General features: G+C 38.2%; 19 protein-coding genes, 2 long non-coding RNA genes and 1 other non-coding gene across 28 annotated transcripts; 17 read left to right on the forward strand and 5 right to left on the reverse strand.

The window, feature by feature from the left end:
• The first annotated feature begins 1,372 nt into the window (after positions 1–1,372).
• On the forward strand, positions 1,373–5,385 carry L(2)37cb (DEAH-box helicase 16 lethal (2) 37Cb). The gene is made up of 11 exons (XM_076792352.1): positions 1,373–1,543; positions 1,612–1,780; positions 1,865–2,106; positions 2,175–2,377; positions 2,574–2,869; positions 2,938–3,242; positions 3,534–3,691; positions 3,903–4,176; positions 4,308–4,849; positions 4,963–5,139; positions 5,224–5,385. Exons 1-11 carry the CDS (start codon positions 1,381–1,383, stop codon positions 5,353–5,355), a joined length of 2,661 nt encoding a protein of 886 aa, XP_076648467.1. The 5' UTR covers positions 1,373–1,380; the 3' UTR covers positions 5,356–5,385.
• A 152-nt stretch (positions 5,386–5,537) lies between these two features.
• Positions 5,538–9,876, forward strand: LOC143356636 (odorant receptor 4-like). Its single transcript, XM_076792501.1, has 5 exons — positions 5,538–6,546; positions 8,300–8,638; positions 9,177–9,381; positions 9,453–9,608; positions 9,678–9,876. The coding sequence occupies exons 1-5, from the start codon at positions 6,185–6,187 to the stop codon at positions 9,732–9,734; spliced, it is 1,119 nt and encodes a 372-aa protein (XP_076648616.1). The 5' UTR covers positions 5,538–6,184; the 3' UTR covers positions 9,735–9,876.
• Positions 9,877–10,337: 461 nt separating this feature from the next.
• Positions 10,338–10,682, forward strand: LOC143356630 (uncharacterized). Its single transcript, XR_013082702.1, has 2 exons — positions 10,338–10,474; positions 10,581–10,682. It is a non-coding gene; the product is annotated as an uncharacterized LOC143356630 (long non-coding RNA).
• On the forward strand, positions 10,359–22,279 carry LOC143354196 (uncharacterized). Its single transcript, XM_076788118.1, is given in 17 exon segments — positions 10,359–11,576; positions 12,068–12,403; positions 12,759–12,963; positions 13,195–13,350; positions 14,012–14,067; positions 14,517–14,643; positions 14,707–15,158; positions 15,761–16,099; positions 19,851–20,052; positions 20,128–20,283; positions 20,385–20,435; positions 20,518–20,540; positions 20,646–20,769; positions 20,828–21,009; positions 21,624–21,699; positions 21,817–22,011; positions 22,081–22,279. Coding segments are annotated over 17 exon segments (3,099 nt in total). The 5' UTR covers positions 10,359–11,214; the 3' UTR covers positions 22,138–22,279.
• Positions 22,280–22,302: 23 nt separating this feature from the next.
• On the forward strand, positions 22,303–26,682 carry LOC143356580 (odorant receptor 46a-like). 4 transcript variants are annotated; one of them, XR_013082697.1, is made up of 5 exons: positions 22,303–23,390; positions 24,338–24,673; positions 24,977–25,181; positions 25,479–25,612; positions 26,495–26,674. XR_013082697.1 is itself a non-coding variant. In XM_076792406.1 (5 exons), exons 1-5 carry the CDS (start codon positions 23,029–23,031, stop codon positions 26,534–26,536), a joined length of 1,101 nt encoding a protein of 366 aa, XP_076648521.1. In that variant the 5' UTR covers positions 22,303–23,028; the 3' UTR covers positions 26,537–26,682. The 4 variants fall into 4 exon arrangements, 3 of the variants coding, with proteins under 3 accessions (XP_076648521.1, XP_076648511.1, XP_076648532.1); XM_076792406.1 differs by having other exon boundaries at positions 25,457–25,612; positions 26,495–26,682; XM_076792396.1 differs by lacking the exon at positions 26,495–26,674 and having other exon boundaries at positions 25,457–26,155.
• A 226-nt stretch (positions 26,683–26,908) lies between these two features.
• Positions 26,909–31,518, forward strand: LOC143356596 (odorant receptor 10-like). Of its 2 annotated transcripts, XM_076792439.1 has the most exons (6): positions 26,909–26,957; positions 27,121–27,617; positions 28,195–28,533; positions 29,200–29,401; positions 29,475–29,630; positions 31,327–31,518. In XM_076792439.1, the coding sequence occupies exons 2-6, from the start codon at positions 27,250–27,252 to the stop codon at positions 31,366–31,368; spliced, it is 1,107 nt and encodes a 368-aa protein (XP_076648554.1). In that variant the 5' UTR covers positions 26,909–26,957; positions 27,121–27,249; the 3' UTR covers positions 31,369–31,518. The 2 variants fall into 2 exon arrangements, with proteins under 2 accessions (XP_076648554.1, XP_076648545.1); XM_076792430.1 differs by lacking the exon at positions 26,909–26,957 and having other exon boundaries at positions 26,994–27,617.
• LOC143356614 (uncharacterized) lies at positions 29,531–36,243 on the reverse strand. The gene is made up of 3 exons (XM_076792465.1): positions 35,966–36,243; positions 31,345–31,442; positions 29,531–29,654 (listed from the first exon to the last, which is right to left on the reverse strand). Exons 1-3 carry the CDS (start codon positions 36,175–36,177, stop codon positions 29,623–29,625), a joined length of 342 nt encoding a protein of 113 aa, XP_076648580.1. The 5' UTR covers positions 36,178–36,243; the 3' UTR covers positions 29,531–29,622.
• Positions 31,779–35,262, forward strand: LOC143356606 (putative odorant receptor 92a). Its single transcript, XM_076792453.1, has 3 exons — positions 31,779–32,410; positions 34,803–35,004; positions 35,076–35,262. The coding sequence occupies exons 1-3, from the start codon at positions 32,049–32,051 to the stop codon at positions 35,250–35,252; spliced, it is 741 nt and encodes a 246-aa protein (XP_076648568.1). The 5' UTR covers positions 31,779–32,048; the 3' UTR covers positions 35,253–35,262.
• A 298-nt stretch (positions 36,244–36,541) lies between the features above and the next one.
• Positions 36,542–45,306, forward strand: LOC143354257 (uncharacterized). The gene is made up of 13 exons (XM_076788249.1): positions 36,542–37,025; positions 38,063–38,398; positions 38,726–38,927; positions 39,002–39,157; positions 39,240–39,277; positions 40,350–40,409; positions 41,244–41,336; positions 41,449–41,511; positions 41,560–41,934; positions 43,981–44,316; positions 44,674–44,875; positions 44,947–45,102; positions 45,168–45,306. Exons 1-13 carry the CDS (start codon positions 36,664–36,666, stop codon positions 45,213–45,215), a joined length of 2,427 nt encoding a protein of 808 aa, XP_076644364.1. The 5' UTR covers positions 36,542–36,663; the 3' UTR covers positions 45,216–45,306.
• A 9-nt stretch (positions 45,307–45,315) lies between these two features.
• LOC143354326 (uncharacterized) lies at positions 45,316–54,869 on the forward strand. Its single transcript, XM_076788369.1, has 11 exons — positions 45,316–46,646; positions 48,862–49,200; positions 49,321–49,522; positions 49,594–49,749; positions 49,984–50,013; positions 50,279–50,297; positions 51,739–52,132; positions 52,719–53,057; positions 54,031–54,232; positions 54,303–54,458; positions 54,717–54,869. Exons 1-11 carry the CDS (start codon positions 46,285–46,287, stop codon positions 54,762–54,764), a joined length of 2,247 nt encoding a protein of 748 aa, XP_076644484.1. The 5' UTR covers positions 45,316–46,284; the 3' UTR covers positions 54,765–54,869.
• A 437-nt stretch (positions 54,870–55,306) lies between these two features.
• Positions 55,307–67,900, forward strand: LOC143354510 (uncharacterized). The gene is made up of 12 exons (XM_076788709.1): positions 55,307–56,018; positions 57,096–57,434; positions 57,900–58,101; positions 58,158–58,313; positions 58,778–58,810; positions 59,000–59,266; positions 59,351–59,871; positions 60,538–60,879; positions 62,186–62,387; positions 62,452–62,607; positions 67,318–67,361; positions 67,466–67,900. The coding sequence occupies exons 1-12, from the start codon at positions 55,657–55,659 to the stop codon at positions 67,530–67,532; spliced, it is 2,691 nt and encodes an 896-aa protein (XP_076644824.1). The 5' UTR covers positions 55,307–55,656; the 3' UTR covers positions 67,533–67,900.
• A 196-nt stretch (positions 67,901–68,096) lies between these two features.
• Positions 68,097–73,444, forward strand: LOC143354565 (odorant receptor Or1-like). Its single transcript, XM_076788843.1, has 7 exons — positions 68,097–68,557; positions 68,621–68,637; positions 69,347–69,389; positions 69,434–69,775; positions 72,624–72,825; positions 72,894–73,049; positions 73,205–73,444. Exons 1-7 carry the CDS (start codon positions 68,190–68,192, stop codon positions 73,250–73,252), a joined length of 1,176 nt encoding a protein of 391 aa, XP_076644958.1. The 5' UTR covers positions 68,097–68,189; the 3' UTR covers positions 73,253–73,444.
• Positions 73,445–74,273: 829 nt separating this feature from the next.
• Positions 74,274–78,441, forward strand: LOC143356567 (odorant receptor Or1-like). 2 transcript variants are annotated; one of them, XM_076792376.1, is made up of 5 exons: positions 74,274–74,804; positions 76,718–77,056; positions 77,386–77,587; positions 77,658–77,936; positions 78,203–78,441. In XM_076792376.1, exons 1-5 carry the CDS (start codon positions 74,443–74,445, stop codon positions 78,284–78,286), a joined length of 1,266 nt encoding a protein of 421 aa, XP_076648491.1. In that variant the 5' UTR covers positions 74,274–74,442; the 3' UTR covers positions 78,287–78,441. The 2 variants fall into 2 exon arrangements, with proteins under 2 accessions (XP_076648491.1, XP_076648499.1); XM_076792384.1 differs by having other exon boundaries at positions 74,299–74,804; positions 77,658–77,813; positions 78,239–78,437.
• On the forward strand, positions 75,390–75,963 carry LOC143356620 (uncharacterized). Its single transcript, XR_013082700.1, has 2 exons — positions 75,390–75,690; positions 75,777–75,963. It is a non-coding gene; the product is annotated as an uncharacterized LOC143356620 (long non-coding RNA).
• Positions 78,442–78,609: 168 nt separating the features above from the next.
• LOC143354652 (uncharacterized) lies at positions 78,610–87,801 on the forward strand. The gene is given in 17 exon segments (XM_076788946.1): positions 78,610–80,189; positions 80,473–80,811; positions 81,453–81,654; positions 81,719–81,874; positions 82,044–82,086; positions 83,625–83,758; positions 84,012–84,036; positions 84,131–84,198; positions 84,475–84,487; positions 84,596–84,701; positions 84,846–84,972; positions 85,149–85,297; positions 85,387–85,797; positions 85,955–86,362; positions 86,510–86,714; positions 86,904–87,059; positions 87,131–87,801. Coding segments are annotated over 17 exon segments (2,988 nt in total). The 5' UTR covers positions 78,610–79,827; the 3' UTR covers positions 87,215–87,801.
• Positions 87,802–89,318: 1,517 nt separating this feature from the next.
• On the forward strand, positions 89,319–91,407 carry Cnep1r2 (CTD nuclear envelope phosphatase 1 regulatory subunit 2). The gene is made up of 4 exons (XM_076796087.1): positions 89,319–89,838; positions 89,987–90,058; positions 90,261–90,395; positions 90,512–91,407. Exons 1-4 carry the CDS (start codon positions 89,811–89,813, stop codon positions 90,667–90,669), a joined length of 393 nt encoding a protein of 130 aa, XP_076652202.1. The 5' UTR covers positions 89,319–89,810; the 3' UTR covers positions 90,670–91,407.
• A 179-nt stretch (positions 91,408–91,586) lies between these two features.
• LOC143356535 (regulation of nuclear pre-mRNA domain-containing protein 1B) lies at positions 91,587–95,045 on the reverse strand. Of its 2 annotated transcripts, none has more exons than XM_076792300.1 (5): positions 94,797–95,045; positions 93,827–94,131; positions 93,602–93,736; positions 92,854–93,129; positions 91,587–92,777 (listed from the first exon to the last, which is right to left on the reverse strand). In XM_076792300.1, the coding sequence occupies exons 1-5, from the start codon at positions 94,945–94,947 to the stop codon at positions 92,628–92,630; spliced, it is 1,017 nt and encodes a 338-aa protein (XP_076648415.1). In that variant the 5' UTR covers positions 94,948–95,045; the 3' UTR covers positions 91,587–92,627. The 2 variants fall into 2 exon arrangements, with proteins under 2 accessions (XP_076648415.1, XP_076648425.1); XM_076792310.1 differs by having other exon boundaries at positions 94,781–94,904.
• A 983-nt stretch (positions 95,046–96,028) lies between these two features.
• LOC143356546 (HUWE1-associated protein modifying stress responses) lies at positions 96,029–102,177 on the forward strand. The gene is made up of 5 exons (XM_076792339.1): positions 96,029–96,737; positions 97,011–97,082; positions 98,422–98,593; positions 99,561–99,706; positions 99,932–102,177. Exons 1-5 carry the CDS (start codon positions 96,365–96,367, stop codon positions 100,072–100,074), a joined length of 906 nt encoding a protein of 301 aa, XP_076648454.1. The 5' UTR covers positions 96,029–96,364; the 3' UTR covers positions 100,075–102,177.
• Sans (SAM_USH1G_HARP domain-containing protein Sans) lies at positions 100,960–115,897 on the reverse strand. The gene is made up of 7 exons (XM_076792324.1): positions 115,604–115,897; positions 113,174–113,317; positions 109,757–110,029; positions 108,725–108,998; positions 108,040–108,348; positions 106,784–106,985; positions 100,960–106,676 (listed from the first exon to the last, which is right to left on the reverse strand). The coding sequence occupies exons 1-7, from the start codon at positions 115,624–115,626 to the stop codon at positions 106,405–106,407; spliced, it is 1,497 nt and encodes a 498-aa protein (XP_076648439.1). The 5' UTR covers positions 115,627–115,897; the 3' UTR covers positions 100,960–106,404.
• An 8,846-nt stretch (positions 115,898–124,743) lies between these two features.
• LOC143354741 (uncharacterized) lies at positions 124,744–131,459 on the reverse strand. Its single transcript, XM_076789062.1, has 7 exons — positions 131,385–131,459; positions 130,369–130,471; positions 128,746–128,877; positions 126,671–127,110; positions 125,940–126,166; positions 125,555–125,803; positions 124,744–125,332 (listed from the first exon to the last, which is right to left on the reverse strand). The coding sequence occupies exons 1-7, from the start codon at positions 131,457–131,459 to the stop codon at positions 124,744–124,746; spliced, it is 1,815 nt and encodes a 604-aa protein (XP_076645177.1).
• Positions 128,127–128,199, forward strand: Trnat-ugu (transfer RNA threonine (anticodon UGU)). Its single transcript has one exon. It is a non-coding gene; the product is annotated as a tRNA-Thr (tRNA).
• A 22,448-nt stretch (positions 131,460–153,907) lies between the features above and the next one.
• LOC143354802 (dipeptidase 1-like) lies at positions 153,908–237,743 on the reverse strand. Its single transcript, XM_076789178.1, has 12 exons — positions 237,707–237,743; positions 237,386–237,441; positions 237,053–237,333; positions 236,344–236,500; positions 202,657–202,789; positions 196,930–197,080; positions 188,349–188,418; positions 174,407–174,583; positions 159,574–159,658; positions 158,013–158,088; positions 157,581–157,719; positions 153,908–156,487 (listed from the first exon to the last, which is right to left on the reverse strand). The coding sequence occupies exons 1-12, from the start codon at positions 237,741–237,743 to the stop codon at positions 156,398–156,400; spliced, it is 1,452 nt and encodes a 483-aa protein (XP_076645293.1). The 3' UTR covers positions 153,908–156,397.
• Between the last annotated feature and the right edge of the window lie 50,615 nt (positions 237,744–288,358).

The raw sequence follows: 288,358 nt of genomic DNA on the forward strand, positions 1-288,358 counted from the left end.
ATATGTGTATGCAAATCGCACAGATATCGGTTTCGGGCGTAAAAACGAATACTGTAGCCGATTTCATGGACATTTTCGCTGCTTCGAAAAAAGCTGCAGTCTACCATGTATATATTTTCATTAATGTATGTATAATAAAACAACAACAACAAAAAAGTATATTCGAGACAACGATCGGCTCTGTGTTTTAGTGGTCGCTCTCTGACACTCTGCGACCGGTGAAGCTAGAAAAATCAGAGCGAGAAAGGGTGAATGTGTGAGAGAGGAAGGTAGATAGATAGATAGAGATAGATAGAGAGAGAGAGAGAGAGAGAGAGAGAGAGAGAAAGAAAGAAAGAAAGAAAGAAAGAAAGAAAGAAAAAGGATCGATCGAACTTTCGCGTTTCGGGAACTATTTTTCGGCTTCTGAACAATATACATATTATCGCAACCGACGTATTTCTCTTTAGAAATAAATCTTGATGAGGAAACTCCGTGGATATTCTTTGTATTTATGTAAACGGCACCTAATCGCGTATATCACCTTTCTCGCGGAAGGTTCTGTGTTGATGTCAATAAATTTTCAGTGATTTCTAAGTCGTTTTACCCATGTCCCCGGATTTTCTTGTGGGATCGAGGCGATCCTGGCGGTGGTCCTTGAAGAGCCACTATAAAATCATCCCTTGGACCGTGTGGATGAATTTATTTCTTTTTTATCTGAAAAAATTCCCCTTTAAAAAATGAAATATTGAATGGATGGGAACCTCGGTGAGGGTTTGATTAATGTTTCAATTTTATTGTTTGATTGATAAGTCTCGCTTTAATGTCCCAGTTGCAGAAATCACTCGGAAGAATCTGGTGTTTGCATAAAAATTCCGCGGTTTAATTGTCAAAGCGTGCGAAAATGAATGGAACTGCACGCGTACCGTCTCGTTGAATGAAGTCGCGCACATTTAATCTCACGCCGGTTTACGCACGTTGCCTGGCAACGCGCTACGATCGCGTGTCACATGGCCGAGGCTCATTCAATTCTCCGATCGAACCAGATTTGTTTTTATTCGTTAAACAAGCCGTATCCGCTATTTTTCCACGGGAGTTAGCACCAGTTTCTGTTTCTGCGTTGTAAATATAATTAGACAACAGTGTAATAAGGACGCTTGTAACCGTTTTAACTCAAATTTCATAAAGGTTAAGATAAACTAACCTCAACCAACCTATTCCTCTCTGTTTTTATTTGATTTTTACCCGAGAACAAGAGCCGTTGTATTCCGTTTGTAACAGAGGCACGATGCAACGTACTCTCCTGCGTTTATTGAAACAATAATTTTGTATCCACTCTACTGTGTTCTGTGTTTTTCTGCGATAAATAGAACCTAACCTATAATCTCCACTCAAACCGTCATGAGTAAATACAGAAGGAAGGAATCCTCGAGCGAGGACAGCGATAGTGAAGAGGAAAGACGCAAGAAAGATATTAAAGAACGAGATGAATTCGCTAATCGACTCAAGGTGAAAGATGAAACCAGGGTACGGAAGGTTGCTATGCCAGCTGGCTCTGGTGCAGGTAAGTTGAATCACATTCTCTCACATTATAAAATAAATCAAGCTTTACTAACTATACTTAACTTGCAGCTGAAGCAGCCAAGAGACTGAAAATCATGGAGACAGACATGCGCGAGAAGCTAGTACCTAAACTCAGAGTGGAGTCTCGCAGGAAATATTTGGAGAAGCGTAAGGAAGACAAAGTAGCTGAGCTAGAGGCTGATATTATCGACGACGAGTACCTCTTCGAAGAGCAAATGTAATTTTCCTTCCCCATAACATGGTATACAGACCAATACTGCTATAATCTATGCTGTATTAACATAGGTTTATATATGATTAGATTGACAGACCGTGAGAAGAGGGAAAGGGAACACAAGAAGCAATTGCTCCAGTTAGCGAAGGAGCATGAGAAAGCCAGGGAACTTGAAAGGGTCCAGAGGTACCATATGCCCTTGGAGAAGGGCAAGGTGGAGCCAGAACACGAACTACAGGACAATGAACCTCCACAGTCTGAACAAAGCAAGTGGGAGTCCGACCAGATGTCCTCTGCTGTCTTTCGGTTTGGTGCCAAAGACAGAAAAGGTATACTTCGAAATCTATTTTCATTTTAGAATGTTTCATTAATATTTAACAAACTAAAATAATTACAGCTCAGCAGGACTACGACCTCCTTCTGGAGGACGAAGTCGAATTCGTCCAAGCTTTACGAATACCTGGCAGCGAAAAAGATCGAAGACGCGAAGCGAGTCCGCCTCCGCAAGTGAAAGCATTACAGACTATTCAAGAAACCAAAAAGAGTCTGCCGATCTATCCCTTCAGAAACGACCTAATCCAAGCCATCAGGGATCATCAGGTACTCCCTGAGACTCCTCTGTGAATCTTTATGCAAATTCACATATCCACGAATTATTTAACGTTCAAAACTACTTTCGTTCATCAAACGCTCCCCTCTATTTAAAAAATCTGCACATGTCATAAATGCATAAAGATCGCATTATAATTGTAATTTAAGGTTAGATGAAGTATAATAATGTAAAATATAATTTAAGGTACTTATAATAGAGGGAGAAACAGGATCAGGCAAAACCACCCAAATCCCGCAATACTTGTACGAGTCTGGATTCGCAGAAGATAATAAAATCATAGGATGCACGCAGCCCAGAAGAGTCGCCGCCATGTCGGTGGCAGCGAGAGTCGCCCACGAAATGGCGGTGAAGTTAGGAAACGAAGTGGGCTACGCAATTAGGTTCGAAGACTGTACTTCCCATCGCACTCGAATCAAGTACATGACTGATGGTACTTTACACAGGGAGTTTCTGAGCGAACCTGACTTGGCCTCCTACAGGTACAATGGTCGGAGACCTTCAAGTCACTCGGTCAGTTCCTAAATGTTCTTAAAAATATTCTTTTCAGCGTCATGATCATCGACGAGGCTCACGAACGCACGCTGCACACGGACATTCTTTTTGGCCTAGTAAAAGACATCACTAGGTTCCGACAAGACTTGAAATTGTTGATTTCATCGGCTACTTTGGATGCCACGAAGTTCAGCGAATTTTTTGACGATGCTCCCATTTTTCGCATCCCTGGAAGACGCTTCCCGGTTGACATTTATTACACGAAGGCGCCCGAGGCTGATTACATCGACGCCGCCGTCGTCTCCATACTTCAGATTCATGCTACGCAACCTCATGGAGACATACTCGTATTTTTAACCGGTTGGTGATTCGCATTACTAACCCTTATCTTTAGTTCACGAATGATTAGACTGCGGATTTTATGCATTTTTGACAAAAATCAGTAGGTGCAATATCAAATGTAAGGAAGATTAGATTTGAAGATATTGATACATTATTTTCTCAACTTATATCGCTTAGAAACAAGCTTTTATATAGCTTCTATTTCGATTGATGCAGACGTTTTTTATTTTGCATAAACATCCGCGGTCTACAATTAATAAATCGATGTGTTACCTTGAGGATTTCAATGATTTCGATGAATTTCGTCAGGTCAAGACGAAATCGAGACCTGCCAGGAGATGCTGCAGGAGAGGGTAAGGCGTCTGGGCTCGAAATTAGGGGAGTTGTTGATCCTGCCAGTTTATGCGAATCTTCCGAGCGACATGCAAGCGAAAATATTCCAGCCCACCCCTCCCGGTGCCAGGAAGGTGCGAGTTAACCCTGCAAAGACACACTGCTCACTAAAAATTCTTTAATGTACTTTCGTGTACCCAATTCATAACTATGAAGTAGAATTTTAAAAAGAATTAGGTCGTTGCAAACGTTCGAGCCCGATTTCGTATTAAAATACAACAAGGAATGAACTCTTGCACTGACCTAATATAATTATTTCGTTCAAAAGTAACCCTTAATTTGCAGGTGGTGCTGGCCACGAACATAGCCGAAACCTCTCTAACAATAGACAACATAGTATACGTGATAGACCCAGGATTCGCGAAGCAGAATAATTTTAACTCTCGAACCGGCATGGAAAGCTTGATGGTTGTGCCAATTAGCAAAGCCTCGGCCAATCAGAGAGCTGGCAGAGCAGGAAGAGTGGCTCCGGGAAAGTGTTTCCGGTTGTACACTGCGTGGGCGTATCAGCACGAACTGGAGGACAACACTGTGCCTGAAATCCAGAGGATCAATCTAGGTATAGTCTTCAACCCTTTTACGCTCCTCAAAAACAATTTTACACAAGATTCTTTTTGTCCTACCCTTCAAGGGGGTATTTCACTGGGAGACCTCACATTACACTTTAGACCTCTCCAATTGTTCTTCCAGGCAACGCAGTGCTCACACTAAAGGCGTTAGGCATAAACGACCTCGTGCACTTCGATTTTCTGGATCCTCCACCCCATGAAACCCTGGTGCTAGCTTTAGAACAACTGTACGCATTAGGGGCGTTGAATCATCGCGGAGAATTGACGAAATTGGGCCGAAGAATGGCCGAGTTCCCGTTAGACCCAATGATGGCAAAAATGCTGTTGGCCAGCGAACAGTATCGCTGCTCAGAAGAGGTTGCCACCATAGCCGCCATGTTGTCGGTGAACGGGGCCATCTTCTACAGGCCCAAAGACAAGATCATTCACGCGGACACTGCGAGGAAAAACTTCCACGTGCCTGGAGGCGATCATTTGACACTGTTGAACGTTTATAACCAATGGCAGCAGAGTGATTTTAGTACTCATTGGTGCTACGAGAATTTCATTCAACATAGATCCATGAAGAGGGCCAGGGATGTTAGGGAACAGCTCGTGGGACTCATGCAGAGGGTCGAGATGGAGCTTGTCTCTGGAATCTCGGAGACTGTGAACGTCAGAAAGGTAATTAATTAACGTCCTCTAAGATTTGCCTAGTCGTAGAAAAATAATACACAGTACACAGAACCAAAAAGGATTATTGCACGTTAATTTTGTTAATTTGGTCCGAATTCCAGGCAATAACAGCAGGATACTTCTACCACGTGGCACGATTGTCGAAGGGAGGCCACTACAAAACTGCGAAACATAATCAAACGGTGTCCATTCACCCGAACAGTTCGCTCTTTCAAGAGCTTCCACGGTGGTTGCTCTATCACGAGCTGGTCTTCACTACCAAAGAGTTCATGCGACAGGTACTTTCGTTTAAAATAAATGTTTGGCAGTGGTTGGTTCTCAGAATGATGATCGAATGCTGGAACGATTTTTATTTGCGACAGGTGACAGAGATCGAAAGCAAATGGCTGCTAGAAGTCGCGCCTCATTATTACAAACCAAAGGAGCTCGAAGATTCGACGAACAAGAAGATGCCGAAAGTCGCCGGCAGATCGAGGCCCGACGGAACCAATTAATTAAGGAAATTCACGTTTGTACAATTTCTAGGACTTGTATGAAATATTTGTATAGAAGCTCCCCTAGCATTATTTTTTAAAGAGTCGTCGAAGGTACAGCGATAAGATTTGTAAGTATTTAAGACGCGTTTACACATCGAAATACGCTTTGTAATAATAAGATACGTGTAAGATATCCACATTTGTAATAAACGAATCAAATAAAACGTTGCATTTATTCCTGAACCGTCGTCTCGAATTTTATATCGCACTATTGTTTAAGAAAACACACTAATGTTTGTCAGATCTTCGCGATGTCTTATTGTACTTCATAGCGAAACGCAATCGCAGCTTCTTCGAAAAAGGAATAAAGGCAAATGCCCTTTGCACGCAAGGAAATCCTCTCTTCAGCAAAGATTCAATATTTAATGCGCCCTGGATATTAAATAGTCATCGCCGAGAACGACGTCGGAACACCCACCAAATGAATAAATCGTTACGAGTCTCCGTAAGAGACTGTCGCAAAGAAGATTCATGAAAACAAGAGTTTTATCGTAGTCATACATCGGAACGCAACATTAAGGTAATGATACGCTGCGTGCATACGAAGGTAGACACGGACAGCGTGCTCAGAAATCATTTTCTAAGTATATAGACCGCTATGAAAAATCAAAAATAAGCTGCCGGCAGTTGACGAACAGATGTCGAAGAAAGAAAACCTTTGGGTGGTTCGGAAACTTGTCTGAAATCAGTTCGTAAAATAGCGAAAAGCTATGAACGTTTTTAAAAGATTATTGTTTGAATTCAACGTGGTGTTTTCTAATTAAAAATAAATTATACCGAGTGGAAGATGGCAATACTGAAGCCAGCGTTCAAGTTATTAACAATTGGAGGATGCTGGCGACCACGTTTGTGGACCACGAGATGCGAAAGGATATTGTACTCGTTGTACACGATTTTTGTGCTGCTTTTGCTGCACTCGTTTGGCGTGTCGCAACTTCTGAATGTGATATTGAATGTACAAACTACGGACGATCTCAGCGATAGCTTCTACATGTTCATTGCGAACATTCTGGCTTGTGTTAAGATAATAACGTTACTAATCAATGCCAAAAATATTAAAATCTTGTGCGAGAAGCTGCAGACTCATCCCTGCGAGCCGAAGAATTCCGAGGAGCTGGCTATTCAGCGGAACTATGATCGCAAAATTGGGTAAATACATTTTTAGAGATAGAGAAAGCTCAGAAGGATGTGAGAGAGTGTAGGGGAAGCAGAAGGAGATAGGGAAGGTAAGAGAAGATAGGAGAAGGTAGCGGAAGCTGGGGCTCTAGGTAGGTCCATGGTGGGGAAAGAGAAGAGGGGTTAGACGAAGGTAGAAGGGTAGAGTCAGAGTTGAGCAAAACTTTCATCTAAATAAATATTTTGAATAACGAATAAAAAGTAAAAAATTTTTATTCATTATTCGAACGTTCGAATAAAAACAGTATCTTTATTCAATGAGTATCGAAGAAATAATTTTACTCGACGAGTAAACGACCAATTTATCCGGCGAATAAAGATAATTTTTTTTATTTGAAGCGGATTTATTCGAATCATTTTTTCATCTTTTATCTTTATCTTTATTCGAAGGCTCCGAATAACTTTCAGGGTGAGGTATTTCTTTATTTTTATTATTTTTTTATGGGATTTATAATATTTTTTGAATTTTTCAAACAAATTATCCTTACTCGTCGAATAAAATTACAGTGAATTCTCGATTTTTGTCAGCAACACGGGTCTTGTCAGCGTCGTGTATCGTACAGGACACATACCCGAGCCGTGTTATGTTTATACTCCTCTGCGTCCGAGGTTTCACGAGCTTCGTGGCCCCGCACGGGGTATACCCAACGGTAATGGGAATAATTCCGCGACGTTTATCATCCAGGCCTTGGCGACATATATAGAGAAATCACTGTGCTTGTTCGATACTCGTCTAATAAAGATACTTTTTTTTTTTATTCGAAACCTCGAATACCAAATAAAGGTAGAGTATCTTTTATTCGAATCGCTATTTAAATAGTTTTTTATCGAAATAATGCCCAACTCTGGGTAGAGTGCGTTCGACGAGCTTAGATGCGCAGCAAAGTGCAATCAGCGCTTCTTCCACCTCAACCAATTTCGGCGTCGATCTCCGGCGATGATTAATAATTGAGAAATGTACTATTTCCTACTGCTTATTGTTCACAATAATTCCTTTTATTGACAAATAGTGCCAGACACTTTCTCACCCAGAGTTGTGCAGAATTAAATTACTCCAAGAATTATAATTACAAAGTAATTGGATTACATTGTAATGCAGTCATATTGTAATTTATAATTCAGATCATCATTCAATTAAATTGCAATGTAATTCGTAATTGCAATCGGATTGCAATTATAAAATACTTTGTAATTAATTTACAGAAAATAGCGTTACATATTATGAACGAGGACGAGGAATAGAAAATACGCCGCATAGACAGCAAACAAGTATATGAAAACAAATCATAAATATATATTGCACCTCTTCCATGTTGTGGGCTATAATTGGGAGAGCTATATTTTAATTATATTGTATTTTAATTACACATATGATTAAAATAATTAGTAATTGAATTAATTGAAAGATTTGAATTATGCAATTCAGTTACGACGTAGTTGAATTACTATATAATTGAAATACAATGTAATTCAATTGTGTAATTGAATTAGCACAACTCTGCCCTCACCTACTTTACCATCTAATTTAAAAAAAAAAACAACTCACAGAGCTCGATATACAGAGTACCTTTTACTTCTCGAAAAAGAAACATAGTTCAAGGATGTTCTATTTTTATTATTTGATATTTATTGCTCACTCGAAATTTATTTCCACAGCACATATTCATGTTAATACTTCTGAATGCACAAATACATGAAATATTTGATGAAGACTTACAATTTACAGGTCGATCACAATATGCTATGCTATTTTGGTGGAGACCACTGTCTTCTGCATGATCGTCTCCTCTCTACTAATTGATTTCCGATATCGGAAATTAGCGTATAACGTTTGGCTGCCGTTCAATTACTCCTCTGGGAAGCTTTATTACGTCGCATACGTCCACCAACTTTTAAGTCTGTTCGTTACGTCCATCCTGAACGTCGGTTGCGACGTGATATTCTGCGGTTTGTGTGTCCACGCCTGCAGCCAGCAAGAGATCCTGCAGCTGAGGTTGAAAGAATTTCCAAAACAGCACAGACCGAAGATTGGACCGATTGTTGAATTCCACGACTACCTGTACAGGTGCGGTTCACTTTAAAAACAGTAGCACATCAACGCTTCAACTTCCCTTCTCATTACTCACTATTTGTAAACCGAATTTAAGGAATGAAGAATTGATGAGTATCAAACTAGACTCAGAAGGAACGATCCCCAACCCGGAGATCCAGAAAATTATGAATCTTTAATCTGACACTCACTCTAGGGTAAAATCAACCCTTGAAAATTGGGCTATTTCAGTTCCAATTTTATGAACAATTGACAAATGATTTACCAGACGATAGTCCATATTAAAACGAACAACTTTTGCCTGCAAACTTTTTCCTATTACATACTGTTTTAATATAAAAAAATGTTGAATTTTCAACAGTCAATTTCACACTATTGAAGTAAATTTGGGGGAGCAATAAAACAATCGCGTAATACATACCCACATACGCACTGCATATACCCACGGATTCATAATTGTTTTAATTTCCGGGATCGGGATACATTGGTTCGAAAGAGTCTCCTAAAATTCACCATTTCAAGATGAAAATCAGAAACAATTCATTCAATGCAGATATGTTTCGATGATGCAAGAGAAGTTCGAGGCGGTAATCGGCACTCAACTTACAGCGAGTACGCTGGTGGTGTGCTTTATACTGTACCAATTAACGAACACACCACTGATGAGCATGAGGTACCTGCAGTTCGTGTTGTACTTGGTCTGCATGATGACGCAAATCTTCTTTTACTGCTGGTATGGGAACGCACTCAAGCTGAAGGTACTTAGCCCTGCCGAGGTTTAAATTAATCGATACGTCAACGTCGTCAATCTTTTCCGGCATGGGAACAGAGCATCGAGATCGTGAACGCGATCTTCGGGATCGATTGGACGTCTCTCGACAACAGCACCAAGAGGAGCCTGATCATAATCATGCGGAGGGCTATGAATCCGATCGAGCTGACCAGCGCGTTCGTATTCACCATGGATCTGAGCACGTTCGTCAGCGTTAGTCGAAGATCCTAGCCGCTCTTAGTAACGAAAATTCAACAACAAATAAAGTCCTGATTGTTTCAGATCTTGAGGACGTCGTACTCGGCGTACAACTTGCTTCAGAGGAACAAAGAATCGTAACGGGCGATAGCACAACCTCAAGGGGACCGGCAGGCATTTGGCCTTGACTGTCACGCTATGTTACGCTGTGCCTTTTTTTCTAGACATTTTACGTCTTAAATAAGTAAGTAATCAATTAAAAATGCATACCACCGTGTTCGTACATGTCTTTCCTACGTCTGTACAGAGCCTTTTTTGTGGCAGCCATCTTGTGACGTCATACTTGCTTCAGAAAGCGAGTTTTCTGCCGAATATTACAAATTACTCCACGATGAGGTAGAAATTCGCAATTTGGGCTCTGTACAGACGTAGATTGGACTTTTAGGAAACACAAGTGACCACTTTTAAACTGCACATTGCAATATTGAAGCGTCAATTTGTCAAGATTTTGACCCTTGCAAGTTCATATACGTATATTGCAGAGAGATTCTCTTAATTTTGAGAGATTTAGTGTTCGTATCGAAAAAAAGGCTCTGGACAGACGTAGCAAAGACATGTACAAAATCGGTGGTACGCATTTTTGATTAATTACTTACTTATTTAAGACGTGAAATGTCTAGAAAAAAGGCACAGCGTAACATAGCGTGACAGCTTAACTGCCTTAGGCGAAATGCCTGCCGGCCCCCTTAAAAATGATTCGGAACCAACTAGAACGAGTAGATGACTGTGTGTAAAACATGCACGATGTTCCTTTGTTTCATGGTAGTGCGTCCGAGATTGATGTATCACCAAAAGTTGCCGAAAACTTGTTCGAAAAGTACGTAAGTTCATTACTATAATAACATTTTAGTGGTTGACGTTCTACTAATTTCTATGTAGTACAAAAATCAGTAGTCTAGAAATTAATAACGAGCTTCTTGATGTTAGGATTTTCGATTATGCATACAGAGAGACGCAAGACTGCCGTCAGCCTCGCAAGCTGTAAAACAGAACGTTGCTGTTGAAAAAATCGTCAAATACTGAAGAAAGGACCTTACAACTGCCGGCTGACCGCATGCACTTGTTCGCATCTATAATATGGCGCAAAATTTTACCACTCGGTTCATCGATATTGCATCGAGTTTTCCTGCAACATTCTCCACAGAAATAGCAGAAAAATACAGTGGTCGATAAGAAATTGCAAGAGTCCAAGAGGCTTGTTATTTATAAAAATGTAACTGCACGAGTCGCCAGATCACGTCCGTGGAATTACAATAATTGCATAGCCCGTGCAGAGGGATGTTCCGCGGACGTTGCGACCCTCAGGGGACGGGTGCATGCCCCTGTTTCACAACCTATGCGAAGAACTATAATCGTCTGCTGCGCACCGAGTTGCAATTCTCCTTGCCCACTTGCATTGGTATTAAAAGTCGAAGAACCACGAAAAACTCGTCCAAACTCTGTGTTATTCTCTCAACATTGAAAAAATCTGTCACCTGTTAATAAAATTGCACAAAAATGGAATCTCTTTAACTTACCGGTCCGAGGATTGTTCCCCTTCGAAGTGATTCTCGTCAGAGATATGCGTGTTCTGAAAATGGTGACGCGAACTTTGGTCGTGTGCGGTTGTTGGCATCCAGAGTCGTGGACCTCGCCCTTGAAAACGTTGCTGTACCAACTGTACAGTGTGATCGTGGTCCTTTTGGTCTATTCGGTCACGTTCTATCAGATCATGGATCTATTGCTGGTCGTGGAGACGATGGACGAGTTTGCCGATAACTTGTACATGTTGACGGCGATGATGACCGGCTGTCAGAAGCTGGCGAATATGTTGCTGAGCCACAAGAAGATCCGCGAGCTGATAGACACCTTCCAGAAGGAACCCTTCGACCCACAGAGCGACGAGGAGCTCGAGATCAGAGCCAAGTTCGAGAAAACAACGCAGTGAGTAGTCTTCCATTCGATCGGCATTCATTTCTTCCTCTCGAGCTAGAGACATTGTTCTTCTTTTTTGAAATACCGAAGCGAGGCCTTAGAAGTTAAGAGGAAGAAGAGATGGGAACATAACTCAAATTTAACACTAGAACTACCGAGTGCTAAAAGTGATTATTATGTCGTATATTTAAAAGATAAAAGGACTGTATTTACCGAGACACTGCACAATTTTTTTACAATATATCAGGGCAAATAACTGTAAAATAAAGAATCTGCATTCCGTCATTTGGACGCGGCCGGTAGATCTAGTATTAAAGAACACTGTAAGAGAATGGATGGATCCGATAATTAAGAGTGAGTGAATAACCGAAAGAGAGAGAGAGAGAAGTTGTGAACAAGATATTTTGGTAAATATAGGATGTTGTACACAAAAGTCCAATTCTTTGCTGTGAGGCGGAATAGAGCAACAATAAATAATGACAACTTACATTGTTTGACAGCACTAACACGGTCATGTACGCCAGTCTGCTGACAGTAAGCTGCGCCGTGTACTCCGCGATGGTCTTCTTCAAGTCCGAAAAATGGCCGTTGTTATTCAGAGCATGGTTGCCCTACAATTACTCGACGACCTCCTTGTACCTTCCAACTGTTGCTCAGCAGAGTTTAGCAGTGTATTACGGTGCACTGAACCATGCAGCGTGCGATAGTTTGTTTTGTGGATTGATGATCCATGTCTGCAGCCAGCTCGAGATCCTTGGACATCGTCTGAATAAAATCGCGAGGGGCGAGATCGCGACGATCAAGTCCTGCATACATTTCCACGACAAGGTCTACCGGTTGGTTCCCCATAGATCATTACCTCTTGAAATAATCATGAGCACCCTGGACTTTTGAACAAGAGAACTACAGCGCATTGTTTTAAAAGCATTTTAATTTTTCTCCTAACAGTATTTTAGGTCTCTCTTTTGAAAGGTCAAGCTGCACGTGGTCAACGTTGGGGAAATATTGTTACCAACAAGGCTAACTAGTTAACTAAGGAATTCTTTTACCGTTAGGAAAATTAATCTGGTCAAGGGGGAGGGGGGCAATAATAATTCAAATGAATGTTTTATCATCTCTTGCCTAACACCGTGTGTGTTAAAATGAATAAAATGAAAACAGAGGAAGTTAATTTTCAACAAATGATTGCAGATACGCTGAAAAATTAAACACTCAGTTCAAAATGATTATATTCATGCAATTCCTGGCGAGTGCCGTGATCGTCAGCTTCAACCTCTACAGAGTAACGCAATTTACAAACCTAGGACCAAAATTGTTCGAGATAATCATGTATAGTCAATGTATAATGATCCAGATTTTCATTTACTGTTGGTACGGGAACGAAGTGAAGCTGAAGGTTCGCAATCACTATTCTTTCTGGCCCGATTTCGTTATAATATTAGGCTGGTGCATGCTGAATATCGTTTTCTCGAATAAAACTTTATGTACTTCTTCCCAACGATTCGAGATCGCAGATAATTATTTTTTAATCACTTTGAGAAATCTAAGAATCGTTGAGAAGAATATTCTTTTCGAGAAAATGGCATTTCCTGTGCTAGCCAACCTAATCTATTCTTCGATCTACCAGAGCATCGAACTTTCTGACGCAGTGCACAAAATGAACTGGATAGAACTCGATAACATCCAGAGAAGAATGATATTGATGATGATGAGGCGGGCCTCGGTACCCATTGAATTCACCAGCATCCATATCGCGACTTTGAACTTGGAATCATACGTGACCGTCAGTATTTTATTATACATTCTCTATCCTCCCCATAAAACAATTACAAAAGAAATTAAAATTTCATTTCCATCGCTTTCTATTTTATCGACGTTCCATTTGCTCAGGGAAAATTTCTCATTTAGACACAGACATAATTACAGTTCGTATACAACATTTTTTTCTAATGAAAAACTTACATTCAGATTTCTCAAGATAAATTTTACATTAACCCTAGAAAACTAAACTTACCTGTATACAAATGCCAATTAAAGACATGATTATATTTGCACACTTTTTATTTGACGACAAAGATATTTTACCTTATACAGAAGAAAGATACATGAAACGAAATAATTTCATTTAACATTGAATTTTATAATTGTAAGGAATATCTCTGTTTTAGACGATAAATAAACGATTAGATCAATTCAAGAATATCGTTACGTTATTTAAGATTTACTAGAATGTGTAAAGTAAAAAATTCATGCTTATAAAAATTCCACTTCCTACGATTTTTTTATTCTGCATAACAAGACATCACAAGATTCAAATGTTTGAATCGCCAGTTTTGCGGAGATTACTTATCCAGAATTAACTATCGAATTTAATAAAAGCACAACAGCGCAAGCTTCTCAATAGCTGCCCAGAAACATTCTCGAAATCATTCTCACGTTTGCAGATACTGAAGACATCTTACTCGGCATACAGCGTGCTCCAGTAAAGTTCAAGAAAGAGGTGCAACATCCGTAGAGAGAGAGAGAGGGGGGGGGGGGAGAGAGAAACGCTCAGTTTAAACAAAGAGCTGTAACAAGAGAAAGAAAGTGTCCAGGAGAGTAGCAATAAACATACCAGTAGGATTTTCTAGATCGTTGCTGTGAGACGAATCAACTTCATTCCGCGATCCCTTCGTCTGAAGCGATCGATAGAACATATCAGTGTTGCAACGGCGGCTGAAGCTTCGGAATAAATGCACTAGTATCCTAGAATTCACTTCATTCGCATGTTTTTTGCTTCTCTCGCAATAATGTGTCGGCGACATCAACCTCTAAATATTTATCCCGCATATTTGAGCTCGCCGTTACAAAGTTGCAACTGGGCGCTGCAAAAAAAGTGAACGAGAATGAAATTACGTGGGGAAACAGTTTGCGTATGTCGCGTTCTCGGTAATTACGGTAATCACATAGACCGGCGAAAGGGAGAGGAAAAGAATATCGATGTTCTATGGTCGACGGTGCTCGTGACACCGAAGACCTCTTTCCAGTTTTGGTTCTCCTCGCGAGAAGGTCATTTCAATCGCGATACTTCATTCTGGTTTTATTAGTATTCTAGTTTCACTTCGATTCATACTGATTCGTCACTATTTTGTACCAGTAGAAGAATGATACTTGCGAAACAGGAGAACAAATATTGCTGATAATTGAACTAGTTGTTATTAGAAGAAGATTAAGCAGAAATAAAATGACTATAGAGAGATTAACATACGTCTGCAAGCTCCTGGGCATCATTGGATGCTGGATGCCAGACTCCTGGACCTCTCCATCAAAGAGGATTCTCTATTGCACCTATTCAGCCTTCGTATGGCTTGTTCTGCACTTATTGTTAGCCTCTCAGATTCTAGACTTGTTCATCAACGTGAAAACTCAGGATGAGTTCACTGACAATTTTTATGTGACCCTGTCGGTACTCTGTATCTGTGTGAAGATGAGTAATTTGCTGCTGACACGCAGACACCTTGGAAACATGATCAATAGGATCGAGAAGGAGCCGTTTTCACCTCTGAACATCGAGGAGGAGGAGATTCGGGCGAAATTCGACAAATTGGCCAAGTAAGTCGCCTCAACAATTTTTAATCAACACTTACGCTTGTGCTAAGATTATAGAAATTTTAGAGGGTGTCGAAAGCTGTATAGAGAGTCGTTAAGTGATTTTAGTTCCACAAAATTCCCCACAGCGACTTCGGGAAAAATTTTAAACCGATGCTTCAACCCTTTAAATTTATCACCAAAAATACAAAATATTTCAAAATTATTTACAACCATTTTAGCTTGCCGTGGTACACGCCATATTTTTTAAATTATACTTCAAAGATTCCTGCGTAGAATAGCGTCTGTTTCATACCGCTATCTAGAATATTTCTCGAATTACAATTTTTTAGAGAAAGTCTGACTCTCTGAAGATAAAAGTACTGGTTTTAAAATTATTATTTAAAAAAAAAACTGACTCTGATATCATTCCTTTCACATTATGCAATAGCCAACAATCATCAGAAGAATGTCAAGATCTCAAGAATGTTCACGATACAAATCACAAAAATTCTGATACCCCACAAATAGTATACTGAAGCAAAAACTTGCGTAAATGTAAAATTTATGTTAATAGCAGGAGAATGGTTTAAAAAATTATTTTTTATGGTTAATATCATTTACAGAAGGAACGCAGTCGCGTACACAGTTGCTATTAACGGTTACGTGATGTCAACGTGCGTGATGTCGCTTTTCACCGGCTACAAGAACCATAAGTTGCTGTACCGGGCGTGGCTGCCATACGACAGTTCCACTTTCATATGGTTTACCGCCACATACGTTCACCAGGTCGTGGCACTGGTCTTCGCAGGGTTTATCACTGTTGCCAGTGACTCTTTATTCAACGGCTTCCTCATCCACACTTACTGCCACTTCGAGATTCTCAAGCACCGACTAAAAATGATCGTGGCAGACAAGAAGTGCACGTTGAGGCGTTGCAGCTATCTGCATGACCATATTTACAAGTTGGTTGCTCTTTTATGGCATTTATATTCTAAATACAGGCCATGGAGTAGTTAATCAAATGAAAATGTACTCAGAAGTATGGTAAACATTAAGGTGGCCGGCAGGCATTTAGCCTTGACTGTCACGCTATGTTACGCTGTGCCTTTTTTTCTAGACATTTTACATCTTAAATAAGTAAGTAATCAATTAAAAATGCATACCACCGTGTTTGTACATGTCTTTGCTACGTCTGTCCAGAGCCTTTTTTTCGATACGAACACTAAATCTCTCAAAATTAAGAGAATCTCTCTGCAATATACAGTGACTCCCCAAAATATTCGGACACTAGCTATAACTAACTTTACAACTTGATAATTCCTTTGTTAATAAAGCAATCGTCCCGGGAATTGTTTCTAGCAATAAAAGATCTATTAATGTTGATAAACATAAATAATTTATTTGAAAAATATACATAAATTCCATAATAAAAATTAGTAAAAGAAATAATGTACCATTTTTGGCTCACAAAAATATTCGGATAATATTCATTTTTCAATTTAGATAATGTAATTTAGCATTACAAAATTTGTGTAATACTTCGTGGCATAACCATTTTGTTTAAGAACATGTCTTAACCTGTTTGGCATATTGTTTGTAATTTTTTAAAAATATTCAACAGTTATATTCGACCACTCAGTTGCAAGTCTTTGTTTTAATTCAGCTATCGATGTAATTGGGGGTTTCCGAATTTTTCTATCCAATTCATCCCATAAATTCTCGATAGGATTAAGGTCCGGTGATTGGGGCGGCGAATGAAGAATTTTGGGGCAGCAGTATAATAAAAATTCTTGCACAATACGTGACTTGTGCTTGGGGTCGTTGTCTTGGTAAAACTTAGAAGTATTATTAAGCCCCATCTTTTCAGCACTTTGAATTAAATTATTTTTGAGTATATTTAAATAATGATTTTTGTCCATGATACCGTCAATAAACACTAGGTTACCGACTCCATATGACGAAATGCAACCCCAGACCATTACGCTGTCTCCGCCGTGTTTCACTGTACCTCTTGTATTTTCAAAATTAAACTCTTTATTCGCTTTCCGCCGCACCATAGTTCTTCCGTCGGAATTGTACAGATTGAATTTGCTTCACATCAGCAAATATGACATCCTTCCACCATGTCTCAGCCTTAGAAATTAGCTCTCTTGCAAAGGTTTTTCGTTTATTCCTATTCTTTTCGTTGATAAATGGTTTTTTTCTAGCTACTCTTCCATTGTTACCAGCTTGCCTCAGCACTCTCCGAACTGTTTCGGCTGAAACATTTTTGGAGCTTTCGCCTAATAGTTCACTAGCTCCATAGTTTTGGAGCACTTAAGCGCGGATTTTTTTTCACTTTCCGAATAATTTTGCTTTTCTCCCTCGTACATAAGAGACTTGGTATTCCAGTTTGCGGAATAGAATCAATGCGATTCTCAATATAAAATCGTCGACAGATATCTGCAGAGCAGTACTCTTACTTATACGAAGCATTGCACTAATTTCGCGATAGGTTTTTCCTTTTTCTCGATGAAAAATTACAAGCTGTCGCACATCGAAACTCGTATTCTTTCCTTTGCGACCCATTTTGAACGAATTCACGTTTACTACTGACAGTAGTGAGGTGGCATGGACATCTAATGGTCCACGAGATTCTGTTTATAAACAAACGTTTTCCCGATCTTCGAATATCGCGTCCCCAGAAGGCGATTGCCAGAGAAATATAATACGTGTCCGAATATTTTTGTGAGCCACAAATGGTCCATTATTTCGTTTAATAATTTTTATTATGAAACGTATGTATATTTTTCAAATAAATTATTGTGGTATCACGTATAATTAATTATTTATTTAAGGAACCGAAAGAAATAAACTTAAGTATACAATAGATGCGCGCTTAGCTACTAACTGTTAATCCAAACTACACGATGACAACTATACAACTAAAACCCTCAACTTCCTACAACTTACTCTACAACTTTCGGACACGACTCTCAGACAACGACTACTGCCACGACTCACTCATCCCTCATCTCGCAAGACTCGGTTCATCCCCACGCTCGCCCCTTCCGGAGTTTTCACCATGCCCAAATATGGGCATGAACATCGTCAATGGGCCGAAGGCCCATCGTCGCTCGCAATCTAACGCTGGTCACTGTCGCTTTCCCTTTTTATGGCCTTTTTCCGGCCTTCGCTGCATGCCTGTTCTAAAGTGTCTCTAAAGTCTACACCTAAAGTCTATATCCTAAAACTATGTACCGGGTGCCCGCATATTCCCGATACCACATTATACATGTTTATCATCCTTAATAAATGTTTTATTGCTAAAAACAATTTCCAGGGCGATTGCTTTATCAACAAACGAATTATTAAATCATAAAGTTAGTTGTACCTAGTGTCCGAATATTTATGGGAGTCACTGTACGTATATGAACTTGCAAGGGTCAAAATCTTGACAAATTGACGCTTCAATATTGCAATGAGCAGTTTAAAAGGGGTTACTTGTGTTTCCTAAAAGTCCAATCTACGTCTGTCCAGAGCCCAACTTGCGAATTTCTACCTCATCGTGGAGTAATTTGCAATATTCGGCAGAAAACTCGCTTTCTGAAGCAAGTATGACATCACAAGATGGCTGCCGCAAAAAAGGCTCTGTACAGACGTAGCAAAGACATGTACAAACACGGTGGTATGCATTTTTAATTGATTACATACTTATTTAAGACGTAAAATGTCTAGAAAAAAAGGCACAGCGTAACATAGCGTGACAGTCAAGGCCAAATGCCTGCCGGCCCCCTTTAGAGGCCCCCTTAGACCCGCTTTAGATTGAGTGTTCGAAATCGTTGCAGGCGTTACCGGGAACTTCGGTAACGCAAACACCAATTCTTTCTTATACATAGGTCATAAAGTTTTTGCGCGCTAATCCGCAGACGAGCGGCCTCGGTACGTCCGTGTCCCGGCGTCGACAATAGGCCAGCTGATCGAGCTCGAGCTCGTAAACTTTATGTTTACGTCTGAAAGATTACTTGTCGCGTGAGCCACCGTTTCCCATATTCCAAAATATCAAATTCGTTACCCACCGTCCTTATCTCCTGTGCAGCAGCGGCCCTTAGGGCATTGCCCTCGTGCGCTAACTAAAGTTCGGCACTGCCAAATCCTTTGTCATTTTCAAAAACCCCACTCCTTATTCCTTCCGCTGTCGGTGTCCCCGCACAGTATAAATGACAGTAGAATCACAGTAGATCACTCTTATACAGTAGAGATTATGTCACGGAGCATCTCTGAGGGCGTTGCCATGGGAGACAGAGTATGATTGGTCAGTCTCCCACCATTTCTACCTAGTTGGAGAATTGTAGCTGCTCCTAAGAGTTGGTACATGTATGGGAAGCTGGACCTTTAAATATTGAATGAATTTTTACTCCTAGAATCTTTGTGCAAATTCCTATTTTTAATGATTGGTTTATTACAGTTCTCAAAGAAGGTACCATCGGAATTTTGTTTAACGCTCCCAACGGAAGCGATTAATTTGTGAATATCCCTAGCACTCTCTAAACAATTCAGAAAAACATAAATTTTTATGAACACCAATTTGTTGCTTAAATGTCAATATCAGTTGTATTCTAAGCTCCTAAGACCACCAGAGAAGCGTATCAAAATTGGGAAAATCCTTCTACTTAATTATTATACGTTCTCCGATAGTCCTCTGGAACTTAGTCATCTCACGAACCATTACAGGTACGCGACCATAGTGAACAGCCAGTTCAAGATGATCATACTGATCCAGTCATTAGTAAGCATCGTGACAGTCTGCTGCAATCTGTACCAGCTGACACAGAAGGATCTAGGATCGAGATTCCTGGAAGTGATAGTTTACTCGTTCAACACGCTCGTACAGATCTTTTACTACTGTTGGTACGGGAATGAAATCAAACTGAAGGTTCAATCTTGTCGTCACGAAATCGAATCATCATCCAAATGACTTCTTACGCACTCTCTAGTCTTCTTTTTACAGAGCCTCGATGTTTCGATGTCCGTGTTCCAATGCAACTGGACATCTTTAGATAAGGACGCCAAAATGTTTCTCGTGATGATGATTAGGCGCGCCAGGGTGCCTATTAAATTCTCTGTCATCCACATCGTGTCCATGGAACTTGAAATGTTCACGACAGTTCGTAAATAACGCACAATGACAGTAACAATTTACAGTACTTTTTACAATTTCAGTAAAAAGACACCGTTCTTTAATATGACAACTTTTTGATCTTTTAGACTATCAAATTTGGATTGGATTTAGATGGCAGTAAAGTGGTTTTAGAAATTGTACCGGTTTAAAAATTACTATGATATTGATTTGAGCGAACAGTGACAGTATTTAGTAAAAACTAAATATGTATTTTTCAAGTTTGATTATCAGACAGCGGAACTGTTAAATTACACCTCTATTATTTTTTTCATAATTCGTTTCTTGTGCCCGAAGCTTTGCATGCCGACTCTAAAATTGAATGCCTACGATTGCAACAGATACTGAAGACATCTTACTCGGCGTACAACTTGCTGCAGTGATGCGGAGAACCCGGAGAACACGAAGACCAATCGTGAAAACATAGGGAGAGAACTTTCTTTCTTGGAATGGAAAAAAGTAAACTGTATCGAAGTATGTAGACTGCCACTCGTAACGCAGATAGCAATAAAAATTCGAGAAAACACTTGAGGACTGTATGTCGAGGAACGATTCCCTTTTGAGCGATAGCTTTGAAATATGCATCACCCCTTTCCCATTGAAACCCGTTTTCAAGATATCATTGACCGAGCTGTTAATTATTGAAAGTTTAATGAGGGTTCTAGCCACTAATCAGCGTGCCCAATGCTCTCAAAATGCGATCCCGCTGTTGCAGTAACAAACAACGCGTTCAAAAAATTACGGAAAATTATGGGATCGCCATTAATTGGTGAAATACGCAAGCGTAGAGGAACTACTGCTGCGCAGGGAGGAAGGGGAAGTTAAAGTCTCGCTAGCCTCTGTTCTTTCAACTCAAAGTCGATCTCCGGCGATGATTAATGATTGATAAATGTATTATTTCCAACTGCTCACTATGCACAACAATTCTTTTTACCAACATTATTACCACATTCTCCCTTACCTACTAAACCATCTAAATTTTTGTAATAAAAACTACCAATAGAGCTCGATATAACAGAGTACCATTTACTTCTAGTTTATGAAAAAGGAAAACATAGATCAAGGAAGATCCTTAATGAAAATCTTGCTACTTATTTCTAACTCGAAATTCATTTGCACAACATATATTCACGTTAATACTTCTTAATGCACATATAAATGAAATATTTGTTGAATACTTACAATTGACAAGTCCGTCACAATATGCTACACGGTTTTAACGATGATCACTGTCTTCTGCATGATCGTCTCCTCTTTACTCAGCGGTATACGATATCAAAAATTAGCATATAACGTTTTGACTGCTGTTCAATTACATCTCGGAGGAGCTTTACTTTGTCGCATACATCTACCAACTTGAGTGCTTTATCTTGTACGAATCAACACGCCACTGATGAGCTTGGGGTAAATGCAGTTCGTATTCTACATGGTCTGCATGATAACGCAAATCTTCTTTTACTGCTGGTATGGGAACACGCTCAAGCTGAAGATACTTAGCCCTGCCGAGGTTTAAATTAATCGATACGTCAACGTCGTCAATCTTTTCCGGCACGGGGACAGAGCATCGAGATCGTGAACGCGATCTTCGAGATCGATTGGACGTCTCTCGACAACAGCACCAAGAGGAGCCTGATCATAATCATGCGGAGGGCTATGAATCCGATCGAGCTGACCAGCGCGTTCGTATTCACCATGGATCTGAGCACGTTCGTCAGCGTTAGTCGAAGATCCTAGCCGCTCTTAGTAACGAAAATTCAGCAACAAATAAAGTCCTGATTGTTTCAGATCTTGAGGATGTCGTACCCGGCGTACAACTTGCTTCAGAGGAACAAAGAATCGTAACGGGCGATAGCAGATCCTTAAAAATGATTCGGAACCAACTAGAACGAGTAGATGACTGTGTAGAAACATGCACGATGTTCCAATGTTTCGTGGTAGTGCGTCCGAGATTGATGTATGTATCACCAAAAGTTGCCGAAAACTTGTCCGAAAATTAAGTAAGTCCATTATTATAATAACATTTTACTCGTTGACGTTCTACTAATTTCTATGTAGTACAAAAATCAGTAGTCTCGGAATTAATAACGAGCTTCCTGATGTTAGGATTTTCGATTATGCTTACAGAGATACGCGAGACTGCCGTCAGCCTCGCAAGCTGTAGAACAGAGCGTTGCTTTTGAAAAAAATTGTCAAATACTAAAGAAAGCAACCTTACAACTGCCGGCTGACCGTATGCATTTGCAATCTATAATATGGCGCAAAATTTTACCACTCGGTTCATCGATATTGCATCGAGTTTTCCTGCAACATTCTCCGCAGAAATAGCAGAAAAATACAGTGGTCGATAAGAAATTGCAAGAGTCCAAGAGGCTTGTTATTTATAAAAATGTAACTGCACGAGTCGCCAGATCACGTCCGTGAAATTACAATAATTGCATAGCCCGTGCAGAGGGATGTTCCGCGGACGTTGCGACCCTCAGGGGACGGGTGCATGCCTGCCTCACAACCTATGCGAAGAACTATAGTCGTCTGCTGCGCACCGAGTTGCAATTCTCCTTGCCCACTTGCATTGGTATTAAAAGTCGAAGAACCACGAAAAACTCGTTCAAACTCTGTGTTATTCTCTCAACATTGAAAAAATCTGTCACCTGTTAATAAAATTGCACAAAAATGGAAACTCTTTAACTTACCGGTCTGAGGATTGTTCTCCGTCGAATTGATCTCGTCAGAGACATGCGTGTTCTGAAAATGGTGACGCGTACTTTGATCGTGTGCGGTTGTTGGCATCCAGAGTCGTGGACCTCGCCCTCGAAAACGTTGCTGTACCAATTGTACAGGATGATCGTGATCCTTTTAGTCTACTCGGTCACGTTCTATCAGATCATGGATCTATTGCTGGTTGTGGAGACGCTGGACGAATTCGCCGATAACTTGTACATGTTGACGGCGATGATGATCGGCTGTCAAAAGCTGGCGAACATGTTGCTGAGCCACAAGAAAATCCTCGATCTGATAGACACCTTCCAGAAGGAACCCTTCGCCCCGCAGAACAACGAGGAGGTCAAGATCAGAGCCAAATTCGAGAAAACAACGCAGTGAGTCGTCTTCCATTCGAACTCCATTCATTTCTTCCTCTCGAGCTAGAGACATTCTTGCTTGAAATATCAAAGTGAAGCCTTAGAAGTTAGGAAGAAGAAGAGATGGAACCATAACTCAAATTTAACACTGTATCTACCAGTACTGAAAGCGATTAGTTTGTGGTGTCTTTAAAATACATGGAGTTCACCTACAGATGGGAGAAAATTTCAGGGGTGATTCTCCGAGACAATATAAGACGAAAATGAAGAATAAAAGAATTACGATTTCGGCTTCATTTTCTACTTATTATCTAACAGAGGTGCACGTTGCTCACGTCATACAGGCGCGCAGCAGTGACGTATCATAGGGGGTCCTCACTCGCACCCAATGGCTAGACTTTGACGTCGCACACTTTAGCCAATATTTCAACTACAACCGAAAATGCGTATGGATGATCCAATCGGACGTACGTGGCTGTCGCGCGCCTCCGTGACGTTTGCAACATACACTTCTATTGGTAGGGATGCCGCATTTTCGGTGGATTTTTAATTGTTAATAAGTAAACAATAAAGTCGAAATCGCAATGTCCCCTTAAATTTTTCCCACCTTAGTCGAACACTCTGTACAAGAAGACTGTGTTTACCGACAAATTGCAAATTTTTGTTGTTCAAAATATTAATGCCAATAACTGTAAAATAAATAATCTGCCTTCCGACATTTTGGCGGGACCAGTAGTTTTAGTGTTAAAGAACACCGTAAGAGAATGGATAGATCCGATAAATGGGATAAGTGAGTGAGTGAATTACAGAAAGAGAGAAAGAGAGAGGGAGAGAGAGAGAGAGAAAAAAAAAGTTGTGGAGAAGATAGTTTGCCAAATATGGGATATTGTAAACAAAAGTCCAATTCTTTGCTGTGAGGCGGAATAGAGCAACAATAAATAATGACAACTTACTTTGATTGACAGTACTAACACGGTCATGTACGCCAGTCTACTGACAATAACCTGCGCTGTTTACCCCGCGATGGTCTTCTTCAAGTCCGAAAAATGGCCGCTATTATTCAGAGCATGGTTGCCTTACAATTACTCGACGACCCCCTTGTACCTTCCAACTGTCGCTCAGCAGAGTTTAGCACTGTATTACGGTGCACTGAATCATGCAGCATGTGATAGTCTGTTTTGTGGACTGATGATCCATGTCTGCAGTCAGTTCGAGATCCTTGGACATCGTCTGAATAAAATCGCGAGGGGTGAGATCGCGACGATCAAGTCCTGCATACATTTCCACGACAAGATCTACCGGTTGGTTCCCCATAGATCATTATCTCTTGAAATAATCATGAGCACCCTGGACTTTTGAATAAGAGTATTTCAGGTCTCTCTTTTGAAAGGACAGGCTGCACATGGTAAACATTGGGGAAACAGTGTTACCAACAAGATTAACTAGTTAACTAAGGAATTCTTTTACCGTTAGGAAAATTAATCTGATCAAAGGGGAGCAATAGTAATTCAAATGAATGTTTTATCATCTCTTGCCTAACACCGTGTGTGTTAAAATGAATAAAATGAAAACAGAGGAAGTTAATTTTAGACAAATGATTGCAGATACGCTGAAAAATTAAACACTCAGTTCAAGATGATTATATTCATGCAATTCCTGGCGAGTGCCGTGATCGTCAGCTTCAACCTCTACAGAGTAACGCAATTTACAAACCTAGGACCAAAATTGTTCGAGATAATCATGTATAGTCAATGTATAATGATCCAGATTTTCATTTACTGTTGGTACGGGAACGAATTGAAGCTGAAGGTTCGCAATCACTATTCTTTCTGGCCCGATTTCGTTATAATATTAGGCTGGTGCATGCTGCATATCGTTTTCTCAAATAAAACATTATGTACTCCTTCCCAACGATTCGAGATCGCAGAAAATTATTTTTTAATCGCTTTGAGAGATCTGAGAATCGTTGAGAAGTATATACACAATTATACAGCAATTGTTTCATTAGTATGATAGCTAAGGTTCTATTCGAGAAAATGGCATTTCCTATGCTAGCCAACCTAATCTATTCTTCGATCTACCAGAGCCTCGAAATTTCTGACGTAGTGCACAATATGAACTGGATACAATTCGATAACATCGAGAGGAGGATGATATTGATGATGATGAGACGAGCCTCGGAGCCCATCGAGTTGACCAGCATCCACATCGCGACTTTGAACCTGGATTCATACGTAACCGTCAGTATTGTATTAAACTCTCCAAAATCTGCACATAAAACAGTTATAAAATTAATTACAATTTCAATTTCATTCATTTTTACTATATCGACCTTCCATTTGCTCAGGAAAAATTTCTGATTTCTGTTCCCAAAAAATTCTTCAAATAACAGTTCGTACACAACTACTTTTCTAATGAAAAACTTTCATTTAGATTTCTGAAGACAAATTATTTCCTGTATTCTATCTGTATAGCAATGCCAATTAAAGACATTGATAGAATTGAACACTTTTTGTGTGACGATATAAATATTTTTTCTTACAAAGAAGAAGGATAATAACTTTATTTTGCATTGAATTTATTAATTGGAAGATTTAGTGGATCTGCAGATTGTGCATATTATCCGTGTATGTCAAAAATGAGTAGATAAAATACAGAACTGTGAAAACATTAGATCAATGCGAGAATATCGTTTCATTATTTTAGATTCACTAGAACTATTAACACTAGATTTACGGGACCCATCAAAATGACGGTTTTAATATTTTAATTTGCGATTATTAAGATTGTTAGGTTGAAATAATATATATTATTTAAAAAATGGCTAAAAACTTGGATAGACACATTCTTCTCATTTTTATAAAGTAATGTGAAATACTCACTTTTAGTGCTTCGTAAACCTAGTATTAACAGAAAAAATGTTTGCCTATACAAATTCTACCTCCTACGATGAACTTAGACAATTATTATTTTGCATAAGAAGACATCACAAGATTCGAATGTTTCAATCCTGATTTTTACGACTTATCCATGATAAACTGTCAAATTTAATAGCAGCATAACAGCACAAGTTTATCCATACCTGTCCAGAAACATTCTCGAAATCATTCTCACGTTTGCAGATACTGAAGACATCATACTCGGCGTACAGCGTGCTCCAGTAAAGTTCAAGAAAGAGGTGCAACATCCGTAGAGGGAGAAACCCTTAGTTTAAACAAAGATCTTTAACAAGAGAAAGAAAGTATCCAGTAGTGTAGCAATAAACTTACTAGGAGCATTTGATAGATCGTTACTACGAAAGGCATCAACTTCATTCCGCGATCCCCTCGACTGACACGATCGGTAGAACACATTGGTGTTGCTAAGGCGGCTGAAGCTTCGGAGTAAATGCACCAGTACCCTAGAATTCACTTCATTCGCGTGTCTTTTTACATCTCCGTAAAAAATGTCTCGGCGACGTCTTCCTCTAAATATTAATACTGCATATTTGAGCTCGCCGTTACAAAGTTACAAAAGGGCGCTGCAAAAAAAAGTGAACGAGAATGAAATTACGTGGGGAAACAGTTTGCGGATGTCGCGTTCTCGGTAATTACGGTAATCACATAGCCCGGCGAGAGGGAGAAGAAAAAATATCGATGTTCTAAGGTCGACGGTGCTCGCGACACCGAAGACCTTTTCAGTTTTGGATCTCCTCGCGAGTGGGTCATTTTAATCGCGATACTTCATTCTAGTTTTACTGCTATTCTAGTTTTACTTCGATTCAGACTGGTTCAACGGTATTTTGTGTCAGTGGAAGAACGTTACTTGCGAAATTGGAGATAACATATTGGTGATAATTGAAGTAGTTGTTAGTAGAAGGAGATTAAGTAGAAATAAAATGACTATAAAGAGATTAACATACGTGTGCAAGCTTATGAGCATCATTGGTTGCTGGATTCCAGACTCCTGGACCTCTCCATCAAAGAGGATCCTCTATTGCACCTATTCAGCCCTCGTATGGATTAATCTGCACGTATGGTCGCTCTCTCAGATTTTAGACTTAATCATCAACGTGAAAACTCAAGATGAGTTCACGGACAATTTTTTTTCGACCATGGCGATAGCCTGTATCTGTATGAAGATGAGTAATTTGCTGTTGAAACGCAGACACCTTGGAAACACGATCAATACGATCGAGAAGGAGCCGTTCTCGCCTCTAAACATCGAGGAAGAGGAGATTCGGACGAAATTCGACAAATTAGCCAAGTAAGTCGCCTCAACAAGTTTTAATCAACACTTACCGTTGTGCTAATGTCACAGAAATTTTAGAATGTATCTGTATAGAGAGTCATTCAGTGATTTTAGTTGCACAAAATTCCTCACAGGGGCTTAAGGACAAATTTTAAACCGATGCTTCAACCCTTTAAACTTATCACCAAAAATACAAAATATTTCAAAATTATTTACAACCATTTTAGCTTGCCGTGGTACACGTCATATTTTTTTAATTATACTTCAAAGATTCCTGCGTAGAATAACGTCTGTTTCATACCGCTGTCTATAATATTTCTCGAATTACAATCTTTTAGAGAAAGTCTGATTCTCTGAAGATAGAAGTACTGGTTTTAAAATTATTATTTTTTTTTTTAAATGACTCTGATATCATTCCTTTCACATTATGCAATAGCCAACAGTCATCAGAAGAGTCTGAAGATCTCAAGAATGTTCACGATACAAATCACAAAAATTCTGACACCCCACAAATCGTATACTTGTAAAAACTTGTGTTAATGACAGGAGAACGGTTTAGGAAATTATTTTTGATGGTTAATATCATTTACAGAAGAAACGCAGTCGCGTTTACACTTGTGATCAGCGGTTACGTGCTGTCAACGTGCGCGATGGCGCTATTAACCGGCTACAAGAGGAATCGGTTGCTGAGCCGGGCGTGGTTGCCGTACGAGTACTCCACTTTCCTCTCGTTTACCGTCACAAACGTTCACCAGGTCGTGGCGCAGATCTACGCAGGGTCCATCACTATTGCCAATGACTCTTTATTCAACGGCTTCCTGATGCACACTTATTGTCACTTCGAGATACTCAAGCACCGACTGAAAATAATCGTGGCAGACAAGAAATGCACGTTGAAGCGTTGCAGCTATCTGCATGACCATATTTACAAGTTGGTTGCTCCTTTACGACATTTATATTGTCCAGCAAATATAATTAAAATATAGGCCATAGAGTAGATGGTAAAATGAAAATATACTCAGAAGTATGGTAAACATTGAGCTGTAGATTAAGGAATTCGAGAATAGATGCACAGAGAGAGGAAGGAGGAGTTTAGGGAAGCCCCTCCCTACTTGATGAGGTTCTCACTCGGTTTTTGAAGGTCGCGTAACCGGAAAACCACTCTTGCACAGTGGAGATTATGGCACAGAACATCTCTGCTGTACAGGACCGCCCTAATCGCTCGTGGTGGGGGCGTTGCCATGGGAAACAGTGTATGATTGGTCAGTGTTCCATCATTTCTACCTAGTTGGAGCATTGTAACTGCTTCCGAGATATGGTAGAATCTGAACCTTTAACTATAGAACGAATTTTTTCCCGTAGAATCTTTATGCAAATTCCCCTTTTTAGTGATTAGTTTATCACAATTCTCAAAGAAGGTACATTTTTGTAAAGCTCCCCAGTACTCTCTAAACAATTTAGAAAAACATACATTTTTATGAACATCAATTTGTTGTTTGCATGTCAGTGTCAGTTGCATTCTAAGCTCCTAAGAACATCAGAGTAGCACATAACAATTGGGAAAATCCTTCTACGTAATTATTGCTAATTATTACAGGTACGCGAGTACAGTGAACAGCCAGTTCAGAATTATCATCATGATCCAGTCGATTGTAACCATCGCGACAGTGTGCTGCACTCTGTACGAGCTGACGCAGAAGGATTTAGGATCGAGATTCCTGGAAGTGACGCTTTACTTGGTCAACACGCTCGTACAGATCTTTTACTACTGTTGGTACGGGAATGAAATCAAACTGAAGGTTCAATCTTGTCGTCATGAAATCGAATCATCATTCGAATGACTTCGTACACACTCTAGTCTTCTTTTTACAGAGCCTCGATGTTTCGAAGTCCGTGTTCCAATGCAACTGGACATCTTTAGACAATGACGCCAAAATGTTTCTCGTGATGATGATTAGGCGCGCCAGAGTGCCCATCGAATTCTCCGCCATCCACGTCGTGTCCATAGACCTTGAAATGTTCACGACGGTTCGTAGATAACGCACAATGACACTAACAATTTACGGTTCTAGTTAAAAGGCGCCGCTCTTTAATATGACAATTTTTTGAACATTTAGACTATCAAAATTGGATTGGATTTAGGTGGCATTAGAGTGGTTGTATAAATAGTACCGGTGTAAAAATTGCTACGATATTGATTTGAACGAACAGTGACAGTACAGTGAATTCGCGTTATAAGTCCCTTGCGCGGTTCTGGCGAGGGACATTCAGACGAAATCTGTGGTTTTCACGGAAAGTTGCATTCGAAATACGCAGTGCACGCTGGAAATGTAAATGACCCTCGCGTCTATATGACCAAAACCAGGGACATACAGACGGATAGGAACAAGAAAGCTAAAAAAATGTTTTTCTCTGATACATTTTTCTTTGATAGACAGCGAAGCTCGAGAGCCGTCGCCGCCGAGGAGTGTAACATAACACGATCGGGTAAATCGGTGTGAAATGAGAAAACCACTACTAAGCGAATTACAAAACTACAAGTAAATATCATCGTAATTATATTAAATTTCGTATCATTTTCATTAGAAAAATGCCACGAATGTGTTGATGAAAGTCTCATAAAAAAATATTGTGAAATAAGGAAGTTTTGTTGTTGGATTAGTAGTGATCTTCTGATCTCACACCGATATACCCGACCGTGTTATGTTACAATCCTCGGCGGCGCACAGTGGTCCCAATCAACGATTTAGGAGGAAAAAATACTAAAATCATTTTTTCTTTTGAGCACAATACCGTTATTTATAAATTTTTTCATTCTACATTGCATTAGACCATAACGAAGTCGATGCGAAATTATATACATATTTTTTTACACTTCCACTTGAAAAATTTGCAGCTCCTGTACTTTTTAGCTTATTTTCTAAATAATTTACGAGTATATGACGATTCTTGGTCATAGTCGACTGCATAACACCTAATTCCTTCAGGTGAATAACCATGTCCCGCCGAGTTATACCACGCACTCTGTCTACAAAAAAAATTATTTCTCAGAAAATGGCAACTAAAGGCAAACAATTTTCGAATTTATATCAAGTATAAGAATGTTACTATCGCCCAAAAATAGTTTCAATTAGTAACATTTAGTAACTTGGGTTCTGCACTCCACAACACGTGGAATAGCTTACAAAAGAAACGAAGACCATGTATATCAAGATGTCCCGAAGTAGAAATAATAATATGAGCCAGTAAATTGAAATAAATTTGTAGTTTTATATTTACCTTCAACTGTGGAATTCATATTATTATGAATATAAAAGTATTTATAACACCAGGTAACCAGAACACACGTTTTCAGATACACTATTTCGCGACAAGCAATCGAGTAACGTCATTTGTTTCATTGTTAATGAAACTAATACCAGAGGTCACTTTGTGTCTCTGTGGGATATATAGTACATAAAAAAATTCACTGATACGTGTTTTTTGTTACCTTTAATTTTTAACTTTTTTGTTTCTGGGTAGTTCCAGGGACCGGTAAACGCGAGGCTTGTAGGGACTTATATCGGAAATTCGCTGTATTGTGTTACTAAATATGTATTTTTCAAGTTTCGTTATTAGACAGCGATGCTTTTCAATTGCACCTATTAATTTTTTCCATGATTCGTTTCTCGTACCCAAAAATTTGCAACCCGGCTCTAAACTTGAATGTCTACGATTGCAACAGATTCTGAAGACATCTTACTCGGCATACAATTTGATGCAGTGATGTGAAGAACCAAGGAACACGAAGACCGCGAACGTAGCGAGAGAACTCTCTTTCTAGGAATGGGAAGCAGCAAACTGTATCAAAGTATGTAGAGTATGTAGACTGTAGACTGTCACTCGTGACGCAGGTAGCAATAAAGATTCGAGAAAACACTTGAGGTCTGTATGTCGAGGAACGATTCCCATTTGACCGATAGTTTTGAAATATGTATTACACTTTGCCCGTCGAAACCCGAGTGCAACATATCATTATCCGGAGTGTTAATTAGTGAACGTTTAACCACACGGTTGCCGTAACAAACAACGGGTTCAGAAAATTATAGAGAACTATGGGATCGCCGGTAATTAGTGTAATACGCAAGCGGAGAGGATAACTACTGCTGGGGGGTGGAAAGGTGACGTACTAACACTCGGGGGTAGTTAATGTCTCGCTAACCTTCGTTCCGTCAGCTAAGGGTTCTCTTCTATCGCTCTTCTGTAACCTAAATAACCATACTCGAAATTGAATGATAAATATCGAAAAGAAATAGAAATCTTGTGATTGCAGTGATTCAAATTTCATCTCCTAATAAAGCTCGCGATTTCGAATGTACTGTAGCGAATTGATAGTGTAAATAAAATGTTTGTCAGTTTTCGCGGAACCTAATTGAGAGTATAAGGCTAGAAATAATAGGATAGACGATGCCCACGTTAAAATATGCGTGCAGTGTTCTGACTGCGATCGGCTGCAATCAACCAACCACCTGGACATCGCCGACGAAGAAAGTCTTCTATAAAGTATATGGCTCTACAGTGTTGGTTTTTGTACAGTTATTGACGATCACAACGATTTTGGATATTGTGTTCAACGTCAGGAATCAGAACGATTTCGGGGACAATTTGTATTCGACGATTCCCGTGATCATCTCATGCTGCAAGTTGTGTAGTTTCCTAGCGAATCGCGACAGTATTATGCGTGCCATCAATTCCATGCAGGAGAAGCCTTATTCGCCTGACACCGATGAGGAGATTCAGGTGGAATCGAGATTTGAGAACCTGAATGAGTGAGTTTCGTTCCTTTTTCTTCATTCCTCATTGCACCATTTTACAATGATTTCGATTCTTGTAGATTTTGGTGTGCTATTATTTTTTCTGTTAAAACAGTAATAAATTAGATTACCGAGATCTTTTTATTTTTATAACAAAAATGAATAGCTGTATTTTAAAACGGTACAAAAATTAAAAGAATTGAGGACCAGGGACCGTGACTGTTATAACCAAAAAGAACAAAAGTCATGGAATAACAAGTATTTCATCGACTAAAATCGTATTGGTTACAAATAAGGATTATAAGTAACCGAAAATTTTTTCTCTTGTTGGTAAATGTTATCGTTGAGAGAAATTCATTTCGATCGCTAATAACAGTTATCAATAGGAGAAGTTTATTTCGGTTGCTCGTAACAGTTATTGATGAAGGAAATTTGTAATAATTAAATAGTACAACTTTCAAATGGTAGACAAGGTTTAATTATTTAATAAATTTTTTATTCGTTCTATTAATTGCTACGATCAAAATTTAATGTGACAAACTGAGCTGGAGTTTTTCCAAATATTCTCCTGACAAATTACACCGCAAATTATCTAACGTTAATTTTAGAACAGAAAAGGTTCGTTCAACGCTGATCTGAGTTGCAGGCACAGTGTGAATTATGCACGCTAGTTTTGATAAATACTGGAGTCTATATTTTTGATTTTCCCAGTTGAAAAAATTTTGAACAATTTTTTTTCAGATTTTGTGTTGTTCTTATGGTCTGTTGATTCGTCTTGTTGTACGAAACCTTCTCAATGAATTTCACAGGCTTTCTTCATCCGAAAAAGAGTAGACAACTCAGTCGTTAAATAAGCAACTGAAATGAATTTTCTCATCGATAGTTATTATGAACAAGTGAAAAGAAATTCGATCATCGATGACTGTTATGAGCTATCGAAATAAATTTTCCTCATTGATAACTGTTATGAGTGATCGAAATGAACTTCTCTCATTGATAAGTGGTATGAGTGATCGAAATGAACTTCTCTCATTGATAAGTGTTATGAGCGATCGAAATGAACTTCTCTCATTGATAAGTGGTATGAGCGATCGAAATGAAGTTCTCTCATCGATACCTGCTTTGAGCAATCGAAACAGTTTTTCTTGATCGATAACAGTTATCGAGAAGGATCCAATATTTTGAACACTAATAACTGTTATTTGTAACCAAAAAGTATAAAAACCGATATTTTTTAATCATTTTCTTCTCCTAATTTTTTTCTTTATATTTTGTGTAGATTATCTTAAATTTCAATAATATTCAACATTTTATTAATACTGTTTGTCGTAGAAAATTTTAGAATAACTGTTATTTTCGGTCCCTGTTGTGCACCATTGGCATGCTGCTTTTAACCTACCAAAATTATTCAAGAAAGAAAGAAATTTCTAAGTGACAGTTGTTTCTTGTAACAGATTAGCATAAAGATCCACAGTAACGATTATGTGAATGTTTCGCCTGAATTCAGGAAAATCACGTCCGTGTACACGGTCTGGACCGAAATCTCGATACTGCTGATATGGATCACCTCGCTGACGAGAGACCCAAAGAATAGAGCGTTAGCATTTCGAGCTTGGATACCGTACGACTACTCGTCTCCTATTTTGTATACTGTCACCTATGCTCATCAAGCGATAAGTATTACAGCTGCTTCGCTCATGAACGTCGCTTATGATTCTCTGTTCAGTGGAATGATGTTCTGCATACACAGCCAGCTAGAGATACTTGGTCTCCGTCTGCAAAATATTACTAAAAATGGAGAAAATTCAGCGAGGAACTGTGCTCGTCACCACAACTTCATCTACAAGTGCGTTCTTTGTTACTTAGTACCCTTTCAAATTGCCTATTATTAGATTGCTTTAAATCTTCTTTTAATTCCCCGAAAGAGTGAAAAATAATTTTACACTTGAGATACAAATTCGGTTTCGAAGTTATATTTCTCGGGAATTGTGAATACAGTTGCTGGTTCAAGTTGAAGTTCAACCCGTGTCGTACGGTGCTGGGTTCATTCTGATCAAAGCAGAAATGTTTGGCACGTAGAAAGTGCATACTCTAAATTAAATAATTAATAATCTGTACATACTAGAAACTTTGATTTAATGCCTTATTGGAGAAGTAAGAAGAATGTAAGGATAGATCAAAATTGTTTGGAAGTACGTGAAATGTTTTTTTACAAAAATTGTTAATTTCTCGTAAAATATATTAATTATATTGGTAAATTTCACTTTCTATGAAGAATTACCTATGTATACATTAATAACCAAAATTTAGAGAAGTGTCTAAAAATAGGCCATTTGTCCACACTGTGCGATGGTCCGTTGACATAAAAATTGGAGTAGTTCAAGTATAATTTTCGGAACGTTTGCAGCCTCGCGGCGAGGGTGAACGAGGACTTTCAAGTAGTATTGTGCGTGCAGTTCATGTCGAGTGTGACAATCATCTGCTTCACACTTTATCGAATCACGCAAACGGATCTGGGATCGAGATTGATCGAGACGGTGATGTATGCAGTCTGTATGCTACTGCAGATATTTTACTACTGTTGGTACGGGAACGAAGTCAAACTGAAGGTTCACGATCACTATAAGAAAATTCTTCGTGCCGAGCTCTCTTTGATGACTTGAGGAATCATGTGTTCTAGAGTCTCGAAATATCAGACATGATATTTTCGGGCGATTGGGTAAACTTGGCTGAAAATACGAAGAAGACTCTCCTGATAATCATGATACGGTCCACGTTTCCCATTGAGTTCACCAGCGCTCATGTTCTCTCAGTGAATATAGACTCTTTCATGGCGGTCAGTATGGCGCATCGATAGCTTCATCCGTATACTAATTAATAGACCAGCAGATTTTCATGCAAAATTTTCGGAATTTGTTGCAATAGACTTTGGCTTCCATTAATATTTTTAGCGAGCTGAAAATAATCCAATAGTAGTTTTAAATTCTTTAAATGTCACTATTGTTTTGCATTTGATCTAGAAACTTTGATCACAAGTCTATTCGCAGTTTATTCATTAATTTATAGTAGGTTAAGAAGGAACGCTTTCATTTTTCTTTTTTGTTTATCGATGGTATTATTCGTAAGGATAACTATTGAGACAGAATGGAGACATTGAAAATAACACACAAATAATAGACACAAGTTTACATTTTATTAATTTCAATTTAATGAAGTGGAATCTCGATAATGAAGGGATTTTCTGAAAAACCTAATCTTTACATTCTCTCTATTGTTCGATGATGTTTACGCATTTTTATTAAATATGCAATGAGAAAAAATAGTGGATGATAGTAATACTTATTCATTCTATGTGCTCAAAACATCTTATTCAGCCTACAACGTGCTACAACAAGGATAATGAATCGAAACGGTGACGTGAAGCTATGATAGTAAATCACCTAATGGAAATAGTTGAAGATCACAGAAAGAACAATGAAAGTTTTAGAGTGTCCAAAGATAGATTTAGAATCTCCCCATAGCAGCAACAATAAACTCCGCCAAACAGTTTAGTATAAGAAAATAACTTGCCTTCTGTGCAACGTCTTCTTGTTCCCGAATATTATGTAGTCCTTAAATAGACATCCTTTTGTTTTCCATGGAGAATCCTTGCTTAATTGTCCCTTGTCCATGCTTAATCGACAAAGCTGAAAGACGAATCGAACTAACGCTTCGCTCGCATTCTGTTTAATTGTTTCCAAGCACTCGGACCAACAACGAACAGAGAACTGCGGACAGCGCATGGTCTCTCGAGATTTAAATTATGTAGAACCCTCTGCCGATTAAACAAGTCTCGTTCGACTATTGAACAACATCCCCTCCGTCTAATCAGTTACTGAAAAGCGAGAAAAAAATACGTGCGGCGAGAGAGCTGCAATTATGCTCTCGAAATGGCAAGGGAGCATGCCGGTCGTCAATAATTACCATAATGACAGCCTCGGCTGTCCAGCAGGAAAATTATCGCGAGTAAGCATTTTCTGGGGTGCAGAGAAAATTCCGATGAACTATAGCAGTCAATAGCGCTTATAGCTCTGCCGCGCGAAGACATACTACTTTCATCTTAGCACTTTCCTTGCGATCAGATCATTATAAAACGAGAAACAGTGATGCTTCAACGAGTTTTCGTTTCACGCGCGAGGTAGTGAAACAGTTCTCTTTAGATATGACAAAGAAAAGACATTATGCGAACGAATAAATAAAAATAAGGGTGAGAAGGAAGACAATCAACGATGCCGACGCTGAGGTGGACGACCACCGTGCTGACAACCATAGGCTGCAGATATCCATCGTCCTGGACGTCTAATACAAAAATATTCTTGTACAAAGTTTATGGGATTACAGTGTTGTTTCTTGTACAGAGTGTCACGCTGTCGACAATTCTCGATATAGTATTTAACGTTAGGAATCAGGATGAGTTCGGAGACAATCTTTACTTGACGGTTCCTATGGTGATTTCTTGCTGCAAGCTGTGTAGCTTTTTAGCTAACCGCGAGAGCATTCTGATGCTGATGCACACGATGAGGGAGAAACCCTATTTGCCTGCCGATGACCATGAGATGGAGATCGAGACGAGATACGACGCCATAAACGAGTGAGCCTGCTTTCGTAATTTTCTTCGCATTCTTGATGTTCGGAAATGGTCCTAACATGATTAACGTTGCCAAAAGATATTGTTAATTTGAAATTTGAAATTTGTCTGTATGAATTATGGGCTTAACGGAAAATCAATTAAAAATTGTTATCGGTGGAAAGAGGGATTGAAAAATGTAGATATGGATCCTAGCAATTGTTCAAGCTTGACTGAAGGCTCGTATAAAAATTAAATTAAATTAGTCTTGATCTAAGCCGAACGGAGCAACACGATCTTAGTCAGTTCGCATATCCACTCCACTGGGGGGGGGGGGGGGTGTACCCCGCGAGGGGCCCAGAAGTTCGAGCTGTCTCGGTCGTTTTCGAAAATAGTAGCCCTACACGATCTATGTCACAGCACGAACCCGAGGATTGAGCTTAGAACAAGGCTTTGCTGTATATGGGACCTTAAAATTATGGGAATTAAAATTAATATTGGCAACGCAGAGCATTGAAAAATATATATATGGACCCTAGTGGCCTATTCTAGATTCAGTGGAGGCTCGAATAAAAATTAATATTGACAAAACACAGCAATGAAAAATATGTATATGATTACTGATATTATTCTAGAATTATCAGAGGCTCGAATAAAAATTAATATTGACAAAACAGAGCGATGAAAAATATGTATATGATCCCTGATGTTATTCTAAACTTATCAGAGGCTCGAGTAAATATTAATATTGGTAACGCAGAGCAATAAAAAATATATATGGACCGTAGTATTATTTTAAAGTCAGTAGAGGCTCGAATAACAATGGATATTGGAAAAACAGAGTAACGAAAAATATGTACAGTGAATTCTCAATATATGCCAACAACACGGGTCTTGCCAGCGTCCCTCGAGCTTCGTGGTCCCTCGCGGGGTATACCCCGCGGTAGTGGGGATAATTCCGCGACGTTCATCATGCAGGCCTTGGCGACATATATAGAGTAATCACTGTTATTTTGCATTGGTTGAAAAATAATTAAGAATTAATTGTGGGCTGATTGCAGGAGAATATCGACATTGTACACGATGTCGACTGAACTCTGCATATTGTCGAGGTGGGTTACCTCGTTAATGAAAGATCCACAGGACAGAATGCTACCATTTCGAGCATGGCTGCCGTACAACTATTCATCCCCAATTTTGTACGGTGTAACTTACGCTCATCAAGCTGTGACCGTAACGATTGCCTCGCTGATGAACAACGCTTACGATTCTCTGTTCAGCGGCCTGTTGTTCTGCATATACAGTCAGCTGGAGATTCTTGGACATCGTCTGAAACAAGTCAAAGATCATAGTGAATTAGCGAGAGAATGTGCTCGTCAACATAATTTCATATACCGGTCCGTTCACCATTTGTAAACTCTTGCGCCGCTGTTCAAGAAATTGCGACATTTGTCATTTTAAAATTAATATTGAATTATAGCGCATTGTATATAAATTGTGTTGTTGAATTAACTTGTGATTCAGTGAAAATAAAATTGAAGTTAGAACCACCTGTTTTTAAATCAATGCATCGAGTGCACTAAACTTTATTAACGAAGATATTAACAATTTCTTCTAATTGCTTCAATTTCACAGCTCTGTAGTCAACGTATTAATTCGCACAATTCTACTCCATCGTTTACGATAATGCACAAAAATGATTTCCGGTGTTTCAAAAATTGCAGGTTCGCCACGAAAGTGAACGAGGACTTTCAAGTAGTATTGTGCGTCCAGTTTATGGCAAGTATGACGATCATCTGCTTCACCCTTTACCGAATCACTCAAACAGATCTAGGATCCAGACTCGTCGAAACTGTGATGTACGCGTTTTGCATGCTCATGCAAATATTTTACTACTGCTGGTACGGGAACGAAGTCAGACTAAAGGTTAATTAATAAAATAAAATAAAAAAAACCCACTTCCACTATTGCTATAAGCGTTGATAAATTTTCTATTTCAGAGCTTAGAAATTCCAGACTTGATATTCGCAAGCAACTGGGTGAATTTGGACGGGAACACGAGAAAGACCTTGCTAATGATCATGCTTCGATCTACGTTCCCTATCGAGTTCTCGAGTGCTCATATCGTGTCCGTGAATTTGGAGTCTTTTATGGCGGTCAGTATAGAGCAGAAGAACTGAGTTGTTTATTGTTCGTTTAATTTTGTAAATATTTAATCATAGTATATGCGAATTGTAGGTGCTCAAGACGTCTTACTCGGCGTATAGCGTGTTGCAGTGAATGTAGTTTGGACGTAATCGACAATAATCCACAGCGTAGAATTATAACTCTTGTGAATCATCGAAAGAAACATACTAGAATATGTAACGTAAAATATTCGATAAGAGTAGCAATAAATTCAGCATGAAATCCACAGTGGTTTTCTACTAAAAAAAAAATAACTTGTTATACACGTTCTCGTTCCTGCCGTCATTTGCACATAATTAAATTAGTGTTTCAACACTAAACCTACCGAGCCTTAAAAGTAACTAAAACAGTGAATTCTCGATATATGTCAACAAAACGGGTCTTGCCAGCGTCGTGTATCGTCCAAGAGACATAATCGAGCCGTGTTATGTTTACACTCCTCGGAGTCCGTGGCATCTCACGGGGTATACCAGGCGGTAGTGTACGTAATTCCGCGACATTTATTGTCCAGGTCTTGGCGGCGTATATAGAGAGATCACTGTACACGTTGTCGTCTGAAAATGACGAGATTGAATCTATTTGGATTTTGTGCGATTCGTATTACAATACATGCTCTACTAAATATATTCATTTAATCATTTCCACGGAATCACCTTTATAGTTCCAGTAATTGTAAAATTAAAAAGCTGGAACCGGTCATTTTAACCGGCGGCGGTAGGTTTAGTGTTAATCACAAATTAATCGTCAATATTTTCTGAACGGACAGTCATGCTTTCTGATTAATATTGTATCATTCACTTGCTGAAAAGCTGCAACATGTTTTAATACTATGTTTAAAGTTTTTTTATTTTTTAATCGCCTCGTAAAAATTTGAGGAATTTATTTCGCACTTTTACCACACGTACCTGAATGATTTCAATGATTTTCCATGAAACCTTTTTGCGATTCCACCAATTACAAGGTGAAGTGAGTCATTCATTTTATCATGCTAAGCTCAATGTTAAACTCTTTTAGGTAACTGTTTAACTAATTAAGGCTGTACCAAGTTTGTTTAACCCTTTTCACTCTGGAATTTTGTAAACACAAGTTAAATTTCGCCTCAGCCACGACGTAGGAGTGAAAATGGTTAACAGCACAATCCTTTCTACTCTCTTTCTCTAGCGCAGCTGCTAGCACAAAAACAGAGGCTCGCATCGCCCTGAAGGAACAGGGTTATATAAGGCGGGTGCCTTAGAATAATTGTTCAAATCAGGTGTACGTGACTGAGTCGTTTATTTACAATAAAGAGTGATGTCGCGAGAGCGTCCGGGGTGGTTCGACTAAAACCGGCGATTCGCTTCGACTCGCGGTTGAACTGTTATTGCCACTTAGCAACGACCGGACTAGACTCTAAGTCACTCGGCGGATACGCGGCTGTGTCTCGACTTCGTGACTTCCTTTTCGCGTCGGTAGTCTCTGCCTTATATCTTCAAAAATGCTTGTCGGCTGATTGGTGGAAGTCCTTGCGGGGAACTTCCACCAATCCGTGCATTTTGCATAACACGCCCACGTTCCACGCCTCTCGTGCGTGAGAAGGGTGAGCGTGTCGTTCTGTTAAAAATCTAATTTTGGTGATGCAGCGGGGTGTCTTCCGGGCCCCGTGCTAAGTGCGGTACGTGACTGCTGGCTTACGTCAATGGGCCCAGCTTTCCCGGGTGATAGAAACCAGGCACGCGTCGCTGGGACACTCTAGGCTGGAGACCCTTAGACTACCCAAAATTTATGGCGTCCACTTGCGCTATTGAGTTCGTCGCTAGGAACTACAAGGACACATCTCTGCCCGCTAAGTGGCCAAAAACGTTAAAGACGTTTTCTCACAAATAGCGTCTTATGCTGTGCAAACCATAAATCTTTTTTGGCGCTGGTGCGCTGAAGATTTCTCTTCCGGCGCCCAGCTAGCCGCTACAGCCCCCTTAAAATATGTATCAACCTAAGTTCATTAAAACCAGCTTCGATAGCTCACCGTACCATAGCTAATATGAGGATTTTGACGTTACGATCTTGCGTTCGGAATAGCAATTACAACTACCCCATGGCAATTGCACGTGCCGCCGATAATTACGGTAATGACATAGTCGCTACGCAAGGAACGAAACTGTCATCGAAAAAGTAGATGCAGGGGGGTACAGAGACAATACCGATGCGCTATAGCAGTCAATAACGTCTGAACCTTTGTGGTGTATGGTACTCTTGTCTCTCGTTATCAAAAATCATCAAACAGTCATTATGCGTGCTATTCTGTACAAAGCGTGTTGAACTATCAGCTCTGGATGCTGCGACAAACGTTAGTGATTGTAGAAATTAAACAATTGCTGGAGAAATAATTAACAAGCGTCGTCGATGAACAAGTAAGGGGACAATCGACAAAATCAACCATGCCAACCCTACGATGGACGTCCATGGTTCTGACGGTAATAGGCTGTCGACAACCATGCGCATGGACCTCCGGGATCAAGAAGACTTTGTACAAAGCGTACGTGTGTTTGGTGCTGTTTCTTGCGCAGAGTCTGATGATGTCGAATCAGATCGATTTCGGCGAAAACTTGTACATGTCGGCTCCTATGGCCATTGCCTGCTGCAAGCTGTGCACCCTTTTGGCGAACAGTGACAGCATCACGGTTCTGATGACAGCTACCAGGCAGAAGCCTTATCTACCGATGGATGACGTGGAGATGCACATTGAGACCAAGTTCGACACCATAAACGAGTGAGTGATGATGTTCCTCCATCGATTGTAAGAAACAGGAGTTGAATGCATTTCTCATTATCCCCATAATTGTGTTCCCCACATAATCCACAGTCTAATAATTTCATTAGGGATAATAGGGTAAACTGTACGATGACTGGTACCCTAAGCCAGAATCGTAGTAAAAATCTTTTTATCTTTTTTTTCGAAATGTTTAAACGAGCTTAACTTGCTATTATTATTAGCTAATAGAGCTTTTTCAGCAAAATCAAACGGTTTTACGAGTCATAAATCTTTTATTACAAAATTTGTATATTCAATGAATAACAATCTTAAGACACATAGTACAGTTATTGACACATGTGTATGTTATTGGCACTGAAAAACTGAATAAGAATTATTAACTTAGCACTAGGTTTACGGAGCACTAAAAGTGACTATTTTGCATTACTTTATAAAAATAACAAGAACGTGCTATCCACATTTTTAGCAATATTTAAAGAATAATGTATACCCAAAGAAATAAATTTGATAAATAATTTCTCATGTACTTATGCATCCTTAGAATCTTAATAATTTTAAATTAAAAATATTAGAACCCGTCATTTTGACGGGTCCCGTAAACCTAGTGTTAATAAAGAAAAATAATGAAAACAGTTTGTACCGCATGTAGGCGTAAATTCTGCATAACGTATAATTTACGACTGAACTAATATCATCAGCTTAATATGTAGAAATAACTTAAGAGGCGGAAATAATGCTCAAAGAAAAAAAAAGAAAAATATTTTAAGGTTTACATGGGTCATCCGATTAACTCTTCCTTTTTGGTGAATGTTCCTCTTGTGTAAATTTCGAATAATTTCTTTTGTGTGTTTAAGAGAAGATCTTTATATGAATGTAGGCTTCTTTTTTTCTACTGTAGCCTTTTCTTAAATTTCTTCTTTCTTCTACGTCTTGAGATTAACAACAGTATTTTCAGTATTGTTGTTGGCATCTATCCCTTTTATATATTTATTGCTTCTTTTAAACTTTGCCGCGTCCAGTATCTTTTATGTACTCAAGTGTATCCATTCGTTTCAGGGTAAGTCATCGTATTTGTCATCAGTAGCCTGCAATTTTCGTTTTCTTCTGCAAACTTTCTTTCGATTTTTTAGCTTCTTCCCTTTTCCATTTTCGTTTTTCCCTTTCCATTTCTCTCTAATTTCCATTGCAATGATTGGCACCTTATTATCCTATAATGACTGGCCCATTCAACGTACAATGATTGACAGTGCCAAAAGTTGATAAGAAGACTTCTTTCAACGAATTAAAGTCATATTTCTAATTTGTTTTAAAGATCCAAAGCATTAATCTTTCAAATATTAAAAACATAATCCAAAACTGTATATCTTGTAATTGGCATAGGTGACAATTAATTAAACTTCCATACAAATAAATGAACCATTGGTTGGCACCTGAAAATCTGAGGTTATGTCTGTTAAACAGTAAGAAGTAAACGTTAAACAGGCTATTTGATTTATAATTATTAATTAAACATATACACAATTATTACATCTGTAGTACAGTCCGAAATTAAGTTAAGTTATAAAGCGATGAAGTATACTTACTCGTAACGAAAATTTTAACAAAACACTATTTGCACTGCACTGTGGTCATCCGTCGGTCTTACTGGATGTCCTCTAGTGTTGCTAACAGTCATACGTGGAACTCTGTTATGAAAACTTACAACGTTGATTTGAAATATAAATAAGAAGCAATAATAAATTGATTTTCTATGCCAGGAATTCTCAATATTTGCAGTTCAAATCAAAAGACTTTTACTGAGCAGTGAAAATTAAAATGAAAATGTGTACTGGCACAGATGCGAATAGTTTACAGAAACGATTCAGTAAATGTAAATTAAAAATTGGAATTAGTAGAAATAGCAATTTTTAAACGATAGATTAGCATTGGCTGAAATGCCTAGAAATTAGTAGGGTCAATTAAATATTGAAATTAGTGAAAATGTTTGAACGGTAGATTAACACTGGCGAAAAGGTTCAGGAATTAATAATGTTTTAATTGCAGGAGACTATCAACTTTCTACACGGTTTCAATCGAAGTATTCATGCTACTAACGTGGGCTAACTCACTATTCAAAGATACAAAGAACAAAGTGCTAGCCTATCGCACGTGGATACCGTACGACTATTCAACCCTGGTTTTATACTCGATCACTTATTCTCATCAAGCCGTGAGTTTAATCATTTGCTCGCTGGTGAACGTCGCCTTCGATTGCCTGTTCAGCGGGCTGATATTCTGCATATCTAGCCAGCTGGACATCCTTGGACATCGATTGCGAAATGTTAAAAATGATACGGTATCGGCTAGAGATTGTGCAAGACATCACAACTTCATATACGCGTGCGTCTTCTATTTCCTGGCATATTTTTGCACAATGTTTAATGTAACGTTTAGCGCAGTGCCTAATTTGCTGTCTGCTTTAACATTCAATTCACTATCCGATCTACATCATTTTTATTTAATACTCGCAAAAATAAATTTGCTGCAGAATATTCGTAAGATTTTCAGACGGCATCGAAACGGGCAATTTATTTTCCTATTTCCTTGTACTGTTTGTCTAATATTTAATAAAACGATCGCTGCGGATCTACGCAATTTTTATTTACCGCTCGTAAAGAAAGTTCCCTCCGAGAAAAGCGATCTATGAGATTTCCAAACAGCATCTGAACGAACGATTAATTTTTGCAATGATTGCAGATTTGCTATGAAGATGAACGAGGACTTTCGAGCAGTATTGTTCGTCCAATTTTTCGGGAGTACGGCGATCATCTGCTTCAGCCTCTTCCGAATCACACAATCGGAAATAGGCGAGAGAATGTTTGAGATTGTATTCTACGCTCTTATTTTCCTGATGCAATTATTCTTCTACTGTTGGTACGGGAACGAAGTGAAACTAAAGGTGGACTATTGAAATGGGAAACTAGAATTTTTCCACGTTGCCAAATCGTCTAAAAAAAATTCCTGTTCCAGAGCCTCGAAATCGCAGATCTGATCTTCGCGAGCAACTGGACAGGTATGAGTACGAACACGAAGAAGACTCTGCTTATGATCATGTTAAGAGCCACGTTCCCTATCGAGTTCACTAGTTGTTACGTAGTGTCAGTAAATTTGGAGTCGTTCATGTCGGTCAGTAGAAATAAATCGAATTATGTCGTTGTCCCTGTAATTATTTATTTCACGGTTCGTTTCAGGTGATCAAGACCTCGTACTCGACTTACAATCTGCTTCAGGAAAGCTAGTAGACGACGCTCAATTAACGAGCAATTAAAATCCACGAGAAGCATACTGCAGCATGTGAGATGAATCTGACAGGAAGAGCTATAAATTAAAATTCAAATGTATAGTACTTCTAATGTCAGAAAGCCGCAACTTGCCTTGTACATATAGTTTCCTTACTCCTTGTGCCTCTCGTTACGGAACGCTAAAAATTTACATTACTTTATAAATAATAACAAGACTGTGTCTATCCAAATTTTTTAGACATTTTTTAGATAATATATATCCAAAGAAATAATTTTGTGGGATAGTTCCTCATCGAAGCATCTTTGCAGTCTCAATAATTGTAAATTCAAAATATTAAAACAATCGTTACAGGAACACTAGTTTTTCGAAAACATTCTTCGAAGAGAACTGAAAGGGTGCTGTAACTTGTGGCTTCTTTAAAACGCATTACCTTCCGTCCAGTAGAAACCATTACAATACATTCCCCCTCGACTCTCATTTTATTATAATAACTTCATCCCCCTATCCAGTCGCTCCTCTCGAAATGCAACCCCGAACGCAAGAGGAAACGAAGTGAACAGCAGCGAGAAAAAAACTACGTGCAGCAGGGGTTGCGAGCATGGTAAGTGGAGATGTCCCATCAATAATTATTGTAATGACAGCCTCTGCCTAGGGAAATCGTCAATAGGACACCGACTATGGGGGTGCGGAGAGAATGCCGATAGTTTGCTATAGTCAGTAACATGTGACAGTCTGTGGTGTAACGGTGAGACAGTGCATCGTATCTACTATTCCTTTCCCGTATTAACAATTTCCCTATAAACCACAACTTATCAACCCTTTGCTGCTCCCTTTTCGAATTAATTTTCACTCAGTATTCACTTCGAGTAAACGATTTTCGGTATGGAAATTTCTCTAATCAAATACACAATTTTCGAGTTTTAAAAAGCTAGATTGGACATTACGACCATAATAATAAACTAGATTTCTGTAACGTCCATCTGAAGAAACTATAAATCGTACGCAAGCAGTGAATCGACGCAAGCCGAATGAATAAAGGGAGGATAACAGTTAACACAATTGACAATGCCAACGCTACGATGCGCGTCCATGGTCCTGACAGCGATAGGCTGTTATCCACCAGTCACATGGACCTCCAAGCCGAAGAAATTGTTATACAAATTGTACGGATGCCTAATTTTAATTGCCGTGCAGGCTCTGACCATATCAACGATTCTGGACATAGTGTTGAACGTCAAGACTCAGGACGAATTCAGTGAAAATTTGGTCTTGACGATTCCCATGCTGATCACCTGCTGCAAGTTCTGCAGTTTTTTAGTATACCGTGATAGCATTATGCTTCTCATAAACTGTCAACAACGGAAACCATACTCGCCTGCCAATGAGGACGAGATGAATATCGAGTCGAGGTTTGATAGATACAACGAGTAAGTATGCGCAGTTAAACGTGTTTAAAAAATATTTACAGAGAGCAAGGTGTTCAAACACGCCTTTAATCCATCAATATTCCTGGACAAACATTTGAGTGAGAAATCTAATTACCCCTCGCTATAGAGTGGAGTTTTTTCGTTAAGAGACTGTGAAGAAAAGTTGAAATATAAATTTTGTGATCGGTTGACAAAATAAAATAGCTCCGCAGAATCGTCAATGAACCTCGAAACGTCTTGCTCACTTTAAACGTTACTCAAACGCGCCGAGATATTAATAAATTAAAAAATATGTCATTATATTCAAGAAACTCTACAGAATCGTTCTATGCCAAAAACTTCCATGTACGTTAAGGTCTTGATCTAAGCCCAATCCTCAGGTCCATGCTGCGACATAGATCGTGTAGGGCAGAGCCGGGCAACTTCTTCCCCGCCGCACAGTGGTTCAGAATCGTAAAGTAGGTGGACAAAATTCGTATCTCTTTCAACTATTCATTGTTCATTTGAAATAAATTTTGCGTAGGAAATATACACGTTATTCTCAATCATCGCGTAATATTGTATATACCTATTGATTACTGTTTCGAGAGAACATCGACGCTTGAACGTTTATAATTGGATTGTTCTAAACTGTTATACGATCAAGGACCGTCACCTGTTGAATAAGATTCAGACGAGTATTAATTTATCGGTAGACCAAATACTAAATTATTGGATGTCATCCAATTTTTCGAATTTTGTCCACCTACTTTACGATTATGAACTACTGTGCGTAGTCGCTGCGCGACCCCCGCCATTAGTTTGCCGGTTCTCCCACCCTTCAGCACAGAGTTGTGCAGAATTACAATTGAATTACTCCAGGAATTATAATTACAAAGTAATTGAGTTACATTGTAATACAGTCATATTGTAATTTATAATTCAGATCTTCATTCAATTAAATTACAATGTAATTTCGTAATTGCAATTAGAGTACAATTATAAAATACTTTATAATTAAATTACGTAAAACAGCGTTATGTATTATGGACGAGGACGAGGAACAGAAAATACGCCGCATAGACAGCAAACAAGAATATGAAAGAAAAACATAAAAATATATCGCACTTCTTCAAAGATCTGGGCTATAATTTGGAGAGCTGTTATTTTAATTATATTGTATTTCAATTACACATCTGATTAAAATAATTAGTAATTGATATAATTGAAAGGTTTGAATTGCGTAATTCAGTTACGACGTATGTAGTTGAATTGCTATGTAATTGAAATGCAATGTAATTCAATTGTGTAATTGAATTACGATGTAATTGAATTAGCACAATTCTGCTTCAGCACCACTCCGAGCTTGACTTTGTCTCCAGAGCCGGAGAACTGGGTCCCGCGGACCGTACGTTATTTCTTTCATAGGATCAGTGTCGCCAGATGAGGGGAGGGAGCACGAATTGAGGGGAAAAAGTTAACCTCTCTCTGCCAGTACCCCGGAGTATGCACGACAGAGACGAAACGCGTCACATGACCGGGCCGCGCGCGGCGGAAGCGTGGGGAATAGTCCGGTAGAAAGGGAAATTAGAGTAGGGGAACAAGTCTTGATCTGGCGACACTACGTAGGATACCAGTCGAATGCTGGGAGACGCTGGTAGGCACTGAGAACAGGGGAAAGAAACAGTGTGCGGCGCATGGACCCCAAGCTGCCCGGCTCTGGTGTAGGGCCATTATTTTCTTGTGACCGTGACGACCGCAGGTACACTACATACCGTCAATTAAACCACTAAATACAGTGCAAATTATATCGTGTTTAGTGTCATTTTAATCAGAAAAATGCCACGAATAAGTTGGTGGAAGTCCCATAGAAAAATGATTAAAAATAAAAAAGTTTTGTAATTGAATGAGTAGTGGTTCACACCAATATACCCGACCCGGTATCTAAAGTAAACATTAGGCGGCATGTTTACACATTACACTGCTCAGCAACCGAGGCAGCTCGAGCTTCTTCGTTACTCGCGGGGTATAACCCCTAGTGGAGGGGGTATGCGAGCTTAGTAAGATCGTGTAGCTCCGTTCGGCTTAGATCAAGACTTTACTGTATTACGGTTCGTGCAGGAAAAATTCCTAAAGTCGAAAATTTGCCTTTTCCTTCACCCAAGACAGATAAAACTGATTTTCCACGATGGGTAAGGGAAAGTTAGCGTGAAAAGTGGTATTGCTCTGATTGCAGACTGATAACATCCATATACACGTGCTCGACGGAGGTGTGCGTAGTGGTGACAGTAGCCACAGCCCTGATCACAAATCCAGGAAAGAAAGTGTTAACGTTTCGTACGTGGTTACCATACGACTACTCGTCACCGGGTGTGTACGCTGTCACTTTCATACTACAAACTGTGAGCGTAACCATCTCCTCGCTTATGAACGTGACTTACGACTCTCTGTTCAGCGGGCTGATGTTCTGCATATACAGCCAGCTGGAGATTCTCGGGTATCGCCTGCAAAACATTATCAAAACCGGCGACGCGTCGGCGAAAGAATGCGCTCGGCATCACGACTTCATATATAAGTGCGTTCTCCGATTTCTTGTTAATTTCTTACACGTCGTTTAGAAGTCGTGATTTCGTCCAATAACACGCTAAACGTTTTACAACGAGATTCTTGAGGAATACGACGAAAATGATTTCAGATTCGCAGCGAAAGTGAACGAGGACTTCCAAGCAGTATTATGCGTTCAGTTTCTGGCCAGCATAACGATTATCTGCTTTACCCTCTACCGATTTACTCAGACGGATTTAGGTTCGGGAACGATCGAGGCACTCATGTACGCGTACGTTATGCTACTGCAGATATTTTACTATTGTTGGTACGGGAACGAAGTCCGACTAAAGGTTCATTCTGAAGGAGAGGAGATTCAGTGTGTGATAATTGTAGGATTTTGTAATAGGAACTCGTGTTTCAGGGTCTCGAGATACCGGACATGATTTTCTCCAGCAACTGGATGAGCTTGGATAATAGGACCAAGAGGATTCTATTGATTATTATGCTACGGGCTACGAATCCCATTCAGATCAGCAGTGCTCGCCTTTTGTCGGTGAACATAGAGTCTTTCATGGCGGTCAGTATGATTTATTCCTGGACTGTGGATTTTATTTGTAACGGAGTAGGTGCAATATGGAACAGTGGAACAGTTCAAATGATGTCAGAACGATTAGAATTATTGAAAGGAAAAATACATTTCTATTTACCTCCTGCTTTTGCTCAAAAACTCAGATTTATTTCACTATTTTTGAAACCTTATTAATTTAGCTTCGTGTTGATAATACGGGGAGAAAATGTTTGGTTATTTCAGGTGCTCAAAACGTCTTACTCAGTATACAATGTGCTTCAATGAGGGTGATTGATCCAATCCAATTGTCGTTGTAGTGGACGTAAGAACCGGTATTAGTAATAAATTCAGTTTGAAATCTGTAACGTGTTCCAGCGATGAAAATTAACTTGCCTTATACAGAGTGTTCGATTACAGGTGGGAGAAAATTTAAGGAATGGTTTTCTAAGACAATATAAGACGAAAATGAAGCATAAAAAAATTGCGATTTCGGCTTAATTTTGTAGTTATTATCAATTAAAACCCGCCTAAACTGTAGCAACCCGACCAACAGAGATGTACGTTGCATACGTCATAAATACACACGACAGTCCCGTATCAAAGGGGGTCCTCGCTCGCGTCCACTTACACGCTTTAGCCAATACCGTGATTTCTCTATATATGACGTGAAGGCCTGAATGATAAACGTCACGGAATTATCCCCACTACCGTGGGGTATACCCCGTGAGGGGCCACGAAGCTCCAGAGGCCTTGGACGCCGAGGAGTGTAAACATAACACGGCTTAGGTCTGTCTCCTGGACGATACACGACGCTGGCAAGACCCGTGTTGTTGACATATATCGAGAATTCACTGTAATTCGGCTAGAACCGCAAATGCGTTTGAAATGAGCCAATCGGGCGGTTTACACCCGCATTCCTGCCGAATTCCTGCCAGGTGACTTCTTGTGAAACACGCAGGGTATCTGTCACTTGATACATGACTGTCGCACGCCTCTATGACGTACGCAATGTACACCTCTGTTTTAATTGTCAATAGTTAAAAAATGAAACCGAAATCGCAATTCTTTTATTCTTCATTTTCGTCGTATATTGTCACAGAGAACCACCCCTTACATTTTCTCCCACCTCTAGTCGAACAGCCCCCGAGGATTGTTGTATACAATTCTTCCAATTCATGCTTCCAATGAATAAATGAAGCATATAGCCTCATATTTTTCAGACGTGAATACTTGCTTTTTCGTAGGAGATCCTTCGCTTTTGAAATTATTTTCCAACATTTCTGGAAAGAAATCATATATGTGAATCCTATTCTAAAAATCGCTGACAGACGAGTTGCATTGACTTAACAATGTAAGAGTTAGGGGATTACCTAAACGATGTTTACACGTCTGAGAAAAGCGTTCTACTGACATGATTGAAGTATCCTCACTGTCACAGCGATATTTGCAGTTACATCCGAGAAAACACCAACTGACATTCCACTCATGCATTCTTTACCCTTTCTCCCTTCCTTTTTAAAAGCGACTACACTGTCACCCCTTTTTAACTATTAAACACCATCCCCCTAATCGCTCCTCTCTCGAAAAAAAAAAACGATGCCGCTGTCGCCGTACGGCGTTATGTCGCTGCCAATAATTACGGTAATAACACAGCTTGCGCAGCAGAAGGGAAGTTGTCAATAGGAGAGCAACCGTTCCGGGGGGTGCGGAGAAAACATGCTAAGCACACTTGTCAGTAACATGCGAGACTCTGACGAAGTCGTTATATTCTTCCTTCCTTTTCCTTTCTGTGAAAACAGCTCAACAAAATTCGTTCGAATAAAATTTCGTTTCCTTAAGAAGTGTGTTGAAACACGTCCCCGATACTCTGCCCGATCGGAAATTCTATTCGATTGTGCAACAGCGAATTGATTGAGTGCGTGCACAAATCTGAGAGCTGAATTTCGGTCGATTAACAATTAAGTTTAGAAGGGCCGATAGATTTCGCGATCGAATGAGTAAAAGTAAGAGGTCGGCTGACAAAATCAACTATGCCAACGCTGCAATGTGCGTCCACGATTCTGACAGTGATTGGATGTCACCGACCACCATCCTGGACAACCGGTCCCATGAAGTTACTCTACAAAGTGTACCGAGTTATGATACTGATGCTCGTACAGATTCTGACGGTGATCACTATCCTGGACATAGTATTTAACGTCAAGACGCAGGATGAGTTCAGCGACAACCTCGTCTTGACTATTCCTATGCTGATCACCTGCTGCAAGTTCTGCAGCTTTCTTGCTCGCGGGGATAACATTATGCTTCTGATTGACACTTTGCAACAAAAACCATACTCGCCGGAGAATATTCTGGAGATGGATGTGGAGACCAAATTCGATAAACATAACGAGTATGTACTCATTGTGATTTCACCGTTGGCTCTCACGTGGACCATAGTATCTCGTAATTCAGAATTTTTACTCCCATTGACCTTCTGTGATTAAACAGTTACAAGCACATTTTTGTAGGAATATTCTGTAGGAACAATAATTTTTTGTACAACTTTGTCCACCTGTGTCCAAAAGACTTGGGTAATTACTACTGTTTCATTAAAAAACTGAAAAGCTCTGATCTGTATACATTATGATACCACGATGTGGATTAGCAGATCCTGTGAACTCGTTAAATTAAATCGAATCACCCCTTATTTAATAAAATCAGAACACTCCGTGATGGAGAATCACGGTCTAGATTGAGTGGTCGTTCCGAGTGGAAATGATTACGGTGGTTACTCGATTTATGTCCAAAACACGGGTCTAGCCAGGGACATATATTGGCCAGGAGATACTATACTTGGATCCACACGACCTTGCACTCCTCGGTGTCCGAGGTCTAGGCCCCTCACGGGGTATACCCAGCGACAGTAGGGATAGTTCTGAGACTTTTATCGGCTAGGCATTTGGGACATGTATGGAATAAACATTGTATTGTTCCAGGAGAGTAACGGTATTGTACACGTTCTCAACGGAGGCCTGTATAGTGATGATTCTTCTGACCACGCTGATCACGAACGGGAAGAACAAAATGTTAGCGTACCGTTTGTGGATACCGTTCGACTACTCGGCTCCGGCAGTGTACGCTGCGATTTTCGCTCTTCAAGCCGTGAGTGTAATCATTTCCTCGCTTATGAACGTCACTTACGATGCCCTGTTCAGCGGTTTGATGTTCTGCATACACAGCCAGCTAGAGATCCTTAGTCTCCGTTTGCAGAACGTCATGAAAAGCGGCAAGGACTCGGCGAGAGAATGCGCCCGCCATCACAACTTTCTGTACGAGTATGTCTGCTCTTTTTAGGCCATTCGCCATCTTTCGCTGGCACTAATCTGAACGAGGGAAAAGTCAGAAAAGAGATTACAATTATTTCTGGAAGCCACGTTTCCTATTTTGCTAGCGTTCTATTGTAGTTACAGTGAATTCCCGTTATAAGTCAGTGCAATCTTCCCGTTTAAAAGTCATTAGAACTACCCACACCACCGTGGGGTATACCCTGTGAGTATACCCCAATACTTCTTCATTTTTCGTTATTTTTTTTATGAAACTTTCACCAACATATTCGTGGCATTTTTCTGATTAAAATGGAATCAAATGTGATATAATTCCGATAATATTTACTTGTGTAATGAACGATGAAAGTTACTTCCCATTACAACTACCTTAACGGAAAATTAGTGTAAATGTGATCCGAATTATACCGCGTTTGGTATTATTTTAATCAGAATAATGCCACAAATATATTGGTGAAAGTCTCATAAAAAAATAATTAATAATAAAGACGGTAAATTTTTTATTTAAAGGCCTGCGCTAAAGGCTTTGATCTGTGCCGGCAGCCGCGACTCTCCGCGTTTCTTTCTTTCCCATACGCTGTCCTTCTCTGCGTTCGAAACTTTCATCGCGCATTACGCAAATAAATATCATCGGAATTATATCATATTTGATTCCATTTTAATCAGAAAAATGCCACGAATATGTTGGTAAAAGTTTCATAAGAAAAAATAACGAAAAATAAAGAAGTTCCGTAATTGTATCGGAGAAAGACATTTTCTCAGTCTTCTTGTCACTATCGCTTAGTGGTCATAGGTTTTTATGACTTGTAGACGGATATGAGAACCTCCGATTTCGTATAAGAGTCAGTGACCAGAACGGCGCGACGGAACTGACTCGTAACGAGAATTCACTGTAGATCCGCAGTCTACCGATTATTCTACGAACCCTCGATTAACAGCCCCCACTAATTCAACGACGTCTCAGATTCGCGGCGAAGGTGAACGAAGACTTCCAAGCGGTGTTGTGCATTCAATTCATGGCTAGCATAGCGATCATATGCTTCACCCTTTACCGAATCACGCAAACTGATCTGGGCGAGAGGCTAGCGGCGACCCTTGTGTACGCGTTCTGCATGCTGATGCAGATATTTTACTACTGTTGGTACGGGAACGAAGTCAAACGAAAGGTTCATTGTTACAGCAAGAAATATCAGCTTACCAAGCTTCATAATTTTCTTGCGTAAATCCGCGTTTCAGAGTCTCGAAATACCGGACTTGATTTTCGCGAGCAACTGGGCCCATTTGGACGACAACACTAAGAAGACGCTTCTGATGATCATGATCAGGGCTACGTTCCCCATCGAGTTCACCACTGCTCACATCCTGTCGGTGAACATTGACTCATTCATGGCGGTCCGTATGAAATCTGCCATGCTTGAAATCATTCTACGACGGTGAAAAATATGTAGTAATAATTGGACTGCCGATTTTGTGGCAAAAACTAGTAGAAACACGCAAATAGAGGAAACATTAAATTTGGAGTTACGTTTTTCACAACCTATTAAAATTATTAAGAGAAGCGTTCGATTTTCATGGGCGTCTTCTTTCTTTTAATTGATGAAACGTGTGCATAAAAATCCGCAGGCTACCAATACTGTTTTCTCGTTCCAGGTGCTGAAGACTTCATATTCAGTGTACAATGTGCTTCAGCCAAGGTAACCGACCATAAATCTGCGATAATGCGTACGGTTATAGTTCTAAGTTCGCCAGAAACATACTAGAATATGTAAAGTATTTGATAGGAATAGAAATAGAAATTCAGCTTGAAATCCGCAATATTTTAACACTAAAGAATGACTTGCCTTTTATGTTGCGCGTTCCTCGTGCCCGAACATTTTCATTTTCCTTTAAAAACACCATAATCTATTCGACTTCGCTTTACGTCGTTCTCCCGACGATTTTGCAACAACTATAGACAGCAAACTGTCGGATAGAATTAATTGACCGATGCTGGAAGAGTTCGTCAAACGCGCTCTAAATTATTAACCGCCCCTCGACCACGAAAATCGGCTACAACGTGTCATTTCTCCTCAAGTTCATTATTAAACGCTTCCTCCTTATGTCCTTCTGTCCTTGTACTGAGCCCGCGAGCTCGCAGTATAGCACACTATGGCGAAAAACAAGGAAGAATTACGCCGCGAGAGGGTTGCAATAGCAATTGCAGAAGTCGCGTGCTCGTCCGATAATAATACAGCCATCGCAGCGGGACAAAAAAAGACTGTCAGCAAGAAACTGACTCTTTCGAGAGGGTGCAGACGGAATTCCGATAGTCAGTGGTTGGCAGTGACCCGATGGACACTGCACTGCCAAGTCAGAACTATCGAGACACTATTGTCTAGTGTTCGTTCCAAAGTATCTCCAAAAAATTCCGCAGGCTAAATTCGTTTAAAAATCTGGTCTATAGTTTACAAAATTGGTACAGGTACATCAAATGATCAGAACTGGGAATTTTGCCCCATAGAGAATTGACCAAATCTTTCGATTTCATTTGCTCGATATAAAATTTATAGCGAATATATTTTTGGTGGGGAGGAAAAAAATAATATCAACCATGCCAACACTGAGGATGACGTTCACAGTTCTGACACTGCTGGGCTGTCAACGACCACCCACATGGACCTCCAGCACCAAGAAATTTTTGTACAAAGTGTACTCGGTGGTAGTGTTCGTTTTCTTACAGGTTCTTTTGTTAATGACAATTCTCGACATGATATTTAACGTCGAGGATCAAGACGAATTCAGTGACAATTTCTACTCGTTGTTGCCCGAGATCACTTCGTACTGCAAGTTGTGCAGTTTTTTGACGAACCACAAGAGCATTATGATTTTGATCAATTCGATGCAGAGGAAGCCTTACTCGCCTGTTGATGCGACGGAAATGATGATAGAGACGAGATTCGATGCCATAAACGAGTTAGTACTCCCCGTAATGATTGAGCGATGGTAATACAGTAATGTCTTGATCTAAGCCCAATCCTCGGGTCCGTGCTGTGACATACATCGTGTAGGGCTACTACAGTGAATTCTCGATATTTATCAACAACACGGGTCTTGCCAGCGTCGTGTGTCAGTCCTCGGCGTCCATATACCCCGTGGTAGTGGGGATAATTCCGCGACGTTTATCATTCAGGCCTTGGCGACATATATAGATATAGAGATATAGACATATATAGAGATATAGACTGTAGAAAAGGACAGCACGTGTAAACACGGACGGCGCGACCGAAGTCGCACCATATACCGTCAATTAAACCACTAAATACAGTTTAAATTAAGCTGTAAAATTAATAAGTTGGTGAATGTCCCATAAAAAAATAATGAAAAGTAAAGAAGTTTTGTAATTGGATTAGTAGCGGTACGCTCCCCAGTGGAGGGGATATGCGAGCTGACTAAGATCATGTGGCTCCGTTCGGCTTAGATCAAGACTGTATTAGTTTTCTCGTGAACTAGCAGCAGGCGAAATTGAAGAATATCTTTAATATTTGTCGGATTAATTAAAAATTATTAACTGTTATATCCTCTTAAAATAACTGCGTGAAAAACTACCGGGATAGTTGAACTCTGTACAATAGAAACATTAATTTCATTACTTTTTGCTCAATTTACGAAATTTTGTTGCACTCACAATTTTAGACAAACAAAAAGATAAACAAAAGATAGATTAACGATAGATTAAAGATAGATTTTAGATAAACAATATTGCAAGATGAAGGAAAAGTCAAACATTTTACAGTATTTAGAAAAGTCTACAAAAAAGAAGTTTCATAAAATTTCAAACAGAGGGTGCTCAAACACTGTATTTTAGAGTAATGGTACTCGAAGTCCTCAGAGATTGCTTCACTATAGATTGCTTCGGAAACAGAGAAAGATGGCAAACTACTGATTTTGTTGCTCCAAATTTCAATGCTCTCTGCTTGCTTTAAAGTGGACGAATTTTCGCTTGAAATTTCACTCAATTTGACTTTGAATTGAACATTGTCCCGATTGCAGGAAACTTACAATTTTATTTATGAGCATGTTTGGTTCGTGTGGGGTGATAATATGGATCACCTCGTTGATCAGAGATCCAAAGAACAGAGCGCTAGCATTCCGTGCCTGGGTACCGTACGATTACTCGTCTCCAACTTTGTACACCATCACTTACGCTCACCAGGCTGTCAGCGTGTTCATCGCATCATTCATGAACGTCGCTTATGACACTCTGTTCAGCGGGCTGATGTTCTGCATATACAGCCAGCTGGAGATCCTCGGACATCGCCTGCGAAACATCAACAGAGATCAGAAGGAATCGGTGAAGCAGTGCGTCCGACATCATAACTTTCTCTTCAAGTAAGTCATTCGTTCATGTTAGAGCAACATTTTTGATTTTGAAACTTTCTGTATAGCAAATCGAGCCCGCGATTAGGCTGCAAATCGTGATGCAAATACAAATTTTGTGCAGCGGTTTGTAAAAATTTGAGAAGAAGAAAAATTATTCCATCTGTTGAATATTCTATCGTGTTCCAAAAAAAATTAAAATCTTCTTGAGATTATTATTTTATATTTAACACTGGGCTTACGTCGAAATGGCGGGTTCTAATATTTTTAATGTACGATTATTGCAGTTTTAATGTGAAATTTATTTCTTTGGATCTGTACTATAAAAGGAATGGCGTGTATAAATTCTTGTAATTTTTATAAAGTAACGTAAAATAGTCGCCCTTAATACTCAGTGAACCTAGTGTTAAATTAATTGCAACTTCAGTGAAACTATAAAATCAACAAGTATTCTTAAATAATTTTAAACGATTGCAGACTCGTCGAGAAGGTGAACAAAGACTTTCGAGTGGTCTTATGCATTCAATTCTTGTCAAGTATGCTGATCATCTGCTTCCTCTTATACCGTATCTTAAAGAGGGGTATAGGATCGAGAATGATCGAGACATTCGTGTACGCATTCTGCATGCTGATGCAGATATTTTACTATTGCTGGTACGGCAACGAAGTCAGGCTGAAGGTGGGGAATTGAACTCCCCTCTTTCCTTCAGGATTTAATGGAATTTTTTATTTTAGAGCCTCGAAATTCCAGACTTTATCTTGAATAGCGACTGGGTAAGTTTGGACGAGAACACGAAGAAAATGTTGTTGATGATTATGGTGAGGTCCGCATTCCCCATGCAGTTTTCTAGTGCGCATATTGTGTCGATGAATCTGGATTCTTTCATGACGGTGAGTGCAAATCAATCTCCCCATTCAATTGGTAATGCACTCGTTTCTCAATTGGAAACCCCTAGGCCTTAGGTGTGGCGTATCGGGTGGAATAATTTCACACCGATTAAGCTAAAGTCCTTTATTCTCTCTTAACGCACAAGTCGACATTTCGTCAACGCACTCGCTCGCGACTCTCGCTCTTCTGACATAACAGCCCTCGCATTCGTTCCTTTTGTCTGAGGCCCACTTTCATTCTTCCTCTCTCGCACTCTCATTCTCTCTCTCTGTCAATCTCACATCCATTCGGTAAACCCAATCAGTCACGTACGCCCTGCGCTTGGCGCCCCTAAACACTTCACTCCTGTCACCGAGACCCAAACACGCTTCTTTCACACTTCGGCTCAGACAGACTTCCTTTCACGCAGGACACGTCAAAGATACACCAAATCTGTTATAAATAATTATACCAATATTTATTGTAGGTGCTCAAGACCTCCTACTCTGCATACAACATTCTACAATGAGGGTAACCAGCAGCCACCGATTCAGAAATTGAACTATTTTAATACCGAAACACTTTCGAGTGAAACTTATATTTAACGCAAGTAACAATAAATTCGTATGAAAGTACACAGCAATGAAAAATAACTTCTCACGTCGAGAACAATGTAGACTTTAAAAAAAAAGGAAGGACCTTTCCGTAGACACATTTTGCTCGAATTCCATCCCTGAGACTAAGAAAAAACGAACCGACATATGCTGATGGCTTCTTCAGACCCCGAATTATCCGTATCCGTAAGAAATTGCTACCAGGCATCGACAGTTTTATTATTCAACGCAATTCTTCCATGTCGTCGCTGGGTAAAAAAATTTCGAACTTCAGGGGTTGCGATCTTGTTCTTGAAATGACAGTTGCACATGTTGCAGAGCTCATCAATAATTGCCGTAATGACATACTCTCCCTATCGGAAGTAAAGTGATCCCTAAAGACGCGGGTAGTTCAAATGAAAAACCAATCGCCTAGTCAGTGTCAAAGCAAATTCCGACACGCGTAGTTGACTTATCCCTTCGAAATAATTGCCTTCTCGAACTCGATACCTGAAGAAACACGCAACGAAGCATTTGTTTTTGTACGAATAGAAGTCCCTTCTTCTCAGAGTGCCAAAATATCTCTCGAACGAATAAGTCTGAAGTGTTCTTCATTAAAAATGACAACGACAGCGTTTAGATACACGTTCTTAGCCTTTACAGTTCTGGGCTGTCTACCACCAGCCACCTGGACGTCTACAGCTAAAAGGAGGTTGTACAATGTATACTCGTTTCTGGTGTTGATGCTCGTGCAGACCGCGATGTGGACGTCGGTTCTCGACATAGTGTTCAACGTCAAGAACCAGGCCGAGTTCTGCGACAACTTTTACATTACTGTCGCGATGATGATCTCGATTTACAAGATGCTCAACTTCTTGGGGAAACGGGACAACATACTGTTTCTCATAGACAAGATGGAGCGGCAACCTTTCACGCCCGCGAACGAGGCCGAGAGGATTATTAAAATGAAATACGATAAAGAGATTCAGTAAGTTAACATAATTTTTCAATTAGATAGATCGTTCCGTGTGTTGTGTTCTCGTGGTTGTTCGCGGAACGTGCAATTTAAGCATTGAGAAAAATAATCTCCGTTTAATACAGTAGTTCTTAACCTTTTCAGTGATCGGCACCCACTTGAAAAATGCGTTTCTATTTTTTCATTTAGAAAATTACATCTATTGCAAGATAACTTATTTATTAAAAAATACATTTTCCATCGGAAATTTAAAAACATCGCACGCAGCCCTGGAAAAATGCTTCTCCGCACCCCAGGTTAAGAACCAACGGTTTAAAGGAAGACTTTTCCACCTTCGATGTTTGTCTGATCAAATCTGCATCAATCAAATTCCATTTATAGACTGCGGATTTGATGCGTTTATGATAGGAACGAATGGATGCAATTATATTATTACAGTGAATTCTCGATATATGTCAACGGCACGGGTCTTGCCAGCGTCGTTTATCGTCCACGAGGTTCGAGCTTCGTTGCCCCTCGCGGGGTATACCCCGCGGTAGTGGGGATAATTCCGCGACGTTTATCATCCAAGCCCTGCCGACATATACAGAGAAATCACTGTATTTTCAATTCGTGGAAACTGTTCGAGTGCAGAGAGTGAACTAACAGGTGGTTAAAATGACTATAACTGGTTCGCAGAAATAATTCGCTGGCGTTCTTGTTCGTGATCAGTTTGTACGTGTTGGTGGTTTGGAGCTCGTCGGTGGTGAGAGATCTGAAGGTGAGAAATCTAGCGAATCCGCGCGTGTGGGTGCCGTATGACTACTCTCCTCTGGCCTTGTACACGATGACATACTGTCATCAAGCTAGCGGTTTGATAACACTCACGTTCATGCATTACGCGAATGACACTCTGATCAGCGGCCTGATGATACTCATACGCGGTCAACTGACGCTGCTGCAACACCGTTTGCAAAATATTATGAGGGATCCGAATCTGTCGGTGAAAGCGTGCGCCAACCACCATGAAGACATATACCAGTTAGTTCTCAATTTTTGTTACAAATCGTATTAATTAGGGTAATTCCGGGAGAGACGCAATCAAATTTTGTTGTCTGTTTAATAAAAATTTTACAGAAAATAATTGAAATAATAGGCAGCCATAGTTCAATTGTTTATCTCAGTCTCTTTAACAAAATAGAACGTGAAATGAGTAAAACTTTTATATTAATATATTAATATGCTGTTTAAAAATGTTCGAAAAAGTGCATCTCTTCCTAGGGCCTGGAGTTAGATGCACTCCTTTCATTTATATCCTCTTCTCCCTACTTTTATTCTTTTTTTCTCTACCACACATATTACATAAAGTAGAATACATAGTACATGTTTCATGCATCCATTTGAGGCATTCTAAACAACAGTCGTTTTTGTAAAAAATGAAGCATCTCCTTTTTAATTGCCTAATTACAGAGTAATAAATATAAATCAATTAATTTTAATTAATTAAAGTGGAAGATGTTAAAAAATAGTGTGGCAAAAAACAAGCCTCAGTTTTAATTTATCGCTTTTTAATTAATTAAAAAAAGGATGCTTCATTTTTTATAAAAACGACTGCCTAATACACTTACATGCATTAATTGTGCGTCTCTCCCTAAATTAAGGGAGAGACGCACCTATACAAAAACAAGGACCAGTACAAAAACTTTTGTCAAAACACGATGAAAAATCGTAAAAGAGAAACCACTGTTACTATTTAAGTCGATACTGAATTACCCCAACTACTTGCCGTACGACTTCCTCCACAATGATTAATGGCGGATATATGATTACGACTGCGGATCTTTGTGCAAAATTAACATTTTCTTCGTCAAACGAAAATTTATTTCTTCCGTTAATACTGTTTGCAGGAGAATAAGTAATGCGTGAATACTCTTCGATTGTTTTAATGCTTCGACTCTTTAAAATTGCAGTTAGCCATTTTTTTCATAAATGCATAAAACTCACTAATAATTACAATTGTGTTATTGTTTCCTAGAAGCCAAAGATTACTTTTCATTAACCCTTAAATAAATTATTGCTCTCTCTCTCTCTCTCTCTCTCTCTCTCTCTCGCTCTCTCTCTTCACTCAAATTTATGCTAATAAATTATTTAATGTGTAAATATTAATAATATAATTATTTGTAGATTTATATGAAATTTTACTATCTCCCTACGTTTCTATTTACCATTTCGTTAATGTAATATTGCATATCAATATAATATTAAACATAATTGAATTGAATCATCGCATTTTTAAAGTACATTTTGGAAATCCCCTTAAGACAATTAATTTTCCAACTGTTCACAGACTGGCAGCGGACGTGAACAAACATTTCCACGGGATCATGGGTTTTCAGTTCATGGCGAGCACGCCCATGGTTTGCTTGACTCTTTTCCGAATAACCACAATGGACGTGGGCACGCAATTATACGAATGTGCTATGTACATAGTCTGCACTCTGATGCAGCTGTCTTATTACTGTTGGTACGGGAACGAGGTCAAGCTGAAGGTTCATTCTCAAAACAGGAAGAGTCCATTTCATTCGTTCACGATCTAATAACTTGTCGTTTCAGAGTCTCGAAGTTCCCGAAATAATCTTCGCGAGCAACTGGCCTGATTTGGATAACAGCTCGAAAAAGATGTTAATGTTCGTCATGAAGCGTGCCACGTCCCCCATCGAGTTGTCGAGCGGCCATATTGTTGCTGTGAACCTGGACGCTTTCATGGCTGTCAGTTTTTCTCGTTGATTCTGTTTCTTATTGTTTTTACCATTACCATTTTCGTTTGACCATTTGTTTGAATTTTATTGTACCATTGTACATAGTCTGGGATCTTTCAATATTGCTGATTGTGAAATATAATACATTTATACTGCGCGGGCAATGAACAGTGCGCCATCTGTAAGAGAGACGCTGGCGAAGGAGAGAGTGGGAATGGTAGGGATGGCAGTCGAGAAGAACGAAAGAAAGACTGAGCACGTGTGCAGAAATGTAACGTTATACAGTTCCTTGTATTATAATATAGAATATATATATATTGTTAATTATTGAAGAAGTATAATAAATTTATACAGTCCACCCTGAATCCCAACATGGTAGCAGCGGTTCGTGGTTGTTGAAAATACAAGGAAGAATTTGAAGAAAAAGTGCTCTTGAATAAGTGAATAGTGAAGAAATGGCCAACAGAATGTCAGATGTGACCATACCGGTCTTTGACGGAGAAGATTATGCATCGTGGAAAAAGCGAATAAGGATGTTTTGCAAAATGAAGAAATGCGATGAAGCTTTGGTAAGAGAGAAAACGAACGCAGATAAAACTGATGAGTGGGATGAGAAAAACGTAAGGGCGATAAACTATATATATAGTGCTGTATCTAACAGACAATTGGAATTCATAAGTGATAAGGAAACTGCGTGTGCAATAATGCAAAAATTTGACGAACTTTATTTGAGGGAATCGACAGCCCTACAAATTGTGTACCGGAACAAACTAGAAAAATTAAGATTGAATGACTATAGTGATTCGGCAAGTTTTTTTGGTGACTTTGAGAAGAACGTGAACGAGTTAAAAAGTGCGGGAGCCAGAGTAACGGAAAAAGAAAAACTTAACTATATGTTGAACACTCTACCAGTATCTTACAGTTATATAGGAGATCTAATTGATGCTATGAAACCAGAAGACAGAACGGTAGAATATGTGAAAAATAAGATAAAAATGTCAGAACTGAAAAATAAAGAAGATAGTGAAAAAGTGAGATCAAATGCCTTTATGAGTCAAACAAAAAGCGGAGGAGGAAGAAAGGACATAACCTGCCATAAATGCGGAAAAACGGGGCATATAATGAAGGATTGTTGGTCAAGGAGCGGTGATTCATGGAATCGTAGTCATCACGGGCAGAGTCAAACACGTGGCCGAGGAGGCGCATACCAGCAGAGTCGCAGCAGAGGCGGCGGCTATAGAGGGGGATACCAGCAGCATGGAAACAGCCGTGGCGGCGGCAACAGCGAACGTCGACACGGGCAAGAGGGAAACTTCCAGAACAGGAGCGTTAGCACATTTTGTACAACGGTTGAGTGCAACTCGTTAAATTTAGAGGTAAAAAGTAGGGTGAAAATAAATTGGCTATTAGATAGTGGGTGTACAGACCATATTATTAACGACGACAAATATTATAATAAATGTATACAGTTGAAAGAACCGGTAAATGTGAAAGTAGGCGATGGTCGAATACTTAAAGCGACAAAAATAGGAAACGTGGTTAGTTATTTTCAAGTATATGAGAGACAGGAAGAAATAATAATGGTTAACGTTTTTTTTTGTAAAAGAAATGGAATCAAATCTCTTGAGTTTTGCAAAAATAACTAATAAGAACAAAATTGTGTCTGAAGATGATACATCAAAAATTTACAATAAAAATAATAGATTGATTGCTATAGCTTGGAAAGAAGGTAGTTTATATAAAATGCAAAGTGAATTAAATTATTCTGGGAAATGCTCAAATGTAACAAGTTCAATGACCTCCAAAGAAAAGTGGCATCGTACTCTAGGCCATGTAAATTTTAAATATTTGAATACTTTATGTAAAGATCAACTATTAGATGGAATACCAAATGATATAGGGTCTGAATTTATGAAATGTAGAGTTTGTATTGAAAATAAAATGCATAATGTTCCCTTTGAAAATAATAGAACTAGAGCCAAAGAAATTTTAGAAATAGTACATACAGATTTAAATGGTCCACATGCAACAGAAGGTTTAAATGGTGAGAAATATTTTTTAACTTTTGTGGATGATTACAGTAAATTAGCCAAAGTTTTTACAATTAAATCAAAAGCTGAAGTTTATGGTTGTTTTATTGAGTACATAAATGAAGTAGAAAATTTGACAGGTAAAACTATAAAGAAATTAAGATGTGACAACGGAAGGGAATATATAAATAGAAATATTCATGAATTGATGAGAGAAAAGGGAATACAAATTGATGCTTGTCCACCTTATGTTCATGAGCTGAACGGAACAGCCGAGAGATTTAACCGTACAATAATGGATATGTCTAGATGCTTATTAGCTGAGGCAAAAGTGCATAGGCGGTTTTGGCCAGAAATAGTATGTGCAGCTGCGTATTTGAAAAATAGAACATTGGCTAATACCTTTGATAGGAAAACGCCCTATGAAATATTTCTTGGTAATAAGCCTAGTGTAAAACATTTACGTTTATATGGAAGTAGAGTCTTCGTACGAGTACCTGAACAGAAAAGAGATTCGAAATGGGATCAAAAAGCTAGGGTAGGAATTCTATTGGGTTATACTGAAGTAGGTTATCGAGTGTTATTGGATAATAAAATAGTTATTGCTAGACATGTTGATATAGTTGAGGAGGATGTAAAATGTATTGGATTTAGGTTGAATGATGATCAAAATGAATCTGAAATAAAAGATATTAAACAAAAAGATAATTCACAAAAAAGTCCGGAGTCAAGTAGCGACTCAGAATATGAGGATCCGCCAGAATTTATAGAGAACATTGAACATCAAGAACTGCGTAGGTCAGAGAGGGGCAGAAAACCTCCTGAACGGTACAATGATAAAGATTTTGTCTATAATAATTTTATTTATGTAAACTATTGTAGCGCTGATACACCAAATAATTTTGAGGATGCAATGAATGATACCGACTCTGTATTTTGGAAAGAGGCTATGGACAAAGAAATAGATTGTTTAAATAAAAATATAACTTGGGAATTAGTTGAATGGCCAGAGAATAAAAAAGTATTAGATGTCAAATGGGTTTTCACAAAGAAATCTGATGTTAAGTTTAAAGCTAGATTGGTAGTCAGGGGTTTTCAGCAGAAAGAGATAGTGGAAGATATTTACTCTCCAGTCGCAAAAATGCAAACGTTGAAAATTTTATTATCATATTGTTGCCAAGAGGGTTTGAATATAGAGCAAATGGATGTAGAAACAGCGTTCCTAAATGGCAAAGTGTATTCAGAAATTTATGTTAAACAACCCAGGGGCTATGAGGATGGAACAAATAGAGTCTGTAAATTACTTAAAGCGTTATATGGTTTAAGAGAGAGTCCAAGAGCGTGGTATAATTGCTTTGATAATTTTGTAAGTAGCTTAGGGTTCAAGCGAAGCAAAAACGATTACTGTTTATATGTTTTAATTGATGAAGAGGATATAGTTTATTTGATATTATTTGTCGACGATTTGTTAATATGTTGTAAAAACAAAAGGAAAATTGATATTATAAAGAGTAAATTGTCAAAAAGATTTCAAATGAAAGATATGGGCAAAATAAAAAATTACCTTGGAATAAATATTGATTATAATAATAATGAAAATATAATGACATTGAGCCAAAAAATTTATATTGAATCTTTAGCAAGAAAATATAAGATCGAGAATAGTAAGTTGTACAATACACCAATGGAAACAAATTTAAGGTTAGAACAAGCGAAAGTAGTTAGAAATGATATCGGTTATAGAAATCTGATTGGGGCTCTTTTATACATTAGTTCAGCAACTAGACCGGATATAAGTTTCAGTGTGAATTATTTAAGCAGATTTCAAAATTGTTATAACGAAAGTCATTACAAGTATGCATTGAGAATTTTAAAGTATTTATACTTAACGAGAGATTTAAAATTAACGTTTAATAAAAATGAAAATGTTGCGATACTGGACTGCTATGTAGATGCCGATTGGGCAGGCGATATTGTAGACAGAAAGTCAACATCTGGATATATTATAAGAATGTTTGGAAATGCAATTCATTGGAAATCAAAAAAACAAAACAGTGTAACCAAGGCCTCAACTTTGCGGAATATGTGGCTTTATCAGAGGCAGTAAGTGAGATAAAAGTTGTACTAGAAATTTTAGAAATATTCAACATAAATGTCGAAAAGCCTATCCAAATATTTGAAGACAATTCAGGAGCAATAAGTATCGCCAAGTATGGAAACTTCACAAAAAATTCGAAATATATAGAGACACATTTTCACTTCGTGAATAATAATTATAAAGATGGTATCATTGATGTTGTAAAAGTTAACTCAGAAGAAAATATTGCTGATATTTTCACTAAGTCTCTATGTAAAGAAAAATTTGAAAAATTCCGAAATTTGTTGAATCTAGTATAAATGTAAGGAGGCGTGTGAAATATAATACATTTATACTGCGCGGGCAATGAACAGTGCGCCATCTGTAAGAGAGACGCTGGCGAAGGAGAGAGTGGGAATGGTAGGGATGGCAGTCGAGAAGAACGAAAGAAAGACTGAGCACGTGTGCAGAAATGTAACGTTATACAGTTCCTTGTATTATAATATAGAATATATATATTGTTAATTATTGAAGAAGTATAATAAATTTATACAGTCCACCCTGAATCCCAACACTGATAATTATATGATAAGAATTTTAGATTCTTTTACAGGTGCTCAAGACTTCTTACTCGGTATTCAACGTGCTCCGTACTACGTAACGTATTATAATTGAGATTCCATCAAGAAAGAACGAAATTGAGAAGACTATGCCAGAGTATGTACAATAAAGATATAGACTGCAATAAATTCAACTTGTAGCCATATTTGTGACAACACGCCAGGGAATTGTTGGACAAACAAGGTTTATTCGGGACGAAATGGTTAGGACATAAAAATTCGGTGGAGCAAGTATATGAAAGTATAGGGACATTTTAATCGTAGAATATACGTTCTCTTAAATTCACACGTGTACTCTTGCAAAGTTTCGCGGTTCTACTATGATCACTATACCTGCTAACTCCACCATGGTGACCTCCCTGAGCTAGTACGGAATTCCATCCCTGAGACCAAGAAAAAGCGAACTGACATATGATTATGACTTCTTTAGACCCCGAATTAGCCGTGTCCGTAAGAAATTGCTACCAGTCATCGACAATTTTATTATTCAACGCAATTCTTCCATGTCGTCGCTTGGTAAAAGAAATTTCGCACTGTGGTTGCGATCTTGTTCTCGAAATGGCAGTTGCACATGTCGCGTGCTCATGAATAATTACCGTAATGACATACTCTCCCCATCGGGGAGCGTAAAGTGATCGCTGAAGAAGACGACTGCGGGGAGTTCAAACGAAAAACGAATCGCCTAGTCAGTAACACAGTGAATTCCGACGCGTGCAGTTGACTTATCCTGTCGAAACAATTACCTTCTCCGACTCGATACCTAAAGAAATACAATGAAGCATTTGTTTTTATATAAATGAAATCTCTTCTTGCAGTAGGGAAAATATCTGTTGGACGAATAAGACTGAAGTGTTATTAATCAAAAATGACAACGACAACGTTTAGATACACGTTCTTAACCTTTACAGTTCTGGGCTGTCTACCACCAGCCACCTGGACGTCTACAGCTAAAAGGAGGTTGTACAATGTATACACGTTTCTGGTGTTGATACTCGTGCAGACTACGATGTTGACGTCGGTTCTCGACATAGTGTTCAACGTTAAGAACCCGTCCGAGTTCTCCGACAATTTTTATCTAACTGTCTCGATAATTATCTCGATTTACAAAATGCTCAATTTCATGGGGAAACGGGACGACATACTGTTTCTTATAGACAAGGTGAAGCGGGAGCCTTTCACGCCCGTGAACGAGGCGGAAAGGATTATTAAAATGAAATTCGATAAAGAGATTCAGTAAGTTAACATAATTTTTCAATTGTTCGTTAGATCGTTCTGTATGTTGTGTCCTTATAGTAGATCGCGAATCGTGTACTGTGAGCTCTAAGAAAAATCACCTCTGTTTAAAGGAAAGCTTCTTCGTCTTCAATTTTTGTTTGACCAAATCGGCGTCGATCAAGTTCTATTTGTAGACTGCGGATTTTATACGTTTATGATAGGAATAGGTGCAATTTAAAACGTAAGATTTTTAAGTATTAGTATAATATTTTGAATGCATGAAAAATAATTAATGAGAGATACACATTTTTATGTAGCCACAATATTCAGCAATCGATGCACAAACTTTTTATCTTGCATATTGATCCGCAGTCTGTTTAACACTAGACCTGCGACACACTAATAATGACCATAGAAAAATGTATTTACTCTGATTTCTATAATAATCAGACTACGGATTCTTATGAAAAATATGAATTATCTACAAGATACAGAAGCTGTATAGACATTTATTTCATCTCTTAATAATATTAATATGTTAAAAGTAGCACAGCAGTATTTTCAAGTTCTTTAAATATTTCCACTTTCTTTTGTGTTTCATCTGCTCATTCTTGTCATAAATGCATAAAATCCGCAGTCCAATAATAATGTATGTCCAAAGAAATATTTTTGTTGAACAATTCCCCATGTGTAGAACTTTAATAATCGTGGATGAAACAGTTTTGTAGCCTCCATTTTGACATGTTGTAATATTAAACAGACTCCGAACAGCATTTCCATAAACAGTAAATAAATGCATTCGAATAGACGGAGGAAAATTCGTGGAAACTGCTCTAGTGCATGAAAAAAAGTATGAACCCACAGGTAGTTGAAATGACTATAACTGGTTCGCAGAAATACTTCGCTGGTGTTCTTGTTCGTGATCAGTTTGTACTTGTCGATTGTTTGGGGTTCGTCGGTGGTGAGAGATCTGAAGGTGAGAAGTCTAGGGAATCCGCGTGTGTGGGTGCCGTACGACTACTCTCGTCAGGCCTTGTACAAGGTGACTTACTGTCATCAAGCTAGCACTCTGATAGCGCTCACGTTCGTGCACTTCGCGAACGACACTCTGATCAGCGGCCTGATGATACTCATACGCGGTCAGCTGACGCTGCTCCAACACCGTTTGCAAAATATTATGGGGGATCCGAATCTGTCGGTGAAAGCGTGCGCCAAACACCATGCAGACATATACCAGTGAGTTTTCAATTTTTATTACGAATCGGATTAATTAACTCCTTGCCGTACGACTTCCTCCACAATGATCAATGGACTGCGGATCTTCATGCGAAATAAACATTTTCTTCGCCAAATCAAAATTTGTTTCTTCCCTTGATACTGTTTTAAACTTCTCTTGATACTGCAGGAGAAAATTACTTCATCGATACTCTTCGATTCTTTTAATGCTTCTACTGTTTAACCCTTTGCACTCGATGCTATTTTGACTCCAAAACGAAACATTTCTTTCGACCCAGAATATTTCCCTTCTACGTATTTTTTTTTCATGTTATACATACGAAAGTGGTGCAATTTACTCGTACAATACTGAAATGTTTAATAATTTGTTAAATACAAGCAAATTAAATAATGTAAAAAATATTTTGAATAATGATACAGCAATTTTTAGTGACGCCTTATAGTAGCCATTAGAGTGCTAAGGGTTAAAATTGCAGCTACCCGTTTTTGTCCTATCCCGAAATCCTACCTTCTACATTTTGAAAGTCCGCCTAAGACCAGGGACCAAAAATAATAGTTTTTCTATACTTTTCTACGATAAAAATCATTAATAAAAAGTTGATTATTATTAAAATTTCTATTCTAGTAATTACTAAAATTCTACACAACATATAAGGAAAATAATTCAAAAAACAAAATGATAAAAAATATCGATTTTTATACTTTTTGGTTATTAGGGTCCAAAAAATTGGATCCTCCTCGATAACTGTTATCGATGAAGAAAAATTCATTTCGATCGCTCATAACAGTTATCGATGATGGAATTTCTTTTCACTCGTTTATAATAACTATGGATGAGAAAACTCATTTCAGTTGCTTATTTAACGACTGAGTTGTCTACTCTTTTTCGGATGAAGCAAGCCTGTGAAATTCATTGAGAAGGTTTCGTACAACAAGACGAATCAACAGACCATAAGAACAACACAAAATCTGACAAAAAATTTTTCAAAATTTTTTCAACTGGGAAAATCAGAAATATAGACTCCCGTATTTATCAAAACTAGCGTGCATAATTCACGCTGTGCCCGCAACTCAGGTTAGCGTTGTTACGTATGGAGACGTTCTCCACGTTTATTTCGATTAGAATTTCTAATCTCTTTTCTGAGAACGAAAAGCGTCCCAACAGGCCCCTTTTATTAACGAAAGATACTGTATGCCTTCTTTATACCAAAATCTCTAAACACTCCCTTCTGGCATCCGTTAATCAATATTCTGATAGGAAATAGCCCGGATAACCTTCATTAACCCCTTTCAACGAAAATCTAACTGAGCCCTGCTTTTCATTAGAAGTGACAAAAAATGTGACTGTGACCCTACGCGATATCAAATCTTAAACAGAGTACCCCTTTCATTTTCAAGGTATATAAACCCATTCGTTTTCATCCTCTTCGGTTAGTCGAGAAGCGGTTCAGTTGAGATTCAGAAACGGTTCCGTAACGTTATAGTAATCGTGCAGTCACGTCGCGTTACAGAGTCAAGTCTAGTGAGATCGGGTTAAAGTCCCTTTCGAATCAATTCATAACCTTATAGATTCCGTTAGTTCGGTATATATTCTATTTGGCATTCAACAATCGCCATCTAACCCCGCATTGCCAGTGCGTCAACACCGTGCAACATAGGTAAACAATTCCTCTAATTGTACATTTATTATATTCATTCGCGACACAAACAACAACACTTGTAGTAATTTCAATTCAGAATAAATTGTCTTGTTTGTTAACTCGCGTACCCTTAATTATTGCCTAAAATCCTAATATAATAATTGAACGTTCCCACACGATACAATCTAACCGCTCGGATTGTATCAATTAAATTATATAGAAGTTACGAGGCTTACTAATACTTAAATTCGATTCAACGAAGATTTCTCCAACCTAGTGGCTCCTCGATTTCGCATTGAGTGCGTCCACGAAATTATACCATCCTAGGCGGATCCCCGATTTCGCATTGGGTTCTTCCGCATCCTAGCAGCTCCCTGATTTCGCATCAGGTGCGTCCGCGCTCTTATACAACCTCCTTTCGTATCGGGTTCGCCGCGTGTTCCCTAGTGACTCCTCGATTTCGCATCGGGTGCGTGCACGAAGTTTCATCCTCCTAGTAGCTCCTCGATTTCGCATCGGGTGCGTCTGCGTTTGACACCAACCTCCCAGAGGTTCCCTGATTTCGCATCAGGTGCGTCCTCGACGTCAACTATCCTAGCGGCTCCTCGATTTCGCATCGGGTGCGTCCGCGTACCTAACTAACAATTGAAACCATATTCCTGGGGTAAAAATCCCCTCGCCGGCCTCTCGCGCTGCTCATAGCCCTGGCTCGTAACAGCGTTGAACGAACCTTTTCTGCTCTAAAATTAACGTTAGATAATTTCCTGTGTAATTTGTCAGGAGAAAATTTGGAAAAACTCATATTTGTCACATTAAATTTTGATCATAGCAATTAATTGTATGAATAAAAATTTATTAAATAATTGATCGTCTACCATTTGAAAGTTGTACTATTTAATAATAACTATTACAAATTTCCTTCATCGATAACTGTTACGAGCAACCGAAATAAACTTCTCCTATCGATAACTGTTATTAGCGATCGAAATAAATTTCTTTCATTGATGACTGTTATAAGTGATCGATATGAATTTCTCTCAACGATAACATTTACCAACAAGAGAAAAAATTTTCGGTTACTTATAATCCTTATTTGTAGCCAATACGATTTCAGTCGATGAAATACTTGTTATTCCATGACTTTTTTCTTTTTGGTTATAACAGTTATGGTCCCTGCTCAAGACAATTAATTTTCCAAATGTTCGCAGACTGGCGGCGGACGTGAACAAGTATTTCCAGGGAATCATGGGCTTTCAGTTCGCGGTGAGCACGTCCATGGCTTGTTTCACCCTTTTCCGAATAACCAGATTAAACGTGGGCATCCAAATGTACGAATCCGCTGTATACATAGTCTGCACTCTGATGCAGCTGTCTTACTACTGTTGGTACGGGAATGAAGTCAAGCTGAAGGTCCATTCTCAAAACACGAAGAATCGGTTTCATTCGTTCACGATCTAATGTATCACTCGTCGTTTCAGAGCCTCGAAGTTCCTGCCATGATCTTCGCGAGCAACTGGCCGGATTTCGACAACAACTCGAAGAAGATGTTGATGATCATCATGAAGCGTGCCACGTCCCCCATCGAGTTCTCGAGCGGCCACGTTGTTTCTCTGAACCTAGACGCTTTCATGGCTGTCAGTTTCTCTCGTTGATTCTGTCCCTTATTGTTTTTACCATTACCATTTTCGTCTGACCGTTTATTCGATTTTTATTTTACCATTGTGCATTCCCCGAATTTTTTCAATATTGCTGATAATTACTTAATAAGAATCTTGATTTTTTTTTACAGGTGCTCAAGACTTCTTACTCAATTTTCAACGTGCTTCATACTACGTAACGTATTATAATTAAGATTCTATCAAGAATTAACTATGCCGCAGTATGTAGAACAAAGATATAGATTTGTGGGAGTCGGGTGAAATGACTGAGGCCGTGTTCGCTGGTATACGTCTTTATTCGTCGGTGGACCTTCAACCGTCCTATACCGACGTTCGCGAGCGAGTGTCGATCGCATGCCTTCGACCGACCGATTCCTCCTCGCGTCAGTCGATTGTTTAGCAGATGGCGACCGTCCCCGAAGCCGATCTTCACGTGTTTCGCTGCGGCTTTCCGAGGACGATCGCCGCCGCGTATACATTGTATGTTGTCGGTGGTCGGCGTGCTCTTTGCGCGGGCCGCCACAGATTATAGATTGCAATAAATTCAACTTGAAATATTGAAGACTGAGAATAGCTTGCCTCGTGTTTAACGTTGTATTGTTCCTGTGATCGCGTTTATTAAAATTTGGAAGTCCTTTTGTCCTGTGTGCAGGTGCTTAATTAAATAATACTGCAGCAACTTTGAAATCCTTCTATCCTCAGCACAGACTCTCCATTAAATAATACTGAAGCCAGCAATCAATTTTCGAGACAGAAATCGAGTAATGTCTGGAAAAGATCATTTTTATTGGCTCACATTATCTCCGATTGATTTTCACCTAACTACTGCAGTCTCCAACGAATGAACGACTGATGGTGCGCAGTCGATGTTTCTTTGAAATATGTATTTTCCTGTGACCAACAAATACGAACTGTAAAGAATCGTTCCTCTTCCACTGTTACATTATTAAAAACTGTCCGTCGTCGTCCGCAATTGCCATAATAACATAGCCTGGTCGAAGGGAGTCTGTCGAGACTATGCGAGGGTGATGAGGGAATTCCGATAGTCTGTGTTAGTCAGTTGTGTTTCAGTCTCTGTTCTGGGAAGGCTAAATTCTCGTGCTAAAAGAAACGAAAGTATTTTCACAAAGAAATAACGCTACTGTACCCAAACTGGTTCGCGAATGCCAATCAGAAGCAGATCAAATTAACTGAATGCTCTTCAGTATCTGTCAAAATTGCATTGTTTCGAGACTCGACGATACACTTGAATAAATGTCTTTAAGCAAAAGCGAACTGAAATACACACGAATCTTACAATCTTCTCGTCTGGTTAAAATATCTTTTGCTATCGAATGAAGAGAAGATATAAAAGGGAATTAAATTGACAATGACATCGTTTCGGATAGCACTCTCGATGCTAATAGTGTTGGGCTGTCTGAGACCGATCACCTGGACATCCTCGTTCAAAAAATTTGTATACTTGGTGTACACGGTGATGGCATACAGTCTCCTACAGAGTGTGCTGCTGACGCATCTTCTCGACCTGATATTCAACGTGAGAAGCCAGAAAGATTTCAGTGAAAACGTCTACATCATGACATCTGTGACCGGAGGCGTTTTCAAGATGACCATGTTATTAGTGAATCGGAAGAATATCGTTGTTCTGTTAAACGCTCTGCGGAAAGAACCTTTTTTACCTGTGGACGACGAGGAGACGGACATTAAGAGCAGACTCGACAAAATAATCGAGTAAGTCGCAATTTTTTAACACTAGATTTACAAAGCACTGAAGCCGAGTATTTTACATTACTTTATAAAAATAAACCTTTGCACTCGAAGCTATTTTATCTCCAAAAGGAAACATTTCTTCCGACCTAGAATATTTCCCTTCTATATATTTGTTTTCATGTTATACATACGAAAATGATGCAATTTACTCGTACAATACTGAAATGTTTAGTAATTTATTAAATACAAACAAATTTAATAATGCAAAACATATTTTGAATAATGATACAGCAATTTTTAGTGGTGCCTTACAGTCACCATTCGAGTGCTAAGGGATAACAAGAACGTGCCTATTCAAAAGCATTTTCCTCAACTACATCCAAAGAAATAACTTTTTTTAATAATTCCTCAAGGATTTGAATAACCTTCACAATCTCAAAATATTCGAGTTCGTTATTTTGACTAAACCAGAATTTTTTAATCATTGACAGTGCCCCTTATTTTATTTTTAGCTGCCAGAAGCTAATCGTTATCCATCACCCATTTTTTCAGCTTAATTTGATAAGAAATTGATGCAATATAATAAATATTAGGGGTACCCATAAGTAATCAATTATTTGCAAAGAATTTATTTTGCCTTTAGTTCTGTACCGATCGTTGAAGAGGAAACACGTATTCTTTTGCAGTTTTCGGTAAAGCGGCCTATGTTCAAAATATTCTAAAAAGTATAAATTTTTTTACAACCCTGTAATAAAATGGCGGCGTCCGTACCTTCCGAGGATCACATTCGTCATTGCATACTTTTTCATTTTCATGCGGAATTTAATGCAACGGTAACAACAAAGAAAATTTGCGATGTTTATGGAGATGTATTGAAGGTCAACAAGTGTCAACGTTGGTTCAGAAGGTTTGCTGCTGGTGATTATGATCTCTCTGACAGGCCTCGAAGTGGACGACCAGTTGAATTTGATAATGACACCCTAAAATCTCTAGTGGAAGCCGATCCAAAATTAAGTATACAAGAATTATCGAGAAGCCTTGGGTCCACGTGGTCAACTATACAAAGGCACCTACACGAAATGGGAAAGGCATATAGGCAAGGAATATGGGTACCGCATCAATTATCTGAGATCAACAAGAGTATTCGTCGATCAATTTGCGCTTCATTGCTATCCACATTTCGTAGAGATCCATTTCTTAGCATAATCGTTACCGCAGATGAAAAATGGATTCCTTATGATAACATAAAGCGTTCCAAGCAATGGCTTTCTGCAAATCAAACCGCACAATACCAACCCCTAAACCTAGCTCATCACTTAGAAAGGTGTTACTGTGCATTTGGTGGGACTGTCGTGGCATAATTCGCTTTGAGTTGTTGAAACCTGGAGAAACAGTTACTGCTGAGTCGTATTGTCAGCAATTACAACGGCTGTATTCAGAATTATTGAAAAAGAGGGCATCTTTAGTCCACGGAAAAGGTGTAATACTGCAAATTGACAATGCCCGGCCCCATACAGCGAAACTCACTCAGGAAAAAAATCAAGGAATTGCAATGGGAAGTTTTCACCGGATATTGCTCCCTCTGACTATCATCTTTTCAGATCTCTGGAGCATTATTTAAGAAATAAAACATTCACTTCTGTAGAAGATGCAAGGAGGCACCTTGAGTCATATTTTGCTTCACGAACCGTGGATTTCTATAAAAGGGGGATTAAAAATTTGCAGGAAAGATAGTAAACTGTCCTTGATAATAATAGAGATTATGTAATAAATTAAGAAATAAAAACTTGAATTTACTACAAAATTTGTTTTAGATTTAAAAATAATTGATTACTTATGGGTCCCCCTAATAGTTCAATTTTTAAACTGCTTTATAGAACATAAAATAATGAGATTAAATTAACAGTCGGATTACTCGATTCTTTGGATTGCAGTATGAATTCGATTCAATTCATGGGGGCGATTCAGATCACCATGATGGCAATGTGGATCAGCACGCCGATCTTGCAAGGAAAAAATAGAAAATTAGCATTTCGCGCATGGTTCCCGTATAACTATTCCTCGCCGACGCTGTATACGGTTACTTACCTATACCAAGCTGTTGCCCTAACTTTTGAGACGTCTATGCACGTCGCTTGCGACACTCTGTTCAGCGGAATGCTGATCTGCATTTACGGCCAACTCGAGATCCTTGGGCATCGTCTGCAACAGATTACGAACGATGAGGGGAAGTCGGTTATCCAATGCGCTCGTCACCATCACAAACTATACGTGTCAGTTTCACGTAATTTTTGAACAATCCTGAATCAACTATTATGCTTTCAGTGCTCTGGTTTTAATAGGATAGAAAATTGAGAGCATATGTGAATAATTTCATAGTGAATTAAGGAAGCTCCTAGTTTACATTTTAAATATAGTACATTACAGCTGCCCATAAAGTAAACATTTTTGACGAATCCTAAATCAACTGTTATGCTCTCAGTACACTGGTTTCAATATTATAGAAAATTGAGAGCAAATGCGAATAATTTTTTAGTGAATTAAGAAAGCTCCTAGTTTGCATTTCAAATGTTATAAAGTGTAATTTTTTAAATGGTTGCAGATACGCAGCGAGCGTGAACAAAACTTTTCACGCAGTGCTTTTCTTTCAAATGATTATGTCCGTGTCGATGGTCTGCTTCTCGATTTTCCAGCTCTCGCAAACGCGATTATCCGGAAGAATGATCGAGAACTTTATGCTCATGTTTTGTCCACTGTTACAAATATTTTACTATTGTTGGTATGGGAACGAAGTCAAACGAAAGGTCCATAATTAAAACAAGAAAGTTTAACACCGGACGTCCATGCGTTTTCTAAATTGGCCTCTTATTTTAGAGCCTCGAAGTTTCCGATATGATCTTCGCGAGCAATTGGATGAGTTTAGACAAGAACACTAAGAGGATCCTATTAGTAATTATGCTACGATCTACGTACCCCATGGAGTTCAAGAGTGCTCATATTATGCATGTGAATGTGGAGTCGTTCATGGCGGTCTGTATGATTTATCATTTACTCTTTTCACTGTTTCACAGGTTTAAGGCTTATTCCAAAACTCTGTCTGCTATTAGAAATCTTAGTCTACTGTGTTTGATAACAATTAATTTTTTTGTAGTAGTCTCTTAAGTAAACATAAGTACATAAAATGCATAAAGCGTAACGGCAACACGTGGTCGATGCCTCTAATGTTCTAACGCGACTCCCTTCTTTTCTTTTCCTTTTTTCCGTTGATCGGCGCTCTTCGCCGATCATCGGAAACCTTCGACGAACGTTAGGCGTTTGTCCTGCCTCGTCCCCGACGCTTCGCCGCGCGCTCGCGCTCGTCGGTCGAACGCATCGAGTCTCTCGCACGACTCCCAAATATCTACTATATTTTAATGGAGAAGTTCAGTGAAAATTGTAAATATTTTGTGGTGCAGGTGATCAAGACTTCTTATTCAGCGTACAACGTGCTCACACGAGGCTAACGGAATCGAACTATGTAGCTCACGATTAGAATAGTTGAACAGAGAAGCAGTCATCGAAAATCTTTATGAATCACGTGAACTGTTCATTCTGACGGAGTGTACTATAGATTGTACAATAAATTGAACATAGTTTGCAATAAATTCAAAATCCTAGAAATCCGACAACTAAAAAATAACTTGCCTCGTATGAATCGTCGTCTATGTCATCTTCGATGAGGTTAACATTGAAAACTAGGAGATCGAAAGTATCCTATATTTCCTGGCGAAGTATTCTTGCTCTTCTACTTGCCTCTGAATTGAAATTTTCTGCAATAAGAATTGTGCGGCGGGGGTTGCGAAATCACTATAAAAATTGCGAGTGTGCGAGTCATCAGCTAATTTGTAAGTAAGGAGAGGAAGTTGCGGAGGGGTCGAAGACATCTGCCGGTGTCTTTTTGAAATGTGCAACAGGTCAAATTAATATTAACGATTTCAATTCAATGGGTGTACTCGACTAATTCTACGTTTCACGGGGGAAACACGGTGCTAAAGGCCTGCAATCATGTTGTGCGTGCTACCGAAGGGCGTGGCAGTGCTTTTCACCAACTTCAACCGCAACATGTTATGCAGCCCAGTCACAATGAAACTAACTTCCACAGTGACAGCTGTCATCCACGTTTATTGCCATTTTGAGACCCTCCGTCGTCCACGACGTAAGGTAACAATTAGTGGAAACATATAAAATTGTTGTTGAATCGTGCAGACAGTAATGAATGGTAGAGGAGAAAGTTGAAGAGACTATTTTTATTGGCACACATTTTCTTCGATTGAATTTCACCTAACCACTGCAGTCTCCAACGAATAAACGACTGACGGTGCGCAGTCGAAGTTTCTTTGAAATATGTATTTTCCTGTGTCCAACAAACACGAACTGTAAAGAATCGTTCCTCTTCCGCTGTTACATTATTAAAAACTGTCCGTCCACCTAAACAACCCTCCCTGAATCCCATGCAATTGCAGCAGCCGCGCGGTCGTCGGCAATTGCCATAATAACATAGCCTAGTCGAAGGGAGACTGTCGAGACTATCCGAGGGTGCTGAGAGAATTCCGATAGTCTATATTAGTCAGTTGCGTTTCACTCATTGTTCCGAGAACTTTCTATCCTTGTGCATCTCGATCTTACTCGCGCGATACCGAAGGAAACATTTCGAAGAAAAAGATACAACGAAAGTGATTTGTGAAACATGCTGTTCTAATCATTAAGAAGTAGACCAAATTAACTGAACGTAGACAAAATACTATTGTATCTGACGATTTACTCAAATTGTAAGTCAAATTGTCCTCAAGCATATTTTCAGCTTTTGAGTGAACGCTCCCTCTCTCTCTCTCTCTCTCTCTCTCTCTCTCTCTCTCTCTCTCTCTCTCTCTCTCTCTCTCTCTTTCTCGCTCTCTGCCGTCAGTAGTATTTCAAATTTTTAACTTCAGAAGTGAATCTCCGAATAAATTGCCTGGTGCAAGTTTGTTTACGATTGAATGAGGAAAGACAAAAGAGACAATCGACAATGACGTCGCTACGCGTACCTCTCTCGATGCTGTCGGCGTTAGGTTGCCTAAGACCGATCACCTGGACATCCTCCTTCAAAAAATTTGTATACTCGGCATACTCGGTGATGGCGTTCGGCCTGATACAAAGTATAGTGCTGACGCAAGTGCTCGATTTAATTCTGAACGTAAGAAGTCCGGAGGATCTTAGCGACAACGTGTACATAACGATGTCTGTGCTTGGATGCATTTGCAAGATGGTCACGTTCTTACTGAATCGAAAGAACATCATTCTTCTGATAAAAACTCTGCAAAAGGAGCCGTTCTCGCCCAGGGACGACGAGGAGGTGGACATCAAGATGAGATTCGATAAAATAATCGAGTAAGTTGCCTTCTAAAATAATCTGCTCTAAAGATGAATTAAATATTCATTGTCGAACCAGCAGAGACAAGAATTTTCTAATCATCGTCAATGACTCGTCATCTAAATTTTTAACTGTTAGGAATTAATCCGTAGTTGTTCCTCGTTTTCCCAGCTTGTTTTATCCCTTGATTAAAAATCAATGAAATTATATAAAGTCGGTACGATGAGAAGAGAAGTAGTTCAATTTTTCAATTGCTTCCCATGATATTGGAGTTGGGTTGTTTGATTTTTCGGTTCGCAGCATGAATTCCATTCAGTTCATGACAGTGGTCCAGGCTAGCATGATGGCGGTGTGGATCGGCACGCCGATCATGGAAGGAAAAAATAGAAAATTAGCATTTCGCGCATGGATACCGTACAACTATTCGTCCGCAACGCTGTACACAGTCACTTACCTTTACCAAGCTGTGGGCCTAACTTTTGACACGACTATGCACGTTGCTTGCGACTCCTTATTTAACGGATTGTTGATCTGCATTTACGGCCAACTGGAGATCCTTGGACATCGTCTGCAAAATATCAGGAACGATCAGAAGAAGTCGGCGAAGAAATGTGCTCGTCACCATCACCGACTATACGTGTGAGTTTAAAAAATTTTTTAAAGATCCTCGTACGATTCGATGCAGCCCTTCGTCCTTTACTTTTCTTTCTTTGTAGGATAACCATAGAGTTGAAATCAATTTTATACAGTTCTTTTCTGGACATTACAACTCGAATACAAATTAATCAATTTTCTTGTTACCAAATATACAAATCTTGCAATAGAAAATTAATAGCAAACAGGAATGACTTAACAAATTAGGAAAGCTCCTAACTTACGGCTTCTTCGTTATACAGGGTGTCCCAAAAATGTTGTACTTCTTGAAAGGGGCGATTGCTGAAATAATTTGAAGTAACTTTTTCCTTTGCGAAAATATTCTCCGCAGCTTTGTTAAGGAGTTATTAATGAAAAACACGGACCAATCAGAGCGCTGGGACAGCGGACGGATTTCGGCACGATGACAGGTCCCATTGGCTGAGCCGGAACTCGTCCGGTCTAGTCGCGCTCTGATAGGTCCGTGTTTTTCGTGAACAACTCCTTAACAAAGCTGCGGAGAACATTTTCGCAAAGGAAAAAATTACTTCAAATGACTTCAGGAATCGCCCCTTTCAAGGAAGTACAATTTTAGAGAAATGCTTCTGCCATTACGATAATGTGATCATTTTTCAAAATGATTGCAGGTACGCTGCGAGCGTGAACAAACACTTTCGCGCGGTGCTATGCTTTCAGCTCATAGCTGCCGCATCGATGGTCTGCTTCTCCATTTTCCAGCTGACGCAGACCCGCTTAGATGGAAAAGTGGTCGAGCACGTTATGTTCACGGTTTGCGCAATGTTGCAAATATTTTACTACTGTTGGTACGGGAACGAAGTCAGACGAAAGGTGCATAATCAAGTTGAAAAGTTGAATACCCTCGCGCGTTTTCTAACATACTCTCCCATTCCAGAGCCTCGAAGTTCCAGACATAATCTTCGCAAGCAATTGGATGTATTTAGACAAGAACTCTAAGAGGATCCTATTAGTAATTATGCTACGATCCACGTACCCCATGGAGTTCAAGAGTGCTCACATTATGTATGTGAATCTGGAATCATTTATGGCGGTCTGTATCATTTATCATTTACTTTTTTCACTATTTTACGAGTCCTACCTGTATTTCGATACTCTCTGTACCGTTTATGTTGTTTGTTGAAGAGATTTCTACTGTGTTTGATAGAAATGAATTTCTCATTGGGGAAGTTTCGTAAAATTGAAAATGTTTTTGGGTACAGGTGATCAAGACTTCTTATTCGGCGTATAACGTGCTCAAACGAGGCTAATGGATCGTAAGACTATGTAGCTCGCGATTAGTATAGTTGAGACAGTCATGAAAGAAATCATTATAATAAACCCATCTCGAAATCGTAAACATGATGAAACTAACATGCCTTCCGCGAAACGCCATTTTCCCATTGTTTTCCAAGCATACCCACTTCTCTTATTTTTTAAATAAACTTCAATCAACTGCACGTCGAACTTAGAGAGAGAAGTAAGAACATGAACGTTTTATTTGCACCTCTCAACTGGACACCCTAAACAAATGAAAATGTCCAAATGTGTGACTGTTAATTATTAATAGACTGCGGATTTTCTGCATTCGTTACACAAAAGGGTAGGTCAAATATACAAAAACATATATACAGGGTGGTTGGTAACTGGTGGTACAAGCGGAAAGGGGGTGATTCTACGCGAAAAAAGAAGTCGAAAATATAGAATAAAATGTTTTCATCCGAAGCTTCGTTTTCGAGAACATTGAGTTTGAAAATGCAGCCAATGCGCGTGTTATTCGATAGGAATTGTCTGCTGCGTCTGATCATGACCTACCAATTCTACTTCCTGCGCATACTAAAGCACGCGAACCCGACGGATCTTTAAATTCGATTTTCTCGAAAACAAAACCTCAAACGAAAAATTTTTATTCTATATTTTCGACTTCTTTTTTCGCGGAGAATCACCCCCTTTCCGCTTGTACCACCAGTTACCAACCACCCTGTATATATATTGCAAAAACAGAAGAATTTAAAGACAGTTGGATTATTTTTGGATAAATCTGTGGTTCTTAACCTGGGGTGCTTACATCCCGGTGCACAGTGCGGACAAATGGCCTGTTTTTGGACACTTCTCGTAATTTGGTTATTAATGTATATATATAGGAAATTTTTTACAGAAAATTAAATTTACCAATATAATAAATTTAACAAAAAATTAACACTTTTTATAAAAAAAATTTATTTTTAAAAACTAACAAATTTAAAACGTTAATTAATAATAAATGAACCATATGTAAAATTAATAAGAAGAAACTTAAACAAATTATAATAGTAGTAAACAAAATTAACAAACTTAACAAATCGCTATTCGCTATCCGACTCATTATCAGTACTTGGAATGTGATCCCCATTCACGTTCTTCCGTGAATTAAGAATACGTAAAAATGATTGATACATAATTATTGCAAAATTGTATTACGCATAAAAATGATTATTTTTTGCAAAAGAAATGTATTTCATATCGTGATATACACGAACATTGAATTTTTCTAGTAAATTCCGCACTGTGGGCGGACAAATAGCAAAATTTTGAACAAAACTTAAAATTTGTTTACGAATGTATATGTATTGTTAATTATTCACAGAAAATTAAATTTAACAATACATCTAATGGTTACTAATGTATTGTACATGCGATGGTAATTATTCACAATAAATAACATTTAACAATATATTTAATAAATTAAAAAAAAATGACAACATATGTGCATAAAAATGTTTCTTAAATAATTGATAATATCAATTTCCTCTTAACCCTTTGAGCGCTGAGTTGTCCGAAGTTAAGCGTGTGCTGTGGACCGCCTACTTTTTACGACTTATCACTCACTGGGCTGCCTACTTTTTACGACGAAGCGCATGCTGGGCTGATTAAAATTTCATTGCAAAATATGTTGATTGTATCTGAAATAATTTGAGCAGTGACCGCAAAAACCTTAACAGAACCATTTATTTCATTAAGCAATAATAACATGAACAATATAAAAAAAAAATAAATGGCCCAAATTGAATGGCTGTGTGAGAACCCATATATGTGTTCATGGCCCAAATTGAATGGCGGTGTGGGAAATCATATATGCGTTCATAGCGCTCAATGGGTTAATATGCAGTTTTGCCAAAGAATTTTTCGTACATCGTGATATAAACCTGTAGCGCTCCACTTGTCCGCACTGTGCGGGTATGCGAGAGGTTTCTAAATTTCCGATGCAAAACTTATTTTTCAATAAATAAATTATCTTGGAATAGATGTAATTTTCTAAATATATAAATAGAAACACATTTTTCAAGGCGGGTGCGAAAACTTATTTTTTCGATTCAAGAGGCTGCAATTAATAAAAAGGTTAAGCACTACTGGATTGGATGAATACATTTTCATACAACTTCAGTTTCTCACAATTTTTATTTTGCATGAAGATCCGCAGTCTAATTATTAAAAAAAAAATTACACGCATTACCCATAAAATGACAGGTTTAAAATTTGTAGAATTATTTCATACTCGAGCTGACACAATAAAAATCGTACAAACAAATCGAAATAAATACGATCCCGTCATTTTTCGAAAGCAACCAGCCTCGTTCATCGTTCAGCGTTAACTATGTATGTCTTCAAAATTAGAAAGTGTTGCTCGGTTGGTTGCCGGAACTAAACACATTTAAATATATTATTTTCTGGAGCCGCTCCAACTATTCCTCGGCGGAACGTAACTGATCAATTCTTACTGTTTACTCGACCGAAGAAGACATCGAACAAACTGTGTCGCAGAATAATTGGTACCCACGATGGATCGAGACGGGAGGTATAATGATCATTCCTCCGCGATCGACGACAACCGACTGGAAAGGGTTCGCCGAGCGGAGCTTATAGTTTATTAATTTTAGCAACGTTTCGAGCGACACGGTCGTTGTCGTTGCGATGTAACATCGATACGTCAGGAATATAAAAAAAAACACAGGGAAGCTATACTTGAACGGACCTTAACGCGAGAGTTATTCCGGTATATTTTTCTTGGGGGCGGAAGTCGCCAGAATAATTATGGTCCCCGTGATCGAGGGGGGAGGGAAGAGTGGGAGAAGGATAATAGCAGTCGCAGTATATCTAGAAAATAGGGAAATCGTTAGAAGCGAGAAACATAAGTCAAACAGCACAGCTGGGAGCTTATTTGCTTTTCGAAGCGTTGCAATTTTGCTTCGGTCCTAAAAGGAGGCTTCAATCTAGTTGAATTTTTCTGAAGCTACTGGAAAGAGAACGTACTTTAAAATAGTGTCAATAGAATTTCCTGATCTTCGAAGTTAGAGGGAAGAGAATGTGTTTTAAAATTGTGTCACAAGAATTTCTTGATCCTTTTCGAAACTAGAGCAAACAGAAGGAAAGATTGGGTTTTAAGATTGTGCCAAAAGGATTTTCTGATCTTTTTTGAAACTGGAGGACAGAGAACAAAGTTATTTTAAAATTGTGTCAAAAGAATTTCTTGGTCCTCTTTGAAACTGGAGGAAAGAAAACAAAATTATTTTAAAATCGTGTCAAAAGAATTTCCTGGTCCTCTTTAAACCTAGAGGAAGGATCATCTATTATAAAAATGCATAAATTACCCCTCTCGTTTGCGCTGCTCACCTATGTCGGTTTCTGGAGGCCAACAACTTGGCCAGTTGATTCATTAAAATACTGGTTGTACAATCTCTACTCGGTGATCATGATATTCCTGTTGTACATTTTCACGTTCTACGCCCTGGTCGACGCAATAATTAGCAAGGATCTGGATGCTACCACAGAGAAGTTCTCGTTGAGTATCTCAGTGCTGGGCGTCAGTATAAAGGTCGCTAATCTGTTCATTCGACGCGAGAAGATCGTCAGCGTGGTTAACAGCCTTCTGTTGAAGAATCATGTGCCAAGGGACGAGGAGGAGGCGGTCATACAACGGAAGTTCGACGCGCATGCCAGGTCAATCTACAAATTACGCTAGTTTTCCACCCTTTCAGCTCGTTTACACTAACTACATATTCTCCGCGCGTTGTCTTCCACTGTAATTGTTCTTTAAAATTATAGCTGCAGACATAATGATCCGGCAAGGATTGAAACAATATCAACACGCTTTTAGTTCGCCAATTTCTTGCAGAAAGCTCACGTTATACTGCGAAATCCTGAACGAATCAGCGGCGTCTTTCGGCACAGTGGCTCAGATTGATCGATTTGTCAGCACGAGAACCCTTCCAGTATCGAATTGGGCACCCTATGATCTAACTTCTCCCATGATCTACTTCGTGTCCCTGGTCCAGCAGTCGTTCGGTCTAATGGTGTGCGCGAACACCAGCGTGGGTCACGAGACCCTGATCTCTGGCCTGATGATCCAGATCAGCGCGCAATTCGAAATATTTTGTCATCGAGCTCGATCGTTGCCGTCTTCGCTGGCAGAGGCGGAGAGGGGATGCAAATCAATAGCGGAGCTGAAGACGAGGAGACGAAGGATTCTGAGGGATCTGATCGAGCATCAGATGGGGATCTATAAGTGAGAGATCAATTTTTCGTTCCTTTGCCGCATAGAAATCCACTGGGACTAATATTATAATATCAATGTTCCACTATATGTATATTCATTTTAACGGACTCTGGTTTCGAATTCTAATCTGTTCAGAACAATTTGAACTGATTGCAGGTTCGCGAAAAACGTGAACGCAGTGTTCACGTACGTGATTTTCCTTCAGTTCACCGTGAGCTCCACGGTGCTCTGCCTGACTATTTACAAAATGTCGACGACGAGCTCGTACGGCTTGAACTTCGCGTGGAGCTTATCATATTTGTGCTGCATGCTCATGCAGGTGTATTTATACTGTTGGTACGGAAACGAGGTGACGTTGAAGGTTGGCACCAAATTTCGTTTCCTTGAATCACTCGGGCGCGCCGAACACAATCCAGAGAGAAAAATCAGACACGGATAAATGTGTACATCATTTTTTTCCCCGAGCATATTCAATATCCGGACTCGTCTCGAATTACTCTATAAATTTTGATTTCTGTTAGTCGATGCGATTAATGAACGATGTTCGCAGAGCATGAACGTGTGCGACGCCATTTACGAGATGGACTGGACCACGCTTCCAGTGAACATAATGAAAGACCTGTTGATGATCATGATAAGGTCCAGGAGGCCTGTGAAAATGTCCAGCGCTCGTATCATTACCTTATCCACCGAATCCTTTGTCACTGTTAGTTGAGAAACAATTTCATTCGTTGGTAAAAAAAAGGAGGAACGATGTTTAACGATCATCAATTCCAGATCATGAAGATGAGCTACACGTCGTTCAATATTTTGAAGGACTCCTCCGACAAGTGAAAGGTTCCATTGAATGATCAACTATAATCATTAGACTGCGGATCTCTAAGCAAAATACAAATTTTCTGAGTCAATCATAAGAACCAAAGATTATATGAAAATTCATTTTCTCTTTTAGAAACTTAATTACGTCGAAAATAGACTAACAATATTTCCAAATTCGTCTAATGTCTACACAGTTTTATGTTTCACCTGTTTATTTTCCTGTAAATGCATCAAATCCGCGGTCTAATTGATCACATGCCTTGTATCGTGCTTTTGTAACTTTCGTAAGAATATTCATGGAGACGTCATCAAAACAATTGGCAGATCTATGTGCTCGTTGTCGCAGAACGAAAATAAATCACGAATCATTATTCGAACCCTTGAGACCCTTGAGAAAGTGACTTTCGATTCCAATTTCTTTTCGGACAGAAAAATTTGAAACAATCTATCCCAAATCTAATTGAATTTTTGCCAAATTTCAGAGACAAAGACATCTCAGAGACTCGTCGATACATCTCTCGTATACTAATTATATAGCAAGGTGTATAGTCTTCACTCGAAGCAAAACTGTAGAGTGAAAACTAAAGAGAAAACAGGGGTTTTGACCCACTGTAATTTACAAAATATTAATACTCCAGTCACTAGAACGGGGATTAAGCAAAGCTTACAAGGGAACATGTTCAGTAGAAGCAAGTCGATTTTAATGAAACTTATGTGAGGTATAGTTCTTCGAAAAATATTTGACACGTGTTTTTTTTATCGGCAACCATCTACTTTGAAGGGGTGAATACAGCCCTCAAAGTTGGAGGTCAAAACCACATTTTTTGAGATGTCTAGGAAACCAGAGGTCGAAAAAATTCTAAACAATATATTAAGAATTTTATTTGTTTTTTGCAATTTCTCTTATTTATTGTTAGTTCATATTAACGTAAACTCGGGTGTGTGATCTTTAGGATTTCTTTTCTTTTTGCTATTTAACAATAATTGTGCATAATGAAAGATGGTCTTGCACATGGCAATGGTAATACATGGTAGCCTATTAATCGGCTTTCTGCACTGACGAGTCTTTCTAAATATCTCGTCGGTGATATCACTGACGAGATAACTCATCTGTGATACGACGCATGATCGAGAACGCAGGTTCGTACCTGCATCTTCTGAAGACTCTTCAAAACAATATAACTTTTTTTAAATTGGACCCAACGACCAGACTTTCCTTGAGCAATTCGAAGAATTGGTTTACCGACTGACCTGCGAAAAAGATTTTGGAAAGGTTTCCACAGATCGATTCTTGGAACAATTATCTACAATAAAAGTGTAAGGAAATAATGCTTGTTTATGAAATATTTTTAAATTACAAATTAAGGTATCTCATATGAAATTTGAAGTAGAAATCGATTTTTCTAAAATTATGCTTTAACACTTTCTTACGAAAAATATTTCTACGAACTTTTTGTCCTTGATGTTAGTTTTACAATCAATATTTTAAACCTTAAAAAGCAACACTAAAAAAAAAATATCTGTTTAATTCGAATACGTTCGTCGGAGAATGTAACATTTCATAATCGATATGGTTCCGTGATGATTTACCTTCTCACCGACGAGAATTTTCTTAGTGGTCTTCTGCACCGACGAGATAGCGTCGTTGGCCTTCTGTTTCTTACTCCAGCCAAAATCTATCCTAGAGGGCGGTAGAAAACACCGTATTTTTCGAGCGACACATTCTCCCGTAAGGCTGGCAGTCTTTATATATATATCTCGTCGGTAATTGGGGCCGTTACCGACCGCTCCCAGTACCCACCTGGGGCCCACTTTGAGACTCGCAGTTTAACACGGGGGCTGGCAGTCTTTATAATATAAAGTTTATATATATCTCGTCGGCGATCTCGTCTGTGATATTGGTTCCACAATATTAATTCCGACCGATACGGTAGGATGTGACACAAAAATGGTAAGGGGGCTCTAGAGCCCCGCGGACGTGAGACAAAAAATATACATTGGGTGATTGGTCTACTCCTGTACCTCGTCTGTGCCAAAACGCCGGGCGTGAGCACTCTCACTCCTCTCTGGTGATATGGTCTAAGCTTCTCGTGGATCTAGTTACAACATTTATCGTTCGTCAGCGTAGAGGGCGTAAGAAATCTAGTTGTTAACGATGTCGGTATTTCAGATCGTGAGATACGAAACCCCATATGGTGATTGGTCTACCCCTATACCTCGTCTGTGGTATTGGTAATTCAGGAATTCGTTTCGTACAAATTAAATTCAATAGATAATTACAATTATAACAGAAAAATTGATCAAATATAGTTTGTAATAGTTACTATATTTTTTCATGTTCATTACATTAAAATATTGTATAATCATTACATAATTGAAAACAACACGTGTAAAATAAATATTTGATAAAAATATTGTGAGAAATATTATTCATTACATATGAATAAATTTGAATAACTTCATATCAATTTTTTTCCGGATAACGTTAGATATCAAAACAGTGAAGTTGATGACAAGTGTATTTGATAATTCATTTCTACATATAACAACAGTGGTGTGAATGATGTTGTCTTGACACAACCGGAATTGTTTGTTTTATAACGAATTTTTATCAGATAGATGTGCGAAATTGATAAAAATGTCTTTAGATCAGACTGTTTGCGAAGGTAAAAAAGAAAGGCATTCATCGATGTCAATGTTAAAATAATTTATGATATTCAATAAAAACACGTGATACCGTGAAACAATAACATATGCGGCAAATGAGTTAACATCATTGAGGTTATTCTTATTTTCCTTGATAACTATTTTCAGATCTAAAAGCATTTGAAAGGCGACTTACTGAAGTGATCTCAAGCTTACAACCGGCTACTTTACGGTGGAGAAGTACGTTTTTCTCTTTTTCTGTACGTGTTATGCTTAAATATTGTTCAATGTAAACAAATCTTTGAAACACCAACAAACGATTCTATTATACTCATTGCATACCGATTATTTTTACACACAAATTTATGAAAAATTTGAATGCTGTATAAGGTAATTTATCATGTTTTTGTACTCATACATTTAATATTATGCTTTCTTTCAGTACTTCTAGGTTTTATTTCTGTTTGCACTGCGGTTGGTGCGTGGCATTGGTTGACAGACCCTAATACACCAGCTGTATCATTTACACAAAGTCTCTGCAATCATCCATTCTTTGCAATAGCCAGTGTTCTTTTAGGTAAATTTAATAAATAGGAATGATGTGTTTTCAAGAGGTCTTTTATTAAACAGTAATGAAATACATACTCTTGTTCATCAATTCACATTTATCTAAAATGAATTAATTTATTACAGTGATATTATTTATGATGGGAGTTCATAGACGCGTAATAGCACCAAGCATTATAACTCAGAGGGCTAGAAGCGTGCTTGGTGATTTTAATATGAGCTGTGATGATACAGGAAAACTTATCCTAAAACCAACGAGACCACCACATCCACACGAAACTTAAAGAAAAATGTGTAAATTTAGTTAATTCCTAAAGTGTTCATTTATACCTGAATTGCTAAGCAGGGTGTTCATAAAATATGTATATACAAAGTGATTTTGATACTGAAGTAGCACTAAAAACTATTTCATTTCTTGTGATTAGCATTTAAAACAATAATGTTATAATACCTTACTGATTGTTACATGTTTATAGTTGTACATTACATGTATATTCACTTTGAATACTCTTTAAAATTAAATGATGTGGAAATGTTTATCAAATAATTTAATAATCATTTATAAAGTAATGTTGGTGAATAGAATCATTATAGGAAATTTTGAAGCAATAGTAATGCAATAGCTATTTATTGTATATACAACATATATGCAATAATGTAACGTCCTAAATTACACAATTTTTGGTTGCAAGAATGTTTTGTGAATATTCTGTACTGTATATATTGTAATTCAAAAATCTAGAAATGTATACATGAAATACTGGGACAAATAATAGTTAACCTTCGATGAAATAAAGGTACAATACAACTCTTGCCAGAAGTACTTGCCAAGAGTTAGCACAAATCAAAATTTTTGTAAGATACCATCATTCAATTATTTAAGTTACGTATATAAAAATGTATTATAAATGTGATATGATTAAAATATATCAATACAGCACCCGTATAAACCATAATCATATATCAATTAGATAAGTGTATAAGGAAATCAATTAAAATAAATAAAGTTAATTATACGAAATTTTAACTATAACAATCTATATTTGAATGTATTTCATTTACTTCTTATAGTATCTACATGCAATTTTTTAATTTTAAAGGATATAAGAAAAGAACAACTATGAAGTTAATTTAAAATCGACATAATAAACTTCGGAAATAGTTCGAATACTTCGAGATAGTTCTGAATAAGAAATACAAATTGTAACGATCAAAACATTTATTCATATTAATATTTTGCATATTATTACAATTTCCGCAACGCACAATCACGCGATTTATTTCATACAATATTACATATACATTATTATTTACTTATGCAGACCAGTATTTTTCAAAAATTAAACTGCAGCGTTATGTTTTAAGATATTTTCCTCAGTCCCAAAGTAATATTACCTACAATATCTGTACATACACAGAAGTAATTATTACCAAATACAAGTGCAATATTCTACATACTGCTGGTCAGCAATAATTGGGCAATTGCCACTGTGTGGGCATTTCTAACTATGCATGCACGTTTTATCTGCACGGTATATTTCGTTATCTTGTGTGCATACATATTCGCTTCTTTTTATGCGAGTTTTATGTCATGTACAATTTCAGTACTTCTGTTAGTAACTCTGTTGACAAATATGTCAATTTACATCACTTTACATTTGAAAGAACGATTTGTTTATTAAAACTTATTACATGTTTGTGGCTTATAATAGCTTCAGTATGTGAGTACTATAATTAGAAATTATTTAATCCGTTAAATAGATTCGTTTCTTCGTACAAAATGAGTTTGTACCAAAATTTATTCTCCTTCTTTTTAAAGGTTTACTTATAAAAATGAATATACATTTATATTCTTAATTTTATATTAGGAAACTAAAAACATTGAGTTGGCTAATCTTTAATTAAAACATAAGATCTGTGAGAGTTACTGGCATTGTAATTATTCAAATTTCGAAATTGTTCATAATTAGATTGATTCAGTTTATTTATGTCAATAAAGTGTCCTGTAAAATGATTTCATAATATGTTTATTCATCAGTACTTCTCTTTGTTTCATGCTTTGTAATTAGATACGAGAAGTATAATCAATATTTAATATATATATATATTAAATATTGAAAAGTAGAAAATCATTATGTAAGATATATTTCATCACAAAAACCAAGCTAACATAGCATGGTTGTATATCTCTATGCATGGAACTCAATGATAATTCAATGATCGTGCTCTTTGAACTCACGTGCTAGTGCATAGAAAATAAATCACCAGCTGAAGGAAGAGGTGCCAAACCACCCGTAACATCAGGCAATTGCGTCAAGTCAGGAAGATTGGAGATATGTGACTTCACTTCTGATCTAACTGCGCACACCTTTTTCAATTTTTCTTTATAGTCCTGCAACACCATATTTAATGAATTAGTTGTATATTTGCGAATGGATAACGAATCATACATCTGATAATAATCATACATCTAAAGTTGCCTGTGCTTGTTGGAGTAATTGTCTTTGCGCTAAAGTGTAATCTCTAAGCATAGTCAGTAATCTTCTTCTGTCTTCCATTTCTGCTTGTAAACGTCCATTGTAATCTGCTAACAATGCAGCAGCTTCGTTTACAGCAACACTTAATTGATCTGCAGCTGCTCTGTCAGCTAAATTTGCAAGAAGCGAAACTTCGGAAACTTCTGGTGGCAGAGATGCAATACGCTCTCTAACGCCAGCGTCTGAGGATGCTGTGTTTTCCAAATCCTGAAATGGAGAAGGCAATTTTAGTAATCGCCTTTAACTGTTCCATGTTTGAGGCACTTAGTTATACTCTTTACACGACCCAATCAGGTAAAACATGGCTGAGAACAATGCGAATTCAATTTTATGAAAATATTGATTTTTTAAAATAACAATAATCATTATTTGTTAAACAATAAATCAGCTACGTATTGTTACTTTAAATCTAAAATTAATATAACAGATCTACTACTACAGAAACATTATAAAATTGCTAAATAAAAGTAAAAAAAAAGAAAACACATTTTCAGCGCATTAAAAATCAAACTGATGACCATAAATAGAATAAAATCACAACTGGGGGTGGATGTATCAAACTGTGAATGTGCTTGCCAATATGCCTTATGGATTCAACATATATTTTTCTATGTATAAGATAGTTTATTGCTAACGATACATATTCCGAATGTTTGTTGTTTTTATAAGTGGTATTAACCATTAATGCCTTGATGAGTTCCTCTGTTTCTGGTGGATCTCCAGCAGGAGTACGTGGACTTAACGTAACATGTAGCTCTTTGGTTCCATCTACTTCAACTTCAGTCTCTGATTTCTTTCTCTCCTTTTTCTCTTTCTGTAAAATGGAACAAACGTTTATTTTTAGGTAGTAATTCTGACTTCAACATAAATGTTTAATTTATCTACAGGTTAGATTCTAGATTACCTTTATTTTCTCTATGTCATTTTTTAGTTTCTTTTTTGGGGGTGGCGTTCCTGGATCTTTTGCCGTGTCTGTGAAAGCGACCTTAAATTCTGAAATTTGTGCTTTATCATAAACACCTCTTTCTTCCCAGATTTGGAGCAATCTGTTTAACCTTTCTCTTGTCTTTTCGTCGAAGCTTTTCATATGTTCAAATGCTTTTGGTAGCACTGTTTCAAATTCCTTTCCAAACTCTGGTCCCTTCTTTTTACTGTTTTGAATGACATCATTTGCCAGATACATGTACATTAACTTCCGATTATCCTTCACTGAAAAATACGTTTATAAAAGTAATGTTTAATAAAATGATAAATTGAGCATAAAGTTAATTCATAGCAAAAAAAATATACCTTAATAAATGACATTTTAAGAAGTTTTAAATTGAACTGATTTTCAGTTTATTTATGCTGAAATTCAATTTAGAATAATTTATAGTAAAAATACGCAATAAAGAACATGTTTGAGTTAGGCAGAAATATATATGTGAAATTCGAAAAGATGTGTTATTGTTATACGAAGAAACTAATTATGAAAAAAGTGCTTAAATATCTCGTATTATCTTTAAACATTACCATGATCACTTACATAAACATAAACAAAAACATGTTACAATTATATACAAAGAAAAGCGATAAAATTAATTGAAAGTTTAAATTTATAATTCGATATAAATACAATAAATTTTAATTTCAACAAGTGTCTACTAGTAATCCAAGTATAATTTTGCAGTTGACATATTTTGAAACGTATGTCTACAATTCTGTAGAGCAAATTAACTTACGAGTTAACCTAGAAATTTGAACAAACGTTGCTCGAAATTCATGTTATTTCGAATGCTTCTCAAAATGGTATTGCAATGAAATAATATTCGCGATACGGAATTTGAAATAGAATATTCGTAAGTAGAGATGTACTTACGATAATCCTCACGTACCTTTACACATCTCTTTGAACCAGATTTTCACGATGGTCGGATGATGTTTTCTATGATGAATTAACCAAAGAGAAAGTGTTTGAATACTCTGTTGAGAAGGATTTAGGTCCATTAACCTTTTCACAAGTGCACTTTCTGTAAACCCTGTCATTTCTAAATTCTAACGTTATTTCGTCAGTAACGAATATATAAAACCCTCCGTACTTCGACTTACGAGCCGCACAAGTGTACGACTCAACAGCTGAAATACAAACATGAACGGTGTATAAAACGTTACGATCTACTGCATATTATTTCCGTCATTCGCTCTACAAGCGCCATCTTTTGCAAATATGTCGGACCACATTGCATTACCTTATCGGTTACCTTATTAGATTTACGGTCTGTGCTTCAATCTGTGATCAACGGCGACCAATGATCGTGAATTGTGATCGGTAATGAGAAAACGATTCTCGTATGCGGAGTGTACCAAATAAATGCAATAATTGCAGCTGAGGTATTTGATTATCAATTGCAGTTGAAGGATTCAATTTTTAATTTAACTATATGTAACTGCAATACAACTGCAACAATTCACTAATATAAAGTATAGGTATTCAATCATTAATTGAATAAATAATTAAATTAGTTATTTAATCGTGAATTAGATTAATAATTATATATTTAAATTCTCTTTATTGTGGAATAAATATTTAAATACACAACAATTTTTCACACATTGTAATATTGTATACATATAACAAGTACAAAATTTGTTCTCCTCAGTATACTGAGTATATATACTTATAAGTGACATATATGTTAAGTACAAAGATATAATAATGTAACATTATGATATAATATCTGTGGTCGCTAATGACCTAGTTGTTGATGCGACCTGTATAAATAAATAAATTAAAAAAAAAAAAAATAACGATTGATTCTTTGTAATATTGTGTAACCGTTGATTAATCGATAAAATAAAAATGTTAAATATTCAATGTCCAATCCTGGTTGTATGTTTTTGATGAATACATTATACTTGTTTATTCATACGCAGAATATACTTCACATAATCAGTATGCTGTGATTCACAACGCATTTACTCATTTATATAGTAGAATCATAGGTATTTGTATATGTATATATATAAGCACGATACATTAGGCTATTGTAGTTTTATTATTATATGTAACAAAATTAGGAAAAAAATATTTCGAATGAAACTTGAGGAGATATTAAATAAATTGACGAAACAGTGTGCAACCCCGATGTTTACGGAGTGAACAGAGCTAAACGCGAGAGAGTGAGATAATCGGGGACTCTTCTCTATCGGCTGCTCAAGTTGAGCAGGGAGCTGCGCATTCAGTTTGCTGCATTTCGGTGAACAGAGTGCAGTAGTGATTCCCAGGGATCAGTGCGTGGTTCGCAGTCAAGATCGGGGTGTGAGAAGGGATTATGTATCGTTGGGTTAGTTCGTTCTTCGTACCTGGCAGCAATTCGTATTTCGTGTTTCGGTGCGCGTAAGACTCGTGCGATCCTCGAACGAGGCACATCGTAATGGCTGCGACCTGACTTGGTTAGCGTGCATGCGAACTATCGTGTTCGCGTTACGTGAAGCAGACGAGCGAGAAAGGGGGCGAAGCAAGACGAAAACGAGGAACGCGAAGATACGTCGGGGTTTAGGGTTACGCGATTTCGGTGTCGCCGCGAGTGCGTGTGGTGGGCGAGGCGTGATCGCAGAACGGGAGTCTCGAGGACGACGAGCCATGAGCGAGGATCGGAGTGAAGATGATCCTATAATGGATCTTTGGTACAGCAACTGGGAACAACAATGCGTCGAGGCGTTGGAGGCAGAGCCGGATTACGAAACTCAGCTGCACAACGAAAAAGAACTGTATTCCCAACAGATGTGGACAAGTTTTCAGACGACGGCGTCGGCCATCGCCCAGCTGTACAAAGGCGAGCTAACATCCACGATAAACACTGGCCAATCATTCGTGTCCGTTCTCCCTTGTCTCGTCTAGAAGACGAGCCTCGAGGACCATGGGGAGCGAGACGTCTCGTACCTCGCCTTGTGTGGTTACCATTTTGCGTGACATCCATTTTGTGCGACGTATGAGACGATATGCCACTGTTCTCGCTTCTCGTTTGCTTCGATTTCCTTTTTTCGCCGCATATATGCATATCGATCTGATCGTGTAACCAGCTCCTTTCGGCTTTGCTCTTTTACAGATCGTACGCAGGGTGTCTCTCTATGGTTACCCTTCCAGACTGCCGCAGGTACCGTCACGTCGTTGTACAAAGGTGCGTGCACTTCTTTGGTCTATCTTGTCAACAATGCGAGCAAGATAAACCTTCATTTTCTTTCTTTCTCGCGTGCTGGATGCGTTTGTCTATCGCCCTCTCTCTCTCTCTTTCTCTCTCTCTCTCTCTCTCTCTCTCCCCTCTCTCTTTCTCTCTTTCTCTCTCTCCCCCCGTATATGTATGCCTGCTTCTTTCTCCCTCTTTTCAATATTGTCCTTTCTCCGTCGCTTTTCCCCTTCCTCTTCTGCCTCACCCCCGCTATTCGGTCATCTTTTTGTGCAGCCGTCACTCACTCGCATACACCGATGATGTGTCTGCATATAGGTGTGCGTCAGAATGCTTTGCACAGCTGACCAATGCTGAAGGTCAGCTGTTAATTGATGCGAACTTTTAAGGCTGTTACGAATATTTATAGAAAAGGGAAATAAACCCTTGGCGGTTTTTCTATGATTATACATTATTATTTCGCATGTAGACTTAATCTCTGAGATAGATAAACCAGACGAAATTGTTTATCAATCACTGCTACCTCTGAACTCACTGGTTATGGCGTGTTTCTTTTAGCATGTATTTTTATACCATTGCTTAGTTTGTGGGTAAAAGTGTATTCTGGTACCAGAACTGAATATTATTTCAATTGCTGCAGCTTTTGATAATAAATAAATATTACATTAACAAGTTGACTGCTACAGTCATCACTGGTAACTGGTGCCATTGATTTATTTGAATATGTTTCTCATACAATTAGTTGTACTGAGTATCAATTTATTTGTTCTGAAATGAATTAAAGTGTAGTGTAAGATTCAAACTTCATTGTCAAGTAACTAATAATAATTATTAATAACTCTGGTCGTTTGGACGAATGAAATAGGTGGGACTTGTGTGAAGTATACAAAATTCACGCGGCAGTCAACGTGTTAGACCTAGTTCATACACGGTAGAAACCATGCGGTTTGAAGGACGGATTGCTGGACCGTGAGGATAGGTTAAAAAGAATGTGAAAATGTTAATGTAAATAAGCACCGCACGGTTTCTGCCATGTCTGAACTAGGCCTTAACAATTATCTTGCATAAAATAATTGTTGATTTTATGCAGCTAGACATGTTTTATGTATTTTAAATGTAATAGTATATTTGGTTAATTTTGTTTGCTTCTATTTATGTTTCAATGCCTATATATTTATATGTACAAAGTACAACAGGGGTATATGAAAGAATAGTTACGTTTTTTCCACCATTACAGTCATTTTTACAATAGAAACCAGTAATGTTTTAATGTTTATGTTATTCGTATAGTTGCTTATTATTTTGATCCTAAATGTAATGAATATTTCAACAGATTCTGTGGACAGCATGCGTCGATGCAGTGAGCTAGGTGTAGAAATGGGTCGACAAAAACGTAGTAAAGAAATAATGAATTGGGCTAGAAAAAAAAGGCGTATGATCCGTAAGGAAGACCTTTTAGCATATCTTGCTGGGAAACCACCTCCTCCTCGACCACATTCTCATAGGTAAATATTTCATCGAGTTATTTACAACCTAAATGAAGATGTGCATAGCTTTTGCTTAAAGTAATGTCAGATGTTTGTAAGGCTGTACTTCCGAAAACTCATGTCCATAGTCCGAATTGGATAAAATGTTGGATATAGGTTTTTTTCGACTGAAAAAAACCTATGAATACAAGAAGGATTTTTGGTGATTTAAAAAATATTTGTTTACCATTTGAGTGTCACTCCCTGTTTCCAACACAATTGTAATCGAGGGAATACTCTAGGCAGATTTGGAGGTGGCTCTAAACTTATAAGACATATTGATTAGGAAAAATATCCATATTGACCACATGTGTGAGCTTTTATGGCGTTACAAGGTGAAAGAAAGTGAGTAGGTTCTGCAGATTAATGAAATCTTTCTACCTAATCGAAGTTTGTAACTTCTGTCATTGTAATTTCTGTCTCTTGAGGGACATTATTCTTCTATTATGCTTCTGTCATTTTTGAAGAAAGAGAGATCAGAATATGTTTGGGTTAGTTCAGTTGTCGGGGAGGGGGTTTGGGGAGGGGTATTCTACGTAATATGAAGGATGCCTACGCACAGTGATTATTTATTACAAAAAGTTTGCCCATTATACTACATTGTGCCGGTAAGGTAGAGAATGACATTAAATTGGTAAAAAAATTCAAGTTGTCAGAAATCCTTGTCGCAATCATCATTTTAGTCGGAAAAGAACTTATTTCGAAAATTTCAACCAATTCAGAGCATGGACGTTTTTGGAAAGTCTAGTCGTTTGTAAAAAGAAATCACAGTTCTTTTCGTGTAATTCACTGTATGTAAAATTTAAATGTCTTTTGTTTTTTAGACATTAATGCAACAATTCCGTTTGTCAGGTTTGTCTTAATGACACGGAACGCACGTATAACACGACTATATACTTTCAACTACACAAATATATTATAAACTGAAGTATATCGTAACTTCCAGGAGTTCTCCAAAACCAAGAATGATGGTGTGTGGTTCGCCTCCCTCGCAAAGTTCAACACCAAGTATGGTTGTCGCGCCAACATCAACAGTTGGAAATGATCCAGATCCTGAATTACACACATTTAGGGAAGCAATTGCATTATCTGGTAAGAATTACTTATCACAGCGAATCAATAACAAACAATTGAATTTTTATTAGTGCTAAATTAAATTGCCGACATTAACCGCAAATGTACTCTTACACTTTGCGTAACTATTAATTTGTAGTGACGTAAAATCATTTTAGGGCACACTTGAACTTTTTCATTTCTAATAACTTGTGCCGTACAATTTGGTCGCGAACTAATTGAGATATTTTGATAATTGGATAGGTTCACCAATGTCTAGGCGTACCGGAAGGCAAGCCGAATTATCGGCATTTATTAGTAGCGAATTTGCTCGACATCACAAACGGCCTGCTTCGCACGATGTGGATATGGGATCTCCCACGCACAAACGTTCGCGTTTCATGTAACAGCGCGCGATGTGTAAAGTAACCTCACTCCCTTGTTCCCCATTAATTAATCAATTGATCAATTAATTATTAACGGTTCATCTTCCCCTACATAGTTCCCGATTAAACATAATCATTTCAGGAAGATGGCAGTGATTTCCATTGCCATGTAAAACGTATTCGTATATTTTGAATATCTCTTGTCGAGCTTCTCTTCAACCGCCGACGAAGTGTCACAAAGGCGCAATAAGAGGCGAATTGTTTGATTATGGAGCAGTCATTCTAACACAAAAAAATTACTGTATCATTGTTTGGGGATATCGTAGCACGAGTATGTTTAAAGTTGGGACACATGAAAATCATTACTGTACGTGGTAGAATCTTATTTTGGAATTATTTATTTATTTATATAAGCAACGAGATAATAGTAACGTATTTCAAAATATCATTCGAAGTGCCCATAAGGAGTGAATGTCATTGTTTTGCGTACCAGAAATCTGTATACATGATCTCTTAAGTTACTGATTTGTAAGCTGAACAAAGAGGATCGTGCGAATTGTAATTCTGGTGTTTTAATCAAAATCTTTTGTATTGATGAGAGGTGGGGATATCTAAAACAATCTTACAAAATGGTACGGCGTAAAACTCGCGTTTTCAAAATGCAAGCGATTAAAGATGTGAAAATTTTGAACGCTAAGCGTTAATTGTGTCAATTAAATTGTCACTAAAACGTAATAGCACAACGAAGTAGCGAAGCGTTTACTTGTGGATTTCTTCTTTTGTTTCTGTTTGGAAACGAAGAAACTGTTTCTCTGTATGTTATTTTTTTTTGTAGAATATTATACAGTATTATAATGTATTTTGTTGGAAAAGAAAATAGAAAACGAAGGAAATTAGTGGTAAAAGTTTTTATATTTTTTTTTATTTTTTTTTTTTTGCAAACATCGTAAATATTTGCCAGTGATATAGTGATATAGGTTTTCTTAAAAAAAGAAATGGTGGTTTTCTACAATCATATGTTTTATTGTGTAAGTATTTGCTTAGTGATTGAATGTAAAAATAATATTCATGAAGATGTTGGAAAAAGTTATTGTACCAGGAATTCCAGCTCGATCGGAAATGAAAGAAGGGTTTCACAGAGATCTTGACAGTTTCCCATGAAATTACGACAAATGGACGCCTTACATCGTTGTAACAAAAAAAAAAAAAAAAGAAACAACAAAGTGATTAAATTATCACGATTACAGTTCATACTGCCTCCTTACGAGTGTACTAAAATTCGCTGTACTAAAATTATGAAATTTTTATAGCTGCAATCAACTTGTTGTACACACAATTAATGTGTATATTAAATTTAGCAGCTAACATTTGATTAAATTTACTGATCCGCTGTGTACTGTACCATGTTCACAAAGAATTTTCGACAAAGGATGAAACGATAATGTAACATTGTATGATTGCATCATTAATGAAACTGGGAACAGGGAGATGTTTGTATAATATTCTTTAATAATCCAAAGGATTGCTTAGCCCTCTGATTGTAATATTGTTATGATTATAATGTGATCATAGGTGATTGATATTTCGAGGCTAATATCAATAATAAAAAAAAGATCATTTTATACGGATTTTGTTGGCAATAAAAGGGAACGATGAAAAACCACAGATAGGATTAAAAACGAATAATAGGAACACATTCATGAAAAAGAAGCAAAAAAAAAGTCCGTTGATAAACCGTTTGATTTATGTAGTTTTGTAAATTCTATTCTTCAACCGTGGAAGAGAAATTTTCTGTTGTACGACCTCTATATGTAGAGTAACTATATAAAAAAAGCTGTCTTTTGGATAATATATTTAATTCTCTCTGTACTCCTTCGTTTGTAATTTTATATCTGCTTTACATGTATTCGTGTACGATTCCTCGGAAGGAATCGAGAAAGATGTTTTGTTCACTGCACTGTTTTCTTTTTCCACGTCATGACATTCACGCCAAAGTTTTTAATTAATATGTGAAGTCGAGCTTGGAAGCGCGAGATTTGACGAGGACATTAAACAAGAGAGAGAGAGAGAGAGAGAGAGAGAGAGAGAGAGAGAGAGAGAGAGAGAGAGAGAGAGAGAGAGAGAGAGTGAGTGAGTGAGTGAGTGTGTGAGAGAAAAAAAAAGAAGAGTGATGTCTTACATTTTCCATGTGTCGCGGGTGCTCATAATTGTGTAACTGGTAAATTCTTAAATAGTTTTCGTGTAGTTATAAATCTTAAGCGAGTTAGAATAAGCAATGCTTATATCAAACAAGGAGCGATGGATGGAATTAACGGATCGGTGGGAAGGAACCCGTGTGAGTAGTTTCTTCCAATCTCGGTATCCGATGTCAATTTGGTAGCCATGAAGAACTTCGTGGTATTTTAGAGTTGATTTATTTCTTATGACATATACAGGGTGTCCAGTAATCAGTGGTATAACCGAGAAAGAGGTTGATTCTATATATGAAAAACATTAGAAAATATAGACCAACATTTTTCATCAAATATAAAAATCTCATATCGGCGACACTCCTTTCAATGGAGGTTGTGTAATTGATATAAGGTGATTCGGTAGGTGTAACATAAGTCGAAAATTTGAAATAAATTTGTATTCTAATTGCGACTTATCTTTTTCGGATGGAATCATTCTTCTTCCGGTTGTACTAGCTGTGGATCGTTCTTTATGTTATGGGCAAAGGGCTGCATCTGTTAAACCGTGTCTCGGGACAAGGTCCACGCAGAGAGACCGTGCAATGCAAAGGGATCTACTTTTCCACGACTGCTAACATGGACCTAATCGATACGCGAGCTTTACGTCTTCGGCGTGGCCATTGTTGGCGAGACACGACAGCTCTTTGTTACGTATGCATGCATGTCTATTTGTATATGCAGGCGCGCATACTTGACATCGTATGCGTATAAATATACATGCATATTTCATAAGAAAAAGCGTTATGTTCAAAGACTTGTATCGGAGCGCGATTTAGTAACTCTCTTTTTAAGATCATTGTAAATGTATGCTGTTTTTAGACGTCGCATCCCCATAAACAGCGTCTATCTGAATTTTGAAGGGCGTCGATCGCAAGGAACTTCGGGATCGTTTTATTACGTGGATATAAGATATTGCTGGTACAATTTATTTAATTAAGGACGGAACAATCGATTTTCCTATTCTACACAGGTCCCGAACTTCCTCTCCACGCGCGTTTTTCGAAAGTCATTCAGAAGCGGTCTCGTTTTTTTTGTTGTTTGGTTTTCTTTTCTCAACGTTGTTTGAGCACCGTTCCGGAGACGAGCAAAAGGAAAAAAGTTGTTGTTCACTTGTAAATATAGCGTATATTCATAACGATAACGATGAATAATAGACTTAGGGGTACTGATAATATTATTATCATTATTAATATTGACAACTATGCGATAGCTTTAATAATATTTATCGTATAATCGGCAGTTAATAAAACTCCAAGGACTCTACTTGACTCTACTTTCCTGACCAGTTTAGGTAACGAAGGGTCATGTTTTTGAAAGTTCCATTCCAACGAATTGTAAATTAACAAATACCGTGAGGAGTATCTTTGTACGTGTAAAATTTAGCCGTGCAGCTTATTTTCAGGTTCTTTTCAATAATACGTTCTCGGACTTCCGTCAAGTCTCCTCAGAAACTTGAGTATAGAAAGAAAAAAAGAAAAAAAAAATGGAATATAGTACTCTACACCGTCACTGTCCTGTGGATGATTGCTTTTCGGTGAAAAAAAAAATGTTTTTCGTACAAAGGTAACTCTAACCAAAACAATACATAGGAGAAAGTGACACACTGAAGATGCCATATTTAGCAATATTTTATCGATAAGGAAGAAAAAGCATACTTGATGATGAAACATCGAGTTATTTTGTACAGACACTGTCGTTTTTGTTTTTTTGTTTCCGTCGGTGGATAGACGCGAGTTCTCTTATTCAGAAACTGTTTCGTTCGCTGTTCGAAGGAGAGGACCGGGCGGTTCACAGAATTGAACTGGCGATATTCTCGTTTGCAATCGGCTCGAATTGTTCACGCGAGATTCTCGCCGCTGTAATCGGCATTTTCCCATGTTGCATAATACAAGACTAAAACGTACACATTAGACGACACTCGGAGGACAACAAAACATTTTTTCCTAGATGTACAGAGAGAGAGAGAGAGAGAGAGTGAGAGAGAGAGAGAGAGAGAGGAAGAAAGAAAGAGAGAGAGCTTTCCCTTTCTCGTGGGAAACGTTAATCTTATTAATTATAATCTGTGCTGTGCCTCGTGCCGAAACGAACTATTTTCTCCGTCGACTTGTGAACACAGCGACCCGATCGTTGTGCTCGGTTGAAAACAAAAATCACGGACGCTTTAGTTTAAACAAAACGAAACGGAAAAGGACAAAAAAGAACTTTGCTCTATTTATTAATGAAAAGAAAAGAAAAAAGAAAAAAACAAAACAGAAGTTCTGCGTACAAGTAATTGTTCGTTTTTAAGGCGAGTCGTTCTTTTCTCTTGAGATTATATAAGTTGATGTAGGAAAGTGTACGAGTAGCATGTTCAATAAGGGACTTTTAGATGTTACATTAAAGAAATAATTGTTATTTTTTTGTTTAATATCAATGACTTCCGTCTTTTTTTCTGAAGAGATGCGTGTAACTTGTACTCGCTGCCAAAAGAAGTTTCCAATGATGAAGTTGCCATTACCGAAAATAATAAAACCGACTGTTCTGTAATTCGTATAGAAATAGACGAAAAAAAGGAAAACAAACAAACCGGTAGTTTATAGGGCTTCGAAATTGATCGATTAATTGTAAACGACGACGATGAATCTAATCCGTTTTTATATTAACGAGAATTGATAGTTGTTTAGAGTGAATCGGGATCGGACGATCGCCGGGATGCGATCGCACGATCCCTGTAATTTATTACGGATTAATCGATTAATCGTGCAGCCTTAGGGATCGCAAGGAAATCACTTCTGTATCATATCTTTTTCACAGTGAAAGTGTAGTTCGTACGCTGGTCATACAGGTGCGTAGGAAACGTCGTGCGTGTGTACGTGTTCACAAAAGATACGTGGCGCCGAGAAAATTTTTCTACGAGCTGTTCCCTTTTTTTATTCTGATGCACATTAATCGCAACATGACGTACCCTTGTCTCCCAAAACAACAAAACGTACTGTCGTACTATAATAATTGCACGTACACAAAAGAGCCGTGATATGACACAAACATGTTTATGTTCGCGGTGAGAGCGAGAAATGGTGCTGTTATTTTTTTGCGAACATAAGGAGCTTCTATATTTTTGCGTCTCTTGTTTGTAAGATAATCATTTACAAATAAAATTACGAAGAAAACATTACTCGGACGTTATTGTCTTACTTCACGCGCGTACGCCATTCGCAACGACCGAAATGAAAACGCAGTGACGTTATATGTCAACGTATTTACACGATTTTTATTTATTTCGCATTCGATTTGTACAATTTCTATAAAAACTTTTCCGCTTACGTAATCGACGAACGAAGACGAATTTTGTTTCTTTACTCCACCGATTATCTAGAGGTATAGTATGTTTGTTAGCATTTACATTTTCATTTACATTCGTGAGATTAGCGCAAGTCAACGTTCTACTAACTTAAGGCACCATAAGTAGTTCAAGGGGTAAGGCTAATCGTGGATTTACGCATTAGTCTGGTTATTAGTTAATACTTCAACGTGCTTTCTGTTTGCCGCAATTTGTATGGCGACGATTCGAGTTTTTCGGTACGGATTGATTTGTTTAACCATTGGACTCCTACGAATTCTAGGCCTATGCCGGAGTCATTTTTGACCCACACCGATATTTCACTATAGCTTTCTTCCGATATAAGACGATGGCTCGGGACCGGCTTTCGTCGTATTACGGATGAAGAAGAAGAAGAAGAAGAAGAGATAGCGAGTTTCTTATTTCGAAATAAAAAGCATCGTCTTATATCAGAATGAAATTGTACATATTGATGGTCGCTCGAGCTTATCCCCACCGCGATGGGTCACGTATGACTCCGGCATAGCATACGGAGGTTTAACAACTCGAAAACCACATGGCAAATTACGCTCCATAATCACTGATAGCCAATGAATTTTCGCCTTTCGGAAATTCCATTATTTTTCGCACAAACTATTACCGCAACGCTAGTGCGAATACTCGTGTAGCACTTTAATACTTATATGTACAATATATTTTTATATGGAAACATACTATCATGGTGTTATATTAGGCACTGGAGAACTTATTGGGCAAGATGAAAAGTACTTTTAGAAATAGCGTTCTCGGTATAAAAGAAATTTACAGTCTGCTGTCTTTGATGACATTCTCGGGAGCGTTTAATGCCTTCTTCCGGTTCGCTATCGCGTTCATCAGTTTCCTTTTAGGTCCAAGTGGCAGTTTGAGGGCTGCGATGTCAGCTTCGGTGAGCAACATCAACGCCTCTAAATCGATTTGTTCCGACTCTAAAACCGGATGGGTGGACGACAGATTATTGGCAACTAAGAATCTCTGCAACGGTGTCCATTCCTCGTCGGTTTCTTCTTCGTCCTCCTCTTCCTCTTCCTCTTCTTCTGCAATCGCGACGGTATTATCATTTAGATTTAGAATACAAATAAAAACCGCGGTCGTACAGTTACGCAAGTAGATGAATTATTGTACAATAGAAATGTAGTTGCACCTGAAAGTAAATCGTCGTCCCACATGCTTTGCCTGCGAGCCAGGCTGCCCGCGCTTCCTATGCTGATTTCCTCGTTATGCCCATTAGAGCCGGCTCTGTGGCCATTTATTGATCCGTTTACGGAACCATTCAGGCAGGAGTTACCGTTTTGTTGATGCGGATCCATTTGCGTGACAGGTATGTTCTCGAAGGTGGTCGTTATCTAAGAATTAAGAAGGCTACCGTGTGTATCGTGCTTCTCGTTAATGCTGAATCGTTCCGAGAGACATTAGCGCAAGAGACGAGCCGTGACACGCTCTATGAATTCCACCGACAACAGTTTATTTTCTTCGATTAAAATGATCGTTTAATAACTTTGTCATCTTTTACGCGAGAAGAAACAGCCTAGGCATCAGTTTCATCAGATTACAACGATTTCTACGAAGTAATTAGTGCCATGAGTGATGACAGCGCGGAACAGGTAGCCTGTAGCTATGCACGTTGCGACGGTACAGCTTGAAGAAGATTGGACGCGATCAAAATTGTTCCTTCAAGTCTGAATCACGGTGATCGTAAATTTTCATTGTTACACCATTAATAATAATGATTTGCTGATGCTACATGAATGGATTAGTAGGTATGCACAGTGTATCGCATATATTTAACAGTCTTCAGCGACCAGTTAGTTTTTCAACTGTATTAAGCGGCGCTCGAATAATTACAAACGAATGTAGAATACACATAACTGTTTTAAGAACGGTTTCGTTAAACCGTTTACAATACGTTCCGGCGAGCCATCTTCAAAAACACACTGTTTGCGTCAGCAGAATCGAATGAATCAAGTTATTAGAATGTAACAGTAATCAAGGTTATTGCATTGCGCGAGTTTCATCACTATTCTTCCGTCATACGATTTCATTGTGTACCTTCTTTTATTTCGGCTCGACCTGTTACGTAAACCAGGAACTCGCGAAATAAGATATTTTATATTTTAACAAATTGTTAGACGAAAAAGATATTTTCTACACGTTGTAAGTCTTCCTTCGCGTTCCAGATTAATTAGACAAAGCGTTAACGAGATTTTGTAAAATTGGAGTGAACGTTATAGGAGAAAGCACTTTTGAAATTGAAAATTTACCGGGCCACAGTTCAAATGAGTTTGCTAGAACAATGATTGTACTGCTAAGTTTTATCATCAGTGCAGGTATGAAGCTTTTTTTTCGACACAGCGATTGTACGGGGAATTTTTGGCGTGTGCACAATGCATATGAACTTACTGGTCTTCTAAATGCCACCGATCCAAAACCGGGTCGATTGAAAATGCTCGCAGGTTCCTGCAGGAAGGCCGTGTCCCTGATGCCATTTATTTCTTCTCCATCCTCTTGATCTACGTCCTCGTCAAACGCACGGTCGCCTAAAAGATCAGGAGTGCTTTGCGCTTTACTCAACGTACCCCAAACATCCGAGATTTTTCCTCTCCTTCCCATTTGCTGGGTCTGCGTTTCATAAGTTCCTACGTACATTACTTCGGAATCCCTTCTGAGACCGGTGAGACTACGAATTGACTTTTTCCCGTTTACCTCAATCTGAAAATATAATATATTTCTATTATACAATAAAAGTAATCGCTTTAATAACCCTCGTCTGTCCCGCATTTTCCCAATATAACATATTTTTTAGTATCAGCTTGACACGATGATCGAAATCAATATGATGCAGAGATAAACGATTATATTCCTCCTTTCAAAATGAGAAACACCGACAAAAATACTTAATTAATAATATTTCTTTCGATCTACTCGAATTATACAAGACAAAAAGAAATTTTATTCTATTTCTTGTAAAAAATGTAGAAAATCTTTATTTTTATTAAAATAATGAAACGCTATTAAGCATTTTGAATCAACTTGCCCTGATCAATGAACAACGTTTTTCGAGAAAGTGTAATTTCATGAATGCTACCTCTACAACTTTAAAATCGTCGACAGCCTTTCTTGCTAAAGCTTTTCTGCACACTGCGCTGCCATGTTTCTTGGCTGTAGTGCCGACGATGTCGCTGAACGTTGGTGAAGGCTTCACGCGACCTTTGAAGGTCAATATACTGGATTTGTAAGGTAGAATACCAGTTTCGTTCACTGTAGCTAAATCCAATTTCGTTCGGTCCTTCGATAACTTCTTCTGTTCCTTTTCGGCCCTAATTTCCGCCATTTTTTGCCTCTTTATATATTCTTTTAACCTGTGCAAAAATTCCTTAATTGTAAATTGTTTCGAGTGTGAGTGATTCAATTTACTTTACAATTGGAATTATAAACGTAGTTCAATTTATAAATAATATATGTTTAATAGACAGTTTGATATCGTGTTCTAGAATTACTGAAAACATACTACTGAAGTCATATTACTGAAGTCATATTTTATTTTTTATAGAACCTTGATTAGCAGAACAATTACTCAAATGATAAATCGCGTGATCAGTTATATATGCAATACTGAAAACAAATTTTTCTCAAATAATATCACGTATAATGGTTATACGGGTTATGATAATGGGGTAAAAGATATTCACATTACGAATGAAGCAGATGAGATTTCACGAATTTTACAATTATTGTAAACAAGAGAGGAAAACAAAGCCAAGGCGAGTAGTTAAAAAGAAACTTATTTTTTCCTAATGAAGATTTCCAAATAATGTAATTAGAAAAATGCAAGGACGTATTTTAATAGCTTAGTGACCACAAAACGCGTATGTATAATGCATTTTCTTAATGTGCACAATTATCAAATAAGTGTTCATATCCCCATTAAAATTTTATTATATTACCTCCAGTTAATTACTATTATCCTATGAAATTTCAATATTACAAATCCTGTTACATACTTTTTGAATGAGATGTGATATTAGTTGCTGCACAATTATTTTAATTATGCATTCAGTTAATGCTAGTTTATACTTTTCTTCGTCACATAGTTTCAACATTCCACATTCAGAAATACCTTTTCTCAGCATCTTTCTCAGCCTTCTCGCGGAGTATCCGGCTTTTCTTACGATTATTCAGTTCCTGATCAGCCTGCGCCAGATCTAGAAATTGTAGGATCATCTCCCTCCCGTTTATGGCAGCCAAGTCTCTGGCAGAATGTCTATCGATGTCTAGTGACCAAATGTTACAACCGAACTTCACGAGGAACTTGACGCAGTATTCATGGCCTCTCGCCGCTGCTAGGTGAAGGGCCGTGTTTCCGAAATAATCGGTTTTGTCGGGGTCACCCCTACGAAGAGAACCGTTGAAAAATAAATTAGGCGCACCCTTCGTAGTTTCCCGTTTCGCGCGGGCGTTCACGTTTTAGCGTAACTGTATCTACATATTAGCTTACGTTTGCCAACGCTGTCACGAGCCTCTCATTTGCTTAATCGATTAACAATACAAAAGAAAAAATAGAGAAAATGGATGAAATAGTGTACACTCTTTTTTAAAACTTCCTACAATTTGTTTCTCATTCAATGGGAATAAGCATAATAAATGAGTTTAATTATTGGAATAATTAATTGATTAATAATTTATTTAATTTAATAAATAAAATAATTTTTTAAAATTTATTTTGAGTGAAAAAATTCAAGTGTTAGTCGAGCGTTTTGCCAGAAAAGAAGGAAGAAAACTTGAAAAGTGATTAATCACCCATATACACGTTGTTATTTAAAATCATCAAACATAGTATACTATTTAGAGAGCTCATGACTTTCTATTGCTGTAATATTTTATGAAGGAGGTATGCTACATCTAACAAAACATTTTAACGATGAAAGTAGGCAGTGGATAAATGGTCAATATTTGTGACCATTTTCATGTGTATTATCGTATAATTTTACAATTTCATTTTTATATTGTCTTAGATAAAGAATTGTTGATTCAGTCAATCTTGCGGATAAAATGACTATTTCTCTTGAAAGTAAATTTATGTTGAAAATGCAGGGAACGAATGGTTCCTCCAGCACCGCATCCTGTCATACGAGCGGAACAAAGTTCCGGAAGGATAGGAGGCCTTGTATCAAGTTTCCATTGCATGTTGACCACACTGAAGCCAACTGAACGACATCTGATCTTGTGCACAATAGGGCACGTGCGGTCTTTCAGCTTTTATATCGTTCTTTACAGACCATCGGTGATCATGTAAGCTGTTACTCAAGACGTACATACATTCGACTATTTCATGCATTTCGAGCACTAACAAATAAATCAGTGACTCGATACGATGCTAACTTTATATACTTATTACACACGTAATTGTCCGACGTAACCAATAATAGCAATAAACTAACGAACTAACTCGAAAGTCGCGTTGCTGGTTTCATGTACTTGTGTCACACAGAATTGTCCGAAGATCGCGTACGAACCAATAATAAACTTAAACTAACAAACTAGCTCGAAAAACTCTGTTTTTAAAATGTTTCTGATTTGTAGAGGAACTCGGCGAAATATGAATAGAGAATTTCTTCTTGTGCCTATAACAAGAATAAATTCATGCGCTCAAACAAGGAAGTTTAGTCGACCAAATTACTCATAAAATCATTTTGATAATTTCTCTAATTGTAAAGGAAAAATAATTCGGAAATAGTTTATTTCTACATATAATATTTATCGAGCTCTGTCGCAGAGTATCGATACTTTAGAGTGAATTAAACGTGACCGTCTGAACAGCAATTCCCCGGCACCCTTCCGTTCCGTCCCCCTGGCTCGGTTTTGTTGCGTTCGTATTCGATTGTTTCTCATCGGTGCTCACTTGGCCGCAATTTCCGCTCGTTGGGGTCGATAGATGTCAGATTATAACCTTCGTTTCCGGTTTTCGCGCATCTGTTATCGTAAAACATGAAACTCTCCGCGCGTATAGCACTGCCAGCCGCGCGCCATTGGTGGGGGGGGGGGGGGGGGGGTCAAATAATGGCCGAGCGCAACGAATTATGAACAATCTTTCACATTTAAAAATAATCATCGTTTCCACTGTCGGATGCAACTCTTTCGGCGTTTCATGGATGTCACTCGGTACCGCGGCATTGTTCGAATCGTCGTGTTCAGTAGTCATGACGACCTCGCACTTAATTTGTATGGTGGTTTTCAAGGTTACGCAGGGGTACAGAGGAAACGATTCAAACTTTCCGTAAAAAATTGCTGTTTTTAAATGAACGCATTAAATTCAATCGGAATTGGCTATTATATCGTTCATGCAACTTTCTATAAATATGTATGCACCTGCAGACGCTCGGTACTATTTTTTACAAGTTCGTTCGAATTTTTAAAAGTAATCCTCTTTTGATACGGCTTAATAACACGCTTTAGGAAACTAATCGCAATTCGAATTTGTTACGGTACATTTTTATTTGGCGCGGTTCGAACGGTGTCTAGCTTCTGTGTGAATTCAGTTCTGTTTATTTTTAATACAATTATGAATTTTTTGAACGGTACTGGTAACTGTGTGCGTGTGTGTATTTAGGCATTTTCATATTCCTGATTTATCAGTATACTATTTTTTTAAATATTCATGTATGTATTTGATGTATTTTCAGAGTTTCCAACTAAAAATATTGTATTAAAATTAAATACTGATTTGTTCAATGATTTTCGTATACTTTTTTATAGCTGGTTTTTTAGGGCTGGGCACGTTTTTCTATTCATCAATACAGTCAAACCTGTTTTTGTGCGGTCCTTTTCTATGCGATTTGTTTTAATGCGGTATATGAATGTCAACGGTGTTGGCATTATAACACCCTTCTATTGTTTTCATCACAAGAAGATGGGCGTTTTGGACAACAACGAGTAGTATTGAATTATGTGCATTTTGAAAATTTCTCCATGTTTAAAATGAGAGATTAAATTTTTTAAAAATGTTTCCAAGTGTAATTTAATTATTTATTGGATTTATTATATGATCCCTCTGCACCGTATAAAAAATTTTCTTTAATATGTTGTAAAAAATTATTTGTTATAGCTATTTATGAAGTTTCTGAATATTTTTTTTTGTGTGGTTTCTTTTATGCGGTCCCTATCTACTGCACAAAAACAGGTTTGACTGTATATTTTTCATTTACACGGGATTTCTTTAGACACGGAGAATATAGAATATTAACTGGAAATTGAAATGTGCTGTTAACTGAGGTAATCAATCCTGTTCTTGTTGTATATGTATACAATAGTTTTCAATAGGTTGCACGCAACCTAAGTTCGAATTGCCGGGTTAAAGAAAAAATTTGATGACACGAGTCATGGTAGGGTATGTGCATAAAAATCGTACTGCTTAACAGGAAGGACAGTACGCGGAAATAATTCACGAAATACAAGCAATAAAATACCAGAAGAATTCTGTGCAACGAAATATGTATATCTCGAACCTGTTTATAATTAAATAGCTTCGTGAGCATACCCTTTGGCGACGAGCAGTCTCAGCACATCTATATGACCTTCAAAGGCTGCCCATAATGTGGGGGTCATTCCTCCGTCATCTCGTGCGTTACAATCCTTTTTCGTAGCTTCTTTTAAGATGTCCAAGGCGTCGTCGCGTGCAGCTCTGCAGAGAAAACGATTATTTTTACATTATCGGTGATTATATACCAGGATTTACTAAACGAAGCTTCAGATTTTATCAGGCATTCTTCACATTTATTATTTAATACGCGAGTACATACACATACAGCAAGGTATACTTTCCTAAATAATGTGCAAGGTAATATAAGTTCAATATTTTCATAATTAAAAATCTAAACGTTCTTACATAGGCCTTCATCCAATACTAATTAAGAGAAAGAAATTTTTACCGAGCTTCATACAGAAGCAGTTGAAAATCTAAACTTTCTCACAGTGGACATCCAATGCTAATGAAGAGAAAAAGAATTAAAAATCTAAATTTTCCCAGAAAAGGTGTCCGCCACTAATTAAGAGGAGGAGATTTCGATTGAGCTTTACACAGAGGCATAAAGTTGGAAATCTAAACTTTCTCATAGTGGACATCCAATACTAATCAAGAGATTCTCATTAAGTTTCACACAGAAGTATAAAGTCGACAAATTTTACATTCGCGTTTCAAAGATAACAATAGCTCGTGAAATGAAGGCTTTATGTAATTGCGCAAATAGTCGTGCGAAAATTGTTTAGCGTATCCGCGGTAACTACGTCAATTATTACTTCTTAATAATCGTTTTATGCTGTATGCATTCTTATCGAACAAAGGTAACACAACAACAAGCGACTGAAAACGAGAAAAGAGAGCGAACAAGTTAGGGAAAGTATAACGTAAAAGTTTAACGAGCTCATCGCATGATAATTTTCTCCTTGTTACAAATCATTTAGCGCGAACGACTCTTGACATTTTTGCGATCCAGGTACTGAATGATCTCCAATGAAAGTGCAAGCAACACCTTCACTGTTTATAGTAACACCTTCGGTATTTATAAAAATGTGGTCTCAAGATTTGCAGTTGGATATTTTTATTGACACAGTGTATTTATTATTCGCCGGTTATAAACTGCTAATTTCGCGTGTCAGACATATTCAATATTTCTGAAGATTTCACTTTGCTGTTCATATTGTGTCCGAAAATTTCACAATAATTTGAAATATTCGAGCAACTATATAAGTATTTGTTTATCCACGTGACCATGCATAATTCTGTTTGTTATAATGGTTTAATAGCATTCAATCTACGATTAAAAATATACTGAACCTTTTACGGGAAAAATGCTATTGTACCTCTACTTTTATAATACTTCACATTAATAAAGTACTATCTCATTATACTAACAGTATCAAGACGATTGAGGGTACAGGTTCTGTGAGCAATGACCAGAAAAAAATTCATACTCACATATCCGTATATTTATCAATTATGCAGTATTCGCATAATATTACATAAAGACAGGTAACACGGGTCGTTTTCTCTAAAGTGACGCTTTATGAGTTAGAATTTACTTGTTCAGAGTTAGAACGATAAATAAACAAATTTCTTTCGATTACGTACCGATCGGCACGCGCGTGAAAGTCAAACAGGTATTTTAATTTTCTTAATCTCCTGTCTCATACATGATTCTACTTGAAACTGTACTTTATCGCGTATTCTTATTCGATCGGTGTATCGTGTACCTACTAATTAAACGAATTAACTTTTTCTCCGCCGAAGGTGGTATTCAGTGATGCCCCACATACGCTCGGTGCTAGTAGAAGTGGGATGGGTGATAAATCTTCGTGCTGAATCAAATAAAAGCAAAGGTGTTCTCATGCATAAATTCCGCACACGCGCCGTTGATGTATAATACATACAACGACAAGATAGCCCGCGATTATTTCTCGGTTCTAGGTAACTGGGTATGTCAAAATTTTTCCGGATTGCTCTTTCATATTTACCATAAATTATCGCAATCAACTTCGGACGAGGTGTTCCATCTGAGATAAATAAATTCCTAAGGTACATCAACAATATGAGAAACCGATTACATCATCGGGCGATCAAAATTCTGCAGCTGGTCGCTTCCTGCAGCGATTTCGTGAAAACTGCAAGAGCAACCGGATTCTCGAATATCGCATGTTTCTCTTGTTCGACATCCTATCGAATTCTACGCTAACCACGGATCAAGATTTCAAAGCGCGACGCTCCGTTCTCATGGTTAACCAGGCATGTCAGTCCTTTTTTTCATTCCAGCGCGGGCGACAAAAAGCTAGCCCTGCGACATTTCTCTGGTTCCTGGATCCCCGGGGACATAATAAATATTCTGGTGTGAGCGCGTACCGATGCCAGGGAAACAAAAACACGAAAACTCGCGCGACGGTATGCGCGAAGTATAGCTCGCAAAGGGAAACTCACTTGTGAAACCGTTCGGACGTCATATCTGCGACCTGCCGCTTTCCCGGTGTCCCTTGGCTACCGATCGTGAAACATCCCTGCGACCGGGCCTCCGGTGTCCTGGTCACTGCTCACGTGGATGCTACTCTTCGGGGCCAAAACACGAGGATTCAGAGACTGAGCATGCTCGCACCGGACTAAAGGTACTGCGCGTGCTGAGTATGGCGTCCAGCGGTGCACTGTTTAAACGGGCGAAGGCTCTCGGACGATGTTCTCTTGCCCCTCGCCAGGCTTGTCCTCCTCTAGACCAACAGTTCCATAAGTCCTCTCTCGCTCGTTCACCCGTTCCCGCCGTCTCTCACCTGCACCGGTCGCCCCGTATGTATACTATCCGCCACCTGGCGTTCGGTATTCCGGTGCACAGGTATGCTACCTGCCTCTACACTACCGACCAGGTCTCGTTCAGGAACCTCTCTACTGCGACCAGATGAAACATCGATTTTCTCTGCGTTATCTTCACGTTTACTAGGGGTACCTGACCCTTGGTTCAGGTCGGGATCCCGAAAGATTGCAATGTTCACGTACCCGAAATTGTAGTCAGATCAGGTCGGGTCGGGACCCCAAAAGTTTGCAATGTCGGGATACCCAAAACTACAGACGGGTGGAGTCAAGATCGAGGGTTCCAATAACTTGTATTCGCATGACTGCAATCTAACTTTGCATTTCAACTTTTCGGGTACCCGGAATTGTTGTCGGGTCGGATCGAGTCGGGATATCGAATACTACAGCCGGGTGGAGTCAAGTTTGAGGGTCTCAATCATTTGAATTCGCATGATTGCGATCTAACTTTGCATTTCAAGTTTTCGGGTACCCGGAATTGTAGTCGGGTCGGATTGGGTCGGGATCTCGAAAGTTTGCAATGTTTGGGTACCCGAAGTTGCAGCCGGTTGGAGTCAAGTTTGAGGATCCCCTAATTTTACATTTAACTATTTGGGTTGCCGAAATTACAGTCGGGTCGGGATCCCTCTGCAATGTTCGGTTACGTTATTGCACACACTGTTCGCCACCTGGCGTTCAGTAGTTTGGTGCACAGGTATGCTACTTGTATCTACACTACCGGCAAGGTAGTCCAGTAAAAATGGTACCTGTTTGCGGAACATCGACGGAGTTTGACTACTTTCTAAAATCGTATCTCGAGCGGAACTTACGAGCAACGAATTTTTCTATTCTGCGTAATGATCTTTTCAAGTTTCGATGATGGTTTCGTTGTGACTGAAGTCGTTCGAGTTTAGCATGATCCAGTGTGTTTACAATGTTCTTTTGCTGTTTATCGTAAATCGGTCACATACATTTCTTAAGTTGAGTTAAATTCAGAGAAATCGACGATGTTATTACGAGTAACTGATTTTTAATTGTATTACCGTTTAACAGAAATGTGGATTGATTCGGTGAAAGTTAGAGATGTGGGAAGAGGAGTATCGTCTTATAAGCGTTCGATTAGGGTATCTGGTGCTGAGGTAGGTAAGCGAATTTTTTCGTTTCGTTATGCAATGTATATAAGAGAAATGCTTTCGAAATAGTTTTATTGAGACGTTACAACAATAAGCATGCAAAGATTACATTGAGACCAGAACCTTATAACGATGTTGATTTATTTCAACACATCTGTTAAGTACAATTGGCTTGCGAGAAAATCGCTTATGTCAGTTCACAGCGGTACTGTAAGAGATACTCTTGAAATATACGTTTCACACGAGCATATTCGAATTGTATTTAAACCTTGAGACATAAAATATGTTTTGATATGTTCATCTTCCACATTTCAATCACCTTTTTAATTTATAAATATTCTTTCGATTGTCCTAAAATTCAACACATTACATAAATTACTTTTTGTTTAATACTTTTTCCATTAACTTAACGTATAAACTTAATTTTGCATCAATACCCTTAATCTAGATATTTTAAATTTTGTAGATAATTTTAAACACATTTCGTAACATTATTCTGTAACAAATATGCGAAATTGACATCGATCGTGTATTTCACGAGTATCTTCTTATAACATGTTTTTATTGACATGTTGTATGTGTATAACTATTGCAACGTTTTAACAGCACTGACGACGATAGTAAATAATCTCCGCTACTGTTAGCAATTCTTATTTAATTACGATTTCATCACAGTTCGATTATGTTTTCTTCGTTAAATTTTAGCTATATACATTTACATAATATTTTAAAAAATAATAAACAGAGCAGTACCAATATGTGATCTCTTTTTCGAGACTTATTATGTAGTGATTGTATTGTTTTGTTTACGTTCGCAAGGTTGCATTTTTGAGACTAATAGTTGTTATGTAAAATTCTAATCTTGTCAGTCTGCTTAATACATTTTTTTAATATCTAACATTTTTACCTATTCAGTATTAATAATTTGTGTAACGTCCACCGAACAGAAATTAAAATTTTAATTAATTGAAATATTACTACAGTAGAGAACATAATTTTCATTTAAAAATGATCATGTAATACGATATTAGTCTCCACAATGAAACGAGACAAGTAAAGTTCATTTTCGACGCAGAATATTTCTAATAATTTTGAAGGTGAAGTATCAGATGAAGTGTAGAAGTACCTATTCTCCGATTGCTTTTAGCAATATATCACTTGTATATACACATTCTTTATGTATTGGTCCACTGAAAATCGACTAAGCAATCTTTTTATTTCCAGAAAAAATTTAACCAAAAAACATGCTGATTTTAAATCTCAATTTCATTGTCAATCTTTTCCAACAGCATATTTTTAACAATATTTCCATTTTTGTTAAGCATAGCTTAGTTGATCGTTCGAGGTTCATGTTTACATAGAGTCTGTTAAGAACCTATTTTCGCAGAATGAATAATGAACAAGTAAATTAATCAATACAACAACCGCCATGAGTGACTCAAAATGGATCTCCGTTTTCGGAATAGGTAGTTGATCCGAATGCAATATCAGAAAAAAGTTTACAGCTACCAATAAAAAAATGACACGTCTATTAAATCGGTTATAATTTTTTATTTGAGGTTTTATTGCCCCTCCGACGGTGGAGTCCGGGTCAATTTCGACCCAGAGTATCGAAATCCGTATTAACTTATTCAGTTTCTGGCGAATTAATTAAATGAAGAGCCGCATTAGGAACAACAGAAAGATTAACACGTCCATGAGAAGTACCTTTAAAAATACGTTATAAAAGATTGACAAATAAAGTAGTAAATGGTTCTAAACATTATTGATTATATAGTCATAAGAATGGCTCGCACGACCTCGAACGTTCAGGAGATTACGTGTTAGCTCGCGTTTATGTTTCTAAAAATGAATTGAAAAAGAACGTGCGAACCCGTTAGCGTCGAATTAACATATTCAATGACCCATATCGCCGTATTATCGTATGAGAGATATAAAAATAGATTTCTACACACGCTCCGTTAAGCTTTTCGTTTAAAAAACAACACATGTATCACTTGAGGATTGTCGCTTTCGTTAGATTTTTCTCATTTCGACGGTATTTCGCCTTCCGCTCGCTATACGCGGCCCGCGGGCCACAATCGGCCCGTTCTCCCACTTCTTCATTCTGTTAAGGTGGGAAGTGACGTTCCCCCACTATTTGACACGGTGGTATAGGCCAGAAGCGCATGACATTTGTTCCTATCGCTGACCTATTCCTATCGTATATCAGGCCTGGGCAACTTCTTCTCCCCCGTCGCTTCACGACCCCCACTACCAGTGTACAGGTTCCCCCACCACTGGCCAATTCATATTACCCTACTGTGCTTTTATATCTCTCCTGGATACAACCTCCTATATAGGGTCCTAGCTCCCCGTCCCTTCTCCATAGGAACATGGTGGGGGGTCTCAGGAGTGGGAAGAGGACGCATGTGGCTCGCGGGAAATTTCTTTCCCGCTGTCGCTTCATGACTCCCACTATCAGCATACCATGTGCAATGTATGCATGTGCAATGTATGCATGTACATCTAGCAGTTCATAGGAGTTTGGTGGGGAACCGAAAAATAGGGAGAGGAGTCGTCTGTGGCTCGCGAGCCGCAAGTTGCCCAAGAGGCCCGTCGTATATTATAACATAAAAAGGAGCCTGTGGGGGAACGGACAGATAGATGGTGGGGACCGTGTGTAACCCCGCGACGAAGAAGTTGGCCTAGCTATACAATATTCACGAATTCCATTCGATTTCTGTAAACGACGCCTGCGAGACACATCTTCGATCAAATTTGAAAATTGATTGCAACGTCGCACCTTAGAAAATGTAAGTGTGATCAGATATAGGCCGCATCCGCGTGAAGTTACGAAGTTATGGTTACAAAAAATTAGGCTGTTGCATATGAAATGTTCGATTTTTGAATGCAAATGTTACGAAGCGGTTTGATCACGAAATACTATTGTAGCCTGCAGGTTTATTGTACAACCGTTTTAAGGTACGAAGCTGATCTTTATGGTCATGTCTTCAGTTTTTATTCGGATATTCTAATTTTACTTTTACATAAACTTGATTTCAATGTCCGTCAATGTGACGACGATTGCCGTCGATACTGGTGACAGCATTATGCGACGTTTGACCAAAATATGGTAGTGAATGAACGCACCATTCGTCGATGGTAGAGAATACTCAATTTATATATTTATGCATTCGTGACAAAAATGAACAGGTGAAATACAAAACTGCGAAGACATTAATAGAATTCAAGACTATTGTTACACTATTTTCGACACGAAGGAATAGTTACAAAAAAATTCATGTTTATGTAATTATAATTGACATAACAAATTTTCATTTCGTATAAAGATCTGTAGTCAACATGTGACAATCTAGTAAATGGAGAGAGCGAGCGACCAAAAAATTCAATTTCCACCATAATACAATCAATAATATTACCTAATATTATTAATAATCTTACCTTGATCAACAAGTTAATTTAGAAAAATTTTTGATTAACGTGGCTGTTCAAAATCGGAAATTTCACATGCAGCGGCCGAATAGAACACGGTAATGTTCAGACGTTAGTTATTGCGATTTTCTTAAACATAACGCTAGATGTATTACACTATTGTATAAATATGTTCTCGTGTAACATACACACGTGAAAGAAGTCCGATCGGATGTAACAAAACCGTGTTACACGCGTGCAGATGCATCCGTGGAGCAAGTATGGTTTTTCCACCGATCACGGTTTTATTGGGTTCACTCGTAAATAACTTCCGCCATAGATATTGGAAAATTATTAACATCAGAAGCACCGAGCAGCTGAAGCGAATCGTTTTTAGTTTCTTATGAAAACTGCGAGAGCAGATTTTTTGCGACTTCGCGTGACCGTTATTTGCACGATGTGAAATTTAATAATTTTCCACGCAAGTGTCTCTTTGATTACAATAATTACGAAATGAACCATTTAAGATACGAATCGCATGTTTCTAATGCTAAATGATAAAAAGTAACAATGGAATTATTTCAACTGAATGATACTTTTCGAGTCCAACAATGATCGTGAATTAACTTTGGGATATGCAAAACAGAAGTTATTTACTTACTAGTGGATTATCGGAAAGACTGTGAACCTTTTTGAATTTTTCAACCGGAAACTACATATCGGAGTGGTGCATTCTCGGTTCTACAGTTGCAAAAATTAAAAATAAACTTGCTATTAGTACTGTAGAGAGATTTGAAAATTTTTCATTTTCCGACAACCCAATAGCCTCAGTTATGAGTCATTTAACCCTTTGGATGCTATGCCGGAGTCATTCGTGACCCGTAGTGGTGGGGATAAGCTCGAGGAGCGACCGTCAATATGTACAATTTTACTCCGATATAAGACGACGCTTTTTATTTCGAAATAAGAAAATCCCCTCTTCTGCCCTCTTCTTCTTCTTCATCCGAAATACGACGAAAGCCGGTCCCGAGCCATTGCCTTATATCGAATGAAAACTGTAGTGAAATATCGGCGTGGGTCAGAAATGACTCCGAGGGTTAATAGTATCTGCTGATAGTCCGGTGTAACGCGAGCAGATGTAGTCATTCAAATGATGTTTCCAGTAGGTGCTGTAGAGCACTGCAAAATTTCTTTCGATGCGTCCTTCTAGTAAACATTCTCTACCCTCATTTGAAAACACAGTTTTTCACAAGTATTTACACGGTTTTTTTATCATTTTAGATATCTTCTACAGCAAGCTATTTTGCTAGGATAACTCCTGTTCTGAAACGGTCGTATGATACCTCAAACATAAAAAATTAACAATCAATATTTATAACTATCTTATAACTACTACCATCCGTTGTCATTAACATAACATTTCTTTCTGTTAAACAAAAACAACTAAATTTACACATACGCATATTAAATTAATACATAAACTTGGTTAGATTTAATCGAATAAATCAAACAACGAAGTTTTAAATAAATTACAGCTGAATAAATTTAATTAAATCGTGAACTGAATAAATTATTCATAGTTGATACAATACCTTAAAAGAAGTTTGTCATTCTGAAAAATGCAATGTCAGCATTGCTATTGTTATGCTGAGATTGAGCTTGTTATTCTGAAAAAAATGTCAGCATTACACTAAGGAAATGATACTGCGTTACTAATTATTCTGCAACAGTTTTGCTACTTGTATCAAACACAGGACCCAAAGGGGTTCGTTAATTTTAAACTATATTATCATTTTACAATGATAATACTGTATTCTTCGTTCTTGCACATTATATTGAAAACAATTTATAGAATATTCTTTAATGTCATTACAAAGAGATATATTCTCTATATTTTTTATACTTCAAGGTATATATATGTATATTATACACGTGTAAAGTTGTTAGTAACAATTAGACTGCAGATTTCGTGCAGTTATAATACATAATTTCCTCAGACCAAGTATAGCGAAGTGTTTATAAGAAAGTTTGGTGAGGAATATATTTTATTAGCGTCTCGATTAGAACCTTATCTGAGCAAACGATTTTTTTCCTTCCACCAGCTATAAACCAGCTCATAAAAATTTGGTTTTGCATACGCGTTTGCGGTAATCATCAATGTACAAAAACAGAAATTAATTATGCTATCGGTCTCTATTTTGCTAGTTGTATACAAAATTCTACTTGTTTTCACTGAACAGGTTGTAACATTCATTTGATAGATTTTGTATAGCTACACTGAGTTTTTACGATTGTTTATCGCAGAAATATGTTTCAGAATTTGATCGCAACTTCCGTAGCGTCCATTTCAAATGTTTAGTTCTTATTACGTACAAAGATGTATGTATTCATTATTTGTCATTGGTTTGGTAAACAATAATTTTGGTTAGAATCATGGAAATAATAGTATTACGTATTAATGTAGGCGATTGTCCTTGAACGAAAGATTAATTTGCTCTTACGCTATGCTTTAAGATCGTTCGAGATTGTTAGCGTCAATGCTATTTATAACGCAACGAGAAGAATTTCACTATTCAACCTGTTCCCCGGGGAAACCAGATCCTTCGTCGGTGCTATTTGATTATAGTAATTGATGATCCTTTGTTTTTTCATTTATTGGCTAAATGTTTAACAAATTAATATTATGGTATTCACCTTGACAGGGGTATAGGTTGTGTTACGTAATTTTCAATGACTTTGAAAACAAATAATTTCCTGATTATCAGATTAATAATATACACAACCATGCGGACAGAAAATGAGTAATCATTTATACGGCATTATTAAAGCTATTCTTGATTCAACAATGTTTCTGAACTTAAAAATCTTTTTTTTTTGTAAAAAAAAAAAGAAGACAATAACCGTGACGAAACGCTACGTAGAATTAGTTTTATTTACTAAACGCAATTTTTGGGATGTCTTATACAGTAGCTAATTTATCAAACTCACATTACTTGTTGAACAGTCGAAATAGTTGATGCTCTAACAAATGTGTCTCTCCACAACAAGGATCTGCATTAATGTTATATAATGCTAGTTATTTAACAGTGTTTCGAAACTCTTTTAAACGCGCAGATATGTAAAAGTTCAATTACACTTTTAAACGAGAGATCATCCAGCTGTAACATATGTATGTAACGTCTGTTTTCTTCGATTAAAATAAATATGCTTTTATTTTTGAATATATTAATTGATAAATGCCATATTGGAGTGGACATACGTTCGCTATTGAATTACAATATTTCTCATATCTCGTTAAAAAATTGTGTTCTAAATGTTTTGAAACCAGAACAGACGTTCTTTATTGCCTCTAAAGGTTCCATTCTTCTAAACGCTACTACACACGAGCTAATTTATAAAGTATTATTCATCTACTCTGTACAATGGTTGTGTTTATGAAATCCAGAATCATTTAAAAAAAAATAGCGTTCTGATCTTTTTAACTGTGTGCCCCCACTTTGAAAAATCTGAAAAAATTATATTTATTATAACAACCGTAACGAGATGCTAGCACTGAAAAAATATTGTAGTATCTCATAACTTCTGCAAGAAGTCGGAATTTCAAAATTGTGTTTACTTTATAAAATTCGGTTTCGAAGCTAAAAATTCTGAAAAATTCGTAGATGTGCATTCTAATAGCTAAAATATGCCTGATTTATTTCAGAATTTTCAATTGAAGAGGATAAGAGAAATTACGGAAAACCCTGATTTTCTTTGTCACCCCGTTACTACCTGTCGACATATCGAGTTGAAAATTGGCACAAAATATTTTCTTTGGATAAACTATCGAATGGCCTATTGTAATTTCAATTTGGTTTGGGGGCACTTTTGACCTCCTTATCCGGCTACACCCGTTGTACTGTTTTAATTTTCTTTAAACTATCTCGGAATTCCTTAAATAAATTCTTGTTTTACTAAAGCTAGTTTTATAGAATAGAAAGAAAAATTTTGTAAAAGAAAGTTTTTAAGTATGTTGTTAAATATATTGTACTTCAATGGCAAGCGCTGTTCTTGGAACAGAGAAGCGAATTTACAGTAACCGAAGAAGACAGCCATTTTGTACGTTAGAATCCGACATTAGCGAAAACTTGACGAACATTTAGTATTGTAAAGACACCTGACAGAGCTATTTCTTTAAGCTATTTGAGAAAGTTAGGCAACCGTTTTCGGATATTAAGATATAGTCTTACAGAGTCATCACACTTCGTCGTCCGCTATGTACAACGTTTCTTCGTGCGGCGATCGATCGTTGAAATTTCCACTAACTAATCGATCGGTTTTCTGATCGTTCGACCTATGCAGTTCCACCACCAAATTCTCCGTTCTCAACGAGTAGTATTTTTCATTACCGTCTGTCGGGCTTTCCACACAATTTTCCGGGAGGTTCTCCAATTCCGGTTCCTCGAGCAAGGCATCGACCTCGGTCAGTCCTTCGGAAGAAATGGCAGCGGCGATCGGCTCGTCTATATCGATTCCGTGACCGTCATCCGAGATGTCAGCTCGACTTCCTTCGGTGTCAACCGACGCTGTCGTGAAATACTTGAATTCGGTATCGATCCCGCCGCTCTCGATCACCGCCTGCGTGTTCAGCGAGTGTCTGCTCGACTCTTTGTGGTGTTTATCGAAGGATTGTCTTCTATTGTCGTCTGATCTGGACTGATAGAGCTTCGGTTGACGTTGTCTCTTTAGATTTTCACCGCTGGCGCTGCTCGCCCTTGATCTGATTCCCACCTCGTCCGACAGATATTTCACGCAATCGACGCTGAATCTGTCCACTGACAACTTTCTGCAATAAATGCAGAAATGTTCATTGATCTTTTGCGCGGTGGTGGACAAAGGTGTTTGCATACCATTTGAACTCTCGAAATTGCACCGTTAAATAATTTTTTACACATTCTCACGTAACAAATTTTCGTTTCCGCGTTATAATTGGATTATGAAGCGCATTCGCGAATAAACTGTGTGAATAGTGATTAATGTTTGATAATATATCTGAGGTGCACCGTACCTGTAATCTCCCCTTCGGAAGTCAGGACTCCTTCTAAATTCCAGACTCGCTTTCCGTTGACCCATTGATCTTTCGATCCTACGTTCACTTCCAACTTTATCGAAAGACATTTTATGGAAGCTCGGCGAGGAAATCTTGCGGAAATCTCTGGGAGATACTTTCATGAGATCTTTCGTTGCGGCTAGCTCCTCGACCAGTCTTATATCTACCGAATTTCTTTTTCCTAGCATAAAACACTTCGGATGTTCAATACATTTGTTCGTGGAAAGAAAGAGAGAAATTATATCTAACAAAAGTTCGTACAGTTTTACGTTTTCCGTTTACTGCATCGGTTAACCGCGAAAATCCAATTATATTCAATTATATTCAAGAGTTTTTCGTTTCTGAGGACTGACCTGATAGATTATGCGAGTAACCGCGAGTGTTCTGCGACCAAACCGATTCATCCACCTCTTCGACCTTCGTTTGACGAAGTAGTTGGTGTCGTCTAGCAGTGTCCGACCTGTCCTTCACTTTCAGTGTAACTGGACCTTTATTGGGAATGTGCAAATCCATCGCCATTGAAATTTGACTGCCGCCCAACTTCTGTTGCTCCAAGCTTTCTCTGCTCGTCTGTTTAAATTGTATGAATTATAAGATGCAATCATTCAGTCGCAAGAAATGATTATTCCGTTTGATTCCCGTCAGATTTCGAATTTTATGCATTTATGGCAATCCACGACGAAACGAAAAATCTATAGAAATGTAACACTCTTTTATGATGAACCTGTTAATAATTTTTGCGTTTGCAAATTGTTCAAAATTCTAATTTTTCGTAATTTATTTATTGCAAGGAACGTGCCATTGGTAGTTTTATTAAAATAATGTGAAACGAAGCAATGCCGAAGTATTGATTGTATAACAAAATAAAAATTTTCTACCTGAATTGCAACAAGCTAGAGTGAAATAAAAATTTATTTTTATTTTTAACATGTTTAATAGGTTGAAAATAATGTGATAGTATTTTTAAACTCTTCTAATGTTGTTACCGCCTTAAATTACGCCTACTCATTTTTGTTACAAATGCATAAAAATTGATTGGAAAACTCATTGAGTATCTATACATATTTCGTATACCTGATGTGTGCTGTAGCTTGGATTGTCAACGGAGAGGGCATGTCTTTGCAACAATTCCGGATTTAACAATGCGCATCCAGCGTATTTTGGGGTTCTTTTGCGGGGCGATTTCTTGTCTATCAAAGTGGGCGCGCTGGGACTCTTTTTAATACAATGCCCAGTCTGTTTGTCGTCCAGTTCCTTCGAGAATTGCATAAATTCCGCAGTCAACTGTTTCCTCAAAACTTCGTGGATGCTTGGACTCGGACTCCTGTTCACCCTAAACAAACCGAGCTGGTGGTCCCATTTGGTCGTCTGACTAGATATAGATCTCCGGTTACGCTGATTTTTTATAGTCTTTATTGTTGACGTTTGATTAAAGCGAAATCGTGCCGGCACCACTTTGGCAGCGTTATCACGAGCCTCGAAGGTCATTACGCAAGCTGCTACTACGATAAATCCTGTAAATTTGTATCGCGTTACTTCAAGATTATGGTTTGCCAAGAACTATTCTCGAACGATTGTGTATGAATTATTTTTTAGGTGTGGAATGAATAAATTAAGTTTTTTATTAATCAGGTAAGATTTAATTGTGTTCTTGATTCAAGTTTAAACATTAAGACGGGCGCGTGTGTATTTATATGTGTAATGAAAATATTCCAGAACATTACGTGACGTTACGATCCTTTTTATTTTTTAACTTTACGTCTCGAAGCGTCGCGTAAACAATCTATTTTGAAGACATGTCGTGCGCAAAGACAAACGCGATACGTTTAACACTAAATTTATCAGCAGCAGTCGAATGACCAGTTTCAAATATTTCATTTTGTGATTATTGAAGTTATAAAGATCTTTCGATGAAAAATTATTGATTAAATATTTTTATTCAAGCACGTGTTATAGTAAAAAGTGTGCAAAATCTGAATTCATTAAATTTTGTCATTTTTACAAGGCAACACATGATAACACCTTAAAGAGAATTTTTAAGAGTTAAATTTATTTACATATTTATTTTATCTGTCGATTAACCATTACATAATATTATAAAATACGAGAGAAAGTGTAAACAAATGTTTGCTCTACTGAAAATGGTACAATTTTAAATTTAAACACTGTTTATTAGAATTCCTTTGAATAAGTACCATATATCTTTATGTATATTTATTGTATATATTCTCAATGATACAATAATTATGGTATAATCTATTTAACGACTGAAACCTGTAAATTGTATGATCATTTATTAAAAATCTACTAATCTAATGTGTAAGTATCTCAGTGAATTTCTCAGATATAAATCTTCTGAAAACTGGTATTAGATGACTTTGACCTATAAAAATAATTTTGTAGTATATTATAGTTGAATTCATTTACCAATTTAAAAAAAAAAAATCAATTTACCATTTCAAAAACATTTTAATATTCATAAGTTTTTCAATCTACTCAAATTTCGGTTTCAAGCAGAGGAGTACTGTGAGCCTCCATAGCTCAGGGGTTAGAGCACTGGTCTTGTAAACCAGGGGTCGAGAGTTCGAATCTCTCTGGGGGCAACTTTTTTTTGTTTTTTTTTTCATATAATAAATATAAACGAAATACACGTATGCTTCCGATTTTAATGATAATTAATCGAAAAATATTTTTTTCATGCCACAAAAGTATCATAAAATTAACGTTCTATTCTCAACTGATTGGCTATGTCTATTTGATTTCGCTTGCTCTGTTTATTGTAATTCCAACTACATAACATGCAGTAGTAATAAATTAATGCAGTAGTAATAAATAAATGTATAAATTCAATTAACTTTTGTACGTAGATTTAATTGCAGATTTGAATTAAAACTTTGCTTGTAGAAAATAGCATTGAATTGTGACTTAGGAACATATCTTTTGTGTTAGATTAGTGTTTGTCGCGATAATATTTTACACACATTTGTTTATTATAAACAATTTTTAGTTTTTGCGTGTTTTGATCTATGATACATTAAATAGTCATACACAATAGAAGGTAGGGTTTTGAATGTGGCTTAAGAATTGAAAATGTAACTTAAAGGAAAAAGTAGAAACACTATACATGCAACAGTGATAGTGAACGTTACCTCCTACACCCATAACGATTGGTCCAGCGTAACTAAGGTTGTTCAGATGAAATCCACGAGACTCATTCTTCACTCTTATTGTTAGATTACCTCTAACTTCTTGTGCCACGGAAAGCTGGTCTGCGAAGTATCCTATATGACATGCATCATTAACAAATTCTATTAATTGTTTCGATAGTGTGATTTCAAAAATGTAATTTTAATGTGTTTTAACATTATTTTAAATGTAACAAATGTTCATGACTGAATAAATAAAAGCAGCATTCATTACGAATGAAAAGAAGAGTGGGGAGAGATCTGGTTGCGAAAGTAGATCTAGTTGTAGTCGTTCCAGCCAGTTACCGGATAAAATCACTTTTCTGCCATTTGCATAATATTCTGAATCACGAATGTGTTTAGTGCAGCATAGGGTACTTCGCTATAAAGAAATCCAGTAATTGTAGAAAACAAGATTTTGTAAAGAACGTTGGAAATAGATGACATAAGTATTACTTTCATTTTATGTAAACACTTGAGATATTAATATGAGATGAGAGATTAATACTGTATATTTATGTAATAATACAATACTGGGAAAACAAGTGCTCATAATAATAATAAATATTTCCAAGGTACTATTAAAATTGTAAAGAACATAAACAAATTTTAATAGATTTGAAAAACTTACTAGTTTTCAAAATGGTAAATTCTCAAAATTACGAATACTTGCTCTACGTTTTATTCTATATTACTATTTGCTACTGCTGCCAACTGTGAATTAAATATTGAACTAAAACTAACTTAGAACGATTGACATCGTCAATTTGTTGTGAAATAGTGGTGTTAATAGAAAAAAAGTATTTCCCAAACTCAACATTTATTACTAATTAATTTGTCTCTATCTCGTTTGTTACTAATAAAGATTAAAGAATAGTTTGTTACTAATAAAAATTTTTCGCAAACACAAAAAATGTCGCAAGAAAAATCCTACAGGAAAGTCTTGATCTAATTGTAAGCCCAATCCTCGGGTCCGTGCTGTGACATAGATTTTTGCGACCGCGCCGAACGTAGAAAAGGACAGTGCTTGTAAACACGGGACTGGCGACCGAAGGCGTACTGCATACCGTGAATTAAATTAAACCACTAAATACAGTTCAAATTATATCGTGTTTAGTGTCATTTTAATCAGAAAAATGCCAGAAATAAGTTGATGAAAGTCCCATAAAAAAATAATAAAAAATAAAGAAGTTTTGTAATTGGATTATGTAGTAGTTCACACCGATGTACCCGATCTGGTATCGGACTACGCGGCATGTTTAAACTTTATACTGTTCGGCGACCGAGGCAGCTCGAGCTTCTTGGCCCCTCGCTGGGTATGTCTCCCAGTGGAGGGGATAGGCGACCTGACTAAGATCATGTTGCTCCATTCGGCTTAAATCGAGACTTTACTGTACTTTAGAAATGCTTACTAACTGTTTGTACATGTATTTTCAATAAATAAAATTTGACCCTTACAACAACTACAAAAATTATAAGATGATTTAGTACTGCACACGATTTACGGTATTATACATACTTATATATTAACGTTGTCCTGCCATATGGGAAAGCTTGGCGATAAGGAAAACTAAAAAGACTACTCACCTATAGTCGCCATGCAAGCTCCTAAAAGCATTAATAGCAGGCCAATTCCAAGAGCTTCGCAGGCGTACCACAAACACCGTGTTGTCACCTTGTCTCTCACCACCTAATTAATTCAATTGTTTTCGTCAACAGTTCATAGATTGTGCAGTCATCCATTGATTTGAACAAACAAATGGCTCACATTTTTTAAACACTGCTTCGACGCAATTAACGACAAATAATACTACCCCAGGTAAAAAATACTCGATCAGAATCGTTGAAAGAATTATATAAATCTGTATTGAAAATAAAAAATAGTATTGTATGTATATTAACAGTAAATTAAAAAGATTATTAAGAATATTATAAGTATTAGTTCTTTCAAGAAATATAAAATAATGCATTCACCATTTTTTGAAAATTATATAAACAATTTAAGTATCACGAAAAAAGCATTACAATAATTAAAAAATCATGGAACCCTTTATTAAATCGGTGCCCAATTCTATCGTTTTGCGCATTATGAGAAAACAAACACTTTAATTTTTATCAATAATTATAATTTTCGACGTCACATATTTAAACAATCATAATGATAGACCCTTGATTTGGTTGATTGAATATATTTTACCAGGAACAGTACTCGCATAGACTTTTAGTTTATTGGTTAACTTAAAAATACTATGTATAACTTGTTCATTATGTCAAGTTTTAAATCCAGTATAAAATGCTAGTTTATCAAGTAATACATTTGGCTCAATATCTCATATGAGTAAAAATATTCATGCCGTCAAACCTTTTTTATGTTAAAATATTTATGACTACGTACAAATGAAAGCAAAGTAAGATAAATCTTGGACAATTGAATTTTCTACGAGTATTCAAAGGTATTGAACAGAGACTTTCAAAAATATAACAGCTACGTTTTGTTTTAGCTACGTGTACTGAGTAATCGCGTTAACCGACTGAACAATACAACAGCGTTAATAAAATATTAATTTTGAAGTTTCCAGTCCGGCAAAACTTTTTAAATTTACCTGGACATTCCAGTGCGCTCCTGGGCCGCAGGCTCTTCTCTGCGTCCCTTGGTATTGGATGCTTCCTTGGGGCATTTTGCGCTGAAGTTAAATAAATTCTGCGTTATTTACAGGGACCGGTGTTTCAGCGAAGAAACAGTGAGAGAGAGAGAGAGAGAGAGAGAGAGAGAGAGAGAGAGCACGTGCAAGGAGAAAAGTTGATTGGGCATAGGTAAAAAATCAAGATGAACATTTAATAGTACTAATTAATTTAATTGTTTTAATAAGCTGGAAATGGTACAATGATATTTTTAAATTCATTTAACTTTTTCGCTATTTTAAATTTTACTGTCCCATTTTTGACATAAATTCATTAAATCCGTAGTCAATATTAATTGCAATTATCATTTATTGCAGTTATTAATATTCTTAATATTCAATCTTAAAACATTTGGAGTATATTCTTTAGTTTGCTAAACTTTGTATATTCATTATATGGTAAACTTCACTAAAATTCTTATGGATTGTGACTCTTATTATTAATTAGAACAACAATGTTCAAACAAAGGCAACAGACATTTAAATAATAAGTTTTTTAGCAGTCATTTTTAGCATTTTATATTTTGAGGAAGAAGTCTGGGTTCGGCTTGAATAATGCGAGACCGACATGCGAGGGCAAGATAGAATTGAGGTCTTTTGTTGTAGAAATATTTATATGATACGGTTATGTACATGACGTTCCACGCAGGTAGGTCATGCTAGCTTTAAATACACCAAAAGTGGATAGCAAATCGTAAAGGGCATAGTTATATTCTTTTAGACACATCGCATCCGTCAATTTTGACTAATTATTCCCAATTGTATTAACTATGTTTAATATTCTGACTATTTCGACTGTATTAATTAACGTTATAACTATACCATTATAAGCATCAATCTATTTATCGAAATTCAATGTCTGTGTTGAAACGATCTGTTTAATGGTACCATTTATTAGATTAGAAAGTAATAACAGTATTTGATTAATCTGAGATGTATAATTCGTTAGAGAAAACAATAATATCACATTAAGTTGATGTATGTACTCGTGTATCGATAACATCATCATTGATTTCTCGCCAATCCAATTTTCGTAATTATACCCCAACACGCAGGGTCATTTTTAATGAACATAAGAGCAGCAAAATATTGGAATTAAACTGTATTACTCGATTATTGAGATGCAATTCACTGATCAATCTAAGATTAGACTGGTTGCTTAAAAATTTATTTAATTAATATTTTAGGGGTTAAAAGCGCATTGTAGAGATATCGTAACTCGCGATAAAAATCGCGATCCGGCTCGAAGGACCAAAAAATGTGGTGTCGCGTCGATCCCGGAATTGGGAAAATCGGATCTCGGCTAGGTCTATGATTGGTGGAAGGGTGTGTTTTGGAAGGTGTTGGAAGTGGTGGCAAATTAGGAAGAGTAGGAGTAGAGGTACATTTGGTACATTTCGGTACGCTAACGGTTCGCAGTTCTGCATGTGCTCGTCAGCTGAGTTTTATTCGGATTTTTGACTACTCTAAACTTTAAACTATGGTGGGTTCTTTATGGCGGTCATGGTCATTATGCCGCGGGTGGCTAGTCTAGTTGACCTTCGCAGTCGTGCAGATGTCCTTTCGCAGAGGGTTTTTACGACGGAACAACCTGGCCCGGGCAACTTCTTCCCCGCTGTCGCTTCACGACTCCCACCACCAGTGTACCGATTCCCCCACTATTAATTATGTCATGATTTGTCTCGCGTGACCGCAGTGACTGCGAACGTGTGCGTGTATACCTACACTTCACAGGAGTTTGGTGGGGGAATCCGGTAAGGAGAGGAGTTGTCTATGCAAGGATAAGTACAGCGAAAGGATTCCGGCTTGGCGATAGGTTCGAACCGGAATCCTCCCGCTATAACCGCGCTCTGATTGGTCCGCGTTTTTCGTGAATAACTCCGGAATAAAGCCGCGGAGAATATTTTCGCAAAGAACAAATTTACTTCAAATGACCTCAGTAATCACCCCTTTCAAGAAAATCCAACATTTTTTTAACACTCTGTGTATACCTACTGTACTATTATTTACATTTCATATACGCCCAAATAACAATAATATTCGCAATATTGATCGAATATTTTCTCTCAGGGATAGTATTTGCCAGCTACATTTTCCCAAGTCTATACATTTCATCCTAGAAAAAAGTATCGCATGCAAAAAACCGCAAGTTTTTGTTCACGGTATTTTGCGCAAAATAGCGCAGCATAATAAATTGCTCATTGCCTCATTCTCATTTCATTTAACTCGAGACCGACAGTCCTAGCCGCCCGACGCTTTAATTCAACTTCACGATACGTGCATGTGTATAGTACCTGCTACAGCTTTCACCACCATCGTCCATTCATTCTCTTTTACATAAGGGCGGGTAAGCACAGCCAGGCCTGCACAATGTGTCTGTGTAACATTATCTGACAGAGGGGGGGGGGGGAGAGAGAGAGAGAGAGAGAGGCTGCCCTGAGAGAGAAGTATTGTTCGCTTCTGTTTCGTATCTTTGAGCGTGGAAAGTTCGCGTTTCGCATTGATCCAAATCCTTCTTTACGGCTCCCTTCGCAATCTCTCTTTACAACTGCAAAACTTCTCTATATTCCCAACCACCGGCCTACCGAAGATTTCGCGGATCCATCACTCGATAACAGTTTCAACGCCGCTTCCAAAGTAGGGGAAACCTGTCAAATGCTTAGGGGTCGCGTAAATCATGTACGCTGAATTAATTCGTTGTTGCTGGACTGCGGATCTTTATGCAAAGTAATTTTATTTAAAGTATTTTATTTATTTTATTACACTGCAAAGAGCTTTAAAATGCTCTTGTGCTATCTTGAAAATTAAGTGAAAAAACAAATGCCTATGCACAACAGGTCGTATATCTTGCAGGATATTTTCATTTTGCATAAAAATCTGCTGTCTAATTATTTTCTTTCTGAAGAATTTTATCTTTCTAAAATATTTTTTGGAAAAATAATAAAACTGCTGCGATTTTTGTTGGCAATTTTCCTTCGTTTATTTATTCCTATTTCAATCTAGTTTAATAATTCTCGTTGGAATCTTTCACATGAAAGATTCATTCGCATGATCCCTATGACTAAAGAAAAGCGATTTCATAGTGTTTCCATACGCCAACTTGCACTGAATGAGTCTATTTACAATCTTGCCATATCGATTTTCTTACACCGTACAGTCATTCTGACTACACATACTATCTTTAATCTTATGAATGGCAAGAGAGGGAGGAAGAGAGAGAGAGAGAGGGAAAGAGAGGAACAAGCATTCAGCCAATTCACTAAAATCGATTTTGCTCTTTAGTATAACTCCTCGCCTGTCCTAAGTCGGATTTTATGCAATTACGACAAAGCTGAGTAGATGAAACACGAAATTTGTAAATATTGTTATATTAAAATTCATATTAAAATGGAAATAACTTTTTATGTAACCTCCACTTCCTGCAATCGATGCAGACAATTTTGCAATGAAGACCTGCAGCTTAATAATTACAATCTTAAGCTCAGAATTGTTATTATCTCTGGCACATTATTCATTTGCTTCATTTACCCATTGAAATAATGAAATTACTGTTTGAATGACTCAATGGATTATTTAAATAATAAAAGACTTTGACGGACAGTCTAGTTCTCGAAACATATTTTCTATTTTTTAAAAAACTCTCATCTGCAGAGGCTGAAGAAAAAGAATTTTATGAGGAGGAGAAACCTTTCGCTTATTAATCAATATAGAAAACAATATATGCAGATACACAATTACTCCAGGGATGGGCATTTTTGTCGCAATTGAGACAAGACCGTTCCCACCATAGCACCCACTGTCCCCTTCTACTAATAGTCGTTACCATGGGGCAAAGAAGGCGCGAGACCAGTGTTGCCAGATCAAGACTTGTTCCCCCACTCCTTCTAGCGTGCTATTCTCCACGCTTCCGCCGCGGCCCGGTCATGTGACTCTGTCGTGCATATCCCGGTACTGAGGGAGAGGGAGAGGGAGAGAGAGAGAGAGAGAGAGAGAGAGAGAGAAAGAGCACCAAATTTTTTTCCTTCAATTCGTGCTCCCTCCCCTCATCTGGTGACATAGCGCGAGACACCATCGAACGCGACGAAGGTACGCTACAGGTTGGTGGAAGAAGAACCCCTACCGTCATCCCTACCTGAATCGTTGAGTATTACAAAAACAAATCTTTGAAACACGAACAACATGTAATTATCGATTTTTATATACACAAAACACGGGAAAGAACGTAAATATCTTTGAAGGGTGTTTTCACCGTGAAGAATCGAAAAAGTAGCAAAATAAAAGTTCTCGTCAACAACGTCCCCTGAAAACTCGAGAAGCTTAAAAAGAAAAGTATTACGATTATATATAATGCAATTATTATAACAAATGAGGATGGATAACGGCGGTCACGCACATCGAGATTACTTCATTGCGTGATTAAAAAGTTGTACGGCGCGTGAACGCCGAGAGTTATAAGCTCTATACCCTAGATAACAATTCTATTGTCCTGTACAGAGATTAATGTTTCCTTCGTGCTAGCCGAAAAGTTCTTGTTGCGCGTTTTCACGTTATGAACTTGACGGTTTCTTCAGACAACAAAGCGGGCGATTATAAGACGTCCGACTTCAGTTAGCTGATTGCGATTTGGATAAACTTTTGGAAGAAGTTAATAACCTGTCAATTCTCTCGTTTGAATTTTAAAAATTAGGCAGAATGTTTTTCGAAGAGAATGAAGTCGATTGTTTCTAGTCGTTCAATTTTTGTATAGTAAGCAGAACGTTTTGCGACAGACCGGACAAGTAACTCCAAAAATTTCTTGTCTAAATTGAAGCAGCTAATTTAATAATCTTTTATAGAGCCTCGATAGGGATCATTTGGTTTGCACCATCGGATATTCCGAACTTTGTTTGTGCTAAAAATTGCGTTCTATGATAGAGACCTTGTCCAATTTTAGCATGCGGTAGCTGAATATACTTCTCATTGCGGAAAGTCTTCGTTTCAACTTCATTGTGCCACAGACAATAGCATCGCCGGAAATAAAGCGGGGATTGCGATTCATGAAAAGATTCACGACAATTAAAGCGATTAAAGCCGGACTTTTAAATCCCCTTGCTCGCTATTATACTCTGTGTAAGGACGCAGGATCCCGGATGTAATGCACGAGAATATGTACTCTCGAACCCTCGGAATTAAGCTCTGCATGCGTTCGATGTGTCTTTCCAGCTGCGTAGATCATCGTTATCCATGTATTGAATCCGAAAAGAATAGGATTTAGGTTTTACTTCAGGCGTCTTTGAAATGAAAAAGAACCAAGGAAGGAGAAACCTATTTTCTGCTTTTGTGGGATCGTAAACGAAGATGCACGTATCTCGTTTCCCTCCAATGTTTATTCTGTCTACATATTCTTCCGCGTACGTTCAAATTATATTTTTCTTTCTGTGATAAAAATTGATTTTCGAAGATCGTTCAATCTCATGGAAATTAACTCTGCCACCTATGGTAAAATTTGCTTCATGCATAGAATAAGACGTTCCGATGGATATAGCGGATTCATCTTATTTCAATTAAAGTTTAATCGGGACTGACGTTCATTTCGGGCGAAGGACTAAGAACAGAACCTAATCGAAGAGCCCTAGTTCTCTCCGCCTAATCGGGACCGCTCGCATAACCAGGCCAAAAGACATCCTGATAAGTCTCAAGTAACCGAAATCCAAATTCTAATAATTCTAATAAGATGAAAATAATATACTGATGTTTTTAAATCTTTTTAATGTCTCTAATATTTTAGATTTCATCTACTGTGTTTTTGTTACAAACACATCAAATCCGCAGTCTATATAATTCCTTTCAAAACATTTTGGTTTATCAGTGCATAACAAAACACAGCTTTAGAAACACATTTTTACCGTTCATAATCTGTCCGGAGACGTTAAAGCCCCGGTGCTGAAGTTATTAAAAAGTGAAGCACGATTCCACGTCGGAGCAAAGGGAACGGAGAACGCTTTCATTATTTCGGCTGCAGCCGGATGATAAATTATGTAAAAAGTACAATGCCCAGACGCGCGGTCCATAAGATCCCAGAAGTCACCGTTATGTTTGCTGTGCGAACCGCGCTCGCGTTATCTCCCTTTAAATTTCTTATCTCGCGTTCTGCACGAACATTTCCCGTTCACACGGTCTACAGCAGAGGGACAGGGTTTAATCTCCAAAAACTGCATCACTTTTCGAACGCTGCAAGCATTTTTGCCGACTCGAGCGAACGAAGAGATATGTTGCCATTTGCATTTCTGGATCCTCGACGATTGTACATAACTTTTTCACAGAACGGTAGATCTTTTTTACCAAATAAAAATTGCATCGCTTTGACCGTACGCTTCTTTCAATTACGTAGGGTTTGCTGAAGCTGAATTAGATGCTGCTTCAACTTCAACTAATATTTAACTTCCCCTTCAATTTCAGAATTTTTCTATCGATTCTTACGACGTATACGAGGTGCATCCACATGCAAATATTTGAATTTTGTCTCGAATTCTTCATTGAGATTTTTCGACGTTCCACGTGCAATTTGCAAGTTGAACCGTGATACAAGTGATAGCTAAACAAGGAAACACATTACTCACCGTCCCACTTCTACAGAGTCATAATCACACCGTTCTCCACTCCTCTGTCCCTCGGTGAAGCTTGTTTCCGAATGTTTGAGACAGTAAAGATCGTAAAGCACTCGGCGCGATTCCTCGACTTCCGCGTGCTCGCGGAAACGAACGGCTGCTGGGAAACCCTAGGAGCGGTCAATCATAGGGAATTGTTTGAGCTCGGTTGAAAATTGGCGCGCCTCGAGCGACGGAGCGGGTTTATTTTTGTTGGAGTTGGAGCAGCAGCACATGGCGCGTCGCAAATCATCCCGCGACGCGAGGATCCCCGTCGTTGAGACGGCCGCGAAACGCACTCAGACCCGCGCCACTTGAATCGCGTTTGTCGTTTCAACGATCTCGCTTCAGGCTTCCCTCTAATTACGGAATTAACTTGCCGCGTCGACGTGGTGCAGACGCCAATTAGTTTCCGTGGGCACCCGATCCTCGAAGACGTTGTTGCGCCGCGACGCTCGGCGTTTCGGATGCTGTTGTTTCGTTGGTGTTGCCGGCGGACACGCATCCTCCACGTGCGATCTTTCGGGAATATTGATTCGCTCCCGTTGCAACGTGTAACCACGTAATTAGGGCGATCGGATGAGCTCTCGAGGGGTGGCCAATCTTTTTCGCCCTTTGGGCTGCAAGGCCTCGCACACGTGATCGCTAACACGATCAATCAACAGGGAATAATTGTGATATCATTGTTACAAAAGAGATTGTCGTGCTCCACGATTCTACCATATTTATTTCTCTAGAAAGATAGAAGACACGTGCCCTCTTCTACTCGTTATCGAATAGTTTCCAATACGATCAAGCAAATAAATTTCCTCTAGAAAAGTGGAAGATGCGATCCCTTCGAAACCGCTGAGATCTCTGCTGAATCTTTCCCATTCATCATGCTGCTGGAACAGTTTCGCTTCTGCTCTCTTTCGCAGAAATTGTACAGCGATTGAATTTTTACGAGCGAAAAATGGGAATCACGTCCGTCCATTTTTCACGGGGCTCGGTAGTATTTCTTAATTGAGTTGCCGCTGTGCTCGTGCAGAACGGTTTGCTGCGGACAAAATTGAACGGGGAATTCCACCGCCGTTACAGCTCAACTGCGGAAACCGTTTACGACGGGTCGTCGATTGCTCTGATTCAGCCAGCTCATTTCGTATTTTCAGACGCGATTCATTTGCATCGATCGCGGCACCATTTTTTTCTTCGCCGACACTTCCGACATGAGAACTCTCTTCTCTCTCTCTCTTTCTCTCCAGACAGACAGAACTTATTGTGCGAGCACTCTTTTATTTCTCCGCGAAGACTGCGCAACAACGGTTCTCACCTCAATAGCCCCCAACACAGAATCCTTCAGTCGTAAGACCTTTATTAGCAATTTCAATGGAAGCTTCGGGGTACAGGTAAAAAGGTTCAGCAATAATTTCGTATACGCACTTTTCGATTGTGCTTGTTTAGTCTCATTTGGAATCTCGACGATTTCCGCGCACATCCGGCTCGTACTTCTCGATTGTTTCGATTTGTACGCGCAATAAAAACATCACTGCTTTCATCGTCCCCGTAAATCTCGTTGTTTCTTTGTTTACCACTCGAACACGCTTCTGTTCAGCGTCGATGACTTTCAAAAGCGCGCTAACCGGCATCCAAATAATCCGGCTAGATTTATTTGCGCGAACTCTATTTGGCAAAGTTTACGGTCTACCTGTCGTCTGTTTTTTCTCACTGTTCGTTTCGTCTCGTTGCTGAAGGGGACCGCTGTCTCTCTTCATTGGCTCTTGGCTTCTCTTCCCGGTGACAGCCGATCGTCCCCGCCTGGACGTAACTTTCGATATCACGAAACAAGGCCGAACGATCGGTGCGAACTCACTGGTGCGAAGTCCTGGCAAACCGGATGTTGGGCACCGGCACGTTGATCATTGGGACGAGGACCCAGGGGAAACTTTATGTGATCAACAGTTAGGGTACTTGGATAGGAGATAAACACTGGGAGCCGTTCACTAAATCATCGCGTGGTCGAAGATGCATCGCTGAAGAGGACCACCGGGGTCTCTTCATTGGCTGTTGGCTTCTCTTCCCGGTAACAGCCGATCGTCCCAGCCTGAGACCGTAACTTTAGGGATCACGATACAAGACCGAAAGACTGGCGCAAACTCACTGTAGTCCTAGCAAACTGGACGTTGGGCACCGGCACGTTGATCCTTGGGACGAGGATCCCTCAGGTGTGAAACCTGCAGACCAGGGCGGCCTCGTCTGATCAACAGTTAGGGTACCGGGGGACAGATAAACACTGAGTCGTTCACTAAATCATCGCGTGATCGAAGACGCGTCGCTGATCGTTAACGGTTCACGATTCTCGGCTATCCTCTTCGTTCATCGCTCCTTCGTAACTTCCTAACGAGATCTTATCCTCCCCGGTTTCATCCCCGTTCGAGGACGAGTGTGCTGGCAGCTCGCCAGCGAGGGAGGCCCGCTGAAAACTATACTAAATCACCGTTAGGATCAAGACTCAAGGGAGACGATCAACGACGCCGCTTGAGGGAGTGTCTCTACTCCAGCATCACCTGTTGGTATCGTATCCCGGTCACGGCCTATACAGGGTGGCACGGGGGAAAACGCTGCTCCAGCTGGATTGGCCTAAGTGCGTCGGCGCGGACGCAGATCGATGTGTTATATCGCGCGCGCTTTCCTATACGAATCGCTCTGTCCTCCTCCAGCGTCGCGACGCCGCAACAACGGACGCCCCGCATCGTTGTCGACGATGCTCATCGTCGATTTCACGAGTGCCCATTGTGTCGATCTGCAGGATCCTCCGGAGCCTTCTTGCGTCTATTTTTCGGATTTTTTTTCGGAGATCGATTCCATTTGTTCGCCCCTTTTCACGCCGCGACGCCACGCGCCATGCGTCGAGTGAACATGCTTTGCAAAACGAATTTCAAGCTCGCATGGTCGTATCCAAGGATCTCGATGAACTGAAGCGGTTTTGATGATTTTTAGAGAATTTGGTCTCTTTATCGGTTCTCGATATTTATTGTTCTATCACAGTGAGGTACTACCACTATGACGAACTAATTCGTTTTATGACATTGTTCGGAATAGGTGGATATTTGTGCAAAATAAAACCTGTCTGCATTAATTTCAAGGTGTAGGAGCCACTCGGAAGTTTCTGTCTTTCTTGAAGAATCTTTTAAATTTGAAAACTACATATCCTCTAATTCTTTTAATCTTTCTACTGTTTTAACACTAAATCTATCACCGTCGGTCATTCGTCAGATCTTTTATTTTACAATTAGTAAATAATTATTAGTGTTGCACATCGCGTTACATTGAGTTATGTAAATTTAAAGCTTGTTGAGGTACTGGATTGGAGGTTCGGATAATCGAGGTATTACTGCATCGAAATTATATAGATGCTTTTGGGGGAATTGATTCCGTAGATTTCTTTGTGCGTGCAAGGTTCATTAACACCAACAGGAAAATTGGTTTTTCTGTTCCGCTCCATAGTTGATGCAGCAGGGTGCATCCCATTCGATTCGAATGCAACGAAAGGGATAATCCTTTTAATCGGTCAATGCTGGTCGGCGAGACTAACCAGCCTGTTTCGAAATACGACCCTTGAATTGGAAATGATTTTATTTTATAGCTTGTTTGTGTCTCTATTTTAAATTATTTTGTAAAATACAGACGCGCCAAACGATTCCTATTCAGCAGCACGCGTCTTTAGTGTCTTTACACTCGATTTTCGCGAAAACAAAGCCTTCTATGAAAAAATCTCATTTGTTTATCTTATAATAAACATCTTTTGTTTTGTTTGTCTTATTTCTTTATTTTTTATGTAGAATCTCCTCTTCCGGTTGTACGACCGAATACCGATCACCTTGTATAAACCACAATATGTAACAAATACGGGTTATTATTAAACTGTGGATCTTCATGCAACATAAAAACTATCTCCATCAATCGGAAAAAATAGAGGTTTAATGAAAATATATTTCTTCTCTGAACGATTTTAATAAGTTCTTGTAATTCTACTAATTTTTTTCACTGTCCTTTATTTTTGCGTGGACATTTTTGTCATCAATGCATTACATTCATAGTCTAATTATTATTATTATTATTTTTATTTTAGTATTATTCTTGTAATCCTTTTTAGAACTTTAATCCAATGAATTGATCGAGACGCGACTATTTTTGAAAATATACAGTTCATAGAACCAATATCTACGTTCCGTTAGGAATTTACTTACAAATCTCGATGAAAGGAATGTTCTACGAGAGAATATTTCAGTAATGGATGAGTCTGTGCATCGGAAAAATATCGATAAGCGTTATGGGCTCATTGGTTCGTAACAGATCATTATTTTTTATCTGTGAAGCGAACAAATAGTTGTTTGTGCGTATTTTTAGTCGTTATATTAATACGGTTATTGTTGAAATATTTATAATGACGCTGTATTAGTTATAAGAACATTATTTATAGCTATGCAGGAATGTAGTAACAATATTATGACATGAAGAGATGTAAAATCTGTGTTTTTAATGATGCGAGAAATATTCAAAACGTATCTTCATTAATCAGATAACTGGCATTGCCTCTCCTGCAACCATCGTAGTAACATATATGTGAAATTATAATAAATTAATTAGTCGGTGGCAAACGAACAGATTTCTAAACGAGCCATGTTACATGATTTAAATATTTTCTTTTTATAGATTTGTTTAATATTAAAGTATGTGTCTTGTGTATTTCTGTTTGATTGATTTGTCGAAGCAAGTAGGAGAAGAATAAAGACATTCTGTGACCAACGCACCCATTGATTTTGTAAATAATGTTTATTAGATAATGCGTGCTTAAGAGTATTAGGTAACATAATGTATTCTACGGTCCTTCATAGAAGGTGTACAAATCATTGTTCCAGCAATGTCTTCTAGATTAACGTAGATAAAATCATCGTCGTTGTCGTCGCTATCGCCTCTGTCCTCATTCAATCAATGAAACCTGTGTTTCTCGCACATACTTCGTTATGCGGTTCATTATCGAGTCGACACGTAAAATCGAACTTACTCCGGAAAATTTTCAGATCAATAATACAGGCATAATTGTCTGCGAACGTGTTCAATTTTACTGCATTCTGACGTAAATATAATTTATTCGATAATGTATGCACACTAATTAATTTCTTATAAACCAATATTCTCGTTAGTATTCAACATTTTCCGTTAAAGATTAAAGAGATCGCAAAAATTATAATTATTTCCGGAAACTATTAATGGTGATGCATTCAAAATAATTTGAACTTTTCTTCTTAATTTAAGTAATTAAAATACTGAAAGTTCGGTATTCAGATCGTATAAAACTTGCTAATGTCAAGCATGAATTTTCCGCGAATATTATTCGATTTCAGTGCTCCGGTTTACGAGTTCACGACGATTGATTCACGTTCCCGTGAGTTTTTTTAACATCAAATAAATCGAAGTCCCTTAAACTTATAATAGTACGTATATATACGGTCTAAGGTTCCCCTCGTTCGGTTTAACTAAAAGTATCGATAAAATAACGTATCACTTTTCGAAGTTTCATTTTCTCTAAACTCGTCGGGACCGTTGGAGCAAATCTCTCGAAAAACCGGGCCCGACAATTCATTAAAAAAATCTCGATTTTATTTATTCCTATATTCCATTGTGTACGCTCAATCTGCTCCCCCCCCCCCCCTCGTTTGCATCCACATTCATTCCTCATTTCTCTCTATATATAATTATTTATGTAATCTATATAATATAGAATTTTTACGTAGGTAATAGCAAGTAACGTACAAGCAAACATCGGTTAGTTGCAAATTTCTTCCTTTTTTCTCAAACTTCACTGCCAGATTTTAATTCTGTATAATGAGCATTATTTAATTATTTGCTGCAATTTGTTTCCATCAAGGTTCTCAAGAATACAATTTTCACACTTTTTCGGGAATAACTTACTCATCATATTTTTGTAAGATTGTCCTGAACTTTTCAGTTCAAGTACGTTGATAGATTTTTTAAAAATAAAAATTACTCAGAACAGTTTGTACCTTTTTCATTTGTTCGAACATGTTAATAGTATTTTTTAAATCTTGTGCCGACATTAAACAGAATTATAAAAAAGTGTTAAAAGGATGGGAAAAGTAATTTTGTCCATCACAACGGTTCTTTTTCTTTTTTAGTGATCGAAAACCCACTCGACGATTTGTCGCACAATGGAATTCTCCGGGAATTTAACAAAAGCTCCCATTGTTCACATATGCCTAAACAGTGTTCCAGAATTTAATGATGAAATTTTATCAGTACGTTCTATAAATAAAAATATAAAAATAGTGTTACTTTAATATTGACTACAGAAATGCTATATTGAAAAATTATGAAGAGAAAAGTAAACATAAAGTCAATATTAGATTCAGTTTATCATAATGTAGAAGTATCTTTTTAAATAAATTTTAATTAATTCTGAATAATTATTCAATCAGATAACTATCATTTTTAATAAGATATATGTTGTAAATAATAGTGTGCAAACTTGAAACTATTATGATATGTAAGGAAAAGCGTTTCCTAGTAATTGCGATTTACGAAGCCATACTTACTTAAAGAAGCCGAAGCCATTTACTTAAATAATAAAGAAGTTGAAACAAAATAGAATGTATGTTTCAAAAAAATGTCTACATTTTATATTTCTAAGATTGTGTCGTACAAAACGAGTAGCAAATAATTTTATCTACTATATACCCTACTATATACACTAATAATAATTGTCAAATAACGAAATTCACTATTTCCCTAAATCCGTTTCCCGTTTCAGTGAAATATGTCTTGATTGTTCAGAACAAGAAACATGTACTAGATGTGCAGTTCGTAAAAATATAAATAAAATTCCTTTATTTGTATTTTTAACTTTATTTTTCTGATCCACCCACGCATGTACCGTTTGCGTGCGCTAAACTGTGCATTTTCTCCGTATTTTTCCAGGTACCGCGAAGGATAAGATAAAATTGGCGGTTCTTTTAAATATGGCCTCAAAAATAAAATCGAACCGTAAAAATTTCCGTAAACTCGTAAATTACCGAACTCTTGGGCGAAGCAACAAAGTTTGAAAAAAACACGGACATTCGTGTAACCGAGGTTTCCTTGTTAGTTTTATGTGTTTGTTTTACGTTCGTAACTATACCAATGTCGAGTCGAATGAAGATTAATTTATTTACGCGCATGATTCTGCACCTTCTCATCCGATCGTTGTGTGAGTGTATGTGTGCATGTGTAAATTCAAACTTCCAAAGAATCGTGTACCTGTGTATGCGCGCGCGCGCGCGTATGTGTGTGCGTGTGCGTGTGCAACTGTGTACGTTTGTATACTCAAACGTATACTTATGCTCGTTAGGTAGTAGGTATCAAGTGTCTTCTGTTTGTAGCGTTAGTAATTAATTTATTAAAACTTTCTATATCATCTTAATTTTCATAGTCTCTTTAATAATTGCCTATACATTCCGTTTCGTCTTTCTTTCTCTCCCTCTCTCACATTCTCACTCTCTCCCTCTCTTTCTCTCTTTCTCTCTTTCTCTCTCTCTCTCCCTCTCTCTCTCTCTCTCTCTCTTTCGTTCGCTCTCTTTTCTTTCTTTCATCATGCATTTCTATAACCTCTTTCATGTAGCTGCCTTTCGTTTGAAACTTTCTTTTTTACTCTCCACTTAAGATAAATTTATTTAAAAATCTTTCCGCATGCGGTAATCGTCGAACAACTCGAGGCATCCTGTTTTATAGTGACGACGATATAGGGCCAACGTTCGGCCTTGACACGTTACGCATTCCGAAAGTGAAAGCTTTCTCGATGATCTTGCGCGACTCGGGCATAACAAATGATCGAAATCGTATGATCAGCAAACAAGGATATTCGGATGACACCGCAAGAACAGAAATGTGTGCTTCACTTTAGCTCGAAGGTTGTATCAGTGGATAATTCACTATATTTCGCAAATATAATTAAAAAATTTACAGAACATAAGGAAACACATGATCCCTTATTAATTTACCCTTTTCCAATTTTTTAATCGAGGGGCTGAGAAGAAATTAAATTAATATTCTACATAATTACGAAAACGGTGAATTACTCAGTACATACAGTGAATTCTCGATATTTGTCAACATCACGGGTCTTGCCAGCGTCATGTATCGTCCAGGAGACATACCCTAGCCGTGTTATATTTACACTCCTCAACGTCCGAGGCCTCTCGAGCTTCGCGGCCCCTTATGGGGTATACCCCGCGCTAGTGGGGATAATTCCACGACGTTTATCATCCAGACCTTGGCGACATATATAGAGAAATCACTGTAATACGTCTAATCATTTAGGAATATTTTCAGAAACAAGTGTTAACCCTCGCATGCTCCTCCAAAGTATTTACGGAAAAGATTCTGGTTAATGTCCATCCATTTTACAATTTCATTCGACCTACTACGTTTTGGTACTACAAATTACGACATAAATAAACGGAGAGTACAGTAGAGCCTCGCTCATCGCGCGGAACGGGACCGAGAACGCGTGCAAAAATTGCGGTTGTGCAACGAAACAGGGAATCATAGTGATTCGCAGTGTCGATCATCTTCGGTTTCTACGTGGCCCCTACAATCCCCACCACGAGTTCTTCTAACAACTGGTGGTGGGGATCGCTATGCAACGATCGCAACGAATCAGAATTTCGTGCAACGAGCGAGACTTTACCGTACTAAAACGGAAAAATTTTACCGAGTGAGCACACCAGGGTGAAAATCAAACTTTTCGGTTGTGTACAACGAAATTACAAACGTGTCGCAACCATATTTCACGAGTAATTAAAGATAACATCTTCAAGTCGCTAGTTTCACGAGTGCGAGCTTCAGACGCTTCGAAACATTCGCAAAAAGAACGGGATACGATTCATCTCGAGCGTTCGACATTATTAGAAATCGAAGGGCTGAACGGACAAAGTGTCGGCAACGCAATCTCCCGGTTTCGATAGGTCGAGACGGCAACAGCGGCTATCAAAGTCTGGGGAATTGACAATGCTCGGCATATCTAGCTCGTTCTCTTAATCTAAACGTTAGTCACGCAATCGATTCTCTTACTTTACGGGGTCCGACAGGATTTAAAAATAATCTATCCAATCTCTAATCCTAGGGGTCGAAGTCTTGTCTCTTATAAAAACGAAGTTGGAAGAAGGAAACCCGGCCTACTCGATCAACACTCACTGGCGTTGACTTGCCAGTCCCACAAACAATCGGTCGAGGTGAATAACGGATATATTTGGCAGTACGGTGAACAGAGAAGACGAGATAAACGTAGAATCGACAACTTCATCCACTTGTCCCTTCGATAGGTCAATTATCAGCAGACTACGGATGCGTTACGCGTTTCGCAATGATCTTCGAAAAATTACTCGACGTTCTCGTAGAATTCTTATTTAACCTTTCACAGACGAGCGCGTTACACTTATGGCACTAAGAAAATCAGATTGTTCTCAAATGATGTTCAAGAAGTTTTTACCAAACAAATTTTATATTTGTTTTAATTTCTTACAGAATTTGTGACGGTGATCATAAAAGTGGTCTAAGTAGACAATCCAAAGAAATGTTTGCCTATTACCGGACTGCAGATGTTTATGCGAATTCCTTATAGTGAGCATAGAGCAGAGATGTTATTAAGCCCTCGGATTCCTGCTTCCAGGCCTATGACGGAGTCATTTCTGACATTTCCCACGCCGACATTTCACTACAGTTTTCTTTCGATATAAGGCGATGGCTCGGGACCGGCTTTCGTCGTATTTCGAATCAAGAAGAAGTCGCGCGAGCTTATCCCCACCGCGGCGGGTCACCAATGACTCCGGCATAGCATACGAAGTGTTAACGTTTGTTAATACACATGTTTTCTCTCTACTTATTATGCGCTATGTCGATTGACTTTACTAATAATTAGATCGTGCAAAATAAAAATTGTTTGAATCGATCGCAGGACACAGAAACTAAATAGGAATTTATTTCTCTATTTAATAGTTCTAACAGGTTGTATCAATATTTTCAAATTCTCTTAATCCTTCCATCGTTTCAAATGTATATTTTCGTCATAAACGCATAAAATCCGCAGTGTGGTAAAATATTCTTTCTCGACGAAAGAACTTGTTAGTCGACTTTCCTAATCACAGGCACATTTAACTCATACGTACACGTAGTCTTATTTTATAGAAAGTGGGTGAAAATCGTATAGACGTTCTCGTCCGCAAAGGGTTAATGAAATAACCGAAAAATAATACTAAGTTTCGAATTTGATTGAATTGCCTAGTTGTGTTACGAGTTTGTCTATGAAACTGCGTAAACTCCCCGCAGCCTGATCATCAAGTACTCGGCTCGACGAGCGGCCGGAAGCCTTTCGTTCTCCGATCTAGCGAACTAAAGCGGCAAAATCGGATCGATGATCGAACAGAAAGCTCGGTTCCTCAACATCCCTCGGGTTACAATTTCGAAACACTGTATCCTGCTTCTCATTATATACATTGTGGATTACACGTCGATATATTTCTATGTACAATCGCGTGTCTCGTCTTGCCAAACTTGCCTTTTGTGCGTTTGGACATGTCGGTTGTAATTGTATATAATATAGTAAGTTATAATATTATTAATCTGAGTTTCTAGGCAGTTGTGTGTTGTTTACATTATATACGTTAAGATTTATCACTAAGGCTCTCTCTCTCTCTCTCTCGCTCTCTCTTGCTCTTTTTCGCTTACGTTCGCTCTCTTTCTTTCGCATCGCCTATCCATTTAGATAGATTCTCATTCTCGCTCTTTACAAGAATTTCTTTTTTTGGCCTCTGTAGGTTTTCTCGCTAACAAGTTGGCTTCGAAATAAATTCGTTCGGCTACGCATGCGTGTTCTGAATCGTTTCGCTACGGAATTCGTCGACGAAAGGAAAAACAGAACGGAGAAACAGAAACACGTACAAACTGATTCCGCGTACGATCGTTTCGAGCTCTTCGAGGAGATGCGCATATTTCGGGGAATCTCGCATCGTCGCGACGCGAAACAGATTCCCGTGCGCGCGAAACCGACACGGCGTACACGTTTCTGCAACGATACAGTTCTGTTAGGAAGCAGTGGAACAACAAAGTCTTGTCTTCTCTCGAAACGCTCGAAGATGCTGACTCGCAATGTTTCGCCCTCTCCTGTCCATCGCCACGCAAAAACAACTCATTTGAACATCACTCGTTATCGGTTTCGTCGACTAGGGCTCGGCGCGCCCGTATACACGCTAGCAATGATTATCTTAAGAGTTCCCCGTCCCGAAATATTTTCGCGCCACGGGTATTTCATGTCCGCGAGGTCGCGGCTTCGAGACCCGTCTCCGACAAACACTACCCCCTTCCCCGCCCCGAAAGGGAAAATGGCGCTTCATTCTCGCCCCGTCAAGTTTATACAAAGAATACACGCAAACGTTTTGTTGCGGCTGTACGAAACTAGAACGGTACCATATGTCTACGCGTGATTGAGTCCGTGAGTCGTGCGGCTGTGGCTGTGAACGCTCCCGTGAACGCAACAGTGAATCTTCTTGTTTTTATTTCCGAGTCCCGATCAATGGTATTGAGCAATGTACTGCCATTGAACTAATCGTTTGAGGAGTACCGTTCGTCCCGTTCGTTCGTGCCTGACGAAATTATTCTACTCGTTCCGGAACATTGTTATTCGCAATCTCATTATCATCCGCTTCTGGTTCAAGAAAAATTATCCGGATACTAAATCCGCGCGTGTCGGATAAGGTCCACGCATAACGTCGATTAAAAGTATCGTACGAGCACTGTCATTTTCCAGCAGAAATTATTGTCAAGAGTGACATTAGAGAATGACCTAGACAGAGTGAAATCTTGTGTATTTTACGTGTTAAATGTGTAGTAATTATACTCGAGTCGCGAATCCGTTAGCGTCGTTTCTTGTGTCAAATCATTCCTTTCTGAAAGTTATCTTTTGCAACGCGAACACCGATGAAACGTCGTCGCTTCTTCGAGCACCGAAAGAAACGCATCCGTGCTGCAGCACGGGCTTTTTAAGATGCTTTTTACCCCCTTAGCGTAGCTGGACAGAGACGGACGCTAACGCTTGGTCGTAAGTCTCGTGAGAGATTACCATCGGACTCGGAAAACAGCATACGTTTCGGGACAGTTCTTTTCGTTACGCCACAAAAAGCGAACGCGTGCGTAATTCTTGACTTCACGCCTTCGAAACAATTTGTCACTCGAGCCCGTATCCTGTTATACGTCAAACTTGGTGACTGCGTATTTTTATGCATTTCTTTTTTTCCATTTTCAGAAATTATCTTACGGGGAAAAATGAATTTCGGCGATTACAAGGTTTCTTAAGGTAAAGGTGAAACGTCGTTAATGTTACATGTTTCTTTGTATTTCAGGTGCATAATAATCCGCAGTCCAATATTACTCTTGTCTGGGTTGCCATCTTGATCGTAAAGGATGTTGTTTCCGGCGAGGAACGCATCCCCAAACGACTCGTTCAATTGGATATTTTTTTAACATGCTAGACTTACTCTTTATGAATTAGAAATCGTGAATATCATCCTATTGGTCTTTTACGCTAGTTAATCGTTCGCTACGTGTTGGTTATCTGTGTTATTGCTGCTAAGAGTTTATTCAACGGGATCCCGCGGTCTTTCTACAGATACGTCGACGGTAGACAATAAATTCTGCACGCCGATCTGCACGTTGCCCTTGTTTAGACGCCGAGTAAAACGCAAGCGTACGTTACTTTTTTTTTTGGCTTCGAGGAAAAAAGCTTCCGCTAACAATCGCGTTCGAGACATTTCGCATCGTGGAAAACGATCGACGGTTCCTTTGTTTATTGATACGCCGCGCCTTCGCGGCAGTAGCTTATCAAAACACCGAACGCTTTCTGATCCAACAAATATGCCAGTATTAATATTAAAATATAATAATTATTAACTATTTTTGAAGAAGGAATGAAAGTTGTGGTAAGAAGAATTCGCCAATGAAACGGAGATTAGCTAATCAAAATCTAGAAAATGGCTTCGTCTGAAATATCCACTGCCTCATTATTTTGACTTAAATCGTAATGCAAATTTACTGTATTAAAATGTAATAATGGTAAAAAAGAGTTGTTTAAGTAGACTGCGGACTAACACACATGAGCTATAATACACAATTCTTTCTGTAATAATTTGAACGAGATTTTTAGATTCTTCAAATGTGTTTACTGTTTTGTGTCGAATCTATTTGTCATAAATGCATAAAATCCGCAGTGTAGTTACGAGACTCTAAGTATGACTCCTGTATGATTAAAACACACTAGTAAGATCACCGAAACTACAAAATTTCGAAACGTTCTGCGTTCAGTAATGAACGAATAACGGAAGCGCATGGTTTACGAATTTTCCCGTGATTGCAAATTGTTCAGACGTCGATGAACGCCTCGGCGTTCAATTCATGCTCAATGGATTAAAGGATCAATAGGATCAGCCTAATCCGCGTAACAATAGTGTGACAGTCAATGTCTTAAACTAATGCCGCGACGCTTCCTCGTTCGCAATATTCGATGAAATCAATATGGCGTCCTTGTTATCGTAAGTTTAACCGGGTCCACGTTAATCATTTTCCACGCGACAGTCTGCTACCGTAAGTTCGTAGAGTGATGGTGCGAGTCGTCGAAGGCGCCATGGTTTCTTTTTATATAATATATGTATATAATATATATGTATAGTCGTTAACAATATTAATTACAGGTACCTAAAAATTTCTCGCACGCGTTCTCCACGTCGGGAAAAAAAGTAAGAAAAGTCGAAACGCTTCGTACAAGTTTAGGACTGTCTACTTGGCTAAGTTTCTCAGTTTCTTCTTTCGATTTTCTTCGTCTCTGCTTTTTCGATCGACGCGCGCGCGCGAAGTCCCTTCGATCGATAGATCGATCGTCTCTTTGTTTCTATTATCTACTCGTGTGGTTATCAAGTGATATTACAAAGTCGAAATGGTGAAAACGTCGTTACGAAAAAAAACAAAGACGCTGCAAAGACGATCGATGTTTGATAGATGTGAACACGACGCGTACAGATCGTGCCAGAATTTGCGAACTGAAAAAAGACTCGTGGTGTCCAGAGAAATTCCGCAGGCTTCCGTCATCGGGCAATTCGAGATCTCCATTAACGAGCCGTCGGTAAACAAACGTTCAGCCTAATAATACTGAGGTAGAGAAGTAATTCATGTCAAACAAATAGGTGTATATACAATCAACGGCGGATCTATAAATGGGCTTTGTGGGCCCCGTTCAGTCAAAGAGTCCCCTTCGCGTTAAGAAAAGAAAACTAAAAACAGTTTGAATTAAAATCTTAAGAAAAAGTAAATTATATAAAATATATATAAAAATATTTAACATATCTGTTCCTTTTGACCACGACATTGCTTAATTCTTTTAATATAAATAGGTTTCTTGTTTATTTAGTAGTTGACAAATGTAACGTATTCGTTAAAAGAAGTATTCTAAGAGGTATAATTATTAAATACATATAATAATCAGTCTGTTCTATCAGTGAAAAATGTCACGATAAGCTATACGAAATGATGAAATAATTTAATAAGAAGTCACCTTCTAAATCGTTTTCATTGTATGCTTATATTAAATTCACTTAACACATTCACTTGTTACGTTTAATCAGGAAGAAACGCAAGCTTTAGGGTAGGCACTCACTATTGGCAATGTTCGTTTGAATATTCTACAAGACAATATTCTTCTGTCATGATTCGAAGTTAGGATCTCCCAGAAAAATGTATAAAACAATAAGAAAAGAATTCGTGAATCTGAATGAATCAAAGCATACATCAGAACTATTGGTTGAAACACCGTTAATTCTACATTTGTTCTTGACGGTTTCAAAAATGGAGTCTCGGATGTTGCGGTTTCCTGCTCGACATCGTGAATCTTTGCGTTCTGACTCGCAGAGAAAATTTTTTGACGCGACCTGTACATTTACAATAATCGCAGTGACGATTGATTCGATATTATCTTTCTATTTATATAGCGCGTATTTTTTTCTTTGTCCCTCTCCCGTTCAATTAAAATCGTTCGCAATTGTATTCACTGCATCGGCAAATCTAGGATAACTCTGGACAACGTCCGAGAGCGTATTGGCAAACTAGATGGTGATGGTGTGTGTGTGTGTGTGTGTGTTTGGGCGTGCCTGAGTGTGTGTGTATGTGACTCGATAACTCGCTGATTGTTTTAACAATAAGTATAACGTCCCGAAGAGTTAGCATGATTTTCTCTACGCCTTTGGTAATATTCCTCTCGTATGCTTCCATACTGAAATCTATGGTTTCATCGACGATTTATCGGCTAAGATTTTATTGCTACTTTTTGAAATGGCTACTGTATCGAAATGGGGTTAGCGATTACAATTTCTCGTGTCGGAATGGTTCAGTATAAAGTGGCTTGGCAGTGTTTAACATTGGTGACCATAATAACAAGACCTGACTATTTATCCGGATGTTTTCTTTCTCCGTTGCGTGTTGACTCGAGGTGGTATTCGAATATCCGCAATAAATCCTCGTGTTAATAATTAACATTTACTTATTCGATAAATTCGATATCCTCGCGTTGAACAATGCCGGTGTATATTTTTATTCCATGATAATTAACGTGAAATTACCGAGAAAATAAAGAGTGACCGTTTAAACAAATTTTAAACGCTCCGACGCGTGATCGTTGCCGAGATAAGAACTGAAAATAAAAATATTCGAATTAATTCTCATTTGAACATTAATGAACGTTAAAAATTAGTTAACCAGAATTACAGTTCTCCTTCTCTGTAGTTGCATTTTGTCGATATTTTTACAATTTTATAATGTTGTACGTCAACTTGAGAATTTTTACAGTAAAACACGCTAACAGAAAGAGACTCTACATCAAATTCTTGTTAGATTGCTTCCTCGAATCCTATCCTCGATTTTCAAATTTGCAAGAACCGATTCTTAAGTGAACGCGTATCACAATTAGCGAACAATTTTGTTGATCGATGTTACTATAGACAAAAAACACTTAAACCAATGTATTTTTTAGTACAACAATGAAAAGTTCCTAAAAGATCATTATCTTTTATAAATGCATTACCTAAATCCTACAATCATTATATACACAATTGTTTAACATTTAAGATCACGATTCTCTTTACAAACAAAGAACAATTCCGTAAAACTTGATATTTAGATTACCGACAGGAGTTAAAAAACAAACTAATTAAGTACGATTATAACAGCTTGAAAAACATAGACAATGCACTTATTTTTGATACATTGTGCAGAAAAGTGTCTAAACAAAGTTTCAAGAAATGTATTCGTTTTATTCCACGAGAACAAAACGGAATGTGTAGAATCACATTAATATACTCATTAAAATTGTTTTGTTTCTTAACCTTCTTCGACGAGTATAACCATCGATATTAATTTACCATTAACATCCAAAATTTTATAATTTGTTGTCTCATTATTTAAGTGTATGAAAACATGTTCAATTCGGATACTCGAACGTGAAAAATATCCGGATAGTCGCGGTCCTAACAAGCGTATAAATCAACAAGCGGTGTCGTGAAACGAACGCGTCATGCATGCGCGATTACGAGTCGCAATGAACGCTTTTTGGTTATAGTTCTGAAGATTTCAGTCGGAAAGTCGGAAAGATTCAGTAATTCGTGCGCGATTCAAAGTTGATGAACAAGTCTTTCGTTAATGGTCTTATAGGCGAGCTTTTATATTATCAACAAGATTCTGTTCGCTCTCGCAAATATTAGAAACGCTAGAAGCCGGAAATCATCGAACGTACGCGATTACTGATCTATAGAAACCGTCCGTGAACGTTCTAATGGAAACACGTTACAAATTTTTATTTCTCACGATTTTCCTATTTTTTTCTTCTTTTCATTTCCTTCGTGTTTAATTTGTTGGTCTTAAGCGCACTTATTAATTCGACACTAGATTTCGGCGGTAAGCATTCGAACGAAAATGAAACGGGATCCGTGTTTGTTACAATTTCTTTCTGGATCGTTTCGTGCTATTTATAAATCGACGAAATTATGTTTCCCAGCGCGGCAAGAACCTAATAATGATAGTCAGCGGTAATTCATCTATGGCTCTTTTTTTCTTTTTTTTTTGGCGGTAATTCGTTACTTTTTTTCTCCTGTTTTTGACTTTTACACTAATCTTTAGTAACAACTCATGCAGTAATTTTACGAAAATAAAGAAACTCGAGGGTCCGGACGTGTTAATAAATTCTCGTTAATGCAACTCTCACTGATTTGCATTTGAACGCGTGTTCCTTACTTCATTAGCATCCATCGCTTCGGATCTTCTAAAATTATTTGAAGGTAGAGGTATCGAAAAACACTTACTGGATTCGGCCGAGATTATTCAGAGAATATGTTCTCTCTCTCTCTCTCTCTCTCACTCGCTTTCGCTCTTTCTTGCTCTCTTTCTCGCTCGCTCGCTTTCTTTCTCTCTTTCTCTCTCTTGCTATCACTCTCTCTCTCTCTCTCTCTCTCTCTCTCTCTCTCTCTCTCTCTCTCTCTCTCTCTCTCTCTCTCTCTCTCGTTCTCTCTCGAATACTCTCGCTCGAAATATACTCTTCTGGTGCAAGCATTTTTGGCTGCCTCGATTGTCCGCGTCAATACGAGTTATTCATTTAGGAACGCTTTTCTTACGTTTAAAATTATGCATATCACCGTTCTCAGGACTAGCTCAGTCTCGCACAAAATATCTCGGATAAGAAACAATTTTAAACAATTCCGAAAAGTAAGTATATTCCTTATTATGGTTCACTGTAACGGCTTCGCAACGAACAAACCGATCGAAAATTGTAGGTTTTTTCTTTTTACAATAAACAACGTGGACAAATATATTTGTGTTGTCTCGAGGGATAAATTTTTCGCAAGAAAGAACGATAAGAATAAGCGATAAGCGAGAAAATTTAACGAGACTCGTAATAGGGGAACATAGTTCGAAGAAACCTGAACCTGTCCTGAAAGCGATTGCTTTTTTTTCCACAGTCTCGCCCTTATCAGTTTCACAGATGGATCTTTCATCTTCGCTCAATTTTTCATCTTTCATAAGGCGCGATTGAACTCCCCGGAAAAGTCGAAAAGATTCTATCAGGGAAAAGTGATCTTCCAGTTGATCCAGCCCGCACGTTTACAAGGTCCTATAGTTCCGTGAGACGTGTCGAACCTTCGGCGATCGTACAAAATCGAGGGATCCTGCTGCGGACGTTCTCAAAGAAGATCAAGATGCTCCGTAGACGCAGGCAGAGTTGTCAGGTGGACTGATCTTCTCCACTGGCAAAACTGCTGCTCTGTGCCAGTCGTCTCGTACCTGAAATTCAAATAATTTCATCTTATTTCATGTGTATTTGGACATTCAATTTGCAAAGTCCTTGGAAATCTAGTTTCCGTGTACATACAGTAAAGTCTTGATCTAAGCCGAACGGAGCTGCACGATCTTAGTCTGTTCGTCTATCCCCCCCACTGGGGAGGGGGGGGGGGGGCATACCTCGCGAGGGGTCTCGGTCGCCGAGCAGTGTAAAGTGTAAACATGCCGCGTAATTCGATACCGGGACGCGTATATCGGTGTGATCCAATTACAAAACTTCTTTATTTTTCATTATTTTTTAATGGGACTTTCATCTACTTAGTTCTGGCATTTTTCTGATTAAAATGACACTACACACGATATAATTTGAACTGCATTTAGTGGTTTAATTTAATTGACATTGACTTGAAATAGTAGCCCTGCACGATCTATGTCACAGCACGGACCCGAGGATTGGGCTTAGATCAAGACTTTCCTTGTGGCATTTATCTTGTGACATCGTCTGTAGAATAGTATCTACATACATGAACACAAAAATCTTTATTAGTAACAAACTTAATAGACAGAAACCAATTAATTAGTTTTAGAAACCGGTAAAATTATCATATTCTGGACAATAAATTTGGAGTTTGTAAAATATGTTGTTTTCTATTAACACCACTATTTCACAACAAATTGTCGATATCGATCGTATTGAGTTAGTTTTAGTTCAATTTTTAATTCAGTTGGCAGCAGTAGCAAATAGTAATATACACTAAATTTTCACCATTTTAAAAACTAGTAAGTTGTTCAAATCTATTAAAATTTGTTGATTAAAATGACACTAAACACGATATAATTGGAACTGTATTTAGTGGTTCATAATTTTAGTAGTAATTTTAGGAAGTCTGATAAAAAATGCCTGAATATCAAATCAATAAAATGTGAATATTGCAATCGAAGCATATTTACGTTCCTTATGTATGATGAAGTACACCTCTGTACCGAATTCGCAGAGAAATGTATTCGCGGTGAACAAACTCGGTTCCAGTTGTAATACCCCATTAAATCGGATCATGAAGAGGATTTTTTAATTAGTTGAAAGCGTGTGGCTCACCTGCTCGACTTTAGCAAATACCCTCAGTAAATTGAGGCCAGCTAATTTTTTAATGTCTTCCTCCGTCCATGTTGGGTCTTCCAGCAGTGTTGCCAACAATTGAGGATACCTCGATACGTCCTCTAAACCGGTGGGAGTACTGTAAACGATGTTCAATGTTTATGGTACCGGCTGACAGGTCCGCACAATTAATGTCCGCATTCAGAGAATAAAAGATCCCCGGCAAACCCGGTATTTGTTTCAACGTTTCGCCATCAATGGAAGCTATTTTACGAGTCGCGCGTTTCACTAAACTGTTCGTTTACCGTGTCGAAAATTGTTTTAAATTTCACATAAGTGAAACGCTGCGATAGCACGGCACGGTTCCACGGTTGCCGGTAATAACGATTCTCTGAGCGCGCAATGCATCAAGGATACTCAAAAGATAATTACAAATTTATCCCGTCGAAGCCGGCTCCTATTCCAACGTGATCGATCCCCGCCACCTTTCGAATGTGATTGATGTGTGCTGAAACAGCATGACCTCTTAATAAGCTCGGCCGAATCGAGACGTTTTAAATGTTGTTTTCATTATGTCCAATCTGCGTCGTCATTAACTTTTCGTTACTGTTTCGTTTCGAATGGAACAGGCGTGTAGTTAATTGATGTTTAATTCCGACCGGAACTTGCCTGATTTCATGCGAATCGCCGGAAACGAGGCACGATTTTAACCATTTTAATCGGAACTATTCGGAACTGCAAGTGTTGCATGGATTTTCCTGAATTCGTTTCCATCGATACCATCTTTAATGGATATTTGTTTCGATAGCCGTAAACCGTTCTTCGAATTTTTCGGAATTTTTTGAAACATCAATTATATGAAATCGATTGGCTACAGAATATTTAAATCATCTTTCCGGACAATTGAACGACGTTATTATGCAAAAATGTAGCATGCATTTTAAACGAAGTTTCATTGTTTTGCTGCTTTCATATTGCTCTTTCGTTTTTCTTTTTTCTCGGAAAACAATTTTACACGTCACAAACAATTCGAAACAATACAAAAACAATTGCGTTTGCATTTGATATCATCTAAACAGTGTTTTCAATATATTGAAGTATGTAAACATTTTTTATTGAAAAATCCCGAGTACTTAATTATCATAGCAAACCAGTAAACCCATTTGATGAATTTCAAAATATTGTTGTATTGTTTTTCATCTGAAATTATTCAGAAGAGAAACCAGTAGCTATGTCGCTCGTGCGCCTTGCAACTAGCACAGACAATTGTTATTGTGCATAAAAATCTGCAGTCTACTAATTAGTATTGGCAGAGGAACAGTTTATGGCGCAAAAAAGTGCAGATTATTGAACTTGTTTTGACAATTGACAATTTATACAGGGTGTCTCAGCTAAAGGAGGCCACCTAAATATCTCCTTTATTTCTAATGGCACAAAAAATATTAATGGCATAATTTGAATGGTATCGAAGGAGGAGTATCATGGAAGAAACATATGTTTGAATATGTTTAAATCATGACTTTCAGGTGACCTCGAGTACCTAAACTGCGGTAAAGTTGTAGGATGAAATAAAGGAGATTTTTAGGTGTCCTCTTTTAGCCGAGACACCCTGTGTATGGGTTTAAAATAGAAGCATAAACAAGGAGCAATATGATACCGGAACACAGCTGAAAATGGTAAAACAAACATATTTTTCTCAAGATATCATGAGAATAAAAAAACCAAAGATGAGTTAGTGATAATAGAATTTTTACTTCAATTAGCTACTATTTTTTAAGGGCCGGCAATAAATGGAAATCATCAACTGTAATCTTATTTGCGAGCATCCCTGCTATAAGCAACACGTTACGTGTTAGTACCTTTTCGAGTAAACGCGTTCTTACGTGGAGAAGGGACTCCGACAGTAATAATTACGGTTTGTTATAACGGTACAGTGGTTTTTATGTGTATGGCCAGCAACAAAATAGCATGCGGTTGATAGTGTTCTACGTACCAATAACATCTTTTATGGTGGCGGTGCTGTTGCACGTTATGAAGAATGTATAAAACGGAACCATTGCCACTCCCCCGTTTTTAGCCTGCGAACAAACCCATTAACATATCAGATACACCGAGATTATGAATCTTCGAGAATGACGTTTTTATTTTACAGAAAAATCTGCATTTATCGCCCATGCGCGAGGCAAACCTATTGAATTGACAAAAGAAGCAGACGAAATAAAATCGTGAATCCAGAATGGACATTCTGAAGTGTATCAGAAAATTACAGAAAACATTTCGCTCGCATTATCAAGTCTGCAAACGCACAGATTTTTTCTCATAAATGCGTACAAGTTTCACAGTTCTAGCGACGTTCTTCCACGATGAAATGCGAGGGGTAAAAAATTAAAGTTACAGCCAAGAACGTATCGAGGTATAAAAAGGATAAGTCTCATCGAAGGTAACGCGGAATCTGTAAGTCCTTTTGGCGAGTCGCGCGAAGCTGGAACGTTCGCCGACGTGCAGTTCACGTATCCTCAACTTTAATCTGTAACTTGCACGCGTATGATACCGCCGCGGCAGATATTAAAAAAGTTGTGATTCGAGATGGCGTGCGCTTTCCATGCGTATCTGTGACTGGGAAACGCACATTAAAATTCGATGAGCGAGCTGTTTGTTCAAACCGACGGCGCGCTCGTGGCATTCCATATTGATTTTTCTTCAAAGTCGCTTTTCGAAAGATACGCGGAAACGACCCTGCCGCTATCAGAATCACCTGTCACCGCTACAGTTTACGTTCGCGTGTGGTTCTCGAACGCTGGCAAAGGATATTGTGAGTTTTCCTTGTGCTTTCCTCTTCATTTACATATAGAATGATTGATATTGCGTCAATTCGCAATGCATACGAGAAGCGTTCCGCTCCGGGTATCCATTATATGGTGTATGGCGTATGATTTCGCTGTGACAGCTGAGTTTAACAAGTCGATGCAATCTTTGGTTATCTGTTTGCTGGGTTCGGCTGTCTCCGTGCAGCATTTTTCGCTCTTAATATTTGTTAAATCATTCTCATCATTTTTATCTTTGTATTCGTTGATCTGCATAATAATGCTTCTCACTCTTAATAATAGGGTGAGCTGTCCAGTGAATGAACAGTTCCTAGCGGAAGGACATAATTCTTTTCACGTCTCACTGAAGACATCTTTTTTCTATAACCTAATCGGCACTTCATTTACTTAGTAGTTGTTCGAACGACATCCCACATACAGTGACTACCACTCACATTCGGACGCTTTTAAAAATCGTATAACTTTGTTAACATTGGACCATACGATTTGGATTTTCTTAAGAAGTTAGCACAATTGGTTTGCTACATAAAGTGAAAAAAAAATTTGTACAAAAATTGTAATTGCTCGCAATTGCAGAGAAAATAGTAAAAGTTGTATTTTGCAACTTTTCTATGTGGACTTACATTCAAAATGTAGAAAGTATGATTTGTAGATCTGTATGAATTTAATGAATTTAACTTTCATTGTTAAACGTTGACCGATTTAAATGAAATGTTCAGATTATGTTTAGTTGATACAGATGTACAAAACGTACTTTTTAAATTTTTAATACAAGCCCGCACAAAGAAGTTGAAAAATACAACTTTTAGTGGTTTCTTTGCAATTTCGACCAATTGCAATTTTAATCAAATATTTGTTTTAAGTTCTGTAGCAATCCAGTTGTTCTAACTTCTCAAAAAGGTCAAGTAGTATAGTCCAATATTGGCAAAGTTATGCGATTTTTAAGAGCGTCCCAATATTAGTGAGAGTCACTATAATCAAAGAGAATACAGATTTTATTCGACATAAGACGACGATGTTTCTTCCGAAAAAAGAAAATCGCAATCCCCCTCTTCTTCTTTTGAGGTTCTCCGCTTGACACCGCTTAGTGCTAGAACGAGAGGAAATATCCTATCCTTTTCTCTCGGCCCACTCAAGAACAATTTCAATAAGTTTGTTTGCGTAATTATCATTCACTGGAACCTCTGTTCATTCATTCGAAATTAACGTTCGTTTCATTGGCCATTTCGCCCATTTTGTGCTTAATCCCACTGTCAGATTTTTTAACACAAGCTGTAACTATTGAATATTGTTAGAATTGTGTTCTGGGACGTTATGTCTCAGCAATAACATAGCCTTCTGATAGAAATAGCAGGAAATTAAAGAACAATATTCGAATATTAAGTAGTGATTGTTATTTTTCTTAATTGTTTTCTAATTGATTCTAACGCTTCTTCGACGTCTTCATCCATTCAAGATTGATTTAAACGAATAACTTTCACCTGTGATAAAGACTAGATTGAGCGAATCGATGGAAGCTAAAGATGCAGGACTAAATCCTTTGACTGTGCGGTCATAAATCGTCCTCGCCTTTCGCTCCCGCAGGATAGGGAACTTAAAGGATATATATGATGGATTACTACCTGGTAACCCTTCGGCAAATCAGAACTAAAATTTTTAACATCTCATAATTTGTTGTGGCGAACCAAAGAACATGGTTCTTGACCCAAAGCTTAAATCATTTAGAACGCCGATTTTCTTTTTTATAATACACAACTTTAATATAATTGATATTTTCAGTGCCATGTCGGTCGTGTATGATTAGTATTATTATTATATAATACTAATTATAATAATTATAATAATTGTATTAACAAACTTGAAAATTAATTCTTGTTATAATCTGTTACGTAAACCAAATTTTATTAGGATCTACAAGAAAACGAGAATGTTACAAGGAAAGAATAATGATCATACCTTTTGAATACTTTTCACAGTATTAAATTTGTCTATATCTAATAAATTATTAAAAATTTAAGTATATGATACGACTGTAATCATATACAGTAAAGTAAATGGTACGAATAAATCTGTTTTCAGTTTGATTTTGTCACGTTTATAAAATATTCTGGAAGTTTTTGGGTACCAGAATTATAATAGCTTTGAACGCGAAGAGTTAATCCTTTGTTTATGGTGAATTTTTCAACACAATTTTTATATCACTCGCAATTTCAATTCCATAGTAATAAATCAATAATTCATACTGTTCGTAAAAATCTTGCGGAATGCATTCGATTTTCTAGATTATTCGCAGAATTTCTCATAGCGGTTGAAAATCGCTGATCTAGAAACAATCGGATTTTCTCTGGGCGATCACATCTTCAATCTTGAAGCTCTCGTAATTTTTCCGAAATAAACTTTGAAGATTTTCGTGCTCGAGTGAACTTCGCTTTAAGTTTCTGATAGAATTCACCAGCTTCGCCAATGAAAGAATAAATGTTTTTTTCATCTTCAAATAGTTTATCTTCTTGGGTCTTGGGTAGAACGACAAGTATCAAACTGTTTGTTTTGCGAATGACTTTGGTCGGGTGAAGACGCTGCGAAAATGTCTTGGCTACCATATATATCAATTCGAACTGTTACAATTCGTTATTGCGTTAAGTATTTCCTTCAATTCTCTTCGTTTCTGTCTTGGTTACGCTGAAGTAAAAGTTTCCAGTGCCGTTATAATTGACGTTCACTTTGAAATCAGTCACGGGAAATGTATTTCTGTTTCTGCTAAAAATATCTGCACGACTTTTCTACTGCTACGTGAACAGAAGTATTTTCGATTGTTCATAAAAAAACGTGGTTTGTTCGACTGCATAGTTTATCTAAGTGACAAAGTACTAAAATTCGGATATTTCAAGAAACAGATTTAAACAAAACATCGACACCAGCGATAAAACTTTGTTGTTTTTAATTATTTTTTTATGGAACTTTTACCAGCATATTTGTGACATTTTTCTGATTAAAATGACACCAAACACGACATAATTTGGTTCGTAGTTACTTGTTTAATTCATGATACAGTAGAATAGGTACCGTCGGTTCGGATATTGGAGGTTCTACTGAATCGTGAATTAAACATGCAAATGTGCTCCGAATTATGTCATGTTGGGTCTCCTTTTAATCAGAAAAATGTCACGAACGCGTTGGCAAAAGTTTCATAAAAATATAATTGAAAATAAAGAAGTTTTTAAATCACTACTACAATTTTTCACAAATATCGTGCACATCTTTTTCGTATATAGCGAGACATTACTGTACTATGTTTGATCTTCGGATATAATGTAACGAAAACAATTTTGTAATTAATATATAATTAATTAAATTATTTCATCGAGTTAGAATTTTGTAATATTAATTTGTTTTTATATTATAGATACATGAGTTGAAGAGTATTTTAATTGCAGTAGCTAATAAAAAGGGTTTGAGGATTTACTGTTCCGAATCAGGACTATGATGGAAAGGTACCTTTATTAGTCTCTGGCAAGGTTCTGAAGCGTTGGCCAATAAAATTGGAAGAAATCGTAAAGTTACACTGTGGAAACGCAATTTCACTGCCGCGGAGCAGTATATCCTGTCCTGAAATTTTAATATCGCGAATCTCTATAAATCATATTTCCCGCTCGCTAGGATTTTGAAACGATTGATTCAGGATCCCATGAAACATTCAATGTCCACAATTCCGAGGCAGAACCCGTACGAACTGATTCAGAAACCGCTCGGAAATATTATTTTTAGAACTGTGCAGTGAAAATATTTCTTTATTACACGCCAAAAAGTACGTTATTGTCAACCACAAATATTTTCTTTCTACTTCCCGCTATGTGTTCTATTCGAATTGCTACCTTTGTCATTCGTTGTCTCAGTTAAAAGTAAATAAAATAAGTAGAATTTATAATTTACACATTTTGATTGTTCAGAAAATATATATTTTTAAATATCCATTAAGATTATTTCAGAAAATATATTTTTTTAATGTCCATTAAGATTATTTTGCATAATTATATAACATGATCTTTACATACATACATACATTATACGTAGTTTATGTCGTGTTAAATCAATAGATTCAATTTTTAATGAACGAGCGATACACTTTGTGTGCATTTTGTAAAGAGAATGGCTTAATGAATTATTTTTTACATATACACATCTAGTAATGATTTAATGTATTTGTATAATTACAATCTACAAGACTCCTATTTCATTATTTAACTTATTAATTGCTGTGTTTCATGAATTCGAAAATGAGAAATAAAGTCAAAGAAAAAACAAGTCGAAGCGTAAAATCAAATGCTTTTTTTCACAAAGCTTTGTTTTAGAGAAAGTCCAACGTAAAAGTAATTACACTGTGAACAATTCAATGAAGTTCCATGTTCAAAGTAAACTTCCGTTCTATAAAACCCAGAACCAAAGAAAAACGTGCGTTAGCAACTGAAAGGTTTGTTTTGGAAGCAAAAAAACATGCATAGAACGAGTTCCCGTGTAACAAAGGTCTTTGATCGCTGAAGTCAAATCGAGCGTGCTACATAAAGTGAATAAGAATGATATTAACACATTATTTGAATCAGTTTCATTTTGTAAAAAATTTGTCTCCATTTAGGTATGGTTTCTCTACTTAACAAAAACTGTGAGATGATCAGGAAGTGTATGTTTCAGTTTATTATAGTTTTAAGTGTTACCTTCCGTATGTTATGCTGAAGCAGTGCTGGGCAAAATAGTATTTGAAATAGAAAATAGTAAATAATTTATTTTATTTTTAAAGCATACCTATAATCATGCAAATAAATTATTTTATTTATTAGAAAAAGTTTTTGGAATACTATTTAAAAATAGTATTTTATTTGGAAAATATTGAAAATAGTGAGAATTATTTTGTAGGACTGTGTAAAATAGTATTTGAAATAGTTGATAGTAACTTATGCTTTTCTGATATTTTGTTGCGTGTAATGTTATTACGATATTGTCGTCTGTTTATCAACATGTTACATGCAAATATTCGTAATTAAGCTACAAATAATACTTTGTTAACTATTATAGTTTCTTATGTTAAACATTATAACTTAAGTGTATTACAGTTATTGATACGTTCATGGCCAATGAAAAATTAATGGTCGTCGCTGGGGATTTAAATTTTACTGGAACAATCATTCGATCATTAAAAAGCAACGAAAGTAAGATAAAAGCTAGAATTTCGTATTTGTGTGTCATGGGCTCATATAACACGCAACCCATCCCCACCCCCCTCCCTTCCTTGCCGCATGGCTGTCTGTAAAAAGCATCGCAGTCTAATAATGATCAATTATTTAATGTTGCTGCGACGTTAATAACCTGCGAGTGGCCGATGCGGAAATATTGAATGAAAATAATGCATCCCCTCGATGTCTTAACGCATAACACAGCAATGTGTTTAAATTCATCATAATATGCATTTGTTATCGCATTGTGTTCCACGCATTCTACTTTTTCTGCCAAACAAGAGAATGGTGCGATCTGTTGGGCAGAATAATCATTTGAAATAATGCATCGCTAATTATTATTTTTGTTTGATGTATAAGAAAATTATTTGTATTTGTATAATTCAAATAAATTGTTTTTTCATACAGTGGATCCAAAAAGTATCTGATCGCTAAATACCTGATTCTTGAAAATTGAAAGTTTTAAAATGTGTCCAGACGTATGTTAGTACTACAGTGAATTCTCGATATTTGTCAACAACACTGGTCCTGCCGGCGCGGCGTCGTGTATCGTCCAGGAGGATACCCCGCGGTAGTAGGGATAATTCCGCGACGTTTATCATCCAGGCCTTGGCGACATATATAGAAAAATCAGTGTATTTGTTTTTAAATCAGAATTTGAATATCGAAAATTCTTCGGGAATCGGAGATGTAGTGTTTAAATATTGTACTTTTTGGATGATTACATTTGTATTTTAGGAAAAACAACACGTTTCTGTCAATCGAAATACGTGAAACACATAAATTGGAAAAAAAAAAACGATCGCAGTACGAGGGAACAATTCACCTGATTGCGATCGGAGGAGAAGAGTTGTTTGCGATGGGTGGTGAAGATGTTTCGTGTTTGCCTCGCCATCATAATCAATACTGCTTCGATCATGACGAAGCAACGCGAGGATGAGTTACACCAATCAGACCCCGAACGATGGCCTGTCTAGCGACATGTTATTAGCTGTGCTTCACTGCCGGTCTAATTAACGTTGGGGCTACCTCACGGTTTAAGTCAGGTCAGGTATCGAGTGAGACGGCGAGAGCCATTGTCTTCCCGGGATTGACTCATTCAGTAGTTTTCGATAGGAAGCGAAGATAAAAGGGCTAGATAAAATTGGGTACCGGTCTTCGAGTGGCTCGAACCATTCCGAGCTCGGTTACCCGGGATAGATAGAGATCGCTCTGTACTCTCGGACTTCTTTAGATTTTTATCAGGAACTGGGCATTGACGAATTGTCCGAGGGCAACTGTGTCGTTACCAGAGACCGGGTTATAAAGTTCGAAGAATCTACCGAGGAATCGAGGTACAATGAATAACCGGGAATTAGCGCAGTTTCTCTGATCGAGCTTACATCCGCTCGCATAACAATTTCTTCTCGTTTGCGGCAACGATAAAATTACACGAAAGGGTGTAGCCGGATCAGGAGGTCAAAAGTGCTCTCCAAACCAAATTGAATTTGCGATACGTCATTTCGATAGCGTATCCGAAAAGAATACTTTGTGCCAATAAGAAATTAATAGAAAATTAATATAAGAAATTAATTATATGAATTATATGAGTATGGTATTTGTACGGGCATTTTCGAATAGAAATGAATTTCCCTATCATATGATACCGGATGTTGCGCGAGGCATTAAAATCGTGAAATGGAACGGAATGGTCAAAACATTATAACCTCGGTGTTGAAGTGTTAATAACGCACAATCATGTTCACGAGCGCGTATTTCAATCAAATTTAAGGCGGCCCCGCATTGTTCGCGTCTCAAATTTAATCCCAGAGATTAGTTTCAAGCACCGATGGAACGTAATTGTCATTTCGGCATCAGTGATTGGCAGGCGCACGGCTTCGAGAGGGATTAAATTTTAGTCGAGCTTTGCACGCTGGGCTTAAGCACCTAGTTTATCCAGTATTGTGTCATTAATTCGGTATCCGTTACGAATTAAATAATCCTATAAGCTTCGGCCTGTGAAATCTTTCATAATTAAACTATAATATATAACGATTGCATTATATTCGTGGGAACGCGTATGTCCGTACAAAACCGCCGGGATAATGAAACTAATCGTCAAATAGAAATTTGCGTCTCCACCACCAAATTAGGGAAATATTTCAGTAGCAAAATTCCATGAATATTTTCCCGTTCGATGTTACGAAGTTTCAAATTTCAATTCATAAGATACATGAATCTTCGAATTAATTAGATTTATAATGCCGATTATGTGTCGCAAAATATTGATACGAGGCCTCCCTGCGCCGATCGGATTAATTTCATTACAGATAAGGTTGTTCTCTTAATTGGATGTGTCAACCACGATCCAATTTAATTCACAAAACATCGATCTAACTGTTTCCGAAGCGACCATCTCTTTTTATAATTATTCATCTAAAATTTACAAGACTTTTCTTATATTATTTATTTCTACAATGTATTCATTTATTTCATAAAAAAAGATATAATTACTACTTATAACTACTGCTACTAATTGAATTACTATTTTTATTATTTATTTTTTTTCATTCATTTATACAATTGTCATTCAGTTTAGGTGTCATTTAGGTTTAGCGGTAGATTTAGTATTAATGAAACTGTCCAAACGTTATTAGAAGTTAGTCATTTTAAGGGTAAAGTTCGACACAGTTATACGGAGATGGTCGAGTGAACATGCCATTCGCACGATCATGGAGCCGCTTAATGCAACGTTGCGTAATAATGTTTAATAATATTGTTCCGAAGTGAGTTTATGACGCTACTTGAAACGACTGACGTTTTTTGTTCGGGAACCTGTAAATATTCAGACAATTGTTTTTACGGATGTCTAATAACGTGCGTGGATACTTCAAAACGGATTGTATATTCTCATCAGGCAGCTGACACATCCCTGTCACATAAATCACGTAGCCTCGCATATTCCAATCCCAATTTAATCCTACAGAATTCTCGACAGAACTATTTTTTGCCAACCTCATTGACCCGAGCCATTTATTATTTAATACAACCGTGCGAGTATCCCTCGTGACTTTTTTTCCCCATTACTCGAAGCGTAAATTCCGCGCCCGTTGAACACGTACTTTCAGGCTCGATATATATATACCTTTGAACGGGTTTCGAATCTCTATCGTTTACTCTGTTACCACGGTTGCAATATGGAAACGAAGCAAATTCGCAAGTATAACGATCTTCGTCCGAGAATGCTAGTACTTTCCTTTTAAATATTACGATGTTCGTCCGAAAAAGTTAACCCTTTACACTCGAAGCTGCTCTGACTCCAAAACCGAGAAATTTCGTCGAATCCTGCTATTTTGTTCGAGCTAGGACATTTTCGAAACAACGAAAAGTAAATTTGAATACTTTTACCTGTACTATACTTCAGTTTTTAATGATTTACTAAGCCGAAACGGTATAGTAGCTTTGTACAATTTTAGTATTAAACATACTTTGTTGCAATTTTAATCGTTTCTTTAACCCCTTCTTTGTCCTCGACAATAATTTTTTGGTAGAAAGAAACCGTTGTGAGTTTTATAATTAACAAGAAAAATATACTGTTGTCGGAATTTTAGCCGTTTCATTTGCTGCAAGTATATGAGGTTCTTTGTCCTTGATACTAATTTTCTAGTAGCAAGAGACCATTGTGAGCTTTCGTATTAACCCTTAGCACTCGAGTGGTGACTCTGAAGCACCACTAGAAATTGTTGTGGCAATATTTCAAGGAAATTACAAAAAATATTACAAAATATTTGTTACATTACAAAATTTGTATTCAATAGATTACTGAACATTTAAATATTATATGTGGAAATCGAATCAGTTTCGTATGAATAAAATGAAAATATTCTCAGACGGAAGAAAAATTTAGTTTTAGAATGAAAATAGCGCCGAGTGCAAAGGGCTAAAACGAAAAATATTGTGGTACCCGGGTCAATTGGTTCGCGCACCTCTAACCAGATTTACACTAGCCGATTTGTGTGGCCAGTTTTGTGTTCCGAGGTCGAGAAACAAAAGAATGACTCGGCAACATTTATGTTCCTCTGCGTGTTTTCAAATTCTGCAACGGGGTTGGCTCGGACCAATCCTGAACTTCCCGAAACATCCGACCTGGTTCTGGTCGCGTGTTTACTGACCTAAAACCAAATAATCTCTTCGTTGGCCGACGGATGCGAGTGGCTGGGTGAAAAGGGTGGGCCGACCAGAAACTTTCACGTGTGCCGTTTTACATTTTCTGCATCCTCCGCCTGTGCTCGCAGCCATTTGAAGCTCGGATACCATACGCATCACGGTACAGTAATTTCTACTTATGGCGTAAATTCTCCGAAACGACCAAGCTCATTTCGTTGACCGGCTTATTGTTAGTGGCATGCTCTCGGAAACCCCCGATGTGCCTCTTTCTTCCGAACTTTAACATTTCTCATTTGAGGAAATTAAGCGGAAGCAGCGCGCTTGCATCCGATTAAATAAACGAAATAATTCGAACAGGGACATTCGCTGGTGTGCAAAATTCAAGAAGAAACTATAGAAAGATTAACGTATCTGCAAGAATTACCTAAAAAAATGTATTTTAAAAAATACAGAAAAATTAAGTGGCAAACGATACTAAACATCACCAATTATATATTTACGAGTAGACGGCAGATTTTCATGCAATATAAACACTTTCTACCTGAATTGCAACGAACTGCAGTGAAATATAAATGAATTTTCTTTCTTAATATGTTTCATACGTTAAAAATAATACATACAACTTTTACTGTTTTAGATTACGCTAACTCATATTTGTGCGGGTTCAGTTAAATTTGAATTCTGTTCAGTTAAATTTGGTAAGAGTCACAATATTTATTGACATTACTGTGCACAGCAGAACTCGCATTTGGAAAGTTCCTGCCAGGAATAGTTCAGTAAATGTTGGTCCCGAAAATAGCAGATCGTTACAGTGTTAACGGGCACCTAGCAGGGAAAGCGATAACAGATTTTTTCGGCTTTCAGCGGGTTCTGTCAACCAGTTTCGTTTTATTTATGGCTCAGGAGCCAAGAGCGTAAATACTAGGGATGGGACTGATTCCTTTCTCATGATTTTCGAGTAACTCGATCATCAAATACTTCTATGGAAAAATCGGAGCGTATTGAAAAGTAGAATTTCAATCTGTTGAATAATTTCGAACAATGTATGCAAGCGAAGTGCTCTCATTAAATGTGAAGAAGGTGCAACAAAATATTAAATATATCGTTCACAAATTTGTTAATATTTTTAGGTTTCCATGGTCTATCAGTTTGTTCCATTAGATTTTTGCGAAAATATGATTACTATTATACTTATCATGTAATAGTGTATAGAAAGAAATATTCAATATGAAAATAAAATAGAATCATGTAAATGTTAATGTGTGCTATCAGTTCGTCAGATAGTGTAATTGAGAAGGATCATGCCCATTGCTAGAAAATACATATAAAAATGTGCGCAAGTGCGCGCGCGCGTGCGCGGGTCGTTGAAAGGAACCAGTGTAACTAGGATACAGAGACACAGATACCGGTTTGCCACTCTCAGTTTCACATTTCTGCAATCGGTCAATCGGGACACACCGGTGGCCGGGGCTGCAATCGCAGGATTAAATTGTATAACCGTCGAGTGCGCTCTTGGCCGAGTATAGTCTTTCACGGAACAGTAATGCTTCCAGATAAGCTTATGCACTGCGCTCCAGGAATACAGTAGGGACCCATTAAACGTGCGTATCAAGGGACCGATGATGAGCACTCAACGAATTCCCCGGCGGTTCTCCCTCCCACAGATTGCTCGAGATAAGCGCGCTGCGATATCGATAGACGAGAGTGACGGAATCCAGCGAGCAAGTGAAAAAAATAAACGGAATCTTGCCCGACAGATTTTGTAGAGAAAGAAACATAAAACGGAAATATTACTCTCGTAATTTTTCCTCTCGTTCAACGAGACGGTTTTAATGAGTCGATTAGACCCAGATACCGAATTGACCCATTAACCCAGATACCGATACCGGTTTTCGTTGCTCTGCATATTTTTCTCGTAAATTTTTGCTGCCGGTGAAATATACGCGCGGCATTTTTACAAAAAGGATTTCAATAGTCTTCGAAGACCGAGTCAGAGAATGTGTGCTGGTCAATTCTTTGTTTCGTGAAGGTACTGCGCAGTGTTCTCATTTATTAGATTATTATTAGAATTCTGCTGTGTTCAGATTCAATTTAATTTATGTTCTAACGATTGTAAAAAATTGTACTTAACTAACTGTGTAGGCAAAGGATTTAAGTCAATTTTGAGCACTGCGTTTTGAAATAATATGGTACCTAGTACTTTAACCCTTGGACTGCTGCGAGTTCTAGGCCTATGCCGGAGTCATTTCTGATCCAAGCCGATATTTCACTACAGTTTTCTTTCGATACAAGGCGAAGGCTCGGGACCAGCTTTCGTCGTATTTCGGATGAAGAAGAAGACGGGGACCGCGACGGGTTACGAATGACTCCGGCATAGCGTACGGAGGGTTAATTCTTTGTGTCCTGAAGGTACACCGAACTATTCAAACTGTAAAATGAGTTCTACATTTTTGAATTTGCAATAAAAATGTATCTTTATAAAAGTTTATCGACCGACTTGTACAAACTGTAACGTCCGTAAGCTAGATGGAGCAAGAACACTGTTCTGTTTCTGTAGGTAATTATAAATTGTATTTTTCATGCTAATAAATCTGCTTGGACTTCATTTATTGTACTTATTTCATTGTTTTAAACTGCGGATTTTATGCATTTGTTAAAAACATTGAACAATTTTTTTCGCGAATGAATCTTCCACAGTTTTGAAGACTGAAGACACAAAAGAACTTGATGTACGACTTTTTTTTAGTCGTTTTATTCAGGTTTAAATGAAATGTGCACGGTCAAGTTTACAATGACATGAGGTACTTTACACCTACGAGCATGGTCCCCATTTTTGCTCCATGAAATAGTGATAAAAAGTGGTTCACGAATTTTTAAGGTATCGTTCTAAAGGGAAGGCAATAATCTTCAAATCTGTGGAAGATTCACACACTAAAAGAATTTGTTAACGTTTTCACAGAGATTTCAATTTGCAGCATTTTCGTGGAAAAATGGGTCTCCAGTTTCTCATCTGCTACATCGTGTAAAAATATTTCAGAGGAAAATGAACAACGATGCGCGAAAGTAGAACATTCAAGCTTGAAAATGAGTCCAAGTTTATTGCTGTACGGTTGTTTTTGCCGAAACTACAACAGGTTAAATATCGTCACATTCTCGAGAAATCGGAAATGTAGTGCTGAAGTACTTTTCGGATCCGCTGCGACTGCCGATCGGTAATAAGCTCGAACGAATAAGCAAAATGGCGTGCAGTTGTAGCTTCAACTATCGCAGAACTGGCGTTGGTAATAGGGCCGTGTCCGCGAACAGGGACATTTACCTTAGCCCATTATTCCACAATTACAAGTGTACGAAACGTATTCATAATAGAAGGCAGTTGCTCCTTTGTTCCGTTCCGCTACGTTTTGCGCATCTGCAGCCGGCGGAACGGTGGCCGTACACCTAAGCGAAGTGTACCCGTCGATTTTCCTCCTTTCATTTCAATTCTTTCCCTCCTTTTTCCCTCGTTTCGCGACATGTCCTTCGGCTTTTTCCTTTGCTCATCCCCAAGTTTCGCCACTGCCGCGCCGAGAGCACGAAGCTTCGCGTGACATTGTTTCCATTTTTTTCTTCTTTCGTTTTCCTTTCTTTCTTTCTTCTTTTTACCCTGGTCTTTTACGGTGGCCTCTCCCGGGCTTGTTCTTTTATGCGAGCTTAGTTCATTTACTAATTGAGATCCGACTGTTGCTCCTTTTCGCTGTTGTTTTAGAGACCGCGTTTCGCGGGCAACGTCTGACGAAAGTTTGGCGGGACACAGTTGACAACCCGGCTACCCGACTTAATGTGATAACCAACGGCGGAATATGATTGGCGAAACGAAACTGCGATTTCAAATTTCATTGCGAGGATATTCCGACGAAAATACACCGCACCGGAGAGAAATATCCGCGTACCCTTTGGTGAGGAGTAACTTCTTCGAAATTAGCGATTAGAACATCGTCGGGACATTAAAAGCACTAGTTTACTAGTTCGCTGAACACATGCAAAATTTACATAAGACATGCCTTTTGTAAATGAGTCATACACATGTACACAGTTTTCCGGAAATCTAATAACGCATGAAAAACTAGGAACATTGAAATTAACACGTTCCTTATATTCCATTTTACAAACCAAAGAAAAACTTATGCAACTGGAAATTTCTAACATTGAGAACAAAGGAAAATTGCCCACTATGTTACAATATCTGCTTGCAAAATACGTAATTTCAATATTGCATTTCGAAAATGCATTTTTTTTTGCGGAGAACGAATTCTAAAATCGTCTAGAAGGCGAGTGAAGCGTTGAACTTTTTTACAGAATAAATTTCGTTATCTTGCAGACGCCGCGTCGCACGGGTAGAATTACAATCTTCCTGATTGCACCGGCAGGTGTAGAATACTCTGTCTAATACTTTGCTTCTCCTCTCATTTAGAGAACACGCCGGATATTTCCCGGTCTCTTAACGCGAACACATACCCGTATAAATGAAGAAGAAGCGCGTAACACGCGCGTGATCAAATATCAAAAATTGGTTTAACCATTTCGCGCCTCCCATCGCGTTTTCATATCGCCGGCGTGTTTCTGCGTCGACGGTGGTTGCTCGGAAACTCACCAGATTTCTGAGCACGTCGTCTGGCACGTTTCTAGTGGAATTGCAGAGCGCCCTGGCAGCACTGTGAGAGAAAATCACCGGTGCCATCGTCGTCTGCAAGGCCGCCCTCATAGTCCTTGTCGAGACATGAGAGAGGTCCACTAGCATTCCCAGTCTGTTTAGCTCCCTGACAACTGCCTGGAAAAGAGTAAAACATGCCCATTGTTAATGACGAATTTTTTCTGAAATGCTCCACCTTTGACACCGTTCTGGGCTTACTTTCAAATTTTTAGTTCGACCTTTGCATTCATGCCTGTTGGAATAGTCTCGGATGCCATCGATTGTTTCTGTGTTTGTTAGTCGACAAACTAGATGCAACTTTGCCAATAATTAAAGAAAAACACAAGTCGCATTGTCAGTGATTTTTAGTTCAAACCGAAATTTAGAAAACACGGTCAGTCTCATAATTGATGGCACACACTTTAAATCAGAATAACTTTACGTCAATGGACTAAACGACCCTAGTTGTTCTGCCATGCTAGATGGATTAGTCTAGTATCGTGGCAACGAAATTTAGTAAAGCTTTATTGTTCTTGCCGTACACAAACTTTGGGTTCTAGGTTTTAAAAAGAGAATTCCTAAATTGACTATATTCATTATAATATAATAAGAAAATGGAAGGTCACAGTCGCGACCGGTTGCGAATGCTTCGAGTTTGAGGTTACAATATTTTTCAAGCGATTTCTGTCGTTTTGTTTCACAGCCAAAGTTACAGTAGCAACAGAGATTGCAAATAACGAGTCAATTTTCACCAACACCGGACTTTTTGTGCTCGGCATTTTAGTTCTGGCGTCTCAAGTACGACGTTAGCGTCAATGTGTTCTAAGTGGAGTCGAAGGTGAATGGCGAGACGCCATTCAGCCGTCGAAGGATTTATGACGGGATCTTAGGTTGCCTGTGTGTGAAAGAGGGCGAGAGAGACGAAACAGAGCTGTTCAGACGGTGGTTAGTAGACCCTTCGAATTCCTAAAATTCGAGTTCCACGAAAAGCTCGTTCCTAGTCTGCAGTTTTTTTTAAATGTAAATTCGTTTACGGTGGAATTCATGAAAACCGTAATTCGATCGAAGCTCTCTACGTTGGTAAAAATTTTGACGAACGACGAACGTTGCAAGAACTTTTCAAAATGAATATGCTTCATCGATTTTCCAAATATAAAAGCAAAATATGAAAACGAAAATAAATTCCATTACCTATTGTTGGCGTCTGGCAAATACAGTTCAAAAGACATATCGGCGCGCGTTCACTTAATTGAACTCACACGACCAAAATAAATTCCGCTCGTCATTAATCGCTCACTGGTACCACGGCAAATAATTGTCACGTAGTTAAAGATCGATCGAGTGGTGGCTGAGGGTATGTGCCGGTCGTATAGGCGTGTTTGAGGCGAGGCGAGGCGAGGCGAGGCGAGGGGCGAGGCAGAGCGAATAGGGGGTGGCGGTTAGCTGGATGGTGGAAGGGTTGATTCGCGAATTCGATTGAACGCATCTAATTTCGTAGATGCGGTCGGAATGCAAATTTTCATACCGGATAGCGCCGACAAAGAGATTACGTGATTTTGCAGCTTGCATTACAATTACGAGCGACAACTTTATTCGTACGCAAAACGGCTCAAATTTCGTTTCGGCGTCCGTATTTCGTGGGCACTGCCGTGTGCTCCCCTCCCGCCCCCCTCTCCCCTGTTTTACATTCGCCGCTGCCGGGGACATTATAGAAATTAACGGACATAACAGATGGCCGCGTGCTCCGTCGAGGATGCATCCGCGTTGGATCCCTTTAATTAATAAAACGAAACAGCGCGGCTCGTCTGTACCAACCGTGCTCCGTTTTTATTATTTTTTAACATTCTCTCTCGCCCCTTCCTCCAGCCGCACACACTGCCGCTCATAACTATGTTTCTTAATTGCGATCACCTAAAAACGGTTACTGAGATATTAATTCGAAACACCGAACGTGACCGTTTTGCATTACTTCTACAGGTTTCTTCAATTTCTCAGCGATTTTTAAAAATATTTGTCACAATTCAGTCGATGTTGCGTGTACAGTATTACCTCCGTAACTGTTGCAAAGGTCTCTACCGTAACTGGCAAAATTTGACCTCCACCACTGGGGGAATCCCTCTTGGAACCAGTCAAGCGGTAAACACGCTCGACGACTGCGCCAGCAAGAGGTCGAGTATCGGTGAGACTCGCGCTAATGCAAGCGAAGCAAAAGGTCGCAACTTTTCTAATTTTTAGATTTTTTGAAATTAAACTTTTGCTATCGTATTCGTCTCATTTTTCTGACTAAAATGACACCAAACACGATACAGTTACGATTATAATTACTTGCGTAATAAGCGATTAAAGTTTCGGGAATGAAAAAGGACGGCGAACGGAAAATAAAGAGAAGCAGAGAGTCGAAGCCTAACCTAACCTCAGTCCCCCTTCTCTTTCAATCGCTATCTTTCTCTAGGTTCGGGACACTATAAAGAATGCACCACCTCTACTAGAACTGTCACTCGGCAGACCCGACGGTACGACAGTTACGGAGATACTATTGTATCTTGGAAAGGTTGTCGCTTTTACCGAATAAAAGAAGAAGAAGGCTACAAAGGGTTACAAAAAGTCGCTAGATGTTGCTTCAGTGTGGACACAGCTTCACTATGTCGAGATGCGCTCGAATCGATTCGTGGAAGAGAGACGCTACACTGTAACGCAAGAACGTGTCTTTCGGGTCCGAAACTTTGCAAATTTAAGCGAGCACTGCCGTACTTTTGGGCGGCAGTGTACTCTTTTCTTCGTGGCGAGTTAGAACGGCCTCTGGTTACCGTGCAAGACTTAAATGGCTGTGTGTCGTGGTCGAAGCTCGGGGAAACGAAAAATTTGTACACGGCGCGGGCTGTATCGTCCTGTCGCTGACACTGCGCATTTTTGTGTTCCATTTCGTATTCGGATTTTCCCTTTTTCTTCGTTTTTTCCTTTCTCCGTGCTGCTGCACGGTGCGCGACTCTGAACTTTTTTCGAACGCGGCCGGCAAGGCCGTTGCGAAACTGGAATCGGGGGGTTTACCAATGCATTATTCGGAAACTGTTTTGTTCTGGAATTTTAGAGGCAGAAATTCGCTGTGCGCGAAAGGCGGGAAGCTTTTTAATGATTATACTTGCCGCCTGACGAACGCGTTTATTCATTTATTCGTATAATTCGCCCCGGCGACAAAGCTCCCCGGAGTCCGCGAAACTGTGTAACATTACGCGAATTACCGACGAAACGTTTTTCATTAGCTCTCTTTTAAATCTGTTTCCTCTTCTGGTTCGTTTATTCATTGACTCGTAGACGACGGATCCGTCTTGCGTTTATTAGCGACCAATTGTATTGTTCTGAATATTATTGCAACAATTTTTAGCCATTGTTTTACAGTATATATCGAAAGAATATTATATACCCATCTCAATAATGGCACATTAAAAATATTAGAATTAGAATTTGACTGTTGTCTAATCTCAAAATCCATCGTCAGTTTTCTTCTAAAATTGATTTTGTTCTCGAAAAATATTTGTCATGCTTGCTCTTTGGTCTCAATAGAATACAAAAATAAAAATAAGATATGTTTGGTTGGTTTAAATAAAATGCGAATAATTTAATAGGCATTGTTCAGGTAATTGATATTATAACGTAAAATACATTGGCCACGTTTATTTACCAAGTACCTGAATGGGCGGTTTCATTTGCAATTCAGAAGTGAATTGATGATATGCAGCTTAATGAGACCAGATTCTCTGTTTCAATCCATTCCGCTATCACTGAAACAATAGAACTGACATTTGTTTTGAAAGAGCAATTTCATTATTCTCATTTTCGTAAGCTAACTGGCTTGTGCCGCGAGACCTAAGGGCGCAAGGAATCGTAATGCAAATTACAAATATTTATTTAAATAAACGAAACAATCCATTTCTGACCCATCCCGATATTTCACTACGGTTTTCTTTCGATATAAGGCGATGGCTCGGGACTGGTTTTCGTCGTATTTCGGATGAAGAAGAAGAAGAGGGGATAGCGATTTTCTTATTTCGAAATAAAAAGCGTCATCTTATATCTGAATAAAATTGAACATGTTGACGGTCTCTCGAGGTTATCCCCACCACGACGGGTCACGAATGACTCCGGCACAGCGTACGGAGGGTATTAATATATTATTTTCGCTATATTAAAATTATTAAAATTTTCTATTTAGCTGCTGTGTCTTACGATGAAACTTTTTATTCTTCACAAAGATTCGGAGTCTAGTAATCACATTAATGTTAGAGTAAATATGTAATAAAACTGGAAACGAGTTTCACGAAATCTGACACGACAAATGTTTAGTCATCGACAAGTATTAATGTGGTAAAAAGTACACCGTGTTCCCTTTCAACGGGTAAAACGTGACCACCCCGGGACATCGTTACTGCGAAAACAGTTGGCGTCCATACTGCTAAACTCATCGTAAAGAGTATATAGCCCCGTAACAGCTCGGTCAATTTTATGCAATTACAAGACGTGCGGTCTCGTGATAATAACTCTGACAAGCCAGAATCTCTGGTACGTGAGTACGGATGTACGAAATACACTTAATTCGTCACGGTTTCGCAAGGTTCTGATGAAGAAAGATGATTGCAGTTATGTGCGACACAAAAGGGAGGGAAACAAAGCGGTAAAAGGCAGCTGGAAGTTGCTGTCGTAGTAAAACCTTTTCACCATTTGAACAAATTATTATTTTATTTGACGGGTGTACAACCGCAGGCAATCATGCGATACATCAAATTGGAAAATATGCGACGAAGTTCGTTCGCTAGAGAGCTTCGTTTTCACGGAAAATTGACTGCAATTACACGTCAGCCTTCATTCGGAACGAGAAGTTGTAAAGTTAATTTGTAATTTGAAATATCTGTGCCGTTTATTAAATTTCCATTTTATTTCGATTAATTGTCGAGCAATTACGTCTTTTTCATTCTCACGTGAAATTTTAATGGGGAAGGGACAGATTATATTTCATTCTCGTTGCAGATATTACGCGACTCAGAAAGGGATATTTTTTTTTTTTAAGAGAAACGAAAAACGGTTTGACGGAAACCTTAGAACAAAATGAACGACGAGTGTGCGAATACGTCCATCACTGTAGAATTCAATTGAAACGGTTGGGTTGCGGGCCGGGTAAATCCGGCGCACATAAATACACTTGATTCGGTCTGATTTCGTGGGAGCTTGATTGAGAAAGATGCTTGTGCCTTGCGTGCTACGTCGGCGAGAGAAAAATGCGAGGTATTATATATCGGGGGGAAAGGAGCCATCGAAAGGGACGACGGGGGCGTGGGGGGAAACGGAGAGGAAAAATCAGAAATGCTCAGGGAAAGAAACGGAAACCGGGTAGGGGTGAAAAATAGCTGGGAAAACGAAGAAAACAGTGGTGTTTCGGCTAGCGAACATTAGTCGACGGCGTAAGCAACCCTTCTCTCCTATCACGCGAAAATAGTAGAAAAAAAAAAGAAAGAAAAGCCGGGGTGCATAGACCGGGATGTCGATACGACAGAACGGAAAAGAAGGAACACAATGGGCACCGTCTTTTTTGCAAGCGCACCTCTGCTCTAACGAGAAGCCAGTGATATTCGTTTTTCTCGGCACGCGTGATTTCCCTGAGACAACAGGAGCCGGGTGTTTTCCTTCGTTTGAAACGCTTTTTCACCTGTTCGGTTCCCTGATAAGAATTTTTAAGCACGCCAGCTAAGTTAGTCGTTCAATCGATCCGTTTGTGTCAGCGATCGGAACGTTTCTTTTTTTTTAAATAGGTTTCGTTTAAAGCACAAGCCTTGACATATTTTTTAAAAAATATCAGTCCAATTAAAACTTTTAACGAAGAAATAAGAAAATCGCTATCCCCTCTTCTCTTCTTCTTCATCCGAAATACGACGAAAGCCGGTCCCGAGACATCGCCTTGTATCGAAAGAAAACTCTAGTGAAATATCGGCGTGGGTCAATAATGAACCAGGCACAGGCCTGGAACTCGCATATTTTTTGCGAGAATATTGAAAAAGTTGTTACGTTAGCGAACGCTGATTGTTACAGAAACTGTAAACATGTTACACCAAGTGAAAAATGTTGTATTATTTATTAGAAAGAATACATTCAGTTTCTATTTGTTTTACGGTTAATTTGAGCAATTTTGATTTTGTGCAAGGATCCTAATGCATAAAATAATTGCAAAGAAATTTTCTATTTCGAGGTTAATTGCTACGCTAAGAATAATTTCGGTTGTTCTTTGTTTCGCAGAATATTGTAGAATGTGTTTAGCGAAACCGTTAAGTGTTAAGTGCATTGGCTTGCAACCGAATTTTTTCCGCATGCGGCAAACGACTGTAATAACTTTCTGGAAGCAGGGAAAGCGGTTACGGTAGCGAGCTTTTTCCAATTGTATCTACATTTTGTCCACCGTCCACCGGTAGACATAATTCACAATAGAAAAACGTTACGTATGGAAGTTTTGCGGCTTGATTCCTAGCCGTTAGGTTCGTTTATTTTTCAAACAGGGCGCAAGACCATTTTTCTAGCGGAATGTGGGACTCGCCCGTTCCCCACCTTTTTTCTTCGTTTTACCCGGTCGGAGGAATTACGGACCGGTCCGGTGCTGTATTTAATGGTGTCTGGCTTTACTCAACAGCTTCCGCAGGTGTTCGATATTCGACACCTTATTTATAGGGTGTGTATGGATGGATCAGTACGAATTAGATAGATTTAAAGCGTAACGAGTTTACGACATTCGTTGCTGAGCCTTTAATACGGGAAATATTTCAGAAAAGCTCCGCGTATTACGCTCCTCGATCCCAAAATTATTTTTGCGACCAACACGTGAACAGAAAACGTCGCTGAATAATACCTCCAACAATTCGCTTTGACAATACTTCTCCAGTAAGAAACTATCCGATCGCTTCAGTTACAAGTGGTATTTACTTAATTATCCAATTACCTACTGAAATATTAGTGAGCTTTAGCGTTATCAGTGGAAAAATGGATATGAAATTCCCAAACAAATTGAGTAACTGAAAAGGAGTTTCTATAGCTTTTTTATTGCTCAATTGCGCACTGAAATATTAGTGAAGTTTACTGTTACTGGTTGAGAAATAGAAATAAAATCATCCCGAAAATTCGAATGTGCTTCAATATTTTTTATATTGGCTAATTTTATATTTTATATAGCTTTTATATTTTACATTACACTTACAGTTGCAATCGTAGGTATGTTTATTCATGCGTTGTATATTACCTGTTGGGACTGTCTATTTATATGTCACATTCATGAATCATTATAAGTGTTTACTCATTTAAAATATTATTCATTATTATTTTTTGTTATAATGTCGCGCTTTATTTTTCCCTAGGAAATTTCTGAGTAAGCTTGTTCCATTAAAGTTTTGGATATAAACATTTCAAGTGGGGACGTAATTAATTAACCAATACCAAGGTATTTGTCGTAGACAGATATTCCTATTGATGGGTACTGGAGTTGCATGGGTGCATTCGACTTTATGTTATACGAGCTAACAGATACTAATTAGTACAGATGCCATTAATTTCCATATTATATGCTGCCGTCCTTAATCGTCCTTTCATCGTTCAGCTTATTTAGGTAATACCATTTGCAAGCTTAAGAACGTTCTAAGCTTTCAGACAACATTATTATGTAAAAATTATAATAAACGAAATCATTCAATACTGATACAGAGTCTATTAGCTAATATTATTCATATCTTTCTCCTTTTCCAATCACACATTGACGATATTTTTAATACTCGTTCTAGTAACGAAAAATATAGAAATTTCTTTCTTTCTTTAACCACTCTAGTGAATTGAATATGTACATTTTTAGTAGCATTAAATAAATAAATAAATGCATCAAATCCGCAGTCTACTAATAAACGTTCAAGCTGTTCGACTAATCACCCAATTGTCGTTATTTGAATAGGCTTCGAGCGTTAAGCTCGAATTTTCTATTAAATTGAAGCAGCTTATTCGATCATACAGTTCAGGTTTTAAATAGCTCGAACTTAAAATGGTAGAAAACAATGCGACACTTCCACCCAATATAACACAGATAATGTGAAGCCTCGTGAGGGGGATAACCTATAAGCAGATTAGGTCTAAGGATTAGCACACCTAGCACAACCTATTTCCTTCTCTCGCGAACATAACAGTTTTTGGTTTATCGCTTTGTAGGTGTTTGAACGCCGTGGCAGAAAAGGTTAAACTTCACTTTGGCAAACCAGAAATGTTTAACTTTTTGCTATGTAAACCTGTACATCTTGACGAGAAAATGCCAAAACTCGAAGTTTTAAGGAGAGGAATTCATTGATTCAAAAGTTATAAAATCTGCAGTCTAGTTATAACGATAGCCGCTCGGTTTATTCGATCGATCATGTTTCGCGAGAAGCAGTAGTATAAGACTGGCTATGTCAGACGTCTGAAAATCGTCAGGATCAAACGTTATAGTTGCTTATACTGAAACATATGTATACACATGCTAAAATCTTGTATAATTGATCCTACATTAATAGGAGTTCGTAGAGTCACGGGAATTAATAACATTTCGCTGTTGCATAATGCGAGCTGCAAGTGTCGATAACAGAAATCGAGCAAACCAATAACGTTTCCCTCATGTGGAACAAAAACCGTGTACCTGCGATAGCACTAATAGGAGTTCATGGAATCACGCGACCAATAACGTTTTGCAATGGCCCAACGTTACTACCAGTATAAATAGGTGTGCTCGGAATATAAGGTATCCCTTCCTTGCAAGCTTCCATCGACACTCCCAATTATAACATAATCTGAGCTTAACACTTTCAGTGCCACGTCGGTCATATATACAACATTTTTTACTAAACTTGAAAATCAATTTTTACTACAATTAAGTGAATAAAATTTTATTAGAATAGTTCTAAAAATTTTACTAAAATTAAAATAAAATAAACGTAAAATTTTCGTTATCTCGTGTTACTTGTTTTTCGTTACGTCTTTGTAAATGTACATAATCAAGAAATAACCGGGTTAAAAGGCTATTCGAATTATTATATAATATGATGTGCAGCAAATTCCGAAATAAAAGAAGCGAAAACTGATGACCAGAGAAAGTCAAAGAATTATTATGGTATTAATTCACTCTCTGAAGCACATCACTGGTTTTCCCTGAAAAGGGAGAAAATTTCGGGGGGTAGTAAATAATGGCGAGAAGGGTTCCCGGATGGGTATGATGTTTCAGGTCAAGAAGAACACCGGGCTCTCGTTGGTCCCTGATGAAGCTGATGTTTGCTTGCAGTTTTCGATAAAGCCTGGCGGATGGCTGGGTCTTCCGAAGAATCTGGGTTACGGGAAACTTCGACCAAGTCCGGAGGACTTTCAGTAGCTGTCGCTTTTCCGGATAGAATCCTGCGGGATGCGAGGTGGGGGACAACGGCGATGGAAGGGGAATAGCAGCTCGTGAACTTCAGTATGCTAAGGACCTCGATTTTTCCACTTTTCCTTTTTCTCAACCTTCCATCCCTTTATGCTGGGCCAACGAGCTGTAATAATCGCTCTTCGCGAGAAGTCTCTTCTACCCCTCTTATTTTGTATAGCTTCACTTAGCCAGCGAGTTCAATAAAGTATATCGGTTCGAAATTTACGTAGTCAATTGTTACATTTTTGGCGCGGATCTGCTCGGTGAAATATGTAACGGCTCCTTCAATGTTTACGTTCGTTTTGTTGGCCTTCTGTAAGAGTGGTATCTTATGCTAAAGATTTATGTTACTTTCGTATGCAGTTTCGTCTCCAAACATAGCTGCATAAAAGACATAATCGATTAATGTAACCGTTATTTTACAATGTAACGCCTTACGTTTTATTTTTAAATTGGTCACGAACATTTGCAATCATCTGACACATTGAAAACAGCTTGTATATTGTTTGCATATCGCTTAGCTAAGTAAACAAACATTAACATTACAAAATAGAATGCACGTCGAAACTGATAATTTAAAAATACCGAGCCAAATTATTTGATTAGATTTTCGATTTTACAGTGTCCAAAACAGAAAATTGAATTTTTTCTCGGAGAGTTTATGACGTATGAGGTTTGATAAAAATTTAAGTCAAGAACGGGGCATCGTGGGTGTAAGGATTTAGCTTGAAATCAAAGAAGACATTGATCTTCCATCGGGAGATGTTTTCCTTTATTTAGGTCTAGGCGCAAGAAAGAGGACGCCCACCGAGGGAATTGAAATTTTAAGCATTGAAAATCGGACATCTCTGAAAGCTTCACAGGCGACAATGTCTAGATCCATTGAGATTATTATGCAAGGTGATTCTCTTGCTGGAGGTCCCAAAAGGAGTAGCCGCAATCCGACCGATCGACATTCTTGCGGCGTCAAGGGCTGACGCTGTCTGTTCCAATCGGTATCTACTACTGCTGTGACGTGTACCATATTCAGCGGTAGACTGCGGATCTTTATGCAAAATAAAAATTGGAGTGAAACTTCCATTATCTGTACTAATCGGTGGAGTGTTCGGATAAAACAGGGTGTCTCAAAAATTCCTGAGGTTATTTGAAGAATCTTTCTCCTTTGAGAAAATGTTCTCCACGGACCAATCAGAACGCGGCTACAGCAGACGGACTCCGCCTTGGCCAATGACAAGAGCACGCTCAGCGGGACCTGTCGCCGTGCCGGAGTCCGTCTGTTTTTGTCGCGTCCTGATTGGTCCGTGTTTTTCGTTAATAACTCCTTAACGAAGCCGCAGAAAATATTTTTGCAAAGGAAAAAGTTACTTCGCACGACCTAAGGAATCATCCGTTTCAAGGAAGTGCAACATTTTTGGGACACCGTGTAGAACTATTACCCAGCCACAGTGTTAAATTAAATCTGAACAATAAATCATGTCGTATAAGTATTTCCTTAGAGTGAATCGTTCACATGCGAAACACGTAGGTATTTGGATAACGGAGGATTCGGACATCATCGGTTCGGATAATCGAGGTTCAACCGAATCGTCAATTGAACATGCCGGTAAGAGTGTCGTGAAAAAGTAATTCCAAACAAAACAGCGTTATCATTGGATTAACAATCAATCTTCTGAGCCGCTCCAGGCATACACCATGCGGTATAAATTTTTCGCAAATATCCCGCACGACTCTGTCACATGTACAGTCGGGGGCGAAATTAAGAGGACACCCTTAAAAAATTAACAACTTTTTTCAAATTGGACCACACCACGTTAAAAAATTTAACTAATCCATTAAGGTTGCTGTTAGCTACAGATAATTACAAATCGAAGAAATTGAGAGAAACTGCAATTTAGATCATCCGCGCGTGTATAACTTATTATACTTGGATCTACGAAAGGCATATTTTAAACTTTCATCACAGGCACGGATAGAAAGTGAAAAATCCGAAATTTCAAAATCATTTTGATCACGTGTTACGTAGTAAATCAATCCTTTCAACATCTCGGAGGAAACGAACTCGAGTCGTTCGGTCCAATTTGGGAAAAACTTTTTAATTTTGTCCCCTGCTGTACGTCGACACAGGATCGTGCAATTGAACCTCTGGCGCGGTCTTCCATCGTAACAATTAAAGCCCACGACATTATGCAATCCTGGTTCGACAGCGCCGCCGAAAATGTCAAGAATGGAACGTCAGATTATCTTCGAACGATTTATTCGAAACAGGTCGGCTTCGGCGAACGCTTCGCTCTCGTCCGGTTACGTAACGCGATACAACGGTATTGAAAGCGACGCGAATTCAATATCGGCGCGGCGCGGGCAAAACAAACGCAAGGAAAATCCTTTCGGCGTGCTTGGGGGATACATCGCGAAATTATTTTCAGTCGCTCTGTCTCTGTGCCGTAACACACAGAGGGAGCTGTCGGGGTGGGGTGGGCTGGGGTTGCTTGCGCGGGACACGCGGAGGGGCGGGCGGGCACGATGGCGGAGGACAGTCGGAATGGCTTTGAAATCCTCGGATTAGTGGAATTTTGTAGTAAATCGTCTGGCAGCGTCGCTGTGTCCTCCCCACAATAACGATTCTGTACCGACGTTGTTTCGATATAGTCGACGTCGTGCGCTTGAACAATCGAGCCATGTCTGGGCAATGTGGCTTCGTGCTTCCACGCAAATACAATAGAGCCTAGGGTTGCGGCGGTTGGCGGATGTAAATGAGAGAAATGGCCGGGGAACAGAGAAAGAGTACCAGAGAAACAAAAAGGAGACGAGGGAGCGGAGAGCACCATGGAGGGAGATAGACGGAAGCAGGGAGAAATAGTGAAACAAGGAAGAGAGTGGGGGGGGGGGGGGGGGTGCGAGAAAGAGAGGCAGAGGACTTCAAGAGAAAAGATTAAAAGAAGGAGAGAGAAAGCATGGGGGAGCCAGGGTGGAGATGATAACAGAGATGGCTTATTTGATTTACGTTCCCGTTTGCATCTCTTCTTCTTCCGTCTCCTGCTCCTCTCTCTTTCTCTTTCTCTCTTCCCAAACTTTCGAACGTTCGTTCTCTTTTTCTCGTGTGATAGAAACTACCACCAAGAGACTGCAAATTTTACAGGATCGATGAGAAAGGATTCCATCCTCTATTTCGGGGGGGGGGGAGGGCTTCCCGTGCCCTTATTCACAAAAAGATTCGCCGATGTTCGGTTTTTCTTTTTCATTTTACCACCGATATATCGGGATCGCGTGGAACGAATGTCAGAAATTCGGCCCCGCTAAATTTGTACCGATTTTATTTTAACGGCAGAATGTTTTTCGTGGAATTCGATTAGAACTGGGTCACGCCCGTAACTTTCTGAAGCACGAAGAAGCGCAGGTTCAAATGGAGCGTGAAGCATCATTGATTGCTCCCCGTTGATTATTATTTTTCTTCTATCGCCGGGAATGCGAGAGCTATTTATAAATACGGCGAAAATTGCGCGAGCTGATGGGGAGCATCGTGTTCGGATAATCGAACGGTTGCACGTTCTCGTAAAGGAGAATAGTCTATCGGAGTTTTCCACTGTTTTTACTGTAACTAGATTGGGTTGAGTTACGTGGGAATTTAAATGCTTGTCTATAAGTTTGGTATCTTTGTTATTTGTAATGGCGTTTAGTTGTTTTCGAGATTCGTCGCAGTTGACCAAGTTAGATGAGTCTGTTGCACTGCTTCCGTTGATGGATAATGATCATTTTCCATCATGATGAGAACATTAATAAGTTGAAAATAATATATCGATGCTCTAAAATTCTATTAAGTATAATGCTGAAAAAAAAAACGGTAATCTCCATGAAAAAATAAATTATATATTTATTGAGACTAATAGAAATTTAAACTGCAATACGTATACAATTTATCTATTTATTTTGTCTAATAGGTTCACGTCTCTCCAGGTTACACCACCATTTTGAAAACATTCTATTTAGTAAGCGATGTACAGTAGATTCTAACATATGTACGTAATGAAAAATTAGTGGATACTAGCGGTTGCATTAATTTGATAATATATGCAACTATAATGATTTTAAAAATAAATATTGAGCCATTAGGATTGTTTAGTAATCATAATAAAGTTGTCTAGTCGCGTATTTCAGTTAAATATTCTTCCTGGAATTATTTTAGGTCAGTGCATTTTTCCAAATTAGAACACTTTCTCCGTCAAATTGTTTGATAAATTAAATTAATATTTTTTCTTTTTGGAAATGCATTACACAAGACCTTTTATCATCATAAAAATATTGAAGGGAAGCAAAATTGATTTAAAACGCGTTTCGTGTACATTCCATGTCACTGTCGACCATGAAAAGAAACTAGTCGTAACTTACAGGGCATAATGGCACATAATGAGCGCACAAGACGAAGGTAAGGTATATGAAAAATGATGATCACGTCTGATGACTTACCTTTCCAAATTCACTGAGGCCTGGCGTCGTGTCCTGGGTATCGTTCGTCTCGCGAACTGAACAGACTGCCCTGCCAAGAAAATGTCTGTTAGAACTTCCTCTTTCTCGCGTATAAATCGTTGGGAAATTGATTATTTATTGGTAGATTGCAGATTTTAATAAGTCGAAAGTTGTGGCAGAACATTCTTCTGTAAATCTCCGAAATTAAATTCCGTTCATTAGCTACGTAGTATGCGCTTTTAATATACTGTGTTTCTCATAAATACTTTTCGATATTAATTTTCAATATGTTTGATGGAAGTTTTTGTAATATCAACGCGATCGAAAACAACGAATAATTAAATATTATTTATCTCACTGTTGTTTCACTACATGATATAAACAACTGGAAAACAATATTTTGCAAGTCTCAACTATTGTTATTCTATCATAAACGAAACTCTCAGCTGAGTATCATGATTTAATCACAAATGAAATAGTTTTACGCATCCCCATGGTAATAACAATAACAACAACTGGTTTCAACTACATTATGAAAAGAACACAAAAATCAATTCGAAATTCGACGTTAACTGTTGGTATGGAAAACACCACACAACTTCACGTCTTCAAGCTGGGGAATTTTTAGCGCGTTTCGGCTTCTAGGTCCGCGTGCGTTGCAGTTGGTTGTGTTTTTTTTTTGTTTGGTCTGTGATTTTGTTCAGGACGTTCACGTATTATCTTTTGTAATAAACGTTTGTTATTTGTGAATCCCCATAAATCCCACATTACCAAAAAAGAAAAAAAAAAAGAAAATGGCGCGAATCGGATGAAAAATATTCCCTGTAAAGCCTTTACGCACGCCCTGCTCCACATGTCGAACATCTGCATTAAATTCTAATTGAATAACGTCGCGTAACAAGTCGCGAGCGAACGCAATTCAATTTCCCGGCTCCGGTAAGAAGCCTGGGAAAAGAAAAACAAAGGGGAAAAAGGTGGGGGAAACAGGACGAAATTAATAATCGTTCATCGTTGAGCAATCGCCGGGATTAAAAATCGATTTGCACGATAATGACTGGCTTTTTGTTATAGGAACGCGCGTAGGGGTGGAGAGGGGGTGGGTGAGAAATTTAATTCGCAACGCGGACGTCGGGGACAGGGAATTCGAGAGGGTGCAATCTTCCCGGGGCCGCTTTAAAATCGAGAAATAATTTGTCACAGGGAAAAGCAATTCCTTGGTTCGGGAACGGGGCATATAACGGAGGTGGTCACGGCTCAGAACGCCGAAAGATCGTCGGCGCGGCGACTTGCGCAGCCATAGAAAATTTAATCCGCCCCGGCTTTCGCCGGTAATCTTTCTTCTCCGCTCGATTTTCGCCCCCGATGCGAACGCCGAGCCCGCGTCGCGTCGTGCTCGCGGAAATGCTTCAGAGGAGCCCGTAGAAAGAAAGGTCGACAGCTCGTCGTCATCCAGAATTGCGGGAAACGCAATCGTCTCGACAATTCCCTCTTCCCACAAGGGGGAGGAGGGAGAGCTCGCGAAAAGACAAAGAGCCGGTCGGAGAAAAGGCGAGAGGACGGAGAGAACGAGGTTAGAGATTGACGCTAGGCCTACAGGAAACACCCTTCCTAAATCGATATTTTATTCGGTTCGAGCAAACACTCGTCGTCGTTTCATGATCGCGTTTCATTCCGCCGGCAATAAAATGTTTCGAAAACGCTCGATCCCGATGCGTCTGATTTTTATAGCATTAGTGAAACAAGGCAAATTGTACGCCGGTTCTGAAAAGTATCGGCTCACCAACTTTCCGATTTTTGGGAAATTGTCAACATTCGAACAGTTATGATGTTGTAGACAAAAGTTGTACATTTTTGGGCAACAACGAAGCCTTCCTTTTGGCAATCTATCGTTCATTTTCTTCTCCAAACATTTTTTAATGAGAAAATCTACCGTGGGAAAAAATTGTAGACTAAGTTTGAAGGGTTTGTTGTAAAGTAGAAACTTCGCCCTCCAAATCTATGGCAAATTCAGTCACGAAAAAAATTTTTCTGTTTTTCTAGTTTCCTACCCCCTACCTACGTCCCCTATAAACATTATTTACACTCACCATAAACAAAATGGATAAAAAAAATTGGTTAAGGGTTAAATTATCTTGGAATTTCTCAATGAATTCTTGCTTTACTAAGAGCAGTTTTACTTTGCAATATAGCAACAATAGCATTATGTAATTAAGGCTGCGAGTTTTCAGAAGAAATGTTAAAAAAAATAATGTGAAGAAATGGACTAACGACTTGTGCATTGAAGGGTTAATGAGTTGAAATTAATGTATCGACTTTGATATAGTATTTTACCTACTTAACTTTTGTCATAAATAAGCTTCTCATTAAAAAGCAATTGCAAATGAATATGTTGAACGCAGAACGTGTTTTGTATTCCGTTCGGTGGCTAGAAGCGCCATTTTATTCCCATGACGCTATAAGAAAGTGGCGAATATCGGGTCATTCGTTGCAAAGGGAAGGTATGGCATCGAAAGGAAGATTTGTTCTGAAACAAGGCGAGTCAGGTTCTTATTTACGGTGCCACGAGGTACAGGGTCGAGGGGCGCATAACGTAGGCAGGGATTGAAAACCAGGACGAATCGGGTCGTCGGCCATTGTGCAATACTTTGGACTTGAACTGTTATATAGTTATAGCCAGTGATATCAGTAACCGTGTCGTACTTTACATGCAGAAAGATACTGGTGTCATCTCGCGAAATTCTTCAGGGTATACAGGGTGGGTCGAGTAACGCGACTGCATTTACCATTTTCCTTTTATCATAAATATCTCGTTCGGTTGCGACAATATAAAATAGATTTTGTTAGCCGTTTACCGGAAGTAAATCTCGTATTGTTGAAATGCGATTCGATATACGGTCGGTCGTCAATCGATACGTCACCGGATTCGCATGAACTATTTTATACATCTGCGATCAACATGAACAGATCAAATACCAAACGGTGGACATTCACAAAATTTCGGAATGTTATTACTAGACTGCGGATCTTTATGCAAAATAAAAATTTCTGTAGTCTGTAAAATTTCATTATTTAGTTATTGTGTAAATGAATGTATTCTGTTTGGTGCAGTGTTTAAAATCTCTACACTTTGTTTAAACTATAGATAAACAGTCCACACTTTACGTGAAACGTGATTTCGCACGAATTTTCGTGTTACATTTTCATCAATTTACAACGAGCATAAAACTGTTTACATATCATGTTTTAATGGAGTCCAATACCGGCAACGCATGTTTGCAACAATACATATTTACATACCACAGTGAGGTATGATCGTCAATACTATACGTGCAATAAATAAATACCGTGGGATAAAACATTAAAGAGATACCGTGTGTCATTCGTACAAAATTTCCATTCAGCTAAATATTTTTTTTGTCGTGTTTTATTAAATGCATAGCGATAGTAAAAGAAACATAATTAAAGCGTATGTTGTGACTTCAATCTGTCTTAAAAATATTGTTAAAACTGTGATTGTTTTCCTGTAATTCTTACAGAAAAAACTGATGTACTAAGCAATTTATAAGGTTAAATAAATATTATTATGATCATTAATTCTATTAAGTTTAATAAGATGCTCTTCATTTCATTCAACTAGGTGATATATTAAAATGGACTAGATAGTAGATACAGAAGTATATTGTATGAGAAAAATTAAAAGTGACGTTGAGAATTTATTTAACAGCATAGAAAATAATTGCTATTACACTGCGAATTTTTGGAAATTGATATAAAAAATTTCGTTTTGATCCGAAGTGGCATTATTCGCCCGGTGCATTTCAGATCTGTAACAAGCTCCACGGAATTATTCTACTGTAACGGCAAACTTTCGATGTGGATAGTATGTAAATAGATTGTGTTGTAGTCGTGTTCCAGGTTTCGTTGCCTCGGAATATAGGAATATATCTAACTACTAGCTGTGACAAAAAATATTCAATAAATAAAGATGACATGAATAATCCAGATAGGAATTATTTATACAATCAATGTAAAATTTCCACTGACTTGCAAAATATGAGAAATTGTATTCAAATAGCATCTTTTATTTATTGTTTGCGTTTCTGTATAGTCTATCCATATAGGGTGACATTGTAGTACGAATAGTAAAAATAATACTTATAATATTATGATGCCAAATATTGAAAGTTTGTATAGAATTATATTTATTTATATTAATTCACATAAACAATAGAAACAATAGAAACATTCTTGTAATGAAAAATGATGTGTGTATAAACACTTGGTTATAAACATATTGTACATTTTCTTGATCAATTACAACAAACAGCAACCAAATAGAAAGTGCTTAATTTCTTTAACAATTTTAATAGATAGATAATAATATGTTGACATTTCTACCACTTTATTGGTAGATAATTGGTTTGTTGTTTTAATTATTGGTAGATTGTCTTTGTGCAAAGTAAAAATTTTCTGCATCATCGAGGTACTGGAGTCGAATAAAAATTTGTTTTATCCGTTAACAATTCTAATAAGTTGATAATATACTGATACTCTTAATATTCCTTTTATCCTACTAATTATTAGTTTTGAAATAAAAATTCGAAGCCTGCTCCGCATATATTCTTTAGGGCATTGGTAGGACAGAATTGTAGGGATGCATAAAATAAAGCTCTATTTACAACACGTGGCACCGTGGGACGCATAAAACTTGACCCAAGGATTGATGTCCTCAAGGAACTCATATTTCTACCGCGTTTCGACGTTACACCACCGACAGGCCCCCATGTTTCTCGTGAATCTGGCCACGTTGATTTCAGCTTTTCCCCATGAACAGAGGAAACAATAAGAAACTTTACAAGTTGTAAACGTTGAACAGTGGATCGCGTCTCCGGAGAGATTGAATCGTTGGACTAAACCCCGGGAATTTCGTTGAAATACAGCGACTGAAAAGGAAACCGCTGGAAAGTTTTTCGATGCGGCGTGGACCACGGCGAAACGAAATCCTGTGCAAAGATCGACTTCTTATAGAAAGGATCGTTTATCGGACATCGGGGGAATCCATTGGACCTTTGGAGCATCCTACGAATCATTCATCTCTGGATCACGATCGACGGACGTCGGAAAATATTTCCTTTCGTTCGGGCAAGCCATCACTGTATTAACCTTCGAATTTTCTACTAGCATTGCTCAACTATTCTTTTGTTTGTTTACAAATCAAAAGAAAAAATTTCTGCATCAATTGTAAGACACGGAAACTAAATTTATATCTTTCACGGTTAAACTTTACCTCAGGAAACCAGAAATTTTTAACATTTTTTTATGTAATCCTGTAGATTTTGGCGAGAAAATACCGAGAATCCAAGTTTCAGTCCTAGGAGATCACTGGTTCAAAAGTTGTGCATGTGAGAGTTTCAGCGTTTTTGACAGGTAATGGCGCCACCATGCTGGCGTGTGGTCGCGTATCGCTTAATGAGCGGAGCCGCTAAATAATCCCGACAACGTAGAGCACCTATCTTTGAGAGGAAATATCTTTTTTGCACACGCGAAGAACGAAAAAGTTGTAAATATAACTTGCAATTTTTAATCGCTTGCGTGGCTGGAGGCTTTGTTCTGCCACGAACAAAAGCAACATTTTGTACCTGAACTATAATCGGATTTCCACATGCTGAAATCTCCCCTAATTTCGGCTTATCCAGTTGGATCTTGGTGAAAAAGTCGACAACCCATGGCAACAGTGGAACCACGCCGCAATAGTTGCTGACGAAACAGATGAATCTTCCACTGTAAAATCCATCAGCTCGTGCACGGTATCATGCGGCTCTTCTCGTTAACCACTTTGCTCCCATGAACGTGTTATGTGTTATGTCGTGACGCCGATACCGTTTGTATAAGTTCACAGACGAGTTAACTCGCGACGGAACGCCGCTTGTGCGATACCACGGACGCGACGCGATACCGTTCGTGACATGCCACAGATGACATATATCGCGTGCTTCATTATTAGATTCTTTGTGGCAGTGGGAATATTCCACTTCCTTTGATTTATTAAATTCTTCCACCTTTCGGACAATGAAACGTGATCGTCGCTTGAATTATTTCTGTTACTGTCCGTACCACTATCACTATCAATTATAATACGATTTCGTAATCGTGGCATCGTGGCCTACTCCCGTGAACAGCTAGGTAAATGGACACTGACTGACACAACGTAGGAAGCAAGCTAAGTGACCCCAGACGGAGCAAAAACAGAAGCCGCGTGTTTACTCGTCTGTGTCATCGCACGAACGGTAGCGCGTCGCGGGATAACACATCCGTGGCATCGCACGACCGGCATTGCGTCACGAGATGACACGTCTGTGACCTTATACAAACAGTATCAGCGTCGCGACATAACACGTCCGTGGGAGCGAAGCGGTTAAGCGACGCGCGACGATCACTACATACCAGCATGGCGGCGCCCTTACCTGTCAAGATCGCTGAAAATCGCACATCTTTACACACGCATAACTATTGAACTAGTGATCTCCTAGGATTGAAACTTGGATTTTTGGCATTTTCTCGCCAAAATCTACAGGATTACCTGAAAAAAAGTTAAAAATTTCTGGTTTTCTCAGATAAAGTTAAGCCTCTTTCACGAATAATTTTAATATAGTGAAAATAATACACGACCCGTCGTTCTTGAAGGGTCACGAATAAAATGAAAGGGTAGTAGTGCTGTCTTCAGCGTGAAATTCGAAAAAATTTGTTTGGCTCGCGGTGACTCGAAACGGAGAAAAAATTTGCTCGATCCGCTCCGCGGGCATCGAGGGTCTGGTTGTTGGCCAAAAGAAAAGTACTTTCCGTTCCCTATCGAAACAAAGTTTTTTGGGCTTCGCTTCGTCCGACGTACGACGCGAGTGTAGGTTTTGGCATGGTACTGGAATCGTCGAGATGGAAGAAATTTCTGCGCGCCAAGGTTTTAGATTGCTTCGAGCTCTTTCAGGCTGATCGGCCGTGGGATAGGTTTTTCCATCGACGATGGATCGCGGTACAAAGCGGGACGAACGATTCGGTAAATAGTACTGGCCTTGGTGAAAGGCCCTGGGTGGAGAGAAGTAAGTTTCTTTCGACGATTAATTGAAACGGAAAACCGCCCCCCCCTCCCGCCCTGCCTCCTCCCCAACGACGAACGGTCGAATGTTTTACACGGGATCAAGTCAATGCGAATTCCTGCCGGATGATATTCGAATTGAAAGACCGCCTGAAATTTCTTTTTCCCTTTCGATCGAAGCGAACAGTCTTTTCTCCGATCACAAACTTGCTTTTTTTATAAGTATTCTTCGTCTCTTTGGCATTGTGCGCTTCCAGGGAATTTAATGAAACCACCGGCCGCATTAAATCGCTGATAATAGTGATCGTATTTTGCGTTTGCTCTTGAGAGCAGTTTATTTCTGCTGTTAATTCGGTCTGAACGGATGCCTGAATTTTTTTTTTTTATTGAATTGGTGATTATTTATAATGTAAGTGGCTATAGTGAGCGTTCAATTATGCGAGCTAATTACCAAGAAGTAGGGTTTAATAAATATGTTTCTTTAGGAGTTTTGTCATCGTGATAGCCACGTGATAGCAATTATAAATTTTTAATAAACGTGTGTCTCTCGTTACGTTTCGTGCATTTTAGGATTGCATGAAATTCCCCGTATATTTATTAGGTAAACAAATTAATTCGCGATTAATCGATTGAAACTGTACTGTAAATTAAATTTTTACCTATCACATTGGACAATCATTAATTACTGTGTTTTGGTTGTTTCTAAATAATCAACGAATTCACGAAGAGCCGACTACGAATTAATATGTGCTATATTTTACTCGTTATGTTAATCAACATGCTCGCTTTTATTGGGTTTAAAACCGAGACAGTACATTAAAACGTAACCAACTCCTTTTCACTCAACTGTCCCTCCTAAAGGGACGTGGTTTTAGCCAGCAACACGATTTGGTAATTGTAGAACATAAAACACTGAGAAACACTCGTAAGTAAAAATATGCGTAGGTTAACAAGAAAGAACAACCTCTCCCTCATTTAAAATTTTGTAAAACTCTCGGTTAATCAGTTGTGACGTGATTTTTTACAACTTCGACTATGCCCTTTCATATTATTCATGTTACTCGCGCGATAAAAAATAAACGAGATTTATCTGTTTTTATTACACGTGTATTAACAATCCTGAAATACACATAAGCGACTATTTTCAACAATATCACACGTTAAAAAAGATTATGAGATGCAAAATTTTATTGTTGTTTTATAACATATGTATGAATAAAGTGCCAGATTAAGTTTCACGCAATTAGAGTTATTGTTTCCAACACTGTACTTCTTTCTATGAAACAATACGTTCTTTGTTATTTTGCGTTGCTAGTGGATGATCTGAGAAAAGAAGAGTGAAAATGGTTCGATAGCGTAAATTCGAAAAACTCGTTGCTTCGATACTGCATGTAGAGTCTTGTTAATAATTTGTTGACAAGACGAGGTACCGTCGTCTACTGCGATTAATTTTATTTTTTGCTGGTCGTACATATTGGTTTTTCCACTCACCAGGAAGTATCGCAGGCGTGCGTCAAGGTAAGGTATCTCGCGCCCAGGCCGTAAAATGTCCTGAGAACACCCAAGGAATTCCCTAGGGAATGACCACCTTCCACTCCGATAAGACTTGCGATTTTGCCTTCTCGGTGCGCCTCGATAAGACCTACGCAAACAGACAAAAATACACGATGCTTCAACAGTTCCTTTATCGTTGCATATTACCAGTACTAAATGTTTATTTGCATTTACACATTCTTGTAGGAAAGAGACACAGTTTTCTTTCGATATAAGACATAAGATAAACTCTCGGCTCACTCAACAACAATGTCAAGCCGAATAGGTACCCTGATCTGCAACACGTCGAAAGCCGTTCCCGAGCCATCGTCTTATATCGAAAGGAAACTTAAAGCAATGCATCGAGATATAGACTATTTTTGTGATTAGGAGGCTCTAAAAATACATTTTTTAATGCATGTGATTTGTATAATTATGTTCAAGTTATAGGAAGAGGTCACCTGACAGCACATACTGTCATTTTATTAAATAATTGGAACATAACGAGAAAAAATGAATGGGTGTAGAAGTTGAAGTATTTACGGCACTACACCAATTTTATTTTATTAACGAACAATTATATACACGTATTTAGTTATGTTCGAAAGTTTAGGTAATTCTTTATTTTTCTATATTTCTAATACTACAGAACAAAATAGACTTTCATTTACCAATTCAGCTAGCATCGATGTTCAATAAATTCAAGAAATCGTTGCACTTTTAAAATCTACTTTGAAAGTCCATTTGAAGGTTAAATAAATATGTATCTGGAAGAGTTGGCTTGTACAAGCCACCGGAAACTTCCAAGCTTAAGGACTTTGTATCTTCTTACTCTGTCTGGTCAGTTCGTTTCCCTTTTAGCATAAATCCACCGTTCTACGGTTACACTGCTCTCCTCACTTTCTTAGTATTAAACCTAATTATATTTTATAAATTCTTATCATTAAATGATTAAAAACGATATGTCATATCTTTACATTAAGGAAACCATTGCAAATGACTTACGATTGTCAATCTACATTTCGTCTAGAATAGTCAGTCAGTGTGTGCGACAATTTTTTCAATAATATTGTTCTAAATAATTTCTGTAAATTCTACAAAACTTCTTCGTCATTTTAATGTAGTTTTTCTATAATATATCCCCCAAAATGGCCTACTTTCGTGTGATTTGCTGTGAGGCTACTTAATCTTTAAATGAAATAAAAACATATACCGAAGACATATTATAGAAACGAATTAGGCGTACAACGTTTCCCTTGATTTAGAAGTATTTTATGTTCTAGAGATTCTGTGCAGAGCGGCACAAATTTAATGAGAAATGCTCAAAGGTTTTTTCTAAAGCTTAAGACTGCCTTTTTCTAATAAAGGTTGGAAATGGGTTCCTACGAAAACAATGCTTGTTATTCCTGCAGGCTATAATAGTATTTCTTCGTCAAAACTCTTCATAACATTGGCATTCTAAAATCGAACATTTCATATGTAACAACTGTGTTTGTGCAAACTCTTTTTATGAATATAACCACTTCGCGTTTCAAGTTACGCCCACGCGTGTGGAGGGGCTCCATATATTTTCTACCATGTTCGTACTGCAATTTACGTTTATTTTTACATCTATCGTAACGATTTTTGATCGAACACGGTTTTCTGTTTCGCGGGTAATGGCGGCTACGCCGGGCTGCATGATCCAGCTATCACCTCGTACAAGATTTGACAAAACGCGCGCCGTGTCTCTCGAGACAAGTGAAATGTCCTTTCCCTGACTTTCTAGAGTATTCTTCTCGCGACCCCGATTCGGTTTCCTAGTTGGCGGAGTTCCTTCAGCTTATGAAAATGGCTTCCAACGTAGGTTACTTGTCATCAAAACTTTTACAAGTTTTCACGCGGGTTACGGACTCCCCCGTATCTATCCTGTAGCTTCTTTTTTCGGTTTCCCACGGGAAATGGCTAGCCTCCTCGCCGAGAAATAATTTTTTGTTTTTGCAACTGTGGAATTATTCATCCTCTGATTTAGTAAACACGCGAAATAAAAGTAGGCGTGTCGGCATCGTGGCACTCTTCTCAACATGCATATTTTATTTCGCGGAGGAAACGATTAAATTTCCGAACAGCCTAGTGTATTTCTTAACCGAATTTTGATTTCTTTATCAGCGCGATGATCGTGCCATATTTTTTGACCTAATGAAGTCCATATTTTGTTATTTCTTGACCCTCCGTATGCTATGCCGGAATCAATCGAAAAAGTGAACTAAATGCCTTTGAATCAAAACAAAATTAATTGTCAAATAACCCAACTAAAAACAAAATATAAATATTAATTTTTTAGTCCGACACGATATTTGTTTTTTATTGACATTAGTATGATTTCTCTATGATCAATATTCTTCTAATATTTTTCAGAAAATTATTATTAACACTTAGAAAGATTTTTATTATAATCGATAATCTGATGTCATTGATTTTTTAAATATTAGTAAAATCAATTTCATATTTCACAAGTAGCTGCAAAAATACTTACGGCCAATGTTGGAAAAATTATAGCTAGATCGAATCATAAAGAATTCATTGCAGGAACGTGTGTAGCCAGTTTAAAAGAACGTTTCATAAATACTTCATGTCTCATGATTGAAAGCATAACTTCTACATTCTCCAATAAGATTTTGCACCCTGTCTAGCTACTATAAAAGCACTATGTCTTTCCTGAACGTGATAATAGTGATCGGAAGATAAGCAGAATTAATCTTCCTTCAAAAGAGGAAAAAGATTCTTCCTCCTTTTTCTTCCTTCTAAAGATTTAAGTTTTGAAAAAATAAATAAATAAACATCGTGCGAAATACAATTTAAATGTAGCCCTTGAAAATATAATTTGTAATTTTTCATACGATCTTACTGATTGAATTTTTCATAAATTCAGATTGAGTTTTTAAAGAAATAAATTAATTAAAATACTAAGAGAACCAATTTAAAAACTCTTGAAAATATAATTTGCAATTTTTCATATCTTACTGATTGAATTTCTCATTTTAGATTGAGTTTTTAAAGAAATAAGTAAATTAAAATTCTAGGAGGACCATCTTTCTTGTGGGCTTTAATCGCATTACGAACGATTGAAGTTCTTTAATATCTCTTATCAGGTGGTAATTAAATAGTTAAATAGGGTGTGAAGATTTATAGTAAAGCAGCGCCATCGATTAACGTTGTACGGATAAGTAAACATTTTTGAGTCGTCAGTTAGCCTTCAACAATATGCAGTGGTTTTATCAAGTTGGAACCAATAATTACTTTCCTCTTGAACGATACTACTTCAGAGAAATCGAGCAATTAATACTAGTCTCCTTTGTCCCCTCGAGTTTCCTCGAGAGCAAACTTCCTGTCAGGTTCTGCCGTTTCTACTGTATCCATTGTTACTCGCAGTTGGTACGCGTTTCTAGCAATCTAATTACCACTTGAACAAGTATCAACATTTAAAACTTGAAAATCTGATTTCTCACTATCTGTCAACTGTGATTAAAACTCCTGTCAAAACACAAATGAAGCGACGACTGCGCTCCGTACAATACCTTCCGTGTTATGATTTTTCAGCATTGGGACTTTAAATGTTGGCAGCTAAAAATTTCAACATCTTTACAATATTTTACTTTACGCTTTTTTTAAAAATTATTTCTAATATATTCACAGTAAAAACCAATACGAGAAAAATCTTCAAAATTTATTTAATCATTTTTCTCGTTTACTTTAATGTATAAATATGATTTAAACATAATAAACGATCCTTTATTTTTACTAATTGATTTTACTCATTGTAAAGTCAGTATGCGAAATAGTTGAAAAAGAGTCTTGAAAATTTGTTTGATCATTTGTTCTTGTATATTTGAATGTAAAAGTATGATCAAATTTATGTTACATGATCGTAAATTTCAATAAAATGACAATTGATAACGAAAGTCTGCATTCATTCAAACGAAGTTTCATAAAACGTCTACAGTTACAGTATGTGTGAAGATAATAACGTGAATTAATTAACATTATTTGTTGTTCGTGTAAAGCGAATAATAACGCACGATGGCAGAAAATTCGCCAAATTCAGAAGTTAGTTAATTGATATACAGCGTAAAAATTGCAACGCAAGTACAAGATGATATATGTGAACGCTCCATGAATTAATTTTTAGAAATACACAAAAGTATCAACAGTATTCGTGAAGAATAAATAATTAATGATAAAAGAAATGTCGTCGATGTTCCATTTCACGATGCAATTTCTGTTCTCGCGGAATGGACGAGAATAAATCGCAGGTCGTACCATTTCGAAATCCGCGATAATGCATCGTTCCTTCCAAGAACGTAAATCTTTGTCCTTTTTCTGTTTCACGGCACTATGAGATTACATTTTTTATTTTTACAGCAATCCAGGGGAATCGTGTCTGATAAATTTTGCCCGAACCATTACATCCGCCCTTGATCCTTTATGTTGCAATCTTCTTCCCGATTCTTTCTTCTTCTCCGTTTTACTCGGCCTCGCGAAACTTCAGCTGCACTTTACATATTCACACGACACTTTACACAATTCAAATCCGGCTACAGTGTATCCCTCACGACGTTTATTTTCTAGTTGGCTTGGAAAATATAAAATGCAGCCTATTTTTCGCGCTGAAATCGCTACTTTACTTCAACGAGCCTGAGTTTATTTATTTCCTGCGGGATACTCTTCTGAAGTTTCATGCTTACATTAGAATGCCGATCTTTATGTGAAATACAATTTTGTATTTGTACTTGAAATGTATTTTTTCGTTAAATATGTTCGACCAGGCCAAAATAGTACAGAGTGTCTCAGCTAAAGGAGGCCACTTAAATGTTATTTGTTTATTTTTAATGGAACAACAAATATTTATGGCATAATTATCGAAGAAGGCATACCATGGAAAAAAACTTTTGTTTGACTATTTTTTCATAGTTTTATCAAGGTCAAGGTTATTTTTCACCAGGAAAACATATTTTTTTTATTCCATCTTGTAGCGGCTGAAAACATGCATTTGAATACGTTCAAGCCATGACCTTCAGGTGACCTTGAGTACCAAAAATGCAGTTCAGTTCAATACCAATCCAATACAGTTTTGTATTTCTTATTTTTCTCATAAATGCGTAAAATCCGCAGTCTATTTTTACATATAATTTTTACTTAGAAATTACTTTTTAAACTGTCCGTAAATTTTGGCAACATAATATGATTTTCTTCGAATGAATAACACGTTAAGATTTGAAATGTTCATTATAGTATCACATCAGAAAGCTAAAAATCGTGATCTCCCTTTTTTCTTCGAAATTCCGAGCAATAGAAATTTTAAAAAAATTTTTGACAGACTATTTGGTAAACTAATTCATCTAATATCTCAACAAAGTCCAAGCCTGCTAATTTGGTCGAATTTTGAAGAAGTTAGGGTTTTCTGACCCAGTGAATGAACACGTAAGCTGCGTGTCTGTAATAAATGTTATTTTTTCTTTTGATACGACTTATGCTCGTTCACCGAGAGGTGTTCATTCCTGGCCAGGTCGCTGTTAAAACGATTCAGCGAGAGCAACGCTGATCATTATTCTGTACAGAACGTCACCGTTTCAGGAAGACAATGGTATCGGGATCGGGTTTCGCAGGTCGGTGATACGTTTTATGAAAGATAAACGAGATGCTCACCTTTGACGGAGGTAACCAAAGTTAAATGTTGAGCATTCATCTCGGCCAGTCGGCGGATCACGTCGATTTGTTCCAAGGAAAGCTGAACTGCATTCAACTGAGCTGCACCGCATGGAACGTAGGCGGACCAAAACTGAAAAGCAAATGCAATGGTCGTTATCAGTGCCTTGTTCCGTTCTTAGTTCCGTTTTATGTTTTATGTTCCGTTTTTAGCGAGGAATATGTGAAAATGACAGCAGAAGAAGTAGCACTGATTTCGGTTGGAAGGTTTTTTTAAATGTCTAGCGCAGTGCAAAATATGGTATGCATGCGCAATATTTTATAATCGGGTTAGGTTTAATAAGCGCGAATGTGCAGCAAAACATGCGAGGTTTTCGTTCTTTCAATTATTTTGTTTCGTTTAAATTCAGTATTTATTTTCAATATTTATTCGCGTGTTACTCGTATTTTAAATCATGTGCTAATTTTATGATGCTTTCATTGTTGTTTCTTATGTTGTTCTGTAAATTAGTTACATACACATAAATAGTTACATATTAGTTACTTATATTTAGTTACATAAATTTTGTATGATATTATCTCATATTGTATTATATTTATGTTATATTGCTATTATTATGTATTATGTATTATATATAATTTCATATTACAAAGAAAATCATCTTTACAAATTATGGTAAATTTGATGTTCTTTTTCTGTCTGTCTTCCTCTTCCATTTTTGGGTATTGATGTTCTTTATTAATATCATCTTTTTCATAAAGTATGAACGTATTATTGCTATTTAATTATTAGCAGAATAGTAAAACAATAATGCACGAATACGTTAAAATGTAACATTCGGTTAATTTGTAAGGTATGTGGTTATTCTGGCGTTGAATGAATCCGGAATTTTAGGCGAAATGGAAGGGGCATGAATGAAATATTAATATTCAATATGTATTCGCGTATCCACATCACTGTCCGGTGGTAATCAACCACTGATTGTAGTGTCATAATACGCTTACATTTATAACACTCGAGGGCACTTACAAGTGGGTGATAGACGGTTAATTAACACTTCTCATTGAGCGAGCCAATGCACACTCACATGTCCGTACAAGACACTCTGCAGATTTCAAAATCATTCTGTATGGTACTTAATCGATTCATTTTCCAAATGATGTTCATCGTATTGCTAGTTATCATTCCTCGTGAATTACAAAAATGCATCCACTTCCGTGTCGAGGAATATTATGCCGATCGATTTTACGCTAATACAAAAGCGGTACAGAATGTGAAGAATATAACTTATGTAATTATGATTATTTTTACTTTAAAGAAAGTCATACATACACTTCAAATACCAACAAGTACGTGTGTAGAATCCCAATGCGAAAGGTTCAATAGTTTTTCTGAAAAGCATTTCTGAAAATTTGTGCAAAAACATCCTCGAAAACCAGAGTATCCGTTGAATGAGCAAATTACGCGCGCAGCGCGCAATAGTCGAAGTCAGTTACCTTTGAGCCGGCGCGGCGCGGCGTCACGGCAGTGTAAGAAGTACTTTTAGACTTTAGACTGTCAGAGACGATGGGCGAATCAGGCTAACAACAGAGGCGTCCTTGAATCGGCAAACACAGGGTCCAATCCTCCCCTGCTAATTTAAGCGGTAACTCATTTTGCATGAAATTTCGCGCAGCCGCCTGTGCAGGGTATAATTCGGTGAGGCCCGTGTCTTTCTACTACCGCCGTATCACCACGCGATTAGTATAATAACGTTGATCTCGTGGCAGCTACTCCGTGAGAATTGGGGATGCCAATCGGGTTAGACTGGAGCCGAAATTCAATATTTACGCTGGCGCAGAAACTCCACGGTAATCAGACCGCCGAGTAATTGGTAACGTTGCTCCTCAAAGCGGAACGCGGCGAAATGCGGAGGTGTGCCACCCTCACCCTTTCTTCTCTCTTTCGCTCCTTTTCACCTTAACCCCTTGCAGCTCACCCGGCGAAAATTGCTTCTAAAGAATGTTCAATTGCGATCTGTGCGCTCGTGAAATACAGGGACAACGGTGTCGTCTAACTTTTCATCATGAATGATTTCATATTAATAGTCCCCGGAGTAAGCCTTTCGCCTAGCTTCTAGCACCTGTTATACGCCACCCTACTCGTTTTATTTGGAAAACACTTTCTTACTACAGTAAAGTCTTGATCTGAGCCGAGCCTAATCCTCGGGTCCCCGCTGTGACATAGATTGTGCAGGTCTATTATTTTCTTGTGACCGCGTCGACCGCGCCGAACGTAGAAGAGGACAGCGCGTGTAAACACGAATCCCGCGGCCGAAGGTACACTACATACCGTCAATTACACCAACTAAACACAGTTCAAATTATATTATGTTTGGTGTCAATTTAATCAGAGAAATGCCACAAATTATTTGACGAAAGTCAAATAACAGAATAATGAAAAATGAAGAAGTTTTGTAATTGGATTAGTAGTGGTTTACACCAATATACCCGACCCGGTATCGGATTACGCGACATGTTTACACTTTACACTGAGCGGCGACCGAGGGGATAGGCGAACTGACTAAGATCGTGTAGCTCCGTTTGCCTTACTTAGATCAAGACTTTACTGTAGTACAGTTCTGTCTCGAGAAACGGCACCAATGTTTGTTTCGAGAATAGGACATTTCTATCCCCTCTTCTTCTATTTACTAATATATTGTCGCGAAAGTTCGTGCCCGATTTAAAAATGAAACACAACCGGAAGTCAACTCTCTGCAGACACGATGGAACAATAAATGATGCAAATAATAAAATGTAAACGATAGGAAGATGTAAAGGATGAACGTGTATTATAATAAAATCCTAGGCTGGCCATGCATGTTGCATGTCGGGTAATTTAAATTGGCTTCACGAAGTTCTTTAAGTCCGTCGTATTTTAACGAGAAAGCTGTACGCCAAGGGAGTGTGACCCCGTATTAAAGTTACCGCTTATTAATTACCCAGTTACAAATTAAATAACTGAAGTTTATCTTTTTTACGAGTGAAACGGGTTCCGTGTTAACCGGGCGTAATTTCCACATAAGAAAAATGAGTTCCCTATCTCACCCGGAGAGAGAGGGAGAGAGAGAGAGAGAGAGAGAGAGGAAAGAGCGGATTAAGTGTGACGCGGAAAACATTTCACGGTTGCCTTTTTACAACACTTAACGTGACCAGTGAAAATAATTGAGTTGTTCGCGTTGTTGTTGTTGGAACTAAAACTTTCCCGTTAAATTGGGTATTTTCCCAACCTTGGGACTTGTAAATTTCTGAAATTGCAATTACCTGCGTTGCTCTTGTCTTTCTCTCTTGTCTGAAACTTCAGGAGTCTTGCGAGAAACTGGTACATTCATATTTTCGTCCGTTTCTTCCAATTTGTATTTACAGTACTTACATAAAACAGGTTACGTTTGCATGTGAATTTTTTATTCACTCGTTTGCTAGCTAACACTATATAGTATAATTATAGTACAGTATAGTTTTATTTTATTTTTGGTCTAGAATATATTTTTATCTATATTACACAGGGTGGTACATTTAAATAGGAACACATAAATATCTGTTCCTAATGATTCTATGGAATAAGTGCTCAGGACAAAATCTCAGGGGGTACATGCAGCCCCAAGTTCATTTTTTTCCGAGTTGTCTAGTTAATTTTCTGCGTGAATACCGTGGCTCATGATTATCGCAGAGTCGGAAGTATTCTTTAATTTTTTTCCCCCTTCGATAAGACCTTGTATCGTGAACACAACCATTTCATAATTGGCTACGAAAAGAATGTTGCGGCATTGCTTTTGCAGCTGATTCAACAGCTTGTAATTGGTTATGAATAGAGTAAACTGTAGAATCAGCTGCAGAAGCAATTCCGCAAAATGTCGCCACGCTCTGTACAAAATCGAACGATCGCGTCTTCAGCCAGTCGGGCTGGCGTCGCCAACCAAAACCCGACGTCTCTATATCCCTGCTACGGTGCGGATAAGTGGGAGCGCGCAGCGATAACCAAACACGTAGTGGAAATCGCAGGTAATAAGCGGACTGGAGCGATAAGGTCGACGAAGTGGAAGGAGACGAGCGTTCTTGCAGAAGTGAAACAGATAATACTGACATCCGCCGTTTTCCCGGTGCGTGCTCCCGATAATAAAGAGAAGCAGAACGAGGAAAACTGAAATCAGATCGCGCACGGACATACCTCGAAGAAACGAGATCTCGTCCCGCGGGCCGTTGGGCGAAGATACCACCGAAAAAAAAACAAGATGCCCGTGTTTGATGCTTTCACAATGGATCCCTTGCATTCCGTCGGGTTAACGTTCGATGAGAAACAATTTGCTCGTTTTCGCGTGGCCGCGGCTGAAAAGGGGAGTGCGCAATTAAAATTCTTTCGGTTCCCGCCGCCGCGTCGCGCCGCGCCGCGCCGCGCGCGCGAACGCCAACAAGCAATTTCATCGTCGTGAAAGTAGAAATGAAAGGTCTTGTTGATTTAATTACGAATTCGAAGTTCCCGCCGCCTTGCTAATTAAACCAGATATGCCTTGTTATCATATTTAAGCCGAGCCGGTTGTCCGTTCCTCGCGAAATTACATTCCGCGACAAAAGTATTATGTGGATGCATTTAGGGAAATTGTCAGGCATCCTGCGCCACGAGAGAATTCTCTTTCTTTGTTTCCCAGTTGTCGAGCACCAATGCGACTTGGCTACTGTGAAAATAAATTTTCATAATATTTACAGTGGCCTGCGCAGCTTGATTTCCCTTATGAAGGCATTGCTTCATCAGCCACGGCTGATGAGTTTGGAAATTTGATGAGTATGCACATAGTAGAGGATATGGAAATAGGAAGCTCGTTTGTTGGTCTCTCTATCTACTTCGAGCCTTTCTCTAGCCTTTGCTCTCTCTCTCTCTCTCTCTCTCTCTCTCTCTCTCTCTCTCTCTCGACCTTTCACTTTCTATTCATACATTTTTCTATTTCTCATGGGTTCGACTGTCCGTAGACCTTCTCTCCTCCTACGCAAATCACACTCATTATAATGGCTAATGAAGAACAGCGACATTCGTGAAAAATGGGATTTTCTAGGTAATTGGACTAGGTGCAGAGCTGGGTAAATATTGCTTCAAACAGTAAGTAGGAAATGGTATATTTTAGAGATCTCTATTTTACCTACACCTGTATCATTTTACGTGTATGTAGTTTAAGTGCACTATTTCACGTGTAATAGTTCGCCTATATTTAGTCATCCGTGCATTAATATATCCTTATTATAAATTCGCGTAATTATTAATAAACCTATATTCATGGGTGCTTAACTTTACCTCAGGAAACTAGAGATTTTTAACTTTTTAAAATGTAATTTTGTAGATTTTGGCAAGAAGAAGCCGAAAATCCCAGTTTCAATCTTAGGAGATCACTAGTTCAAAAGTTATGCCTGTGTAAAGATGTGCGATTTTCAGCGATCTTGACAGGTAAGGGCGCCGCCATATTGGTATGTACTCAGCGTCGTGCGTCGTCTAACGAACGGATCTGCTCGGAGTAAGAATAGTCCGGTAAGTATAAATAGTTAGGTAAGTATAAATAATTAGTCAGAGGTTGATCACAGTTTTTGGGCCCAGGATAATCGGAATCGTTTCCAAATGGTCGAAACTAATTTAGAAGGTGATTGCCTAGCAGAGCCCTCGGCCAGGTGTCACTTTTCCACTATCAGAATGCCGTACGTCGCGTCGGACCAAAACCTCTGTTTATGGCCTCCCCGGGTTTACTGCCTCACTATATCGTTACCTCGAAGTATACCTCTCTCAATGGCAATTGGCGCATCGTAAGACCGCACGCAGAGGAAAGGCGACACTAATTTATGAGCCAATATCCTTGAACAAGGGATCTGTGCGTAACGTCCTACGTGGCCTCGGTAAGAAACGAAGCCGTGGGGGTCAATAGGCTTTGCGATGCTGTATACGATACCCTGAACTTGTAATTCGTCCATTTCCTAACCTCGTCGAAACGTTCTAAATTTTTTAAAGGATTGTACAACGCAAGTGTAAAGCTGCAAACATATTGGATGATTGCAAATGTTTATGAAGATGCCAGATTATCGTAACTGTCAACAAGCAACTTTTGTGAAAGCTACATTTTTTAAAACAAAACTCCTGCTTTTATATTTAGTGAATTATAGAAAACTTCTGCGGATACGAAAGCTTGTAGCACGAAGCAAATGGAAAGTATAATATAAGAAAAAACACGTTTCATAATATTATACTTCACGATTCTTGAACAATTGCACTTGGGAAAACAACGATAACAGTCTCTTGTGAGTGAAAACAAAATGGTTAACCTGTTTTTGTATTGCTGAAGAATCGGAATATGTAGTGAATATTTATCGAGTTAGTCTCCTACTAGCGACACTTCCATATTCGAAGATACGTAGAAAACTAAGAGAAAAAAAAAAGAAAAAGACAAAATGGTCCAATTGTTCGAATAAGTTAACTGTTCGATGGAACGAGCGCAAAAATATGAACAAAATGAAACGATTACAGTTCCGACATGAATACGTAAACAACTCGATAGAAGTATGGAAATTTATTACGTGGAGCGTCGAGTAAAAACATGCAGCTTTCAATATTAATAGGTGGCAATATGTTTGAAGACCTGTTGACTTGCTGACCCGAGCGATTGCATGCAAATGGGACCGGTGCCCAGACAGTGACATCACACTTAGGCGAAACTATCCCTGATTAAGGGAGGGCGTTGGAGGGGTAGAGGGGGTGGTAGTGGTGGTGTTATCTTTTTCAAGAACATCGCGCAAAATTTCGCCGTTGGAAGTTAACGTACTTAAAACAGTCGTTTAAACGAGTGTTGATTGTCGCGTTTCCTGCCAGCGCGGTGCGGCGCGGTAAGAAACAGAATGAAAAGTTCCTTTGACAGTTAACAGCCGCAATGAAGGGGGCGCGCCTGTCGCTATAACGAAATCTTTTATGCGAGACACGATAGGAGAGACGTGCCGATGAACAGCCGGGGACATAAAGGCGCATTTACATAGTTCGGAATTTCTTGACGGGTTTCTTCATCCCGGAGCTATTTTGCTTCGTCGCCGCCAGAAGCGACTTCGCCCGCGCGAAAATTACTTTTTACTCTCCTGCCCGGGAAACGAACAGCTCGCGATGCTTAATGTCCGACCAAAATGGAAGAAACGTCGCGTAGCGCGTCGGTTCCGTTTTATTTCTCTCTCGTTAAATCGAATCCTGCCAGAAGGGAGCCGCGTAAATATTACCTCGATCACAACTGGACTGCGGATCTAAATACAAACTATTTTTTCTTGGGCTATGTTTGAATAAAGCGGCGTGGGCTTGGTTATCAGATGATATTTATTCACATTTCTTAGATAGAATTGAAGAACAAAGAAAACAAAGTAGTGATAGAACCATTTCTACCGACGAGAACAATGTAAAACGGCGAGTATATCTTGCGCGACAAACACGCTCACGCGCTTCCACACGCATCGCACACCAAGAAAGAAGTAACCCTCACGACGGGCTCGGACATATGATGCGGCTGAAGAATGCAACCTGATAATTTTACTAGAGGCGGCAAATGTGTACGGCGCGTGTGTTTGAACGGTGGAAATTACCGACAAATGTTCGACAAGTGGGAGTTTGAACTTGTATGAAGATGTTTGAACAGGTTTGAACGGGTTTGATCAGGTTCGAGGATGCTTGAACACGTTTGAACTAGTAGTAACCTACTCTCCAATTGTCGCTACTCCGTATTTGTAACTGTCGGTACGCACGACAATGTCATGGTGATCATTGCGTGACTTAGCCGGTGCGTGTCCATTTGAGAGTAAAACCGTCGCGAGTTAGTCTCAAGAGTCGAATTCGTCAGTGTTTTATGTTGCATGAAAGGAATAGCACTCTCAATAGCGTCTACACTGACGAATTTGACTCTCAAGAGTAACTCGCGACAGTTTTACTTTGAAATCGACACGCACCCTTACGATGGCGATAATCACTGTAGTTTCACCTGAACGTAGCTACCTGTGCGCTCGCCATTTGATGATGAGTAAGCGCCAGATTGCAGGGAACATACCCTCTTTTACGACTCCGGAGTAATAGTATTCTTCACGAATTTTTCATCACGATCGCGGGAATCAGTTTGCGCAGCGTCGGGTCTTCATGATCATGGCGTTTGTTTTCGTTCTCTGACAAAACATCGGACGAAACTGTCCAATTTCCGCGTCGCCGAGCGAACTGCCGCGAAAGAGAAGTTCTTCCGTTTCCCGTGATCTGCATCGAAATAACCCGAAAAGGCATCGAAAATGCATTAACAAGCAAAGGAAATCTGCATCGGACAAAGTTTGCTGTTCGCGGGTACTTATGCATAGATAAAAGCTGGCGAAGAAAATGGAAAATGGAACGGGGCCCGGCGCCGGTCGGCGCGCGTGGGTGGCAGATGAGGGTGGGATAGCGAGGGGGTGGTTTCGGGGTGTAAAATCGCTTTCACTCGAACCCTCGTGGAAACTCGAAGAAAGCGCAGTAACCGCGAGAAACGATTCGGATACCGATTCGCTCTCGCAAACCGGGGACAACGTATTAGGTCATTCACGATCCCCAGTTAGCCCGAACAATTGCGAGAACTTTTCTCCGACGCTATAACGCGAACTTAACTAACCGGACTACCAAGTGTACTACAACGCAAATACGGTCGGATTGAAAATCATTAACAAGTTCGCCGATAAAAGTGTATAGACGTATTTCTTAATCTGTATTTCAGCGAAGTGCGCCGCGTTTCGGTAATGCTTCCCCGAAGCGTTTCGCAGAACTTCATAATGGTGTCTGCATAATTTCTTTTGCCCAGTAGTAGCCATCTTGTTAAGAGAGAACCGTTTTCATTTGCGCGAAGAAAGTGGAGGAAGGTGTTTATCAGTCACGTTCGATAAACTCATTATCAATAATCATGAGAGCGTTTGGTAAACACTTATTATTAGACTGCGGACGTTAATGTAATTTTCAATTTTTTAGACAAATTTTAAGAAAGCGGAAGCATATAAAATCACATTTTCTAGGGGAACAGCCTTTGTAGATCGAAAATAAATAAAAATCGTACTAAATTCCAATTTTATATTCTAGCATTTTTTTTAAATTTTCATTAGCCATAAATGCATAAAAACCCGCAGTTTACTTCATTCTTTATCATAATCAGCTATTTTACAATTGAAAATTGTGCAAGCGGTTAGGTACAAATAGCAATTTCAATATTGTTATCGTGTTCATAGTTATTTATAGTTAGATGTTAGGTACAATTACACACAAATACGTCATCGTTCGTTATGAATTTATTATTCTTCCAATGTATTTTCAACAACCTCCAAAATTTACAAAAGATAACGTATTATATAATATTTGAACTACTCTATAATAATAATACTTTTTATATCGTCGATTTAAGAAAGAATATTTCCTTTTTGTTACCTTTACTTTGTTTTTAAGTTCTACCGTTACCATTTGTGTAAGGACGATTGCTTCGTTCGATTTCGTTCACCATTAATCGAAAAGTTTCATACGCTCGAAATATGAAGAATTTTCGTTCTCGAACGCGTAGTTCGCACCTGGAAACAATCTATGTGATTGGTGTTGATCACAGTATTTGATGTCATTTCCATGGCGCGGCGACAATTTATAGGACTGATCGTAGAGGGAAGTCGTGTAGAGAGCCGCCCGTAATGCAGAGGGAAGGAAAATGATCCTTTACGAAACCATTTCGGATCGAATCTTTCGTAGACGCCATAAAACTCTTTCCACAACAGCTTTTTGTGTTGCCGTTTCCAGAGGGTGAAAACGAATCCATACTTGTTCTTTATTTTTCGCCCGGCCTTTTTACGTTTATCCTGCTGATCATTCTTTCTACTTTCGATTAACTTTGCACCCATACTCCCCTCCCCATTCCCCACCCCCCGTACGGCTAAAGTACAATTCATGGCAACCCACGGAAAATACGGGGGTATATACAAATATCGTAAATCGATCCTCTCCCAGACCCTTTTAAGGACACGAATTTGCGGTGGCTCGTACAGCTTCATGGGCAACGCCGCGCCGGTTTTCACTATTACGGACGCCGCATCCGATGTTTACATTATTAATAAAATAATGCAGGCTGCCTTTCGCTGAACGCCGAAAGTTGAAACTTGACAACCCCCGTCTCTTTCCGTAATCATGTTACTGGCGCTGGTGGTGGGATCACGTTCAATATACACTCGCGAAACCGAGTCGATTTCAATACCCAAAGCTCGCTCTTCCGGCTTCGAACATTATTCAGAAGGAACGGGTTGTTTTATTAATTGAACGAGTGTCTAGGTAGAAGGGTGTGTAGTACAAATTTCCCCGAAATTAGGCTTTCCGTGGAACGAGTGGCAATGTTGGTACAGTAACGTCTCGATATATGTGAAAACTTCGGGGACGAAAGATAGCGAGTAAACATCGACAGCGGTGAGATGATACTAATCCCGTGACAAAACCTTTTTGTTTTTTAATCATTCTTTTATGAGACTTCTATCTGCGTGTTTGTGACATTTTTCCGATCGAAACGACTCTAAACACGACATAATTTCGGTCATATTTACATGTTTAATTCTTTGGTCTTCGGTTGAGAATTCAGGTATCAGTTCGGATAATCGAGGCTCCACTGAATCGTTAATTAAACAAGTGAATACCGTCCGAAAGATGTCGTGTTTGGTCTCGTTTTAATCAGAAAAACGTCGCATATACGTTACTAAAATTTTGGTGAAAAGATAATTGCGGGGAGAAAAGTTTTACCATTCGATTAGGATTGTCTCGCACGCAAATCTTCAGTTTCAATTGAACGATCACTTTGAACGACGAATGACATAGTGCGAGCGTTTCCCTCTACCAGTTTTCGATCATTCTGCAGTTTCTGGCTAGGATTTTACATGCTCATAGATTTTAGCGAACATCGAATCTCGCCAACGACGATTTCGCTTCCCCACGCCTCGTTAAAACGACACGGATTCATTTTCAAGTGACCGCGATCGATTTATTGGCACGAAAGTGATTCCTTCGGGAAACCTTAGGAGAGAGGTCGTTTCCATGAAAAGTACTCAATTGGATTATCGAATAACTTGACTCCAGACCTTAAGAATCTACGCTTGCCTCTCTCATATTTCACTCGAATATTATCGCATTTACTTAATCGTTCGCGAGAACAAGTGGTGTTACGTTGGAATTGATCTTGCCTTGCCCTGCTGCCTATTCCACAATTTCGCCAAAAGTTCACGGAAACCGTTCGAACCCTTAATTCACGAATTCTGGAGGAATCGTCGATACTTTAAAACTTAAACAGCGATAATTTCGGCGAAAACAATGGTACATCGACTACTCTATAATTTTTATATCGTCGATTTAACCTTCGGAATCCTGCGAGTTCTAGGCCTATGCCGGAGACGTTTCTGACCTGCATCGATAATTTGTCGTATTTCGGATAAAGAAGAAGAGGGGATAGCGATTTTCTTAATTCGAAATAAAAAGGGTCATCTTATATCGGAATAAAATTGTACATATTGACGCTCGCGCCGCGACGAGTCACGGATGACTCCAGCATAGCATACGGAGAGTTGCCATACTCATATACGCTATGAAAGCAAAAACATTCATAGTCCATTCGTAACCAAATCTAGTTGTTTTGGCGTGTTGTTTGGCGTGCTAGATGATACAATTATGGTTTCACGAGCTATAAACGCAGAAATTATAATAGCTCCTGAGTACTCTGTGTTAATGAGTATGTGTTTATAATGTGGCTCGTGTTAAGAGCTCCATAAAAATGAGATTTCTCTGTTTATCTTTCGTTTATTCCAATTTCATTACGAGACTGTTTTGGCAAACTGAAACATTCTCACGACCATTGTCTAGATAATGAAGTGGAAATAAAATCTCATCACATAAATATAATTAAATTATACGATGTGGCATCAAGTTCTGCGATAACAAAGATGGTCAAAATCTGGCTGGCATGAGGTTAGAATTTAAATGCAACCTACAGCGACTCCCACTAATATTCGCACGCTTTTAAAAATCGTATATCTTCGTTAATATTGGACCATACGGCTTGGATTTTTTAAAAAGAAGTTAGCACAACTGGTTGCTACGTAAAGTGAAAAAAATTTTTACAAAAAGTGCAATTGGTCGAAATTGCGGAGAAAATACTAAAAGTTGTATTTTGCAACTTTTTTATGTGGACTTACATTCAAAATTTAGAAAGTACGATTTGTAGATCTGTATGAATTATACATATCCTGACAATTTCATCAAAATCGGTCAACGTTGCAATGAACTACAGATGTTTCAAAGTGATCACATAAGGGCGAAATTCCCCGGCAAGGCCAAAATTCTACCACTTTCACCCTTAAGCTTTCATCGTTAAACGTTTGTAGCATTGCAACGTTGACCGATTTAGATGAAATATTCAGAATATGTATTGATACAGATGTACGAAACGTACTTTTTAAATTTTTAATATAAGCTCGCGTAAAAAAGTTGGAAAATGCAACTTTTAGTACTTTCTTTGTAATTTCGACCAATTGCAATTTTAATCAAACATTTTTTCACGTTATGTAGCGATCCAATTGTTCTAACTTCTCAAAAAAATTTAAGTAGTATAGCCCAATATTGACAAGGTTATGCGATTTTTAAGAGCGTCCGAATACTAGTAGGAGTCACTGTACGAAAATCTGGGTCAAAATGGACCCAACTCCCGCCACCGGAGGGTGAATCAATCAGCCCCAATCTCTGGTACCACGAATTCATTAATTAAGCACCCAACATCTTTCGCGTTTCAAGAAACTCTCGAATCACATGAGAACAAAAATGAACGAAACGCGGTAACCTGTTCCGCGCCCGTTCCCAACATGTCCGACACTTGTTCCGTGTTCCCGGCTCTCACGTAACCCTATCTCGTTGGATGTCAAAGTCAATATGCAAACGAGGAGCTGGTAAAGTGCAGCGAGCACACCCGACCGGTCTTATCGAATTTTAATATTTATTCGTACCGTGAGACCACTCTGCCTTCGAGGAAACTAAAAAATTGAATTCCGCAGGAGAAGATGGTTACTGTTGATGACAATGGAGGTACATCCGCTCGGAATTGCGTTTCGATAATCAAATTATGAATCCCCAATACCTCGTTAGGAGGGGTTCGCTCTTGGTTTCCAGGTCTCCGATAAATGCAATCGGAATTTCAGATCCAGGTTACCTGCTGTGTTTCTAGTTCTTGCTCGTGCCCCGCTCGTCCTCCAGGGTCTAAATTGCATTCTAGTTCCTACGTTCTTAGTTTTCTACGTTCCGTTCGCCTCTTCTCTCAGCCAATCGCGTACACTGCCAGCCGAAAAGATAGCTGCGTGCGCGCTGTCTTAATTTTACAATCACAAATGTACAATTTTGTGTTTTTAACGTACAGTACGGCTGGTTCAGGGACTTAGAATGTAAGGATCGTCGATAAGGAGTCACAGGATCTGTGTAGAACATACAACTGTTGTATAATAATGCAACTTGCACAAAAGAAAATATGATAGCAAGTTAGGTAGCAACTTACGAGGAATTCAAGTGATGATAAAATTGTGTATACTGTTTCTATACGAATTGAAAGATTATTGCATCACAAGGTCATCAATATGCGAATTAAAAGATGTTGAACTTTGAACACTCATAACTTTTACACCAGTGAACTCCTCGCCTTGAAACTTCGATTTTTCGTATTTTCTCGTCGAGATGAACAGGATTACACAGTAAAAAATTAAAAATTTCTGGGTTGCCCTGGCGAAGTTAAGCCTAGGTAACTCTGTTCAACCATTATACGAACTTTTCTGTCTCACTGTTTAGTTAGGATAATCGAGGTTCCACTCTAATAGAAAATAAAGGAGGGTGTACTCGTAGCTAAAAAAATATTCTTAGGTTAATTATAGATTAAATACATTTTTATTATTTCATACCTGAGGTACCATTTTGAGTTCCTTTCCAATGATACATGTACCTACACATTTTGATCTCGAAATCTCGCGGTATCATTCGTTACGAAACACAAATTTGTGGCACACGCGTGTCAACTTTTTGGCAAAGAATGTACGCGCTCGCGCGCGGGCACACACACACGCAGACACCGTCCACTCGTGGACGTTCCCCGCTTTTTACCGTCGTCCCCTTTTTTTCCCCCGAGTAAATTTAAAGCTCTCTTCATTGTCCGAGGAAACACCCCGTCGATTTATCAGCGAAACTCGAGTCAAGTGGGATGAAAAGAAAGGGAGAACGTCGAGGGAGGAAATGTAAACGAAAACGGGCAGATATTAGTGTTCCGGTTAGCTGGCTGGCGGAGTGGATGTGTATCCAAATCTACAAGGGAAGAACGAGGAATGCTCTCTTGTGTTTAGCTGCGGGAGGAAATTCGCTGAATGCTTCGGCATTTAACTTACTTTCCCGGCATAATAGATTGCATTTAGAGCGTACTCGAAACATCTGTTAACGGTTAACCGCGATGTATTTATTACGGGAACTTCAAAGTGCTCAGCTTTCTTTTTATGCCTGTGAAGTTCGCTGTTTTGTGACGCAACGAGCCGTGGCATTGGGCTCTGCGGGAAGTTCTTGTGCACTTCTACAGTATTTTTGGAATAGTAATCGTTTTCTTCGTCTCTCATAAGTAGATAGCGGATCTTTATGCAAAATGAAAATTGTTTTACATCTTGCACAAAAATGGCACTAAAAAGTCGATCAAAACAAATTCGACAAATTTGTTTCGTGTACACGAGCACCCATACGTTTGAGGTATTAATAATTCCTCGCTAAATTGATGCTCCCTATCGAATCATAGTTATACAGGGTGTCTCGCGTAAGAGTGACCCCTAGAATATCTTCTTTAATAATGACGAAGTAAACAATTTTTTATGTGTAATTTTAATGGTAGCAAGTGGCAAGGTCAGTGTCCCGCAGAGGTATTCCATTGGTTTCTTTAAAGTCTTTTTTAAGTTTTTAAGTTCAAGGTCATTTGAAGGTCACGTCACAGTACATATTTTAATGTATTTTTTTATGAGCTACGCGATGCAACACGAAAATATATATAGTTATTTTAAAAAAGAAAAAACATCATTGACCTTGAAAACTATGGGAGAAAACAAGCTTGTTACTTTGTCAAAATTAAGGACATTCTGGGGGTCGCATTTACATGAGACACTTCGTATATTAAACGTATGCTTTTGAAAGATGTAACAGGGCAAGCGATATAGTTCCGGCATCCAATAAATCGAGTACAAGTAATAGTCGATAGATTGGGAACACGATTTCCAAAAGCACAGGGTATAAACCACGCCAAATAGGAAACATATTGAATGTACAGTCGCATTAAAAGGGAAACGCGAATTCGCGTTCGCGGATTAAGTCATTTCACTGATTAGTGTTACATTGTGTTGCGTCAAAGTTAAATTTCAAGTGCGCCGACGATTAATACGCTTCCTCCCCGCCCCGGTGTTCACCGAAATACATTCGATTAATGCGAATAGGTTCATTAAGCGCTCAAGGCAGAGCGCTCGTTCGTTTATTCCGCGGATTTATGTTCGGGATCCAAATCAAATTTTCCTCGTTATGGGTAATAGCGATGAACGATTTGACGTTCTGATAACCTCGAGGATTTATACGGACAAGCCTATGGCCTATGGACACTTTCGTCGGATAGCGTATTTCGAAACCGGTTCCCAACAAATATCATTTTATCGAGACCATTCTTATCGGGAACACACGGATATTTATGCGCTCGAGGCGTAAAAAAATTCTCAAAAATTTGGGAATACGAAATTTCATCGATCTCGACGGAGTTCCGCGTTTACTCTTCGTTTCTCGGCTGAAACTCAATTCCAACGCGAATTTTTCTTAATCGAATTTATACGGAAGTACAAAGTTACATGGATTTAAAATTCTTGCAAATACTTGCACTTTTTAATAGCATAAAGATTAGAGCTGACATAGAAAATTATGTACAATTAAGAGAAAAAAAAAACGTTAATTAAATGCAAATTATGTGAATTTGATAAATATCTTGCCTCTCCACAGACGTGGATATTTATGTTTTATTTTATAATTATAAGTAGACCGAGAATTTGTGTGCAGAATAAAAATGTTCTACATCAATATTTAAATAGGAAGTTGCTTGTTTCATTAATTTTAACGAGTTGATGTTGACTACTGTTTTGCACTTCACTTGCTCATTTTTGCAATCAGTGCATAACATCTGCAGTTTAATTATATGCTCTGCGTACGAATAGACTTTTGAAGTATCGGCATAAATTTGAAATAGTGTTTGCGCTTCTTTGATACGCACTGCAATTTTTACATACTCAAATGAATTACACAATTGTGATGATAATTGCAGGTGCAACGTCCGCTATTATAAATAGTGCAATACTTGATAGAGGTCAAGGTTAATAATATTGATTTATATGCACTGAGCTGAATAATCTTTCAATATTGACGAGAACGGCACGGCGTGAACAACAAGGTAAGCAACGGAAGTCGTATTTGCTTGCTGGGGCCGCAATCGTCCGATATAAAATGGCTGTTTCGTAATATGACGAATGCGAAGGTCATGCTTCGTTGCATGAATAGATCGAAAGAAATGCAAACATCTCAGGCCGGTAAAAGAAACCAGCCTGCAGGCTGAACCACTCTTTACGAGTTTGCCTTTCGGAGGATGTTTGCGAATCCCGAACTAACGTCGAAGGAAACAAACACTTGGAATGAACTAACGTAACTGCCGGGAACTTTGTGAATGCAAGCATCTCACGCATACATAGATGCATACGGAATCGGCGAATCTTTGAATTACGAATGATCTGTCTGGAAACTTCTTGAAAAAGTTCCACGAATTTCCGTGAAAGCATCCTTCGAGAAAAATGTGTTTCGCGTTTTCCGCGAGTGTTGCTCATGAATTTCTTAAATCCCTCCCGTCACTGTTTTCGCGTGTCTCGCACGGCCGCTAAGAGAGCTTTCTTTCCCGCTCGTTGTAATATTTTCAACGAGGAGTCCGACCCTTCGACTGTCCCGGCAAACCCTTTCATTATGCTCCCTCGGAAACCATAATTCTTCTTCTACGTTCGTTCGACTTCTACGACTGCACTTGTATTGCGAGTACCGTTCAAATATTTGGGATGCTGTAGAATATTTTTGTACCAACACTTCAAAAGGAAGTCTGATAAGACAGGTTGCAATATTTGTAATATAATTGGTTGAATTATATGTAATATAATTCGAAATGATAGAACGTTATCCAAACGTTTTCGCAGGTGTGTCGGGCCCGATTATTATATAAGTACAGTATTTACTCGATATATGTCCCAAATGCCTAGCCGATAAAAGTCCCAGAACTATCACCGTTGCCGCGCTGTATACCCCGTGAGGGGCTAAGAAGATCGAGAGACCTCGGTCGCCTCTAGAGTTTCGCTGTGTTTTTCTACGTTCGGCGTGGATCAAAGAATAGTATCTTCTGGCCGATATATGTCCCTGGCTAGATTCATGTTTTAGACATATATCGAGTAAACACTATATTATATTTGTTTTTAATTATTTTTTCGTGACTTATTTACCAGCGGAATTGTGACATTTTTCTGATTAAAATGAGATCAAACATGACACAATTCGGATTGTATTTGTCTGTTCAATTGATGATTCAGTAAAACCTCCATTATCCGTACATATAACTGAATTCTCCAGTATTTCCAGTATTCACACTCCACTACCTAGTTCGGATAATCGAGGTTCTACCGCATCGTGAATTAAACGAGTAAGTATGATCCAAATTGTACCGTGTTTGGTCTCATTTTAAACAGGAAATTGTCACAAATATGTCGGAAAACGTTTTGTAAAAAAATAATTTAAAACAAAACAGTTTTGTCACTTTATTGGTATTGTTTCACCGATACGGTGTTGATGTTTTGGTTTTAAAATATTAAAACAGGTAGACAGAAGCTGAAATACCATTTAAAATGGGTCCAAGATTCCTGACAATTACCGCAATAAATAAGAGCGGATGAACGTAAATTCGTCTGCATTAATTAAATTATTTCCTTACAGATGTAATTCGACTTACGCACTAAAATGTAAAGATTGAAACTCAAGCCACGTTAATTGATTAATTTGGGAATTTCCTTTTTCCACTGACCAACGTCGAATTAGTTATCAAAAGTCAAGTTCCACCTAATACTTTTACCTATTGTTCTGTATTTGTTAAATAAACTAGATAGTAAATGAGTAAGTAACTTTTATTGAATTAGCAGAAAAGTTTTAAATTTGTTGGAGTGGTGATCAAAACCATTAATTTAAGCCCTCGTGATAACACAATCACACCAGGTATGTATCATTCTGATGGATGACCTCCAGTTGTCTTATCGATTCTGATATTTCCGTAGTTTCCGGTTAAAAAGTTCAAAAAGCTATTAAAGTTCGACATTCCACTATATTAATAAAGTCACTTGTAGAATGAAATTTTTCGACGTATAACTTACGCTTTATAAATAAAGTTTAAAGAATAAACATTTCACTAAAAAGTGATGACGAACAACTACCTTGTTTAATTGACAATCATGAATCACTTCACGAATATGGTATTTAGTTGCTTGATTGACTGCGGATTATTGGCGTAAAAGTTTCATTAACCCTTTATAGTTCACTGGTACACGTACACCGTTAACAACGAAAGGTTATAACATTGTAACATTGTAAAAATAACACCTTGAATGAAGATTGCTATACAGGGCGATTCACGTCACTGTATTGGACCATATCTTCTTTTTTCGTTAAGGTTAGAAAAATATGTTGGAGGAAAAAGATGAATGGTTCGATGCAAACTATATATACCAACGACAATACTCTCGTTGTAAATATGATACAAAATTATGTGTACATTTTGCAGGTGCATTTCTTTTTTTTACATGAAAACTCATTGTTATTTTATGCAAAGGTATTACAGTCGAAAAATTTATAAAGGAACAGTATTCAAAAAATTTAAGAATGTCGGCACGTTATTTTCCACTCTGGAAAATGTTTAGAGGAAGATATGTATATTTGGTTCCTGTTTCTTACAATCGATGAAGAAAATGTTCATTTTGAATAGAGATCCGCATTCGTGAGACACAAGTAGACGCAAAACAGAATTTTATTTGAGTTTAGAGGAAATCAATAACATACATATCTACTAAATTCTAGTCAAAATTTTGATCACGAGTCCGAAATGATGTCACAGTGCAAGGTGTTAAGAAAAGAAATGAATGTCTACGTAGTCTCTGTGTCGTGCAATTAATAATTCTATTAATAATAGTCGATGGAACGACATTTTTGTTCGTAATCTGGAGAACGATGTTTTTCTAAAAGTACAGTAGCACGAATCACTTCGTTCCAGCAAAGGAACTAATTCAGGGAAGTCCAATAGTTGAGTACCAGTGGAGAGGGTGTGCGTTTACTCTTTCAAAATGGCTGCGCGCATCAGGGGCTGGGTGGTATGACCTAATTATGATGGCGGTATGTCGGCAGAGTGCCATGTACCTACTATAAATGGATGCCCGTAAACCAGTCCTGCATGTGCTGCATCACGATTATACCCTCTTGTAATAACAACCAATCCGTCTCACCCTTCCCGGCTACCACCGTAAATGATGAGGAGAGGTGCATGTGCGGGAGCAAGGTTTTGTGAACCGCATCTCCATAACCACGCAGAGTGATTGACATATCGACACCTGCCATTAAATTTCCCTTGATTTCGTCATCCCGGTGGGAAACTTTCGGCCATCGTCTAGATTATTAATTCTTAAGGCGGCTGATTAACCGTGTCTCACTTTCCGCCAACTAACTAAGCGAATTATGTTTGAATAAATTACAGGATCTGGATCGGAGTTTCCTCTTCAGTAAAAATAGGTAGGGGGTTCAACCCTTATGGTTCACTGGTACATATGGCAGGCCGGTAATAACGAAAGGTTATAGCATTCTAATGTTATAAATATGACACCGTGAATGGTCACTGCCGATTGTTGCACACGAGGCTGGCATTTTCTACAAGATGTTTATTTCACTCACTTTCATTCTTTCTGTTCATATTTCTGCTCTTTCATATACAATATTTTCTGATCGATGAATTTGTTAATAGGTTGACTGCCATGCTAGTTGTCATCGTAGTTAGACAAAATCAGAACAACTGACAGTAGCATCTCCGTAACTGTCGCATCGTCGGGTCCGGCGATCGTAACTGTATCGTGTTTGGTGTCATTTTAATTAGAAAAACGGGAAGAATGCGAAGGTAAAAGTTACGTAGAAAAATATAAAAATTAGAAAAGTTGCAATCTTGTGCTTCGCTTGGACTCGGTCGTCGAGTGTTTACCGCTTGACTGGTTCCAAGGGTGATCCCTACCCCCTCCCGTGGTGGGGACAAAATTTTGACGTTTAAGTTTGCAGAGACCTTCGCGAAAGTTACAGAGATAATACTGTAGTTACAGATATTTCAACAGAATTACTTTTAATCCTCGGTAGAACTATAACTCTAAAATGATTTAAAAAATGAAGGCTCATGTATATTAGCAAGAATTTCACGAAACATTAAACTGAAAAAGTATCCGAAAGAATTCAATCGTGAAAGAGCTCAAGAACGCAGCAAGGATAATTCACAGTTTAATCAAAAACATTTCGGCACGCGATTCTCTATTCAAACTCATTAACATCAGCTTCATTAACCATACCTAAGGCTGCTTTACATCTCGGGAGGGTCATGTTATGGATATAGTGGCTTTAGAGAGGAAAATCCATTATGGACTTCTATTATCTAATGGAAGCACTAATTGTGAGAAATATTCTTCTCAATTGAAATATCTGAATATTGAAGAAAAGATTAACCAATAGGAAAGGAGTACTGTCATAATAATGTCTTTCAGAAAAGAGGACTAACTTGAGACATTATTCTTCCATTATATTCGGCTAATCTCGCACTGTCAGGTTATTTATATAAATCGTCAAACTAGAATTCATCTAAATCCTTAAACAAAGTTTTATTGAAATCCTCCCATCGCATCGAATATCGTACAAAAAGAATAATTCGAACAAATATTGACTAATCTTTAACGGTGGTAATTAATTTCGATGGATAATAATTTGATGCAACGCTCGTAAACGACACTTTCGGCGATTTATCGGCAGGAATATATAATTGAATAATTTAAATGTTCGATCGAAATATTGTTTGTACAGCGTCAGCTGCACTCCCCTGGTGTGTGCGCATAACGCCCCTATGACGATGGTGCTTCTATCCGCAGGTGCACAAGAGGTAAAAAGGAATATGTGTGTTCCGCAGGCTGAATTCCAATGATCTCGAGCCCGTGATTGACGTATCGGCACGTGTCATCTCTTTCAACCCGGCTTTCTCGTTATTCGTACAATGAAATTTCAGGCTTTTCTCTCTCTCTCTCACTTTTTTTTATTTTATTTTCGACTTCAAATCTCGAATTAATGAAGCTCGAAGAGATACCCGTTTCAAACCAGTTAGATATGATCACCGGTACTTAAGCGGAACATTTTTTACGCTTCCTATCGCATCGATGGAGATATATTATTTGTTATACTATTAATTTCAACGTGGAATTGATTTTCCATGAAACTCGAGGCGAGCTTCGCATTCAACATAGATTTTCAACCTCATTTTGGCGCGAACGTCATTAACCCCCCGAGCACCATTCTGGTTAATTTGATCGGAAGGCGAACTCTTGTTTCTGATTCTAGTTGTTGCCCGGGAAACCATATAAATTAATTCCGCGTTAACAATTCATATACAGCGGATCCAAAAACCATTTGAACACTGAATTTCTGATTCTAGCAAATTTGTCAATGTTTAAATTGTAATAATTTTAGCAACAGATGAGAAGACAGGATTTTACTCGAAAACCACAAAAATTCAGAGATCTGTAAAAACGTAAAATAATATTTGTTACATGTCGGCATCAATCTACACAATTTTAATTGAAGAGCAATGAAAATATATCCAGAGTTTAATTGTATTATTCGTTAAGACCTATTATTATTGGTGTCTGCACCTAATGAGTTAATTTACACATTCACACAATTAAATATTCGAGTTTCAAATTGTAATTACTGGTGAATGCACATATACGTGTCTACGAGCCATTCTCTACGGGGTTGCGTAAATATCCAAGTCTGAGTTCCGTCTGTTTCGGTTACCATATCTTTGATTGCGATATATTAGTTTCTCTGAGTAGCAGAACTTTACTCATTAGCAATCCGCGTAACTGTATAGTTCTATATCGATGCTTTGATTCGCGCGTAAATTCGGCATGTCACTGTATTCAGTGAAACGGTTGATTAGAATGCAGTAATTGCATGTGATCCTCTTTATAGTAGAGTTTCTGATAACGTTCGAAATTACTTCGAAGAAATTGGAGTAACTGCCGTACACAAATATTATTTTTGTATTGTGTAAAAAACTAGTCGAATTTCTTCGACGCGACGATCGAATTGCAACCTCATACTAACAAATCACTTCTATTATATTTTATGGTCGGTTAAAAAATTTCAATTTGGAATTCTTTATTTGCATTTTATACCACACGACTCTATGTTCATTCGATTAGAAAAATTAAATTTGCTTTCATCGGTGAATATTAGATTGTTTCGGCCTGTTTACTTTCGTTTAAACGCATTCTTTGACTAAAGTCAACTTTCGGTTTCTGTTCGCTTCGATTTTGAAGTTTTCTGCTGTTCCATACAAAACCTTTGAATAATTTAAAGATTTTTAACATATGTACTTATTTTTAAAGAAAGGAACGTAAGTTGACACGAATACGTCACTCAAACATAAAACAAATATTAAATAAAAAATCCTACAACACATACTCGAAATGTTTCTACAAAATTCCAGCTGAATTGGTATAGTAGTCTGAGAAATGTTTTTGGTGAGGTTTTTTTTTTGGAAAACATTGTTTAAATACAATAATTATCTCATAGAATTATCTTGTGTGGAATTCTGTTGGGATACAATTGTAATTTTTACGAATTTTTCAACAAACTTGTAGTCAAGATGCCATAATTATAATGGACTTAAACACATCTTGAAAAATCGATTCGGCTGAGGTTCCGAAACGTGTGTAACCTATTAAGGGTAGTTTTAACGTTGGTTTTATTTTTCGGACACGTTTCCTTTGATCCGATGCACTCGATAATTCAGCTAGAAAAGAAACGCCCGCGATACGTTTATGTGACCCAAATAAACATCTAAACCTGCGTAATTATCGCGTTGGTAATCGATGCTCGAAGTTTCCCCTGGACCGACGCGGTCCATTGACATTCGGCTGAGTCGTTAGCTGCCCTCCTTACTCCGTCGCGTAGTTCAAATAGTACCGGTACAAACTTGTCGAAGTTTCAAATTCACCACGACTCCAGCCGAATACGTAATGAGAACGTGGCCTCTTAGCTTTGGATCATTATGACTAATCGCTTGGAATGTTTTGCTATCGACGCCGAGCAAACATTTTGCGACAGAAAGGGCCGCTTCGATCGACGAAAACAGCGAAAGTAATCAACGCCGCTATCGCAATCCGATAACTTTAAATATTGGCTGGATAGAAAATTGTGGTACAGTTATTCCATGTTTAAAAGTACTACAGCAATGTCTCGATATATGTGAAAGAGATATGCATGATATTTGTGAAAAATTTATTCCCATTACTGCAGGATATACGTCTTCAGGTCCCCGGTAGTCGCAAAACAATACTAATCGAGTGGCGAAATATTTTTTTGTTAGATTATTTTTCCATGAAACTTTTATGAACATATTCGTGACATTTTTCTGATTAGAATGATACCAAACACGATACAGTTTTGATCATATTTACTTGTTCAATTCACGATATAGCAGAACCTCGATTATCCGAACTGATATATGAATTCTGCGATATTTCGTACGCGAACAGTCAAATTCAAAGCGATCCATATTAAAAAATGATTTATTGTACAAATCAGTGAAAATTTCATCTGTCGCGTTCCACTAATTAGTTCGGATAATCGAGGTTTTACCGCATCGTGAATTAAAAAATGAGTCAGTATGATCGAAATTGTGCCGTGTTTGGTCTCATTTTAATCAGAAAAATATCGCGGATTTGTTTGTAATAATTTCACAAAAGAAAAAAAAAATGATTAGAGACAAAAAGGAAATTTTTTGTGTATATATCGGGACATTAAATTAAAAATGGCGAAAGAAATTGTTTCGTTTAAAACTTCCTTTTCGAGGATAGAGGAAATTTCAATATTCAACAAATTTATAAGACTCGGTTAGCGAGCTTGTTCACAATTTATCGATTTCATATATTGCACCTGGAAATTCATATTCAGATATGCTCTGCATATTTGCTTAGAAATAATATGCATTTATTTCTTCGACATTTCTGCTCCGAGGCAATTTGCAATTAATTTTCGCTTAAGGCACACTCTTCAATATGCAGTTTTAGCTTTTAACCGAATACTGTCGTTAATACTTTTTTTCTGTACTATTGACTGATACCTTGACACCAGTAACAAAATATGTATACATATTTCTTATTTGACCCAAAGTTTGACTTTTTGAAAAGTGATTTGCGTATCTCAATAGTAAGATGTGCTTACGGGAAGGGTTTCAATTGTTGGTCCATTTTTGAGATTACTTTAATTTTGATTTTTTTTTTGGCTACTTCTCTTTCTGTGAATTAACTGACACATCTTTATGAAACTGTGCAGGTTTTTTTTTTGACATACTGTATCCCCGAAGGCAAAACAATTTTATCCCTGCAAACAATTTTTGCCAATATTATTGCGATTAATTCTTGAACTGCAAAAAGTAAGGAAAAAACGAATTTTTAATAAAATCACGATACTCTGAAGAGAAAATATCGAATTCTAGAACTATTTTGTTCGCAGATAATTCTGAAAAACCGTGGATATTAATATGCATAGTTTGCTACAGTACCTTAAAAATTTGAACGTGATTGATTGCACCTTTTACGAGTTATCTTGCGAACCATTGGAGAGGAATGGTTATTCGGTGATCAATTACTATGGCGATAAAAGTGTATAAAATTCAAAAGTATAGACTCATTTTAAAGACCAAAAATCAAGGCATGTTATCATCATAATGGTATACAGGGTGATCCTTTTCAGTTGGGCCACCTAAATATCTCTTCAGGTTATTGTGATGCAAAAAGTATTTGTTACGTAATGTGCATGGTGCCAATGGACCAAATATTTGGCAAGTCGGTTACTATTCCTATATTACTTCTATTCTGTATTTTTGTTATAACTTTTTAATAAAGCTCTATGTGACGTATGTTTACATAACATTTTTTTCTTATTCTGTGCCATAGAATATACTGACAAAGTTTGAACATTAAAACCTGGGACTCCCTGTATATTAAAATAGGGACTTCAATACGTATCCCAGAGTTTGTTTAGATTTTCCGAAAGCCTAGGACAAAGTGTTAAATACCGACGAACCGCGGCGGAAAACGTATCAAATTACCATAGAGGAAGGATTGTCCTTCCGCCTATGACTATCGTCTTGCGCAATGTTCAATGAAGCATTCGCGCCAGGTGGTTCCCGCGAAGATCCATAAATAGGATACACATAAAATTGCCCGCGGAGGTAACCGCCGCGCCGGACAAAAGTAAAATGAGTTCCGGTAAGAAGTAAGTAAGTAAGAATATTAAAAAAGTTCCGCTTCGGAATAAAAACCGACGCGGGATTACCAGGTGGAATTGACTTCGAGAGGAAGGGGAAGGAAATAAAATATTAGAAACATCGCCGTGGAAGTTCGGTCGTCCGCGCGAACACCGAACGCCGCCGAAAAAGTTTGGTGACGGCGTTTAAGCATTCTCGGCCATCAAAGATCGTTTTCCACTGGACACCAAAGTTTCTTAACAGAGTTTCCTTCCGAGTTGGTCACTTCCCCATGGAACAGGCTCACTTGACACGGACGCCGCGCCATTTAATCTATCACCTAATCTCAAACGTAAGCAGAGTCCAGGTACTCTTGGCGAGAGAGAATCGATGTGCTTGTGCGTAGGAGGATGTTGGCGTATGTATAGTATGTAGGTGTGCAGATGTGTTGCCGCGGAATTGGCGTGAACAGGACAGTAGTTAGAACCGCCTGTAGCTAGAGAGGGAGGAAGAGGGTGAGAGAGGGAGACAAATACGGATAGCGAAAGATTTTCCGGGGTAGGGGAGGGAAAGAGACAGTGTGAGAGCGAAACGGCTGTCCGGCTATTGGTAGTGGCGTATTAGTGCCACGATTGCCCGCACCAGGACTCGGCTAAGTGAATGGCTCTACCGAGGGCTTTGCTGATTATGGTGTCGTCATTGATCCAGATCTGAATTGGCTTACTTCTGTCAGGGAGACGCGCTTCGAGTGTCATTAATATCCACCCTGGGACTGGATAGCAGCGGAGAAATGACCATAGCGGAAGGGATCCCCACAAATTTTAGCCTAGTTCTGATGTCGCACGTCCTGCTACCTCTGGCCGGATAATTAGTTCGTTATTAGCTCGCTGACAGACGACGTTTTGTTGTCACTTTTCCGGGAACGACACTGCTTCTCCGTCACCACCGGCGTCAATTGTTACGTATAGAAATCAATTCTTTCCGACTTTGAAGTAAGATTCGATTTCTAGCAGTAACGTTGAACAACCATAATCTTAAGCTCGTAACCTTATGGACATATTTTGCCAATGAATTATTAACACTTATTTCATTTACAAAATTATCATTTCTATTTTCAAGTCTTCTTTATCGTCGACGAGGAAAGTGTCAATTAATAATGCTGTCGTAAATACTCGACAACCACAATTGATTGATATCGAAATGAAATTTATTTAGAAGTAAAATTGGATATTTAAATGAAAGTTGAAGGTGAGACCCTAAAGATCAGCCTTGTGCTTGAAAAGGATATATAACTAGCACAATTGACTAAAAACAATAGTCAATCAACGTAATTAGAATTTATGTTAAACATATATACATTTACCTTGTTGAATTTCTTTAAGAAAGGTTACTTTAAAAAGAAAATGCTTTTCGGTCAACCATATAAAACGTAACGGTCAAAGATGAAATTTAAGCTGTGAAAAATTATTTTACAATAGCACACGTAAGGTTTATAGAAGTTATAAGTTAGAAGAAATTCTCTCTCTCTCTCTCTAGTCTTGTTTGATCCAAAGAAAATACCTCCAGAATTCCCACGGGAGAATCAATAGCTAAAATTTGAGCAGCCAATTTGATTGCTCGCTTTACAGCGTGCCCGATGCCCTAATTCCGCATAATTCTCGTAGGCTTCTTTCACCGATGGTGTTGATTCGAAACGAATAAAGTTTTTACATGCCATTGAATCGCATGCAAACGGAATGAGTTCTATGGCGAAAGAAAACGCGGCGGGAGGGGGGGGGGTAAAGAAGGATGAAAGGGGAAAAAAGCGATTACAATGGTAAATTCATCGAGTCCCGGCATTCAGTTCGCGGGATTGAATTGGTTCTGTCCGAGGGAAATTGCGCGAGATATACTGGTTCGATAATGTACGTTGACGGACTTCATAATTAGCGGTGAAGTCAATTATATGGAAATGCGACGCCTTTCTTTGTCGGGGGCGTTCGGAAATCTTGCACGTTCTTTTCGAAGGGGTCGTCGCATTCCCCGGGCCTTCGAAACATACCATCATCCAGCGTGGTAATTACAATTGGACTTGCAATTAGGAGAGCATTGAACGCGCGATCGGAAATTGCTTCTGCGTTCGTTCGAGAAATTGTTATGCGACTACTGCTAATCTATGCCATTCTTATCTTTAATCGTTTTCTGTATTGCTAAGTTGTAACACGAACAAGTTTATTCGACTGCGAATCACGAAAAATCGTGAAAATATGTTCTAATTAAGTTCGGAAGTCTGTCATACAAGATATGATTATTTTAATCTAGTTTTGTATTGTGTTACTAATGAAAAGGAATATTGAATACAACCTATTTATATAATGTACTGTTAAAAAATCGGAATTTTCATGAAATCTAGTCAAACAAATAAATAGTGGATTATTATAGAAATAAGGAATTCATTAAAAAATGTATAAATGTACGGCGGAAGCGTTCATTGTTGTTCAACATTTACACAATTGTTACTGAAAATGGAAACAGAAAGAATTGTTATTATCAATTACAACTGATTACAGTTACTACAATTGGACTTATTAAAATGATTAAAAGAGGAAACACATTGTTATTGAACTTATTATGATCGACATAGACAACGTTTATGTTGCGAAAAGATCCCCAGTCTGCGCATAAAAATGAGAAGGAGAGCTAATCGCGATGACAATCAGAATCGTTTTAAATTATTCTCATCTATGGATCCGACAGCCGGGAAAGCTTCACATACCGGCTTCATATAACCGACGCGTCGTGGCAGCGGCTCGAGAACAAAGGTTATGCTGGTTAACGTGAGCATCGTGGGAGTACGGTGAAACGTTGTCAAAGATGCTATTCCGATCTGCGGCTGAAACGGAAGCGACACACGTTGCCTCGCGCGGGGGTGGCTCGCGTTGGCAACGGGTAAAAGTCACCTTGAAAAGAAGCCACTTCTGCGATAGTCGGCTGCGAATCGTCGAAAGGTCGCGCAGCCATGTGCTCCCCGGTCTATTGACTCATTAAAGATCTCAAAAGGGATTTACTAACTATCTCTCGGATCAGATTAAAAGCCGCCTCGTTACGCGAGATCAAAGAACTCGATTTTCTGGCTGCCGAGTAAAAATACTCTGTTCGAGTCACAGCACACACCACTCTCGATTGGTTTCTGCAGGTTATATACGAGCTACCCTACCGTACGACAGTCGTCTATACCTTTCTCTATCTATCTCCCTTTCTCTGTTCTCTCCATCCGTCGCTTCTCTATCCCCTCTTCTTAACCATCGAAACCCCTATCCATATCTGTCGATTACCAATATCTTACCGAAGATGACAAGTACCGACGACGGTAGGAACAGGATCTCTGGGTCAGATAAGAGTTAGTACTCACTTGTTGACCCGTTTCAACAATCGCAACTCATCGGGACATGTGCAACGGAAAGACAGTCGTTGAAAGAGCCCGGCTCGCTGCTGGATTTCCATTAGAAAAGCACCGCTCGCAAGAGATGAGGACCGCGAACGAAACTTTATCCGATTTCATTTTGTCTTGAATCGCTGCCACAGTGGGCCATTTTCCTGAAAAAGCTGGCCGAAAGCCGAAATTTTTATTTCGTCCAAAATAAACGAAACTTTTTTCTCGCGTTCCTGAATATAAAGGTTGAGTCACATAACGTTTTCATCTCAAATATTTTCTGTTAATACTAGGTTTACGAAGCACTAAAAGTGAGTATTTTACATTACTTTATAAAAATAAGAAGAACATGTCTATCCAAGTTTTTAGCCATTTTTTAAATAATATACAGGGTGAGTCACCTAACGTTGGCACCTCAAATATCTTTGAAAATAACAAAGATATTTGAGGTGGAAACGTTAGGCGACTCACCCTGTATATATGCAAACAATCCATAGTAATTTTTTTTTGTCATAATCAGTGGCATCTAGTAACAAATGGATACTTGAAAGTATACCGCGCTCGCAGTTAAGAAAAATGCCGGGGAACTGATTTTTTCTAAGTGTAGTCTCTAAAAAGGGGGTAAAAACATATGTAGAATATAAAAGTGCTTTTACGACTTTTTCTTCACTTTCTTCTGCGGTTATGAAAGAATAAAACATCGAAAGTAGTATCTTTTCTTTCTTAAAATTAATGTATAACATACAACAACTTTTTTATACCCCAAAACAACTGTTTATTTGTTATTTAGTTTTAATGTTTAGACATTGCTTTATTTAATCCTTGAAAGATTAGATTCCAAGGAGTGTCCAACTGAGTATTTTTAAAATTTATGTCAATATCTATGCTTCGATTGAAATCACATCTGCTGCTATGGAATTTTTATAAGAAATGTTACTTTTGAGAATTGTTTTGAAATGTACTCTAATGGCGTAGGTATTTTCGAATTTGTGTAAGAAACGTTCTATGGAAATAAGTCATTTTAGAACATTTATTATAGAAGGTTGTACGAGAGAAGCAGGAACAAGCTTTAAACTACGAATTATTTACGTAACAAGTTTTTATATTGTATAAAAAAAGATAACCAGATAATATCTTGTAGCTTCTGCTTCCTTTTCGTGTGTGGTTGATGTATTAATCGATCCAAAACTGTTTAGTGACTGTTTTACTCATATTTCAGTAATTATAATGAGTAATTTGAATTTTATTGCTGATTTGTTACAAAATGCAATACCTCCGAGTACCAGGTGCACGAAGGATTAGTACAAATTTGGAGACATAAATTCATATGGAATATTTGAAATGTTATTCCCCTATAGATTCAACTTTGCGGCGTAATAACAATAAGTTCAACCATGTCTACTTATTTTTTAGGGAAGAATACTATTTCTCTTATGAAAATTAAAAACTGATGAAATTTTTTACGAACACACAGACTTAATATAGTAACTAACATAGTCAGAGTCACATAAAACACGTGTACGGTCAATTAAAAAGAACAGAATTCGCTGTAGTGGGTGTCCGTTGGTTTTTTTATAAATATGAATAATAATCACAACTTATTTGAAGCCCATCAAAATCGGCGAGAAGTCTCCTATTCTATATAATTATTGAAATGAATTGTGACGACACTCTAGGAAACCAAGTAGTATAGATCAATAATATTGTGCACACTTCTCCAAAGTTGTTAGTATTATTTTGTAATAATTTTATAATACCGATTTAATGAAGAATTCATTTGGTTGTTCAGGTATTTAATGATAATTAACACAGCATTCCTTTGTCGACGTTCAATTAAATTTCGTATCATTAATAAACGTATATCAATTTCGAGGTATACATCGGAATAATTTTCTGCTGGCAAGGCAGCATCTCATTCTCTGAAATTTTCCTCTAAATATAGTTATGAACGCCACCGAGTCAATTAGGTTTGTTGGCGCAACGAAATGAACAATACAAGCAAACCTCGTCATTGATTATATGCCATTCACCAATCAATTAAACGGAGACAACGTAATTATCAATTACGGTTCCTTTCTTGCAGTATTTGGTTTAGCAGCTACTTTTAATTGGTAGGCGTGTGGAGAATCTAATGGCGAACGTGTAAACAATGGCAACGGATTAATAGGAATTTCGTTTTATCCTTTGGTTTCAATTAGTTTTTTAAGTCTACGATACAAGAAATATGATACTGCCTTGAAAATGCTTTCAAAAACTTCGAAATTGTGCAGTAGTGAATAAGAAATTATTAAGAAATTGATGCATTGAATTGTAATTTATTATAAGTAGAAGTGGTATGCGGTAGTCAGACAAATCAGCTATCTGTATCCGATTTTCATAATTCTGGTATCGGGGAATGAATCTTTCTGAGAAAATATTTTACTATACATCTTGAATTTGTCTACATACTAAATTCTGTTTGTTAATACTGTTAATCGTGCAAACTAACACATTTTCCTAATTTCACATTAAATTCAAAAGTACTATCACCAATAGCAATAGTACCAACACCATAATTATATGAATGGTATACGGTTCTAAAACTTCTTAATTTGGAATTATGTTCAATAACAAAATTTTCAATAAAAAAATATAATGCGTTGAAGAGAATATTTTTATAGCTAAACTGCCGTTTCTTTTTTTGCATACAGTTCATCATGTAAAACATACAGTTTCAAACTGTAAATTTCAATTTGAAACATATTTGTGCTATATTTAACAATAAAAGTTGTACAAATATTTTTTGCAGAAAATTATTGTTTTCGCTTTTCTGTAATTATATATTTTATGGTATTATAAATCATTTGGACGTATTTCCTTATTTTCTGTAAATACTTGAGAAAAATCTAACAAATCTACTTTCGGCAATAATCATTCTCTCTCATATGGAAACTATGAAAGATATAAAAGCTGGTATACAGATTTCGTTCCCCAGAGAAAACAGAATATTTCCAAGTGAAATGGAGTAGCGTCATTGATTCGCAGCGTCATCGACCGCTTCACGTCGCACCGAGGGGAACGAAAACACGAAAATCCATAGCAGCCAGTGGAACAATGTTGCTGAGAGAGTACAGAACATCGAAAATACATGGTTATGCACGCGGACAAGTTACAAAGTCTTTGCATACTTAAAATGGTATCGCCTTGCAAATTAGAGTTGCAACGGTCCAAAGCAATACGGCTAAGGATTCGGCAGCCGATAAAACCCGATAACATCGTCAGAATTTTTCGATTAGAACTGTTTGTAATTATGCATTCAATTTAGCCCCCGAATTCCGTGATTTCCTAAAGCATCCGGGGGGAGGGGGGAATGTTTCCTAACAGTTTCTGTTTCCTCCGGTCCGACAGGTTCCCTTTGAATTTAATTCTCCGGCTCTCCAGTAGGGTACCAAGCATAAACTTGCCTGGGATTTACCGATATGCTCCTCCTGAAACCGACCGAAATAGTTTCGATCGAAAGTTCACGGCATCACGGTGCCATTAAACGGCAACTAATCTTGCCAATATTATTCCCAAAGCGAAATTCAAATGCTTAGGCAGCGCAGACGCCGCCCGCCGCCGCGCCACGGATACACAATGCGTCGGTGTAACCGTAATTTCCGAAGCACATTTCGACGTTCTATTAGGCGTCTATAAATTGCAAGCGAACTGCAAAAGTTCGCAACTTGATTTGCGACTGGCCTATACAAGATATAAGGTATCATTTTTATCGAAGAATCATTGGTTAAGTTGAAAATCATTCAGGCACTTCATTTTCTGGAAATGTAGTTCGTAAAGGCTTAACTTTACTTTAGGAAACCAAAAAATTTTAACTTTTTTTTTATGTAATCACCTTTTGTGTATCGTCATTGCATACCCACATGGCGGCGCCCTTACCTGTCAAAAACGCTGAAAATCGCACATCTTCACGGACGCGTAATTTCTAAACCAGTGATTTCCTAAGATTGTAACTTGGATTTTCAGCATTTTCTTGCCAGAAGATACAGGATTACATAAAAAGAAGTTAAAAATTTCTGGTTTCCTGAGGTAAAATTTAACCTTCAAATGCATAAAAATATTGGTAACAAAACGGAGAGTTGATTGTGCTTACGTTCGGTTTATAAAAGGTTAACATTTATCCATCTTTTGGTTTGTTTCTTGTTTTTTCTTTCATTCGTGATACTTAATCGTTGTTAATTTGATCTTCGTGCATTTCATTTACAGTTGATTTTATATGTCTTTTCTTAATGTTTCTTATGTCATTGACAAATTTAATTATAAAGACACGGTCACGATTATTATTGGTTATTGAAAGGTAAAATCTAAAACTGTGTAAACTATGCGAGAGTATGATTCAAGAGACATGTTCGAAGCACGAAGTGTCACGGAGCGGTTATAAAGTTTATAGAAACCGCGAAACAATAACGTTAAATTAACTCGGCGTAATTAAACGAAGAGATCGCGCCCCGGTGAGTTTAAATTACAATTAGGGACGAGTGAAAAAGGCAGGGGGGACTGGGAATGTTATTTTACACTCACCTGTGCACCGACAAGACCAGCACGTAATCTAGGAATGTCTGTGTGACTCCAGGTTGATCTGGCCCAAGGATCAACCCTGCCGAGGTCGCTGCTCAGATTAACCTCGCCGAGCTGATTGTGTACGAACTTTCTGACGTTCCAGGGCAAATCGTTGTGCCTGGAACAAAAGTGTACAGAACCGTCGGAAATTATTCTCGTCCAAATACGTCACAGAGGGATTATTAAATCATTGCAAATGTTCGTGCCCAGCTTGAAAATAAAACACAAGCGTTCACGTTTTCAAATAACATTTTTACGAACCAATTGTACAAAGTATAGTATGTAGTAGCTGAACCGAATATAACTCGTCTGTGATTCAAGGTAGACATAAATACTACATGAAAATTTTCCATGGTTTAACAAGCTGTATTATCGTCTAACGCGACATTGTACAGAAATTCATCGGGCGTAGTAGAACACAAAAAAGGTAAAAATGTCGGAAAATATTAAACTTTTCATGATTGTGCTCAAATACTTTTTTCATTCAGAATAGCACGAGGAACCGATTTGTGCGAACAAAAGTAAAAAAAAAAAAGGCCGGTGCAATTGAACTTTGCGATACGGCCTGTTAAACCGTGCAAAGTTTTCTTATCTTCGATAACAATGAAAAATGACCACGTTCTTCCGTCTTACTCTTCAATTACATTTTCAATAGTTCAATGGAACTTACCCATCGATCAGAGGCACTTCAGTGAGAATCCTCCTGATCACGTCCAGCCTTTGCTGGTGTGTAACAGGCGCGGATTGTAGAAGTAACGGTAGACAAAGTCCTCCGAGAAGCAGAGCCGCAACTAGCAGCAAGATTGGCGCTAATACACGGCATCTTCTTCGAGGACTTTCTTCCCTGCAATCTTTGCTGCTGCCGCTGCTAGGTGAATCCTCGCACGGCGGTGGCAGTCGCACTGTGCCGTTGCACGGTGCCACGTCTGGCAGTTCTGTTAGGCACGTCGTCTGCAACAACAAATTAAATTGCTCCTGTCAACGCTGGAACTGCTTATTTAACCGTTACGCGGACCATCAAAACGATTTTCGAGAACGCAACAACTCGATGCTTACTTTCTATTTTCCATAAAAATCAAATTTACACACGCATAACTTTCGAATTCCTAGTGATCTCCTACGATTGAAACTTGGATTTTCGGAATTTTTCTAAATCCAACTTTAAAAATGCTTCACATAATTGTAAAACTTTGACAATGTAAATTTTGATAATATAAAATGATCAGCCTGCGTCAATTTTCGTATGATTTATCTCGGCGCGTTTATGATGATGGCGAACAACACTGGCATATTCGTAACATCGGTAACAGAAAGCGTAACTAACCCTTTGCGGTCGTATTAAGTTTATACATAGGTGTCATGTTGGTCGGAATTAATTTTCGTAGAACGAACAGTAATACATAATATGCAAGATTATGAAGGAAAAACAACATTTGTTAATTCTTTTTTAAACTTCAGATAATAAAATTTTTATTTTATGTTACGTAAAAATATAAGATCAACATGGTTCTTTGCTGTGGTGGCTGAGGGTAGACATACGACCGCAAAGTGTTAAAATTACGAGCAATCCCGAATATTTCGCTTTTGTTTCGATTTTCGCGGGGAATCGATGCTACTTAACGCTGCTTAATGATATAAAAAAAAATTCTACTCGTATTTCCTATTATTCGAAGGGGAGAAGTCGTTCTCGGTGAAAACAAACCGGTCGCGTAAAACATTCGAGATTAAAATACCGCGGCGCAAGCAGTGCTATCCCCTTCTCGCGAAGTCAAACAGAGGAGTGCGAATACCCGATACGGATAAGTGGATTGGGAGGGAGTTCGAAAGCCAGGTCGGTAACGAGTATTTAACTATCCGTTAAAAAGTGGATTACAGAGGGACGCCGGGTAAAGCGTGGCCTCGTACGAGCACCGGCACCGGTACCATCACCATCACCATCACCAACCGGCAAGCAGAACCAGCGGTAGGTAGCAGCAGCTGTTTCACGCCCGTTCAAAAAATATGGCAACCGGCGTAACACTGCCGCCCGCTGCCAACGGGATATCTTCCAGGGCGTTCTGCTGTGAGACGCATTGCAGACACCGTGGCGGAACTTTTCTTCGCACTTATCCGAACTCGCATAAAGTGGAGCAAAACTCAGGCCGGGATTTTCCACGCATGTCTTCGACAACCCTCCACGCCGCCGTTCGCTAACACTCTTAGCCCCCTCCCCTCCTCAGGGAAACTTTTATCGGGCTGACATGTACAGGAGAGAGAGAGAGAGAGAGAGAGAGATTGAGAGTGAGTGAGTTCTTCCCACTAGAACAAGCGACGCGCGATCGCGTCCTGTTTTTATATTTACGAGCCGCGAAACCCGGCTGCTTTTCGAATTCCCCGTCGTTTTAAGGCTGTCGTATTCGCTGCTGGTTAACCCCTTCGACCCTAATGGGACAAGGCATTTCGATACCACCATTTGTAATTAGATTTATGTGACTCGCTATTTCCCTCGCTATCGTTTAAATCAAGGCTGCTTAACTGGTGGCTAATGAACCACTCGTGGCTCTTTCCCCTATCTTCCTTTTTTCGACAAGAAACCCCCACTGCGTACGACGTCTTCTGCCGTGGACGTTGCTGGAGGGGATTGGACGCAACGAAGAAAACGAACGAACAAAACGCGGCAGAATGAGACAACAAGATTTCTTGGCATTTGTTTATAATTTTGTTTTCAATAGATTTTGCTGTCATGCCGAATTGGCGAATGGTGAGAGCGTCGTGTGGCACGCGGCAGAAAAGAAGTTAAGCAGCCCTGGTTTAAATCATCGCGTTCGACTTAACCGACAACTGTTTTCATCGACGACAATTTCAGCCGACGCGACGATCGTATTAAGCAATGACAATGACATTGGCTGACAATGTTAACACGTTGACGTCGGTCATATGTGGGTAACACAATTCCTCGGGGATCTTTAAAAATTAATTTTCAGAACTGAAGTTCATTAGGATTTGTACGATCTAAAACAGTTCTTCCCGCGGCAATCACAGTGATAAGCTTCCACTCTGCAATTGTAATCAGAATGACTAAATTACTGCAATTTTATCAGATTTTTGTGGCGCGATTGCCCGGTAGTAACCGCATTAATTTTATTACGGAAGTGCACGGTTAAATTTACATCGGGTCAGCAACCGAAGTTAAATTCGTGCGAACGAGTTACTTGTACGAGTACTTGAGTTGTATTTATTGGATTATTATCGAGAATGGTGAACTGTATACAGGGTGTTCGCGATAATTTGTTCCAGCGTCTTTTTCATAAAAGGTAAAAATTAGAAGAAAAAATCGAAGAGGAGCTACTTGTAGTATATTTTACTAACAATATGATAGCGTATCTCAATTTTTGAAACAAAGATGATGATTTTTTAAATGGAATGCTACATATTTGTTTACGTCAAATGAAAACGAATATTGAGACAAGTCAACCATGTAATTATACTATGGTCTTCAGAGTCATAAAAGGGCAGAAATAAAAGAAATAGATTTAACATTTCATAATATTGTATTTACTGGTACGTTGTAGTGATAAGACTACATCTCGTGTTCAATATGACTTCCATTAGCAAGAATGTATTTTTGAGTTCTTCTGACTACATTCCTGATAGCGTCTGCCAATGTTGCACTAAATGTGGATGCATAGGCTTCTTTTATCTTAGTTTGCAAATCGTCCAAATTTCTCGGTGGTTTAGTGTAAACAATATCTTTAATAAGTCCCCACGAAAGAAAATCTATTGGTGACAAATCGGGGGATCTTGCAGGCCATTGTATAGCTCCGTATGTTCCGATTCATTTATCGGTAAACATATTATGTAAAAAATGGTTTATCGATCTACAATTATGAGGAGGAGCCCCGTCTTGTTGGAAGTACATGTTTCGTACAAGAAACAATGGCAGTTATTATCAATAATTTTGAAATTCACAATTTAGAAATTGTAAATACTTATTTCCATTTACAATTCCAGTGTAAAAATATGGGCCTAGTAAAATGTTATCAATAATTCCGCGTCAAGCATTTGTTCCGAATTGTCCTTTAAAATTTGTCTGTTTTTTCAATTTCGGATTCTGGGTCGTCCTAAAGTGAGCATTATGTCGATTACAAATGATGTTACTATCAAAAGCTGGATTCATCTGACCATAATATTTTTATATAAAAATTGGAATCGTTCATGTTATTTGTTAGGAACCAATTACAAAATTCAGTACGTCGTGGATAATCAGATTCCTAGAGGCTTTATACTTTGTAATATTCGAGAGGTTTGTAATTGTACAATTGTAGAACTTTATGTATTGATGCAATTAGATGGATCTTCTTGAAAATAACGAAGTAATTGTTTGTTTTCTGAAAAAGTGATTCGACGGATCCTCTGATGTTTTGACTCTACTACAGGTCCTGTTTCATTAAAACGTCTATTAAGATAGAGAAACTGAATTTCTCTGAGTTGTATGCTCTGTGGATATCTTTCTCCGTACACTAGTTTACTTCGTTTCTTATTTTTATTAGACTCGTAAAATATATTTAACATATCCACTTTTTCCTGCGTAGAATAACGATACATAATGATAACGCATGGTTTGGCTGGTTGTTTCGCACAACTGTACTGAAACTAAAGGGATGAGCTTGTATTTTCAAAACATAAACATTCACTAAGACAGCGGAAGTGACATTGAACACGAGATGTAGCCTTATCACTACAACATACTAGTAAATACAATATTACTAGAATATTACTTGAACTCGTCTCAATGTTCGTTTTCATATGACGTAAACAAGTACGTAGCATACCATTTAAAAAAATGAAGGTCATCTTTGTTTCTAGAAAAATATTAAAAATACAAAAAATTGAGATACGCTATCATATTGCTAGTAAAATATACTACAAGTACCTTCTCTTCGGGTTTTTTTCTTCTAATGTTTACCTTTTATGAAAAAAAAAACGCTGGTACAAATTATCGCGAACACCCTGCATATCGACCAGTTCAAGAATGACTCGATGCTCTAGGAAACCTTACTCCAAAGTCTAAAGTAAAGATAGACAATATCGAGGCAAGTCTACCGTATTAGATTGCCACATAGAATCGTATCATGTGATTTTGGAACGCCCTGTACGGCTGGTGTACGGGAAGATTAACGAGTCATCGAGTTATACGCACAAATTGTCGGGTCTTTCACCGCATAGGTAATTTCGTCGGTAACTCTCGCAGTTTAGGGTTGCATTGTAAGCTGGAGAAGGCAAGGAAATCCCAGTTTCATTCTAGCCGAGCCGAGCCGAGCCGAGTTCGGGCTCGAGGCCCGCCCCCCTGCCCCCCAACCCCCGATCCGCCGGTTCTCGGGCTTCTTCTGCATACGTACGTACCACTAGAAACTTCGCATCCCTGTGCATCCGCATTATTGTGCGCCATAAATACAGGAAACTCGCCACTGCCGTATACACGGCCGAAGAGACACAGAACTGTACGTCAGCCAGATAAAAGTTTCGTCGATGCTCGAAGTGCCAGGTTCTTTCAACTTCGTCGCCTGCGTACAGCCCGGCTCGGCCGGAAGTTATGATACAATCGCGACGGGAACGATTCTTCACGCGGAGTTACGGCGTTTTTTTTTTAACGTAATGTGTCCACGTAATTCTATTAGGTCGTCTGGAAAGTTGCTTCCGTTTCCCGCGCGACGTCTTTGTTATTATTTTCCCGAGGAAATGAAACGTCCATCGACTTGGCTGGCTCCCGGTACTACGGAATCGTTCCGCGTGCGAGGCTCGAACGAGACCGTCCGCTTTTATAAATAAAGATTATTTAACCCTTATGCGGTATAGATCGTCCGCGAGACCACTCACGTTATTACCATTACGAGTTTTTCGTGATCCAATATATTTGTGATTGTTCAATTTCATTTTCGACCCTGCACAATTTAATGGAATTTTTATTTATCACGTACGACTCCGAACATTTCTATACTTCGTACACCTAAAGAAAATTTTGTTTATTTATGTTAACGTGAATTTTTACATCTGAACAACGATTGAGTTATTTTTATGTACGGGAATGACGTCACGTCGATTAAAGTGTCAGCTCCTTCACAGCGCATAGATACATTGGGCTGATGATTATTTTTATAATTGTCTAGTAGGCCTCATAATATTATAAGACAACGTAGAAATACATGTAATATAATCAGTGCAGCAACATGGGCCATTGGTGGCTCGCGGGCCGCGAATGACAAGTCACGTGAATTTAACGCGGCGCTCGACGTGTTAATAAATTCATTTATTCAGGCGCGCACTGCAATAAAAGCCAAGTGAATTCTCAATAAATGTCCACTTGTCATTTATATAAAGGAATAGAATAAAGGCGTTTCCACTGCTTGGCACTTTTAATATTAGAATATCTGACAACGTGACAATTTATATCCCCTTTTGTCTTCAAAGATGATCATAGTTGCGGTGTTGCGCAATACCAGAATCTCGGTGTTGATGATAATAATCGATATTGCGGCGTCTGTGTTCACAGATAAGCTTATAAAGTCAATAGAATCACCAACAGACTGCACCCCTTTGTGCAACATAAAAATTTAGTCCATCAATTGTAAGAAACGGGAACTGCATTACATGCGAAAACTCTATTTTTCATATTTTAACAGCTTTCTCTTAAAAATACTGTAACGATGTTTGGTCATTGTTTGACATTAGATTGGACTATCTCTTTCTCTCTCACACAACGGGTAATTGCACTCTTCACTGACCCACGAGACGAAAGTTGCGGCAGGTCAATTTTCACGATTACTATCAATGGGTACATATTCCCAGGCAATGACTGAACGAACGCTCTCCCCACACCTGTGCCCCGTTCAACTTAGGCGAACACGTTGAACGCTTATATCTCGGAAACAGATTGAGATATCGTCACAGAACAACATTTATTGGAAAGAGTCTACCATCGACTCTATCCTCCGCAAAGTTAGTATACCAATACTTTTTGGAGCCACCGTACGTCCGGCAGTATAAGCCTTAAAGATACAGCCCCGAAGAGAACTGGAAGCACTAAGAAAAATTGGAGACATTTATTTCACACTTTTAAACCTGTAATAATAATCTAAATCACTTGCTCGATTCTCCAATCTCACGGTGAATGCAAGCCTATATATTTCTCCGTGATTTTGCAGTATTCCGCACTTTCGACGTTCAATTTTTCATTCAGTCGATGCAAAGCCTGCGTGGATTGCATTTCATTTTATAAACGCCTGAATGACTATTCATAGGGGCATTAAAAATGGAGCCACAGAGCACAGTGACGAAGTTTATGTCAAAATCAAAGAACTTTTGATACAAAAGTGATAGAGCGATGATTTTCTTTTTTAGATTAAAGTTAAAATATTGCAGAATAAGGGGAAAGTACAGAGATTACGGTACGAACGTTACTTAACTTTGAAAATCTGTGTTGAACTTGGAATATTTCAACGATATTGTGATTTGTCCAATACCATGCACGGCTAGATTTTTTTCTTCACATGCTATACATCATTTCACATTTTCAAAGTTAAAAGGCGTTCGTACCGTAATATCTCTATTCTTCCCTTATTCTGCAATATTTTAACTTTTGACACAAACGTCGTCGCTTTATGACGATACGAGTATAGCATTATAACGCGGAATATAGCGTTCCGTTTATGCTATTATCGCGTCGTTTATTGTTCTCATTTTTGGCCGGGTTAGAACAATCGCGGATTGCGCGTCCGCTGATCTCGGGGCAACCGGGGGCGCATGACACCCAAATGAAACCATCAACCGACGCGCGACGCGGCGATAACGTGCTCGTTCCGGAATCTTTCGGGGGGCAAAGCCGCGAAACTCTCGTTCCCCCGGAACTTTCGAACTTTCGAATTGTGCCCGGCTGTCTTCGTCCGTCCCTTCGAGGTTTCCTGATCCCCCGGATACCTACGCGCCGATATTCCCCGTCCGAGACCCGCACGCCTCCTCCCGCCAGATTACTGCTACTTCCTCTTCCTTGTTACTGGCACATCGCCACGCGTTAACGAGGGAACAAGATGAAACTTCGTCGACAGATATTCCTGAGCTACCGCCGAATTCTCCGCGCACGCTTTCGAAACCGGAATATTCAGCATCGATGTGACATCACGTACACCCTCGCTTCCGGTTTTCTATGCGGTTGAACATTCGTGCTCCACCGTCCGAGACTCCCCGTGGCCGAACAATTCCGCGGCCACCGATGCTCAAGTTTCGTTACATGCTGCGAAAACTATTCTTCCCCGTGGACGTTACTTACTGCGACGCCGTTCACTGTCGAACCGGCGACCATAAAAACCCGCTCCGAAGTCCAAGCAATTTGCTTAATCAACAGAGACACTGGAAATTTCGGATTTATCCAGCGATTGCTGCTGAATTTGCCGAGAATTAAGGACCAAGGGTAGTCACGTGAGTTTTACAGAATCAGCAGGTCGGTAACTGCTGTATAATTTCCGTTCACAGCCTTCAGTCACTGACTTAAGATCCAGCTTGGTCTTGATCCAAGTAAACTAGTCACATTTTTTGCTCCGTATTATCGATATTATGAATTCGGACGCCAGAAACGTGCTTCAAGTTTTTGGCTTTATTTCGCAGAGAATCAAGACAGAATATAGCTCAGTTTGTAGCTGGAGATATTTTTTTGCACGAGTTACTCTCGATTTCATCCAGAAAACTCAACGAATGGCATAAAAATGCTTGGATTCCACGGCATGCACATTGTCAATTTTTGGCCTACTTTTAACGCTTATATTACCAAATATCTGCATAATCTCGTCAGCTCGTGACCAGCGCGCGCTAGATTGAACCTTCCTCTTTCGAATGAGCCCTTTCTCAGCGGAAAGATATTCTCATATAAGGACGAGAAGCTGAGGCACGTAAAACCATTTTCCGCCTACTTTTGTCGGTAAAGTGGTCACTCTACCTTATCGCAAGCCACTTGCAGCAAGTTGTTGCACATGAAATGACCGATTTTTAACAGTCACGTTTAATAAGCACTACTCTTTGCAAATGATCTTGTTCATCCTAGCAAGCCCAATTGCAAGCAACATATTCTGTCAACGAATTTTTTAAATAATTTTTAAATAATTGCTACAATTTTTATGGTGACAATATTAGGTCTAAAAAAAATCACGAATGTACGTAAAATATACATACAAATACTAGCAGGTCAGCGATGTTGAATATGTTTAATTTGCCCAAGAAAGCCTGATACATTTTATGCATTTGCAGAATTTTTTTTTAAAATATTACTTTGTAATTACATTTGTTTTATAATTATTTTGTGTAGAATTTTATAATTTTTGTTGCAGTGTTTTACACGAACTGTAATTTCAAACCCGAAACCTGTCAATTTAACGAGTTCTGGATTGCTCGTCGTTTCCGATTTTTCGTAAACTTATTTTATAAAACTTTGCCAATTACGTATTACGTATTACCTCAAGGTTTGTTCTATTTTCCGAAATGTGTGTCAACATCGCTCAGGCATCGCGGCAGGCGAGTAAAGGCGAAATAATTACTGCTTCGTAATTATTCACAGTTATAACTTATCCACTTATCAGGGCGTACTAACCCTTGCGGTAACATTCAGAAAGTTTCCACGGCTGCGTTGCCGCACCAATTTGTTGGATGAAAACGTTTATTGTTTCGCGTACCTGATATTTTGCATTCCAGTCGTTTCGTGTAATGAATGACAAAATTGTGCAAAAATAAGAAGTTACCTTCCATTTTAAACCCTTTGGAAAAGCCTAATTACTTAAAACCAATTATTTTTCTTATTAATAACGCAATAAACAACAGTGTTATTTTATCACACATATTTGTATTATACAATAATTGTATATTTATTGTAACGATGATAAATAAAAGAATTTGAACAGTGCACTACTGTAACTGAACTGCTATACTAAATTGTTTACAATTTGTTTATATATGGGCTATTTGATATTGTTATGAAATGTATAGCCTAACGAAAGTTTTGTGCAATATTTATATTTTTTTTTACACACAATGTATATCTTTAACTATTTAACAGTGTAAATACTTGACTTGCTTAAAAATACATGTGTATATAATTTATTTTTCTATTCAAAAAATGATCAAGAGAGGGTTAAACAATCTATTTGCTGATATGTAAATTAGCTTTATAATGAGTTAATAGCAAATCAGCTTTAATATTGATTTGTATAGCATGTCGCAAATAGTAACTTCTGGCAAATATGTGCTTAGGATGCAACTTTTAACAATTTCGTACTTTATAGTAATCTTTCGTAAATACAGTCTTATTTATTACGCAGATATTCATTTTTGTTTCTATACGCCAGTAATTCGTCCCCATGGAAATCATCTTGATTTTTCCAAGTATGTAAACGACACATTCGTCGCCTATAATTCTCAGTTAGTTCATCACTTTTTGTTTACGCAGTTTGCCTTCGTTTTTTTTTAGACCATTGACTGTTACAGTAACTAAGGAACGGTCGTCGGCGGAGTCGTAAATGGTTATTAAAGGCCACGTGTTACCGTCGTTATAGAGTTTCCACCAAAGTAGATTCATTAATTAAAAATTCTTTAAAACTAGTTTCTATGGTTGAACTTGTGGCCCCCGGGACATTCGCTGAACTTTCCCGTAAAACGGGACGACATGCAAAGGGACTTTGTGTACAGTAACTTCGATCTTCTACTAACTCTTTCATGAGCTTCTAAGTTTTTTTTTCGCGAAAGTTAAAAATTTCCGGCGGTGCCACGCAGAGGATATTAAAACGACTTGTATTCAATTATTCCATTTTATGAAATTTTGTTACAATGTAAAATGTTTTCTCTCCACCAGTACGAAGTGCACATATTTTTCCTTTAATATACATTTTTCTGTGAAGTAGAATGTCACGCAGAGGATTTTAAAATGACTCGTATTCACTTGTTCTATTTCATAAAATTCAATTCTTATTTCAGTGTAAAATACTTTTTCTCCACCTGCTTAAAGTTTCCGTAATGAAAAGCATTACGACAAGTTATATTGTCTCAGTGTTGAAAATGTGGATAACATTGAAAAACTGAAAATTTTTGTAAATTATTATAAATTATCTGTGAAATTCTGTAAATTATTTCGAGAAGTCTACTATTCTTTATTCACTATTTTTACGATTATAAATGACTAATGTGTCCCAGTCATTGAATAAATGATATAACTTGAGCTATTAGCTGGAATGTCACAATTTGAAATATAATCTTAATACAGAAATTGTTTGTTGAATGGCATTTCCTATCTCGAACAAAATAATGGCTGTTCTTTCAAAATAGTGTTCAGAACATCATCATCGACTTCGGACGACCCTCTTTGAGCGGAGTTCATCTTCTAAGCTCAAACTTCTACCTCTGAACTTCGCAAACGACCGCCGACATGTTCTTTCCGAAACTGCACTTTTGCCAAACTCTTGATATAAATTCTCCTCCGCTTTTGCTGCGCTATTTCCTCGCTGGAATTCGTCTGGTATGCAACGACGCGAGTGCCCCATGTCAATCGACATCTTCGCTGTATCAATTTCGCTAACAATCAATCTATTTCGTCGCCCGAATTCTCTTATATACTTTACAACGAAACTGGAGTACACAACGATAATGTACAAACAGCAAAATAAAAATTTCAAATTGCTAAAATTTGATAAAAATAATATATTCAATAAGATTCTTCAACAATCGTAATGTTCGAAATTTTCGCGATGTTTTTCTTGTCACGAGCGCATAAAATCCGCAGTCTGGTCATTGGATTGCATTTGCGTGAAGTTTCAAATTGTGTTCGAATATCTCGTTAGCGAGCATTGTCGAACTTTGATCGTGATGCGCTGGTTTTCAACAACGAAGATAACGGACGACGACGACGACGACCTCACGACATACGGACATATCTATTACAAACGCACGTCGAGCGCTAAGTAAAGCGTTTAGACGGCTAAAGACGGGAAGTACATGCAGCTGACGGATCAAAGCGAGAAGCCTTTGGCAGATTTAACAGATTCGCATGGTTCTTAGTTCCATTAACTGGTGGGCACCTTCCAACGTGGCCTCGCTTCCTTTGTACGAATCGCAGACACTCGAATGAGAGATATCGCCTCTCGTATCAGCGACCCTAACACAGACTTTAATCTTTGTTCTACTTTCCATAATATTGCCTCTTCAAGGGACAGCAGGCGAGAGAGAGAGAGAGAGAGAGAGAGAGAGAGAGAGAGAGAGAGAAATCACTACGAGGATACGATGCGTAGATTTCCCCGATTCCTGGCGAGCACGGAGTTTCTCTACGTTTCCCGAACTACGTACGTGTTCAATTAGGAAACAAGTATAGCGAAACCCGTTGCATCGAAACTGATTCATCATATTGCATATTATTGGATCTGGTGGTAAGGTTTGTCCGTTTAATGATCATCTGCTCCGCTGCTATTGGATATGTTGAAAACTGCAATTAACACGCTCGCTAACATCGTCACGGATATCTGACGTCCACAGTCTCATAGTTTACTTTGAGATAGTCAACGAAAGTCCATTAAAGGATAGTCGACCGAACCTGTCTATCGTCATAGTACACAATATTCCATGACTTTCCTTTGCTAAATTCTGTCAATAGTTTATAAACGAAGTATGTTGCATTTCATGAAACATTTTAACCTTTCTCGAGAGTTCCCCTTTATTTTTCAATCGCTATCCTTCTCTACCTTTGGCATGTTTCAAAGAATGTATAGCGATATCTCTATACGATATATCTATAGCCTTTTTCGTAAAAGGTAAATATTAAAAAAAAACCGAAGAGGAGGTAGTTGTAGTATATTTTATTAACAATATGATAGCGTATCTCAATTTTTTGTATTTTTAATATTTTCTTAGAAACAAACGTAACCTTCATTCTTTTAAATGGAGTGTTACATATTTTTTTACGACATATGAAAACGAACATTGAGAAGAGTTCAACCATGTAGTTCGCTATGGTCTTCATGGTCATACAAGGGCAGAAATAAAAGAAATAGTACGTTGTAGTGATAAGACTACATCTCATGTTCAATGTGACTTCCATTAGCAAGAATGCATTTTTGAGTTCTGCTGACTACATTCCTGGTAGTTTCTGCCAATGTTGCACTACATATGGATTAGTTTGCAAATCGTCTAAATTTCTCGGTGGTTTAGTGTAAACAATATCTTTAATATGTCCCCACAAAAGAAAATCTAGTGGTGACAAATCGGGGGATCTTGCAGGCCATTGTATAGCTCCGTATGTTCCGATTCATTTATCGGTAAACATATTATGTAAAAAATGGTTTATCGATCTACAATTATGAGAAGGAGCCCCGTCTTGTTGGAAGTACATGTTTCGTACAAGAAACAATGGCAGTGATTACCAGTAATTTTGAAATTCACAATTTAGAAATTGTAAATACTTATTTCCATTTAGAATTCCAGCGTAAAAATATGGGCCTAGTAAAATGTTATCAGTAATTCCACGTCAAGCATTTGTTCTGAATTGTCCTTTAAAATTTGTCTGTTTTTTCAATTTCGGATTCTAGGTCGTCCTAAAGTGAGCATTGTGTCGATTACAAATGATGTTACTATCAAAAGCTGGATTCATCTGACCATAATATTTTTATATAAAAATTGGAATCGTTCATGTTATTTGTTAGGAACCAATTACAAAATTCAGTACGTCGTGAATAATCAGATTCCTAGAGGCTTTATACTTTGTAATATTCGAGAGGTTTGTACAATTGTAGAACTTTATGTATTGATGCAATTAGATGGATCTTCTTAAAATAACGAAGTAATTGTTTGTTTTCGACGGATCCTCTGATGCTTTGACTCTACTACAGGTCCTGTTTCATTAAAACGTCTATTAAGATAGAGAAACTGAATTTCTCTGAGTTGTACGCTCTGTGGATATCTTTCTCTGTACACTAGTTTACTTTGTTTCTTATTTTTATTAGACTCGTAAAATATATTTAACATATCCACTTTTTCCTGCGTAGAATAACGATACATAATGATAACTCATGGTTTGGCTGGTTGTTTCGCACAACTGTACTGAAACTAAAGGGATGAGCTTGTATTTTCAAAACATAAACATTCACTAAGACAGCGGAAGTCACATTGAACACGAGATGTAGCCTTATCACTACAACATACTAGTAAATACAATATTACTAGAATATTACTTGAACTCGTCTCAAACAAGTACGTAGCATGCCCTTTAAAAAAATGAAGGTCATCTTTGTTTCTAGAAAAATATTAAAAATACAAACAATTGAAATACGCTGTCATATTGCTAGTAAGATATACTACAACTACCTCCTCTTCGGTTTATTTTTCTAATGTTTACCTTTTACGAAACAAACGCTGGTACAAATTATCGCGAACACCCTGTATATGTCGCCAAGGTGTAGAAAATAAACGTCGCGGAATTATCCCCGCTATCCCGTGAAGGTCAACGTAGCTCGAGATGACTCGGACGCCGAGGAGCGTGAACATAACACGGCTCGACTATGTTTCCTGGACAATACACGACGTTGACGAGGCCCGTGTTGTGACATATATCGAGAATTCACTGTAGCACCTCTGCCATAACTGTGGCTCGGCGGACCCGACGATACTACAGTTACGGAGAACTACAGATTTTTGATCGTCATCAAGTCGTTTCGTCTCGCTGTGCGTGGTTGGCAGTTAAATCCTGCTGGTACAAACTCGCATGAGTCCGTGCGTCGCGTATCCGCCGGTCAATAGTTTTCACCGGGTCCAAGGTTATGCGCCGTTCCTGTAACACATCGGCCAGCGGCGGAAGTTCGCCGTCGCGGATGGCGCCGTCGTTTACGACGACCTCTATAATACTTCGACGACTATAACTCACGTCCCCGCGCCATTTGTCCGACTCGAAACCGCGGGTCGGGCGACCGGCAAACATCGTCTCGGTCCATCGCTAGGTCAGACACCTTTGCCGCGGGTAGACGACGACGACGACGACGACGACGACGACGGCGCGACGTTTCTGCGCCGACACCACGATCTACTCGTGGTATGAGTCCAGAAGGGGGACGACGGATCGCGGTAGGGAGAATGAACGGGAAGAGGGACTTGAAAGCCAGCGAACCCACCTAGTCCGAGGCCCGAGCGTGCATTGTCAAGTTTTCGTATAAATTTCTCCTCGACGTAAATTCAAAGCCCGCCGCCGGCGCACAAAGCCGGCCTCGAAGGGGTAGCTGAGACAGAACATGAGTGAGAAGGGGTTGGAACAGGAACGGGTGGGGGGCTGAGGATGAGCCACGACGCACCCTGGGTAGTTTCAAGTCTCTCTCCCTTACTCCACCTACGTCCCTCCTCTCCTCTCCTCTACTCTGTAGTCTTTATCTCCGGCTGTCTGCTGGTTCTCTTAATTCTGCAGCGATTAACGATCCACGATGGCGAGAAATTAGTCCTGCTTGTTTTCATTCCTTACCTCCATCCCTCTCTCGCCCCTGCTCTCCACCGATCCTCATCTACAATGCTCTCTGCGCCGTCGTTGCTGTTGCTCCTTTCCAAACCAGACATTCTTCGAGGCATCTCCGACTCGGAGACTCCGAGAAACGCTCGACCAAAATCGCGAAACACGAAGTAGACAGCTTTCCGCTTCTCCAAGCGATAACCGCGCGAGCAGACGTCACTTACTTCGGATAATGCGCTGGAATTTTATTCGCACGACGCTAATCGTTTGCTGTATCGTACAGTTTCAATCTCCGGTTTGTAACTTCTGAATAATTCGTTGTTGTTCGCGAGTAGTTGAAGTGTTTAACACTAAACCCACCGACACTTCTTGTACACTTATTCCTACCGTGCGCGGTCAAAATGACCGGTCCATAAATAAGGTTATCGTTAATATAATTAAACGTAGATAATAGTCGATTTGTTGCTGAATGAATTAGTAGATGAACAACTTCCATAAAAAGTTCGATACAAATTTATCTTTATATAATTTCAATTATATAAAAAATACTGCGATGCTCTCTCCTCGATTTACAAAATTCTACTATGTTGTCCACCTTTGCGATTTGGATGTATTTGCCATGAAACAGTATTGTGAGCCAGGCACGTGCGTAACTTGATAACGTCTCTTTCAATAAGGCGGCTAATTTATTTTGAGTTGGCCAGGCCACATTGAGAATAGCCTTTCTTTTTTACTGATTGCTGAGGTTTATAAGAGTAAATACAGTGATATCTCTATATATGTCGCCAAGGCCTGGATGATAAACGTCGCGGAATTATCCCCACTATCGCGGGGCATACCCAGTGAGGCCTCGGACGCCGAGGAGTGGAAACATAACACGGCTCGAGTATGTCTTCTGGACGATACACGACGCTGGCAAGACGCGTGTTGTCGACATATATCGAGAATTCACTGTACCATATTATCTCGTGCGGTCAAATTGACCGGCCACGATAGGTAGGACAGGCTACGTATATTTCTTAGGAAAAAAAAATAAAACGAGAAATAAATATTGAAAAATACAATCTATACGTACTTTAAGAAAAGTCGTGAAGATAAATAGCGATGTGATAATGTTGTATCTACGGAATTGTACGCAGAAGTTTGAAAAGGTCAATTTGACCGGCCGTGGTAGGTTTAGTGTTAATTAATAATTGTATTCCGTGAATAGTTCGTTTGTCAATTTCTAAATAACAGGATTAGTATGTTCACAGAAATTGTGTAACTGTGTCACGTTATCCGAAACTGACTGTGAAAGTTTTTGTACAAAAAACGAGGTTGCATAAACAAGTTTAAGGAAATACGCTCTTAATTTTGCACTCACTCAAAGCTGTAAGATATGTACTGATTGGGAGCGTCAATAATTGCCGAAGCATTATTATCGTTAATTAGTGCGCCTCTTCACTTGTACCGTGTTTCGTCAAGGGTTTCCTCAATTCTCTAACCATATTACTGCGAAATCGTGTTGTAGGAATATCGCATTGTATGGGAATTACCTCCATCTGACAGTGGAATCAAGCATTATAATAGTCGTCGTTAATTCCAGACGAAGTACCGATGAGTGCAATTTACTCTGTACGAGCGTCGCCTAAGTACTATCATTCTACATAACTGAGCGTCAAATTTGTAAAATTGAAACTATTATTTTTATTTTCGTCTCCGAAAGAAAATATCATGTAATATTTCTATCAGATATTCGAATATGAATATGATCATTTGTATGTACAGTGTTTACTCGATATATGTCCAAAACACGGGTCTAGCCAGGGACATATATCGGCCAGGAGATTTTTAGATCCACGCGACCTTACGCTCTTCAGCGACCGAGATTTCTCGAGCTTCTTGGAACATTACGAGGTATACCCCGCGGCAGTGGGGATAGTTCTGGGACTTATATCGGCTAGGCATTTGGAACATATATTGAGTAAACACCGTAGTCTTGAACATGAATGAATGTCGCTATAAGATGTTAGGTATCATTAATTAGAACGTCTCAGATATCGCATCCAAAGAATGCCGACACCAAAATACTTTTCTATTGGAAACTAAAAAAAGAAATATTATCAATTCCAATCATATTTTATGTTTCAGTAATAGGATCATGAGTATTATAGGCTGAAACGTGAATGGACTTCGCTCAAAAATTAAAACGCTCCAGATATCGCATCCAAAGAATGCCGACACCAGAATACTTTTCTATTGGAAACTAAAAAAAAAATATTATCAATTCCAATCATATTTTATGTTTCAGTAATAGGATCATGAGTATTATAGGCTGAAACGTGAATGGACTTCGCTCAAAAATTAAAACGCTCCAGATATCGCATCCAAAGAATGCCGACACCAGAATAATTTTCTATTGGAAACTAAAAAAAGAAATATTATCAATTCCAATCATATTTTATGTTTCAGTAATAGGATCATGAGTATTATAGGCTGAAACGTGAATGGACTTCGCTCAAAAATTAAAACGCTCCAGATATCGCATCCAAAGAATGCCGACACCAGAATAATTTTCTATTGGAAGCTAACAAAGAATATTATAAATTCCAATCATACTTTATGTTTCAATAACTGGATCATGAGTATTATAGGCTGAAACGTGAATGGACTTCGCTCAAAAATTAAAACGCTCCAGATATCGCATCCAAAGAATGCCGACACCAAAATACTTTTCTATTGGAAACTAAAAAAAGAAATATTATCAATTCCAATCATACTTTATGTTCCAATAATAGGATCATGAGTATTATAGGCTGAAACGTGAATGGACGTCGCTCAAAAATATGATAATGAGTCGAAGGGATTGTAACGATTGGCTCTCGCAGGTGCGTCGAGGCGCGTACGAAAAAGCGGGCTCGCTTTTGCTGCCGTCGATCTATGATCTGTCTTTTTAATTCGCTCGGCAGACGGCGCGATTTGACAGAGAAATATTTGGCGGGATTCCAACCGCGTTTATTTGTCTACGGGTACCGAAATGAGATAAAGCAGCGTGGGAATGCGCGCCGATGTTTTATTTTCGGGCGCCGCGCTTGCAACGGCGGCTGCTTGTTTTTGGACAGGAAACGTTTCGTGTACCTGTTTCATGTTAATTAGTTCAGTTGGATAGCGTTGTTGTGTAACGTCGAATCGGTGGAACGAGTCGTGAACACGAACGATTTTCTGGACGTTAAACAATGAAGCCTCCATACTCATCCTGTTTACACGTAAAATAAGTTTAAATTCGGCCCCGAATTTGATGTTCCCGGCTGAAAATCATTAAAGGCGTTTGCCCGTGTAAACACGCGCGTTCAATTTTTGAAGATTATTCGTGCACCCAATCCACGCGTGCAGTATCCATTGATTGTGCCGCTTCGCGACGTAATAAAACACGAGAATGAACATTAAGAAAAGGATTTTAATGTTGTAATCATTTAGCACAGCAATTATGTGCTTTCGTTGCAGTTAAAAGCGGCATTTCTAAATGTTGGTTTAGAAAATTTTGAAAAGATGAGAAACATGGGAATGAACCACGTTGAAAAAGGGATGTTAATCTTGCAACAATTACGTAGCTTCTTCACAATTAAAAGTGTCATCTATAAATATTGTATTTAGACTAGAAAGTCGACATTTCTAGGACGATTCTTCAACAAACATTTGTTGGTGCCGCGACACCGAAACAGTGTGTCGAAATAAGAGCTGTTCCTCAGTTCCCCCGCGAAGCATAAATATTTTAGCAGCAATGTAAATCCAGCCGGACCGAGACTTAACTTCCCCGTGATTTAATTTGAATACATTCGTCCTCGGCACACAATGCCACGAGCAAAATGTTTCTGAATGAAAATTATATGTGTGCAGTCTCTGCTGAGTTTTGCATTCTCTCATTAATTATTGTAGCGCGACTTGTTGACCTTAAAAGCAGATTAGCGCAAAGCTTAAAAAAGTGAACTGACCAATTGCAGCACTGGTAACTCAAAAATTTGTTGGTTTTTCGTGCATTCACAATTTTACGTGTAACCTTTGCTATTTTGTGTGGATGCAACAGTAGTTGTTTACGGCAAGCAGAGTTGTTATGTTATTGTGGTGCATACTGTTTTACAATGTACAGTAAAGTCTTGATCTAAGCCCAATCTTCGGGTCCGTGCTGTGATATAGATCCTGTAGGGCTACTATTTTTTTTTTTGTGAACGCGTCGATCGCGCCGAACGTAGAAAAGGGCAACGCGTGTAAACACGGACCGCGCGACCGAATGCGCACTATATACCGTCAATCAAATCACTAAATACAGTTCGAATGATGTCGTGTTTGGTGCCATTTTAACTAGAAAAATGCCACAAATAAATTGGCGAAAGTCCCATAAAAAAATAATGAAAAATAAAAATGTTTTCTAATTGAATTAGTAGTGTTTCACACCGATATACCCGATTATGCGACCGAGGCAGCTCGAGATTCTCGGCCCCTCGCGGGGTATGCCCCCAGTGGAGGGGATAGGCGAACTGACTAAGATAGTGTAGCTCCTTTCGGCTTAGATCAAGACGTTACTGTAATAGCGAATCAATTGAGTACGAGTGAGATGACCAGTACGAATTTGACAATTTTCCCCTCATTGTCCAGAAAAAAAGAAGAACAATAACGTAATTGTACATATTACTCTCGATATTCAAAGTATAATTATCCCGGAACTCAGCGTTTTGAAGGCTGATTATAAGCAGTCGGCATTACAGAGAGCCATACGTCATGAACTTGCGAAACAATTAACGGGCATTGATGGTATAATTTAACGATGCGGTTATTTTCTGCACGTTAATGGCACCGCGGCCATCATATTTACAGCAATGAAGGAACGCTATTATCAGCTCGGTATTCGTATTAGGACGAGGCGCATTGTACTACACTTGCCTCGCTATCAAATAGAGGAATGCAATACGCTAAACTGTGTTCCGTACGCGGTCCACGGAATGCAAATAAAGTTTATGTACGGCGCTGTTCATTACGCTTCATTACGGATCGCGTTCGTTATTTGACACGCGTTAAGCACAGTTAAGATCTCGTAAAACGTTCAGCAAAAGTTTATTCGCGGAATTCCTCCGAATGATTGAACGGGGTGTTCACGTTTCGGCGAATGTTAACACGTCGGTTCTTTGATTGGTGGAATAATTAATGGTTCGATCGCCGAAGCAGCAGCAACCTCAAAAATTTCATAAAGACGAAGTAATGTATTTAACAAAATAATAATTTAAACGATAAAACGGTACTGGTTGCGTGTATGTCTTTCCGCGACAGAAACTGATCGAGTTATTTTTTCTTACGTGTGACCGGAATTGCCACTATGCTACAGGAATGAAAATTCCGTTGCTCGGCGATCAATCAATTTATTTCTTGCAATTAGGCTTTTTACCGGCGCCAGGAAAAATTCACAGAAATTAAGAAAAGGGGAACTCGGGGTTTGATGGACGGTTCAAAAAATGTCCGTTGATCCTCGGCAGAACTCTTTAATTCTCTTGACTTTTACGTTCGGCTAGTTACTGTGGTAATAAATCCAGCCGGGTAATCGCGTCTCTTACCAACGTAGTTTTATTTCGACTCGCAAGAGATATTACACGAGTGTTCGCGATCGATTTTCTTCCTCCAGAAGTACCTTGATGAAAGCCATAGCCCCGATTATTTGACGGCATTCTTCTTCGCAGGAGGATTATTTTGCTTTCTCCGAGCGGTGATATCAAGAAGTGTTTCATTCAACGCGTGAAAATCACAATCAAACCGACATAAATGATATAAGATAAAGTCGATCAATTACGTTTTAAGGCCAATAATAATTTAAATGAAAGTGTCCTTTCTTTCTTAATAAATGAAGATTTTCGTAAAGAAGTTTGACCAATACTTTTTTGCGGAATATTGCTGCTCCGAATAAAAATACAGTGTTTACTCTATATATGTCCCAAATGCCTAGCCGATAAAAGTCCCAGAAATATCCCCACTGTCGCGGAGTATATCCCGTGAGAGGAGTGTAAGGTCGCGCGAATCATAGAATAGTATCTCCTGGCCGATATATGTCCGTGGCTAGACCCGTGTTTCGGACACATATCGAGTAAACAATCAAATACAATTGAAATCAGGGTTGATGGTTTTGAGGTATTTGACGGTTTTGAGCGTTTTCTTCTATTCGAAACGTCAATTTAATGTAATGAGCTCGCATTTAATAGTGGGTATATTGAATCGAAATTGTTCAAAGCTGTGTAAAAATTTGGTAAATTTAATTTGTTTCATTGCATAAAAAAATTGAAATCAGAAATTTATCATATTTAAGCGATATTCCTAGTAATTTAAATTATACGAAGTTATCTGTTGTTAGAAACAATTTGTGAGTTAGGACTGCAAGTGATGGGAGTTATATTGAGTTCCTGAAGTTCATAATAGTTAGTCCGCATTATAATTTGCGATCCGTCTGAAACACACATGTTTCGTTTGTCAGATATAGTTGTGACGTGTACGACAGTACTTTCTCAAAACTCTGTGTTAGACATCCAAACAATTGCAGGCAAAATAGTGTTCCGTCTTAAAACCCTCCGTGAAAAGGGTAATTTTATCTGACAACGTCATGCCGACCATGGACCTCATAAACCTAAAGACCACGCGCAGATGTGCCGCCGAATCAAGCGATTTCAGGCAAGCCGAAAGAAGCACAGCTGATGGCGACAGTTTTGACGTCCTTGTACACCGTTAAAATCTTTTATTTTTCTAATCATTATTAAAAATAAAACCATAACAAATTTCCCCAAGAAGGAGAAAGTCCTTAAACGGCACCGCCGTGACAACTCCTCATCGACAATCGAAAATTTACATATGCAACAGTAAGTGTCGCATTCTCCAGGCGCTCTGCCGCCGAATGACTTAATCCTGTCGACTACAGGACCCGATCGTCGTGTCGAAGTTGCCGCGATTCGCGAACGATTATCGTAAAGACTTTTATCGGCGATTCGCTCGTAAATTGCAGCTTTTACGATTTTCTCGGGCTGGGAGTTCGGAGCCGATTTCCTTAGACGGCCTTTCGAAATAATGCAGCACCGCCCCAGAAAATAACGTCGTCGAATCGGAACGAGGGCAAAAGCGAACACCCTCCCTCCCGGAAAGGGTCCTGCGCTGGGCGTTGCGCTTCCAACTTCCCCGTGAATTTCTTACTTTACCCCGTATTTTCTGTCGTGGTCGTCATGCCGGGGCGCGGCTTCGACTTTTGTTCTTTAATAAAAGGAAAACTTTGATATACGAGAGGAAAATCAAGCCGAAGAAAGCGGGGAACGGGCCGCGAAGGCTACCCGTGCTTCTCTCTGCTTCCATCACCCCCCCTCCCCTCCCTCCGCGTTTTCCCGTCGAACTGGGAACGCAGGATGCATAAAATATTATCGCTCTTCCGGTAGACTCAGCGAGCTTTCGTTCCTCCATTGAAAAGCTATCTTCTTCTCCCGGACGAGCGTCCCATGGCGACGCTCGCCTACGGAGAAGTCATGGGAATTTATGAAAAATAGCCATGGAGAATGAATCGAGCTTTGATCCCGTAGCTGAGGGTAGGTTCGCGTTTCTTTACTTTCGACACGTTCTTGGACCGATGTGATCGATAGGATTCGTATTTATTGTGCACACCATGGGACGAAACAATAGCATGTTTTATAGTTCCTAATGTTCTATAAAATGACACAACTATACAGACTATAGCTCCCAGCTGCATGTTACACAATTATATCCCAGACTGTAGCTCGTTGTAAAATATATTTCAAATAAAACTTATGGTAGTCAGAAGTCTTCTCTAGGCGGACATGCTTCCGAGATTTCAAGGCGACCTCTGTTTTACTATTATTTTTTATACGGAACTGTATGTTTTCATTTAGATTAGCACGTAGTCGTTTCCCAAGCCGAATTTTCTGACCTATAACACCGTCGTCTTGCAAGATCATTCAAGGTCATTTATTGTAGTCATTGTACCTCGATTATGAGAATGAAATTACTTTAATTTAATGGGGACTTTAACGCAGGATTAAACTGTCTATTTCAATTCCTGATTCGAAGGTATGTGCTTCGCACATTGAACTGCTTGACGACCGGAGAGTACAGTTTAATGAATGCGAATTCGCTCCCAGTCGTTCATCCCCATCGAGAAAAGAATCACGATGGGCTACAAAATAATGAATGGCTTTCCCATCCTCTGTTGCAGGACTCGTCACGGTGCAAGTCGTTTTTCTCCGCTTGTCCTTCCATAATCGCCAATATCGGGCTTCGGCCTCGAAACCCCTGACCCCGTCGCCCCAGTTGAGCGGAGCCGAGCGGAGCAGAGCGAAGCGTAGCGTACCACGGAGTCGAGCTCATGGGCAAAAATGCCGATCGGTTTGACGAAACGTAATTACGGTATTCCGCGTGGGAGCACCGGAGAATGAGGTTGCTATCCCCCATCCCGCGAAAAACACCCCTGCCGGAAATCCATTTTGCGCGGCACTGTCATTGGAATTTCTAACAGGCCCCGATGCCGATACGTTTTAGTGCACAGCTGGGATGATATCCCCAGTGTTATTAGAGAAGAACGGCTAAAAGGAGAGAAGGCCACCTAGCGTACATATTTAACACAGTTCAAAAGTCACCGTGGAATACAACGCTTCTCTGTTATTCCTTCAGCGTTTTAACGCTGCACCTACCGTCCGCCAAATGAGACTGACCCGTGTAATCTTATAGAATAATATTAGGGGTACCCATAAATAATCAATTATTTGCAAAGAATTTGTTTTGCCTTTAGTTCTGTACCGATCGTTGAATAGGAAACACGTATTCTTTTACAGTTTTCGGTAAAGCAGCCTGTGTTCAAAATATTCTAAAAAGTATAATCTTTTTTTACAACCCTGTAATAGAATGGCGGCGTCCGTACCTTCCGAGGATCATATTCGTCATTGCATACTTTTTCATTTTCATGCGGGATTTAATGCAACGGTAACAACAAAGATAATTTGCGATGTTTATGGAGATGTATTGATGGTCAACAAGCGTCAACGTTGGTTCAGAAGGTTTGCTGCTGATGATTATGATCTCTCTGACAGGCCTCGAAGTGGACGACCAGTTGAATTTGATAATGACACCCTAAAGTCTCTAGTGGGAGCTGATCCAAAATTAAGTATACAAGAATTATCGAGAAGCCTTGGGTCCACATGGTCAACTATACAAAGGCACCTACACGAAATGGAAAAGGCATATAGGCCAGGAATATGGGTACCGCATCAATTATCTGAGACCAACAAGAACATTCGTCGATCAATTTGCACTGCATTGCTATCTAGATTTTGTAGAGATCCATTTCTTAGCAGAATCGTTACCGGAGATGAAAAATGGATTCTTTATGATAACATAAAGCGTTCCAAGCAATGGCTTTCTGCAAATCAAACCGCAATATCAACCCCTAAATCTAGCTTAACATTTAGAAAGGTGTTACTGTGCATTGGTGGTACTGTCGTGGCATAATTCACTTGGAGTTGTTGAGACCTGGAGAAACAGTTACTGCTGAGTTGTATTGTCAGCAATTACAACGGCTGTATTCAGAACTATTGACAAAGAGGGCATCTTTAGTCCACAGAAAAGGTGTAATACTGCAAATTGACAATGCCCGGCCCCATACAGCGAAACTCGCTCAGGAAAAAATCAAAGAATTGCAATGGGAAGTTTTACCGCACCCCCCGTACTCACCGGATATTGCTCCACCTTACCATCATCTTTTCAGATCTCTGGAGCATTATTTAAGAAATAAAACATTCACTTCTGTAGAAGATGCAAGGAGGCACCTTGAGTCATATTTTGCTTCACGAACCCTGGATTTCTATAAGAGGGGGATTGAAAATTCGCAGGAAAGATGGCAAACTGTCCATGATAATGATGGAGATTATATAATAAATTATATAATAAAAACTTGAATTTACTACAAAGTTTGTTTTAGATTTCAAAATAATTGATTACTATGGGTTCCCCTAATGTGATTCAATTTATTACTTTATTCGGTAGAAAAGATGGCAACAAGAGGCGACGGAAAGTTGCTCGACATTGCTTCAGCGTGGACATAGCTCAGTGTAATATCTGGGAATTAAGTTTATGAAAATGATTTAGTAAGCTGAAATTTTGCATGTGCAGTTCTACATGTTTGAAGTAATTCTATAAATTTTTATAAGACATTTTACCAAAAATTGTGAACGTTATTAACGAATACACAAAAGTAATTGTTCAGCATTTAAGATCTCTTCTTCGAATATTTGTAATTTTGTCAATCTTTTTTTGGAACTCGTAAAATAATCGATATTCTAAATTCATCCTTTCCACGAACATTTTCCGTTTATTGTCATTAGTGATTTCATTATCAGATTTTGAAAATTCTCGTTCTAATCAATCTATATACTAGACAGAAAAAATTGAATAATACAATAATGATGTTTCGGCTACTATCTGTAGCATTAAGTACCTTAACTTTGAAAAATGCACAATACTTTCCGGTGGACCAAATATTTGATGAGAAGGGAGCAACGCTATCCCTCGGCGTTTGAGTTGCAAGAACTCTGGGCCGGTTTGACTTCAAACTTTCAGGTAGAAACGAGGCAACGACGAGAAGCCTGTTTCTAAAAATGGCAGCTAGGTACATAAGCCTCGGTTATTGGGCTCATGCTCTATTGATTCAGAGCTGCCAAAAGACTAGTCGTCTAACACTGCTTTTACATAAGCATTCCTAAAACTCTAGTTAACAGTGTTCTACTGTCTGCTGAACATTAACTAAAAATGTGGTAGATCAACGTTCAAGAAAGAAACCATTAAAGAAAAATGGGTAGATCAAATGCAAAATAATTAAAAAATTTCAAGAATCTAAGTTATACTGTTGCACTATGTTTCGCTTATTAATATTATTTCAAAAACATGCACACGTCTATGTAAATTGAGGCAAACAATGTTCATATTGCATAAAAGTCACCATCTGGTGATGATACTGGAATTGTTCGATTCAAAATATTGTACGCGAAGATTAGTTTTATGCAGAAACATAAAGAGATGTCCGGTCGGTACTGTACGTTCGAATTTTGATGGCGGGTTAGCCGGGTTTGGTTATCGAGATAGAAGATTATGGGGCGTGTTATGTCTCTGTTTTGGTGGCTGCGCCGAGTACACTCAACAGGCAATGAGGTATCGAACGATGTCCAGATGACTGACTTTTTTCCGATCGACATACATTCAAGGGCTTGCAGTTCCGTGGCACCGAAGTGCCGCGATACTTCGAAATGCCCTCGTAAAACTGGCGATTCTCGAGAAAACTGTGAACTCGATACGAGCCTACGGGGTGATATAAACCTTGTCAGATAACGCTTCGCGTCGCTCCCTATCTATGTTATTTCAGTGCCGGTTTATCGCCATGCTCGAAAAATAAAATTTCTTTCGGCGGAGATTCCTTCGGTAGATTCGGCTCCTTTGAATTTGTCTCGGGCCAGATTTAATTGGAACTCCTGCTCAGAACACGCTGCCCTTCCATTCACGCTGTCAAGGATCTCATAATTATTTACACGTACAAATACACACACACACACTTTCTCTCTCTCTCTCTTTTATTTATTATTTGACAGCTCTGACCCTTTGCGGACGAGGATTTTTTGAGATACTAAAAAATATTTTCTTTAGAGAAGTGGACTATGTGTTCAAGACTTAAATAATAGGAGAAATGAACAATACGTACTGATTTTGACTGAAATTTTTTTAATTTCTAAAATTTGGATTCGAATTAATTTTGGGCATGTCGTTATTTATTATTATGACGCATAGCACGATATTCGAAAAATTTCTAACTTGTATGTGACAATATCGTTTTTCATATTTCATACGCGAATATACGGTATTTAATAGAATACTGTAACTGTGAAGTTGAAATAAATGTCGTCCGCGAAAGCGTTGAATTATATAGTTGCAACTTCAAGAATTATGTCAGCACTGGTTCCCAAAGGATTAACGAATTCATGTACAATTGAGTCGTATTACAATAGTTTTATTTGCCAAAGAATCGATATCGGTGTGCATGACGAAATGAAATATGAAAGTGCCGATATACAGGCAAAAACAATATTGTTCAAACCTTCACTTTGTACATTACACACTAGAGATGTTTGATTTATGAGATGCTCGGCTAGCCGTAAAATATGCGGCTGCAAGAAAATTATTCCGGTGCGCGACTAGCTACGAGAAGTTGCAGATTTTTATGAAAAAGTTTTACTTTGATAATCAGGCATTCATAATAATATATTCTTGTTGATATATTATTGTTAAGACGACTGAAAGTCTATTATTTAAATCTTTTTTGACGATGTTTAAAACCCGTAAATATATGAAATATATATCTTGATGTATTAATAATTGAATGTATACATATATGCGGAAATATATCAATATATTATCTTTTCTCTATTAAAATTATTGAAACAAAGAAACAAAGTTCTATTTGATTTCCATTTCTTGCAATCGATGCAGAAAATTTTTATTTTGCATAAAGATCTAGTCTCACGATAAGAAGATAATTAAAAATTGACAAAAATTCTTGTTGATAATAACATGCACTGGTTCTTTGAGAAGTAAATACAAGAAACATCTTTCCTAAAAATTTAAACAATTATAAAAATATTTTTAAACTAATGGTAAATGAAAGATCTGCCTTATTAATGTTGTAGATATTTTTCCAATTCTTCAGAGATTTTACATTCTTCAGTAACGAACGTAATGAAATATCAGTACTACGTCGCAGTAGTAATCTATCTGTCTCGATGCTCAGCAGTTGAACCACCGTTTCCGCGAGTTTTGAGATCTTTGCTAGTAATAAAAGGTTATGGCTCAATAAGTTATGGTTCAATCAACGAAGAAAATGGTTCAGAAAATCGCACAATCCATTCGACGAAACGCGAAACACAATGCTAGACACTCGAACGGAGATGCTTCGCTTCGCGCTTTACTCCCGCGGCATCTCCGACGAAAATCAATTCAACAGACTCGCGGAAACTCGCTGCAAAAAGGGTAGTTTTCACAGGAATCAGACCGCGGTCGGTGTACTAAAATAATCGATGCACAGCGTCCTCCAATTCCTCCGAAACATCTGGATGTCATTCCGGCGACCGCATTTGCGGATGCTCTCGCAGCCTCTACACACAACTCGCGTGTCTTTCGGCCACCAACTATTCCATTTCGAGTTCCTTGACTCGGCGAGAGGGGGAGGGCGGTGAAACGGGGAGCAGAGAAAGTTAGAGAGAGGAAATATAGGGGTTGGTCGTGTAGTGCTGGCCAAGTTTTTGTACTATGACCTGGACTGGTTGGAAAAAATAAAATTTAATTTACAAAAGTAATTTATTACTATCCACGGTACATTTTGTGGATACACAGTGGTCGTGACGCATTTGAAAGATACACACAATAAAACAGTGAAAAAACTGACTTAACTTCACCATGTCAACCCAGAAATTTTTAACTTTTTACTATGTGATCCTGTACGTCTCGACGAGGAAATTCCAAAAATCGAAGTTTTAAGGCGAGGAATTCACTGGTTCCAAAGTTATGCGTGTTCAAAGTTGAGCGATTGCTCTTTGCTCTGGGACAAGTTGTCATCGAAAAGTAATTAAGTAGTTTTTAGGTTTGAAGTCGCGGGTGTATGTATTTTGAAATTTGTCGCAAAAAGCCGGGTGACAGAAAAGAGGCACGCGGAGAACAATACGAGGAAAGGACAGGGTGGACAGGAAAAGAGGGGTAAGGAAAGGCGCAGGTAAGCAAGAACGAAGGGGGCAGGTGGAGAGGAGCAGATAGAGTGTGTGGAAACACAGCAAACAGGAACGTCCTAACTACTAAAGTGCCCTCGGTGCCTCGAGAATCTCACTCGGCCCCGGTTCCTCTGTCTCTGTCCCACGCGGCGGTACCTTGGAGGCTATTTAAGGGCGAGAGACTCTTAAAGCTTAGTTTTATAACGAAGCAAACAGCACCGCGGCGGTTACGTAATATGGTCCGCTTTTAATTCCTTTGTCTTCTTATTGCCCATGGAAAAACGCCCGGATGGGCCATTCCGCGGGAAATGGACGACAAAACGGCAGAAACGAATCGGAACCGGGCTGGTAAGGATAAAGACAAAGATGAAATTCGTGGCATCTCGTTTCAACTGTTTTCGTTTCAACTCGAATATTTCTGAAATCATTAAATTATACGAGAATTCCTCCCTGAAGGATTCAGAAAAATATTTTGAAGAACAGTTATATCGTTTCGAGAAGCACATAATTGTTTGTGAATGGTTTCGTGGCTAATCTTTACTTCAAGAAACCAGACATTTTTAACTTTTTTCTGTAATCTCTTTTTCTCTTTTTCTTTTCCCTTCTTTTTTCTAATTTTGGCGAGAACGTGCGAAAAATTCAAGTTTTAATCCTAGGAGATCAGTAGTTCAATAGTTATGCGTGTGTAAAATTGTGCGTCAGGTTGGCCCGATTACGCTTGCAAATCTACGTTATCGACATCACCGTGTGCTTGTGCTGCCATCCAGCGGCTCCGCTCGTTAGACAACGCGCGAGGCTAAGTATATACCAACATGGCGACGTCCTTGCCTATCAAAAACGCTTAAAATCAGTCAACTTTAAACACGCATAACTTTTGAATTACTCGTCTCTTGGAATTAAAACTTGGATTTTCGACATTTTCTCGCCAAAATCTGCAGAATTGCATACAGGAAGACTAAAAATTTCTGGTTTCCTGAAGTAAAGTTTAACCGGGTTTTTTCTTTGTTGACACCTTGAATCTTTTTTATTATACTTCATGAAAGATTATTATACACACCGAGTACTTTACATAGAAATCATCAATATCACATATTTCAGTAAATATATCTTTTTTTCTGTTTCTATTTTATTTTTATATAATATGACTATTGACGAAGTTTTAAAATATTTTAACTGGGTTGCGGAAGTTTTCAAAGTTTGTTTGGAATTATAAATCTCCGCATGTGTCATAAAAGCAGTGTTAGCGTGGAACGTTAGTAGTTTGTTTGCGCAAATTAAGAGAAACTAGTTCCACGTACAGTAACTAAGCCCCTTAAACATTGTGGTGGGCGTACACCGTCAAAGTTGAGTTTGAGAACTTATGCGGGCGAGACTCATCATTTCCACTTAAGGAGTTAACTGTATAGAGACTAAACCTTGAGACTAATTATAAACAAAATTATCCGTGCACATGGCTATTTATCTTCGATACTTTGCGCCAACTTTACTATCGGTAAAGTTACAATCTCGCTAACTTGCAAGCGGATATTTCGTTTACTAATGGTAGACGCGATCGGTTAATTGTTAATAAATAAAACTGATAACGATAGTAAACGAGAAACATGGATTCTATGCACATTCAAAGAGTTGTTTGCATTCGTTCATTCGTCTTCATTGAAGTTCGGTATGCTAATTAAATTCCCAATGTGTGGTTTTATAGTAAATTCGCTTCCATTTCGGCGGAGAGACTGAACATTAAGAAAATACTTTCAGTTCAAACCCTTTACCAACTCTTGCGATAACACTTTAGGGAAATGTATTTCAGGCTGGTTTAAATTAGCATTTGACGAGTTTCTATTCAACGGAAAAAATTGATCTTGAAAAAATATATTCCCATGATCACTCTAACAACCCAATGTATTATTACAACTAAAGTTTTTCCAGTACAAATTGAAAACTTGATTGCACGAAAAAATACCCGTTGGATAAAAATATTCTCAGACTAAGATCAAATAACGTACAATCGTAAAATATTCGAGGGGACAACTTTCATTTACATTCATATTGCGCATACGTCAATTTCAGCTGAAAGGAATAATTTTCTTTTGTTAGTTCGCCGGGTACTATAAGCTTTTAAATTAATTTTACGCGAGTACCTTTTATGCCGTACAACGTTTGCGCTGAATTAAATTCGTGTTAATTAATGAACGTATTTTCTAGATTCGAAGCGAAATTAAACGTCATCCAAATGGAAGTGAACAGCAAGACTACAGCGAGCCAGTCTATTTTTATGAAACTTATGCGAGAGTATATTATTTCTTATCAGCTATTGTCCACATTAAAGGAGTAAAAACAGTTCTTAAAAGTCCTTTTCTGACATTTTCTTATGCTATTAAACTTTGTATTTGAAAATGTACAATTCAAAAAACATCGTCCTACACTTATAATATAATAATGGTTGTTATCAAGAAAATGGTGTCGGTAAATATTATACAAAATCAAAACAACTTACTTAACAACACAAGGATAGGAAAGACAAAGTTTATCATAACAATAATTTTTTTATCATTCTCACACCTCATAGATCCCAATAAATTATTTTACTTAACTTTAATAAATTTAAGTTTTAAGGTAGTTCGTGACCAAAATCGGCATTACCAATGAATGATTGTTTAAGAAATTCTCAGCTGTAAATCATAAAATTTTAAATCTGCTACCGGTAAGTATATGAAGTGTAAAATGAAGAATGAAATTTCTATTTGTCACTCGTCCCGTGCAATTCACACAGCCACCTTTTATCTCACGCAAAGATCTGCCAGTCGATCGATCAATTACGCGAGTCACGGTAGTCCCCCGGGTTAAATATTGCAAATACAGACGTCCAAATATTATCTCCACCCAGCTGTGTGCTCAAGACGCGTGTTTGAACCTATCGATCACTGCCGCGCGAGTCGATGTCCGAAAAAAGAAACAGACCGTCCGCGGTTTTCTAATACTCGTTTGAACCGTTTTTAATCTGGCGCGCGGTGTGTACACGGCGAGAGCGTACATCTGAAATGCGACGCGAAACGAAGCGTGTGAAGCGCACTGTAAACACGGCAAGAAAATGTACTCCCGGGGGCCTCGGTTTCTCTCAAAGTGTAAGTAACAGCATTTGTACACGAGGGCGTGCACGGGATCTGCGTGTTTGCTATTCTTCAACCTTCGACCCGGCGCGTTACACTCCTGGGCAAAATCAGTTTCTCAAAAACTAGCATTTCCGAATGTACAGTATCGTAATCGTTACGATACAGAAAGAAGGAACGTGACAGGACATTGTTCTGCGGAAACCACTTCTGAAAATAAATAATTTTTTCCCACCGTTAGTAACTGATTCAAAATTCTGAAAAATACTCCAAAATAATGCTAGTCTGTAGTATCATTTTCGTTTTTATCCCATGTACGCATCTTAACTGGTAACTGAGAAAATAAAAGGTTAGGCTCTTCGTACCCATATATTGCCCTTAACCGAATGGGAGGAGATCTGAAATTTTACAGAATAGTATTGCAGGCGAAGAACATCGTTTAATGTAACAATTACGACACTGAGTTTCTGTTTCATTCAGAAATTGTGTGTAGTCTTCGAGAAATTGAAGGTAGCAGACACATGTGCTATCATTTTGTGCAGGAGTGTATCTTCCATCGGTGGAGGTGTCCGTCTGGATTCCTTTTGGACCTGTATCGGATGTTCCACAGACGAGCGATTCCCCGTGAAATCGACCGGCCGGGTGTAGACAGACTAAATGAAAATGAGTTTTTGGTGTTGTAATAGGGGTCGGCTGCCCTCGTATCACGGCCCTCCCGTATCATCTGGCTTAACGGAGGGCGATGGGGGAGCACAGGTAAGTTTTCAGGGGAGAGAGAGAGAGAGAGAGAGAGAGGGAAAGAGAGGAAGGGAGTGAGGGAGTCTCGGACCTGGCTATATCTAAAGCGTTTTTTTCGATCTACCTATTCTGTAGCATGAGAGGAGCCACGCGTATAAAGGCAACAGTTCAGAACGCCGACGGTAAAGCAACCTCCCGACATATTATCTAACAACGTTCAAGGCTGGCCAAGCGTGAAGCGCACCCTTCCGCCTTGTCGTCGGGCGTTCCTGGTCAGTTCGACCGATCTCTCAACATTTAATGTAGTCACAGGTGAACAGGCTAGACGATCCTGCACAGTCGCGTTTGCGAGATCGCGAGAAGGTCAACGGTCTTTCGTACGCGTTTGCACTCACGGAGAAAATGATGGCGCGTGGGTGGTATCTTTAATACCGTGAAGATTTCCATGGTATTCTGAACGGAACCACACTTAACACGTTCGCTTCGCGGCCATTTCTCACACAGTTGATGGGCGAATTCGCGAGTAGGACCTGCGTGAAGAATTTAGTATCCCGAAATGCATCAGATGTAAATACACTTCGCGACAAAACTATAAGACACCTGCAATTTTAGCTAATATCTTATTAATACCAAGTTTTTCGCAAAAGTTTTCGTTATTAAGCCAAAGAATCAACTGAAGTACATACATTCCCATAGCGGCAATGTTCTTGAATTAGATTAGAAAAAAGTTTCATTAAAATTTCTAATTTTTGATCAAATAAGGTGCGACGAAACTATAAGACAACGTATATTTTAGACAAGAAAAAGTGGGTGGAAGTTAATGAAAAAGATTTTTTTCTATTTATTAGTAATGTGTTGTGCCACCTTTATTTTTTATAGTTTCAATTAATCGTCGGGGTATCGATTTATATACATTTTTTATTTGATCTTGACTTAATTTGGCCCATTGTTCTACAATACGAGCATTTGTTTCCTTGACAAATGTAATTTTTCCTTCAGCAAATCATAAAAATAATATGAAAGACCATCCGGTCCATCTAAATTGAAACGTTTTTCATCTGAAAAAATAACTTTTCTCCACTTTTCTTCCACTGGAGATGTGTTTCCACAAAATCATCCCTGGCTGAATTGTGTTTATGCAAAGTAAAAATCGTTTGCATTAATTACAAGACGTAGGAACAAAATTGGAATTGATTTCTATCCTTAATGGTTTTATTGAACTGTGAGAAATGTGTTGATATTCTTATCTAAAATACATTCACGCGAAATTTAAATAATAAATAAATAGATAAAATTGCGGAATAATTCCTCATGGCTGGATCTTGACAATCTCAATAATCGTAAATTAAAGATATTAGAAACCAAATTGTAAAGAATGACATGAAATGCACAGGTGACGAAATAAATCGGAATGTTCCAGGAAATATTTCAGAATAGAAACAAATTGAAGTAAAAATTCTGTTTTACACACTGAGAATACTTTTATCGGAAAGGAAACGATGCTTACTCGGAAACGATGCTCTGAGTACAATCTATTTGCTTCGTCGTCGCATTCCATGGAAATAAATTAATCTCGTCTCTTAACAGGAATGTCAATCATGGAATATACGTGTACTTCTTGTATCGAATATTGATATCCGAATAGCAGACGATAATACAAAGACGCATCAGCATCTAGACTAATCTCTGATTAGTAATATCCTGAAGCATCTGCAGATGCGATCAGTCAGTGCATTTAATCGCCACACAAAACGGAAGACGACAGCGAAACACGGATTTTTCACGACGAGGTTGACGAAACGTCTATGCCGAGCACGCGAAACATTAATTTCCGGTCGCAACGAAAATAACAATCGAGTGATTAACGTGTAATTAATCGAGTTTTCGGAGGATCAGGATATTGTCGGCGCGATATCGCTGTGCGCGGCTCGTTTGCGGCGATTTGGAAAGAATGCGACTGATTAGGCTCAAAGAGAACTAATCGATCGAAACAGGAAATATTTTCAGTGTATTACTTAGAATTCGCGTATCGAATTCGACTAATATTAACGGTAAACAGCGCGGATTGAATCAAGTGGCAGTCAGAACGCAGCTCATTAGAACTATCCGTAATCAGATTAAATCAAGGGCTATTGAAACTGATTAGTACCGCGAGGACAAAAGAATTTTCCGAATTTAAAGTTTCAATTATGTAACCCGTGCCCGCCGGCAATCGAACGAAACAATTCTGATGCACATCGTATTATTGTTAATTTGAATCGTAGCAAGGTGAACCGAGGCTCTAATCGAACGGAAAATTAATTTTCCACCGCAAACATTCGCGGAATAAAATGAATAACAGAGATGCGAACTAATAAGTGAACGTGTGCTACGAGTTTTCGATGCGTGAAGCGCACTTTGGTGGTCGTTGCGAAAGGATTGTTAGGTATTCCCCTAAACAAATTGAGAGCTATACACAAGCAGCACAGTGTGAATTACAGGGTGTATAAAAAGTAATGGTCATCCGTCCTAGGGATGAATCTCTGGATCGGTGGACATTTGTCAAAGAGAGATGCCTCAAAATTGTTCGTAACAAAGAAAATTGTTGTTAAAGTTTTTCCTCATATCAACACCGTCTATACATCGAGAAAAGAAAAACTTTGAAAAGAACTTTAACAGCTTATATCTTAATAACTATTTGTTTGCCATATATGGTTTCTTGCAAACTTTTTCTTTTCTCGATGTATAGAAGGTGTTGATGTAAAGAAAAACTTTAACAACAATTTTCTTTGATATAAACAATTTTTCGGCCAGTTTCTTTGCCAAATGTCCACTGATCCAGATCTGTAGATTCTCCCCTAGGACGTATGACCATTACTTTTCATACAGCCTGTACGTTATCGTTCAGAAGCTCGGAAGCAGTTAAATGAAGTTTTAAAAAGATTAGTCACAAATTGTTTATTGCCCTAACAATCGTTGTAGAGATAATTATGGATTTTGTGCATTTACTTAAGACAATTAGAGGAGTGTGAGAACACTACTATATCATTTTCAACTTGTTAAAATTATTTGTTATTATTTTTGCAATCGATTTAGAAAATTGTTATTTTACATAAAAATCTGCCGTCTATAACTTTATTGCAAATCCAAATTTTTTATCTTCGGAAATGAATTATCCATGGGATGGAGTAAATGCACAAAGTGTGAACACAGATAATTTTCGACAATAGAGAACATTTTAATTGTTTGTGAATAATCGATAAACGTATGAAAAAAATTTTACGAAGTCATTTTTAACTTGACAAATATCTCACATTCGGTACCGTTACTCCAAACGTCGTCCGATTACAATATAAAACCGCATTCCGCCAAATCCACAATGAAAACGCATGCCCGCAGTAAAACTCAATTAGAAGAAGGATGCGTCACGCGTTATCTATGCAGATAAGACGCCCACGTGCCGCGGAATTCGGTACGGCTTAAAATTAAGTTTTATGGGGACGAGCCGGAAGAAAAAAAAAGAAAAAAGAACATGCCCTGTTGTACAGCCGGGACTGCACAGTTTTGCGAAAACTTTCTGATGAGATTTTCTTCGAACCTACTCATAACTTAAACAAGCGGAACCGCGGCCCACATTTCGCCGAACATTTAATCTCGGCTCGATTCGTTTGAATTGCCAAAATTTTTTTTAGCCCCGCCCATCCCAGAGGGCGGGAATACTCCAATCTCCGGCGCATAACTCAAACACTCGATCCCGAGGAGCCGGTAAAAAAAAAAAAGAGAAAAAGAAGCCTCGACGAGATCGAGGAAGCTCGACGAGCTGAAAAACTAATTCTTACAATTAGAGGAAAAGCGGCGGAGGTATTACCGCGGAGGGAAACTGGGTCGGCCCTGTCTAAAGATTTTCTGTTAAATAAGGGAACGAACACCGGTCGGGTCCGTATACTTCTCGCATCCTTCGAATCGTATATACGAGGCAGCAACCCTTCAAATGATGAACGCGAGACCCCCCCCCTGTGTTTCGTTACCGTGGAACGCTAACGACTTTTCATAGAAATTTCCTAGCCCCGGTGCGCACACGTTACAGTTATTTTAATGAGGCCCGTGCACGCGGCGAAATATTTTTCGAACCTACCACGAAAATTGTTCAATATCGACGCCGCACGTCGGACCGTTGTGCCGAAGAATATTAATTGTTTAATACATTCTTCGCGTCGCTCCTGCATTGAGAATATTCCACAACCGGAAGTCACAATGAGTATTCTTTGTTTATTCGATATACGGCAAGAAGGTTGAACAACGTGTTCAATAAGGAACGGACAGATTTATTTGTGAAAAGGAAGAATGTTGTGTGCCGGATTTTGATGTTTCGCTTAAGTGTCATTGATTAAGTCCTCGCGATGTAACTTGTGCTACTGTAAAGTTGGCGGTACACCCCTCGTTCAAAACTCGATAAAACGATTCAAAAACATCAATTGTTCAAGTGTTTTTGTAAGCAGAAAGGTTCAATCTTTCAATCTGTAGTAGTTTCAGTCAAAACCACAATTTTTCAAAGTTTTCACAGACGTTTGGCACAGCATTATCGAGAAAAAGCATGTCTTTAGTTTCTCGCCTGATACAGCATGAAAAAATCTGAAAATAAAATCGACAATGAATTATGAAACTAGAGGCTTTTACATTTAGAACGAGTCCACTGTCGTACGAGCACTTTTGACGAAATTAACACAGTTTAAATGTAGGAAAATTTTTCGTATGACAAACTGTTAGTCAAATAACATCGTGAAGGCTAGTCCTCAACGAAATTTTCTTCAAATATGTATCAACCAAAGAATATAACTTTTATTTAAAAAATATGTTCCTATGCTGAAGTATTTTCTGAAAATTACACTGACATGACAGTATTGTATAACGGTGTTTATGAGGTGTATTAAAAAAGCGTTTGATGAAGAGCAGTAATTTTCGACGGGTTTAAATGTTTTCAAATATTCCTTGATCATACTTCGAAAACATCGAGCGGAAAATTGAAAAGCGCTCGTTTTCCTCATATAAATTGCGTCCGCAGAAAAACTGTCACAAACAGAATCGTGATGCGGTTTTACGATTTTATGGTGCCCTGGTCTTACGCAATACCCTGTGACAAGTTTCACAACGTTCGCTGTACGAGAGAGAAAAAGCGAGGGTCTCTTCTATTCAATCATCGTAAAATTGATTCGAACTATCCGAACTTCATGAATTTGTCTATAGTGCCCGGCGACAATAATATCGTTAGTCCGCCATTCGCCTTCGAGGATGTTCTTTCGAGTAGTTAGGGTACCGAGAGTTATCAAGAATGGATAATACGGGAAAAGAAAATTGTAGGTAGGTCCTTTATGCTCGCGAAATTATGGCTCTCGAACTTCTTGCATCTCGAGGACGCTATTGTGCGCGCGTATTGGTTGGATCGTACCGATTTTTCACCCTTTCCTCCAGTTTCTCTCTCCCCCTTTTCCCTTGTTAACTGTGTTCCTTTTGCAATTTCTTTAAAATTTCTCACTTCGCTGTGGAATCATCTATTATTCACGCTCGAGAAAACTGCTAATGAATCCATATTATCTTTATCGCACTGTTCAAATGAAATACGAACAAACACGGTCATTTTATTCTGCGGATTTTATGCGTTCGTAGTTTGCGGCATTTCGAAAGCACTAAAATATACAGGGTATTTCACCTAACTTGACCACCTTAATATATCGCTTATTTTGTATGATAGAAAAAATGTCAGCGGGAGAAAATATTCTGTTCGAAGGCGCCAATGCGGTGATGGGCCGAATTTTTTTCTCAGTCATCTTTTCGAAATTTCAAGAATTGAAATTCCTTCATTTACCGTCCCCGAACGCGTACTGAAGTTACTGACAATCATTTCATAATTTCCTTAGTTTTTTATAAGCTATAAGACTTTTGTAGTGAAAATATGCAGTCCCATTAAAAAAAAAAACGATAACCCTGACATTTCGAAAAATGACCTTGAGAAAAAATTCGGCCCATGACCGTATTGGCCCTTTTGCACAGAATATTTCCTCCCCCTGACATTTTTTCTATCATACAAAATAAGCGATATATTTAAGGTGGTCAAGTTAGATGAAATACCCTGTATATACCCTAACTAAAACTATCGATTTTTATTGTATCCTCAACGTGAGAAACGTGTTGGTCCGGGAACCAAATTTTTCATTTCTTGTCGCTTTATAAATCACATTTTAAAGAAATTCTATTTTCATTTCTTTCTTTCGTCTACTGTATTTCTATTTTTTAATTGCCATTTCTTTGTTTTTGGTGTGATACAATAAACTATGGAATGAAATGATAGGCTTTACTTCAGGAATCCAGAAATTTTTAACTTTTTTTTATGTAATCCTGTAGATTTTGGCGAGAAAATGCTGAAATGCCAAGTTTTAATCCTAGGAGATCAGTAGTGCAAAAATTATGCTTTTAAACCATTGAATTCCTAACATTAAAACTTGGATTTTCGGTATTTTCTCGCTAAAATCTACAGGATTACATTTGAAAAAGTTAAAAAATTCTGGTTTCCTCAGGGAAAGTTTAAGCAAACGGAAAATCTCTACACAAAAACGAAATTTTTCATTTGTTCTCGTATAAATTACATTCTGAAGAAATTTTAATTTTTTAGTTCTTCCATTTATTTATCTTATTTTTATTCGTTAATTGTCAATTGACTGTCTTCTTACACTATAATTTATTATGGAATAAAAATGAAAGTCTCGGTACGAGGACCAAATTTTTCATTAGTTACCATCTTATAAATCGCTTTATGAAGAAATTTTCTTTTTATTTCTTCATTTCATTTGCTTTCTTTTGATGTTTTAGTTGGCAGTCGCTTGTTTTCGTGCATCATAGTATATTGTGGAATGAAATTAGAAATTAAAATTAGATTAACTGACGCGAATTTTTAACTTGACATATTATCTGGATATAACGGAAACTTCTTATCGGAAAATTTAGTGCAGGATTTTATTAGTCCTTGCGTGTACTGAAATGTTTTAATGTAATTTGTCCCTCGCGTTGGCGAGTTAACAGTGGTTTGAACGAAGTTTCATTGAAAACATTTAATCAAAGTCTCCACGCGATAGGAGCCAGAGAAACACGGGGCAGATGGAATTTTCAACACTTCATAAATCTGTCAAATTTTGCTCTCATCTCGTGGGGCGCAGGAGGCTATCGGTATGTGAAGGCGACCAATATGGCGGATCCGATACGAGGAGCTCGCGGTTTTCGATTAATTCGAGAGAATAACCAATGTGCAGACATTTTTCATTTAATCTCGTCGGCTTGCTTATATTTATATCGTTCAAATAGCTCTAGTATTTATGGAGAAATGAAATCAGGAACAAATGAAATTGCTTTATTTCCCGTATTTAATTATGTACGATTATACCGGATGAACTGTACGAAAAAAGCAAACAAATCTATTTAAATATTGAATGATTTGTCCTTTTATTATAAGAATGTAAGATCGCCAATACATTATTTTCAATTCGTTAAGATCAACAAAAAATGAAAAAAACATCTATATAGTTACTGCTTCTTGCAACTGATGCAGACAAGTTTCGCAGTCTCGTGTTTTTTTTTCCATCGAACTTAAGGGTATGTCTCAAATCTAAATAACGGAGTAATAAATAACACTAACTTGAGGAAGTGTGCAATACTTTCCAATTTTTTGGAATCTCTGTAGTACATGAAATAATCTTTGAAAATATTTCTGTTAACAAAATGCCTACTGAAGCACATCTACAGTCCGAGCGAAACGACGGATTGGTTCTCGAGATGTCACATACGTTCGCGAGAAGCGTTCATTGAAAAAGCGGGGCCGGTAAAAGAGGCGAAAAATGGGACGAAAGTTATAGATAGCGGATGAAAGTAACAAGATCGTTTTTCCAATTTTGTGGTCGCCGATGTCCCACCGTTCTTGTTCACGATTGACAATTTAATTTTCTCACGAATTACAGCTCCCGCACCTTACTGGAGTGAAATAATGAGCGGAGAGGATAGCAGTGCTTCTACCTTCTGTCTCAGCCATTTTTCTCCTCTCTCTCTCTCTCTCTCTCTCTCTCTCTCTCTCTCTCTCTCTCTCTCTCTCTCTCTCTCCAGAGTTACCACCTTGCAGAACGGCTGTCCGAGTCCGCAGGTCTTGGCTCTATTCGGATCCACTTCCTCGTAATCTGCCTACGCTCCCGCCACGAAGCCGAGTCCAATGATGTACTTTCAAATTAAGAGAATCGATTCGGGTTCAGCAGACAAGGGAACTTCGATCTCAGAAAGCTGGGAAAAAGAATTACAGAGTTCTCTGGCAGCACTTCTAGGGACTATTCACCTGACAACACTCGCTTTGTTGTATCAGCTTGTGTAATGAGTTCGTTCGCGTTTCTTTGCACGTACTAACACTTTATCTACAAGAAACGTATTAACAAGTTCGTTGGCACGTTGACTGCCGAATACGAATCATTTACTGCTTTCTTTCTTGGAAATAATAAAACATTGATATTTTACTTGCTCATTTCTGTACGTTTGTTACCTATAATAATACATTAATTACAATGTAAATATTTTAGATAATCGTGTCTCGAATTTTCATACCGTGAACGTTCATACGCATTTAGTTTTTTTAACATGAATCTTAGAAATGAGAAATCGGTAGATATCAATTTTCCTCGTGTAAAGTGAATTCCACTTAGACACTTTATATGACTAATTCGCGAATAATTTTTATCGAGAAGGTATAGTTTGTTTGATTCTTTTCGCCACGGCACACAGCACAATGTTCAAAGGAAGAAATAAGTAAAACAAAAGTCCACTTAAATCAATACCGTAAACGCTGCATTGATTCGTTCGACTTAAGTGTTCTTGCGCCGGGACAATTATATTGCTGTATTTTCTATTCCATTATTTTATTTCTAAGTAGTTATACGGGCTGTCTCGGTATAAACGAGCAGATGATTATTTTACATGCAAAGGCAAATCGACACAGCAGAATAAAATAATTTGTTTCAGAACATTATCACGTATCATTAACAAGATGATTGAATTTAACGAATAATTGCCTGTTTATTGCCTATATTTAATTTGATTATAATTATTATTGCTTGATGAGATAAAGAATCATTTGTTCCAAGTTGAATACAGCTTCAAAATACAATATAACAAAGAATTAAACAAGAAATATCTTTACTATTTGTGATAATGCCCAAATGAAAGTGTAAGTAAGAAAAATACACAGATGAGAGAAAAGAAGAATGGAAAGAGATATATAAGGTGGAAATCGTAGTACAAACGGGCAGTGAATGATTCTACATAGAAAAATAAGAAAAAATTTCGGTATAACATTTGTTCATCCGAAGCTTCGTTTCCGAGACAATCGAGTTTGAGAATGCATCGAATACACATACTATTTGGTAGGAATCGTCTGACGCGACTGACGCGTCTGACTATGATCAACCAATTCTACTTTCTGCGTATACTATAGCACGCGAACCTGACGGATCTTTAAACTCGATTTTCTCGAAAACGAGGCGTCAAAGAAAAAAATTTTATTCCTTTTTTTCGATTTATTTTTACATGTAGAATCACCCCCTGCCCGCTTGTACTACGATTTTCGGCCTACTCTGTATATGTAATTAATTCGGTCACTGTCGGCTGTATATGAAATAGAATTTTATCAAGTAGTACGAATACTAAATTTTCTCAGCAAGTTATGCAATAACTAGACTGCAGATTTTATGCATTTATGGCAAAAATAAATTAGTGCTATTTACCACTAGAAATACCAAATTAGTCAAAATGACAGGTTCCTAATTTTTTCTGTCACAATCACTGAAACTATAACAAGGTTTTCATCAGAAATTTGTCATCAGTCTTGTCACTATTACAAAGCAATATACATCAGTCGCATTTATTTCTCGGTAGTTCTAGTGTTAAAGTAGTAGGAAGTCTAAAAGAATTTTGGAGTGCATCGAAATAATACGTATTCGGATTATTAAAAAAGGAAAGAAATTTTTACGTGGCCACTGTTCCTTGCAATTGATGTAGACAATTTTTATTTTACACGAGGCTCCCCGGTCTAATAATGACGCAAATGCTGTTTTCAAATTTCAACGAAAGAATTAATCACGCAAATGGATTAAATTTTAAAAAACCGGATGACGAAGCGTATTGTAAATAATCCATTTCCATAATAAGCAGCAGATGCACAGTAAGGGGGAAATGCGATTGCGCGTTACTGGAAACAAATTATTTCGAATAATAAGTGGAGAGCGTAATACGCGCACGGAGCCACCCTTGCGAGAAAAATATGCATAATACCGATAAAGGAGAGCAAAACCTTTGGTGCGTTATCATTTCATCATGTCCGCTGCACTTTGTGAAATTGAATACGAACATGATTTCGTATTGTTACATTCTTTGTGGCACATTATATGAATACGCAAACTCGATTTATTTTGATTCGAAATGAAATTTTGGTACATAATTACCCGCTAGAAATTTTTTCAATTTTAATATTTCTCCAAATTAGAATCATCGATTGATTCGTGTTTAGTTGTAACATAACTGCACATTTATCATCACAGTTATGAAAATTTCCGTCCATAATATTTAAACTGTTATAACTTTGCGACAAGGAAACGCACGACAATCATTGTGGATTAATTTTATAAAGCCTCTGCTTTTAGAGCCCTTAATTAGTTTTATCAAAGACCTCAGCGTCGGCAGGGCGGGCGGAAAGGCGAAGGTACATTCTCTTATCGAACGTTTTTGTAGTGCCGTCCGACTTTTCGTTCAAAGCTCAATGAAACGGTGATGAAAAATCGTACATTAAGTTTTCAAAGATCAGTTGTAACACATTCTAAATTAAGGAAATCCAAGCGTCGAATCGAAAGTATTTCCAATCGTTGTTCTTTTCAATTGTAATGCTGGAACGCTGTTTTCAGCACATGCTTAAATCAGTGTGCACCGTACCGTGTAAATTCTCTTTACAATTGCAATTTAACACCAAATTCTTGGTAAGCTGGTAAATGCGAACAGGCATATCGATTCGGGAGTAGAATCGGGAAAACCGTCTATTCATTGTTTCAAGCTATAGATCTATACTACATTCTCCATTCCAGATAAATACTGGCTTTTTAAAGAACGAAACAACAATGGAATACTGTTGTACAACTTGCACAAACTATCACTCGGTGATTTTTAAAATTTTTTATACAAACTCGTGATAGAAAAATGTTATTCTGCTTTCACAGGTTTATCTATTTCCTCGTTAACATTTTCTCGTGACTTGCAATGTTCTCTATACGAGAAACTATAGAATTAGAAAAATACAGTAATGCAAACATTTTTGAACAATTGATCTATTTATGCAACTTTTACCAACATATTTGTGACACTTTTCTGATTAAAATGAGCCCAACCATGACATAATTCGGAGAATATTTACTTATTTAATTCACGAGTCAGTGAAACCTCCATTGTCCAAACCAATGACATCGAAATTCTCTATTATCCGAATCACAAACACTTTAATCTGAAATAATCATTCCTTTTATTCCTAATCAGTCCTTTTAAATAAGGCCACCTTTTTAATCTGAATTATTTTAATCGGAAAAATGTCACAAATATGATGGCGAAAGTTTCATAAAAAAATAATTAGAAACAACAAAGTTTTATGATCGTTTTAAATTATTCCATGGATACGTTGGTGTCGATATGTTGTTTAGTATATTTTTCTACGTTCTAGCAGGAAGAGATCAAAGAACAGTGGCTGTGCACGATATGAGTGATATTTAAATGAACATTCTAATATAATTTAGCTATAAATCACGTTCAGTAATTATTTTCAAGCGAAGGAAACCTCGGGTAGCCTCAATTGTTTTCGATATTAGAAAAAAGCAGGAAGATGTTTTAAATCGTAACTTGATACGTCAACAATTGTTCGCAAATGGCGGATTATGTAGTGACAGACCTAATAAGATTTCGCTGTTATCAACGGTTGCTTTCGTTAAGGAATATCCTGAGAAAGGCACGTCTGAAAGGAAGAACGAATTTAATTATCTATTCTAGAAGGCAGTCTAGTGAAATTCACTTGCTTGTTGATTCGTCGAGTGTCTCCTTGAGATGAAATAAGGGGCGCGGGGTATTCAGGTGTTAAGAGAGGTCAAAGTGCCTGGTTGATGAGACACGAAAAGGCTTCCGGAATGAAAAGTCAGGGTTGGCACTTCGTCAATTGATCGACGATATCTCGTGATAAGTATTAGCACTCGTCTCCTTCCAATTTTCAAGGCTTTAACGGCAACGAATTCCTTAAAAACAGGATAACCGTTCGCATCGACAGAAAACAAGATCAGAATTTATACTAAAAAATTCCGCCGCTCGAATCGGCTCGTTGTTAACGGGAAAATTATGGATGGCAAGCCAAAATTCGGGTCCCGTTTTCGCGAAACAAAAGTTCAATTTTATTTTATCGCAGTTTAGTGTAGAAAAAAAAAACGAAAAATATGCACACACAGGTCGTGCCACATAAATCATGTCGCATGGGTTAAAAAGTTTCGACGCATTGTTCGCGAAGCGATTTTCCAGTTTTTAGTTTTTTTTTTTCAATGAAAAACGTTCGTTAATAGCCGAAAGTTCATTTTTCATCGAGTGTTGATTGCTAGCTATTCAAATCAATAATTAATGGACAGGATCAAATCGAGAATACAATATATAATATTTTTATTTACCCCGTAGCCAGTTGGTCAAGCCGTTTACAGTTACCGCGAATGCAGTCACGGAAATTATTTTTCTGGGAAAAAATGTTTGGTATTGTAAACATTCCATTATTTTTCGTAATTGGTGTAAACGTTGCAAAAAATCGACAGTATCGTTTTTTACAATTTTTCCATTTATAGGTTCAGAATGAGATTACGGAATAGTGTCCTTGCATTTTCATGTTCCTCGTAATTTTATTACAATTATAACGTAAATGTTGTTGTTAGTCTTTGGCACGTTTGTCACTTATACATGTATTTTAAAATGAGACTATGAGAAAATGTTCTCTGTTTTACAAGTTACTTATATTTTATTGTAATTACAACCGAAATATTGGTCACGAGAATTCTGTAATAGCGTAGTCGTCCGTTAATCGTTGAAATAATCATTCTGGAGACGCATTCGTACGAAATAATGCTTATTTTCACGGAATAGTCGAGTATAGAGCTTTTAAATGACTTCGAACTAAAAAGAAGCTGAGACAAATGGTCATGTTTGGACGATGCTCATGCATTCCCCTTTCCTTACCTCTGCATTCATTTTGTGTATCGTTCTACAGCTTTAGAGATCGGATAAATTGCTCGGAATAAATTTTCCTTAGGAAATCAGGAGATCTGGAGAATTTCCAACGTCGATATCTCAAAGTACTCCGGAAATTAGCGACCCGGATGCGTACGATCAGAAGGAACATAATCAACTGGAAATCGAACTGCAGGGATGCCTCGATTTTAAATAAAACTACTTCAGATATTCAAATTTAAATGCCGCAAAAAAACATAAGAATTACTTCGAACTCATACATTCTTTTATACGAAATACTCATATGATATTCGATATAATTATTACAGAATAATATGATTCGCTTATATTGCTACGCTTTCCAATAGAAATGAAGCACAACTTTATGTATTGTATTTTTCTAATATTTTTAAAGTATATTTACAGTATCTTTATAGTATTTTATTATAAAACTATAATATATAAAATTGTATTTTATTTTGGGAAAGCATATGACGTCCAACAGTACTGTCTCAAAAATAAAAACGACATTGAAAATCTAGAGCCAATCTCTTAAAATAATTTGTTAGTTGCATTTTCAGGGCCATCTTCAATAGTTAGGTAATTTTGGAATAATATTTAACTGCGAGCGACCTTAAAATGATTTCACGAATTATGTCACCGTTGGTAGACAATCAAAGTTGACTTGGGAGAAAATGGCGGCGATTTCACTTCGACAATTTCAGCATTGTCCCGTACCAATACTGTCTGAATCAATCAGGTCCGTCGTGTCATTCATTCCTGTGCTTGGAATAAAGTTTTTGCTCATCGTTACCGGGCACATTATGTGCACGGATCCGAGTGGTACACGCGACGGAGACGCTGCAATGTGCACTACAGCCAATAATAAAATTTATTGCTGTTGTTGTTGAATCTCGTGTTCCATTTATAGTAGTACGTCGTCGTGTCGCTTTACGCAAAGCGAAATTGGCTTACTCTGTCGAACAAATTCTATAAAAGGAGCGCTATTGCGTCAGCTTAAACGGGGCCCCATGAAATGCGTATGAAATGTTTATATTCTTCTGTCATAGAATTTTAGGGTATAACATAAAGATCGCGCGGATGCGATTTGTTCGAAGTATTTTTAATTGTATGCTATAATGTGTAGCCAAATAAATGTAACGGCTGTTTGACGAGCATAAGTGGATATAGTAGTTCGTGTCAATAGAGTGGACTGTAACAGTACCGTTTGTTCGAATGAGAAGCTAGTTAAAAAAAAATCGATTTTTTGTTTCTTAAAAACTCTCGGTAATTTGATTTCAAAATTCCGCCATTTTGTAAATAATCGAGATTTTTAATTTCTTTTAGTTTCGGTTAATGGACAATTTGAGACAACGAGAGATCGGAACCATGGCTGCCGTCGGCCCATGTTTTTAAAAACATAAAAAAATATACAACTCGCGTAATTTTGATTATTTTTACTTTGTAAAAATCACACACGCACTTCGAACACCAATGAATATTCGTGCAAAATCCCACTGGAAAAGGTTCAATAGCTTTTGCATGAAAGAATTCCTAAAAGTCCGTGGAAAAAGCGTTTCCGAAAACGAGAATAGCCCGTTAAAGTGAAACAGCCCTAATCTTTTGGCTGGGAAAAAGCAGTTCCAAGAAACATTCATCAAAAATAGTGGCCACTTCTGTCTCGTCCTAGATGCGTGGCAGCCCCTTAATTCGCGTCCCATACGACCCAGATCTCTGGTGGACGTATTAGCCCTTGGAGGTTCCAGGAAACGAAATAAAAAGCGAAGAATGGTGCTCGGTTGGTGGGCCGGTTCAAGCAGAAACAATTAAAGCATGTACACGCTGTACTCGAAACGCGGGTCACGGCCTGTTTTATGATCGTTCCCTGTACTCGCGGGGGTGGCGGCCGTCCGACCCCGTCACTCCATTACCAGAGATACGAGGCCGGTGTGTTTCCCCGGCGAGGTTACATACAAGGCGGCAAACGAGAGTCGAATGGAAATTCGATAATAATTATTACAGGCCCGTGCTGCGAGGCTCCGGGGCGTCGAAAAGCTGTGGTGCGAGCAGGTCGCGCCTGTGGCGGCCATAAATTTTCGCCCGGCGCGCTGCGTTGCGCTCAGATTGGCTAAGGTAGAGCCCAGGAGCTAGACGAATGTGCACATTTATCAGGAGCTCACCGACCGCGGCTGATAATTCGATTAAAAAATCGTCGCCCCGCCGCCTACGAAAGACGAATCCCATTCTACAGGACGTTCCGTCTCATCCTCTTCCACCTTCACCAAACCCCGTGGCTTGTCCTTCTTCCGTATACTCGTTTCGCGCGGCTAATCCTTCCTTTCGTGCTACGTCTAACCACGTTTATCTCTTACACACCCCTACAGTCTCAGGGACAAAAGGATACCCGGATTAAAGGGACCCGATTAATTTGTTAATTTTCATTTAGCAGATGAAATAAGTGAAATTTCTTGTATATGTGTACATCGCTTTGCACTGTTCTTGTTTGTTTGGTTCAGTTGGTAAAACTGAAGTGTCGTTTCTCCGCATGAGTTTAGCTAGGAAAATGTAAATTTTTAAGACAAATGATAGAATATGTGTGTAAAAAGTGTATAAAAAAGAATAATTTACCAGTTCAGTTCGGTATTCAATACTTTATGGCGTGTCCGTTTCGTTTTATTACGGAAATTATTCGTTTGGACAGAGCTTTGTATAATTTTTTAATTGGCGTTATTCGCGTACAATTCGTTGTTTTCATTAGTCAAGAGTTACTTGCAAGAGGTATCTCCAATATTGTTAAGATCCGAAAATCTTGCTGGTCAGTTCAGAATCTTGATTGTTATAGTTCCAAGAAACTTATTAACTATTGGCTGTGTGAATGGAGGAATTATCATGTTATAGTACGATTATTGTTATTTGCTGCTTGATAATATCTAAATATTTCTGACCATTCCCTTTGCCGCTAATAAATTTAATATGGAAAGAACAGCGGCGAAAAGAAAATATACAACAATGTCCCAACGTCTGCAGTCACTGCGAGTAAGTAGTGATAACGCGCATTGGTCAGGCACGCTTGTTTGACATACAATAAATACACAGCAAATGTACATATGGAAATTGATTCTTCACGAGAAAACAAATGGAAATGGTGAAATATATTTTACTTGTGCAACGCCCCGTTTCAAACTGTGTTGAAAATAAATATTTATTGACCACGCTGCACAAGCGAATGTGTCTGATTATCGCTCATTGTCCCTACTTGCAATGGACCCTTGTAGCTGCCTGCTCAAGATATTGAGCACAGCTCCTTCAAGATATTGTTCAATTAATTTTTTTAATTAGTGGAAACCATGCTGCAAATATTTCTAGGAGACACAATTAAAAATGGTACATCCACGGAATAATAGAATAAAGATACAAAAATAGGCGGAAAAATTTAAAACAGCAGAAAGTTCAGAAGAATTAGAGGATGTCGGTGAGTAATGTTTGACTTTTTAAAATTATTAAAGCAAGAAGGAAATTTCTATTCAACTCCTATGTATCGCAAATGAGGGAGACAATTTGTATTTTGCATACTAGTTTGCACTTTTGCAGTCTAGTCATAGACATGATCTCAAGCACGATAAATTTCCTTGTTTGACAGCACTCTTCCCGCGGCTGATAATTGCATTAAAAAATCGTCGCCCGGCCGTCTACGAAAGATGAATCCCATCCTACAGGACGTCCCGTCTTCTCTTCCTGTTCATTCACCTACCCCCATGGTTTGTCCTTGTTCTGAATATTTATTTCGCGCGGCTAATCCTCCCTTTCCTTCTACCGGCCCCATGCAAATTGCTTGGAGGAAACAGAGACTGTAAGCGTCGACCGGCCGGGATTATGCTGTCTCCGTTCACAAAGAAATTTAGTAATTTACGTTTCTGCATGGATAGTCTTCCGTTCTTAACGGCTCCCGCGGGATTTGCTCAAGCGTTGACAAATATTGAGCACATCGCGCCGAAGAATAATGAGAAACGCAGCAAGATGCCCGGATGAGCTTTTTCGAACCCGGGCACACGCTTTTTCACCGACTAATTGTTTTCTTCGGATCTATGGCGTCCGAGAAATACTCGAGTCCGTGCACGGAGAGTTTAATCGGTTTTACACGCGGTGAAGGGGGATTGATATTTTTCAGATGGTTTTGCGGCTTTCGAAAGTGCATGGAGCGAAAATATTGGCGAAAAATTGTGTAATGTACAATGGCTGGTTCAATTATCAGAGCCATAGTGGGCAATGTGTATTTATTCCCGACAGATAAAGTTGTCTGGAGTGTATTTCTTATTTCCAAACGCGAAAACTCCACAAAAGAAAATTCCGTGTAAATTGAAAATTAAATAGAAATAAATTGAAAATTAATTGAAAATTTATTGCTTTAATGCAAACATGTCAATTTGATAAGTTTCTAACAATTTGGTTACTCATTGTATTTCTCTTTATTTTTTAAACATTTTGTATTTGATTGTTCTGTAAGCTCGAAGCGCTTTATGAATTTTTTTGGAAGTTATAGTAAACATTTTTTAATAAAAAATGTCCTAGTCAATTTACATTGACATACTTATATTTTGTATAATAGTGGTACTACAGCAGAAAATGTTTTATTTCAAGAAAAATGTTAGCAAGTATAATAGAACTAAAAATCCTAAAAAATTGCACAAAAATACACTAAATGTGTAATATATTAAAGAGTGTAAATGACTATCTAGATGACTAACATGTACTGTACTGTCTGACTGACATGTACTGACAATATTAAATATTTCTGATTTAAAGACTGCGAATTTTTGTACAAAATAAAAATTTTCTACGTAAATTACAAGAATCAGAGATGAAGTAGACACTTATTTCTTTTTGTTTAATAACTTGAATAAACTAAAAATAATGTAATAATATTCTGAAATTCTTTTGATCTTTCTACTGTTACAAATGGTACCTATTAATTTTTATGATAATTTAATAAAATCCTCAATGTAGTGATTTACGCGAATCATTGTCTGTTACTAGAATTCTCAGTTATCAATGAAATGAATAATAACGGTGTAGTAATAAATGTATTGTCGTAAATTGCCAATATGATTATGTACTCTAAGTTGCTGCTATATTATCAGTCGCATGTGCAAGTCTGAATCGTGGTCTCGGATATTGCCGAAGATTTATCAGAGGCAGAGAGATATCTGTTTGATACGCTAATAAGGAATACTCTCATGGCATCTGTAGTATATAGATTCACCCTCGCTAGTAAATGATGATTTGGATTCATTGTTCAAGATAAATAATTAGTGCATGTTTTACAAGTACCCTAAGAGGACAGTAATAATATATAAAAAAATATAACAAATTTTTCAGAGACGTGATTTCAAATAGTATTTAGTATTTAATATGTACTTAATTTTCAATTTTCTCTTAGAGTAAAATTATTCGTTTTCGAGAGCTTCGATAATTGGGCTTGTCGATGGCGTTGAAAGGTAATCGAAGTGTGAGGGGTTAAGTACATAATTCGTCGCGGATACGATCGAAGT

The sequence above is a fragment of the Halictus rubicundus genome, chromosome 1 (assembly GCF_050948215.1).
Source record: "Halictus rubicundus isolate RS-2024b chromosome 1, iyHalRubi1_principal, whole genome shotgun sequence".
Taxonomy (NCBI): domain Eukaryota; kingdom Metazoa; phylum Arthropoda; class Insecta; order Hymenoptera; family Halictidae; genus Halictus; species Halictus rubicundus.

Excerpts from the sequence above, each read along its gene's own strand:
- LOC143356636 (XM_076792501.1), top strand. The coding sequence starts at position 6,185 with ATGGCAATACTGAAGCCAGCGTTCAAGTTATTAACAATTGGAGGATGC. Across the intron at positions 8,639-9,176 it reads TTCCACGACTACCTGTACAG|ATATGTTTCGATGATGCAAG; the intron begins GTGCGGTTCACT and ends CATTCAATGCAG. Across the intron at positions 9,382-9,452 it reads GGAACGCACTCAAGCTGAAG|AGCATCGAGATCGTGAACGC; the intron begins GTACTTAGCCCT and ends GCATGGGAACAG.
- LOC143356580 (XM_076792396.1), top strand. The coding sequence starts at position 23,029 with ATGCGTGTTCTGAAAATGGTGACGCGTACTTTGATCGTGTGCGGTTGT. Across the intron at positions 23,391-24,337 it reads AAATTCGAGAAAACAACGCA|TACTAACACGGTCATGTACG; the intron begins GTGAGTCGTCTT and ends TTTGATTGACAG. Across the intron at positions 24,674-24,976 it reads TTCCACGACAAGATCTACCG|ATACGCTGAAAAATTAAACA; the intron begins GTTGGTTCCCCA and ends AAATGATTGCAG.
- LOC143356596 (XM_076792439.1), top strand. The coding sequence starts at position 27,250 with ATGACTATAAAGAGATTAACATACGTGTGCAAGCTTATGAGCATCATT. Across the intron at positions 27,618-28,194 it reads AAATTCGACAAATTAGCCAA|AAGAAACGCAGTCGCGTTTA; the intron begins GTAAGTCGCCTC and ends TATCATTTACAG. Across the intron at positions 28,534-29,199 it reads CTGCATGACCATATTTACAA|GTACGCGAGTACAGTGAACA; the intron begins GTTGGTTGCTCC and ends TAATTATTACAG.
- LOC143356606 (XM_076792453.1), top strand. The coding sequence starts at position 32,049 with ATGCCCACGTTAAAATATGCGTGCAGTGTTCTGACTGCGATCGGCTGC. Across the intron at positions 32,411-34,802 it reads AGATTTGAGAACCTGAATGA|CCTCGCGGCGAGGGTGAACG; the intron begins GTGAGTTTCGTT and ends GAACGTTTGCAG. Across the intron at positions 35,005-35,075 it reads GGAACGAAGTCAAACTGAAG|AGTCTCGAAATATCAGACAT; the intron begins GTTCACGATCAC and ends CATGTGTTCTAG.
- LOC143356614 (XM_076792465.1), bottom strand. The coding sequence starts at position 36,177 with ATGCGCTGTCCGCAGTTCTCTGTTCGTTGTTGGTCCGAGTGCTTGGAA. Across the intron at positions 31,443-35,965 it reads AAGAAGACGTTGCACAGAAG|TTTGCTGCTTCCCATTCCTA; the intron begins GCAAGTTATTTT and ends ACTTTGATACAG. Across the intron at positions 29,655-31,344 it reads TGCATCAAATTGTATGCCGA|TGTCATTGTGCGTTATCTAC; the intron begins GTAAGATGTCTT and ends GTAAATTGTTAG.
- LOC143354257 (XM_076788249.1), top strand. The coding sequence starts at position 36,664 with ATGCCGACGCTGAGGTGGACGACCACCGTGCTGACAACCATAGGCTGC. Across the intron at positions 41,512-41,559 it reads CTCTGGATGCTGCGACAAAC|CGTCGTCGATGAACAAGTAA; the intron begins GTTAGTGATTGT and ends ATAATTAACAAG. Across the intron at positions 45,103-45,167 it reads ATTTGGAGTCGTTCATGTCG|GTGATCAAGACCTCGTACTC; the intron begins GTCAGTAGAAAT and ends GGTTCGTTTCAG.
- LOC143354326 (XM_076788369.1), top strand. The coding sequence starts at position 46,285 with ATGCCAACGCTACGATGCGCGTCCATGGTCCTGACAGCGATAGGCTGT. Across the intron at positions 52,133-52,718 it reads AAATTCGATAAACATAACGA|GAGAGTAACGGTATTGTACA; the intron begins GTATGTACTCAT and ends GTATTGTTCCAG. Across the intron at positions 54,459-54,716 it reads ACATTGACTCATTCATGGCG|GTGCTGAAGACTTCATATTC; the intron begins GTCCGTATGAAA and ends TTCTCGTTCCAG.
- LOC143354510 (XM_076788709.1), top strand. The coding sequence starts at position 55,657 with ATGCCAACACTGAGGATGACGTTCACAGTTCTGACACTGCTGGGCTGT. Across the intron at positions 58,314-58,777 it reads ATCTGGATTCTTTCATGACG|GTGCTCAAGACCTCCTACTC; the intron begins GTGAGTGCAAAT and ends TATTTATTGTAG. Across the intron at positions 60,880-62,185 it reads CACCATGAAGACATATACCA|ACTGGCAGCGGACGTGAACA; the intron begins GTTAGTTCTCAA and ends AACTGTTCACAG.
- LOC143354565 (XM_076788843.1), top strand. The coding sequence starts at position 68,190 with ATGACAACGACAACGTTTAGATACACGTTCTTAACCTTTACAGTTCTG. Across the intron at positions 69,776-72,623 it reads CACCATGCAGACATATACCA|ACTGGCGGCGGACGTGAACA; the intron begins GTGAGTTTTCAA and ends AAATGTTCGCAG. Across the intron at positions 73,050-73,204 it reads ACCTAGACGCTTTCATGGCT|GTGCTCAAGACTTCTTACTC; the intron begins GTCAGTTTCTCT and ends TTTTTTTTACAG.
- LOC143356567 (XM_076792376.1), top strand. The coding sequence starts at position 74,443 with ATGACATCGTTTCGGATAGCACTCTCGATGCTAATAGTGTTGGGCTGT. Across the intron at positions 77,588-77,657 it reads GGAACGAAGTCAAACGAAAG|AGCCTCGAAGTTTCCGATAT; the intron begins GTCCATAATTAA and ends CTCTTATTTTAG. Across the intron at positions 77,937-78,202 it reads CAATTAATTTTTTTGTAGTA|AAGTTCAGTGAAAATTGTAA; the intron begins GTCTCTTAAGTA and ends ATTTTAATGGAG.
- Cnep1r2 (XM_076796087.1), top strand. The coding sequence starts at position 89,811 with ATGTCTTTAGATCAGACTGTTTGCGAAG. Across the intron at positions 89,839-89,986 it reads AGATCAGACTGTTTGCGAAG|ATCTAAAAGCATTTGAAAGG; the intron begins GTAAAAAAGAAA and ends AACTATTTTCAG. Across the intron at positions 90,059-90,260 it reads GGCTACTTTACGGTGGAGAA|TACTTCTAGGTTTTATTTCT; the intron begins GTACGTTTTTCT and ends GCTTTCTTTCAG.
- LOC143356535 (XM_076792300.1), bottom strand. The coding sequence starts at position 94,947 with ATGACAGGGTTTACAGAAAGTGCACTTGTGAAAAGGTTAATGGACCTA. Across the intron at positions 94,132-94,796 it reads GTTCAAAGAGATGTGTAAAG|TGAAGGATAATCGGAAGTTA; the intron begins GTACGTGAGGAT and ends CGTATTTTTCAG. Across the intron at positions 93,130-93,601 it reads AACTCATCAAGGCATTAATG|GATTTGGAAAACACAGCATC; the intron begins GTTAATACCACT and ends TCTCCATTTCAG.
- LOC143356546 (XM_076792339.1), top strand. The coding sequence starts at position 96,365 with ATGCGAACTATCGTGTTCGCGTTACGTGAAGCAGACGAGCGAGAAAGG. Across the intron at positions 96,738-97,010 it reads CATCGCCCAGCTGTACAAAG|ATCGTACGCAGGGTGTCTCT; the intron begins GCGAGCTAACAT and ends GCTCTTTTACAG. Across the intron at positions 98,594-99,560 it reads CCTCGACCACATTCTCATAG|GAGTTCTCCAAAACCAAGAA; the intron begins GTAAATATTTCA and ends CGTAACTTCCAG.
- Sans (XM_076792324.1), bottom strand. The coding sequence starts at position 115,626 with ATGACGTCCGAACGGTTTCACAA. Across the intron at positions 110,030-113,173 it reads AGACTGCTCGTCGCCAAAGG|GGGTGACCCCGACAAAACCG; the intron begins GTATGCTCACGA and ends TTCTCTTCGTAG. Across the intron at positions 108,349-108,724 it reads ACGATTTTAAAGTTGTAGAG|ATTGAGGTAAACGGGAAAAA; the intron begins GTAGCATTCATG and ends TTATATTTTCAG.
- LOC143354741 (XM_076789062.1), bottom strand. The coding sequence starts at position 131,459 with ATGCCCCAAGGAAGCATCCAATACCAAGGGACGCAGAGAAGAGCCTGC. Across the intron at positions 128,878-130,368 it reads AGCTTGCATGGCGACTATAG|GATACTTCGCAGACCAGCTT; the intron begins GTGAGTAGTCTT and ends CATGTCATATAG. Across the intron at positions 126,167-126,670 it reads CAAGCTACAGCACACATCAG|ACGAGCAGAGAAAGCTTGGA; the intron begins GTATACGAAATA and ends CAATTTAAACAG.
- LOC143354802 (XM_076789178.1), bottom strand. The coding sequence starts at position 237,743 with ATGACACCTATGTATAAACTTAATACGACCGCAAAGG. Across the intron at positions 202,790-236,343 it reads CTGGTCTTGTCGGTGCACAG|TTTTGGTCCGCCTACGTTCC; the intron begins GTGAGTGTAAAA and ends TTTGCTTTTCAG. Across the intron at positions 174,584-188,348 it reads GCCTCAGTGAATTTGGAAAG|GCAGTTGTCAGGGAGCTAAA; the intron begins GTAAGTCATCAG and ends ACTCTTTTCCAG.